At 39.6% G+C, this 250,945-nt stretch overlaps 7 protein-coding genes and 2 long non-coding RNA genes across 30 annotated transcripts; 4 read left to right on the top strand and 5 right to left on the bottom strand.

The window, feature by feature from the left end:
* Nucleotides 1-4,475: 4,475 nt before the first annotated feature.
* Nucleotides 4,476-9,949, top strand: LOC121299822 (troponin I, slow skeletal muscle-like). 2 transcript variants are annotated; one of them, XM_041227934.1, is made up of 9 exons: nucleotides 4,476-4,545; nucleotides 6,070-6,103; nucleotides 6,459-6,465; nucleotides 6,763-6,804; nucleotides 7,277-7,408; nucleotides 7,808-7,897; nucleotides 8,068-8,244; nucleotides 8,403-8,511; nucleotides 9,057-9,949. In XM_041227934.1, exons 2-8 carry the CDS (start codon nucleotides 6,090-6,092, stop codon nucleotides 8,505-8,507), a joined length of 567 nt encoding a protein of 188 aa, XP_041083868.1. In that variant the 5' UTR covers nucleotides 4,476-4,545; nucleotides 6,070-6,089; the 3' UTR covers nucleotides 8,508-8,511; nucleotides 9,057-9,949. The 2 variants fall into 2 exon arrangements, with proteins under 2 accessions (XP_041083868.1, XP_041083869.1); XM_041227935.1 differs by lacking the exon at nucleotides 4,476-4,545 and adding an exon at nucleotides 5,927-5,979.
* Nucleotides 9,950-10,209: 260 nt separating this feature from the next.
* LOC121299820 (ladinin-1-like) lies at nucleotides 10,210-25,281 on the top strand. Its single transcript, XM_041227925.1, has 16 exons — nucleotides 10,210-13,657; nucleotides 16,504-16,638; nucleotides 17,356-17,650; nucleotides 18,050-18,120; nucleotides 18,755-19,103; nucleotides 19,491-19,573; nucleotides 20,114-20,243; nucleotides 21,223-21,273; nucleotides 21,664-21,707; nucleotides 22,015-22,072; nucleotides 23,093-23,139; nucleotides 23,426-23,492; nucleotides 23,696-23,830; nucleotides 23,946-24,035; nucleotides 24,439-24,534; nucleotides 24,945-25,281. Exons 1-15 carry the CDS (start codon nucleotides 13,620-13,622, stop codon nucleotides 24,523-24,525), a joined length of 1,680 nt encoding a protein of 559 aa, XP_041083859.1. The 5' UTR covers nucleotides 10,210-13,619; the 3' UTR covers nucleotides 24,526-24,534; nucleotides 24,945-25,281.
* An 880-nt stretch (nucleotides 25,282-26,161) lies between these two features.
* On the top strand, nucleotides 26,162-37,453 carry LOC121299821 (troponin T, cardiac muscle-like). 7 transcript variants are annotated; one of them, XM_041227930.1, is made up of 16 exons: nucleotides 26,162-26,268; nucleotides 28,018-28,072; nucleotides 28,267-28,277; nucleotides 28,430-28,447; nucleotides 29,046-29,075; nucleotides 29,469-29,549; nucleotides 30,750-30,782; nucleotides 31,221-31,242; nucleotides 31,513-31,576; nucleotides 32,074-32,190; nucleotides 32,672-32,749; nucleotides 32,905-33,012; nucleotides 33,633-33,742; nucleotides 34,333-34,423; nucleotides 35,055-35,095; nucleotides 35,945-37,453. In XM_041227930.1, exons 2-16 carry the CDS (start codon nucleotides 28,038-28,040, stop codon nucleotides 35,994-35,996), a joined length of 891 nt encoding a protein of 296 aa, XP_041083864.1. In that variant the 5' UTR covers nucleotides 26,162-26,268; nucleotides 28,018-28,037; the 3' UTR covers nucleotides 35,997-37,453. The 7 variants fall into 7 exon arrangements, with proteins under 7 accessions (XP_041083864.1, XP_041083865.1, XP_041083863.1 ...); XM_041227931.1 differs by having other exon boundaries at nucleotides 29,043-29,075; nucleotides 31,224-31,242; nucleotides 31,516-31,576; XM_041227929.1 differs by having other exon boundaries at nucleotides 29,043-29,075; nucleotides 31,224-31,242.
* A 5,003-nt stretch (nucleotides 37,454-42,456) lies between these two features.
* LOC121299819 (plakophilin-1-like) lies at nucleotides 42,457-63,035 on the bottom strand. Of its 2 annotated transcripts, XM_041227923.1 has the most exons (14): nucleotides 62,654-63,035; nucleotides 59,210-59,331; nucleotides 54,059-54,357; nucleotides 53,652-53,796; nucleotides 52,777-52,984; nucleotides 52,229-52,403; nucleotides 50,565-50,682; nucleotides 49,370-49,546; nucleotides 48,674-48,844; nucleotides 48,383-48,536; nucleotides 48,101-48,287; nucleotides 47,442-47,526; nucleotides 44,660-44,765; nucleotides 42,457-44,308 (listed from the first exon to the last, which is right to left on the bottom strand). In XM_041227923.1, the coding sequence occupies exons 1-13, from the start codon at nucleotides 62,868-62,870 to the stop codon at nucleotides 44,691-44,693; spliced, it is 2,133 nt and encodes a 710-aa protein (XP_041083857.1). In that variant the 5' UTR covers nucleotides 62,871-63,035; the 3' UTR covers nucleotides 42,457-44,308; nucleotides 44,660-44,690. The 2 variants fall into 2 exon arrangements, with proteins under 2 accessions (XP_041083857.1, XP_041083858.1); XM_041227924.1 differs by lacking the exon at nucleotides 42,457-44,308 and having other exon boundaries at nucleotides 44,570-44,765; nucleotides 54,134-54,357; nucleotides 62,654-63,034.
* Nucleotides 63,036-87,082: 24,047 nt separating this feature from the next.
* LOC121299954 (synaptotagmin-2-like) lies at nucleotides 87,083-160,492 on the top strand. 4 transcript variants are annotated; one of them, XM_041228227.1, is made up of 9 exons: nucleotides 87,083-87,547; nucleotides 149,104-149,325; nucleotides 150,092-150,255; nucleotides 154,473-154,595; nucleotides 155,157-155,324; nucleotides 157,888-158,055; nucleotides 158,243-158,360; nucleotides 159,157-159,290; nucleotides 159,483-160,492. In XM_041228227.1, the coding sequence occupies exons 2-9, from the start codon at nucleotides 149,130-149,132 to the stop codon at nucleotides 159,672-159,674; spliced, it is 1,263 nt and encodes a 420-aa protein (XP_041084161.1). In that variant the 5' UTR covers nucleotides 87,083-87,547; nucleotides 149,104-149,129; the 3' UTR covers nucleotides 159,675-160,492. The 4 variants fall into 4 exon arrangements, with proteins under 4 accessions (XP_041084161.1, XP_041084158.1, XP_041084160.1 ...); XM_041228224.1 differs by having other exon boundaries at nucleotides 154,464-154,595; XM_041228226.1 differs by lacking the exon at nucleotides 87,083-87,547 and adding an exon at nucleotides 124,278-124,386 and having other exon boundaries at nucleotides 154,464-154,595.
* LOC121299956 lies at nucleotides 137,038-154,521 on the bottom strand. 4 transcript variants are annotated; one of them, XR_005947484.1, is made up of 4 exons: nucleotides 154,386-154,521; nucleotides 150,033-150,176; nucleotides 149,673-149,893; nucleotides 137,038-137,329 (listed from the first exon to the last, which is right to left on the bottom strand). It is a non-coding gene; the product is annotated as an uncharacterized LOC121299956 (long non-coding RNA). The 4 variants fall into 4 exon arrangements; XR_005947483.1 differs by having other exon boundaries at nucleotides 149,673-149,851; XR_005947485.1 differs by lacking the exon at nucleotides 137,038-137,329 and adding an exon at nucleotides 149,171-149,253 and having other exon boundaries at nucleotides 149,673-149,851.
* Nucleotides 156,557-159,150, bottom strand: LOC121299955. Its single transcript, XR_005947482.1, has 3 exons — nucleotides 158,987-159,150; nucleotides 157,881-158,031; nucleotides 156,557-156,779 (listed from the first exon to the last, which is right to left on the bottom strand). It is a non-coding gene; the product is annotated as an uncharacterized LOC121299955 (long non-coding RNA).
* A 6,383-nt stretch (nucleotides 160,493-166,875) lies between the features above and the next one.
* Nucleotides 166,876-194,602, bottom strand: LOC121299656 (protein phosphatase 1 regulatory subunit 12B-like). Of its 6 annotated transcripts, XM_041227535.1 has the most exons (14): nucleotides 194,538-194,602; nucleotides 194,226-194,360; nucleotides 193,103-193,193; nucleotides 192,166-192,342; nucleotides 190,951-191,131; nucleotides 190,026-190,153; nucleotides 189,812-189,850; nucleotides 175,336-175,352; nucleotides 174,107-174,242; nucleotides 173,731-173,835; nucleotides 172,352-172,402; nucleotides 171,992-172,042; nucleotides 169,918-170,129; nucleotides 167,810-167,894 (listed from the first exon to the last, which is right to left on the bottom strand). In XM_041227535.1, exons 2-13 carry the CDS (start codon nucleotides 194,243-194,245, stop codon nucleotides 169,995-169,997), a joined length of 1,131 nt encoding a protein of 376 aa, XP_041083469.1. In that variant the 5' UTR covers nucleotides 194,246-194,360; nucleotides 194,538-194,602; the 3' UTR covers nucleotides 167,810-167,894; nucleotides 169,918-169,994. The 6 variants fall into 6 exon arrangements, with proteins under 6 accessions (XP_041083471.1, XP_041083472.1, XP_041083469.1 ...); XM_041227538.1 differs by lacking the exons at nucleotides 169,918-170,129; nucleotides 194,538-194,602 and adding an exon at nucleotides 171,429-171,513 and having other exon boundaries at nucleotides 167,807-167,894; nucleotides 194,226-194,438; XM_041227533.1 differs by lacking the exon at nucleotides 194,538-194,602 and having other exon boundaries at nucleotides 194,226-194,438.
* Nucleotides 194,603-204,333: 9,731 nt separating this feature from the next.
* On the bottom strand, nucleotides 204,334-230,335 carry LOC121299429 (immunoglobulin-like and fibronectin type III domain-containing protein 1). Of its 3 annotated transcripts, XM_041227114.1 has the most exons (26): nucleotides 230,234-230,335; nucleotides 224,089-224,180; nucleotides 223,121-223,174; nucleotides 221,661-221,783; nucleotides 220,189-220,328; nucleotides 219,961-220,060; nucleotides 218,883-218,921; nucleotides 218,509-218,554; nucleotides 218,056-218,233; nucleotides 217,291-217,404; nucleotides 216,510-216,678; nucleotides 215,585-215,857; nucleotides 214,211-214,753; nucleotides 213,575-214,123; nucleotides 212,057-212,181; nucleotides 211,603-211,744; nucleotides 210,915-211,211; nucleotides 210,168-210,467; nucleotides 209,742-209,915; nucleotides 209,479-209,607; nucleotides 208,854-209,156; nucleotides 208,406-208,494; nucleotides 208,047-208,239; nucleotides 207,413-207,706; nucleotides 206,466-206,792; nucleotides 204,334-205,476 (listed from the first exon to the last, which is right to left on the bottom strand). In XM_041227114.1, the coding sequence occupies exons 2-26, from the start codon at nucleotides 224,129-224,131 to the stop codon at nucleotides 205,472-205,474; spliced, it is 4,749 nt and encodes a 1,582-aa protein (XP_041083048.1). In that variant the 5' UTR covers nucleotides 224,132-224,180; nucleotides 230,234-230,335; the 3' UTR covers nucleotides 204,334-205,471. The 3 variants fall into 3 exon arrangements, with proteins under 3 accessions (XP_041083048.1, XP_041083046.1, XP_041083047.1); XM_041227112.1 differs by having other exon boundaries at nucleotides 213,575-214,753; XM_041227113.1 differs by lacking the exon at nucleotides 223,121-223,174 and having other exon boundaries at nucleotides 213,575-214,753.
* Nucleotides 230,336-250,945: the final 20,610 nt, after the last annotated feature.

The following is a 250,945-nucleotide window of genomic DNA, read 5'->3' as shown; positions in this document are numbered from 1 at the left end:
CGAACTAAGGGGGAGAATGGTGGCACAAGGACAGCTCAAGTGGTATTAGCCATTGGAATTGTACCAAACTGGTAACATTTTGACTTACCACTGATATTGCAATGCAGACCATAGTGTACCATGTGGTACCAGTCTGCATCAACACGGCTTGGCAAAATTAGTTTCAGATCCATGGAATTTGCTGTCAGTGTTGTGCTTCTGCTAGGGCTTCTTCTGTAGGTCAATGGAAAACCTATCAGTTAGGATTGACAGTACAGGAATATATAAAATGTCCCAGTTTCTTCGGGAGAACACTGACGGACTCTGATAAGTCACTGTTGAGATGTTCGGCTTAACATCAATCAGTCCTGAATGAATCAATTTCTGACGCTCTGCAGCTCAACATTTTCCCTGATCCTGCAAGCAGTACAAACTCCCCCACTTTCCTTTTTCAATCTAAGCTTGATTCCCATTGATCCTGACCCCTGGGAATGCCTGGTAACAAACTGTACACAGTGCAGTTACTTCACACAGACGGACAGCAGCTGCTGCAAACCCCAATCCCCTCTCACTGACCATACCGGAAACTTTACTGAGCCGGCCACAGGGGGCAAACATTTCATATCCTGATGCACTGTCCCAATTCGTCCCTTTCTGAGCACATAAACTTTGTCTCTTGCTAATTTGGGTGACATTTTGCTGACTGTGTATCTCTGTACAGCACAACTGGGAAGTGGGTCTAATCGGGGGCTTTTCCAGCAGCCTCTGGTGCACTAGCCCACCAACACAGATCACTGGTGGCTGCAGATGTGTGGCAGTTTTGTCTCTGAGTTTATTTTCCATGCAATTGAACTTGGCCCTGTGGGATTCCTGCACTTACTGTTGCGGTGACACTTGGGTGTAGCAGCCCCCGGGGTGATTTAGTGCCCCTCAGAGGGGGGGCTGGGGTAGTAACTCAGGGGCAGGAATGCTGCTGACAGCCTCTACCTATTTGAGCCCTCTGCCCTCAGCTTTTGTTACCAGGCCACTGCAATCTAGTGCAGGGCTGGGCGAAGGGGGGATGTCTGGGCCTGTAGAAGATTTCCTTTTGTTTCTTTACTTTGTATTTTGGGTTTTTTTTTTGGGGGGGGGGGGGGGGGGGGGGGGATGGTGATTTTTGCGTCTTCGAACAGGTCCTGGAGCAAACTTGTCATGGTACTGTTTGTTTATAACATAACTTAGCAACAATACATTTATTTTTGCCCTTCTACGTGCTGTTATTTTGTTGTTTTCTATAGCTGTTTCTGCCCGCTGTCAACCACTCTGAAAAGAGTTCTAAAAGCTGATTGTGCAGAACTGGACAGGGTATTCCACAGAACCAGAAGAACAATTACAATAAAACTGAGCGAACGCTCCCACAGACAGGAGGCCCTCGGGTGTGTGTTTTAATCTGAGTGACTCAGCCACATGGTCACTGGCTATAACAGGCTGGTGTTGACGTATGTGGGATTTAAACAAAGACCAAAGGATTAGAATTGTTGCATTCTGTATTTGGGAGACCCTCCTACAATAAGCATAACAGCAGGTCTTTGGGAACAATATGTAACTGTTGAGTGCGATGTTACAGACAAACTTGACAAGCTTTGTCCAGGAAGGGAAACTGAGACACAGCCCGGAACCCTGAACCCAGAACCCAGAACCCAGAACCCAGAACCCAGAACCCAGAACACAGAACACATACATTCACCTTCACCAACATTTGCTTTAACCATTTCTAATTATCACGCGTGCTCACCATATTTTGACAGGGAGAAATTTAACCCTCTCCCTGCCAACCCATTATTCCCCACACCAACACATACACACATGCACAGGCAGGGCTTTCCCTGCCATACAGCCACACACCCAGATAAGCACGATCTCCATCGGAAACGCCCATAGATCTGGACCAGTCAACACTGCCCTTAAACAACAAGGATCATGGCGATCATTTTTGTTATGCTTTTACATTTATAAAAGTTGGTAACACTTTATCTGAATTGAATTTGTAATGTATGCAGGCCAGAGTCAATGTTTCTGTTAATCGACAGCTGAAAGCATTGACAGACAGAGAGTTGACTGATGTTTCTTATAAATATTTTTGAGAGCTTGCCTAATTTGATCTGTTGGGTTTGTGCCAGGGCTATTTAAACCTGCCTGTCATATAAATATCATATAAAAATAGCAGAGATACACAGCAGTGGGCACTGAGGTTAATTATCACTGGGTTCTGATTCCCTGCACTATTCCCACTTTATGCGCTTGTATCAGGCTCATGTCATTCAGACATGAACATACTGAAGGTAACATGGCAAAGAGGCTGAAGGCATTCTGTTTAATTTACATTTTCTAGTTCATTTCTTACCTTTTTACCGCCCTGTGTGTCGTTATTTGCCGTGCTTCCTAACTATTCCACAAAGCACTGCTTCCGAGAAGGCTGATCAGGTGGGGAAGCATATTAAGGTTGCACTGAAGCTGATAGGTGACACACTGTGTGCTGAAGCCTGTGCAGCACTGATAGGCTTCCCCACAACCAGTTTTGAGGAATGTTGTAGTTTGAAGATTTATGACACATCTCCTGAATTCAATTGCATTGTGAATTGAGCTGAAAGTTAGTTAGCTATCAGCACAGCTCAATATGAACAAAACCTGGTGCAACAGACGAAGAGTGACTGAAAGCATCATTCAGATGAAAGGAAAATGAACACGACAGCAAAGCTATTGAAGAGGAATCCATAAACATGTTTCTACAAACTGAGCCAAACTGGAGCTGTGCGACAACGAGGGCTGGCTCCTCTTCCTCTCTCGCCCTTCTCCAGTGGGCTGCAAATCCTTTCCTGACTGTAAAGTAACCCTTTGGCAGGAGACACAATGGGATGTATTACATTGATCTTACACGCTGGCTCTTAATGCCACTGCTATTAATACCAGTAAGACACTTGCTCGCTAAAGTGTAAGATGTTGTAATGGAGCAAAACACCCAAAATAGTATCACTTGTAATGTTAGAGTTGTTGCTCATCATTGCAAAGTCCTTTTTGAATGATTCCAGTGGAAACACTATTGAGATGAACACACCCCAATCTAGTTTTATTTTCAGTTTTCAAAGAAATCAGGATCTATTAACAACTGAGTCTCTCAGGAATTCTCCTGAGCTGTTGTGGCGAAAAGAGGAACATTCTAAATTGGGGATCAAAATGGGATGAAATAATTGGACAGTAGCCTGAGGGGCCGGTCCGAAGCTACATTAAAACCTTGTTTAATAAGTCTGATACAGATACGCCCTAGTCTGTGTATGTTAGTTGAGGTTTTCCCCCAAACCACATCAGGCTGATGCGCATTTGCCTTTACCCTTCCTCCCTCGCTGCCTGTGGTAAGGTCAGCTGGTTATTGTGTCTATGTATAGCGGGAGGGACCCAGTCAATTCCCTGGCATTCCTTTCATCAGCTCCGCAGCTTTCAGCACCACTCATAAATAAGTTCATTACAGCGCGAGCCACTAGCTCCCCTGGGGTGATGGCCTTCCTAACACCTGCTGATTAACAGGGACTCATGCATGCACGCCCTGCCTCGGGTTCCACAGCCCCGGTAACACACTGATCTATAGCGGCTGTCAGGACCTCTGGACAAGCTGAACTACATACAGTATACAATATGATATATTTCAGGTGGGTCAGAGGACCTCAGGAGATAAATACATGGCAGTCAAGCTTGTTAAAAGCAGTTAGATGCTGTGTTAGTGCAAATGTGTTAGCAAAAGCAAGCCTAGCTGACTGACACCCTCATCTTATGAGCAAAGTTTCTTCATAGTATGTACAGCTATGCAAGGTTTCTGGCAGACACCTGCAGGTATGATATTTTGATTCACAGGAAAATCCTTGCAACCAGGAGGGTGGGCAATTGAACTGCCTCCCTGCCGATCTCTCAGTGCCAGTCGAGAGATGCCAGTCAAGATTCTGAGGTAGCACATAGCGTCTTGAAGGGGCGAGGCCAACACCCAGCGAGTCAAAAAGCTCTGACACGTGATTACAACAAATGTTTTTATTCTCTAACAAAAATGACCTGTTCTGTCACAAAAAAGGGTCTTACTCCATAGTATGGAGAGACAACTGTGCAGTGAGATGCATCCATTCCTGGTGTTTAGATAGTGACGGTGTCACTGAACCATAGTGTCTTCATGGCTGTGTTATTCAAAAACACGAAGGAGCTCCTCTTTTTGTTTGTTAAATTGAACAATGTGGATTCAGGCTGATTGTGTTTCATAGGGAAGAATAAAAAAAGGGGTACCAGATGTCTTTCTGGCTCCACACAGCACACAGAGTAGCAAGTGTGGATAGACAGCTCTTGAGCAGCCAAAGGCATGGGAAGTTTATCATTTTAGGGGTTGGATAACAAAGGGCTTTGTGTGACAGGACTGCTGTTTCTATTTATAGCACCCAGTGACGGGCTTGGGGGACAACGCAAGCCTGTGTTAAATAGTCCTGAGCCTTCCTCCTCACCTTCCATCTCTCTGTGCACTGTGCACGCGGTGTCTGTCTGCTCCAGGACAAGGTAAGATGCATTTATATGAACTATACTGATCTAGCACTCCAGTCCTGGAAAACAATGAACTAGACTGCTCCGGGGAAATGGAATCAGAAGTTTGGGGGATATGTATGAATAAGAGTTAAAAAAGGGGGTACATTCTATTGCATATACTGTATTTCAATTAACATGAATGTGCTGTGTGTAGCATTTTATTAACCTGCATATATACTAGAATACTAGAACCTTTTTTACAACAGCATTCTGTGTGAAGCAATCATAAACAACAGAAATGCATTACAATATCGATGCACCCCAATAAATGTAGTCTGAGCGTGTATGTGTGAGCATGCAGTTTGTGTGCTTGTGGCTCAATCTACACCCTACTCAAAGACTGCAATACAGTAAAAAGTGAATATCTAATAAGTGCAAGTGATAGGCCATACATGACATGGCAGACTACATTACATTGTAGTTCAGGTACATATGAACTAACACTCAGTCTGCTCAAAATTCATTCATTTATATGGAATTCAGATTGGAATAAACAGCCATGCCCTTATGCTACATTCTACTCATTATAATAAGACTCATTAATATCCATTAATAATAATATGTGTGGAGGGTATCCTTCATTATTTTTTAAACTGTCATTTCTCAGTATTTTATTATTTGGAAACACTGTTATTCATGGAATTATAGTGACAAGAATGCATATTTTGTTACCAATTTGAAATTGTTAATTTGTTAAAAAAAAAAAAAAAAAAACTCAAATCTGTCACACCTCCTTAGGAAACCAGCCTATTGCAGGCATTTCTAGTAAAATACAATGCTGTGTATTAAATAGTTTAAGGTACAGGGGTAGTACTGTAATTATTTCTGGAACTATTATGATATAAAGCAAATCGATTTGCAGTAAATTCTCATTTCATTTTGATGAAAGCAGTTTTGCGATAGATTTGCATTTTCCCCAGCATGAGAAGATACACTGAAACAACAGCACGGAACATGGCTCATTAGGGTAAAACAAGGGTCTATTTTGAGTGCTGTTCTGCACAGAGCTGGGGGGCTTCTCGCTGGCTGGCTGCTCCAATGATCCGGAGAAAGGGATTGTTATCTCTCTCGAATTCTCCGAATGCTCGCAACCCTCCATCACCGCCACCCTCAGTGAGAGCTTTTAAGATTCCTTTTTAGGAGTGCTGCCTGTCACACTAAACGAAGGGTCCCAGATAAGCTGTGCCGAGGCAACACATTGTCGGGCTTCTCTGTTCTCAGCCATCTCAGCCTGATAAGGGTCCACTGAAGATAAGGAAACCTAAATACTCTTAAATACTAGCTGACGTACGAACATACTGTAGGAAACATACAAGACAGGCAGACTACCCAAATTAGTACATAAGGAAGGATGGCTGATTACTTCTCTAACCAGTAGAGATTCTCATAATAGCCACTCAATAGCAGGTACTTGAAATTAGTCATTGAGAACGACTTCTGGTGAAAGAATCCCATGTAACTGTAATACTGATGCACTGATTTCTTTTTCTCTGGTAGGGTGAACTTCAGCTGCCAACATGCCTGAGCAAAAGTAAGTACACCAGCTGCAGTGCAAGCCCACTGTCTATTCACTGTTATACACAGCACACCATACACATCATTGCAATGGTGAGAAAAGCCAAGATGCAGTAGGATATGCAGGAATATAATCACAGATAATTCCTTGGTGTCTGTTCTAAAATATTCTTTAAAACAAAACTGCAATTACAATATCTAGCCACCAGATAGCACCAGCAGAACTCCTGTTAGATAGATAGTGTTGTTCCAGTTAGTCGTTATCATACCTGGGTATTGTAATGGTATTCGTGAGATGTCACAGTAAAATGTATTGTTTGCTTTACCTGTTGTTATATTGATAATAAACTGTTTTTCAATTTCTTTTGCAGTCAAGAGGTAAGATCCATCAATTTATCTTTCTGTCTATAATATTTAATGAAGCCTTATATATTTATTATATATTATAATAAATATATTATATATTATATATATTTGCTTGTCATTATACATTTATATTCTGTAACTAGCATATTACTTTTGCCTCTGCCAAATGTTGCAAGCAACACATTAGACATTAGATCACTGTATTTCTAAGGATTTTGGTCAACTGTACTGTTCAGCAACCAGTGGGTTTAAACAAGAACTCACAATGCAACTTTTTAAACACAGGTTTTATTTCCTTTTCTTTAACAGAGGAAACCCAAGATCACTGCCTCGCGCAAGCTGATGCTCAAGGTGAGTGCGAAAACATGAACTGGATTCAGGAACCTCATAGCTGTTACAAGACAAATGGCTTCTTTAGCTCTCTGTTAACAATGACGGCAGTGGAATGGGTCGGGCGTTTGATGGCATAGGGGCTTTGAAATGTTTTCTGCTCCGTTATAACCGCAAACATGTCTTGATTGACGTTTTAATCTGCACATTGAAGTCATTCACGTAACTTGATTGACTTTAACATTTTGATTTTTAATAGCTCCAATAGTTCTGATTGACGGATCTGTATAGTTGTGGAATGAGAAATGGATTTGCACTATGCAGGACCTTTTTTTAAGTCAGATTTTTTTAACAGATCATTAATCACCTTTATCACATAACACTAAAACTGTGCTGATTTTCCTCCATGGGTGCTTGAGCCCCAGAGTACCCATGGAGTCTGCACCTATGTTAATGGTGTTCATGAGGAGTCCCCCCCTCTCCCCTTGTGCAGAGCTTGTTGCTGGCCAGGGCGAAAGAAGCTCTTGAGCAGGAGATCATTGACAAGGAGGAGGAGAAGAAGCGCTACCTGACAGAGAGAGTTCCTCCTCTGAGCACCGGCGGGCTTTCCTTCAGAGAGCTGCAGGTGAGCAACCCAGAAAACCTCTTCAGCTCCAAGTCAACGCTCGCCTTCCTGAGAAAAAGGGAAAAAAGCATGACAAAATATTCTTTAAAGGCAGCGTACTTCCAGTCTAATACTGAAAAATACTTCCATATGGTTATAGCTTCCTTGCAATTCCGGTAGTATTGATTCCTTCATTTTTTTATATATTTGAGCAGGGTGTAGATTGAGCCACAACCCCACACAATGTATTCCTGTGCAGTGCTGTCAGCTGCCAATCAATTTGAGAATGTTAGTTGTACTCCAACATTGAAGGCTGCAGAAAAAGACAAGCATTTTATGGCCTGAATTTAGTATGAGATTCAACCAAACTGTTCTGCTAACTAAGTTACCGGCCTGTGTCTATGTTACGTTCCCTTGCAGGAGCTGTGCCGGGAGCTGCACTCCAAAATCGATATAGTGGATGAGGAGCGGTACGACATTGAGGCCAAAGTCATTCACAACACCAGAGAGGTACGAGCTGGGTCTATGTGGGATCAAGTGTTCCATTTTCAAATCATCCACCTGTAACACATTCAGTTATACTCGCCAATGCAGAACTGCAGGGCTTTTATTATTAACTTGGACCGATATGCATAGACTAGAAAACCCTCTAAATGTTTCCCTTCACCCCTCTTGACCAGATCCAGGATCTGAATTTGAAGGTGTTCGACCTGCGAGGGAAGTTCAAGCGACCCAATCTGAGGCGAGTTCGGGTCTCTGCCGACGCCATCCTGCGCTCGCTGCTGGGCTCCAAGCACAAGGTCTCCATGGACCTCAGAGCCAACCTCAAGTCTGTCAAAAAGGAAGATGCTGAGAAGGTAGGGCTACTGCTGGGAAACACAAGCAGCAGAATGCTTTATCAGGGTGGTGTTTTATTCTTGTAGATTTGCCTCCGAATGGTATGATTTAGAGCGGTCTTTGGCATTCCAGATTAACAGCCCGCCTCCCTGACCCCTCTCACCCCTCTCTCCTTCAGGAAAGACCAGTGGAGGTGCGTGATTGGAGGAAGAATGTGGAAGCCATGTCTGGGATGGAAGGCAGGAAGAAGATGTTCGATGCTGCATCTGCCCCCCCACAATAGGAGGGTGAGTAGCTGAAAACTTTTAATCTGTCAGGTCTCAGTGGCTAAGCAAAGATGGGGCTGCTGTAATGCAGTGAGCAGCCTCATTTTAATGACCTGAACAGTGGCTATTTTTATACACAATAGTTAGAGACTGACAAAAAGATAAAACATGCTGTCGATTTATTAAATAACACTTATATTATTTGTATTATGTTGTCATACATGGTCCATAACTGTTGATTACTCACACAAAAGAATTCCGGTCTTGATGCGGTTTTCAAAAAACACATCAGGATTATTTTTTAGGCTGAATGAAACTGAAACCTGTCTGTTCAAATCTACTCCAGTCTGTCCTCAATAGTACAGGCATTATTCATTTCTTTTGCTTATAAATATTTACACAGGCACTACCTGCACAGACATGTCTCATTGTAGAAGTGGCCTGTGTTAGGAGCCACCTTAAAGGCGGGGCACACACTGTGAAAATGTGAACGATAAAAAACGTATTTTTTGAAGGAACATGTTTTCCATTTAATTTGAGGTCCATCTGTTTTTTTTGTTTTTCAGATAGCTTGGGGTGAAACCTGGGATGGACCGTGACGTAGTGAACCGATGCGTGTGTATAATTGCTATAGTGGATATTTAAAAAATCTGGCTTTAGCTGAAAAAAATATGCATAATCTGCTGTGTGTTTGCTTTAAATTCTGTTTATCATAAGGTCTGTTATCAGTGGGGACTCCACCCTAGAATAAAATTGAATTGGTTGCTGTTTTCAGGGAGACTCTTATCTCTGGTTGTCCAATGTAATGGGCATAAACCATGAAAACATCAACCAGTAAGCTTTGTTTTTGACAGCTGACATTGTATACAGCTGCCCTTTAATTTCACAGAAAGGGAATTTAGCTGTCTTGGGGCTTCATTCATATGTGATTATTGTGTCAGTAAAACGCAGTCCCTTTACATTCACTGACATAGTCGTGCTTGCATGAACACAGCCCTCTGTTTCAGTCTAAAGACTGCTCATAGTATACCTTAGATTGTTAGGAGCAGAATGTCTAGCTTACAGGAAGACATTTAGACCTGAAATAAATTGATTATAGCGCCGCTATAGCCACGGCAGAACTATATTGTACTGCCATTTGTATAGCAGCGTAGCTGCTTCGGCAGATCATTGCATTTTGATTTAATCTGGGTCTTTTAGAAAATGGCCATTGATTGAAGTGTCTGCTGGCTATGTGTGTTTTCCATTAAGAATATTACAGCCACTCTCAAATGGTAGTTTGGTATTGTCGGCATTTCATTTGATACAATGTTGTTTTTAACTCTCTATCTGCTATTGGTGAACATTTGAAATGCCACTGTTTGTTTCAGCTAATCTGATAAGCATAACGATGACCAAATATTACACCAAGGGAATTTCTGTCTGCATAATACAGCAATAATAAAATGTGTTGAATTTTTTTCTTGTTCTAAATGTATTTCCTTTGCATTCTTCAGACCGCAGTGCCTTAGGCAAATGCATTGCATGCATTATTTAATTACCCCTGCCCTAATTATGAATAAAATCCAGTGTATGACACAATAATGACAAGAACTGGGTTCATAAACAGTGTGGACTAAAGCTGCTACATCATTCTACAGTATACACACAGAGAATCGTGAGGATCTGGAACCAACTCCCCAGTAATGTTGTTGAAGCTGACACCCTGGGATCCTTCAAGAAGCTTCTTCTGGGATCAATAAGCTACTAACAACCAAACGAGCAAGATGGGCTGAATGGCCTCCTCTCATTTGTGAACTTTCTTGTTCTTATATGTAACTACAACTTACTACACCAGTACAACAACCAGGCACGACAACTAAGCTGATTACAGGGGTCGTACTGTACTCCTAAATACTACTGCACTTAGTACAGCCAGAAACCAAGCCTTCAGTTAACAGCAGTGCATTCAGTATCATCCAAGACCTGGCAGTACTACTAAGTACAAACACTGCCTATTGCACTCAGCCTGCTTCTTAGTGTCTGTAGTGCTCAGGTAGTACGAATGGACCTAAGCAGTGAATTTCACTTTTTGGTCAGAGTATTGCTGATTACTACTACAAAGAGATACATGATCCAGTTTCTGTTGTGCACTGTTAAATTTGGCAGTGCCCCTGTGCTAGTGATGCTGAGTGTCGATTAGGTGAGGGATGGTAACAATGGAGTCAGTGTTAATTTCACAGCACTTGTCTGAATAAACTGGTTTGCCGCACATTTGCATGCGTTACACCGTCTATAAGTATATACTATAACACTGAGGCATAGGGTTACTGAGCTAACTGATATGCAAATCACCTGCGCCTGGCTCTACTCTGAAGGCTTGAACAGCTGTTTATACACCATCAGGATTCTTACCTTAAGCACTACTCAGACATGGAAAAGTAAGCAGTGAAAACTGAAGCTGTACCCAGTATTATTGGCAGACTATCCAGCATGCTTACTAATTAAACCAGAGGTGGAACTTTGTGCAGTGCAACTTTTGTGCATTTTACAAATGTTCTGTGGGGTATGGTAATAATATTAAGTGGGGTGCTTGCACCCTCAAACCCACATTAAAAAAAATCCTGGTTAGAAGCACTTGGATACTAAATGAAGTGACCCTGGGGTACAACAGTTTGGGGAAAAGTTGTTTTGGGCTACAGTCAGGAACTATAAATCTACCAGTAAAACCACTGTCCGTGAAGCAGTGGCTTATGGTATAGAACCTCAAGAACCAAATTTTAAATGATAAAATCTGCTGACAAGATTGTCTCCTGTTATACAAGACCGCTTGCTCTAAAGTAGGAGAACACTTGTCCACAATCAAGTGTGGGTGTCTAATATATATATATTTCTGAAACAATGGCGCTGCAATGTCTCAAAGGAGAAAGCAACAAGATATCTTCAAGGCTATGCTTGTGTTGTTTTTCAGTTTACCACGCTTGTCCCAAGCTGTGCATTTACCAGTATTGTTATTATACTCAAACACTGCCAGGAACTCCACATAAACAAGCCGTGCCAGGAGTTTAATCTTTGAATTGCCGGGGTCAAAGTACTGTGGCGCTCCCGCGGCCACTCTTCAGTTGCGAATAAGGGTGCGGTTCATGCAGGTAGAATACGCCTGTTGAGATATTATCTGAAATAGCTTCAGGACAGAAAGAATTAAGAGCAGCAACTTAACCCTTTTGGCTCTATTCATTACCAGCGCCTACCTACCTTCTTCTGTTTCTTTGTTCCATGAATATCCAAATATATTTTATTCCTAAAAACATTCTTTATATCTCCACTAATTCGACCGGCAGGCTTGGAAGAAGGGCATGTCTTCTGTTACAGCTTCACTGTGTGAACAAGACTGATTGAGCCATTCAGACAGGACACCACTAAACTTGCTAGTAACTTTCCACTTGCTATTGTTCTATAAATAACTAGATCAATTTTGATTTTTGAAAGACGAGCTTCGGTTTATTAGACCAACACACAGACTTTGTAACACTAAGAAATCAAGCCAAAACATTGGTTCAAAATACACTTCCGAACTGTGTGGTAAGCGTACTGTAAATGCAGTGAATTATTAAAATATCCAGGTTAACAAAGCTAAAATAAGAATTATTTTAGAAGTTTAATGCTTAAGTGCCTGTTTTTTTTTTAATTGCCGACCATATGTCTGAAGCAAAAAATGAACAAAGATCTCTACAAAATCCTTCTGTTATAAGTTTTTAGCTTGAAGGCTTTATTTATCCCAGTAGTTTTGAGTATTTGTGCAGAAAGAACACTGGACCAACCATTGTGCTGGAAATAACTTATTTCAACTGGCCCTGTTATTTTCCTTTAACTCCAATGGTATCTTTACTTAAAGCATATCTCTTAGTGGGCAAATGAGCTTTGCATTTTATTCTATGAGTTCAGGGCAAATACGAAAACACCAAATTCGGTACAATTTGGAATAATGTTTTGTGTTTGTGCACATACAGTAACTGCTATCATGAACCATCACAACTGGCATATTTACTCTGCAAAACTTGAAAGTAAAAAGTAGACTGTCATTTCATTCACATTTAATAAAGATTTAATAATCTTGTATTTATTTAAATGGAGGGAGCACACATTCATAATCTCTATAGTTCTCCAGCAGTTTCTTATTCTGCGTGACTGGTAAGTTTTGTGAAAATATAACTGAATAGCATCTATAAAGGCTGGAGGGAGTCATTGGTATTAAAACAGGTAGCTGTTAAAACCGTTTCTACTTTATTACCAGGTGTATTATCTGCTAAAGTCTGCTTCAAATGTTCAAGTGGTAATTCTTAAGGGATTTCAGTTTCAGAGGTAATTAACCTGCAGTTGTGGCTTATCTGTTCCATAAAGTAATTTACTATTAAACCATATAAGTTTATGTTTAACAGGATCTTGATTTTGAGAGTTAAGGTCATATTCATAAAATGATGAAATACCACAACTTTACTAAACCTGAGGGCCTTTATCGTGACCACTTTTTTTATATATAGCTTTTGGAATTTTCTAAGAATTAACAAACCATTTCCAATTGAAGGTGTGCAGTGTTGAAACTATTAAAGTGCTGAAGACTTAAATGTTGGATTTAGCCTTTTTAGTCATAGTCATGCTACTAGTCTGCTATCTACAGTGGAATTTACAGTACAGTAAAATGCATCTAATTACACTAAACCTATCGCCAAGTGTGTTGACAAACAAGAGCTAGATATGCATTAGTAAATATGAATAAACCAGTAAATACATAATTCAGCACTTTTTTAAAAAAAAAGCAGCTGTTGAAATGTTCAAATAGAAAAAGCATTTAGAGGCTTGTCCATCTAACCTGTTATCGACACGACTCGTTGCTGCAGTGTATTTGCAAGGTGCTGCTAATAGGTAAATTAAGGAGCAGAACAAAGGTAGCAGGTCATGTGACTTCCCAGGAAGGCAGTTTAGGGTAAAGGTAGACCTAGAGCAGAGCGCCAGCACAAAGCACTGGCAAGTTATGGAAAGTTTGTTAAACTTTATTTAAGGCACTTCCTTTACATGCTCAGCTGTGTGACTGCAGACTAAAGTGGCTTACTGGAACTGAACTGAAAATAATAAAAAAAACAAGAAGGGAAATGTCCATTAGTCGAAAGAACTGGTCAGCTCTGTCCAGGTACTGTAAACTTCTCTACTTTCATTTTCTTTAACTGTTTGAGAACCAGACCCTGCTGTAAGTTTATTGTAATTGAAATAGAGGAAGGGGTCCATTTGTTTAATATTTTATATAAACTGTACATTTGCTTCACAGACCCTTATTACAGTTTACTGTGAGATGTGCAGTTTTCCCATGCTTTTCCCATATACTGTGCATTTAACAGAGTTTACACTGGTGTGCCATGTTTAGTAATGTGATCTTCCTCACTGTTCTTTACAATGTTCACAATGCTTACCTGTGCTTTACCATGCTTTCACTATGACTGATTACATTTTGCTATGCTTTTACTAAGGTAAGCTTGTATAAGGGGGCGCATGTGTAAGATTGTAAGTAATATGATATTTAATGGTAACATATGATTTAAATGTGATATTGAGGTAACATTTAGCCATTGTAAGCAAATGTGTAGGAGGTATCTTCTTTGCATAGGTTCCATTATTTCAATATCAATGTTGCAAAAAAAATAACACTGGGGTTGTTTTCATTTTGTGATTTCAATGGGTTTTTTGAAAAATGCAAAAAAGCTTTTTTTTTTTTTTCTTTTAAAAAAGACCACTATTTTCTTTGAGTTGTTAAAAAAAAAAAAAAAAAACTAATTTGATAAAACAAGAAGTTTGCAACATAATTAAGTTTTGTAATGAAATATATATAACAGATGGGCTTCAGTGAGTTACAGGAAAATGATTCCATCTAGGGTTTCTGTGACATCATAAATTACGAGACCAAAGGTCGAGTTTATAAACTGTACACACACACACACACACACACACACACACACACACACACACACACATACATATATATAGTCATTCAGAAGACTGAAGGCAATGGTATTTGCCCTAGCATTAGTTCTCCTGTACAGGAGCACAGAAGAACCATTCAAATAAGAACTCAAAACCCTATTTGTGACTTTAAATGGAACAAGTTCAATTAGAAAATGTACAGGGGTTTCCCAAATCTAGTTTCTGAAAGTACGTTTTCCTTTTGTTATTAAATGAAATTAGGTATAGAAATAACACAGTGCTCTCGCTGTATAGACACCTGTCTTTAAATGGTCTCTGTACTTCTTTTTTTTTTCACAATTGCATTCGCACGCTGTGCAGAAGTGTAGCTCTTACAGTCAAGTTCTTGCTGAGCAACATAAACATGTGCCTTTAAATCAATAGAATAGATGCCCACAGTCATGCTATTGTTCGGCTGCAGAAGAGGATGACGCTCCCCCCTGGGTAAAAACAATGCGTGCTACAGTTGAAATGATTAACAGGCAGCTTCCTGGTGTCTAATCACTCCATATGTTGTGTGGGAGTTCACACACAGTATCACTGCTGGGAGAGGTGGTGCAACTGAGATGACTAAAAGGTTGTCGTTTGTACACAAGTAGAAAATGTGCTCGCTATACAATATTCACACTCCATGCATACAGTAATGTGCCATCATCATGTTTTAAAAATGGGGTTGTACTGAAGTGAATAGCAATCACATGGTTTTAACAATACTGCATATTACTGAGGTATGTACCACACGTTCAATATATATAACAAAATGACAGCCTTCCCTGGCAAAACAAATTACACGTGCACACTATAGTCAAAGAATGGAAGGCTAAAACCTTTGTGTGTTTTACAAAAGCAAGAGGTGTGTTTTTACCCATTTTCACCTAACATTTGGCCTAAAAAACGAATAATTAATTTTAATATAATCATATTACTTATTGCTAATTCTTTTCTTGCAGTGTGGCTACAGTTTTCAAATTAAAATGGGATCTGAAATGTAACTCTTTCACATTTCTGTTGCCGTAGTCTGGTTTGATTGGTATTTTCCCAGAGCTCTAAAAGTCATCTTTTATACCCAAGCAAAATCCTTTGTCGGAGGCATTAGCACAGCTTTGAACACATGTTGTATTCTGCATTGTAGTACAGTGACTGCCAAAGTGTGAGGAGTCACGAATGTATTGTGTTTTGAAAGGGTTTGTCTTTGAAAAGCTTGAAGCGATCAATTCAAAAGTCATTGGGGAGTCACCGTTTAACTGGAGACGCAGCATCTCAAGATGGTTTGCATAGTGTCGTCCCTCAGCTGAAGCACTGTGCTGAGACAAACAGTGCAAAATCCCAGGAATTGTGGCTTTTCTGATTAGCAGCAATCAGATACCAGACCAAGGGTGCCAGTCAGATCAAATGATGCCATAGAGATCTGTTAATCCTAGTTCAGTTCCTCGTTGATTGGTGCTTTTATTAAACTGACATCTAATGCTAAAGTAACGTGTGCAGTTATAGCACATTCTCATCAATGGCAGAGCTGTGACATAACAAAAGAAATGTAACACCACGACAACTACACAAGCCTTCTGTGCCATAGTATCACAACAATAACACAGTTTCATTGTTCTACATACCAAAACACACACTGGCACAGCCGTGGCACCTTTTCAATTTGCCACTAAAATTCACATTAACCCTATTGCATTCATTTGCAATAGTTTGTCTTATCAGTTAACTCATATCATAATCGCACATCAAAGTTAACTTGAGTGAACGAGAAGTATAAGACTCACATTCTCCTATACCGTGAAAGACGAATTGTACTGTACACACTTGCCACTGGAGGCACTGTAGCGCTTTGCTGTTCAGGTGCAACAAACCTAAGCAAAGACTGTCAAAACTGGTGCCAGAGGGTCCTTGAATCTCGCATTAAATTGCTTGGTGCTAGTTCTTCAGCAGCGTTGGCGGGTATGATAATGTTTAGACCTGGGACTATCCAATCAAATCCTGAGCCTGACTGAAGCTCTCTGTCCTCTCTCCCCGCAGTCTGACGAGACAGTGGACAGTGGAGGATGAGGAGGAGGTGGAGCGGGAGAGAAGAAGAAGGATTCGGAGCGCCAGCACCACCACAGAGCCCCCCGACAGCAGCTCCAATGAACCTGGGGAGCAGAAACCACACAGGTCAGGATAAAACCATTAGAAATATCTTCAGTAGACTACAGCTAGACAGGATTCAGTCCCATTCTGCTGAAATTCCACCTTAGGGTATTTTTTTTAAATTTGGGTGGAACAATTAAACTCTTTCTGATAAAAATAGAAATATTGCATGCAAATTTACATCTGAGGACACAGCTCCAAAAGCACATTTTATCATTGTAGATCACAAGCCATCTTTATTTGCCAGTTTATTGCTGCACTAATCGTTTCTTATCAACAATATTTTGCCTGCCCTTTTGACTGCACGCTGTAGCTAATATAACAGGCTTTATGATCTGAAAGCCATGTATATGACTTATATCGGGTCCATTTAACCTGCAACCACACTGTAGATTCACTTCCTGTGTAACGGGTATTAGGGCCCCACCTGAAACCTGAAATTCTCTTTACTGGACTTTTAGGTGGTGTCAGGTGGGACCCTAATACCTGCTGCACAGGGAGTGAATCTACTGTGTGGAGGCAATATAAACATACTTCAAAACAAAATCTGCAAAACCAGTCAATCTATACAAGAAGTATAAGGGACTCGAAAGACAGTTAGACAAGTTTTAAAAAAAAAAAGCTTAGTTATTAAAATGTCCCTGAAAATAATGACCATCTACATTGTAGGCTTAGTTCCTGAACACATTTAATAGATTATTAATTAGGAACTGAAGCTGACCTCTTTCTCATGCCCCACAGTGCCCAGGATCAAGATAAGGTGGAAGAGGCTGATCCAGAAAACCTTGCGTTCCTGGAGATGCTGAAGACACGCGATGAGCGCAGGAAGAAGAGGCACCTTGAGACCGTGACAAGGCAGAAGGAGGAGCCCAGCAGTCCGGAGCCAGAGAGAGAGGGGCAGGGAGGCAGGGTGGAGGCTGAGGGAGAGAGGCAGAGAGCCCGGGTGGCCGTCGAGAGCAAAGCCCAGAGAGAGGGACAGGGAGGCAGGCTGGACACAAAGGCTCAGAAAGACTCCACAGGACGAAGCAAATCCAGGGTGAGAGCACATTGCATTGTGGGATAGAAAACATGAGAAAGTTGGTCTGTGTTCACTGTGTCCATTACGCCTTATCGGAAATCACTTTACTCTGCCAGAGGTCTTATCAAAATCTGATTTAGGATCAGATTACACAAGACCCTACATAGATACAAATGTATTATTATTATTATTATTATTATTATTATTATTATTATTATTATTATTATTATTTACTTTACTATTACAGTTGTGCAGGTTTGCATGTTAATGCTCAGTTGTGGATTTGAGAATCATATTTTTATTGTGTTTAATGAAATTAACAAGATCATTAAGCCCCTTTGTATGTGTGTCTTTAAAAGAAATACATTTTAATATATTTTAGTAAAAATCTTGACATTTTATGCTATTTATTTTCAGATGGAAGGTGCTGGAACAGAAACTGTGGCAAACCATGAACCAGTAAAACCACCGAGAAACTCTCCTTCCAGGTTGAGTTGAATGAACTGACTCTTTTAGAATAGAAGGGGGATTCGATCAAAGTTTTTAAAACTTAAAAGGAGTCTACACCAGCCAGTCACTGTTTCGAACCAGAGACCAGGACCAGTAGTGGAGACAGATTCAGAACAGAGGGGAGGACTGCTGGGAGTATGGAATGGGTTTCCAAGTCATGTCATTGCTACTGAAATTCCACCTTAGGGTATTTTTTTTTTAAATTCAGGGGGAACAATTAAACTCTTTCTGATACAAATAGAAATATTGCATGCAAATTTACATCTGAAGACACAACGCCAAAAGCACATTTTATCATTGTAGATCACAAGCCATCTTTATTTGGCAGTTTATTGCTGCACTAATCACTTCTTAATATTTTGTCTGCCCTTTTGGCTGCATGCTGTAGCTAATAGCTTTTTTATCTGAAAGACATGTATATGGCTTGTATTGGGTCCCTGTAACTAGCAACCACACTGTAGATTCACTTTTTTTTTTGTTTGTTTTTAAAAAGCTTAGTTATTAAAATGTCCCTGAAAATAATGACCATCTATAGTGTGAGATTAGTTCCTGAACACATTTAATAGATTATTAATTAGGAACTGAATCTGATCTCTTTCTCATGCCCCACAGTGCCCAGGATCAAGATAAGGTGGAAGAGGCTGATCCAGAAAACCTTGCGTTCCTGGAGATGCTGAAGACACGCGATGAGCGCAGGAAGAAGAGGCACCTAGAGACCCTGATGAGGCAGAAGGAGGAGCCCAGCAGCCTGGAGGGGAATGGAGGCAGGGTGGAGGCTGAGGGAGAGAGGCAGAGAGGAAGGATGGAGGCTAAGGGAGAGGGACAGAGAGGCAGGGTGGCCGTCGAGAGCAAAGCCCAGAGAGAGGGACAGGGAGGCAGGCTGGACACAGAGGCTCAGAAAGACTCCATGGGAGGAGTTCAGAGAGTGTTAAGGAACTCCACAGGACTAGAGAAATCCAGGGTGAGAGCACATTGCATTGTGGCATAGAAAACATGAGAACATTGATCTGTGTTCATTGTGTCCATTACGCTTGATCGGAAATCACTTTACTCTGCCAGAGGTCTTATCAAAATCTGATTTAGGATCAGATTACACAAGACCCCCTACACAGATACAAATGTATTATTATTATTATTATTATTATTATTATTATTATTATTATTATTATTATTATTATTATTATTATTCTGATAGCATGTTAATGCTCAGTTGTGGATTTGAGAATCATATTTTTATTGTGTTTAGTGAAATTCATTAAGCCCCTTTGTGTGTGTGTGTGTCTTTAAAAGAAATCCATTTGAATATATTTTAGTAAAAATCTTTGCACTTGACACTCTTTATTTGCAGATTGATTGTGCTGGAACAGAAACTGTAACCAACCATGAACCAGTAAAAACACCGATAAAATCTCCTTCCGGGAAGTTCGTGAGGTACCCAGATTACAATGCAGTCTACACAATACACCAGCCTGATGGGACTCTGTCACTCTAGAGAACATCTATGCATGTCATAAAAGAGATTGCGGCTTGCATTTTACTGGCATGGCTTTGCTTTCAGTGCGCCCTCCTTTAACAGAACCCATGCAGACCTCTCAGTTTTGATCCCGTTGTATAGACACTGCTCTGCGGATTGAAAACAGAAATTAATATAACAAATAACCCTGTGATAATGTACAGATTAATAGCTGAAGCTTCCCTTTTTGCTTTTAGTCTTCGCTTTGTCTTTAAAATGTCACTTGGCCTTAAAAGACAGTGTTGTATTTAAATAAAGATACAAGATTAACTGTTGTACTGCTTAAACACTGCTATACAATGTAATAGCTGTGCTTAAGCTGTTACATAGCTGTGATCCACTCATATAATTGTGTTAAACGTTGTGTCAAAGCTTAATTTACATTAGAAACGCTATCCTATCACATTTCAACTTCTATTAATGTTTTGACTTTTGACTACTGGTTATTTTCTTTGCAGCTCCCTGTCCATTTCCCTAGATAAGAGTCAGGAGTTCCCAGCTGAGACTAAGAATCTCTCCTCCCCCACCACCCCGGTGGGTACCACGTCCACACCGAGAGAGAGGAGGTTCAGGACTGAGGGGGCTGTGGTGAGTAACACTGAGACAGGGCAGCAGGTAGAATTGAGACAGACAGGTGATCACTTGGATTCTGGTCAACATCGGAAAGGGGTTACAGAAAAAAAAAAGCAAGCTCACTTGGTTCTGTTCTCTGTAAATGCTGACTGTCAGAGTGACGTTAACCTGTGTCAGTATTACAGTACATTAAGAAGACAGCCGTATATTGAACTAAAACAAATTGCTTATTTAAATATAATGTAAATGCATTGATTTCCTGGTTTCACCATAGTTTATCCTGGTTTGCCATGTTTATTAACATGCTTTACTATCCTTCGCTGGTCTTTACCATGCTTACCTATGCTTTACCATGCTGTCACTATGCTTTATTACACTTTGCTATGCTTTTACTATGGGAAACTTTTAAGTATCACAGTACAAAGTATTGCATTATAAAATATCACATTACAGAATATCATAATACAGATAAGAGCAGCTATGAAAGTACACTAAGATCAAATTTAAGTAAGAGCAAAATAAAGAATACGGTAAGGTGTAAATAAGAGCAAGTTTGACTCAGAGCAGTTATAACTTCTAGTAAATATCTGCTTATACAAGTAAAGTCCAGTAAGAGCAGGTAGTAAGCATGATAAATGGATGAGAATGAATTCCCAATAAGAGCAAATACAAAAAACACGAGTACGGTTACCTATAAGAGTAAAATCAGATACGAGAATGCGGCGAGGTATGGAGCAGTTCAGTGCAGGTACAAGCTAATGCAAGAACTGGTACAACTGGGTGCCGTCTAGTCCAGTATAGTGGAGAGTTGAGGTTTACAGATGTTGTCTGAGCAGGTGTGTCTTGAGGAGGTGCTGGAAGGTGGTCAGCGGCTGAGCAGTCCTGATATCCGTGGGGAGGTCGTTCCACCACTGGCTCAGAATTAGGGAGTCTTGCCTGGTCTGTGGACACTTGACAAGTAATCTGGTTCTAATTGTGCATGTTTAAAATGCAGGTGGAGGAGGTGCAGATCAGAAATCTCCCTTCCAGAGCCACCTCTTTCAGGGTAAGCATCACTCTGAGGTTCAGTTTGTTGATCCCTTCTTGAATGCAACAGATTGGAACGCGCATCACCTTGGTAGAACGTTGATAATTAAATTCTGCTGTACATGTTTGAAAAGTAGATGCTTATTGTAGGACATTCAGCAAGCAATCAGGAAATAATATTTAGTTAATTCTAGCATTGGGTAGCAGTGTATAAATATGGGACTAATTCTAAAGTTAATTATTGTTTTGGGGCTGGATAGGATAGTAATGATTAGCCAGTTTATTTACTGTGCATGTGGTTTTTTCAGTCCACTAGATTAGATGATTTTTTTTGTTTGTTTTGTTGCCAGCTTATGCATCTCAGTCACGTTCTTCTGTTGTTATATGAATAGATTCCAATTGTTTACAGGTAACGTCAAGATCCGAGGACCCCACCTCACGGTTTAACAGGAGGTGAGAAAGAAATACTTCATAATATTCCTCAGTAACATTTTTTTCTGTGAGTATAGAAAGTGAGCAACGTTTATCACATGCAGCAACACTGACTCCTAGCGGCCAAAAAATATTATTGCAAAAGTACTCAACCTGTACTTGCTGTACAGGTGCATACATGCATGTAATACCTGTATGAGTTTCCCATTCAGAAGAACGTGTTTCTAGCTCTGAAACCAGAGATAGGTACCTGAATAAGAAGAGGAAGCAAGCCTCTGTTTAAAGATGCAGTCTACTGTAACACTCCTTTGCACGATGTTCTCCACAGCTCCAGCCTCAGGATCCCCTCCAGAACCAAAGAAGAAAAGACGGAGAGATTACCAAAGGTAGGGCAGTGAAGTGTCCAAGTAAAGGAAGCTGTCGAAAATCTCGAGAAAAGCGACACTACAGGGTGCATTGTGTGTAGTAGGAAAAAAAAAAAAAAAAAAAAATCTTTTTTTTATAACAGCGAGGGAGGCGACTGTTAAAGCTGATTGGATCCTATGGTCACAATAAAAGCGAATGTCATCTCCTCCAACAAAACAGAAATCATGTAGAAAAAAAGGTAGTGTTATTTTCAGGTACGCATTAAAAAACAAGTGACACGCAGCGTACTGCGCTTCCTCGCCTAAACAACGTCCACTAACAAAACAGGAAATGCTGTTCAAACCTTGCAAGTTAGATGTTTTTTGGTGATTTACATCTTTTTAAATTGAATTGATCATATTTTCCAGTCTTTGACATCATTTTTAATGTAATTTATCATGTGTTTCCCCCATTAAGAAAATAATATGCGGATATATTCATCATACTCAATACACTGCATCTTGTAATTTTTTGTTCATGTGCATCTTTGTGGTGACTTCTCATTTTGTCTTGTTGGTCGTGAATAATTTTTTTCTTTTAAGAGAAATTGGTTGTCTGTCTCCAGTTTAAGGTTGTCAAAAAATGGATGTATAATTAACTTTAGCATTGCTTTAAATTTTAAACAAACCTTATGGCTATAGCAATTGATTGTACCTGTACCAAAATCTGACCGCCTACCACTTTCTGACCCTACACTGGTAAGTCTTAAAACCAAGCTTTACCCATGTAGTGTCACTACAGTACAAGTGAATGTGTTGTGTGTAGGGTGTGTCTTTTTGCTATATAAGAGATGCCATCTCCTGCAGTTTGGCCGAGAGTGTTTTTTCATACCATTATGATAGATACCATTGTTATGTCAAAATATTAGAATGCTTCCACTGCGGTTTCATTCTACCAGTGACTCACATCATTGCAGCTACCCTGTGCTATGACCACTGGTACAGAATAAATGCCATTGCAGTGCACATTGAAAATCACGTGGATATTTTCTATTGTTACAGCAAGAGACTACACGTGATGAGGAATCCACCCCACCTTTCCAGAGGAAGTGAGTACAGAAAGCTTTTAAAAGATGCATTATATGCATTCCAAACTTTAAAGCAACTGGCTATTGTGTGACTTAGTTGGGTTGCATTTTCTAAATGAACGCAGAGCAATATGTACTGGGTGTGGTTATTTCATGGGAGGGAGGGTTCACAGATTCAACTGTGTGACTATGAATTCCTGGTCCATACAGCTATGAGGTCACCAGGTCGTTATTCTAACTGCTTTTCAAAATACCCTGAGATTTAACATTTATGCCGTGTCTGAAACATGCGTGCTCTGCTCTACAGCTCCAAGCTAAGAATCTCTTCTCGGACCATTGAAGAAAAGCTGGAGAGGTTGGCTCTGGCAGCACAGGTAGGGAAGAAGATCATTGCTCAGACTGTCCTGCAGCACTGCCATGTTTTCAATGCTTTTACTCCACTCCTCTATTGGAGAACTGGGGGATGTGAATAATATGTCGGTACATGTGTAGTTACAGTGTAATTAATGACAGGTTACCAGACACACAGTCAGGAGTGAGATTTGCTCATGGTAGGTTTCTCTTCACCCTCATTTAGAAATCGGACCAGGTGAAATCTCCCCCTGCATCTCGTAAAGACTGCTTCCTATTTGCGGACGAGGTCGCGAGAAAACGGGGAGTGTTTGAAAGAGAGGCGACGAGTGTGGAGAGAAACAGCGCCACCGGCAGGAAGGTATCACCAAATAGGCTGACAGGGCCCTATATCTCAGGTGTGAATGAAAATCTAGCTGGTTATCTCGGGGTACAGTTCTGCATGTGGCTTGATGCTGTGTGACTCTCTCCGACAGGACAACCTGGACTTCTCAACTGGGATCTCCGAGCGAATCAACCGCTGGATCAGTAAAGCACAGAGGTCTGAGAAATCTCCTGGCCCCACGGTAATGATCTACTGCATTTACAGAGCTTTTCAATTGCAGTATCTGCAATACCACTGTGGTTTGCCTAGGTAGCGATCTTGCAGTGCTGCCCTAGCTGCTGTAAAATCGCTATCCATGAGGGGGTAGAGAGTTACAGGCTAACCTCTCTGGAGCATTTGCTTGGTTGTTTTACAAATTGTTCAGCTTTAACATAACTGACATGCTGCTAGCTCTCAACGCTCTGTAGTGGTTTTGAGGTATCCGAACTTGAAGCTGGCCAGAGAGAGAGAGAGAGAGAGAGAGAGAGAGAGAGAGAGAGAGAGAGAGAGAGAGAGAGAGAGAGAGAGAGATCTATTTTAATCCTCTAAACCGTGGCGGATCTTAATACCACCACCCTATCATTATGTCTTGTTTGCTCGTGCAGGACTTGAGGAAGGTGGACATCTCCAGCAAGCGCAATCTGTGGGAGAACAGAGCCGAGAGCTCCTCTGCTTATCCCTCAAAGAGCTAGAGTGACCCTGTAAGTTCTGTGTTCTTTTTCCAGGTGAAATCAGGTCAAGTAGACAAAAACTATGCATATTTGTCCTGGTCACTTTCAGTGCTGAATCATCCATGAGTACTCAGAAGAATGCTAAGATAAGACTAAGTCAAGTGAACAAACATTTTAGCGAGTGCCATATTCGGTGTACTTTCAGTGGTGGCTGTCCTCACATCATGTGACCTTGCACCATGTGATCAGTCACGTGCCGGATCACTCTGTTTCATAGGGAAGATATGCAAAGTAACCACCACTGTGACAAAAGAGAAGAAGGGGTAGAGAGTTACAGGGAAGCAACAGTGACTCTTTTATAGTGTAAAATGTACCCTGTTGCAGAGTTTTGTGTGCATGTGTGAAAATCTTATTCATTTATTTTATTTAATTTTTTATAGAAGAGGTTCCGCAAAACAACAACTCTTTCAAAAAATTGAAGAACACATGTGAAGTCATGAAAAGCATTTAATGCGAGGGGTATTCGTATTATTTTATGATTGTTTTCTGGATTACTTTAGTGTTTGGTAAAGAGCTATTTCATTTTTTTTTTTTTTTTTTAATGATAATATTTTTAATGTAGGTTCCTTCTGAAGTGAGTGGACATTTTTGCACTCTGATTTTCAGATTATAAAAACTCCAGCTCTTTTGTGTAAGATTCTGACAGACATTCAAAATGTTTTTTTTTTTCCTCTGTTTTATCCAAGATGTTTGTATTATTTCAAAATAAAACTTATTTTCCAGATAGTTTGTATGTTGCCTTTATCAATTTAAGTAATACTTTATTGCCTTCATTGAAATAATATTTCATTTCTACCATGTTAAATATCTATTGTGTATGTTCTGTATCAATGTCACTATAGCTGAAGCCCTGAACTTTGTCTGCTATGCTTATTAACAGCAAAAAGGTTCTAATCTAAAGATTTTAATAAAATAGTGTATTTAACAGGTAAGAAATTCATTTTATGGATATGATAGACAGGGCTTTTTTTTTCAAAGCGTCTTGCATTCTTTAATTAACTCCTAGTCTTTGAAATGGAAAATAACAAAATGTTAAAAGTTACCAAATGAGATACAAAAGACACTGAGAGCTCTTTAAAGCTCTTTTACTTTTGCAAAACGTTACCTCTTTCAAGGAATAGGAGTGAATTAAAGACTAGAGTAAATGCTTTGAAAGTATGTCCCGAAGTCTCTTTAAGAGCATTACCCTTGTAAAGACAAAGATTTTTTTTTAAATATATATACAAATATAATAAACTATAATGAAATGTTTTGCCTGTGGTGCAGATTGTAGCATGTACATACATTCTAAAATAGAATCTTGTTCAACTGGTTCTAAATCTGGTACATGTTAACATTCCACAAGGGAAAACAAATTGTTCAAAAGAACGGAGCCCAGTGTCAGATTCTGGTGCTCTCCCAGTCTTGCCTGTCTCATTCTACTATAATGTTTGCATTGTGCTGGGGACGCACAGTGAAATGTGCAACTGTGTTTTCAAGCCTTTTTTGGGAGACTCGACGAATGGTTGGTTACACTGACACCTGGATTAAAAATAGGATCCCTGTACCCTTATCCTCAGCCTCACTACTCACACCAATTGAGAGTCAGACAATGGTCACATGACCCAGCCCGTCTTTAAAAATTCTGGAGTTTGGAAAGTACCGATACACTGGAGGAAAACAATAGCTATAGGAACATTGACTCTTTCCATCTCTCTTCTACAGGTAAGCCTGCACTTGTATAACTGTCATTGTTCTGCAGTAGTGGGTCTAAAAAAAAAAGACACTGTTCTGAAAAGAAAAGGGGTTGTTTTATACCTTAACTGGACTAATATATCAATTATATGTGTTAATTTAATAGATTACCACACCCATTAACTCCCTGTATAAGACTGGAGTAGAAATATACGATACGTTTTCAAACAGTTTCCTGGAAGTATCCAGTGCTACATTTTCATAGTGGTTAAGGTCTTCACATAACATTAATTGGAACATCACTTGGAAACAATATTAGTTGGTTGGAGTTGTGATGGTTTAAAACATACTTGTGTGCTGTTTTTATAAAATGAGGTTAACCAGTTTTAAGATAATTTCACTATTTTTTTGTATGTGTTTGCACTTACATAATTTCAGACAATATTTACCGTACAGCAAAATCATAAGCAAATATTATGTTTCCATACAAAAGGGTCCAAACAGTTAAACTCTAAAACACACTTAATCAAGGTGTTCAAAATAAAGCACTGTTGCTTTTTACCTTTACAGTAAAATGACCTACAGCTCTGCCTTTGCGGCACCCTATAGAATTAATATATTTTACTTCATAAAGTGAAATGAAACCTGCTGAATAATGTTACGTTAACATTTTGAATTGCACACCGCTTTGTAGTTTTCCAGATACTTTACAAAAAAACAAACTGAAAAATGTGGAAAAATGTGACATTTCGAAAACATGAAATACTATACTACTATTATGGCTTCTGGTCGACTTTGGCGATATCACCTTGCAGTGTCTTTGATTACATGATGTTATGTTAAATAAAGACATCTAAATCATGTTGATGTGTTTGATTGTTTTCATGTTGTCTCAATCCTAAAATTCTTGGTGATGCTAAACTTTTGGCCATAGTCTGTACAGTAGCAGTAAATATTAATAAACTGTAACCACAGTGTAACTATTATTCTTAGTTGATGAACCCATATCATGAAGTATACAATAAGGGATCTTGATAAAATAAACACCTTTCATCTCATGTGGCAGTGCAAGTTTGCTTGTATAAATAATTGATCTAATAGTGCACTATGACACATCAAACTCAGAGGTCTGGCATTTGATCTGCAGTGTGTCTCTGGTGTGTGGAGTGGAAGAATCCCTGTAATGCATGCTATGAGCGTCCAAAGAGATCACTGGAGCACAGAAGAGCATACACTGCTTAGCCTCACTCAACACCTCTTTATTAGCCTGTGATCACAATGCACGCTCTTACACTAGATAATTACTTCCCCCTGTAAGGAAAGGGGATGAGAATCCACTCTTTGCAATGCATCTGATGAACTATGGAGAGGGCGTTTTTCTGAAGCTTGATTCAACATCCCGATCAAAGTCCCCTTCTTGAGCTATGTGTCTAGTAAACAACAAGAATGTAGAACTGGCAGTATGTCAAAGAGCCAAAACCCTTACCAAACAAGGATGGTTTTGTAATACAATAGAATTGCACTATGAAGCCACTGGTAGAAATAGCATGAATCACCACGCTGGTAATCCATTGAAGTACCATGGCATCGCATCAGCACGATTGTCAGATCACAGTATTTGTTCCTGATCTATCATGTTGGCCTTGCTGGTGACACTGTGGTCTGCTAATGGCTCTGCTCAGCTTTGCTCAGGGTAATGCAATATCCCGAACCCCAAAGCCATGCGCTATCACTGTTTTAGCTGTTAACGTGTATTCATTGAGGTATTGGTGTGTTTAGTTGCAGGTCCATATCTGAAGATGTCTGACACAGAGGAAGTGATTGAGGAGTATGAGTAAGTGAATCTATATGTGTCTTACTGAACACTACAGGGTATGAGAGAGTAATATCCCTCATGATGCTTTACTTATGTAAGAATCTTATAAACCCTTGCAGAGTGTCACCGCTATTGGAGATTACTGGAAAACTGCAAAATGGAGCATGATATTTTAGTAGACCATGTAACCTATTCTATTCTTTGTCTTTCAGGGAGCAGGAAGGTATGATATTATTATTATTATTATATTATTATTATTATTATTATTATTATTATTATTATTATTATTTATTATTATTATTTCCCTGTATATAATAGAAAGAGGTAAAAACTATGATTTATGATTGATTTTTGTTTGCTTTTCACCTGTAACAGAGGAAGAAGCAATTGAAGGTATGTATGCAATTTCATATCTTAAAGGGCAGAACTGTATTCTGTGAACTAACTGATATGCACTGCTATGGGGCCTGGCATCAATGTGATCAAATAATGCTGCCATTCTCAGAAATATCCTTGGGGACTGGGAATGTCCTCCTGTTTTTCCACTTGATGAGAGAGAGAGCTGCTTATATAACACCGGGAAGGGAAAATGACCTTTGCAGTCGTCAGAGGGAGACCAGGAATGGTCATTACTAGACTGTCGTTCTGAGTAAAGAGCTTTGGTTCGAGGGCTTCGAGCTGCTACTCACTGTAGCTCGGACAATCTCTACCCAGTATAATCAGCCCTACAGAGACAGATGATATTTTTACAGTAAGATGGAAATTTTGATTAGACTTCTGCTTAAATCCTCAAAAGCCTGTAGGAACTACTAAATATTCCAGGGATGAAGCATGCAAAATAAGTACAGGTGGTATTCTGCGGTATGGTATGAGTGGTTCTGTTATTCTGCAGCTCCTGTGTTTAGTTTGAATCAAATGTGATTTTAGCTTCTCTGAATGCAATTCATATCTGCTTGCTCTCTCACTGCATTCCTGCTGCTGCACACAGAAGAGGAGGAGCTGATGAAGGAGCAGGAAGAAGGTACAGATTTCAAGTATCAATGCAATCAAATCAATCAAACACACTGTCAGGATCTCTTCTCATAAGGATCGTCATTCAGTAATAACCATCATTTTATATCATTTTACTGCAAAGACTCGGCCGTAGATTTTAAAAACCCACACCTGCTTTTATCAGATGCGATCAGCCTCCAAAACATAATCTTGAATGTTTTCTTTTTACTGCAGGGTGTTCTTGGCCTTTCCAACTGATTAATACACTTAAAAACACTTCACCTAGACAGAGTTTATAAAAATCTGTTTTTTATGGAGGTAGTTCAGGCTGGTTTTCATTTGTAATTGAAAAACAAATAATCTCACAATGGCATTATATGAACTTCATCGTATGGTATTGTATTTTATTTACTGCATTCAGAGCCGGAGGGTGAAGCAGCTGAAGCAGAGGAAGAGGAGGAGACAGTAGAAGAGAAAGAGGTTCGGGAAAAAAGCAAGGAAGGTGAGGAAGAGAAATCAAGGACATTTCTGAGACAGTTGCTAAAGACACCAACAGCAGTCTAGAACAGGTTAATAAACAACGCCACATTGACTTATAATAGACTTTGAGCCTTCCCTGTACTAACTCAAAAGCTTAAGGATCATGTCTTTTTAAAAATGGGTAGTATTCTTTTCTTGCCTCTCATCTAAGTACAGACCGTGGCCATATTTGGAGCTTTGTGGGTTCCAAGAAATGCTGTTCACTTTTTGAGTGAAATTCCATTCAATGACACTGTAGTTACAACATTTTTCCACCAGATGTTGCTACATCCTAAATGAACGCCCAGGAGAGCTGTGTATTTATGTGTTTCTCCATATAGAAAGAGCCCTCTTTGGTGAGGTGTCATTGTATTTGGCGCTGACTGGTTCTTTCCAGCATTCCAGCCCTTATCACAGCCCTTCACGTATCATATCTGCTGGCTAATTCAGGCTCTGTTCTCAGCTCCTCTGCCCTGGAGCTCCAGCAACAGACGGTTACCTCACTCAAATACCAGACACACTTCAAATAATAAGGGTCTCATCAAGTCTGTTTGCTCCAGGTTCTGCTTTTCACCAGTTTAAGGCAGACGATGTCTCATTTGACTTGTTTGTTTTAGAAAGCACTCATTTTAACACTGCTTAGAGAAAGGAAATAACAGAGGTCACACCTAGGGGATGTTATGACATTGGCATGCATGCGCTAAAGTAATGTTACCAGATTGCTAAGAAACGGCTCCAGAATTAACTTTGCCATTTTTGTTTTCTTTCATGAGTAAAATGTTTAGCTAAAAGGGTCATGACAAGAAGGCTGTTTGTAATGAAATTGTGTTGACTAAGGGATTAAATATGTACGTGTCATGAAAAGGTGTAGTTGATATTTCCAGAAACCAGAGGCTTGTTTTTATGCGCACTTACGATATTGCTTCTGGCAAGCACAGTAGAATATACGACTGCTGCATCCAAAATGTTTTAACATCACATTTATTGAACATGCAGATAATATGTGACCACAAACTCATTATTAAAAATATGGTGACTAAGTGACATCATTAGCATATATTTCATAATTAGCATACAAACATAAACTGACTAAAATGGTCCAGGACGTTTGTAGAAATCCCTTTTTAAAATCCTCAAAACAAGGATAACAAGTTTGATTTGCATGGGTTTTTATTTTCTTTAGATGCTGGAGAGGAGCAGGATGAAGGAGGAGAAGGTACAGAAACATTTTACGTCTTTTTTTATTTTTTTTATTGAATATAGAGGTTTCACCTTTTTTTTTTAATGCACATATTTATATTCATTATTTTTATGTTGCTGATACGGGGGGTTGACAATGAGTTCAGTTCTAGTCTCCTGCCATTGAAATACGTAAAGTTAGCTAAGTCAGCCAGACACATTATAGCTAGCCTTTGTTAAATGTATCTGTGGTAGGCAGATAGAACCTAAAAGCAGCTCCTGAAGTCTGTGGAAACTTAACAGGCTTAGCTAAACATTTCGAGGTGATGGGGCAGTTAAAAAAAAAAAGAAAAAAAAAGGGGGTAAAAAAATGAACCTGTCATTAAGAATTCTAGAATTGGACATGCTTTTCTCAAGTGAAGTATTACTGATTTAAATCCAATTTTCTTCCTTGTTTGTTTAATGAAAATGAGAGAAGAGGCCAAGCCCAAACCAAAGTAAGTATAGCATTGACAGGATTGTGTTTGCTTTCTTGAGAGACACTAATGTCTATATCATTGGACCTGGAATGTGTTTGAATAATTATAATATGTAATTAATAAGATGCAATAAGATTGGAAAGCTCTGATAACCTTTGCAGGTCTACTGTCTACTAGCAGTAGCACAGTATGACAACTGGTCTCATCCTTTGTTTTGTGAATAGTTGTGAGCATTGCTGTCCCTTTTTAGAGATTTCTCCAAATAATAAAGGTAATACGTCTCTCCAGCAGACTCTTTATGCCCAACCTCGTGCCTCTCAAAATCCCTGATGGAGAGAAAGTTGACTTTGATGTGAGTATTTCCATTGTTTGTCGCTTCTGTTAAACCTGTTCATTCAGTCGACCAATCAATCCATTTGAACTAAAAGTCTTCTATGAAAAAGAAACCTCAAATATAAGAGTAAGTAAGAAAATGTTAAACAAACCACAGATGGGATCTAGGTTTTAACAGCTAAGCTTGGGGGCGCTGCTGTAAATTGTACAAGCACTGTATTGTACTATATAAAGCCCTTAATTTATTAACTGTTTTCAATTTGTTTGATGTGTAAGTAAGCTTGTCTCTCCTCTCTCTCCCTCTCTCCACTCTCCTCTCTCCTTTCTCCTCTCTATCCTCTCTCCTAACTCCTCTCCTCTCTCCTCTCTCCTCTCTTCTCTTCTCTCTCCTGTATCTTTCCCTCTCTCCTTTCCTCTTTCTACTCTCTCCTAAACGCTCTTTCCTCTCTCCTCTCTTCTCTCTCCTCTGCTCTCTGCTCTCTCTTCTCTCTCCTCACTGCTCCTTTCTCCTCTCAGGATATCCACCGGAAGAGGATGGAGAAGGACCTGAATGAGCTGCAGACCCTGATTGTTGCGCACTTCGAGAACCGCAAGAAGGAGGAGGAGGAGCTCATGAGCCTGAAGGATAGAATGGTGAGATTCACTGCAGCCTGTTGCAGCTGTCTAGTACAGGTCATTCACTGCGGGTTTGTCTTGTCCTTGAAATCAAAGGGACCAAACTTAAAAAAAACCAAAAACAGTAATGGCTTTAAGAAGTGCCTTTCAACCACATTGTTGGTGTTTTTTTGTGACAGTGACTTATATAGCATAAATATATAGAAAAAAGTTCATAGCAATTTATATGGAGACTTAGTTAAGTAAAAATCTGATACACAGATTAATGCACTAGCCAAAATGTTTGTCAGCTAATTGTAAATTTACATGGGTTGATTTCAAAGTTGATTAATGTGCATGCAATAGCAATATTAAGTATGGAGAATGGTGTAATGGGGACCTTATTGTATTTTGGTAGATGAAAACTTTACAGAGTTGACATCTACACCCCATTGTGTCTCTCTTGGCCACGTAGACACCCCACTCTCCATTCCTAAAAAAGCTTTTCTCTCACCCTCAGGAGCAACGTCGGTCAGAGAGAGCCGAGCAGTTGAGAATCCGGACCGAGAGAGAGAAGGAACGCCAGAACAGGTTTGCTGTAAGTATGTCAATGTGACGACCATTTTATAACAATTTTTTTTTCTGCAGTTACAAGGTTTTTACACCTGGGGGCACTGTGTGCCAAATAAATTGCAGATTAACTGCGTCAGTTTAGGTGAAAATAAATTGGCCCCTTTCTCCCTATGTTTCTAGGAGGAGAAAGCGAGGAGGGAGGAAGAGGAGGATTTGAAGAGAGCCACCGAAGACGCCAAAAAGAAGAAGGTTCTGTCCAGCGTGCACTTCGGAGGGTACCTGCAGAAGGTAAAGGAGCGCTGTCAGAGACTCCAGGTGTGCCGTACTCTATAAGAACTGCACTCTTCTGAACATCCACCAACTGTAGGGTCGTCAAAATACTTAGAGGGCTTTTGAAAAACGCTTTATTTCACGGATTGCATAAAATAGCATCAGGACAAATGTGTTAAAGGAAAGTGTAGGTAGTTTGGTCATCACTTGTAAGTAGCTATATAAAATCCATGCTACAGATCCCTAATGTTCAATGCAATGCATTATAAAGTTTTTTTTACTAAAAAAAATCTATTTTCAACAGAATTGTATTTTGCTAATACACTAACCCTAAAATGATTAAGACTTTAGGAATTGTAAGGGTTAGGGTTAGGGTTAGGGTTAGGGATAGGGTTAGGGTTAGGGTTAGGGTTAGGGTTAGGGTTAGTGTTAGGGTTAGGGTTAGGTTTAGGGTTAGGGTTAGGGTTAGGGTTAGGGTTAGGGTTAGGGTTAGGGATAGGGATAGGGATAGGGATAGGGATAGGGTTAGGGTTAGTGTTAGGTTTATCGTTAGGGTTAGGGTTAGGGTTAGTTGGTGTAGAGTGCTGCAGTCCTGATCAGACCAGACCCCAGACACAGCAACACTGGTTTGATTGCAGACAGAGAGAAGGACTGGAAAGAAACAGACTGAGAGAGAAAAGAAGAAGAAGATCCTGAGCGACCGACGCAAGTCGCTGGACATCGATCATCTGAATGAGGAGAAACTGAAGTAAGTCAATCACGGGACAAGATTAGTGAAGGTCTTCACATTACATGGTCTAAAAGAAGCAGCAAGCAATCTAGGAGCTCTTTACAGTCTCAATCAAGAAGTACCATATACTGTAGTTATCAAACCTCTTTATTTTCATCATAGTCGTGAAGAGAAAACTATCAGTAATGATATACAACTAGTACCACATACAGAAGTTGGGCTTTTCAGCTTTTAAATTAACTAGTTTGGAATTGTATATACTGTAACTACACCTTCCTACTATTTAACACATGTACTTTTAACAGAATAATCAGGGAAATAGCTTTGTTAAATACATATTGTTGATCACAGAATTGTACGCGAAGTTCAAATATTAGTAAATGACACCTACAGTGTAGCTTCGTGTGGTTAATGTGGCTGTATTTTGAAATGTTCCCTATAATATTATATAATATTTTTTTTTTATATTTATATATTGAAGTGTTTCCTGTGCACAAGAACACACTAATGGTATGATAACACGCAAAAAAACAAAAAAAAAAACTGCTTGTGAAATGTTTCGTTGACGTGGCTCTTGAATTGCTCGGTGCTCTACCTCCGATCCCCAGAGAGAAAGCTGACGAGCTCCACCGATGGATTTTTGACCTGGAGGCCGAGAAGTTTGACTTGCTTGACAAGTTCAAGAAACAGAGATACGAGGTGAGGCCCAGCCGACAGCTCCTCCATTCCACTGCTTCCTTCGTTTTCTGTCGAGAGCCGCTATGCTCATTTGAAATTCTCTTCTGTTAGTTTTCTGTTTGCTCTGCAGCGTGTGAGTCTTTACAAGCATCAAAGCCAGACAAGCACTGACACGAAACATATTTAAAAAAAAACATCAGTTTAGTACAGAAGATAATGGTGATTGTGGGCAGGACATATCATAAAGGGAGCAACTGTAGTAAAGTAAAGCAAACCAAAAAAAAAAAACGTTTCAGGGTTGCCAATTTCTAGAGGCTAGGGCGGTTATTGGAAATAACATTACATTGTGAAACACGTTCGTACAGAACAGACTGTTCCTTCTGAAAGGGTATGCGTTTACTGCATGAGAAAGTGTTTTAAACAAAGCTGTTGTACTATTGGTAACATAATCCTATCCATTATCACTCACCTAAATACTGTACTGTGTGTTATCTCCTAACAAAGAAATCATCATAGATGACATTGAAAAATACCCCCATTCAAGCGAACCAGTGCTGTGTGTCACAGTGCTGTAGTTTTAATACAGACTTATACCTATGATTCTAATCAAATGGTAGCTCAGACTATTGTAAATGTATCATTTTTCTTCCAGATTAATGTTCTGAGAAATCGAGTTAGTGACCACCAGAAGATGTAAGTAGTAAAACTCGACTTTGCATTACAGTCTTGTGTTCCTCCACTACAGACAGACCCTGACTTACTGTAGACATAAGCTCATGCTAATTTGCTCTACATCGCTTCACTGTTTTTCCTCTCCCTGTGTTTCACATTGCTGTTGGATTATGTTTTTTTTTTTTTTAATTTCCCAGTTTGAGAATCTCATTTAAAAAAAAAATCAGTTGTGCTTTTTAATAGTTTCAATTCTACCAACAAATGTTTGAGGACCCCCATGAAAAAAGATACCTCAAGTAATCTTTATCTTAATTAAATGTGTCGTCAATAATCATCACTTCCTGCTTTGACACCATCACAACAAACATGACTTCCTGCTGTTTTATATCCCCATATAAGAACAGACTACAGTCCCACCCAAAAGCACTGCCGTGTCCCAGAATGCACAGTAGAATGTACAGCAGCATTCTATTGTGTTACAAGCGCTACCATGATATTTTTATATAGGTCATTTCCTGTTACCGCCATTCCTACATACTGTTCCTAGCTCCATGTTATTATCTAACGTCTTGTCATTATTAATTTTTGGTTTGGGGTCATGACACTTGCTGTATCTCTTCATTATTAATTCACATTCAGTGTTCTGTGTTCTGACACTGTGCTCTACTTGTTTTAAGTGCGTTCAGATTTGCTACAGCAATGAATTGAAGTCTGCTAACCTTACACTTGTCATTCTGGCTCTAATGAAATCATGGCCATGCGACTACACCAAAGAGAATTTGGAGCCAAATTATCAAGAGACATGAGAAGGGAGTTTCCGCTACCAGTCTTGTGTTGCCATGGTAATTCTTTTCCTTTTTGTTTGTGCAGCACGAAAGGTGTCCGTGGAGGGAAAGGCAAGGTTGCCGGTCGCTGGAAATAGACGCAAGGCCCCTCCAGCTAGGAGAGCCACAAGCCTGCCTTTAAAATGAGACCACTCCAGTCTCCTTCACTGTGTTAGCTCTGGCACTGGGAATGCCATGTGTGAGATTACTACTTTGTGTTATTCACCGCTTGTAAATCCTTGTAAATAAAAACTATAAAAAAAAAAAAAACATGATTCTCTAATAATGGAATGTTAAACACCTCTCTAGACAACCACCCATGGTTCTCTACAACATGAGAAATTCCTGTATGCTGCCAAGTTCACCACACGAGGGTGTGTGAGGTTATCTGGTTTAATGCCTTGATAGCGTTGAACAAAAGCTAAACTGCTAAACATTCCATGTTACTGTGGATGTAACTGGTTTAATTGCTTGTATTTGGGTACACGTTGACCCCAGGTGTGTCCCAGAGTGAATAAAACATTGAGGCATTGTTTTGATGTTCACACTCACTCTGAAGAACGTGCCAGCTAATGAAGTCAGGCGCTACCATTGCTCTAACTCCTGGCACACTGTTCTGATGAATAGGGCTGGTACTCCACCCACCTGCGTGTAGTGTCTGTGTGATCCATCTAGATACCCTACCTCTGCCCTGTAAAACCATACGTGGGTTGATCAGCTCTGGGGTGTTATTTCTGTCCGTAGTATAAATGAACCTGCTGCTGGACCCCTTTCAGATTGTATCTGTCATTTTATGGTCACCTTTCCAACAGCTCTCGTCCTGATCCTTGGCATAGCATTGCCTCATAATGCGGTTGGGAAAAGTAAAGAAAATAAATCAATGTTGCCAATTTATTTATTTATTTATTTATTTTTTACCTGTAGTGCTAATTGCAACAAAAAATACAATTGATAATTTGAATGCTCTTACGGAAAAGTAAGTAGAATGTCGTTATCATACAGAGAAACTCTAGCAGCCTGCAATTAACACTGTAATTAATTGTCTCATACCATTGTATTACCACTGTTTAGGATGTCAAAATATGAAAAGTTAACACATGAGGTACTGATCCACCACTGTAGCAGTCATTTAGGAGTCTCAGGGCAGAAGCGTCAATGGTGTGGCATTGCCACCGTATTTCTGTTGAAGAGTGTTTGGTAAGTGCATGGAATGCTTTATGGAACTTTAGAATATTGGTTTTGATTAATAGGTGAATTCAAGCTGCATGAGTTGAATTGAGGGCTCCTAAACCCAGCTGGTCTGCAGTGAGATCTGGCTTGGCGTGCTGCGTCGTTTGAATAGCTTACCAACGCTTTCATAGCTTTGCCCTCCTGGTTACCATCATGCTTTGGGGGCACACATCGTGATTAAGGCTGTATTTATCTCAGATTTCACGATTTCCGTGCAATGTACCCTTTGTCGTGTAATATGTAGTTCCCCGTGAAAATTCCCATTTCTGAAAGAATAGTATAAATGTACATCGCTTCAAAATAAATAGAGCAAACCTTTGCCTTATTGACTCACTTTCAATTTATGAATTTATGATTCAATGAACTGCATAGAGGAGAGCGGCACGTCTTCAACTGAAAAGACACTGAGCTGCATCAAAGACAGGAAATATTTCTGCTAAAGATCGCTCTGCCCAGTACAAGAAGAGGACATTTCACATGTCTGTTTTTATTTTTACATTTTGTTTGTTTGATAATTCAGTGATGGTTAAAATTGAATGTTTTTATCAGGTGAACATAAAAAAAACTAAATATTCTACAATTTAGCATTTACTGTTTTTCAAGTAAGCATGACATGTTTAGGAATATTTGCTGTATAATAACTCAGGAGAATATGATTCATTTGGAATGTGACAACGCAACATATATATGCTTCAATACATTGTATGTTTAATCATGAAATAGCTTAAAATACCTATTTCTAGACTGTGAAATGCAGTGAAACATATACCATGAAAAAAATACAGCCCTAATCCTCAACTTCACTTTGTACGCCTTTGATAATAGACCCAGGGGAAAAATGAATTACACAGCGCCGTGCCAGCATTCTACAGCTCCGTTCCTTAAAGGAATTAGAGGTGGTAATATCTGAGGAATGGGCATTTCTCTGTCGAACACTAGAAACGCTCACTGACTAACCATTGCGTGTGAAGTGCTGGAAAGCTGGCTTTCCTATAACTTTTCTCACACACCGCCCAGTTATTCACACCCCAACCACAACGCTACCAGAAACATACAACGTGACCCGCACAGGGATAACACACTCATCAGATGTGTCATAAGCTGGTTGTCTATACCAAGCTTGTTTCAATAAACAATTTGAAGATGACAGATGTAAAACGAGAAAACGCCTTTCCAGTCGATGTGAATCACATGTCAACTGACTGCGGCTAACTTATATAACGTCAAATGTCTGCATGCAAGGGAATGTCTAAATAAATCTATTTGCAAGTGATGCTTTAAATTTGTGTTGGTCATTTTACCTGGAGAGTGTGATGAGTTAATTACATGTGTTACATTAATATATATATATATATATATATATATATATATATATATATATATATATATATGTGTGTGTGTGCTCTGTTTTTTTTTTCTGTTCCAGATCATTTTTCAGGATCATTATTGTCATTTGACACTGTGGGCAATAATCCTTACACTGTCAGAGCACTAGAGCGGACATCTTGAAAAGAGCTTTGAAACAGACTTGAAAGTTATAAAGTGTCAGGATGTTAACAATGAGAAGAAAATGACAGGTACGTCATTTAAACAGGTGTAGTCACATGTGGGGATGTGTAAGGCGATATTTTTTCCAAACCCGCTACTAACTCTTTATTGTACAGCTATGCCCAAAGGTTTGGCATCACCTAGAATTTTAAGATTGAGACATCATTTAAAAACAAAAACAAACAAAAAAAAAAAAAAACTTTATGCACATAATTTAGATCTATATTTAATTCATGTAAACAAAGAAAAAACAAAATGATATCGCAAAAGTCTACCGGAAGCCATAATAGTGGTACACTACTTCATGTTAGATTTCAAAATGTCAATTTTTGTCAGGTTTTTTTTATTTTTATTTTATAACAAACTACAAAGCAGTATGTAATTCAATATGTTAACGGAACATTATTCAGCAGGTTTCATTCGACTTTATGAAACAACATTAGTTCATTCTATAGGGGGGGTGCAAAACCTTTTGGTCAGAGCTGTACTGTGCAGCTGAAACGCTTGTCAGCTCTCTTTGAAGCTTCGAATTAGACTTTGTGAGTGAAACTCTGAAACAGGCACTTCTTGTTGTGATGAGTTGGGTGTGACCTCTTCATTGTCACAAGGCGTTTCCGTGCCTGTTCTTGTCAGTGTCTCTGGGTGTTCCACATGCAGCGATTCACAGCAGCACATGATTTCTATCTTTCCGCGGTTTGCAACCAGATCAGCTCTCAGTTTGAGTGCCTGATCTCAGACCCATGACGCATCAGGCATAGTTAACAACCATGAAGATTTCCTAAAGGGGGTAATTCAATTAAATACGAATGATCCCACTCAAATGAAATGGCACCCTCCAATAGGAAAGTTACAGTAACACTCTCTGGTTATTTGCAAGCACTGTCCCTGCCTATGTGTGGATTTGCAGCTATGCTCTGTGTCAGTGAAATCTATTTTTACAGTGTTGTTAACCACAACTAGATCAACATACCCGTGACTGATGTTATTTCATGATTTTTGTTTGCTGGCTGTTGCTGCACGAATATCCATGCAATTACCACGGTATAGTCATTTATAAGTAATAACATATGGTACTAACTCCAGTAGCTAACATGTAAGAGCATAAAACCTCACCCAGTTATTACCATGTTATTACATAGTTATGAATGCCATGCAATTTAAAGTGCTTAACCAACTAAGTGGCTTAACCAAAACTGTCAAGGACTATAATCCCATTTGTACATATTAACAGATCAATCAAATGAGTAAAGCATTGTCAAGGACTATAATCCCATTTGTACATATTAACAGATCAATACCAAAGCTGCTTACAGTCTTCTCAGCCCAGCAAATAGCTTCAGATCTATTTCCTTAGTTGATAATGCTAGCAATCATATGATTTTATTTTTCAACCAGTTGTTTCAATGGGGAAGCGATTAACTTCAGAATCACCCCCAAACAGATTCTGTATACTCTGCCTACAGCAGATGCACAATGGCCTTGGAGTAAAAAGAATACTCTGAGGTCCTAACACGATAGCACCCTCCCTGTCACTTCATTGCAGTGCTGTTATAAGAATGTCACATACCATCACTGCACATCAATCTATCAAGAGCTAATTACAAAACCGATTTGTCACGTAAACCTTTTCTTTGCTCAAACTTGAATGTCCGCTGTGGAAACTGGGCTGTGTGTTTCTACTATAAACATTGTGGGGTGGTGCAATTTTAAAATCCATTTTTAAAAAGAAGAATTGGCATGTGTTGCGTGAGAAACTGTATCTGCCTGTGAGTCAAAAGTGATTGATTACTGTCACCTGATCTGAAGGTATTTGTTTAATGAAAAACAAACTGTTTAAATGCTTAAGGGCACATCCCATAATATGCTACACTTGAAGCTGCTGGCATGAAAAACACTGTTCTGATATTTGATTAACATTCGTAAAATGTCAAATGTCATTTTTTTTTTTTTTTAACTAAAACTGGGTAGGTCTGGAAGCATAGATTATAAAATAATTACATTGATACAAAGCACCACTGACAGCTAGTTTAAACGGATCAGCCAAATTGTCTTATATTACTAATAGCCATTTAGATCGGAGCAGTTCAAAAGGAACCTTGATCCACAGTAGATGTTCACTAGATGGTGCTGGACATTCATAAGAAGGTAAGGGGACAGAAAAAAAGAAAATGTAATCTGAAGAGCCTCCATGTAGCCATTGGTAAAGTGACACCATTTTTTAACATGGGGACGCATTGTGCTGCTGCTGATGTCTCTGTGGGTGTTTTTCTGCTTTGGGTTTTGTGCTGGTTTTATAATGGCATCCCATTTCTTTCACCCTGCGCTCCCAGCTTCTGCTCTCTGATTTGTCAGAACTGTCTGGATGGAGATGCTCCATTGTGCGCTGTAAAATCTCTTTATTGCCTGCTCTGCTCCTAAAACTGTTGTAACAAGATCAAATGCAACCCATGAACGAAATAGTCCTGACATTTCTGCTTTATAGGATAACAAAATAAAGAACCAGCACGTGCGAATTGTGGGTTGTATCTGCATTCCGTGAAAAGGCTGAATTTAGATGAGGTAATAGCAGACTGGCAGATTCATGATCACATTCCACCCCAGATAAAATATTATGGATAATTGAGGACTCATACAGTGCACTTTAACTTGGACCGCAGGGCTCAGAGAGGGCTGTTTTTCCCTTTAAATCTCATGTAATGTGAGGGAGACTCAAAAGCAACTTATTTTAGGTGACGAGTGGAATGAGTTTGGGGATCTCATGCATGGTGAGATGGGCCACAATTCGTGAAAACCCAAAACAATATCGTCATGCCATTCTGCTGTTTAAATCAGATGACCTTTGAGCTTGAGGTTCACCGTTCAGGGCAGCTTTTGTTTCAACACATTGCAGTGGGTTCTCATTCTTGTAGTTCTTAAAGAGGATGAGGCAGATACAGATCTGACTGTGTTGCCCAAACTGTCTGGTGAACCTTGAGTCATGTGTTGTGTGATACACATCCGTCTCGGATTCTCCTAAATAAACAAATTAATAATAATAATCAAGAGACTAGAAACACTCCTCCCCACCTAGCCCTGAAGGCCTTAGTTGAACTTTGTTTCTCAAAAATGTTCCGTTTCCGCGGCAGCTGCTAAGCACTGCAGAACATTCCAAACCCTAAACAGTGTTTCTTGGTAAAAAAACGTAAACAATGTGGGTTCACAAGTGTCAGCAGTTTGTATGAATGAACCAGTCAGCATTGAGGCAGGCTGGACAGGTACAGGGAATGCAACATTTTAAATTGTCACTATACTCCACTTGAGTATTCTTCAGTAAGTCAATTATAAAGCATATCAATGATGTATGAAGATGACGGCCTAATTTAATGTAGGTGTCCCAAGCTGTCATTGACTGGGCTCATTACTAAAGTAGTCGAGCTCTGTTCTACTGTAAAACTTGTTCTCAATATAACCTCTGTGCGAAACTAGACACAGAACGCATATTGTGTTACCTCTATATTGACAATCACAGAGACATGTCAATTGAAAGAAGGCCTGTGTATTAGAGTATTGTTTTCAAACATGTATTACTGCCCCACAGTATGTTCAGATAAGCTGTGACCTATTCACTTTTGAATGTGGTGTAATCGCGGCTGAGTAGTTTTCAGTATGTGACTGCTTTGTGGTTTGGCTGTGTGCAATTCATATCTACAACGTGACTGTGGTTTTCCACTGGAACCCATTCAGCGTGTCGGGTTGGCAAGGTTCATTGCAGCAGAACCAAAGAGGCAGCAAAAAAAAAACCTGTGTTTATTTTTTTATTGTGTTTTTTTCATAAACATTTTTTTTTTTTGACAAATTGGTTTTCTACATCAGCATAATAAAGACATCAACACGCATTTCTGTTCCTTACAATGACACACACAATACATTTTCATTTCAAACAGCTATACATGAATGAGCATCTTTTAACACAATAAACGCTTCTGCCTTTTATAAAACAATGTTTGGATTTCATTAGCTGAGTAAAAGAGACCCCTGTTTTTGAACTAGACTATTGCTGTTAAGAGTAGCTCAGCCACCCAAGAACACTGAAATGTCAAATCAAAAATTGTTAGCTTCAAAATGCAGGTACACTAACTATGTATAGGTAACAATACTAATATGCCCTTACTAATATTTGCCTAACCAGTAAATTTCCAGTGGCAGCTTTTGTCCACAGTTAAAGACCAAGTTGCACGAATGACGATCATTATCATCATGCTGTTTAATGCAGCAGAGAATCATTCAGAAGAGATACACTGAGATGTTTCACTGGCAGGACAATGAGCTTGTTCTATAGGGACAATAAAACCCTGTATGTAAACCCCAAATAACAATGTTACAAAATAAAAAACAATCCTGTTTATTAAGATACAATGCAAAAAAAAAAAAAAAAAAAAAAAAAAAAAAGGCTTATCAAGACAAAATATTTTAAAACACAAATCTAGAAAAACAATCTGCCAGCTGAGCAGGATAATCATGTCAGTGATGACAATATACAGTCTGTGCTTCTGTTGCACAGAACAAAATCAGAACGTGCAATAAGTCCAACGTCATTCCACATTTAAAAAGGTAAGTAGAAATGTCATTTTAACTGCTTTAAAAATAAAAATAAAAAGTATTTTATGATGTTTGCACTCATTCAAGGTTCCAGATTTTGTTGCTGTAACAGTAAGTTCTTGACATTTGTCTCTAAATCTTCCTTTTGTTGTCTGGAGTGCTGGGACTAACATTGCGTTCCAATCATGTGAGAATATAACCTTTGAACTGCCAGCAGCTGCTATTCTCTCTGTCCCTGTGTATGACTGAGTAGGCGGGGCTAGCAGAGTTGAAAAGTCACATGATTCGATTGAAATGAGAAAGGCTGTTTAGTCCTGGCACGCTGGATTCTCCAGGCGAGCTCCAAAACAGGTCAAGGCAGATTGAGAGAACTGTTATATAAACCAGTGGGAATAACAGAGCACATAAATGAGTGCAAATGAGTAAGATGCTAATTTGCAATTATCTTTGCGGTGTGTGTGAACCGGAAAGCGAGAACACTATCTTGGCTCTCAGTGGAGCAGGGAGAGCACAAGCAGTGACTATCTGAGCTTCCCCACATTGCCCCATGTCTGCCCTGGGCAACCCTCTTAGTAGATAAGGGGGCAGTTCAGTCTCCATTTGCACAGAGACTGCAAGTGCCTTTGGGTGTCAATTGCACCAAATGGTGGTTTTGCGATTTGAACTTCCCCTTAAGGGCGAAGTTGAGACCAACAAACTCACTTAACCCAGGTTAATACATTTAACCTATTGTGCCACCTAGCTACCAGCCTTTTTCCTTAGCTTGAATAATACTTCGACTTCAGCTGCAGAATGTATATCATGTAGTACAAAAAGACACATTTAGCATTTCATCTAATGTAGAAAAAGGAACAATACATTTAATTGACAATACAATCACCCCCCCAAACCCCAAACATACATGTTTGTATTTATTTATTAAAACATGAAGCAAACAAACATGTATACCACAATACCGTTTTAAAAGTAACTGCAATACATTCATTGGTATCATTTAGACATGGCTGTCTTCTGTTCTAAAATATTCAAACCATGCTTTCTAGAAAAAATATATCTAAAAAAACAAAAAACAAAATGAAGATTGAATTTCTTAGACATGGTTTTATATATATATATATATATACTATAGTTGTCGTCAACATACAGTGTGGTAACCAATACATATATATAATATATATATATATATATATATATATATATATATATATATATATATATATAATATATATATATATATATATATATATCTGTTATTAATATTATATATATATATATATATATATATATATATATATATATATATATATATATATATATATATATATATATATATATATATATATATATATAAACTGGGAATGAATATGTTCAAGTTTGATGAACATGACTAAATCATAGTTATTACCTGTTTGGCCAGTTCCCCACACATAGCCTCATCACATCACCCCCTGCAGGGTTTTATAGGCTGAATTGGTGATGTCATTCACAAAGATATTTTTGTTCACCCCTTGCTGCAAAACACAAAAAAACAGAGAATTTTGGAAGAGATGTGGAGATGCATTATTTATAGCACTACATGTATTTTGTACAACAAGTGACTCTCGATTATTAACACCGTCCTGAATTCAGATCCCACGCTGCTGAAACCAGAGAAGGCCTGGAGTGGGGTTGTCTTGTTTAAGGTAAAGTGCAACACAAGGAAGTTAATCTTCCAATGGATACTCCGAGAGCCCATGGAGTCTTAAGCACTGATGCAGGTGGAAGTGTCTAAATACCACGCAGTGTTTTCACGTTTCTTTTTGGATTGATTCTGCTAACTCTTTAAAGTTGTGTGCTAATCGTGAATGTCTTTCAACACTTCAATTGAATAAAACGCTGAACTGCTGCTACAATTGTAATATAGGAGGTCTCAAACATAAAGCTTATTAGCTAGCTACTCATAGTTAATGGATGATGTAACATACAGAGATGGGTAATTTATTGCAACACTGTGTTCCCAAGGCTTATTCTGTACCAACATTCAGCTGTCAGGACATAATAATCTGGAAACATCGACCGCTAATATTTTATAAATGATAATCTCTTGGTTTAAACAAGAGATGGGCATTCTTTTTTTTGTGTGCATTTAAACAAAAATATATATCTTGTGTCACACATTACTGTCACTACTTCTTTGAAAAATGAGTACACATTTTATCAGCTGCTTGCTTCTTGATGTCAAAATAAGATGCCTTGGTGACTGTAGGAATCTGGCATGAACAAATGTTGTTACAAAGCAGGAAGGGTTGAAAGCAAGTCACTGTCCACAGACTAGGGTTGACCTGCCATACACTTTTACCCTACCCCTTCCATCCCATGGGAATTTGTGTATCTCTGTGTTTGAGGAAAATTGATACAAATGGGTTGGATAGCATTTTAGTTTTGCTTTATAATACTAATTTCATGTCATTTCATCTTTTGAGCATTAATCCCAGAATCAGGCGAGGCTTCACGCATTGATGCTATCCAAAATAAACTAATTTTGTCTGTGTGCTTGAGGACATTTTAAAAAAAGTGTGTTTGCTCTACAGTTTAAACACAAAGAGAGGGAGGTGCTTGCCCTTAGGCAATGTTGATAGTGTGCTTTGTAAGGTTACACGTAGGTCTGTCAGTCTTTAAGCAGATGGAAGCTATTTAAGGTTAAGTAAGGAAGGGCACGTGCTGAGAAAACGTACATTATGTAATAGGAGAGAAAAGGATTGCCTCTAAACATATCACCCTGGATTCTCATGTCAAGGCTGGGAGAACTCCGGTGACTGCCAGCAGTGCAGGATATGACATGGTGTTGGGGGTTTGGCCTAGGGGAATATCTCTCCCTTCCTGGCCTCAAACCATTCAATACCCCAGCATGCTGTTCAATCAGTCCTTTACTAAATCCAGTGACTACACAGCGAGATCATTTCTAACAGGGATTAATTGTAATGGGTAATGGTGAGGCTTACAATAGCAATTACAGTTAGAGGACACTGTCACTGGAGGTGATGATAAACTAAATATTAGACTTCAGACTGTTCAGCCACTCCAATGACAGTATTTACATGGGCTTGGCTGTCCAGAATTTACTGTAGTGTGATTGACGTGGCTATAAAAAAAGGTGCAGTTCTGTGGTGATGGTTATCTGCAGTAACAGTAGCGTTTCCAAGCAACACAAGTGACCCCAAAACCAGCAGGCCAAGACAGCACATCTGAACTGATGCCAAAACTGACCATGCAGATGTGTTCTTTACCGTAGTATTATAATGGCTGGGATGCAATGCATTTCTGCAGATCAGTTTCTTACGAGGTGAGGAAAGGGGCAAAGATTCTGTATCGAGTGTGGGTGCTCCTGGAGCTTAAGGCGGTTCTGCATCCTGTTTTAATAATAATAAAAAAGGCCAGCAAAAGACAATCAGCTTCCATATTAACAACGGCAATGTAAACAGACCTGCCTGTGAAAACACAGAGCAGATGCATTCTTGTGCCCGAGATTTCAAGCAAGCAGCTCAGATACTAACCAGTCATGTAAGATTCCTGGTTTGTAATGCACCAAATCAAACTGTCTGGTAGATGCAACAAACCTGTACACCTGTACACAGACACCAGCCCCCCCTTCTGAATGTGCTACTGATGCTTCCAGAGCTACAGATCTTTGCACCTGCAGCGTTTCTCTAATTCTGCAATGCCGATGTGTTTACATCCAAGGGTATCAATGTGCTGAGGATTATCACTAATTACAAGCTTATTTGCTTTCATAATTGACTGTATTAAGACACACAGTGTACAGTACTTCTTTCATTCCTGGAGAAATGTTTCAAATATTTTAAAAATGTCCTATAAACATATAGTACGAAATACAATAAAAACAACAACATTGGATTGAACCTCTCATCTTAACCATTTTCCAGATATGTGGTATAATAACAATCACTTAGTTAAACCTCAATGATACTACCATGTCTTTTATCTGTTTTAAAAGAAAATGTCAATAACCATTTACTAGTGGATGCTGGCATCATGTGTGCTTTCTAGTTTGAAGCAGCCTTCCACAGTACAAACTTAACAGGCAACACAGTGAGATACGTGTTCATATTAAATGCATATGTGTGTTTAGCAGCTGAAAACAATTCCTTGCTAGTGAATGGCTCCTGTTGTGTCACAGTGGCTCCTACCTTTTTAAAGAAACTCTGAAGCTCCTTCTGCCCCCAGAGGTCATACAGCAGGATGGCGGCGGCTTTGCTGGATTTCGGGGAATATCTGAAAGGAAACGAGACGCCCTCTTACAATTATGCTTTGATAACCATGACATCTGTGCGGCCCCCAAACCTGTAATCAGTTTTGTAATGCAGCACCTGACTTTGTATAAATAGACTTACACAGGCATACTTTGCATTGCAAATGCAAACAGATATCCCTGGGCCTGTAAAACTGAGATGCAAACTCTGAGCAGTGTGCATAAAGTCTGGGTCTCCTGGTTGCAATTCAGTTGTAGTACTTTCCTGGCAGAGGAAAGAGCGTTGATAACTCTAAAAACAGACCTCGCTGCAGATTTCTACCCCTACTGATGCACATTATTAAGTATCTAAATGAAACGCTTCAGGAAAGGATCATCACAATCTAAGGCTCAGATTTACAGAACAGTTACAGTAACACTTGATAAATGAATCTCTACTAAGTAAACATTTAATAACGATGCAAGCTACTGTTGTCATTGATATAAAAAAAGAACAGAGAATATCCTGAAGTTTGCATATTTAATAAGAGTTCAGTCATCCCATTCCTATGCCACTGCATTGTTGTTAAATCAGTCAAATATGAAGCCATGCCATACCCGTTTCTGCTGAGGTCGCAGAGCGTGGACAGCACACTGTTGCCCATTACTCCCTTGGCTGACTCAGGGTTGGAGACCACGAGGTTGCGGATGGTGTGGCAGGCTGCGGCCATCATGTCGTCTGAGCAGGCCGTGTTGCGTGCTCCACTGGTGAGGACCTGCGTGATGTCAGGCAAGATCTGACGACCTGGCAGGGGGACAGTGGTGAAAAGGGTCATGGCTTTGTCCAAGGGTTTGCCTGCTGAACTGAGAATTTTTTTTGGGGGGGGGGGGTTCACTCACTCATGACGCTCTGCAGGCTGGGGTTTCGAGATAGGTTGCCCAGCAACGACATGGCAGTCTTCTGGACGCCTGGGTTACTGGACTTGAGGAGCCGCGATACCTCTGGTAGCCCGTTGAGCTTCTGCACAATGGTCTGGCTCATCACATTGGACACCTGCAGCCAGAGGGAGATACTGCAGTAACCAGAAAAAGAAGGCTCCCAACCTTAATAGGGAGTTGGTTTTAAAATATTGAACCCATACAGGCTATTGAAGTTTATTTCCTCCCAGTCCCCTGGGTCCCATCTCTTACTATTCCGCTGTTGGCAGTGATGTTCTGCAGCGCGCTGGCACAGGCCTCCAGTGTTGCATCCTTCTTGCTCTTTCCCATCAGTGACAGGTACGTCTGCATGGTCTTGGAGTTGAACAGCCAGCCCATCCCTTTGGGGTTGCTGTCCTCCAGGATAGGAGGAGAAAAGGAGTTCTGGAAATAATAAAATAAAAAATAGATACCAACAAACCAGATTTATCACTTTGGTCTATATAGTGAAATAGTATATATTATATATATATATATATATATATATATATATATATATAATATATATATATATATATATATATATATATATAGTTTGCTTTAATAAAACTAACATTCATGCTGTTAATACTTATTTAACATTATCTGTATATGTGCATTAGCCTTGTTTATTAAAGATAAGATGCGGTTGCACATTTCGCACAAATAATGGCAGTTGGTCTTAATCCCAATCTATGAATAGATTTGATAAAGAATACTGAATCACACATTTTGAAACACTATGTGACTCTCCAATGCACCACTGTACCCAGTGTAACTAACCCAAACACTTCCACTACAGCTACTGAACCCACTGATTTAACTGCTAAACCGCTGGGTAGGACAGCGAGGTGGTGGCAAACACATTCCAGGCCAAGCGTTTTAATGTTTTCTTTCTCATCATAATTAACACGCCAGCCTCCTGCTCACCTCCTGGGAGATCTGGCTGCTACGTGGGCTGAAGCAGCCCATGGACGAGGAGTCGTTGGTGGAGAGGTCCCGGGTCGGGGAGCTGGCCAGGGAGATGATCTGGCTGAACTGGGCAGGGGCCTCCCGCTCCAGCTGGTACGACAGGTTTTGTAGAATGCAAACGCAGTTCTCCACTGACTGACAGGGGGAAAAGAGACAGTGTCAAAGACTGAACAAGTGGGAGATTCTGAATACCTGCGTGACTGTGCAGGGCTGGGCAGGGAAACCAGCATGGCTGGTTAAATATGAACTGCCTGTAACAAAGCTTAGTGATCATTCGGGCACTGTGAAACCAGCCATAGGATGTGTATTGGTTTATATTAGTAGAATACAGTTTAAGATTTACAGTTTTTACATGTTGATAGATAGAGAGGTACTGAGAAATAGACAGATGGAATGGTGAGTGGATCTTTACAGTATACTGAGCTGGTAAATAGGAAAGTGTTAACTGCCTAAAACAGAAAGGAGGATTTCTACAGACAAGAGGAACAATAATTTGTGATAAATGCAAATACTGACAGAAACATAACAAGCTATAAGCAGGGCATAACGTGTACTTATTCTACCCCATTTCCCTATTGTTACTTTAACAATAGAAAAGAATTTTGCAAAGCTCATAGAATTTCATTTATCATTGAACTCTCTGTCTAGCAAAACAAGACATCAATGCAAAACACTGTTTCACCAAGACCACTCAAACAATTTGCCTTCAGCCGCTTGTAGCCACATGACCCCTGTTATTTTTACACACCCTTTTAATTTAAGCAGATTATTTCAAAGAAGAAAACAAAAGCAATGTCAGTATCATGCACTGTTTTGCACATAAAATGCAATTTAAATATTGATCAATGGATTTTGTCTTTCAGACAAGGAAGAAATAAATGATGATGGGGATTATGGTATTAGCATCATTCTGCACACCACAGATTAGTAACTGTAGTGTCAGGCAAGTTTCAACAGCAGAGAAGCCGGAATCTATCCCTACAGCTAAATATCTTCTTTCAGATACAACTGGGTGCCTAAAATATGTACAAATGTAATAAATAGACTCCATGGAAGTACAATGCATCCTGACTTCTGCAACGCTGATTTTTTTAGCCTGGGTCGATGATTTTAAAAGCATGTTGAATCTAACAGTGGCTCCCACATTGCCTACCTTGTCATCGGGACGGTCAGCGCTCACGCAGGCCTGGACGTAGCTGACCAGAGAGTCAACCAGACCCCAGCAGTTGCGCATGGCGTCGCGGTCACTCTGGTTTGCCGAGCTCAGGTTTCTATGGGGGGAGAGGAACGAGGAGACACACAAGGCCATCAGTGAAACCGACAGAGACGCCCACTGCTCAGGTAACAAGATATACCACTACACTACAGGCATCCTCCGTGTGGTCTGAATTTTAGGGTTCTACTGTACAACACACATACTCACAGCAGTGTCAGTTTCAGAAACACATAGGTCATGATGGTCCACTAGTTATATTGAGTGGTCACAGTTATGAAGGATCCACAGCAGAAAGTGTGTGTTCATACGTTACCCTCCATAAAGTACTGATTAGGACATCCTGCGTGCCAGTACTTGGAGGGTATTGAAAGAAAGTCATTTTAGGGGAGCTGTAAATATTTTAGCTAGTGTCACTCTGTTGAGAAAACTTTGCCATGACCCATAAGGACACCTGTCTATTCATAGCTTTGCAATTCTGTACAAACGAGATTTGGCAAAGACTGCAGCTTATCAGGTAGCTGAGTAAACACACAGAGATCACATGTAGCTTCACATAAATGGGACTCCAGGTGGTTTTCAATTAAAAACAGACACTAGAGTAATATGTATAATCTGTGTAACTGCTATTTCAAGGAATAGGTGTTTTGATAATGGGTACAAAATGTGACCATTTCTATCCTTTATAAAAAAAAAAAAAAAAAAATTCTAAAAAATCAGTGGCCTATCTTTAGCAACATCTGATTTGGGAAGCTGTTTGCTAGCGGATATTGAATCGTTTCTAATTGGCTGCTGTTTTTAATTGGAGTGGATAGTTCATTTAAGAGCGAATTCATTTGAACAAACATTCCACCCATCCTTGTTTCCAAAACAAGACGACTTTCTCACGGATCCAGTAGGCTTCTTTTTTACACGGCTCATTAATCTCAACACTGATGTCAGGAGATCTTTCAGCTGGTGTACTCTGTGTTTACACAAGGAGATTCCCAAGGAGCTGGTTGCTTTGGTAAAATAACCAACCACAGCATAGAGCTTTCTTTTAGAATCACTTAAGCTGTCTTTCTGACTGAGCGTTTGAAGGTACCGATTGCCTTCTTCTAAGCCTTATCCAATGGAATTATTCCAGTCCAGGTTTGCCATGTCCTTAATAGTGAATCTTTTAAAACCTGCCTTGATATTCCAATACAGATACTGTACAAGCAAGTGCCTGCTCCACTTATCATCTGCGCAGAACTCAGCCAAAGCCCCAGGAGGGCTTTAGGTGGCAAGATCCAATGGTATGGGAAGGAAACACCAGTTCTGGAATGTGGTTTGATTAGAAATTTACTGGAACAATTAAACGATTGATGGTTGTTTCACAAGCTGGTCAAGGTTTTAATTGGTTTGACTTAATAATTAGGGACATGGTCAGAACAAAGACCTGGGCAGAAATTGCCTACCCCTGTTCCATGTCATCTCCACTCCTGGTTTCAATGGCCTCAGCTACCTCACCTCATCCTGCCCTGGCTCAATCTCACATGGACCATGAATTCTCCAATCCACCTACAAACTACTGATGTCTAGCATTGCCTTAGCTGGAGAGGGTGTCGGAAGCTGGGTCTCACCTGAGGCAGCCTGTGGCATTGTAAAAGATCTCTGAGTCCAGGCTGCTGTCGAGCTGGACATCTTGCTCTGACCAGCCTGCAAAGGGCACCACCACTTTCTCAGTGAGGACTGGGAGAGCGTCTCTGACCAGCTCTGGCTTCAGCTCTTCAGCCGAGGACAGGTTCCACAGCAGCCCTGGAGAAACAGCCAAACCACGATCAGAAATCGGAGGGGTCTGACAAACACAACTGTCGCGGTACAAAGTATAAGACACCCGCCGATGTTGCGCTTCTCTCCACCCCCCAAGCATCTTGAAGCCGTGAAAAAATCTATTTAGTTTATCTGCACAGTATTATGCTTGCTTATTTTGCTGTGATGCAGAGACCGTATACATTGATGTTTTTTTTTTTTACAATACAGCACAATAGATTAAAAGTTGCTGTTGCTTCCTGGGACCTAATCCTGAAGTGTAGGTCAGAACCGCAGTCACACAATTCCACTATCAAGTAGACGCATGTTTTGGCTAGGTCTTTCTCCAGTGTACTGTGACCAGGTTTAACCAGCACACCTGTGAGCTGTTTCTGTATCTCCGGGCAGTCGGTTTGCCTCAGTAGCTTCAGAGCCTCATAGATGCCGTTGTTCCTCTTCACCTCCATCTTGTTGGTCTGGCATTTGAAGACCAGGTTGCGGAGCGCACCGGAGGCTGCCTGCTGGACCTCGGGGCTTTTGCTGCTGAGCAGGTCCACGAGCTTGGGAATCCCACCAAGAGAATACACCTGGTGGTTAAACGGAGAGCCAGGGGGTTATAGGCTAACTCGTGTGTCTGAATGTTTGACTACCCCCAAAAAACAGTGCAAACCCGATTTGTTCATTTATTCTAGATATTGTTTTTTGTACGTACTTTAGATGTCAACTGCACAGAGGATACAATGCATGTGTATTCTGACAAACCCCAATTTTGATGGCTTGATTTCTAATACAGTGATTTATAATTCTGAAATGCTTGCAAGCGGAGCTCACACATTCTCACTTCAGTCTGACGCATGTTTTCAACTGTTTTTCAATTGCTAAGGCGATGTTGCATTGAGGACGTGTCTTCCTGTGGCAGGGCTGGGGCCTGCCCTTGTAAATAATGTATATTTGGAGGTGGTTTATATAATAAATATGGTTTGGTGGTTTAAAAATAAAAGAATGTGTATTTTCTTTGTAAAATACTGTGTGCTAGATATGGCAGGGAGATTAAACTTCTGTGCCTGCCTAATTGAAGAAGAATGTGCAGCAGGTGGCCAGGTGGCGATCGCAGAATTGTTGATCAATTAACTGTGGTCACCTGCCTTTAAAAAGTGCCTGGAAAGCCTTTGTTCTGTAACAAATCAGCTGCAGTGCGTTTTGTGTGAATCCAGGTGCTCTCCAGGCATTCCCAGATTTGCTCTCCGCACTCACCTCCTGCCTTGTCTTGTCCTTCTGGAAGCTGGAGTGCTGGATGAAAGAGGCGCCGCTGTACTGCAGGTTCTCATCTCTCTGCCCAAGGCAATCCACAGCCTCGCGAAGGGTGAGTTTTGAAACTGCCATGCCACCGCTGTCTACCCTGCAGAGAGAAATAGAGGGGAAGCAGCTGCAGGATTAATACAGAGTTCAGCACATTACCTTCCACTGCCTTCACTTTGTCAGGCTAGTTTTGTAAAAAAAAAAAATTTTAACTTCATCTGTCTGTTATTTTAATTTTCTCTTAAACTATATAGTTATGATAACTCAAATTCTGTTAACCGCATGTAATAAATAGATCAATGTATCAAATTATATAAACACATAGTAAATTCGCCCCCCCCCCCACCGAAGTGCTCACTCACATTGTCTGATGTGAGTTGAACTGGTTGGCTGTAGTTTGGACTTGGGTTCCAGTTACAATGGGCAAGGTCATATACCTGTACGCACTGTGGCGTTTGTTCTGGTAGTCGAGCAGTGTGGGCGACTTGGCGACCTGTGGTATATCAGGCTCACTTCGACTGGTAGTCATGGTCTTGTAGGTTTGGAAGCCGTTAACTGGGCTGGTGGGTGAGAACTGGCTCTCCCTCTGGTTGTTGTAGCTGAACTGTCTTTTTGAGAACCCCATGCTGTTATTACGGTATTTCATAGGCGGCAGGCTATTCTGTTGATAAAAGTAGAAATGAGAAAGTGAAATATCTTTATTCCCCTTATCCAGTGACAGCTTGACTCAATCCAGACTTCTGTCTAAACCAGGGTACAAACAGTAATCGATTCAGTGATATTAAAAATCATTAGCTGAGTCTTGATTAATTATTGTATTGATAAAAAGTATTATTAATAACTGCAATAATCTGCAATAATCACGCTTTCATCTTTCTGATGATCACACTTCAAAATATATGCACCTCTGCTACTGAGATCAAGAGTGAATAAGAGAGGAAGAACTAGAGAGAAGTTTCCAATTAATGGGAGTTAAAACATGATTTCAAATAAATGTGATGTTCATATTCCTTTTTAATCGTGAATTGATGCGTGAACATTTTTCATTATTGTACACCTCTAGGCAGTGCAGTTTGCTTACAAAATAATTTGGCCAAAATAGTCTGACTTAGATCTAAACTCTGAGCTTTATTCCTATAAAATAAGAACACAATAAAGACACAGATGAATAAAGGTGTGGTCAAGTATTGCAAAGCAAACCAGGAAAGACAAATTTAAAGAGTAAGTACGAGGTTCCGAAAAAATATAGCGTTATACGTCCCTAAGTGTTGCTAATAAGGAACCTGTCATTTTTCTTTTCGTTGTTAACATCCTGACAACTTTTTACACTTGTAACTTTAAAGTCTGTTGCAAAGCCCTTTTCAAAATGTCCGCTCTAGTGCACTGGGGTTTGAGATCTGTCCTCTAAATCACTGCAGTTTAAAAATCAAAAATACAAATAAAAAAAACATAACAAGGGCTCTGGCTTTTCTGTTCCGTACCACATCATGGCTCGTTATAGCTGTGTTACCTGTTTGACAATGTGGGCAATAATCCTGATAATATCAGTGCACTAGAGCGGAAATTTTATAAACAGCTTTGAAACAGACTTTCAAGTTATAAGTGTAAACATTTGTCAAAATGTTAAAAATGAAAAGAAATCAGAACCGTGCTACTTACTCTTTAAGTAAAAGTTGGCTGTGCTTTGTCTGGTGGTCAGCAGCCATGTCATTTCATGGTTAAACGCAAATATTTGTTTTACTGTCTGCAGGAATAACACAAAGCGTGGTGTTAACAAACATCTTGTATGTCAATGCGGGGCAGGCTGAGGTTCAGAAGAAACCTGTCTGATATTCGAAACGCACCAACCCTGGAACTGCTGTAAACAAACAAGAAGCTAAGGGATCGTACTAAGCACAGGCCAATGCCAGGCCATCTCTCACCTCTCCCTGAAAACAAGTTGAGATATGCAAACAAAAAGCAAGTCAGAATTTTTATGTCAGGAAAACGAGAACCAATGCAGATTTGGACTGCTACACAGTGCAATGCTTTCACAGTTAGTCATTCATCTCAAACAGCCAGGGTGTATATTTTTAAGTTTTATATAGAACACATATAGTGTCGCTTAAAAATACACTTTCAGAATAAGACTGTATGGCCATACAGGCTATAACATTGTTTGTTGTATTTATAAGGCACGAAGCCCAAGTAAAGTCCTCATTATTTAGATTTTCTGTGAAATAAAGACTCCATTCTCATGACTGCTGGCACTAATTCACAAGGAGTTTACAGAATATTGACACATTTACTAAAGGTGAGGTCCGATGAGAACTCTTGTCCTCACACCTAAACGTGTTCAGAATTCAGTCTTGGAATAGCTGTGCATTGGATCGTACCACATAGTGTAGTTGATCAGGCTGATAGTGCCAAACTGTTCTAGTTCTGACTTTTTGGACCTCCAGAGGTGAAAGGGTGTGAGAGAAGCAGCTTACTACCTGGCCCCCATAATTAAAGGCTTTTGTTTGAAGCCAAGTTCCTGTTTTGTATCGCTGGAATTATTTTCACATTGATAACAATCAGACCAACGCCCTCCTAAGAGCTCAGTCCTGTGTTCTGCATCTGTGTGATTAAGTATCTCAGCACTGTTTATAGTGCCAGCATTTTCTCATACAGTGAGTCAGAGCTGAAACTCGCTGCAGTCATACTGTCTGTACCTGCCCTTCACCAGACGCCAGCTGCACACGCCTATGTGTCTGCTCTCATGTTAAGCAAATTAAAACACCAAAAGACCCTCGAAACACGAGTCACCATTTATAATATATAGCCCTTGACATGTCATAATACAGGGAAAGAATAACACCTTCCATATGTAACACACACAGTTGTGTAAATGGTCTGTTCCTCACCGTGTGTTTGCAACACACAGTGTACTGTGCTAGGACCCCTGAAGACATATCCTGTCATGCATGTAACACTGAATCCAAGTTTGCAGTATTGAGATTCCAGCTAACTGTCAGATCAAGGTAACCATAATTACAGCTTATTAGGGCTGGCAACATATAACATTTCTTAGAAGTCCAGCACCGTGGGATTTTCTAAGTAAAAACATAACCAAATACTGATGGTTTGAACAAAAATAAAATCTAAAAGAAAATACCTGCCATAACACTATCAATATCACTTAGTGCCACCACGTCTTGCCAGGCAGGGCAGCACTTATTCGATAGGACGAAAGTTTAAATAGTAACGGAGAGATAGATGACCACCCTTCTTATTCTGTCTGGAAAGTTGGGGGTAGAAATCTACAGCAAACAAATGTCCTACAGAGGCTTTGTGTAACATCAGTTGCCACCTGCTCTCTTCCAATTAAATTCACAGCACATTACAAGTGACCAACAAACAGTCTGTGAAATCCCCACAGAGTTTTAGCCTCTGCAGACATTTCTAAAAGACGGCGCTTTCTCGCTGACATGCGAATTCGTTTCTGACGCCGCCTTGCTTAATTGAGGGCGTCTCCGGAGTTCGGAATTATAAACCGGACAGACAGCGCCCGGTAATGCCACTAATACAGAGTGAATACAATAATTACAGGTGGTTACATCACCTTCAGACCAGGCTCTGAAATTAAAAGTCTTTGCGCTGGCACCAGAGCTGGGTATTGCCCCAGAGAATGCAGCAACAGTAACGAGGTGTACTTTGCTGGGTGTCGTCTAATGTAGCTCTGAAATGTGCCTTGCCAGAGTGCCAGCACCACAGTTCTTGTCCTAGTCCTCTCTGTAATTTAAACACGTGAGCGAGTTGACAATAGAATATAAAATTCTTCTGATTAAATAGAGATATTAACAAGGAGAACCTGCATCAGTGAACTGTACGTCTGTAAAGTACAATAGCACAAGATCCCCCCACATGAATAGCATTAATCTTGGACAACCCTAACTTTACTTAAAGGTAGTCCAAGATTAGTACTAATCAGGGTCTGTGAAGCCAACTAAAAAATCATCGTACAGCATAGAAACATCTACGATTTCATATGAACTTCATTTAGTTTAGTATGTCCCGTGTCATTCTAACAGTTCCAGCTTGCACACCAGTGGTTTATCAGTGGGGTGGGGAGCAGACATCAAAAACAGATGATAGTCATACCATAGCCCTCTTTCCAAAGCATACAAGGAGAACTGGCTGTCTGATAAAACATTGAGAAAGGCTTCTAGTTGAAAATGAAGTCACTAAGAAAGACTTCTAGTTATTTTGTTATAAGATGGTAAGATATACATACATACATAAAATAATTCCAAAGTTTATGGAAGCATGGTAACAGCCCAAAGTCACAAGTACACATTGTAAACCACAGTGAAAGCATGGACAAAAGCAAGTGAAACTGTGAAATCACAATGTTACCAATGCGGCTTTAAAGAAGCCTAAAACATGCCTTTTCTTTATCTTAAAGAAATCCGTAATGCACAATGGAAAAACACTTGCTCCAGGTAATGAAATGCATTTGTTACACAAATGGCGATTGTGGCTATTGTTCACTCTCCCTCACTGCTGTTTTACACACCTGTTTTCAGTCTCATAACTACGTACTGGTTTCAATTCTCAGAGCCAGAGGTCTTGTAGAAAAACAGCCCTTATAAAAGCTTACCATCGTAAAAGCACAGGAAAGCATAACAGCGAAAGCATGGTAAAGCATGGGCAAGCATTGGAAGGAACAGCGAGGGATGGTAAAGCATATTAATAAACATGGCAAAGCAGGGTAAACTATGGTCAATGCAAGGGAAAACTGCAAAAAGGGAGTCTCTGACAAGATTTTTAAAAATGTCATTGAGATCACCACTGACAGGCTTAAGAATCATTCTGGTAGTGTTGACAACCCATTCACAGTATCATGGTCTCGTCTTATAGGTTTAATTTTGGAAACAGCCTTGTTCAGTCAGCGTTGACAGGCATGCTTGTTCCTCGCTGTGCTCACTGCACAAGCTGTCACTGCTTAAATAGGCTTTGTGAGCCTATTTGGTTATCCAAAGTGTACATGCATTTCAGCCAATTATGTGTCAGCAGAAAGCACACAACACCGTACTAGTACATGCTCTGAAGCCATGGAAATACCTTTAGAACCATCAACTAAGATGGAAGAACTACTTGGTGAGATCCAACACACAAAACAAAGTGTGCTAAAAAGCAAATTCTTAAGCAAATTTCACCACGATTGGATCAGCAATTCTAACATACGGTGGAAGAAATGGCCAGCTATAAAAATATTTTCCACGACAAAATGGACCAGCAGGTGTCACACGCTGAAGATCCGGTCCCTATAGAAGGCTATCCTCTAAAACGAAATATTACAGGAAATGTAACTATGCACGCTAAACTGTAAAGCATCACTTGCATAAGTAAATACAACACATATATGCCTCCAGTACATTTCCTGAGGGAGAGGGAGAACCTGCAGATAACTGAAGTCAGGACTATCAAGACTCTACAGGTCTTCTTATTACCACAGCTTGCTTTGCAGAGTCAATTAAAAAAAGAAATACCTGTTTTTTCAAACTGTAATTGCTGTATTGGTTTCCGCTGACATTGCTTGAAAAGAAACCACTTCCTGTAGGCGTTGTGGGGGACATCTTGAAACTGAATTCATTCTGTCGTGTTGAGCTTTCTGTAACAAAAATAATATTTTTGGTCAAAATGCCCATCATTGAATCGACAAAGTTTCGCAGTATTTCTAAATTTACCCTCTGTTGAGCATTTTATAGTTGTGGGTGGAATACAAAAAAACCCAATAAAAAACAACACAGCAATCAGAAAAGTTATCTAAGTTATCTAATCTAATTAGGCTTTTGAGACCTAATTCAATTAATCTAAATGGTGGCAGAGTTAAGCATCTACATCATAAAGAGCTCCTACCTGGCATTTACAGCATGACAATATATAGTGTGTGTGTGTGTGTGTGTGTGTGTGTGTGTGTGTGTGTGTGTGTGTATATATATATATATATTGTGGATCAATGCAACACTGTATCAATGCAACAGTGTGGATCAATATTTTATTTTTTTAATATCATTTTTAATGGAATATATAATGCTTTATTTGTTAAAATTATGATGAAACGGAACCTGATTTCACACTTTTTTTCTTTTAATCACACAAACAGTAACAAAAATGCAAACAAACATACTGCTCTTAATATTCAGAAAACAAATATCATAATTCAGAATAATGCATATTGCCATGGAAATATTTATTCAATAGTCTATACCACTATGATTAAAATAATTAAAATAGAACACTGGTTTTAAGAGTTTTTCTTACTCTGAATAATAATAATAATAATAATAATAATAATAATAATAATAATAATAATAATAATAATATTCAACGAACCCTTTCAAGAATTGGAAATGTTAAGCTGGGTTTCTGCTTTTATCCATCACACTATTTTGAAGGTGAAGGTACTTTGTGTCGAAACGTGGGTCAATAAAACAAAACAAACTTATTTTAAAGGGATTGCTTTTTGAGTGTGTGGTTTATTTTCTTTTTTAAATGCTGTTGTGCCAACACCTTTCTGCCTGTAGAACTGTCCTCTGTGCTGCAGCGTATGAAACCATTCTCACCGTGACATATTACACAGATACCAACTTTGATCGACTGGAAGGCTGGCTTTAAAATGGTATCACTTACAACTTGAATTAAGAGCCCATTAATGAATGGAGTGCACATGTACAATCATATGCCGATAATGACAAAATTCTACATTCACATGCTTATTCACACTAGACTTGTGCTGCGCACTGAGGCCGGCAACCAGCCAAGATTCAGCTTAAATCTAATCTTACATATAAGCTTTATTTTGCAGGTTATACAATGACTGTCGCAGGTCTATAGGTTTTAATGTCCATTTGTGTGTCTCTTGTGTGGTCTATTTGTTTATATATTCTTGATACACATTTTATATATAATTTTCCGGACAAAAATGTAATTTATATATTCTCTTATTATTTTGCTTCCAAATAATATATATATATATATATATATATATATATATATATATATATATTATATATATATATATATATATATAAGGGAGTCGCAAAGTACGTTTCATAAAGTCACATAAGGAACATTTACTAGGGGTCAGACTCCCCACAAAACCATATCCAGAACTCGTATGTGGATGTTGTAAATGCCCATAATTGCCCAACACTCTACTACCCCCCATAAACGCAAAAGGGGGTGGGTAATTATCAAAGCAAGGTAATTAGAAAAAACTTTACATTGTGCATGAAACAATGTAATTGCAATATTCCAAAGGCTGTATTCAAAACTATTTTTTTGCAGTGGATAATTTTTTTTTAGGAAACGCTTAACTATTAAAGCATAAAGAACAAAGTTAAAGGAAACTACACACACACGCACACGCACACGCACACGCACACGCACACACACACACACACATATAGAATATACGTTAGAATATATATATATATATATATATATATATATATATATATATATATATATATATATATATATATATATATATATATATGATATGGATTAATTTAACATAAATTGTATGCAACAGATTTCAACTGATTGTATAATTTATATACTTTGCATTCTCGGGTTTATTTTGGGTAACGCTCACGTTTTTTGTGAGAATATTCTCAAACAATTAAAATAAATAACAGACCGGTTTCACTTACACCTGATTAGCCCTTATCACGTTACCTATAGCATTAGTCCAAGATTATTGCTGATTTGTGAAACCAGCCATACGATTAGTTTACAATCTGTTGAATAATATCTGTCTTTAATTCATAAACATTTGGTTTTTACAGAGAAGTAGTTTTTAAGCAATCATTCATAAGCTAAAACACAAACAGGCCCTTTTTAACTAGTGCACTCCTCAGTGTACTGAGTACAGTATCCAGAAACACTATTTGAAGCAAAATAGGAAGTGCAAAGTTTGCACTGATACAAAGCCTTAATAAAACCGACTCAATATGCTAGCTTATTAATTCATTCATGACTTTTTACAGGACATGCACTTTACCATGCTTCTGCCGTGATAGATACCTACATTCAATGCCATTTCTATGGTCAACTTTATAAATAGTATATTAAATATTACACTATGTAACACAATTTTTGTTCCTGGGTAGTAAGTGTTATTTCCTAATTGCTTATGCCTCAAAAGTATAGAAAGTGGCTATTATTCCCCACAAACTTTGCTTTTGTGACCAGGACAGTGATATTTCAAAATATCACTATTTCCAATGGGAAAACGGGCAAATGTGTGTCTTTTCGCTCACATAAAGTCAGAAAAAACAACATATGAATCTAAATTAACATGTATTTATACTAAAGTAATAACGTACACATATATTCAACCGAAAGAGGATCAACAGAAGGCTCTCATCAGCTACATCTGACATTTATGTAAATGACTACAAAAGATTTAGAAGTGAGTAGTTTTTCGAGATTTACGATTATACTGTAAATACAGTATAATCGTAAATCTCGAAAAACTGCTCACTTCTAAATCTTTTGTAGTCATTTGTGTATTACTTTAGTATAAATACATGTTAATTTGGATTCATATGTTGTTTTTTTTCTGACTTTATGCATAAGCTTGCTTCAGTGGAGTTGAACTACTGTATAGATAACAGAAATGTGATAACATTCAACAAGAACACATAACATCTGGATTTCCAAATATTTAAACATGGGATTAATAGTGGTAGTTATTTAAAAAAAAAAAAAAGACCGACAATACAGTTCAATGCAATTTAACTTTTTAAGTCTTCCCTTTGATGAGACGTTCGCACCCAATAAATGCAAATACTGTAGCTCAAGTATTGCACATTAACTGTGCAGTTAATAAAACGTTAACGTAGTATAAAATAAAACTAGTACGTGTTAAGCAAACATAAAAAGCATAAATAAAACAATACATAAACCCAATTCAAATGAAGTACCTTTCGAGGAGTTGCTTTCATTTCTCTGGGTTGTCTTGTTTCTCTTCAACGTGCTGTAAACCTGCTCCGTTACGCGCTGCTGTCCGAGGGTACCCCCAGATAGCATAGTCTTGTCCGAAGGCAGCGCCAGCGACGTGCTATCCACCCGGGGGAAACTCGCGGGGACTGTCGCCGTCTTAAAATAAGTTGACGTTGTTGTCACGTTTCTGGAAGACATTTTTTTTTTAATAGATTGTGTTTGTCCTGTTCACACTTTTACCAACCGTTGAAGTTCTCAACCCGTGTCCGCCAACTGTATCCAGGTTCAACTTTTACTTTCCAGTTCTCCGTCCAAAAAAATGTCAGTGGCTTTCCCGACTGACAAACTGAGAAATGCAGCCGCCGTCTCAGCTTTCTCTCCTGTTGTACCACACCTAGTACACACCCCTACCTGGGAGTTACCGAGGGAGTTGCCTGCCTGCAGTAAACTGCTATCAAAAGCAGTTTTGTTGTACTAAACAGGGACACTTTTGCACATCTGCTTAGTGCAGTGTGCAGAAAATACATCCCGCGACTGCTAATTTGTACAGACTTTTTTTTTTTTTGACATACTTTAAACGAGGTTCAAAACCCAGTTCCATGGACTCTTCCTACTGCAGTACAGGATCAATACAAAGTACGATCACCTGACAAAAGTTACATTTCACCAGGAATAAATCAAGCAAACTGTATATAGCATCCTGCATTCCTTGCCACAGGGTGTGCAATGTCAGCAGTACTAGCTGGTATAATATATTATACTTGTGCTTTAGCTGCAACATATTTAAATGCATACAATATAATCAAAAGTGCTTTTGCATTCCCAATTGTCCAGTATTATACCTGTCACCAAAGCTAGGATTCACTACACTGAACAACAGAGATGTATTGGATTGTGCTGAACTCGTACACGGACCTGGGTTCAATTGCAGTCAACACATTTCACAAGGGACACTTCATCATAATCAAACCCTTATAGATAATAGAACAACTAACTTTTGCTTCACAGACGTAAGCATTTATTGTGCAATTGTGACGCAGAGAAGCTCGCTTTTAACTGTATTGTATAAATACAAGCACCTGAAAATGACTTCCTCGCAACACCTAGAATTTTAGGATTGAGACATTAAAAAAAAAACAAAAAAAAAAAAACACTGTATGAACATAACTTGGATCATTTATTTACGTCATGTGATCAAAACAACTATAACATTATATTGCAAAGTCTACCAGAAGCTATAATAGTAGTACAGTATTTCATGTTAGATTTTGTAAATGTCACATTTTTCAATTTCTCAGTTTTTCGATTAGTATATGGAAATCTACAAAGCGCTATGTAATTCAACGTGTTAACGTAAAGTTATTCAGCGGGTTTCATTCGACTTGATGAAGCAAAATGAGTTCATTCTATAAGGGAATGCAAAGAGGTTGATTTAGAAATCCTATGAATTAGTATAACTGAAGTTATTTAACATCCCTGTAAGAGTAGCTTATGTGTAAAGCACGTTAAATATAAGAGAGCTGAGCATGGTAAAGAACAGCTCTGTATTGGAAATAATAAATGGTAAATCGACAATATTAGCATTTGAAAACATACTGTGTGAAAATACAAAAAGAGCCACAAATGTGTTTTAGAAAGATTTGCATGTGTGTTGCAAAAATGACACAGTTTATCTGCTCAATGGTAAAAATGAGAATTGCCCAAGCACACAATTTCTGCTTTTCACATGGGCATATGCTTTTGGGGAGACAGACCCCATAACGGTATGTAACGGCTACAGTGCCTTGCCTTCTTTCTTTATTATCCATTAATGAATCTACATTGAGAATAGCAATGGCTTTTTTTGCACAGATGCTCACCTCAGTCAGTCCTCCTGTAAGCCATTGCAAAGGAGGTCCACACAGGTACTGTGTAACGTGAGATTAAGGGAGACATCAAGAATGGACTGAATCAGCTGTATTAGTTAGTAGGCTGTGTGAGGGTGCAGCTGGTACACCCTGCACCAAACCCATAACCGAACAAAGCCATTTGCCCTCACTGTCAGTGCCAACTGGCACTTCTCCTGCATGGCACTCTGACACATAACCAAGTAAGGTACTGTGTTATACAGTTTTACAATGTGTAACAGGGCAGATCCATTGTACTCCACAAGCAAACATCTTAACCAAGAGCCAGGCTATTAATTATGATAGCAAACAAGCTTATTACCAGTAACAGAGTTTTCATCACTACATTGCCTGAACACATCTCAGCATGCCTGAACCTATGGATATTTCTTTTATCCTTCTCTGGTAATAGAAATGTAGACAGCTGTTTGGCAAAGCTCCCAGAACTGCGATTACACCCAAAACATACTGTGTTTAGGTGCATTAAGTGCAAGCTGGGTGTGGTGCTCTGATTCATCGATTAGAGAGCTCTTTATATTCTGGTCCACGCTTGAGGGACCAAACAGGTCTATCTGCCTGTCTTCTTAGTATTGTGATGCCGACTCCCACCCTCCCTCCCTTCATCTTCGGTAAGCTAGTGTACAGTGTGTCTATATTGTATTGTATCATCTTTAATGCCTAGGTATTTAATGTACAGTACTACTGCACTGTGCTTTCTAGCCTTCAAAAACACACACTGATCATTGTTCATCAGAAGCTTGCATTCATTCCACTTGAAATATGTGGATTAGGTAACATGTCAAGGTTTGTGGTGTGAGAATGGAGATCGGGAGCTCAATCTACTCAATTTACACACGACAAGGACTGAATGAGACGGCTTAACTAGCTGTTACCTGTCCGGACAAGGTGATCCGCATACAGTACTGTACATCACATTTGGTTCCTTCCTATTCAATTGTCCTGCAGATTTTCAAGGTTTGGTTTTGAACTGTTGGCCTTGATGTTGGATGAATCATTGGATGGATGTTGCTATTGACATGTCAAAACAGGTCTCAGCTGACAGCTATGACAGTGCTGCCAATGAATGATGTCTTGTGGTTAAAGCAGGAATATCTTTTGTCTCACGTTTCTAGTTGAATGCCTTGTCTGACTATTTGTAAAACCATATAAATTAAGAACATAAGAACATAAGAACATAAGAAAGTTTACAAACGAGAGGAGGCTATTTGGCCCATCTTGCTCGTTTGGTTGTTAGTAGCTTATTGATCCCAGAATCTCATCAAGCAGCTTCTTGAAGGATCCCAGGGTGTCAGCTTCAACAACATTACTGGGGAGTTGATTCCAGACCCTCACAATTCTCTGTGTAAAAAAGTGCCTCCTATTTTCTGTTCTGAATGCCCCTTTGTCTAATCTCCATTTGTGACCCCTGGTCCTTGTTTCTTTTTTCAGGCTGAAAAAGTCCCTTGGGTCAACACTGTCAATACCTTTTAGAATTTTGAATGCTTGAATTAGGTCGCCACGTAGTCTTCTTTGTTCAAGACTGAACAGATTCAATTCTTTTAGCCTGTTTGCATATGACATGCCTTTTAAGCCTGGAATAATTCTGGTCACTCTTCTTTGCACTCTTTCTAGAGCAGCAATATCTTTTTTATAGCGAGGTGACCAGAACTGCACACAATATTCAAGATGAGGTCTTACTAGTGCATTGTACAGTTTTAACATTACTTCCCTTGATTTAAATTCAACACTTTTCACAATGTATCCGAGCATCTTGTTAGCCTTTTTTATAGCTTCCCCACATTGTCTAGATGAAGACATTTCTGAGTCAACAAAAACTCCTAGGTCTTTTTCATAGATTCCTTCTCCAATTTCAGTATCTCCCATATGATATTTATAATGTACATTTGTATTTCCTGCGTGCAGTACCTTACACTTTTCTCTATTAAATGTCATTTGCCATGTGTCTGCCCAGTTCTGAATCTTGTCTAGATAATTTTGAATGACCTTTGCTGCTGCAACAGTGTTTGCCACTCCTCCTACTTTTGTGTCATCTGCAAATTTAACAAGTTTGCTTACTATACCAGAAATTGTCAAAGCTATGTATTAAAAATGAGTAATCACAGTGTGAAAGAGTATGTGCTATTTTCTAAAATGCTACTGATTAGTGGGTGATTAATTAGTGGGTGTGTGCAGTCAGTCCCTGGCAGACAGATACACTATCTTCACTTGCACCTGCTTCTCTGTGATTAACCCAGCCCAATGTCTTTGGACACCAAAGCAGTTTAAACTTTAAAAGTACAGGAAAACCCACATGCTGTACAAATAGCTTAATATGTCCCTGTTTAACAACTGACATTTAAAAAAAAAAATGTTGATATAGTGTTTTTTTTTTTGTTGTTTTTTTTTTTAAATTATGTCTCAATCCTAAAATTGTAGGTGATGCAACACCTTTATCTATAGCTGTACTTTGAACTCTAATGACTGTGAAAAGAGAGAAATCTTTCCAACTCCGCAGTGTATCTACCAAGACATATTGTGCAAGTCTGAAAAGAAGCAGTTAGGTCAAGGTTCGCTATGCTTTTGCTTACACATTTGCAATAGCTGGCCACGTGTTTTGTATTATTTACCATGTTTTGTCTCATGTCTGTGCTCTACCATGCTTTTACACAAGTATCACAAGTATCCTGTGCTGCTCCAAGACTATGTAGACTGAAGCTTATCATTACAAGCAAGTTTTCATTTTTTGTGAAAGCTTTTCATATATGTAAATTGGTATTTTATCAAAAGAGCGTGGTTCTCTAGTGATAAAGTACCAAGTGATTTTGTCTTTAATATAAAGCATTGATGAGTCCAGCTGTAACTTTTCTGAGGCAAATTATCTTCAACTTCCAAAAGCTTGCAGGTGGAGCACTAGAGAGCTGGATGTGCCATATCAAGGAGTTCACAGCCAGCCAGGTGGCCAGACCATTGCCTGTTCAAACGGGTCCCCTAAACCACTCCACTCACCGTCCAGTTATGCAACGCAAACCTGCCACCCTTTGGTACCTGTATGTCTAATCTGCAGAATGAAAACATAAAAACATATAAAAACTATATATTTTATATTTGCATATAAAAGCTGCTTGAACAGTACAGTATTAATGTTTTGGCATTGTGGCTTGATTTACTGTACACATTAAAGACCCACGCAATCCTGAACCAGTGTCTGGCTGTCAGTGTATCCCCTATCCACTACATTGAAAGACAGGTTTTTATGAGTGCGTGTGAACTTTCTACAATATAATCTGAAGCACAAGTATGCTATAAAATTTGTGTTGCAACTGATTCTAAGTTGGTACAGAGTTGAGGATAATCTGCAGATAGTACCATACTAGCTAGTACTCAACTTAATACAGAGCTAAGGACTGCATTCTCAAGTTCATTGCAATTCACCAGTAGTGACAAAGTCCGGTGAGTCTTTCTGATTCGCGATTAAACATGCTTTTGATGGCTTAAATGAAAATATGGCATATAAATGAATATATGAATGTTTCTACTATAAAGAAATTCTCATCTGTGCACTAGATGGTGCTGGTTATCCCTTCTTTAACACTAACTCCTGAACGTGTTCATCGTTGAATGATAAGGGATTTTCAGCACAATTACACCATCTATTGGCCATCACAAGTATTGCAGCTGAAGTTCTTCTGTCCCAGCTCTGTAGAGATGTTTTTTTTTTTTTTACACAGGATAGAGGAACTGATTTAGAAGTGTAACTTTTAAGAATCTATGGACACAATCTCAATTAGATTTTTAATTCTGGAGGTCTTTTAAAACAAATGCAGTTAATTACACAGCTTTTGCAGTCTGTAGGACAGTATTTATTAATCATACGTCTTCTGAACGTGAGAAGGCAAGAGCTCATATCCACTAAACCACAATCTAGCTTTAACGATTGGAAACTTTACTTCGGCTACTAGCACAGAGGTTAAAACATTTGTCAGGTTTTATTAATTTTATGTTTTGGTTGATAATAAACTAATGCTAATATTCCCTTATAAAAGTTCACCATGGTAAACTTACTGGAAGTTACCATGCTTTACCCATACAGTATGCATTTACCATAACCATTGACCTTTTACCTTGCTTACTGTATCTATGACTAAACATGATTCACTGTTCTTTTACCCATCATTTACTACACTATTCCTCTCCAAACATTACAATAACCAAGGGGTACTGTGTAGTATGTGAACAGGCTCAATGCATTGGTGTGCATTACAGGTGAAGGAGGCTCCAGCATATTGAATCCATCATGCATTATACATAACTAATACTAATATCACTTTTTACTTGTTAGCAACTTTTTTATTAAAAACTTCAGAAGCCGTTCTGAAGGAAGGATTGCTATAGTTGTGGCAATAATACAGTATACACCTATACTTCATAGCATATATTGTAATAACCATTTTCTAATTACATGTAATGATATGCTTTAGAAACAATAAAGAACACTGCTTATTTAAGAACAAGCTGTGTTACATATGAAGCAACAAACATGCAGCGTAAATGTAGTCAGTGTGCATGTGTTTGGATGTGTATCATTTTACAAAACTAAACAATGGTGCAGGGTTGTGCTGGCTATCTATCTATCTATCTATCTATCTATCTATCTATCTATCTATCTATCTATCTATCTATCTATCTATCTGTTAGCATTGTCTCCAATAGAAAAAAAGGCTTATTTATCCCTAAGAAGATTTACATAAAAAAAACATTCATAGCAAACTTCAGTAAAACCTGTACAGTAATCTGAACTTAATAATCAATTGCTGCTCCCAGACATGTGTTAATTTCCAAACAAGTGGATAAGCGCACACCTGTCTCAGGAGATCATGCGTGTCTGGTCCCTTGTGGTGACTGGCTAATTTGTGCTTTTACTGTCCACTCAGGGGTGCCTGAATTTAATTTTAAAATCCCACTATGACCTATCGTTTTGTGCTGGACGGGAGCCCAAAAAGCAAAAATGTAATCAAAAAGTTAAATGCCAATAAGGATCCCATGCTAATAAGACGATCCCATGCTAATAAGAGGATCACATGCTGATAAGAAAGGTTAGCTAACTATATGTTAAAGCTGTGGCTATCCCAGTAACACTCACTCTCTCACACAACAGTGTTTCAGCAGGATGTGCTCTGAAAGGCTGGATCTACTTGCTGCAGTCGGCTTCTTCAGCTTCCTTATCTGCAGTTAAATGGAGAGACTTTAGTCATGGGCTTGAGGCGGGACACTTTCCACTATCCAAATACAAAATAGGGTATTGATATTTCTACAAAGGAACCAAATGATCCTACAGCCAATCAGGAAACAAAACATCCCATTTATTAAAGGCAGGACATATCATTTGCTGCTCTCATTAAAAGTAATTTGAAATGTCAAACACCTCTGCAACAGCACACCGATTCGAGGAGCCCCGGTCAGCCTATTTTGCCTTTTTAGTCAATGGCTGCAGACAGTGTAGCTGTCAAAGCTATCTGAAATGCTGTGGCTGAAGTTGAAATATCAATACCAAACGTTACAAGTAGTATTAGGTTTTGAGAAGGTATAGAGGGGGCGTCATAGGAAGCTGGAGCAAGCCAGTGAATGAGAAAGGAAAGAGTATGGGATGGCGACAACATGGGGAAGTAGGGATTGATTGAGAAAATAAAGATAAACCCTTGTTTACATTAGAAAGTAAGTTCAAAAAAAGGAGTTTAGAATGATTTGCCACTAACTCTCAACATAAGTGGATCAGTAGTGGTGGAGAAAAAGGGTTTTGCCATCCTTTCCCCCTTGCTGGTATTTTTTCCACTGTGGCACTCTTTTGCAACGCTAACTGTGCATCTACTAGAGTTGGTCCTGTATACTGGAAGATCATCCCTGTACCATGCATAGCTCCACTCAGCAGAGCTCCCTTGAACCTTACATCTCAGTGTCACACTTTCTGTAACAAATACCTCAGTCCCTCCAGTCTCCAGGGTCAGCACAGCCTATGATCAAGCTGAAGCTATAAACAAAGATCAGTCAGCACTCTCTAGAAACAACTCATAACTATATGTGTGCATTATGTGAAGGTTCTGGAATTGGATGCTGTGGGAACAGTAACTGCAATATTTTCTTGTCTAAAAGTCCTCATGTATTTATTATTAACGAATGGGTGTGAAATAATGAACCTATATGAGAACCACACAGATACATGACAAATGTGGTTTAGCCCACGCGTCTGTATTTCACTCTATTTTTGCAGGGTGTAAGATCATAGAAAACTTAAGAGAAATGATAAGAGTTTATTCAGCACACACAAACATTTCACATACAAAGCAACAGCTTATAAAAGTTTATCATGGTATTTTTTGCACTTTTGCCATGGTTATACTAAGCATAGGTAACCATGGTTAAATATGCCTAAGCCTTACCATGCCATCACTCTGCTTTATTACACTTTGCTGTGCTTTTACTATGGGACACTTTGACAAGGTACTTTTGCTGAATGTCTGAGTCCCAGGTCTGTTTTGATGGACTTAATAAAGTTTAGATATTCATAGTTCTGGATTGTATTCAGCTTTGTTCACAACAGTTTTATTATTATGTTCATCTTATGTTTTGTCAGCAGGTCTTTGAGCTGTATTCACGTGCTAAGTTTGCACCATCACACTACTGATGTTACAGAATATGGCCCTCAATGTCTAAAACAGCATTGCATCTGGATCAATATTTTCATGGTAGAAGCTCACTGTTTGATTACTTTACGAAGGCAGAGTTCGTTTCTCATATTCATGAGATTTTATTTATTTTTAGATGCATTTATTTATATAATGTATTATTAATAGCATCCATTCTAAGAACTTTTCAATTCTTTACTTTATTCCCATGTTTGCTGTTTATTCAGACTGTGCTCATATTTCAAATGCAACACTACAGAACAGGTACTCAGCTGCATCCTGGTACCGGTGCTGTAGATCACATGGTCTGATTGCAGTGAGTATTTAAATGACAGCACCTTAACCTAATCACACTTTGCAGACTTACTCCAGCAGTAGACATGGTGATGGATATACAATTAACTCTGCAGCTGAGTCACACAGTGGGTAATATACCTGTAAAGGTAAAAAGTCTAATGAGTTTTACTCCAATTCTAGCAATCCACGTATTCTGAAAGTTTCTGGTAAGTAATTCTAAACCCTCTGTTATTATTATTATTATTATTATTATTATTATTATTATTATTATTATTATTATTATTATTATTATCTAAACATACCTTTACTTCCTTCTACTGCCATCCTAAGTTCTCTTCCAAATTCCTTCCTGCCCTCTATCCACTCGTCAGTGATTGTATGCTTCCCCACCTCTCCTTGCTTACTTTCCCGCTAGTCTTTGGGTGGGGTGATAGAAGACACTGCAGGATTTACTCTTTTTTGTGCATAAGTGAAGATAGCTGGTTAAAGGTTGTGCTGTCCCTGGAACCACAGGGTGGAGGAATGTACACAGGAGACAGAGCTATCCTAATAAAAATAGTTCTGTAATGTTCCTTTCTGAGTGTCTGATCTTCTTTTACTTGTGTCTGCAGCTCAATCTAAAGCTGTTCTGACTGTGGAAATGGTTGGATTGAGATATTCATTTCAGAAAGTGTGACACTGAGATGTGAGGTTCAAGGGCTCACTAATGAGTGGAACTATACATGGTACAGGGATGGAATTCTTTGCAGTGGATACAGTGAAAGATACACAGTGTACTCCAAAAATGACTCATACAGCAGAAAATATACCTGCACAGGTGAAAGGACTCCTAAACCTTTTTCCTCCATTACCAGCGACCCTCTTGTCCCGAAAGATTTTGTTAAGTAATCTTAAACTACAGATAAATGTAAGTGCGTCCTCAGTTTCTAATTTGTCCACCCAAACAGGATAGATTGACTGCCTCCCTCTCCTCTCTCCCCTGTTACCCCAGTTCTGAAGTGGTTGCTCAGTGTCTTGACTGCCTTCCTCTCCTCTCTCATCTGTGATCCCAATTCTGAAGTGGCAGCTCATTGTGCGGGTTCCTGGGGTCACATCTCTGCTAGTTCTTCTTGTTGGCTTGGCGCTGTTGTGCTGGAGAATCTGCAGAAAACCAGGTGAGATGAACTCAAGATATACCTTCCATGGGCTGGTTTAATCTATTATCAATGTGTCTGTTTTCTCCTGGTCCGGTATAGGATGGTAATTAATAGGGAGTAAGCCTCTGCTGGCTGAGGGACATCACGGTTGAGTCTACAGTGCTTCTCTCTTCTTACGGGAACCAACCATTATCCCTCTTACAATCTCACTCTTCCTGTCTTCACATGGCTTCCCATTTCCCTTACTCCACTTTGATCAGCCTTGTTGTGTCTTTACCTTTTGGAGATCCCTTGTTTGAATGCAGTGCAGGCCACCTTGTATGACAATTCTTATCTCTGCCCCCCAGATAACCACAGACTGGCTCATGGGCACATGTTTTACTCAATGGTCAACCTGAAAGACAGAAAATCAGATAATGAATCTTAAACATTTTACTAATTGCTCTCAATCTGAATGTAGTAGCTTTTACAATACTGTGATGTTTACAATTGATTAGAAACATTCATTCAAGTTCTACAATATAATAGTGGATCTGCATGTTTGGAGTTGGAATCCAATGATAGCTATTATTAAGCCTTTTGACATAGTATCTGGTAAATATGTTTAAACATGTAATATGTCATAGAGGGTAAAGGGGGTTGACGATCATAATTAATACTATAGTTGTTGGTGTTATTATTATTAGGGGTGGGCACCAGTATCGATATTTTGATATGATATCGATATCGTTCGATATCGATAATAATTTCCACATTGCGCAGAGACATAGTTTTTATTGCTACTACTGTTAAAAATACTGCACTCAGTATAATTAAGTTTATTTTATATTAAAATAGAGCAAACCTTGTACACACCAATCACGGTCAGTCTCGTAAGTAAACACCTCACACTAAAGTGTTATGTAACCATTTTATTCCATTGATAAAGGTAGGAAACACTATTTGCATGTTGCATTAAGCACTATTGGAATTATTTTGAGATATGTGCGTGCATCAGCAATAAAATGTGAACTTTCGGTATTATAAATGAGATATACTTTTAAAACATCAAAACACATCTAAATGTAATGCAAAATTCAGCATGACATTGTTCTTAATACTTTAGAGGTATCATGAGTCAGCATTCATCCAAGCTGCTGAAGATTCAGTTAATTGGATAGAAAATGAACATTTCATGCACAGTGCAGTAGAGAAATATTTTGGTTTCGAGGTGGCTGATGATGGAATAGTAAAGCAGTGTAACAAGACCTTGTTTTTCTGCATGGATATTGTGAAGCAAAGCGCCACTAAGTTAAAGGAAGTTATTGCATTTCACATATAAATATCTGTTAACGTCTCTAAATGTTTCAATTGTGTTATTATATTTTTCTATGTATTGGAACACTTCAATATTGTTTATATCAAAACATATGCACAATATCAAATGTTACAATAAGATAATGTTATAATAAGAGACATTTTACAGTGTGTTAGCTTATTATGAATCTCATAAATACAGGCTGTATTGGAGAGCTGCTATTAAACACAGTGTTAATGTTGTTTCTTTAACCTTAGAATTGTTCTGTGCATGTGGTATCTACATAGCATACGATTTGGACAGAGCCATAACTAGTGACCTCCAACACCTCCCAGTCCTCATTGTGTATCATGCTGATCCAACACCTCCCAGTCCTCATTGTGTATCATGCTGATCCAACACCTCCAACACCTCCCAGTCCTCATTGTGTATCATGCTGATCCAACACCTCCAACACCTCCCAGTCCTCATTGTGTATCATGCTGATCCAACACCTCCAACACCTCCCGGTCCTCTTTGTGTATTCTTCAGTTGATCTGGATCCTGTCTTTCCAAGTGACCCAACAGAAGCTAACAGTGATGAGTTTTATTCTACTTTCAAATAAAGAAGAAACCACAAGATAAGAAATCCTGTACACTGAAACTATATGGAGTCAGGTAGAGTCATTTTATAGTGCATCTAAAGCAGAAAGTGAAGGAGGAGAGAAAAAACTGTACCTTATATGCAACTTACAGCACCATGACAGGATACACATCTGAGTACAAGAGAAAATGAAGTCTGGCAAACAAAAGGTCAACAGCAAAACAGATAAGGGAATTTTGACTGAGTTGCTAATGCTACATTTAAAATGATGTATTTGTAAAAAGAGATAGAACAAACTGTTAAGTTAGAACTGCACCTTTTGTATCATTGCAATTCTCAAATGTAATATTTCCATTCAATGCAACTTTGTAGGCAGCCATCTTGAGAAGGTCTTGCATTCAAATTCTGTGGGTTTGTTGCCAGCCATCTTGCGAAGTCCCAGATTTCACATCAGCTGCAACCACTGTATCTTCTTATTGCTGTTGTTATTTTGCTACTGCAGGGCAATGAACACAGTTTAAATCAATTGCATGATCTAATCAGAGAGTATATAGCAGCACTTGTGAGCCCAGCCACAATGCACAGGATTATCTCAAGAGCACAGTCCAAGTTTACTTATGCCATTTACAAAAGAAATGCTAGATATACGAATACTGTAATTTAATTAAACATACTTTTTAAAATGTAATATAAAATAATTGTCATATATATATATATATATATATATATATATATATATATATATATATATATATATATATATATATATATATATATATATATCAGAATATCATATATATCTTTTTTAACCTAATACAATCTTTAATCTAATTCAATCTTCTGATTCAATTGTTTTAATTACTTTTATATACAGCTTATTAATTTTATATACAGCTTTTAATAGAATGTAATATCTAGAATAATGGAATGTCTTTAAATCTAGACCATGTATTTTTATTATAGTGCAGAATAGCTGTTTTTTTTATGTATTTCTATAAAACAATAAAGCTAAACAATATGGAAATTTAAGCATTCTGAATATTTTGTATTTTTTAATAAACATAACAGAATGAATGACTTGTGGTGGTATTATTAAATTAAAACATCTGATGTGAATACAATATAAACAACCCAATACTGTAATGTTATTTTTATCAGACGCGTATAATAAGAATAGACCAAGAACATTCATTACAAAAATTGCAAAGTGCATTACCAACCAATGAACAGCAGGTGGCAGTACAGGTTTGTTCAGCTTTGTTGACCGAGCTCATTGCTGCACTGTGTACTGATCATCCTGACTTGCTGAATCCAGCTGCTGATGGCATGGATAGCTGCTAAGAGCTATATTGATATACTGTCCATTGGGATTATCAGAGCAGTCCCTACATGAACCCTGATTGTTTCCATACCCAATATTAATCAATCTGTGCGTATGTTCTGCGCATATTGATAAGAATGCCTGACCAGCTTATTTTAAACTTGGACATCATATTGTCTAACACCTGCTTTGCAAAACCGCTATAGAAGCAGGTCCCCAGTGGAAATGAGATAACTTGCTTTGGCTTCCTGTGGGAAATGGTTTCAAAGGAACCCCTGCGCTCCAGAGCTGGCAGTGATGAGGAGAGAGTGGGGAGAATGTGCTGCTGGGGATGCATGTTTCCATTAGGGTAACACTCCAGTTCACTTAGAACAAGAAGTGCGTCTGGATGAGGAATGAGGCTCAAGTTAAATTCACTTTAGAAGGGTGGCAGTTATAATTCTGCTCCTGATGCACTTTTCTTTTAAGAAATGCATTACATGACACCCCATTCCTCTTGGTCCAGCATATAGTTTCCCATATAACTTACAGTACTGACTCTCCCTTTCTCCACACGTATTTACCACAACCCCATTGGTTACTTGGCAGCCAGAACATTCCATGTGTTCAGAACACAGGGGAGGACCTAAACACAGAATATCTACCAAGCCAGCTATCAAATAGAAAGGCAGCTTATTGACATTGGGTTCAAACCAGGTTCCAAAGGTGAAAGGTTGAGTGCAAAGGGTGTCCAGCCACGAGTCAATTACATGACAGTCAATGACATAGCCATAATCTGCAACTGGGAGATCAATAAACACACCCATACATCTTTCAATGTAATTTAAGAGTACATTACTTTCCTCCCGCTCCCTCATTCATTCCCATTTGATTTTATTAGCATTGCAAGGCAGCTGTGCACCTTAAAACAAATTGTTTCTACCATATGTTGTTATTGGCCAAGAGCAGGATTTAATGCAATATAGACCAAACTGGCTTATGCCTTGCCATTACTGCATAGTTGCCTCAGTTGGCTTCAATGAGTCTTGATAAGTGTTCCATCCATCACCGGCTGGTATTACAGGCTTTTATTTGGTTCATCATCTTACTCTTAACAAGAAGAATGGAGAGCTGAACTGGCCTGTGGGTTAAGGGCATATCAACACGTGGGTTACAGTGGTGACATGGCGTTCAAATCAGGTATATTTGGGAGAACATTTTTGGGGTGAATAAATAACTAACAAGCAGCACTCTTCTCATCATTCGACCCTGGTCTCAGCGCTCACACACTGGCTACATTATAACTCCAAATCTGGGGCTTTATTACAGGACAATTGCAGCCTAATTGTCTTGTAAGCCCTTTGAGACCAAAAACCGCAACCTTAAAAAAATGAGTAAAGGTAATCGGGTCACAGTTTAGTTTATTAGTGTCCAGTTTTACTGAATTATCTATTTGATAGCAGTGAAACCAGTTGACCAAAATGACATTCCCTGTCAATAAAAACTGAGTTAGGTGTCCCTGTGTGAGGAGACAGAACTCTCTCCATGCTTATTTTCTCCTGGTGGATTCCTTGCCAGCTCTGGGAACAGAAGCAACAGGGAGGGGAACTGTGGACTGATCATTATTTCACCCTGGCGAGGGGTGTGCTCGTCCACAATAAAGCCAGTGTCTAGAACTTGGAGTTCTTTCAGGGAGCTGCACAGAGTGGCTGTGTTGTGCATAGGCCAAGACAATATAATGACAGGTATTTTTTTTTGTTTTGTTTTGTACCTACACTATCTTGATGTGTCTTACCCAAATTGCTATATAAATCCTTTATACAGAAACTTATTTGAGGTAGGAGGACCTGTCACTGATGCTGCCCTGCTGCAATATGCACAATGGCAGCTCAGTTTTAAGGGTAGAGCAATTAATACTGCAAATTATTGATTATTTCATAGCCATATGGCTGATAATTTCTTACATGGCCTCATGAAGCACCAGGTGCCACAATGCTAGCTGAAAGACAAGTGACTAGTAAAAAGAAGACTAGTAAAGAATGAGTCCTGACAGACTGCACAGGTGGCTTTCTATAAGCTAGTGTGTATCATACCAACAGCTAATTCCAGAGCAGTTGTATAACCCTGGACAACTTGGAGCACATTGGAACAATATGTATTATCATAGTGTAAAGCATATAAACTAGAAAAGTTCCAGTTTTGGCTAATCGCTGCATACAAAGATAATCTTCAACCTTGTATACACAGGGGTCATTTACACATACATTGCAGGAGTACTAAATTACAAGATCGTTTATTGGAATAATCACCAGTCAGTATAGAAGTCAATGGGAAGAAAAATGGAATAGGATTTGGGCTCACTGGAGCCGGATCATGCATGAGATGGTGTTTTACCAAGAGGGTATGGATCAGGTTCCACTGATACACTATGGTTTGAGGTTCAGGCTACATCTGCATATTGCCACACTCGCTCTAGCGCTCAACGCTGCCTCAGGGGCCGGCTGTACTAAAGGGATCTGATCCTGGATCCAGATTCAGAAGAGACTGAATAACTATTTGCCACACTCATTACTCATGACCACATTGTGCCAACAATTTACTGTTTTGAATGATTGCCGCAGGAATGTCTTTGGGTCTATTAATTAGCGACACAAGGGATGCAATGTTTTGTTGTACTTTTTTGTAAAAAATTCTATTATTTCAGATAGAATAATCTTCATGCATGCCCCAGCTATAGAAACTGCCCCCCTCCCCACTTTTTAAACCAAAGCTATGCCACTGCTTGTATATATGCTTACCCTGACTGATAATACTGCAAACCATGAGTTATACACCATTTTAAAATGTAATAGAGAGACGCGGGCAGGTGCTTGTAACAGAAAGTTAACTTCCCCTTTCAACATGATAACATGACATGATTTTGTTTTGCTGGTTCCTGTACATTTCACAGGAAGCCCCACTAAAGGGGTCACAAATGGAAATTAGATAAAGGGGCTTTCAGTACAGAAAATAGGAGGCAGTTTTTTACACAGGGAATTGTGAGGGTCTGGAACCAACTCCCCAGTAATGTTGTTGAAGTTGACACCCTGGGATCAATAAGCTACTAACAACCAAATGAGCAAGATGGGCTGAATGGCCTCCTCTTGTTTGTAACCTTTCTTATGTTATTATGTTCTTATGTTCTAAATCTGATTTATTACGTGGAACTAGGACCATATACTGTAAGATATACCCTGTCCTGGTAAGCAACATCAAATGTATTTTTCTGCAGGATTGTAATAAAAACAAAACAAAACGTTGCATCATGGGTGAAGTAACTGCTTTGCTTCTTATTGGATAAACTGAGACCTGCAGTCTCCAATTCTGTCTTCTAGCACGGTCAATGGGCTCTAAATCAAAGCTGGAAGCAGAACCGTTTCCTCTCATCACAGTTAATGCACAAGCCACGACCGGCTTGCTGCTGCGTCAAGAATATGTCTGCGGGGGCTGCATGGCGGAATCTGGGATCTTGCCGTGCCAGAGTGTCCTTGGCTTTCTGCCCAGGTGTGCAATAACCCTAATGTTAAAGCTGGCAGCGGCTCCAATGCCTTGACTGTGCAGTGGATACAGACCACAAGCCCTGACTAATCAATGAGTGAAAAGAGCCTTCCGATTCCTCTGCTAGCTAACCACTTACTCACTAAATGCTGGGTCTTGTTGTTTTAATAACAGAGTAATTAATTGAGGCAGAAGCTGCTCTGATGCAAAGCCTCTCCTCACTGCATCAAAAGATGTTAGAGGTCAGAACGCACCAGGTACAAGCGTTCGTAACAGAGAATGGAAAGCACTGTGCAGTCTGTGAAGGGTCTATGTTTCTGGCTTGTGTCCACCTTAACAGATTGGAATGCCTCTCATCTGAATATTTGTAGGTTACGGCTGGGAGGCAGTGAGTTACACTTGTGAAAGCAAATTAGTTGGAATAGCATCAGTTCAAAGCTCAGCCACAGACTCACTGTGTGATATGGAACGACGGGCAACTAACCTTGAACCTGGTTGACTGAGAGTCATGGGTTTAAAACCTACTGAGTCACTGACTGTCTAACTTTGTGAAGCTGCACCTCAGCTGAGTTATCTGAGGAAAAGAATTGCTTGATAAATAAAAAAAAAAACCTGGCTTGAACATATCCTGTATTGAAGCTAATGAGCTATTCTTGAAAAGCTATTTGTGACACTATTGTAGATAAATGCATTAACTCAGAAAAGTTTGAATAATATTACTAGCAAGAAAAGTAGACAACCGTGGTTCATCCAGTCTATTTCAAAGCATCTTAAGTATTGAATTGACCCTGCTGAAGATCAATCACATCACTGGGGGACTGGTTGGAACACAGTCTGAAATGGATTGTAAAGGTCATGGTTACCTACCCGTGGTCTACAGCAGTGCCTCACAACCATTATACACTATCTGATCTGTTGAGTTGATATTGCTGTCAATGGTGGGCAGTTCTATCCTTCAAGATACATTGTTGCCAGAACTAATTTAGAATCTGCTTGAAATAAAGAAAATGACTGAGAGAGAGAGAGAGAGAGAGAGAGAGAGAGAGAGAGAGAGAGAGAGAGAGAGAGAGAGAGAGAGAGAGACCTCTTCTCCTTTACTTGAAACAGTAATCTTGACTCTATGCAGAGGACTAGTGTAGATGACAATAACACTTAAACATTCATTTGTAGCAGTGATATTGCCTCTCGACTTTCCTTTTCTACGGGTCAGAGACCCACTGACTCACAGGGAATCGTTTCTCGAGTGCTGGGCCTCTCATCACTCACACAGACAGCTCTGATCACATCAGTCCGGACCACAGTGACTCTAAGAGTGCGCCCTGACAGGCCAAAGCTGTTGGTCAGCATTGTTGTACCACCCAGGGGTGTGAGCCTGGCATCTGTTATAATATTGATTGGTTTGAACAGGTCATTGATTTGAATTCCATTTCATGTATTTAAGCAGGACACCTCTGAGACGGCTGCTTTATTTTCAAGAAGGTCCTGCCGGGACCATCACCATTATACCTTTAATGAAGCAACGAAGCAAAACAACAAATCAACAGAGGAAATACCAGAAGTGCTGCTCATAAACCTCTTAGATTTGCTTCAGTGCTGTAGTGTATAAATGATTAATTGATCTTTCCTTTAGGCATAGGTAGTTAAATATTTTAATCTAATTCAATCTTTCACTCAATAGTGTTTTCGTTTCTTTTATATACAGATTTTAATAGAATGTAATGCAATGTCTAAATTTAGACCATGCGTTTTTATTATAGTGCAGAATACAGATGTATTTCTTTATTTCTATAAAACAATAAAACTAAACAATGTGAAATATAAGCATCCTGAATACTTTGCATGGTTTAATAATCATAATAGAATTAATGACTTGTTGTGGTATTTGTCATTATTAAATTAAAACCTCTGATGTGAAAACAGTTTAAGCAACCCCATACTATATTATTTTTACCAGATCCTTATCATAAGAATAGATGCATTAAAAGTGTTATGTATTCTCTACAGTGGAAGCAATCAAGTCTGCATGCTATCTGGTGCATGTCAAAAGAGTGGTTTAATTAACAATGAAAAATGCACTCGCAAACAATTCCACACAGTGCAATCCCAGCCGTGTCTTCCTCATGAAATGAACCCACAATCAGGACGATGGTTGAACACAGCAAGAAAGCTAACAAATTCCGATGTGATTGCTGGTAATAAAACAGCACGCTTAAAATGTACTGTAAATTAGATGCACGGTTCATACGCGTTCAATTTCACGGCACACCGCTGATCTGATCAATATTGAAAGCAAGTGACTTACTGTAGAAAACAGAATGAGTCCAAGAAAGGTGTGCCAGTAATTATAATACTAGGATTACTTTTCTATTACGGCTTTGCGATCATTATATAAAAACTATGATTTGTATGCTACTGTGTGCTAACTCTGTTCTAAATCTCAACACAAAAATCACAGTTTCAGAGGAGACAGCAACAACAGCTTCATGCCTCTGGTGATAATTTTTCAAACAAGTCACTTTAAAATTTCATACAGCAGAGCTGTGCTTTCTAGTTAAGAGTCTAGGGGTTCTGGTGCAGCTGAAAAGTATTTTTTATCTACTACTAAAAATAGAAAAAGTGCCCAGTTGCACCACAGTTTGTGTTTATAAAGCTCAGCTCAGTGATTGAAACCCACAGAATGCTCTTCATCAGCCAGGGCAAAGGTAAAGAGACCATTCAGATAGTAACTAACGCTCGTTTAGTTTGACTGTAGCTAAAATGGATTCTGAATAATTGCAAAAGCCCCAAAGCACCACAGTGTAACGAGGGAGAAAATAAATATCAATGCATAGATTATTTTAAATGGATTAGGAACAATAGAATTATAGACCCCCTGCTTTGCATGGAAAAGAGAGCTGCTTTAGAAGATAGAGTAGGAGAGAAGATCCTAGATCTTAATCTGATGTCACCACTGAGTGCTACTGAGAGTTTAGGTGCCTGGGAAATGATATAATACTGTAAAGGCTGTATTGGCTGACTGAGTATGGAATCAACAGGCAGCTATAATTATACTGTCCGACCTTTTTGGATATAACCATATCTTATAAAGGCACAGCATCAAATGACTAGACCTTCTTTCAAAGATTACCAACAGTGAAGATTAGCGTTGAGCTGTGCACTGAAGTCACTGAAGTCTAAGCACTTCTCATAAGCTCAACCATCTCACCTCATAGCATATGAAAAAGGTACAGGATTTAATATCAGAGGTCTGTAGATGTAATCCTATTACATCAACACATACTACACAAAACATGGGTCATGCAAGTTAAACATAGCTTGGCGGGTATATTGTATGCATTTCAGAGCCAAGCCCACAGAAAAAAATAGGTTTTCCTCAATCTGTATCCACTTGTTTCATTACTGTCCAGATGCCTGCAGTGTTTGTATGCACCCTGCAGCCAGGTCAGGACACAAGCTTTCTCATCCTCATCAATCCTGTACCTTTCACCATCTTTGATGCATCTTCAGGCAGCCAAATGAGTTAATCTCAATGGGGTGCCAAGGTCTGACCTGTGAATAATAATAATGGTATCTGTGCACTCTGCTAAGCCCTTCTACCCTTCATGTAGTGTTTATAACACTGTAACACAACTGGAGTCTATATAACATCTATATACACCTATGCCACCTGGTGGATAATGAACTCATTACAGAACCTGGTAAAGTGAACCAATTACACCTCTGACCAGTCCTTCATCATTTATATATTTAATCTATTATTAAATGGATTTTTCTGAATATCAATCTAACAGATACAACATCTCAATTGCATTAGAAAGCAGATGAAGTCCTTAGAGGAAATGTTTGTATGCATGTAATATATTTTGCTTCTGTATTTATGATGAAGTATTTGCTATTATTTATTCAGTTCCTGCTCACAGGGATAGGGGTATTGACGTCTTGCGTGAGAATTGCCAGGGCAGGACGAATGTATTATCCAATCGGAAATTGTACTTGTATTGGAATTTGACTGGGACTAACTATATTTACTGCTTTATCAAGCATGTTGCATATTTCTTGAAGTGCACTTTCACATCAAAGCAGGATTTGGAGATCTTGTTCAGGACCAGCAAGGGGATTTGATGTCCGCGGGGCAGGGAGAGAAGCCGTGTGTGAGGTATTGATGTTTGTCACATCAGAGACGCAAGGAGGCATGATGAACTATTGGAGGGTTACAAGCTCATCCACTATTTCCTGCAGTTATCTGTGGCGAAAATTGCCAACAAGTGGATTCTTTCACAGAATCAATTCCAATAAAATATTGTGTAACATTGATCTCTTCTGTCATAGCTGGTGTGCACCAGTAAATACGATCAACATTTGATTGTATTAAGTTGTATTATTAATTTGAAGGCAGCTTCAAATGACATTTTTCTAGTTTTTTTGTTTACTGCCCCCCTATTATGCTGTTTGCTACATTGCTTAGTGGTTGGTATGGCATTGTGTTGTTGTCTTATGGCTTGACTATGATTAACTGTGCTTTCAGAAACGAGTTGCCTGCCTAACTGGCTTAATATAAGCACCGCCATCTAGTGCACAGCTGTGTATTACCAGTACTTATCACTAGATGGCTCTTACTTCTATATAAAGACACTGGCTGATTGAGCCTGTGTTACACATTGCAATGATTATAACAGCAATCTGACCAAGTATGCAGCGACTAACAATAACTTTCAGCAAGCTGAGGATTTACCTGAGAACATAGTTCTTAAAAAAAAAAAAAAAAAAAAAAAACTTATTGTGATGTAACACAAGGTAATGTAATTCACCAAGTCTGAAAGTAATTTCCATCTATGTATGGCCATCCGTTTCAACAGCTCTGCAGTGTTCTCGTGGGAGAATGCACTTGAGCCACTGTGATATTGCATTAAGCATGCTGGGGCATGTTTAATGCAATATCACATTTAAATTTCTGCTAGCACTTTTCACATATATTGGATACACTCTATAGTCCTGTATCTTATATTTAAACATGCATATGTGTATAGCTTGAAAATCATGCCTATTGAATTATTTGTATACTTTTCATTTTATCATTCATGTAATTGCATGTTATTATGTAGAACAAGCATCAGAAATGAGAAACACTGTTCATGTAAAATAAGGGAGCAAATCTAAGAGGTGTGCTATACGCGTAGGATTATGGTAACTGAACACTAATGGTGAGATGACATCATCATCATTACAGGGAGATCTATGGATGTCTGTCTAACAGGTCATTACTTATGATGTTAATGTTCCTTGCTTTTGTTCTTTGTGTCGCTGGGTTACATTTCAACTTGTCTCGTTCAGAGCATATTCCACGTTTTTACTCTGCTTCCTATGGCAACCTTGTGCAACAGAATTTGTTTTGAAACGCTGGCGTCAGAGAACTGAGAATTAGCCCCGTTAATTGCAGTCCCACGCAACTACTTATAATAATGCTGTTAAAAGAAGTTTAGAAAACATGTTAGTTTACCATTACAGTGCAGGAGATGCAAAAAAAAAAACATTTTGAATGGGAAACAGTGGATATCATACAGTGTGGACCTGCTCTGTAAAAAAGGGTGTAAACAGTGAAATGATTTTCTGATTTTTTCTGCCCTCCCAGTGCTACAGTACCTGTGGCTTCTGATATGTGGCTGGTGAGGAAAACTAGTAGGAAGCCAATCTATCAAACCTTTAAGAAAGCCTGTGCAACCAATCCATCAACACAAGAGTCTTTCCCTCCTCCAAGAACATCAAATTACACACAACACACTCTCTATAGACGTGCCAGTCAAAGAGCGAACCCCGAACAATTGCAGCTCCTGTTATCTTCTATTAGTGTGAGATGCTCAGGATGGTTTGCAGGCATTTGGACAAGTTCTTATTAATGTCTAAAAGTGGTTTCAAGCAAAACTATGCACCGATGTCTGGCCAAGGAGGAAAAACACGTGCATTCAAATATTTACCATTCTTAAAACAACCACACAACATTTAAAAATGGCTCCCATTGGAATTCCCACCTTAGCAGAGCCATTTGCAAATCACAGTATTGAGGAACTAACTTAAAAGAAACTAGGACAAGGCACTGATGAAGGCGCTAGCTGAAACATTGTTCATCTGGCTTACAGTAAGGGCTTGATTTGATTCATCTACACCTTGCTGGAATAAATCACATTTAGAGAACACTAAAGCACCTGGATTGCATCAACCAGTTATTTTAAGGGGTAATCATGCGATTGTCGTAGGTGGTCGAGGCAATGCAGAGAGATTCAATGTTGCTGTAATATGTTCTAAAAAAAGAAACAAAAAATAATCATTTTTATCCCAGTGTGGTATAGGTTGATCAAATTAACCTTTCATTTCTTAAAGGTTTTGACTTTATAATTTTGATTCAGTTGTGGGAACTGGTACTGCTATGGTTCTGTGCCTTGATGCAGAAAAGGATTACTAGCGTCTGTGGGGAATCCTTTTTAAATTCAATTCGCTCTCCACTATTATTTTCATTTTCCGGAATTCGATACAGTATGAACATTCAAAAAGGCATGCAAAACATTATTCTATATCAGTTAAAGACAGTCTTGTCAGAAGATAAGAAGCCATTGAAAAAGAAAATGAAGACTAGTTTTTTCAATCAGGGACAGTGTTCACTTGCTGTAAGTCAAACGCTTGCAGCCTTAATTATGCAGAGTAGATGTGTTTGGTTATTTATCCATTTGAAGTTTTAAGTAAACGTTGCATGAGGCAACAACTGAACAATCCTATTAGAAATGTTACTACTGCAGTACTGTTCTACCAATAGCAGCCTCACACCATACCAGTTTAATGGGTGCAACACCATTTGGTGCACATTTATTCAGAAGGGATGTCTGATAGAACGTGAGAGAATATTATAAAGGACATTCCCAAGGAAAAGAGAATGACTCTATGTAAAAGAGATATTGAAAACTGTACAAAATGTAGTTTCGGTATACTGTAACCTTTACAGAACACATGTCAGTGAATCATGTTTGTCTCTTTTAATTCCAGTAATGCATTCTGCAGCAGCCCTTGTTCCTGAATGATGGATTTGCAATCGAGTTATCTGAGTTTAAATAGAATCACACGTCAATATCTTCAGCACATGGGTTCGCATCCAGTTCTTGAAATAAACAAAGGGAGACATGTCGGGGTGTAATTCAATCTCTCATACTATATATATATATATATAGTATGAGATATATTGTTTTGTATGCATTTTATTAATACCAGTGAAGGTTAGGGGGGTGGTAGTTTTATTCCAGCCAGACCAGCACCAGACCAGCACCTCAATCCTGAAAGAAGCAACCAACCAGGCATTGTATTATGTTAAAATATCGTATCACCTTTTGCCCTGGTCACAGCCTTGACACAGCAAGGTACAGACTGCACAAGGTTCTGGAACACCTCTTGAGGAATGTGGTTATAATAAACAGCCCTCTTCTGTATTCCAGTTCAAGACAGTGCATTTCAAATTATAACTTTATAATCCTGTACAATAACAGGCTCTGTGTCTCAGTTTGTTCTAGCAGTTCATTGATTTGATTCCCCTGCACTCCCTCACACACACTCTCTCTCTCTCTCTCTCTCTCTCTCTCTCTCTCTCTCTCTCTCTCTCTCTCTCTCTCACACACAGCCTCAAATTGCAAAGATCAGCAATCCTCATTGCGGGCACTTAAAAAGAAGACGGAGCGAGAGGGGGAGGGCAGATCTAGTGTGGAAGCGGGATGCACCATAAAAACAGCCCCTCCCAATTAAAACCGAGGACTTTTATTATTGAGCAGGAGCTAAGCCAATGATCTTGAGCTTGCAGAAGTGGGGAATACAACAGCAGAACAGCAGAGGGGCTAGTGGGAAAGAAAAACTGCAGTATATATATATATATATATATATATATATATTTTTTTACTGATCTAATCAATTTAACACCTCAGTTTCAGGGAACGAGCTTGTTGAGTGAGAGTGTGTTAAGGGTGAGAGCATAACTACAGGATTGACTGGCTTGTAGGGCAGAATTATTTTTCTTTAGCGCAGCAAAAAAAAAGTATTTTGAAGCATCCAGACGATATTCTTTTTCTTTCTTCAAGACTCAAAGTGTCCTGAAGAGACAGAAGAAGTTTCTCCCTTCTTTGAACAAGGTAAGGTGCAGGTTTACAGTGGGGCTGTTTTGAGCAAATACATTTTTATTTTCTATCTGGTATTCTGGAGGGGGGAGGATGGGGGGGCAGTTCGGGACACGAGATTGTAGCGATAGTGAAACTTCAAATAGCAGTTCACTTTTGTGGCATTTATGTTCTTTGGAAGGACATTAACTAAACTCAAGGCAAAATATCTCAGCAGGTCAGAATTAGCCAGGCATGACTCCAGTCCAAATTTGCTTAAATGGTATAAAAAACCTCCAGAAAACTGGGAAAATCTGAAGGTCATAGAACTTTATTCAATTGGAGTATGCCCGGCAGCCTGGAAGAAACTATAAATGAGTAATATAATTCAAGGGAAAGCGCATACTATAATAAGGAAAATTGAAATACCTGTAATTGAAAAACTTTTACTGATTAAAACTTTGGTATCTGACCCGCCGGATTCAAACTAAAGCCTGGGGTACAAGGTAAGATAGATTTAAAACTGCACATGCCCCTTGTAGGTTTGAGGGATACTGACAGGGTACAGTCTGGGACCCTTAAAACAGAAGCAGGCATGCTTTGTGAAGGTCTGTCTGTATTCTGATGCAGTGACCTTGACATCAAGAGGGATGCCAGTGGTCTTTGAGAATGGGGAGGAATGCTAAGGCATGCTGAGTTGAATAGGAAAGCATCTCCCCTTAGGAACAGGGATTGGGTTGATCTAAGACCTCAGGAGCATTCTGGTACTGTGCAAACTAAGCAGAAAGCAGTAAAGAGAAGTAGCGCTATTTGTTTTAGAGTTGTTCTGCCGAGTGAGGAAGTCTATCTTTTATATATCATGTTGGCATTGTATAAAGACATCTGGGTGATTGTTAGGCATTTTATATTCCTAAGTTTGTAAGAGCTGGAAATGGGTGTCTGCAGTATTCGAGGGCAGTAAAGAAGCCAAATCATTCGGATGTCATCAACACATGTCTGTATGTGGCAGAGGGTCGGTATATATAATTCCGATATAAACATTGCAGTCTACCCCTCTTTTGCAAAGTGTGGTTAATGTCTGGCAATCCTAGATTATACTAAGGTGTTATTTTCTATTCATACTTCTTTTTTTGATATGTTCATCCCCTTTGGAAATTTCAATTGAACGCTGAACGTTTTCAATTGAACATTTTCAGGCATGTTTGCCAGACTGAGAGTAGCCAGCCCCTGCACTGCAGATTGTCTCTCTCTCCCTCTCTGGACTGGGCTATATAGTGCTGGGATGGTCCTGATGCAGGAAGAGAGGCACGGAGGGCGTACTCAGGTTGTGAGCGGCATTTCCAATCTTTGAGCCTTCAAGCCCAATGAGTAGTAGCAGATGAGAGTAAAACACCTAGGAAACCAAAATGCAATTATTCTTTTCACCATGCCCAGTCGAAGGAGTTTAACCCTACGTCGTACTGTCTCCAGCAGTATGCAGTATTCCCACAGTCAGACCCCCCATGTATATGAATACATCTGTGTGTGCAGGGGTTTGGAACCTGTAGGGTTCAGAATGCCATACGAATACTAATGCCAAGTTTCATTGGAATTGCATATTATTTTTTGTATGGATTCCTAATAAATTTAAGTGTAAAACCATAGCAATTGGAATTCACAGGAATTTGCTGACATTTTATAGTGCAATTTTTTAATTTTTTTTTTCTTTTATGTATCATTATCATGCTGTATATTAACAGAAAGTACTTCAAAATATGATGCTCTGTCTCAAGCACTGTGTTCAAACACAAAGAGGGCAGTGTCCATGTTTGTATTGAAAGTCATGCATTAAGAGAGATTGGTACTCTATAACAGACGAAAGCGAAACATCTGTGCTGTGCACATTTCACTGTACTTCCCTCTCCTTTTGTGTGTTGAGAAACCTGGTTCAATTTAATTGAATATAATTTAATTCCATTTAATTTAAGTGCACATACCATGCTTTTTTTCCATCTGTTTGTACGAAGTGCTATTCAAATCTATTGAATGGATATTTGAATATCACAATTCCATGTTAGTCCCATTAGAAACTAGAACTAGAAAAAATAAAAAGTTGAATAAAGATATCTGCATATCAATCAGCTATGATTCTCTTAAAATGCATTATTAATTCATGCTTTTGCCAGGGCTGGAGGTCTACTCTAACTGGATACATGAATATGACCTTCAAATGATCCTGAGCTCACAGGAGCATGAAAATGCCATTGCGTTTAGGGTCTGTTAGTACATTTGTGCCCAGATTTAATTTTCAATGTAAAGTGAGATGCTGTGAAATACATTCTAAAGGATGAGATTAATGCATTTAAATGTTCAACAATCAGTTATAAGAAAGAATGCACCTTGTCTAAATGGACAGTTTATGTACTGGAAATTATTGTAGCACAGCAATATATGACTTACATGATAGTGTTGCTCATTGCAAAATATATTACAAGCAGCATTGTCCTACTGTATAATATAATCACTTTAAGGTTTTGTAGTGTAATCCTTGGAATTACAAACAGGTGTATCAGATTTGCTATGCACAGACAATGACTGTCCATGTTAAAAAGATCTAAAGCATCATTTTGTTAAAAAGCTATAGGAGATGCATTAGTAGGTGTCCATACCTCCTGGGGGTGTTTGATTGCCTCCTCTGCTAACTGCTGCGCTGTTGATATGTATGCACGCTATCAGCACAGAAACAAAGCCTTTTTAAAACAATAGAAGGTCTGATTGAGAGTTCAGTTCCTCTGGGGAAGTGTGTGAAAACCAAAATACTCGCTGTGCAGCTGAAAGAATAAATTGTCCTTTCAAACCGGCAAAGGTCGTATGCTAATAAGCATGTTCCAAGTAGTTCTGAGAAAAATGACCAGGGGATTTGAAAGGCATCAAATAAGTGTATCACGGCTTTAACCTTACCGAAAGTCTTGACAAATACCAATGGGAATGCAGAGTCATTAGCAGTACCAGTAATGCCTTAGCAGTAATGACAACACAATGCTTTTGGAATTGTACTGATAGGGTACCATGGTACATGGTTACATGTGCTTGTTGGGTTGTACCATTATCATTCCATTAGTTGGTCAAAATATGATAATGTTACCCATGAGTTACCTTTCCTCCAATAGCTTATACCATTGTAGATGCCCTTGTTCTTCAATTGCCCAACAGATCAAGACTTTTGCTCCAATGCAAAGCCCACCATTTAAGCCTACAAATAAGAAAGATACCACCCCTGGTGTTCATCTAAAGGTTTTTGCATGAAGCCAAGTGGTTTATTTTTAGACAGCAAGATATGAATACGTTACAATGCACTTAATGTGTAAATCACGATATATGCAAGCACACAATTGTATCAGAAAAGGGTTAGGGTTAGATGAAGTACATTTTAAGTATGCATGATAATAATGTAATTATGTGTTAGTACACATGTATTTACTAAGTAACCACTATATACATACTCAGTAATTAGAGGCACTTCATGGAAAGTGTTACCACTTTAGTGTAGCACTGGGAACTGAGTAGGAAATATGAGTTTCTCAGTAGTCCTGGTCTTTGTTCCAACCATGTCAACACCTCTGGCCTGGTCCAAAAGCATTTTAATACGTCTATTAATCCAGAAAAAATGACCTTTCTCAATCTGATGAACAAAAAAGCATAGCTTGAGCTGTTAAATTGGGGTTGCATGGGAGCAGTTCTTTTGATGTTTGATGGGAGGCATAGTTATTGATCAGGCTTTATAATCAATTTAGATTTGTATGATGTTCAATTGAAAAATGATTTGTAATAGTTTTTTTTTGTCACATTTATGTTTTTTTTAATTTACTGGTTAACAGTTTAATTTAGAATCCATTATAAGTGGTTATAAACATTTTATAAGCATGTTATTAATTGTGCTATAAGCAGTTACATATAATGAATACTAAAACCTTTACACTATAACCTCTCAAAACATATGTACTATAACACGATTGATATAAATAACTCCTAATAATGGATCCTTTAACTGTTAAGTATTAACATATACTCTGGGTTATAACAATGTACTGTGGGATTCTGCAACTGTGGGACTCTGCAACCTTCATTTCTAAAACACCCCTGTAGTGGTTCTGATGAGCTAGTCCAATGAACTGCTTAGCTTTGGACTCAACCACTCTGGAGCCTAGGCAGGTTGGGAGAGACATGTCAGTCTTTTTCAAAGTCTAAATATTTTACAAAGCTGCCTCCATTCTTCGGTTCTTCTAGCACATCACAGCGGTGGGTGGTAGGATAACTGCGTGGCATTATTCCTTTGCTCATTTGAGTGTGTGATGGTTGTTTCTGAAGGAAACCCTTTGTACCATGTTGCTGGTGGTGTTATAGTCCCAAGATTTGATCACACTGTCACATGATTTGAATGAAATGAGAAAGACTGATCACACAGTACTTTTCCAGATGAACTGAAAGCTTCTCAAAGTCAGGTAAAGGTGGGTTAACTCAATATGGGAGAAGCAAAACCCTGAACCACTCAAAAGGATATCAAGCATCAACAATAGTGCAAAGGGAATGACAAAATGCAATTGAAATGATATTTAAAGCCATTTATTCTTCAAGTATCTATCTACTGTGGATAGTGTCAAGTATCCCTTTAATAAAATGCTGTTTTCAAAGCTGTGATTTGTTTAGGACAAACATTCATGATGTGCTTTCATTATTTCATCGACCCTCAGTCATAGTCAAGAGAACCTGGCACAGCTGGGGTGTGCGTGCCTGTCTGCTTGCATTGCATAGTTAATGCATTTAATAGAAAACACTTGGTTCATTAAACACTTCTTTAATAACATGGAATAATGGTATCCAGCCATCTGCAGAGTTTTTACATTATTGATTGCTGCTGTAATCTATTGAGTACATTGATCTCTTACAAGCAATGGGGACACATTGCTTTAAGGATATATTATTAGGAGTGAAATATTTATTTAAAATTTACTGGAGATTTATTGCACTTTTAAGAAATCACAAAATGTATCCAAGTTTTTTATGCAGATGACATTCTAATGAGCCAAGTGTCGACTAGGCAATGAATGACCATTATCAAAAAAGGGGGGGGGGGGGGCTTCCCACTTTCAAACTAATGCTAACAGCATTTACTTTATACAATCCCAGAATGTGAAATGCTATTGCATTTGAGGGATCTAAAGATAGAACAATGCTTCCAAGCATCACTCATTTTTAGAAAGGTTCATCTGAGCAATACATGAAATCCCAACATGACAGTACTCTACCTGCATTATTTTCCTATATGCATATACATGTTCTGCATATTAATAAGTCTTTATGAAGATTGAGTGCCTGTGAATAATTGAAATGCCATTTGTTAAGGTTAAATGTCGTGGATATGAGTGATGCTGTGAGCAGGGTGCCTGTCCGGTGTTGTTTTCTTGCTGTAAAGTGCCGGGGGGATGCAGCCTGGCTGTGCTGCATGTGTGTGTGAACTCTTGCTGAATCCTATAAGGACACTGCAGCACACTGCAGCACAGTTGCCAGCCTCTGCTATAAAGCTCCCCTGAAGACTCTGTGTGCAATCAGTCTGCCTCTCTGTCTTTACAGCAGAACTGTGAGATGAGCTTCAATCTCAGCACTGCTTCTGATAGAGGGCAACGATTCATAAACCAATTACAGGCCTTTTGTGTTTCTACCGATGCGGACCGTACCCACAGTAGCTGAACGGAAGGATTTGCAGGACCCAGTAGCTATTAACCTTCCTTTTGAATTGTGCTTGTGCCCAGTTTTGCAATGGATTTATACTGTATGCTAATTCTCACCTGAAATATTTTCACATTATAGTCGAATACATTAGTATACAGATGCACTATTTGTAATTCGTAACAGGGGATGGATGTTAAGTTTGCTGGTATCTGCTCATTTCTTGGTACTAAACTACAGCACTGTACATTAGGTGAATTCCACGGTGTTGCTATTAGGCTTTGGGACAGTGAAATTGATTTGATTTGGATTTACTCTCTGTATTAAAAACATAAAAGATAAACAAGAATTAAACCATTACAAAAGAGACAGATTTAATCTATCATCGCTGACTCTTTTCTGACTGTTGATTCTCATGCTACTCAATCCAACACAATGTGGATGTTACAAGGGTATTCACAATAACCATTAAGACTCCAGACTATCCTTCTACAATTCTACCACATTAATGCTTTGTTACACTTTACTATGCTTTTACTGGCACACTGGTCCCGATATGTGGTAATGTGATGGATTACCAGGTTGCGATAGGGCTGATTCCAATATGGATTAGACACTATTGAAATATCCATAAACTTAAACTAAAAAAATAAATTACAAGTAAAACATGAAAGAAAAAGCGCAGCACTAAATTAAAATATTCTGCTCAAACACTAGCATTAATTAACACTAATTAATTAACGCAAAAATACGTTCTCACATGCAGCTGAGGATCTGACTACTGCTCAATGTGAACCTGTGCATTCTTGGTGAGCCGATGAAAGAGCAACATGATAAGGTTATGAAACGTCACGCTGTCTTAATTAACGTGCTGCTCCTCTTTTCCAGACTGACTTGTCATGTTCTGTTTTCGGTCATCACGTCCTGGTGAAACTCTGAAGTGTAAAGCACCCCTGTTGCCTCAATAAAGCTCTCAAACATGTCTCTAAGTCTGGCTAATGGTTACGCTGTGGGGAGCCAGCTGAGAAAAGTCGTGTTTGTTCCAAAAAGTTGCCAGGGTGTGATCATTGAATCGGAACATGATTACAAAGTGATTCTAAACAACAAGAAGAACACATAAGTTGAGATAAGCGTGGATATTTCAAGCCTGTGCCAAGTTGCTTTTAACTTGAATATGTGCCTAAGAAATCTTCACAAGGATAGCATGACCTCAAGGAATAGTTAAATCCAGTGGCACTTCAAAAGTGGAGGGGGCATTGTGTGCCAACGAGGCCTCAGCTGACTGGCATTTCGTCCGTGTCCTCGTGGGTACCGCTATACTGACTACTGATTATACAAATAGATTATTGAGAATTAAAAGTTTTAGTACTGCTGCAGAGCGAGGGGGGCATTTCCCATCCCCTGCATCCCTTGTGCAATTCACTCACCCCTGTGGTTAAATCTCACCCTTCCTGACTTGGAGGCTTGATCCTCCCTGGGCCAAGTCAAATCATTCTACATCAGACTGTACCTTACAACATGCATTTGCAGATCATATCGTTACAAGCAATGGCAGCACACAAAAACATTTGCAGAGTTACAGTAGCACACATGTTAAAATGTGCTTTAGTTCAGAACCGTGCATTGCCACTGAACACTGGGATAAATTAGCTGTTACCAAACCTCACGTCTTTGTTTTTTCAAAGATTGCACACAAGCGGCTAGATTTCCCACGTTCCCTTATCATTGACTTTAATAATTCAGGTTAAGCCGGCATGAAATATGTAAAATAATTGTAATACTGTAGGAAACAGGTGTAATTACAGACAGTGTGATAATAGGGTAGTTTTTTGACCTCATTAACGAAATGAGCCATGCCTGATCCTTACAGTACAGTGTGTGTGTGGGGGGAGGGGGGCATCCCATTATTAATTTGCACACAATTTGCTTGAAAAGATAACATGTCTTCTGCTTTTAATAATTAATATTGGATATTAATACAGCTACTGATATGTGAATTGTTCTGATTGACAACAAAAGCCGTCAGCGCAACTTCTTCCAGTAATATCAAAGAATGAGCAGTACGTAACTGAAACATCATAGTTACATGTTTGTGAAGAACAAAAGTTTTTCAGCACAGCAATAAGGGGGCCAGTGATAATGCTGCTATGCGAGAGCTGGTTTTAAAACACGTGTTATCATTCATTTTGCATGGGTTGCTGATGTTTTCAACAGGAATCTTAATAATGATGCACTCAGCAACAGATACTGAGTAGTAAGCAATGCATATGGCACCGTAGAAGGGTTTCAGGTCATTTTCCATCAATGTAAACCTGTGCTGCCTGATTTCCTGGCAGCACAGCAGAACAGCATGCTGAGCACATGGAACTGCCCTCCCTGAATCGCAGCCATTCTCAATCACAATGCAGCAGAATCAGCTCTGACCGCAGGCTGGCTCCAGAGTGCTGCAGTGAGTTGCATAGTGAATCTAAAGAGGACAAGCTGGGCTACATCCAGCCAGGCTTGTACACAGTGTATTGACTCCTCCACAGAAAACAGGCTCTGAGAATAGCTATCTCCTGGAGTGTCTACACACAAACTGAGCATCACTAAGAGGGGGTTTGTTTTCAATGTATTTTATTGTCATGCAGTGTATGCACTTTCATCCAAGGCATTTATGGATTAACTCCATAGCTAAATAAGTATTTATAGTTTTTTGACCCATGTTAACTAGTAAGAGTATAGAACATTTTGTACAGGTGAGGGAGTGTATCTGCATTCCAGAAATGATAGGGCACTTGGACATTGGGCTTCCAAAGAGGGGTTGTTGCCCACAGTTCCATGACATTGTGGGATACATTTTAGCTTCACTGCTGGCAAAGTTCAGGGCAGGTTACTAGATTGGCATGGTTAAAAAAAAAAAGGGGGGGGGGTTGATGAATTAAATCGCTCCAATCATTTGGTTTTTCCCTCAACGAGCCAATCCTGCAGCCTATGTAAACCTACCTCTTGTGTGCCCATCAGGAAAATATTCCAGTTTCATCCTGTGGAAAGTGTGATCGGTTTATGCATAGAAACATTGTGAATATGTTCAGTTTGTGTGTTGCTGTTGCGGGATGCTTTTCCAATGGGTGAATCAATAACCACAGCAGGGTTAGGATTTCTACTGCTGGGAAATCAGCATCCCATTTGCATGCCTGCAGTATTTTGTGTGTGCTGTAGATGCCCATACAGCACAGAAGGTCTTCTGGGTTTAGATGACCTGTCTGTAAATTAGTTAATAGTATTGTATTGGACCTTTAGTCAATACCTAGTGGTCACTGATACCAGTGTGATAAAAGCAGCAGAAATGTATTGGTATCACACGACTTGTGTTGGGGATGGGTTATATCACAAAGAGTGAAACACTTGGTCAAATGATGTAGTTTAGAGAGTCAAATAACTTCTATAGTAGCAAGCCACTTGCATCAAAGAGACTTTCTCACCTCTTTAAAACGTGTTGTACTAAACTGGGTTCAAGTCACTCATACACTTGATATTTTCAATAATAGTACATTTGGTTTGTAACAAATGTTATCACCACGTGTTATGACTACTTTTATCCATGTCTGTTGCATAACATAGACTTCAAAAAGGTGTTACGAATCTAATATAAAATGTCCAAATAAAGCTAATATATTATTACTCTGTTCCCTGCTCCTTCTTTAAGAAGGTCAGTTTTGAAAGTTAAAAGATTCTTAATCTTCTAAGTGACTTGTTTGGTTTTATTGCCAGTCCTGAGTATCTGTGCAGTCATGGAGATTTACGAGAGTCGCATTGCTCGCAGATCACTTTTGGGCTGACAGGAACGGAAGTCTGGGAAGGTCATGGAACAGCATCAGGGCACTGTGTTGATTCACAGAAAGTCTCTCTGACAAGACAAGAGCACTAGCATTGAGCATTCTGCTCTGATAAAATAATGCTGCTGCTTAGCACTCTGCATGGGGACACAGTGCTGAAGAGAATGCTTGCTTTAAGTGCTTTGGTTGAGGGAATTTAGTCTGTGTTCTTAGAACTGTATGCCTCTGATGGAACTGATACTATACAAGTTTCAATAGTCTACTGTTTGATTGAAATATAATAAAAACTATAGTAACTATCTGTCATAAGTAATTAGGACCATAATATAGAAATATATTTTTCAATACAAGTGAAATAAAGTCAAGGAACCTCGTTCACTCACTAGAATACGGTGCTGGGTAAATGAAGTATATGTGCAAGTCAAGTACCAAGTCAGATCAATGTTTTGGTGCCCTGCGTCTTCATCAGGATTCACAAGACATGGAAATGAGTACAAGTGAATGAAAGCAGCCGCAGATGCTCAATAAATTTGGTGACCGGTTACATTTGCATTGCAAGCTGCTAATCCAACACAAGCACTTAGTAAATGTTTCTGTGAAACTGAATGCCTTGTTCTAACCTAGGAGAAGTTCTGGAGGAGGGGGATTGTAAGCAACAAAGCAGCTGGCTGTTGTTTACAAAGTCTTGCCATGGTAAGAGCACAGCTTTTAAAAGCAGCTCTAGAATAGTCTCAAAAAAATGCAATTACCAATACAGTATTCCAGAAGTTTATGGTTCATGATGCATATCAGAAATGGATCCATTTAAAAGGAGGCAAACCCATACATTTACAAAGGTTTAATCAATATCCTTTTGGCATTGTTGGCTCTCAGAGGTGCTTGCAATGCAACATGCATACAGCCAATAGCCCTGAGCGTAGATGGACAGCTTGTAATGGTTTTCAATCTCATTTTCCTCTTGCTTTGTCTGAGGGCTCTTAAAGTATTGTAATTTCATCATAGGTGCTGCAACGGATGGAAGTTTTTAAAGGGAGGGTGGCGGACCACTTTATATAACGCGTCGACCCATGCAGTGTGATCGTTCTTACCAAGGTGTTATTAGAGTCTGATGTTTTTCTATTCAAAAGAGTTCATTTCACTCCAGTGCATTTCTGATAGAAGACGATTTTCATTTCTTACTTTCAAAAATGTTCTTTTTTCACAGTTCTCTTTGTGTGCAGAATGTAGTACAAAATTTACCAACTGGACTCCATCTTAAACAGAGGTGGATAATATTATGCAGGGGGCACACATTTTGTTTTAGCGACACTGTGTGTCTGAGAGGTTTAAAGCAGCAGTTTTTAGAAATTAAAATAGTGCTGTAGTGGAAATTAGGAATTGCCCTTACTAGAAATATTGGAATGGTCTTTGAAAACAATAGTATAATTACAGTACATTGTCTGTTAGGTAAAAAAAAAATTGAATAGGATTCTAGCTCTGGTCAGCATTGGTTTTACTGAGGCCAAAGCTGCTGGTACAGCACTGAGCTTGGCAAGGCAGGTCCAAACACTTCCATGCTGGTTCAATGTGGTAAATGTCGTGGAGTTATAAAACAGGGCTTGAGATATTTTTAAACCTATCCTCTGTCCTCTTATTAGAACTAGCACTAGCATCACTGCTCCACCTCATCTGAAGACCTTTCTTTGCTTGTATTTTATACTTCAATTTGAAATGTGAAGACACGTCAACGTCAACACTGTAGATGAAAAGGTGCTGTTTATTCCTTAGACCTGACCACTTCATTGGATACTGTACTGTAGTTCAAACTCAAAATCAAAAAAAATTGTGATCATGTTCCCAAAATATAAACCATTTCTAGGTTCTATGTCCAAATTACCCAATCTGTGACCCCTTCATTGCAACCAGGGTTTTTTTTTTCTACTTCATCAAACTGCAGACAAGCACACTGTCCTCAAATGTCCGCGCTGATAAACTGCCACCAACTTGCCTGAAGACATTTATTTGAATAAATTGGTGACAACACAAATCTCAACTCTGATTAACTGCTGCTGTGTATTCTTGCCTTCACAGTTCTGCTGGGAGTACCAGTGACCAGGCACACTTGCTCTTTTAAATCCTGCTTGGGTAACACAAAGACAAGGGTATCTCTACTGCTTACTGTTGCAATGAAACGTACATTAACGCAAAGCCCTTGAGAAACCTATTCATTTTCTGAGAGGAGAGCAAACACATTTAATTTTCTACCATCACAATGTCCTACCTGTCATTTACTTTTGAATGAGGAATCTGCGAGTTTAATCTGTTGATGTATGTGGATCAGGTTCGAAAATAGCATACGGGCTGACAGCCTGCTCTTTTAGAGGAGAAAACAATGTAATACAGTGTTTCAAGAATAGACATTTACTTTATATAAACCCAAAAGGATAGTGGTTTGTTATCATGTAATGGTTCACATATAGTCAGATCTGAAGTGATAACATTTTGGCAATGTCCTGTTGTGTTTAATATACTGTACATTTTTTATGAGAAGCTAGCTTATTCGTTTTGACATATACTTCCTTGACAGTTTCAGAGCCCAGATACAAAACAAGAAAATAATATTTTTAATGCCGCAGATTCATTTTAACTATGGGTAGGCAATAAAACTCCTGTTGCATAACAATATGAACAAATGCAGGTCTTACTGTGAATTTAAACAAGTTATGATAATTAAAATCAATGTTCGTTTCCTTTGAAAGCCATAGCAACATTATTTCATAATGCTATTCAGGTATGTACAGCTATGGCCAAAAGTTTTGCATCGCCCTACAGAATTAATTAATTTGGCTTCATAAAGTCGAATGAATCCTGCTGAATAATGTTATATTTAATTACATACCACTTAGTAGTTTTCCATATACTTAACGAAAAACTGACAACAAAATTAAAGAGGTGCCATTTAAGAAGTCGGTTACTGTACGACTACACCGTGTAACAATTTTTTTGTTTTTGTTCCTGGGTAGTAAGTGTTATTTCCTAATTGCTTATGCCTCAAAAGTATAGAAAATGGCTATTATTCCCCACAAACTTTGCTTTTGTGACCAGGACAGTGATATTTGGAAATTTACCTATTTCCAATGAGAAAACGGGCAAATTTGTGTCTTTTCGTTCACATAGTCAGAAAAAAACAACATATGAATCCAAATTAACATGTGTTTATACTAAAGTAATACAAAAATGACTACAAAAGATTTAGAAGTGAGTAGTTTTTCGAGATTTACGATTATACTGCGCAGGGTCAGAAAAAAACAGGTTCCTAATTTTATCCCTGTCTTTTTTCCCTGAGGGGCTCTGTTGAGCTGTGCTGTCCACCGTTCAGCTCTGTTTAGCTCTCCCGCAGTCCCGCTGGGAACTTACAAGCAGAACAAGGTTTTGGTGGGCATTGAATAATGCAGAAACCTCACTCCGAATTCAAGTGGGTGGCAGACAGCAGTACTCAGCTAATCCTAGAGTCTGCACAGAGCAGCTTTAAAAGGAATTGTACAGACTCTGACCCACCCTTGCACAAGTGTCTCATATCTTAAAAGCAGCAGGAGATCAGTGCATTGAGCGCTAGGCTGCAGTGTAGAGGCTCGGGGGTTATCGATTTGGAGAATCCGCTTGTTATTTCTACATGGTTCTCAGTCCTTAACTCTATTGCTGTCTGCTGATGCCTACAGGGCATCGTTTTTTGTGGTTTCTTTTAACTCTATGTGGCATGCATAATTGTACGCCAAGGCACTGAAGTGATCATTTTTGACTGTTTACATATAGTACGGGTGGTTTTTACATGGGGAATACACGCTTATGGAAATTTAAAAAAAAAAAATCAGCACCTATATTTAAATCTGTTTTCATCAGTCATAAAAAAGGAAGTGACTGCAAAAGGGGATCAATAGAATTTAATTGGTTATTGTCAAATATTTCACGTTGTATTCCTTGCTGATCAATTCAGAGACGGTCAAATGCCCAGAGATTTTTACAATGGGTTTTCAACGATCCTTCCACCTCTCTTATTAAACCCTTTTTGTAATGCAAGAGCAGCTGGGTAGTACTCATTCACATGTGTCAGGAGGCAGGCTGTCTGGGTGACTTTGTATCAATACATGCATTGATTAGATAACGCCGGGGTTGCATAATAAAAAGAGCAGCCTCCAAAAGATAAGTTGTACTGCCAGCTGTGGTCTAACCAGATTTAAAGAGTAATACAACAAATATATCTGGCAGCGTTTGTCCCAGGAGTCTGTATTCAGCCTGGGTCTGACTCACAAGGCAGTCTGAGTCAATAACATTTCTGCAAACCATCCCATTTTAATGTCTCTGCAGAAGCAAAGCTGCTTCCTCTGCACTCTGCTTCGGAATACAGAACCACCATAGTACATCTACCCTGCTCAACGCACTGCTCATTATTTCTGTGTGTGTGCGTGCGTGTGTGTGTGTGTGTGTGTGTGCGCGCTTGTGTCTGTGACTTGTGACAGCTTTAATTAGGAGAAATGAGGAAAACATATCCATGTCCATCTGGCTTCTTTTGTGGTCTAATAAAAGTATGAGGGACTGCACAGAATTACCAAGCGGCAATAGGTTGATTGAAAGATGGATGGCAATGCACCATGCGTGCCATCACTATTTACCCCTAAGAAGCAGAATCTTCCTACATTAGTAGCACCTGCATTTACAGATCCTTTGTCGCTCCCCCCCCCCACATCCTGCCCCCTTGCTGAGTTTTCAAGCTACTGTTATGCGCAGGGCTGTATAGTTGCCAAGGACATTTTCAGTACAGGCTATAACCTCAGTCTCATTTGGCACCTTCATCCTGGTACAATACCATCTGTCACTTGCCCTTACAAGCTAATAATATGAGTAGCATTATTATTCCATTCTCCTGTGCTGAAAGAGTGCAGCGGGTCTATTCATTCCAAGCTGATACATAAAACTGAACAGCAGAAACCGTTCAACTGGAACTTCTAATTTGGAACTGTCTTGGTAAAAACGAATGGATGCATTGCTGAACAAATGTTTTGTATTACCGGCAACATTTCCTTTTAACACATTGCTTTTCTGCATTATCTAACTTTTGCGTCAATCGAAGATCTGATTGGCTAGGTCTTTAATTCCTTGTTAATGGTCCTCAAATGTGTACTGTCTGCAAAGTAAAACAAGCTTCCTTAAAACCATGCTGCAGTTTCCTTAATTACCTTCTCACCTCTTTGCCATAATGACCTTCTCTCACATCCCTGTCAAAATGAAAATAAATACTCTCTTTTGCTCGTATCTAGTCCTGAAAGTTAGTCCAATAAAACAATATAAAAAACTGAACCTATTTCAGAAAATCCATTTAAAAAAAAAACAAAAAAAAAAAAAAAAAAAAACATTGTTCTCTTAATTTCATTTAATTAAGATAGTGAACATTCTCGCTGCAGGGAATTCCAAAACAATTACTTTTGAACTTAATTGTTTTAAGCTTAAACAATTACCTTAGCAAAATGGAACTGTGCAAATACAACATAAAAGTCTATCTGTTACAAAGGAGCAAATTAAATATTCAACCGGGGGGTGAAGCGTAGTACATTAAAACTTGAAGAGACGTCAGCTAATGTTAAAGTGAAAACGATAATAATGAAAAATCTGAAGATGCAGAATTCATTTAAAATGAATAACTGATTGCACTGATGAAAGACGATATACATAAAAAAAGGGAGGGAGAGACAAATCCAATTTAGAAATGTTTTCATTTAATTGAAAAATCATTATTCTGTAATGAGAAAACAGTTTGCAGTTCCTTTAATATATATGCAGTGATCTAAATAACATGGTAAATCATTTTATATTTTACTATATAATAATAATAATAATAATAATAATAATAATAATAATAATAATAATATAATAATAATAATAATAATAATATCTTTATATAGCGCCTCTTTATATAGCGCTTTTCACAACCAACATAAAGCGCTTTACAGAGGCAGGCTGTGAACTGTGCATTATATGCAGAGTCACTTACAATAGGACATTGATTTAACATCTCATCGCCAGATGGAGCACACGGAGGTCAAGTGACTTGCTCAGGGTCACGCGATGAGTCAGTCAGTGGCATTTGAACCACAGGATATGTGTTTGGTAATACGTAATAAATTAATTATGATGTAGCAATGTGATAATGTGATAGCTACAAACAAAGAGAAAGAGTTTTTAAAATGGTATACTTGCTGTATTTGTAAAATTTGGGATTTGCAATCAATCGGTGAATTTTTTCCCTTACATGTACAGTATGTTTCAATACATTGCGATAAATGGTAAATGATTTGTTGTATCAGTTTCTGCTTCTCATCTGACAAAAGGACCTTTCTGGTGCCGAAAGCTAGTGTATCCTTCTAGACTATAATATCTCATCCTATTCTTGATTCAACATCCGTTATCCAACGTATGCTAACTTTTAAAGAAAGAAAGAAAGAAAGAAAGAAAGAAAGAAAGAAAGAAAAAGAAAGAAAGAAAGAAAGAAAGAAGATGGTGAAGTGGTTGCAGAAGATTTAAAGATTTAACAATCCACAGAAAACCAAAATCAATACCCACTTTCTAAGCTAAAAAGGGCTCATGGCAAAGTGCCGTAGCCATGAATGGAAATTAAATGAAGCTGCTGATTTATTGCTACAAAGATTTGAGAGCAGATTCTGATTTAATATGTTAGGGGGTGCCTTCTTTTTAGGGCTCCAGTTATCTACTGAGCAAATTATTACAAATTGGAATAGAGAGTAGGACAAGAAGGAGAAGGGTTGTCCATTAGATTGTGATCTGCTGTGTGGTGGTCCATCAAACTATGTTTAATAGGATGTACTACTCTAGAAGCTGTGGCTCTGAAGGGTCATCAAATAGCAATGTCCATGCAGGACAGTGTGCACTGCCAATCAGAGTCACAGGCATTGCATTGTTGTAGACCTAATAGCTGTTGCTCTCTGTTATATCGGCCAATCGGATTGTAATCAACTTATTAAAAAGAGCATTATCAAGGAAAATCATCCCGTTCATAACTGCGTGGCTCAGCATGGGCAATGGATTGCTTTCTAAGATGTATGATCAGAAGCAAAGCAAATTGCAATCTACCTACCACTTCAATTTTAATTTAAGGGCGGTCAATAATAGATTTTTCTGAAAGGTTGTAATCGGTCAAATGAACCGATTTGCTTCTAGGTAAAAGGTCCCTTCTGGTCCATATCAATGGACTGATATTAAGCAATAGAATCTTGATTTGAGGGCAGTACCATCTGTTCATTACCTGCCAGGAAGGGCAGGAGCAGACCCTAGGTCAACATACAAGACTACTACACAGACCAGGTAATAATCAAGGTTGTACTGCAATTAGAAACTAGTAAACAGTGCCTTTTAAAATGTCTCAACTCTCTAATTTGTAGGCATATTTAATTATTCAATATTTTGCTTTAGTTGCACTTTTTGAAAGCTTGCCATTCTAATTGAAAGTTATGTGTGGTAGTACCCTGCAATGCAACTTGCTGATTGGTGGATGACAGTGCTGAGGTTACAAATCCTAATTGCTCCATGAACAGACCAGAGGTCACTGGTGATAAAAGGTTGAAAAAACACTTTTTGCAAAGAGGATAATACAAGTGTGGCATAGTTTACTGAGTGAAAGAAATTAAAACTGACTAGACCCTGGGGCTATACTCTATTATATTCTTTGTTCTTCTGGTTAATGATGGCTGAGGTGCTGAACAAGTACACACAGCAGGTTTTAGGCTAGATAATTTGGAGCAGTTCTTTCAGGCTAGAACATATGTTCCAATTATGTGTGAATCCAGAGTGGTCCAGTCAAAAAGACCCTAGTACAGGAGTTAAATGCAATTCACTGCAGAACAGTCATCTGTGAAAAAACTGTCAAAAATTATTCACGGTATCCCAATTGCTGTTTTATCCACTCCCTTTAAAAAAACGAACAGGTGCAAGCCTTTCCTTTTTCTAATGTATAATGTTCATGGATAATGCACCGTTTCTGTTATTTTCTAAAAGATGTTCACAGTAGCAAAAATATATAAATTCCAAAGCAATGGTAGGTTTTCTTATTTTAATTTTTTCATGATTATAGATCAAACTCAAATACTGAAAGAGTTATAAAGGCAAGACATCAGCTTATCAAATATGTATAAACTGATAACCCAATGCAAATGTGAACATCTAGTACTTTAGCCATACAGCTCAGCATGCCAGCGAGGCTTTACTGGAGATTCAGCACCATTTTCTCGGGACAGCTCCCTTTGTAATTAGATTCTAAGACATAATGAACTCATTTGTAGGGTTGCATCTGTTATATGTGTTGTATTTCAGTAGAAAGAATAGTTTATTTTAAATCCCCTCCTTTGTGCATTTCAATCTCTATTTTTGATGCACACAATTTGTGGTTATTTTGTTTAGCCCAAATGGGCAATCTTTTTTTTTTTTTCTTGCAGTGTTTGGATCTGATATAGCTGTGTGCTGTTTGAAGTCACTGTCTTATTAGGATCAATTGATAACTCCTCTCGGGTCCACCTAGCCTATTTGTTTCACAGTATTCAGACATTCTAACCCAAAACTGTTAAACCAAACACTTGCTTTTTATTACTCTATCTTCTGCCAGGGTGACCATTTTCAGCAGCGATGGAGAAAGACAATTCCCTGACACCTTGGCTTGATAGCTGCCCTGGCGTGCTCGGCACTAATAAGCTATTTTAGTTGTGAATGAGCCAAGGAGACTTTATATATCTGTCAGTATCTGGGGCAGAGTGCCTGGCTGGCCTACTTTCCGTGACCTTCTGCAGGGGTGGTAAAGACACTGCAGGAAGCAAAAGAGACTTTCTCAGCAGGAGAGAAAACAGGAGCACCTGTGTGAGAGATCATTCCTCTCACTGCCAGGACTATCATTGGCCCTGTAAGTATTGATTTATAGGCACGCGTAAGTTTTTTTTTTAAAGATGATACACAAATGCAATCCCTAACTTGTATTCTGTAATATATTAAAGTCCTGTGTTCCTTTTGGAATGACCAAAACAGCAGAACTGACAGACTTCATTACAGGGCAGATAACAAGTGTTCGGTTAGCAGTTGCTTCCATAACCACAACAAAATTAGTGAATCTACACAAAGAACAACTTCTCAAACACAATGACTGCACAGATCATTCTACAGACCAGCTGCCACTGCTGCGAGGCTAAATGGTCATCGTTTCAGACATCTTGTCAACTCTGCAAATTCTGTCAGTGCTGACTATGCTGGCCCTAGACCCTTTTGATAGAGTCATGGTAGAGCAGTTGTGTAGTCCCCTGTAGATGAAGGTTGATGATATGGGATTGCCGGTCCTTGAACATAAAGCTACAGTATGTAATAAGGACATAAAGATACAGTATGTAATAATCAAATTAACTGTTCATTTATCCTTCCTGCTGACGTTTTTGACCCATGTGGTGGAAATCTTATTTCTTTCCTAAGACTCACTGTGAGAGGAACAGCATGTAATGGTGGAGCAGAAGTCAGGATCAATCAGTCCTTGTGCCCTGGGATTCATGACTTTCCGATAATTGTCTTTGCCAACAGGGGGAGCTTGTTAGTCAGCACAGGTGCTTTAGGCATTATTGATGGAGCCCTTTGATCAAGGAGGGGAGGGGCTGTTCCCATATCTTAACTGTTAGGAAAGGTTCATTCATTTATATTCCATTTCCATATAGGCCAAGGCTGGTGTTCAAGGAAGGAAGAATGGGGGCTTGCTTCTCTAAACAATTCCTTCACCCCAACTTGGTTGAACCTCAAAGAAACCAAAACACTCGCAGCTGCAACTTCACCGTCTTTCAGAGGGCAGTGGCTTCCTTCTTCTCTTGAGACACAGGACAAGCTGACAGATCTATCAGCACCAACACCACCCATACCTTAAAGAAGTAACCATGCTCCTGATATTGAATCAGTGCTCATGAGAAGTAAATGATTCATATTACTGGTTCCTGACAGGGTGGATGCTATATAAGCCTCCTCATAATGCAGATCCAATGCACCTCAGCAATCCTGAGCTGATTAACTTCCCTGTCCTCCCTAACATGGCTTGCAGACTGAGACAAATTGGGTCAAATCTGACAACATCAGGCCTCTGCAGGTCAGCCACTGTGCTTCTGGGAAAGTGAAGGGCTGAGAGGCTAGTGTCAGTGTGTCAGAGACAGCATCTGCTACAGATTTGGAAGCTAAATGATAAAAGTGACAAGTTAGACAGCAGATTATCAGGCTTCAAAGAAAATATTCCCCCCAAATTGCCAGGTTGCAGTTAACTGCATTGCATCCAGTAGAGTCATTTGTTTTTGCTGATCTGAAGTAAAAACAAACCCACGTCAAACCATTAAAATAATCCAGTTTCAAGTTTGAAATGTTTTCTCTATGCTGAATTCTTTATTCAGTAAGTCATGTGCTTTTTATGAAGTCTTTCGATGACAATGGGAGTCTTTTTAATAGTATATACAGATTACAATTGCGCACTGCAGTAGAATCACTTTGTACAGACAATGGTATATGATCAAGTCTTTGCCGAACCACGCTGTGTAATATTTAATGCTAGCACTATATCTATAATTAAAAGACATGAATAATAGCTGTGAACATGTGCATAGATACTTCAATGGCTGCAAGATTAATGCGAGCTGCTGCATGATTAACAGGTGCCTATGCCAAGATAAACAACCACTACTGATCAGACATCCTTTTTTAATGCATTGAGTGCATTTGTAACACTTATGCATGGTGGGCAATTACTGGACTATATAGACATATAACAAAGTTAGGCAAATGTAAATAGATAAGAATTGATAGTTTGTTAGATTGTCAAATAAGACAATTAAAATACCACCAGTGATACATCTTCCCCATTTAAGCAGGCATTACCATTAGTCATGCAATTTTAGAAAGCCTCATCTTAAATAGCTGCCTGATAAAAACAATGTATCCAATACCCACCCCTCTCCCTACACACACACACACACACACACACACACACACACACACACGCACACACACGCACACACACACACACACACACACACACACACACACACACACACACACACACACACACACACACACACACACACACACACACACACACACACACACACACACACACACACACACACACACACACACACACACACACACACACACACACACACACACACACACACACACACGTGTGTGCACACTACCAGTTGCTATGTTAGTGTTTCCATGTATCTAAAGTTACACACACACACACAGCTTACACATTTAGTGTTAGACACAACACATGTGGCACCATTGCGTACCTTCAAATAATCCTAAATATTTTTGCCCACTCTGAGAAATGCAGCAGCCTTTAAATGCTAACAGTGGATGGAGCTGATTAGGAGGCAGTGATTATATAAGATTCAGATACAGTTTCATTCATGTCAGCAATATCTTCTGTTACAGCACCAACAGCCTAAATGCTGAGTTATTTTCCAGCATTAGTTCTTTCTTTTTTTTAATTTGTTTTTGCTTAAAAAGACCATTCAAGATCAGGTGTCAGTAAATCCCCAGCACCAGGCAAGCAGACTAGCTGACTTAGAAGTTCCTAGTCTTTAATCACAGTTTAAAGAAAAGCTCTGTATATTTGGTATTTGCTCAGTTGGATTTGAGCTAGATACCAGCAGTGAAAGTTGAAATAAAAATGCCAGCAATTTCCCTTCAACACACATTTACTAAGCATATCTTGCCACAGAGAATTGCACTCCTGTAACCATCCACTAAATTGTAGGGTAGTTTCTCTCAATTCTCTCCCAGCTCCAAGATACTGAACCCTGGAGTCGAGGACAGGCCGAGACTGGGAAGTCTCCTCAGGCCTGACCAGTAGGGGGCGTATAACCTAGCTGAGCAGACCTAACTCCTGCCTGTATTCCTCTCTAACCCTTGCCGGAGCACGAAGCCAATACCAGTGGAGCTCCAGCCGAGAATGTCAAACTGACCCATATAAAAAGATACCAGAAATGAGTTAATGGCGGTGAAAATCACGAAATGCCCTAAGCAGCTGTGTGATCATAAGCAGTGCCAGTGCAAGTGGTCCCGTTGGGGACATCATGCTTTGATAAATGAGGGTTCTTTGTGCTTCTCGTGTACCTAATTTCCAGTAAAGCGTAGTTCAAGAGCCAGGCACACCCCTGTGTGGCTACACATGCCCTGTCACACAAGTGCTTAATCCTATTATGGGGTCACATACTTTCATTTAATGCCTAAATGGATTCACTCAAGGGGTACCCACGGATAGTGGGGAGAGGCAATGCAGTATCAATAAATCTGAGCCATTGTATTTCTTAAAGGTGTACAGCTGCATGGATTTAATATGAAGGGTTAAGGTTTTCTTTTTCATAACAAACGACTCAGTCATGTGCAACAGTGTGCTGTATAGCATGGCTAGAGTGGTGCTGGTCCATTCTTTTGGATACAGTCCCCCTAAATTAATCGAGGTAACATTATATTGATAGACAGGATATAGATAGTTAAAGTGGTTTCCATGTAGACGGTTTATTTGTATTTAGTTTGCTGCAATTATGTGAAAGCACTGTGGTTATTTAAAGAAAGAGTACAGCGTAAGGGCAGGCTGCAAATCAATCCAGCTAGTGTGCAGGGTACAACAATTCTAATTAAGTGCTTGTTGTACCAACAATACAGACAAAACCTTTGAAATACTTTACTTTATGGTGAAACAGTTTAGAAGAGGTCCAGATAATATGATTGGTTTAACTTAAAACGCTGTCACTATAAGTTTGCTGGAATTAAATGATAGTCTCTTTTTGTTTTGCTGTAGAATACTGTTTATATATAGGGCTCTGACCTACAGTAAAAATAAACCGACGTGTTCAGGATGCACAACAAGTTTATTAAATAGAGCTTGACTTGTGCTGGTTTTCCGACATTTAAAGGGCATTTCGTTTCAACACAAGCGGCGTTTGATGTGAAAAGCCCATTCAAGTTATCAACACTTTGACAGACTGCCTAAGCTTGTTAGAAAAAAGAAAAAAAAAACACGAAAACAAACAAACAAAAAAAGAGTCCATTAGTACTGTTTCCCTGCAGCGCACACGAACACACTAGGGCAGGCGCGAGGTTGCATGTAGTGCAGGCGCAGAGAGGTATTATGCAAATGTTTCGTCAAGCCGAGAAATTCAATTGAACCGAGGCACTGCAGCATGCAATGCAGATTTGGAGCGCAGTTTATCATCGCTGTCAGAGCAGGAGTGACTGCAGACCCGGGGTGTGTTTGTCGCAGTGTTTGTCGCCAGTGGGGTTGTGCTTACTGAGGTAGGGTGTGTTGTAAATCCCAAAGCGGCTACAGTGGGAGATCGAGCGTCTTCACTGAGCTTCAATCGGATTTTTTTTTTTTTTTTTTTTGGCAACGCGCTCAAAGCGATTTTTGATTCTGCAGCACACGCAGGTGAAAGTAAAACCGCGAATGAGCAGGCAACGTAGCTCCACCCCGCGACCTCCTCCTAAAGACGTAGTGGTGACAATTGAGTTGCACATATCGAGTTTAATTAAGACGCACATACGTATATTGTCCCCTCTGCAGAATCTCATAAAGTCGCTTGTGAAAAAGCAATGACAAAGATACATGCAGAAAAACGACGAATACGTGTGTTGAGGAGTGGAGCTGTCCGCGTTATGTGGTGCTGAATCATCAGAGCTGAGTAGAGGAACTGTCCACAAAACGGATTTTGTCACAAAAAACGTCTAAACACAAATTTCATATATATATATATATATATATATATATATATATATATATATATATATATATATATATATATATATATAGATAGATAGATAGATAGATAGATAGATAGATAGATAGATAGATAGATAGATATCACTATATAGCACTGCATTATCCATCTATTGCATTGTTTTACAGATTACATTAGCTGTTGCTTCCCCTAGTGTTTCTCACTGATCTCTATTCCCCAACACAACTTAAATAAATCTTAATCATGTCATAGTGTATCCGGGACCAGCCCTGATTCCCTGTGGTTCACTGGCATGTATGTGTATATAATGATGATATTGGGCTGAGCTGCAGTCTGTAGTTTCACTTTACACCAATAGGGGGCTTTGCAATTCCCTCCATTAATTTTACTAGCCAAAATGAACAATACAGAACCATTCAACATTCTCACGCTTGAGGTTCCCAGAGTTACTTAAGAGCTTCAACAACCAGCATGGGGAGATTTAAAAAAAAAAGAAAAATTTAAACAGAATTAAAGAGTAAAACAATCCATGAAAAGCATTTACTCATAAGTATAAGTGACAAAAACAGGCATCTTTAATCCAGAAATTAAGCTATAATACTGATAATGAGATTAGTAAATGATTACAAGTTTGGAAACTATCAAAAAGCTGTAACTGCCCCTCCTTCAACACAACTGTTTCTTGCTAGCTGGGTAAGAATAGGTACAGACTTGCACTCTCTTTAAAATCAGGACTCAAATGTGTCTAAAACTCAAATGTTTCTCCTTGGCAACTTAAATCCCTGTGTTGGTGCGCTTCTGAGGTCAGTTTGTAATGTAGGTTTTAATGAAAGTAATTGAAAAAATGATCTCCTTATTTCAGAATTGATCTCTCAGTTAATTATCACAGAGCTCTCAGGTCAATATATTTAATCACAGCTGGATAAAAGGCAGCTAATGACATTAGGGAGACATATATCTGTTCTACATGGACTCCCTTGTCTAAAACAACAGCCGTAATGAAGAAACCCAGGTAGAAACAGGGATCGATGCTGTCTGAGAATGATCAAGTTTTCTGGATTATTGCGACTGGATGGATTTATTTTTCTGGGACATGTGGTTGGTCTTGGTCCTGCTTGGCTGGCTCAATCTGAGGTATACAAAGTGAGAAACTGTAATTCTTGCAATTTCTTGACCTGGTAGGCCCGAGAGCTGTCTGTTTTGGGTAAACGTACTTGCTTTTGTTATTATCAACACTTTTAATCGACCCAAGCTAACTATAATTTGCTTATATGTTATGCAGTATTGTACAAGGTTTTGTTTGTGGTGCTGAGACCCAGGATACACCTTGTATATTTTATTCATTAAATGGTGCACATTGTCTGCTTTTAATAAAGCCCTAAGCATCTTCAGCTTTTGGATTCTCTTGACTTCTCTGTGGCTTTTCAACTCGAGTGCTGCCTTCTAAAGATATGAGGACAGCTCTCGTTCCAATCGCAGACCAGCTGAGCTTCACTCTCTTTAGACAGAAAGTCAGTCAACAAATAGATGATCTAAGCAGTATTTAGCCATTTGGAGTGGTGATATGAGAGTCCCTTAACCCTGCATGCAGTCATGCATTATGCATCAGAGGTCAGCTTTTGAACATTAAAAAAGGCTGCATAGTCTCAAGAGGAGAGATCAATTCAAAGATTCAGGATACAGTTTCTAAAAAGCCTGAATAAAGTAATGAAGGCACCAGGCCCAAATGAGATTCATCTCCGGTTTTATTAAATGCGTAGTATAAACAGATTTATGGATATATTAGTTATGTGCTGTAAATTGAAGCCAGGCTAATAAAAAGCCTATAGCTTTCATGCTGAAGTGTCTTAAGTTAGGGTATATTTATTCAGGACTGGCCGACAGAGACTTCCCTTGAGACTCCTTTCACCAGCTACTGCAGCGTGAGGAAACAACGATATATCCAGGATAATATTTCAGCCTGTGTGCATCTTTCCCCAGAGCATCAACCCTTTGCAGGGCTCGTTAAGTGATTATATTTCACTGATTACTTGATCCTTATGTACATATACACACTCTGATGGTAAGCTGGGATGGGGGGAGGGGGGGGGGGTGTAGAGATTAATTAGAAACACCTTCTGTGAGTAGAGTGTAGGAATGTAGGGAGACTTGGGTGTAGCCAGCCTGCAAGGTGGACAGTACAAATGGTTCTTGAGGGATACAGTCCTCAATGAGGGAAGTTGGCAATGCAGCAGTTCATCACCTTTGAAGCAATTATTTGTAAAATATCCCTTGCTTATGCAGTCTGGGGTTCACCTGCCAACCTAGCGGATATTAATAAACCCAGCCCCAGCGAGCCTCCTCACATTCCACAGCCTGCTCTATGCAGCACTGGTTGGGAATAGCGCTGTGTGGGGTCTAATTAGAGTAAGCAATGTCAAAGCTGTTCTTGTTTGATATCATCCGATGTTAGTGTTAGATCAGACAAATAAACTGCACTCCAGCCAAAATCCAGGGCCTCCTAAACATGCTGGCACCCGTTCTAATTGGCAGGGCTATGCAGATGCACATATTGTAACAGGCCTGTTCATTATGTTCCAGGCAGTGTACAGAGCCTGACAACTGTCAAGCACTCAGAAAGTATCCAGGTGTTGCTCTCAGAAAGTGTCCAGGAGTGATAGTCATTGCGTCTGCGTCTGAGATTGTCGTGTTTCACGAGGATAGCTGCTCACTCAGAGGTTTTTCAAACTCGTCTTTACCATTGTGAAAATAAACACTGTCAGATCTTTCTCTGTGCGAGTGTGATGGAAAGGGATGGGAAACGTGTTTGGTGTGATTAGGATTTGAATCACTTACCTTCTCTACGTACTGCAACTTTGAATTCCAATTCCAATTAAACTCAAATTCCAATTCTAAAATTGATAATTAACTAGCAGAGCCTGCTCTCACCCTCCTACCTTTGTGTGGTTCATTTCTGATTTGGTTATTTTATTGGGTTGGTTCTTCCTTGCTGAAATAAACATGATCAAATATTCAAACTCAAGGTTCTTACAATTTGCTTAAGGGCAGAGCACAATATTAGGTCCCAGTGGGCTCCCAGTCCTAATTGAAACAATGTGCAAATGGTGGCGGAAGATATCTTTAACATCGACATTGCAATTTGAATGTCAACAGAACATATCTTCATCTTATCACACCTTTTTAGTACATTTGTACAACTATGAGTTCAAAACATTATTTGTTAGGGATTGTGTACTAAAAAAAATGTATAACAAAGTCCTAGACTTTTATCAGACTTTTTTGCATCCTTGAACGTGTTCTATAAAGTATGCAACTAACACACAGCAATTCATTAGTTCATTAGTTCTAACTGACAGTCGTTCATTTTCATCACAGTGGTTGATTAATGTATTTCTCTCTATATTAACAATGCATCACTTTTCCATTGAACAAACTGAGTAATTAATACGATGTTAAAAGTGGCACAAAAGCTGAGCTTGGTCACGGGTGAATAACTTGCTTCCCAAAAATCAAAGAGATAACTATATTCGCGTGACAGATGTCTGTTACCAATCTTATTCTCTGACGGCTTCTTCCACAGCATGTGTTATTCGGAGAAGACTAATGATCACAGCTGGTTAATAGCTTATAAGCAACAAGAAATGGAAATATCGTGCTGTTGACACTATAGAACAGTGGAAACAAATGGGAAGCAGAAAGCAATTCTGAAGATGAACAAACCAGTGGACTAACCTGAGTCTTGGTTTTACAGATGGGAAATGATGGTTCCTAGTAATGAACTGGGAGCACTGCTACTGTATTGGGCCGGAGGTTGTTAGAGCCGAAATCTTCTTCCCTCTTGTGCAGTTTGTTCAAAAGCAGAGCCATCTGTACCCTGGCACTGCTTGGCACCCGTGGATCAGCTCAGAATAGATGCTGGAGTCCCTCAATAGTGGCACTCACTGGCCCATGGGGATGAGGTTAACCTGTGCTGCCCTAGGGCTGGTTCTAAACACAGCAGATGCTAACGCTGCATGCTGGAGAGGCACAATTCACCACCGAGGCAGGAGGCTGGCTTTTGCAGCATTTGGAGAATAACATGACAGGGGCACAGATGCCATTGTTATGGAATAGGCAGAAGTGAAATTTCGAAACCAGGCTGGCGCTTGATATAAATAGAGCCATCATTGGTATTGTTTAAATTGGAAGCTCTCAGTGTCCGGTTGTTTTTCTATATTGTTGTTACACAAAGGCACATTGGATTACCCAAATGGCAGAAGCTTAGTTAGTTACAATTAGTCTGGAAAGCAAGCCTGAGAAATCGTGAATCTCAGACTCCCCAAAGCCTGCTTTGTAATATTTCTGACTAGCAGCACACAACACTGCAGGCTGAGAGCATGCACAGGACCTAGCAAAGAATAAGATGTCATAGGATGCAACATCAGAGCATATTGGACTTAGCTGTGGAGAATAAACAGAGAGACAGCAAGGATTAAGTGAACCAGCAATGTAAATTTTAAAGGTTAGAGGTGGCTAATGCAAATACTCACTCCACACATACAAAGGTACATACAGAAAGAGACTGAGAAGAGCACTTTGTTTTTCAGTAACAAGAATAGTATTTTGCTTTATGCTTCTCATACACACATTATTAAACTGATAATTGGATAATACAATAATAAATAATCTTCTCACATTGATACAAATGCCTGACAAATGTGTGTAAAGCTCTTGTCATGAGTGCAGGTGTGTGTGTGTGTGTGTGTGTGTGTGTGTGTGTGTGTGTGTGTGTGTGTGTGTGTGTGTGTGTGTGTGTGTGTGTGTGTTTCTGAGTGTGTATACTGCACAAGTGCCTTTTCTGGCAGTACAACCCTAAACAGACGTGACTGTGTCCTATATTTCCTCAACCCTACCTTTCTGTATACCGGTATAATAGGCATGTATTAATCATTAAGCACAGTGCATTTTCTGGGTGCAGTAAACCTGCCCACTTTTAAGTCTATTGCTTTTTAATTTTGTTCTTGGCATCTTTACAACACAAGGATGAACCAGTGCATTGTGCAAATGAATGACAGCATATCAAAGATCCTCCCAAACCACACAAAAAAAAAACATTATAAAAGACACTTTTCCTAAACTTACCTGAGGAGTACTGTTTCATTTTATTCTGCTGTCCTTATGGTGTCTTTTTCAAAAGTACCAAACGACAAAAACTGTGAGAACGAACATTGCATGGTGGTATTATTATCTGCCTCTGTTTAGATCATCAATCATACATCCTCAGTGGTCCTTAAAGCTGCATCTGGGATATAAACCAAAACAATGTGTAATACAGTGATAATGAGGTCCGAAAGTAGCAGGGGAAGTCATTAAAATCTACTGCAGCATTTTTCACATTGACAGACAAAATATTTCCTGTATATCCTATGATTGCATATAAATATGTGCAAACATGCAAAGGTAAGACCACAGCAGTATTAAACCTTCTAAAAAATATGGAACTAGCCAGCAATAAGCAGGAATAGGTATACTGGGTAACACTTTGCTTTACATGAAGTGTCTCTAATTACTGTCCATTTACCTATTAGTTACATAGTAAATACAAGGGTACTTACACATAATTACAATGCTATTATGCATAGTTACAATGTACTTAATGTGTACATCTTTTTGCACAATATATGGAAGTACACAATTGTATCAGAAAAGGGTTAGGATTAAGGTTACAGCTAGGGGCAGGGGTAGGGTTAGAATTAGGGTTATAGCATATTAAAAAAATGACACATTAAATACATTGTAACTGTGCATAATAACATTGTAATTATGTGTAAGCATGCATGTATTTACTAAGTAACTACTATGTAAATACACAGTAATGAGAGACACCAAGTAAAGTGTTACTGTACAGTGCACTGCACGTGGAGACACATCTAAGTTAAAGGACTGACCCGAAGCTGTCTGGATCTTTAGCCCTGGCTCTCTTTGAAGCTATACTGTGTTGACTGTGTGAGGAGCTGCTCAGTCTAAGAGGAAGCTGATATCTCATGCCTCAGATGCTACTGGGGAAAGGTAACGTGGTTTTCAAAGTGAATGAACTCAGAATACCCTAATGGCTTCCTGCATCATGCTCTGAACACATGGCTCTAGTTTCTCTGAGGTATGCACGCAGGAGCGAGCATGAATACATTCTGTTTTACTGAAAACACCATCTGTAAGAATGTCCTACTTTAGAGGAGTCGTCACTTTTGAAAATATTCCTTGTAAAATGTCAATAATTAGTGTTGGATGCAGCAACACCGATCAGCTGATCCCCTGCTAGAGACTGACTTGCTGACGTGAAACACATGCTTCGTATTTCTTCTGAATGCTCTCATTATTGAGGCATAACTGATGTTCAATGGTCTTTTACTACAGAGCGCAATTTACACCATTTGACTTGAAACACAATCACAATTAATTTACCGATACAGAATAACTTTCGATAAATGTGCTCCTAAATCTCAAAGTTAAATAATAAGAAAACTGAAGTCTTGACATGCACCTTGATAATATAATTGTCTAATTAATGTAGTCTTTAATTAGATCCATTAATGTAGTATTGATATGGTTCAGTGTTTTCTTGGTGACTCCAGTACTGCAGTCTGTTTTGACTCTCACTGCTATAGCAGGCATGCTCAATGCATCTTTCACTATTAAACCCCTGCAATGCAGTACTGCCTGACAGGATATGACAGGGAGCAGTTTTTTTTTATTGTTCTAGCCTCTATAGAACGTGCTTTGAAGATATCCCCTAATTGCATTTACATAAATCCTTTGTTGAAACACATGTGTTTTTGTCTCCTGTGAAATCGTTTGTAAACATTTCAAAGCCACTACAGGTAACCCAGTGGGGTTTGGAGTAGAGGGAAGGTAGGAATATTAAATATTCAGATCTGTTTTCAGTTTGAGCAAGTATGCACAGATTGGTGGTTCCAGCACTGAGGTTGCAGTGTGGAGGGTTTGAGTAGCTTTGAGGTGAGAGTGTTGGATTGCAGTGTGGAAGGTAGTGGGTTTCAGAAGCAGACCAGCACATTACCAATAACACAATGGTTTAGGAATAAAAAATATGACACTGTAGTTCTGCTATAGTTCTGATATAATACTGTGGTATTGTAATGGATTACCAGCTAGAAATGATTTGTATGTCAACATATACAATTATTCCACTGCTGTACCATTCTAGTGATGGCTTATGTTATGATGGTAGCTGCTGTGCTACAGTTTCCCTTAGTCCAAAACCTTTGTGTTATCATTGAAGAGCAATAGGCAAGGGCAGCATGGAAACATGCAGTACAGGAGAGGTTAATATTGCCTTGGCTGGCTTCCTTCATGCAGAACCTGAAATCTACCCCTTGCTGTGGCCTGTATCTCTCCAAGGACACTTTTGAAAATAAGCTGTGACATCTCAATTACTGGTGTGTCAAACCAGCATCGCTGCTTGGCATGCTGTAGACGAAGAATTACAAATTCTCATCGGTGAGATCTCTTGACATTTTTATATGAAACGGGACAGATTTCTAAATTAGCAGTCATTTGTCAACACAATTAAAACGTATGGGTCTGGTCCCGGTAGAAACAATGGTAATTTAATAACCCTGGTTTGCCTTCAAATAGATCATTGCTAGAAATTCTGACCAATTTTAACAAAAAACATAATTTTAACTATAGTTAGCAACCATGTTTCTTCATGATTTCTGTGTCACAGTGAAATAGTACACTGTATGACGGTCCCAAATGGATGACTTGCCCAGTATCTATTGTACTACCTTTAAGTACCTTCAAATGCAACAGGGCTATGAGAAAGAGCTTCCTCATCTCACCACCAGGGGTCAGAATCTGTAACGGCAATGCATCACAATACATTGTCCCTTACTCCAAACTCTCTCACAGTTTCTTACCCCTGTCCCAATCAATGGGTTGGGATGACTTTCGCATTATTACAAACGTGCTTTGATTTAGTAACTGATGCAATAGCTAAGCTTTCCAAGGATTGGTTGGCAATTTCCCACTCCCAATAAATACAACTTCCTGGTTTCCTTTGTCTCGTGTCACTTCAAATCCAATGATCTCCGGTTGTTCTCGACTGACGAAGTGACACAGGCAAGGGATAAATAAAAGCAAAGTAGGAAGCTCAAACTAATTAAGGTACCTGGGGGGAAGATGATCTGTTACAGCCAGCACCAACTCAGGATCCAGAAGCTTTACACAAGCTCCACTATCTGCAAGGATTTAAAAAAAATTATGTTCCGAAACACGAAGCATTCTTAGGCTTCTTCAATTGTGGTGTTTTAATGATCATCATATATTTTGTTTCATTATTACTTAAAAAAAGGAAATATATAATTTGACATCTGCAAACGAGTGCACACAATAGCAACAGCTTCTTTAGTGAGTTTCCATTTATTAATTCCAACATTCAAAAGTTAACTCCATCGACAGCGTAAACATTTATCGTTAGACACAACACATGTGGCACCTAGTTATAAACAGAAATCAGATTAGGACCTAATGTGCTGGGAGATAGCTCAGGTATGGCGGTGGTCTGTCATCAGGATTGAGGTATCTTGTCTAGCTCACACTAATGAGCGCCTGTCTTATATAACCTGCCTGCCTGCAAGTGTGAGACGCTGAACCTGCTTTACTTGTGCTCTGCTTTCCTAACAATATCATCTATTTCTTGACGTGAGTTATAATGTTGTTCCAGACAAACTTATGCAAGGTTACGTGTAAAGCAGTTTATCAATTCCTAGTTCCTTGGTTGAAAACATCCCTCTGTTGATAACAGCATACCTTTCAGCTGTGCCCGGCATAGAGCTCTCTTCTCAAAGGAAGAAACCAATTATTTCAATAAGAAAATGATCCCCTGCAACTGATCCATAAGCTTGTTACCTGTAGTCATGATGGCAATGCAGATACATGGATCCAGGAAGCACAACCTGTGGTTACACAATATTAAAGTGTATTATAACTATACATAATAACATTGCAATTATGTGTAAGTGCACAGGTATTTACTAAGTAACTGCTATGTAAATACACAATATTTACAGTCACTTCATGTAAAGTGTTACCTGGGACCCTTATACACTAGTTAACAATTGCATCTGTATATAGTTAAAATGTACCGCTAGTTTCCTGATTTCAGAGTGCCTGTTTTGTTATCTCCACTGATATATTTCCAAACAAGCAAATTTTTTTTTTAAAAAGTGTTTGGATATTTCCGATAAAAATCGACCTGATTAAATGGCAACGTGTAGACATTTCTTATCCACAATGACTTGACGTTCTCTAAGGCTGCAAGGTGAGTGCATTGCTATGGTTGCTATGGTAAATGTGTGTGATGCAGCGAAGATTAAGCGGGTATGACGTTTTATTTTATTTGATCCCAAACGTTATGTTCACAGAACATGCATCACAGAAGATGATAAGGTCGAAAGACCTTCTCTGCTATGTCACATTAATTCTAGCAAAGACTGCTGCATGTGGCACTTTATTACAATTAAAAAAAAAAGTTTTTCTTTCTCTAGCTAAAGTTAACAAAACCTCAACTTGTGTTCAAAATGATCACATGCTGGGCATCATTTTATCTGAGAACACAGGGAATTGCAAATATGTGCTGTGATTGTGTCCCTCAATGTTACAAAGCTGAACAGGGTTTGTGTGATTGCAGTCAATCTGACCTGACTACAATTATCTCCAGAGGGTCCCAAATCAATAAGAATTGAGGAGCTGACATTTTTCACATGTGCTCAAATGTAATTTGTAATTTCAACTAAATCTGCAATGATTATGCTGGAACATAGTTCACTATTGATCGATTTGACTTGGGATAACGCAGCACTCTCTGCTCTGCCAGAGTTACTTTCCGAATTTAGACATGCATTTCTCTTTATTTATCTTGAACTGAGTCACAACAGCCATCAATAAGCAAAACCTCCTAATTCACCGCTGCTTTTTTTGTGTTGGATCGAGATGGTATTTATATTGTCTTTGCGAGTTTATCAGAGCGCCACATTTCCTGTAAGAAAAGCAGGTTGCTTTGTCTCATGTTAAATACTCCGGAAACATCCAGTGGCTTCAGTTGTAGAAAAAGAATAATATTTAAGCAGAATAACAATTTAGCAATCTTCCAGTGACTAAAGAACTGTTTACAGGAGCAAGATACTTACAGCATATTTCTGTCAACAGTTAATTGCTTTTGAAGCTGTACAAAATGTGATTTTAAAGTGTTTGTTCTCAAGGCCATTAACGTAACTAAAAACGGCAAGTTTTTTTTTTTTTAATATGGAGTTTGACCTTCTTATTCTCTCACTGTGTGGCTAGCTTCAGGTCCCTTGTATTCCGTGTTATTATATTCCTTGGAGGAAAACACTAGACGATGCAAAGGATCACAAGTAGCATTGTGTTTACAGTATCGCTATACAGTTGCATTCACTTCATAATAGTGTTTAGAATAACATTCATGGTGTATATATATATATATATATATATATATATATATATATATATATATATATATATATATATATATATACACACACACACAAGGGTTTTATGTGCTTTAAGCTTCTACCAAACTCATGGCTAACACAATCATCCTCTCGTGTTGACCGGGATTCAGGGTAATGGACTGAGCATCCACTCTTTATGTAAGTATGCACACTTTCTTCCTAATTATTACTTTAATGCATCTCAGAGAAATTGAATATTTTACTTTTAATTATTTTTATGTAAGATTATCTAAGTATTGCCAAACGGATTTGAATTTAAAATCTGCTTTCACTAAAGTCAATCACGTTAGATTGTTGTTTTTTTGTTTTTTGTTTTTTTAATCAGCATCCGTTTACAATAATTATTGACAAACTGCTTTTGATTTCCTAATGAATAAGTTAAATTAATTTAATCACTGATAACTGAAAAACATACTTGATAGAGTTAATCTTTCACTGTTTATTTAATGAGTTTGGACACCAGTGGCCATATTGTTCTACTCTGGAAATCTTGAAAGAATATTAATATAGACATAGAAAGCTGGACAGATTAATTTTATTAAGTGTTTTTCTTTTCAATTAAAAAAAACATTTTTTCATCATCTTGTTATTTCATTATGAAGACAGGGCAGTTGTATGGTAATTACATTATCACAACTTTCATGCTTTGATAAGGACATGCAAACCTGTTTTTATTTGTATTTTTTTGGAGATTACTCGGCCATTCTAACAAAATGGATTATTATCGCTGGTAGCTGTTTATCATTTTTGCCAGCATTGGCGGGTTCTGTTCTGTCTGTGAATATCTCTGCCATAGTAAATGCTACAGTTCAGGACATATTTGGTTTGACTAGTAAAATGGAGCTTTGGTCACCCCTGGCTACAGAGATGCCTTTTGGCAGCTTTTTTGCTCTTCTGTTTGTGGAAACAGCTGCTAATACTAATGAGAAGTTGCAGTGCAGCAATAGGTTATTGTTATAATCTCATTAAGTTATTTAACAAAGTGAATACAAGATTAATTCCCATATTTAAAATCACATTATTAAAGAAACATATACTGTAATATTACATTATAATAAGAAATAGTGTTTGCAGAAAAAAAAGTATTGAGGTGAAAATGCATTTAAATCATTTCAAATAATTTACGATACCAATGTTACATGTAGGTTTGTGTATTATTTTTGAGTATGGCTGCTATAGTTGAAATATGATTCGTAGAGCAATCGTTATACAAAAGTATTCTACCAAACATTTAGTTGTGATAGGAGTTATTCTTCATAAGCTATATATTTTCTGAATGAGAATTTACCACTGTAGATTGGAAAAATAAATGGAAAATATTCCAGTTAAGAAGTCTTTTCAGAAGAAGCTTGTCTGGTTATAAAGTCTTTAAGCCAAATAAGTAAAAAAAAATATATAGTAAGACAAGCTTGGTTATTATACATCACTTTGCAAAACCTTAGAAATGTCAGTTCCATGAGCCTCGTACTTAATGATTAGTCATGTTGTACCTCTCTGAATAAGAAGCTGTGGTTTATTGTGTTTGGTGCCAGGGGACATGGCGGGCAGTGGTATTAATGTGCCACGGTCAAGAGGCTAGCCTGCAGGTACAGTGCAGTGCAGTCAGGGGGGGTATTATAGGTGCAATCTCTTACCAGCGGCAGATTTACCTTAAAACGTATTTCCATAGAGGGTGTTTTGGCGCTGCCCCAGAAGGCAGTAGTTTTTAAACAGGAAAGGATTAATCACCTGCTTTCCTTCAGATGACGTACAGACTTCATGAAGCTAATGCTGGTATACGGCTTGTGCTGTACACTAATAGCCCTTCGTGATTCAGTCCCTGTGGAATTCTGCATTCCTGTAAAAGCACAGGGCTAGCAATGAAGGGGAATGGAAAGAGAGGCATGGGGGCTGGGGTGGATTGGAAATAGACAAAGCCACCCTGCTATAGAGCTAGATCCTTTAACTGCATCCTTGTCTGCTTCCAGAGGTCATGGAGGTTTAGTTGGTTCAATTAAACAATTAAGAACAGAGTTGGGACCAGGAGTGGAAGGACCCACTTTGCTGGCCCCCCTGAGCTAGAATCATTCAGAATTATTGCAAGCACCATATTTAAATTTGGATTCTTGAAGACATTAACATGTGATTGTGAAACAATAACAAATCAAAACTCAATTAAATCGGCCAAAATAAAGTTGATATTTATTCTTACCATCTAAATGTATGTTTTGCTTGTTTATTGTAAAACCAAATTGTAAAAGAAATAACACACACACACACACACATAAACACACAAACACATACACACAGAAAATAAGTATTTTATAAGGGTTTCTCAATTATAAACCATGTCATGTTCTATAAATAGCAGACATTTTAAACTGGCTCCCATTGAGATACCTGTTTAAGACACAGTGCAGCTGCAGTGGGTAGCAAGAGAGGACTCGCTTTCTGGATAGAGAGACTGAACCAGCCAGCAATCTGCATGACAGAGATGGATGCCTGCGCACCTGTCCAATACGAACACATTGAAGCCACCCCAGGGAAGTGTAATGAGAATAATTTCAAGGTAATTTAATTAAAGACTGAAGACTTGCTCTAATCAGAGGGATTAAACGCTTCCAGCACAATTTCACTCTTCATTTCTCCTGATTACAAAATGGCCACCAACCAACAAATATCAGCTGTGGCTGAGTGACTGGACATTGCAACGGAGAGTGGTTTCATTTTTGCAGGCTGTACAAATTACTGACGTCTTACGGGGAGACAGCCTCAGAGGTGCTGACTTTGTGGGCAGAACAGACAGTGCTGCACATTTTGATGAAGGAATCTGACAGCAATTCTTGAGGAAACCAGAGCAATTGAAATCTGTGAGATCGTTGAATGGGCAGCATCCTGTTTGACCATGGCGTTCCTAGACCACGTTACTAGAGTGTGTGGGGAAAGGCCAGGTTCTGAACTCATCTCTATTTAGTTTTGTGTTTTCAAGGCAGCTCTTGCAGCTTTTGACACGCTACGAAAAGTGCTGGTGCAGTTTGGAAAAGAAGGTAAGAGCGTGAGTGAGCCAGGATCAGAGATGGAGGCCTTATTTGTAAAAGCTAATGATCTTTACTTGAATAACCATCAGTCACTATTGGCACTATTGGTCCAAGAACAGCTGTGTGTGTGTGTGTGTGTGTGTGTGTGTGTCTGCAAGCCTTTCTATAGAAGATAGGATCATTTTGTTTTCCATTTATATGAAAGCATGAATTAATAGAATAGTGAGAGCCGACATGAGAGTTATATGCATGTTTTAAAAGAGTGCAAGGCTTTTAAATGCAAGATTTCGGAAGTCTGTTTCCTTACTTCCTGTTCCCATTAGTAACATTATTACTGGTGCCCTTTTTTTTCACAGAATGTTTTTGTTTATAAGATAAGTTTATAAGAGAAAGGATCTCTGAATCACCATTCGCTATTGAGAGCACCTGCACTGCTAGATAATTGCAGCGCCCCAGATTATAACTCTGGGTTTTTCCTCTTTTCATCCACTTGTAGGGCACAATGTGTAGAGGGCAGCTTTCTGATTAGGAGTTTGGCTATATTACGAGTCAATGCGCTGAAGCTGCAAGCCGCTAAAGCTGGTTTAAGTCCTGTGTTGTTAAGCCACAGACCCAAATCCTAAAGTTTAAATTGCTTCGAATGACATTTCAACATTTCTTTCACCGTCTTCCTAGCTTTGTATTGTGTTATCAACTCTTCTAATTGGTTCTAAATGCTCGGGCTCAAGTTCTATTGCTGGTTTTGATTGCTTTTAGCAGTGTGGGGAATGTTTAGTTATACTGGTACATTCTCTTTCATTGTATTGTTCCACTGATGTTCGATTGCTCTACTGTGTTTGGAAACAGATCTACATGCTGCTGCTCTTTAGATCACAAAAAAGATCTGCTGTGTGCCAAGGTTAAGAAAGCATGATAATCGACCAAGGCAATAATTGATACTGAGGCGGTAATATCAACAGTGACATTTATTTTTAAATAAAAGACAATGCAGCATACTGCTCAGCACAATACACAGCACTGCCACAAAATTGTTTGCCATTTTATAACACAATCATTGTGTCTAATATATGATTATGATGATTCCCTTATATCAGTGGCTCTTTCAATCTATTGCATCCCAGGACCTTGTTCCAGTCATATCCTTCATCGCTGGATTAAGCCATGCGGTGCCCTTTTCCAGGCAGGTCTTATGAATTACAAACCTTGGTGTCCTGGTTTCAAATGCACTGAAAGAGCCAGTAGCTAGGGCCGCTGCCTTCTGCACGTGGATCCCATAAGCTATTCTGCATCACTGAAACAGAAACTCTGCAGCGTGTCAAGCTGTGCCTTTGGAGCTGGCAAGGCTGTGGTGCTCATCTCCTTGCTAAGCGTTTGGCCAATTATGACATAAGCAGAATCAATGGTTGTTCAGTTGGCTTAACCCCTGAGTAATCTTCCATTCACACCGGGGTTCAGTGGGTTTGTTCTAACCTTTGATCAAACAGCTGGCTTTTAAAGCTGTCTGATTTCCACCTCTTAAAAAAGGTCAACCTACTTATTTAAGACAAATTTAAGAAAAAATTTAAGACCTACTTATTTAAGGCAAAATTAATCTCAGGACCCCTGCAGTGGTTCAGTTCAGTTGACGCTTCAGTCACTTCACAAGTGACCAACATGAACCCTACACTATAACACCTGAAACCATTGTCATTATCCACACATAAGAACCACTTTAGGTCATGCAAAGTTAAGCAGCATGCCAACATGTACATATATATAAGATATTGTATATCCTTCAATTAACATCATGCAATCAAAGAAACTATAAACAATAATAGTAGTACAGTATTTGTGTGTGTGTGTGTGGAAATGTTTATATCCCCCTGTGGCAAAGTGGTTTGTAGTGCTCCGGTGTATAGGTGATTTGAAGTGCTCCAACAAAGGACAAACACAAAGTTTACCGGTCAGGTTTCTTTTAATGCCCTTTAAACCGGGTTTCAAATAATAAAGCTGGCTCTACCCGGCAATGGGTATTGCCAGCAAAAACTGGACTCAAAATAATAAAGCTGGTTCTACCCAGCAATGGGTATTAATAGCTACAAAACAAAGGGGTTGCAGTCCCGAAATAATAACCACAAAAAACACGTCTCCAAACTGGGTGCTCTGAGTGCTGGTGCTCGTGCGCGTTCAGGTCCGGGCTTCTCGCTGCAGCTCCAGCTTCGTGTCAGCCGTCTGGCAAAACAAACACAACACTTCTCAATGAACCCACACTTCATTCAAGGTTCCGTCCTTGTCTCCTCCCATTAACCACAACAAAGGAGCCGATTACGGCGTCACGTCCCCCTAAAGTACCCTAAGCCCCGCCCCCCCCGATAGCTAGTTCAATCACGTCTCCTCCAATTCATGACTGAAACTTCGCTCACCCTACTAGGTACCGTAACACCGCCCTCTTCCTGAATGGCCGGCTCCCGACTGTCCCTGGGAAGAACTGCCCAACCTTTCAGTAGGAAGCCCGCAGCTCCTGTTGTACAGTGCCCTCACCGGTGGAGAGGGAGATTGTTGATTCGGATTCATTCGCTCTCCGTCACACCCCCTCAGTGGGAGCTGTGTGTAAACTCTTTACTCTTTACTCTTTCTGTGGTACTCTGCAGCTAGGTATATAAACAGAAGCATGAATCATTCCTAACAGAAAGAAAAAAGAAAAAGGTACTAGACTGCCATTATTTTACAATCCCTTTTAATTTAGAATTCTTTCGCAACATTAAACATATTGCCGCAGAAATCTTTTATGTTAGAACATAAAAGGTTTGTGGTTGTGTATGTGTATATATATATATATATATATATATATATATATATATATATATATAATTAGGAAGGGCATTAAGTTGGCCATGTTACTGTAATTTTTCACAGTAATCCCTTGCTAAGCCAAATGTCTCTGAAAATAAATAATTTGTACAAAGAAAAAAGTAGCTGTCATTGAAAGAAACTAATGGTGTTACAACTTGTATTATATACATACAGTGTTCTATACAATCGTCCAGAATACAGCTGCTGTTGTTAAACAAGATAGTTTAGATCAAAAAATGGAACCAATACATATTTGGAAAAAGAATTTCCTAAAAGGTCTGCCATGTGCGCAAAAGTATGTACTACATATTGCAGGTATTACTTCTCTCTCTTTTTTTTGTCCAGCCCCTGTGAATCTTTAATGGGAGAACCCATTACCCAGCTCTCTGGACTGTGAGCTGGAAATGATTGTGGGATGTGCGTGTGTGTGGGTGTTTGTGTGTGTGGGTGTGTGTGTGTGTGTGTGTGTGTGTGTGTGTGTGTGTGTGTGTGTGTCGGTCCTGAGCAACCCTCTCTCAAGGCTCAGCCTGATTGATGAAGCACTCAGCGCTCAATCAATGCTATCCCTTCGAGGTGGTGAGGCGCCACAGACTGGAATCAGCAGACTGTACAAGGGCCTGTTGTAGTTGTAAATCCATGTAAACCGTCAGTCGACATATTTAATTGAAGTCACCCAAAAACCGTCTTCACTAATACTATTTAAAGCTGCTTGGGTGTACTGTAATGGTCTAGGCAGTGACAGATCTTAGCACTGCACCACTTTTTTTCAGACCTGATTCCACTGTATTTTTTATTAGTCTTATCTGTACTAATTTTATTAACTAATTCTAATAAATAAATTATTCCTGGGATAAAGATCAGAAGGATTAATATCAAGTTAAGGAGCGGTCGTATTTAGATCAGACACTGTTTAGATCATTAAAATAGACCTGCTGTGTCACATATTAAAATACGATTCCCACTAACTCTGTGATACATTCTTCCAGTTGTTTCTCCCCATGAATTCCCTAGAGGTATATTTTGCTGCTAGCACACAAGCTTCCTCATCCTTTAGGTCTAAACAGTCATGCTCTTCAGCTGCCAACAGCATCAGCAAGTGTCTCTGAACTCATGAACTGAGATCACCGTGCAGGTCATCACGATCACCAAGTCATGGTTCTAGCAGCAGTCTACAGGAATGAGGATTGGAATAAAGCAGACGAATAAGTGTTTGATTCACAACGAATCGATGCATTGCTGATTCATTCATTCGAATTCAGTACCGATTCAAATAACGTGGTAGTTTAAAATGCTAGAATGCTCACAAAGCATCTAGAATATCAGCTCCCATCAATGGGCTGTTTGTTCAATGCTGTGCATCTATGGTTCCACAACAAGCTAAATATAGTTCACATTTCCCAGAACTGATGCATTTCTCGCATGTAATTGCATTTCAATTGCTTACCCTTTTCTATATAGACATGGTACTCCCTCAATGCCAGTGTCTGCAACCATCAAGTAATTATATTAAGTATTGAGCTATTAATCATTGTTACAGATTGTTCTGAGGGACAGTGACATTTTGTTGGAACGGGGGTGGCCCATAGGGGGGGGGGAGCTTGAAGTGCAACGTTGTTACAAGGGGGGGGGGGGGGGCCAGCAGGGGCAGTTATAAAACTCAGAGCGGCCGAATGTAATAATGCAGAGCTTGCTGGTAATTTGTACTAAATACCTGATTTATGGAGTGGTTTATGCGCGGACATCAACTGTTAATGGCAGCATACCCCAAAGAGTATGTTCTCATTCCTGATTCAGTTAAGTAATTTCCCTGATTGATTACTGCTTGAGGTCTCACCGGGCAAAGGAGCCTGGCAATAAAAAAACTTTAAATACGTCTTTCTTATTTTTGTATGGGCATAATTGAACCCCTGGTGCTCTCTGACTTATTTTATTTGCGTGCGTACGTGCGTGCGTGCGTGTGTGTGTGTGTGTGTGTGTCACTGAAGATATTTAAAAGGGTTTGTTCCAAAGGTAATTAAGAAATAACACCTATAAGTCTAAGAATATTGTATGGGATGCGTGAATATAATATAACGTGAATATATATATATATATATGATTTGCTCATTAGAGTAATCAAAGCAATCAGTTTTATCTCAGTCCCTCATCTGCCAGTATCAAACGTTCTCATTGCCGACTGCCATTTGAATTCAGTGATGGGATTTTTTTCGAAAGCTTTCCAAATGCTTTTGAACAAGACAGAATGGCCCTTCACCACTTGACATTTTGTGAACCGGTAGATATTATATACACATAATAGACTGCTTGTACCTTCCATTATTAGGAATATATTCCTTATGAAAACGTTCAGGGGTTCAGTCAAGTATAAAACGTGCCACCTTCTGTTTAGCGGGTTATGATGATTCTGAAGTACAGCCATCATATCATCATTAATCAATCACTGAATCAAATTTAGGCATCCCAAAGGAATCCCAAAGTGCTTCATACAAATAAATAAATAAATATTAACACAATTCTAAAATACAAAAAGACCTCTGCATAAATATATGTTTTAAGCTTTGATTTAAATGCTTTTATTGAGTCAGCTTTACAGATTTAAATTGGAAGATTGTTCCATAATACAGCTGCATAATGACCAAAGGCTCTTCCACCACAAGAGCTATGCTTTATCATTGTAGTCACCAGGCCATGCATATCCTGTATCATATATACATGCAAACATGCATACATGCATACATACATGCATGCATACATAAACACAAACAACCACTAATGCCATATGTCAACACTGCTAATGATTTTTTTTTTCTTGGTTTTACCTGCCTGAGAATTTGAATTTAAATGGAATATTATTTTCTGCCTATACTGTAGTAACTAAAACGACACGGAACTTGACTGTAACCCCCTAATCTTGCTGCTTCCAGCACGTGTGACTGCGCTGTTGATAGCTCCAATCTGTTTCCTGAATCGGCAGCAGAAGGTATTCCCCAAACAGATTGGAGTGAGATTACAGTGCGCTACAACAGGAATGCTGTCAGCTCCGCAGAAACTCAACGGCATGGCACCAGCATGCCAATGACAAACACGCTACGGCTCAGACTCAGCCATGTGTGTGAGCGCCAGTGCGCGCTGCGTGCATCTAAAAGGCTTTTTAAAATCGGAACGCTAAAACAAAAGCACCTACAATACGCTGCACATGCTTTTGCTCAACTGGATTGTTCCTCGCGTGGCTGATTCACTTGTTATGCAAATGAAATCCCAGACAGGTATCATGTGACATTTAAAAGCTTCATATCCCAATCACTTTCAGTCACAATGGGCAAGACTGTTATTTCATCACATTTTGAGAAAGAGCTGATAGTAAGTGCTCGGAATGCAGGTGTTTCCATTTTTCAGAATGCACCTATTGCTAATGGCCGGTGATCCTACAGTCTATCTGTTAAGACAGATCGTATTGTTTTTGTGCAACCTATTTGCAATCCTATCCTACCTGGAGGGGTCTTATATGAACACATCTGGAAGTAATTCCTTTCATACAGCATGTAAGGCTCATTTTGTATGAGCTGTTATTGCCCTGCTGCTTTCCTATTCCTATTCAGTTATAATCTGGCAGTTTATATGCAGCAGGAGAATCTGCTGCATTCAGCCCACCTGGTAATGTCTCTTTATGAGAGCCGATTAACAAATCATTGGCACAACCTGTAGCAAAACGATCCACAGCTCTTTCAGAATCCTGGAGTCAATTTTTCAATGGTTTCAAGTGCAGAATACGCCTCTAATTAATACGAAGAGGAAGATTCTGCTCAATTTCCGTTTTTGAATTTTAAACATATTTTAATCTAACAGTTATCTTGTTTTGCCTCGACATTATCAAGTGCGTCACAAATATACATGTACTGATGCATTGAAGCATTTTTCTATACTCTGCCTTGCACATAGTTAGCAGTGGCATTGTGAATCGGGTGTCCTTATTGGCAGGCAGGAGGAGACACTTATTCCCTGTTGCAAACACAATGATGGGGTCTCTGTTGGTTTTGGTCTGAGTGCTCAGTGCTGGGGAGCTGTCAAGGCAACACGTTAAAGGTGAGACAATAATTATCACTGACAGATAATAAATACAGCTGCCCTTGCAATGCTCTGCAGAAGGCAGGTGTTAATTGGGGTGGCCGAAGGCTCATGTCACCAAAATCACTGATTTCAGGTTAAAAAAAAATCCCATTGAGATACCATTATAATACCAGTGCCACCCCAGAAGATACCCTGGCAGAACCATTGCCAGACTACACCATTACCAGAAATTGCAACACAAATATTGCAGTCCTTAAATGGTGCTTTGCTGAAAATGATACCATAGCACTATGCAGTACCACTGGTTGTGACACCTCTGGTATGTCAAAGTATGAACATGTTACAGCTGTGGTGTCATTCTACAAAAGGCTCATGCCATTGTAGCTCTCCTCACCCCTCAGTACAGAGCCATTACATTGCAAATGTAGGGTTGCATTGCCATTTCTGGTCTTTGTACTGCATGTTTCCTTGTAAAAGTTTCCCATAGTATATAACAAAATGTAATAAAGCATGGGAAAGCACATGCAAGCATTGTAAAGCCCAGAGAGATATGGTAAAGCATATTAAAAAAACATGCCATGGAAAACCATGGTAAATGCGTAGCAAAACCATGGGAAAAGCATGAGAAACAGAACGGTGCAGCGACAAGAAGTTCTAATTTCTGATGCGTGCACTGGAGGGTTAAACGTTAAACGCCAAGGAATCCTGTTGAGTGGAAAACGATACATGGATAAACTGATACTAGCAGACTGTGTTTCTCCCTTTTGATAAGTTGCAGATCATTCTGCTGATCATTCTGGTCATACAGAAGCCCCCAGAGATCTAGAGGTCCTGGCTGTTTGTTACTGTTCAGCGATCAGTAGCCTTTAAACTTGGGGTGGGGTTAATGCAGCTCTTTCAAATCTAAGGTATCCCATTTGGGAAAAACAACTCAACAGCCACAGGGAACAGAGGTTTTTTTTTTTCTTATCTCCATCTGCACCACGAACTCAGCTTGTTAAATTACGTTGCAGTATAGAACTGGGGCTACCACTGCTTCCTTCAGGGATCTACAGCCTAGTCTCCAGCATTAAACAAAGGCACCATCAATACTCACATTTCAGTGTCATTTTTATTTGTACATTCCTTTACCTACAATGTTTTTTTATATAAAATGTTAAATTGTTCTGTAGCAAAAGCCAGTTTAGATAAATCTTAAATTATTAAAAACTAGAAATTTAAATTATTCAAAAAACGGTCTTACACTCAGCAATTTGTTGAAAAAAATGTAATTTTACAATTATTATTATCGCTAACATTGATACTACTACTACTAATAATAATAAATAATAATAATAATAATAATAATAATAATAATAATAATAATAATAATATGAAGCAATGTTTTAGACTGCTGAATGACTAATAGTAGCAGTTTGGTTCTGATTTTGAGGAAGGATCGGTGTAGAGCGTCACCCTTCTTTTCCTCCATCCACAATGAACGAGGGGAACCAGGTGGGCACTGCCTGTATCTGGAAATAATGTGCCTACCTTTAGTTTAACAGAGGAAGAAGAAAAAAAAGCTATGTGATTGGTCAGCCTTGTCACTCCTTGAGCAGCGCCTCTCCAGCTTGCTGCAGTGTGCGAGGAATAGTCTTTGATTTTTCCTTCCCCCTCTCTTCACACACAGCTTGGAATAAGCTGGCAGCACGTTCACAGGGGGGACAGCTTTGCATATTGATTCTTTAGGATTGCCCTTGAATGTTGGGACAGGGCATTGGGGAGTACGGCAAGCAGAGCGCTGTGAGGAGCATTGCAAATCAGGAAAGAGAGAGAGCGAGGGGGAGAAGGGGAGGGAGAGAGAGCGCGAGTAGAGCAAAAGAGGGGGGTGAGAGAACTAGTACTACTGCAGTGAGAGAGAGAGAGAGAGGGACTGCGGTTGTAGAGCTAATGGAAAAGGACCAGGGGACGGTACCACACTGAAACATTAACCCTCAATGCCAGTGTTGGATGGGTCGGCCCATCAAGAGAGGACCAGACAAAGGAACAGACACTGGTAAGGGGAACCCTCTTTATTTAACTGTTTTTGGAATGAACACCCTCTAATGACCTAGGCAGGTCGTTTACTGGAAGTTATGGTATGCTGAGCAATGTGTTGGTTGGTTCAGTTACAAACTGCACAGGCTGCCAATGTGTACATCTGACACATCCTCAAATAGATGCTTGGAGAAACATTGTAGCTTACTGCAGCATTGTCCCATACTGAACATTTAGCTTTACAATGTTATTGCATTCATTTTCCTGCTGTTTGTTTTATTCATGTTACAAAACATGAATAAAAATTCATGTTTTTTGCAGCACAGGTAAATACTGAATAAAAGAAACAGCTGCTAGAATCTAAAGGTCAAATGAAAACCAGCCAGTGGCCTCCACTGGTTAAACTGGAATTTAACTGTAGACCTACCACTGCTTGAACTGATCCTCTGAATATGTTCCAGCTTGAAGTTTAAAAGTGCCAGCATAAGGTGATTATTTTAAAAGCACACTGCGACAGACAGAAATTAGATATTTTGACTTAACAGCCAACATGTAAAATTAAGTTAAAACGCAATTTCCTTGCAAATCTTTACAAATAGATTATTGCAAATATAGATATATATATATATATATATATATATATATATATATATATATATATATATATATTATATTCTGGATTATTATTTTGCATATATACCAGCCTGTAGTTTGTATTTACATATATACCATATATATATATATATATATATATATATATATATATATATATATATATATATTTCAAATGTTTCTTATGCATAGTATGTAATGAAAACATAAAACTCATATAGTTGAATGATATACAAATAATAAGAGTTATAGGAATTGAGAATAAAGTATTGGTTGGCGCTGGGGATAATTCTTTTCAAATGTTTTCTTATGCATCAGCGAGTTGCTAAATCATACAAATAATTGAGACTTAAAAGGTGTTGAGTTGGCTGGGGATCTTGTTGAAGTTGACAGTGCTTTCCAGAGTGATTTTACCATAAGAAACATTTCCAGGTTGGTTTACAACTGAACACAGGGGCAAATCCAAGGGCAAAACAAATGTGATGTTGCTGCTACTTGCCATAGATAATTGAGTCTAACAATACTATGTACTGTACTATAGCTGATAGCTTGAAATGAGTGACATGGCAAGTAGGAATATATATATATATATATACAGTTTACAAATCGCCCCAGTGGAAAAGCCTCTTATGGGAGATTGGATGCCATATACAGTATACTTATTTTATGTTGCACATACATTTATTGGGACATAAGATTCATATAAAATGTTTGAACATAGATCTTAGGAGCGACTTTCAGATATTTCACACAGTGATGCGTTTGGAGAGTGGTTGAAAAGCATTGAACCTTGAGAGGTGGAGGCACCAAATGATGGTAGTCAAGATATTGGGATTACCTATAGATGGTGCTGCAGTGCTATTGCTTCTAATGTTTATTGGGTCGTCATTAATCTTGTGGAAGGCGTTCATCTTTTCACAAGGATGTAGACCGATGAGCTTTTTCAGTTCAGTTCACCACACTCTTCAGGACAGTAATTTAGCTGTTCTTCCAACTAAAAGTGTTTTTGCTAGTTTTATTTTGTTAAAATAGTGGTATTCCTCTCAGCAAAATTACCCCTGAACTTGCTTCAAAATAAAGTCCTCAGAAGTGTTATGCTATCCATGTTTCCACTCTTTGAATATATAAAGTATTGGCTCCCTTGGGGAATTACACGATTCTCAACCAGAACTTTGAAATGGGCCTTTTTCCACTTCGGAATGATGCTTCCCTTCAAAACTCTTCTGTGAAGTGAGACTGACTGTTTCTCTTCCAACCTTTTAAAAAGAGATAAAAGACCCTTTTAAACCTTGTCACATTTGTGTGTGTGTGTGTGTGTTTGTGTTAGCGTGTTCATGTTTCATCACTGTATCATTAGAATCTCCCTGCTATAAACAGCATTTTGCATCTCACAAAGGTCCTCTCCTGGGATGATACTCTTTGAAATTCTTAGCACAAGTATTCTTCGCTGTGTTTTCTTTGAGTGTCCTCAAGCACCTTTTTATTGGAGGAATACTCAAGTAATATAAGAACCAGACACACTGGTCTGGTTTTATAATACAAGCAATAGGATCAAAATGATACATGTCATCCCAGATCCAAATCTGATCTAACGTTATCCATATTGTAATAATGTTCAGGGAATAGCATTAGTGATCTAAATAGATTACCCCAGTCCTTCTGTAGCACTTCAAGGAACAGAGCTCGTGACAACGATTTCTATTGCATGAGAACAAGAGAAAGTAAAATAAAGGGCTCACCATTAGCCCCATAACAAAAGAGCTCTTTCTGCCAGTTCCGTTTTCATTCTCATTGTTGTGCCGACCTTGTACTTTCCCTTCTGCTTCAAACAGGAATGAATAGAGGGCTTGACAATGAAGAATATTACACTACTGTAATCTTAATCTTGTTCTTTCTTTAGTCAGTTACATTAACAGTTTTTGCAATCCCAATTCATCAATTACTGAGAATATCTATACAATAGCTGTACAGTAGTCTGTCAACTGCATATGCAAAATCATTTCTAACTAAAATCATTTCAACCAAAACCTCTTGCGATCTCTTTGAAAAGTTAATGACTGTTAACAGGTTATTGCTCTGAATATTCGAATAGATACCTTGGCCCATGAAACGTCAATCCTATACTAGCCGTATCTTGAGGTGAAATGGACAGTACTTGCAATGAGGCTTCAGCTCTGTCTTCCAAAGTTGTGGAGAGACTGCAGCATGTGAGATATCAGACACACTGCTATTAAAAAAATAGAAGCAAAGAAATCTGTCTGTTGACACCCAGCTTAACAGGCTGGTAGAATGCCCTGAAGCTAGAGATTACCTTCAGCAACTAAATTCTTGTAAGAATGAGTGCTCTGGTGTTCATTGCTGTATAGTTTTGCAAACAGATTTTCTTTGTTAATTAGTCATTGTGAACAGATCATGCAGCAGTCACAGGAATACAAAGCAGTATACATGCAGAACTTAATTTGCATTTTCATACTGCATTTCGCATTTACCATACTGTATGGGACCCTATATACAGTGGACAGAGAGAGAGATACATTGAGATAGATGGATACTATTCATCCTGCAGATGTAGTTATTTTACATAGTGTTTCCTGGCATATCTTAAATGATTTTTCCCAATGTTTCTGTTTTGGTGCCAGTCACTAACTGTATAACCTCCTACAGCTGCAAGATGTAATTGAGGCAAGTTAATGAGTGAAGGGATGTGGTTTTAACTAACATTTCCGTTGAGGGATGAATATCAATTGGAATGTCAAACAAGCTCACTGACTTTCTATAGTAAAGAGAAGGCTAAGATATGGAAAATGGGGTTATATAAGTCGAATTGTATTAAGTTGCATTAATGGGACATTTGAATACATGTGGATCTAAATGCTGGCGTTATTCATTAAAATAAGGACCTTTCCAAGGTTATGAAAATTATAGGTGAGTTTCTGTAACGAAGTGTAAATTGTCAAGGCAGGTTCTCCTTTATTGATTGAAGCAACTGGATTTGTCCCCATTTAAATCAATTGAATAGACCCATCTATTCCATAAAGGGCTGTTCACCTAAAACGCTCTGTGGCAATTTGATTTGCAGTGCGCAGGTGTTGAAGTGATGTGGTGCACAAGTAAAGACAAACAAGTGATTTCAATCCAAAAAATTGTTTAATTTGGGGGAGGGTTTGTAATCCCGGTTGTTTGTGACCGCAAATAATAATCCCAGGCAATACACAGCAATGTGTATTGTACTGTTTAACTGTGTGTTACGGTCCTGAAATAATAAACACAGCTATTAAACACACACAAGATACACACACGATCATAAGTCCACAGTGAGTGCTAACATGCAAGTGGTGAATAGACAATGAATCCGTGAACAACGGTGTAGTGTTGCTTGGGTTTCTGCTGGCCTTAAGCGACAGCTCCAGATCGTGTTAGCCATCTAATAAATAAAAAACAGTACAATTAGACTTGACAAAACAAACAAACACTAAACACTCCACGGTTGTTTTACTTTCGTAGAATCAGATCACGTAGCCACGTCCCCTTTTGTACCCTCAGTCACTTTCCCTTGGTTAGCGAGTGCAGACGTTTCTCCTCCAATCCGTGGTTGCCACATCGCTTTCCCTCTGGAGCGATGATTTAATGTACCGCAGCCGTGCCCCTTTTCAAGATGGCCAACTTCCAGCTAACCCTGGGAATGAATTGTCAGGCCATCCAGTCTAGGGCACTCTGTTCCCTTTACACAGCGCCCTCACAGGTTGGGAGGGAGATTCATCACCAAGAATCATTCTGTCATTGTCACCAGCTCCCATCTATGTTTAACATTGCGTTAAAAGTGTCTCAGTTTGCATCCCCTTGTCCAGCCAGGTTAGGTATTGCTTGGACATTGTACCACTTGGCTTTGTCAGCTAGATTCACTAGGCTCTCCATGGGAGAGACAGTTGATTAAACCGCAACATGGCAACAGTTGTAAATCACTTTTAGATTCCCTTCCAAACAGCATTCTGGAGAGATTGACTGCCTTTTCTACAAAATGTGATTTTCAATCTACTAATGAGTACCTTAATTTTACACTGACTTTACACTGAGGATTGTTTTGAATTAGATTTACCCGATAGCTTTCTTTACCTAGCGGTATCCTACGAAAAGTTTATTTTGCCTGTGTAATTATTTAAAAGAAAGATGTGTTCTTAATAACGGTTTTGTGTCTGAAGTTGTTGGAAATTTAAAATAGTAACAGACAATGGCTAGGCCAGCTTTTGTGTGCTTTACACTGGATTGGCAAGACTTTATTCAAAACATTATTCCAAGATCAATGGTAGGAAAATTATGTTTTTGCTGAGATTTTGGGATGGGAAAAAAATGTGGCCATTATCTGATTAACAAGTCTGGGAGAAAAGACCACACACCCCCTGTGGAAGGGTGGCGGGTAATTCACTGACACACGAGACAGAACGGTTGTACTTGGAACACCACCCAGGTGCCCAGTTTTATTTTTAGAACTTTTACGGTTTTACCCGCAGAGGGCACTGTTGTCCGTGGGCTGCCTATCAACAATGAGAAAAACAGCACCACGGAAATACCAAAGCTGGTAAGTGGAATAACTGCGGGCCCACTCGCAGGTGCTCAAAATAATATAGAAAACAGAAGGTGAAAAGAACAAGGAAAAATAAAACAGTAATAAAACTACAAATAAAAGGTGCTGCACTCGGCAGCGTTATCCCGGTCGCCGCTACCTGCATGACCCTGATCACCGTCCTACTCTGTCGGCTCCCTGCCTGCTCTAAACAATAGTTTGGGGTCTGCCCAAGAGTTCCCCACTGTCACTCTCTGACTTGTTCGCTGTTCCCAGCTGGTCTCTCTGTCCTCGACCAGTGCTTCCGCACACACACAGCGCATCTACAAAGGCAGACCTGAGGAAACAGCAGAGTGTTATTTTATAGGACCAACAATCCCCCAAGACTCGCCTCCCAGCCATTCAGAGAGGGGAAAAGTCCACACACCCACTTTCCCACCTCCCTGTGTCACTGCCATGACTCACAGGCGGTTGTTGGACGACTGCCGCCCTCTTCCTGCAGCCCTGTGGACACGCCAGCAGAGTCAGCACAGATCTCTCCCTGTTACACCCCCCCACACACTTTACATCCCCTTACGGACTGAAAAGAATATCAATTTACCTGTTGTAAGCTCTTTTTTTCGTTCAATTGTTTCATATTCCTCCACCACCCCCAATCACCACCTTTTTAAAATGATCCCATGGTGAACCAGAGGTTTGAGGCTGCCAAATGTTTAATCTTGTACCATATTTACATTCTGTGTCGTGGGAGTTTGTCCTGAACTAATGGAAATGATGTTAAATGTCTGATTATGGACAATGCAGTTTGTGTTAAATGTTAGTCAGTATATACAATAATAACGCCTTCGCTGGTGATAAAACCTGTATCTGTCTACAGTGCCTAACTCTAATCAGATAAGCCAGGGCGCTAATTGAAGTGGGTTGGTTCCTTTGATTTCCTCCCAGTGCACAGGTCAGACTCAATACAGACAGACGCTCCTCTGTTCCTCTGTAAAATGCCCCCTCCCCAGGACAGGCTCACCCATTAATGATCGTGAAGCAGCAGCTTTGTGAGTCAGTAAATGTTACCTGCCGCTCTCCCTGCCTCACAGTAAATTGCACAGTTTGGGCTGTTGCTTGGCAGAGGATGACTAGCCAGACATTGTTGTTGGTGTCTTACGAAAATGCACACAGAAATAAACATACTGCAGGAATAGAGAATAGCATATTATATTGCATTAGATGACAAGTGAATCTCCTTGCCTTTCAATAGAATTCCAAATACGTATATCTGACATATGTAAAAAGGGGCATCACAAAGACTCCCTCTGCAAAGTGCAGTCACCGAATGACCCACAGATGTGTGAAGAAATGGTTCAAAAACATGTCATTCATAGTTCGATCTCTTGTTGTTCATTGCAAACTAAATTCTCAAATGTTTTATATTAAAAAAGTACCATCTTCAAGTCATTGGGTTCAGAAGTATTTGTGTTAACAATTTAGAAGAGATAAGTACATTAGTATGGGTCTGGTTTCAATGTGGAGATGTAAATCTCTTTAGATTTCATAACACAGATGTAACTGCTAACTTGTGAGAGAATTGTAAAATAACTGCTTTTGAACAAGATGTGCAGATAATAACACTTAAGAGCAGCTGTATATGCTATTGTACCCAGCATCTGGTATTTAAGGCAATGTGTGCTCATTACTACAAATCTTAGCTCTCCTTGTTGATAATAAAAGTAATTTTCTTTGCGATCCAAGTGCAAACAGCCCTATTCATTACTTGTTATAGTTTGGGTTTTATTGCAGCAGAGGGAAAGCCGTGGAAAGCAGATGCAATAAGGAGCGTTGTGGGAGAGTGATATAAGTGAAAACTCTATCAAGATTTTATGAGCTGTAATCAGAAGGTGGTTGTAGGTCTGTAAATAATATTAGAGACAGGGAGCTCAATATGAACCCGCAGGCACTGTGGGAATGTTTGGGTTTACTGAAAAGGTGTCTGAGATCTGAAGACAAAACTACAATCCCAGTCTTCGGAGTTTCGGCGTGCTCAAAAGACATCAAGACTGAAATGCTATCGTGGTCTGAGCTGGTGCCCTCTTCTTCTGGTTTATACTCACGCTGTGAATGCATTATATTGTAATCACCACCCGTTTGTATTTTTCATACTGTTTAACAAGGTTAGGCTGCAACTGCAAACCCCACACCGCGATCTGGTGTCTGTCCTTGGATGAACACCCAGTACCTCCTGTTAACTTTAAAAGTACTGAGCTGTGCAGCAATTATCCCTGCTTTCAAATGTTCCAGCTTATTCGTTTAACTTGCTATGTTCAATTTCAGCTGTTGCCACTATTGCCACTGAACGAAATTACTACTAAAGCACAGACCACACCGTACAGTCTTATAATTTACTACGACCGTCATTATAAAATTGGTGGCATATACAACAGTCCAGAACCATTGCTTTCATTGGTAGTAATATAACATTGCTGCAGGCATCTTGTGATAAAATGAAAATTAATATGATCTGCATATGCAGGATATAATGAAGGGGGCTTTAATCTGCAAGACAGGTATCTACTTCCCTGTTGTCTTTTCCCCATAGCTTTTATGGGAGTCACTGCAATTAAAGAAGGAATCTATGAAAAAGACCTGGGAGTTTGTTGACTTAGAAATGTTTACATCTAGACAATGTGGGGAAGCTTTAAAAAAGGCCAAAAAAATGCTTGGATATATTGTGAAAAGCGTTGAACTCAAATCAAGGGAAGTAATGTTAAAGCTGTACAGTGCATTAGTAAGACCTCATCTAGAATACTGTGTTCGGTTCTGGTCACCTCGCTACAAAAATAATATCGCTGTTCTAGAAAGAGTGCAAGGAAGAGCAACCAGAATTATTCTGGGTTTAAAAGGCAAGTTATATGTAGACATAATAATTGAATCAAAAATAATTGAATCTCTTCAGTCTTGATCAGAGACGACTACACAGCGATCTAATTCAAGCATTCAAAATTCTAAAAGGAACTGACAACCCAAGGGACTTTTTCAACCTGAAAAAAGAAACAAGGACCAGGGGTCACAAATAGAGATTAGATAAAGGGGCATTCAGAACAGAAAATAGGAGGCACTTTTTTACAGAGAATTGTGAGGGTCTGGAATCAACTCCCCAGTAATGCTGTTGAAGCCGACACCCTGGGATCCTTCAATAAGCTGCTTGATGAGGTTCTGGGATCAATAAGCTACTAACAACCAAACAAGCAAGATAGGCCGAATGGCCTCCTCTCGTTTGTAAACGTTCTTAAGATGCCTGGAAAGGCTGGGCCCATGTTTGGTTTTCCCCACGTGGAAAAGTGCTCAGCCTAGGAATTGTACTTCAGTGTAAAGTACAGTTGCAGCCCAACCCAGCTATAAAATATAGCACAGTACTCTCCACGATGAAACTGAAGTCAATGTAATATGCAGTTTAGTTAACTTGTTCTGCATCTTCTGCACACTATCTGATTAGGATCCGGTTTGGCACAGGTTACTACTGAAATACAATGTTTCACCAGCAGGTGTCACAACTGAAGCTTTTCAACAACGATAGTTTATAGGAATAAAGTACAGCACAGAGAAAACTCAGATGCTGCTTTCACATGACCTAACTGTGACTTATCTGATTGTGAAATAGCAAGGTAACAGGTCCTATGCAGAGATACAACATGACGAGGATGCCAGCTATGGTATTATATTTAATAGGAAAAGCAATTGTATCCTGTGGTCGTTGTGTGAGAATATTTTTGCCCAGACGATTTCTCCATGCCTGCTAAAAAGATCTGTACGCTATCCCTTTGCATTTTAAAAAGGCAGGCTTATCTTCAATTGAAAATCTATACCCCTCCCTCTTTCTTCTTCAAAAACCTTTTGATGTTATGTTTTATATTGTGCAGTACTGTTTCATTATCAAAGCTACCACGTACAGTACCATTTCACTGTTGAAGTAGCGAGGGTTGTGATTTTTTTTCTTCTTTATTTTCTCTTTTTATAGATGTTCTTTTTATTTTTCCATTCTTCACCCCTTGTTGATAGTTGCTTGTTTCATGCAACAAAAAACACGGATGTTCTCCCAATTCAGCGGGAACATATACAACTTCAAACCTGATGTATCACCACCTTCTCAACCTCTCTCTGAGCTGTAATGAAACAGATGTCACAAGTATAACATTTTCTCACTGGTCTTATAAAACAAAAATATATTGTTCCTGTGCTTCTTTGAACACTATTTGAGTGTAACTTTTTATGGTTTGCTGATTGTTTGTACTTCCCCGCGGAGTGACTGTAAAAAACACCATTAATGTTTTTCTGAGGAAGAGTAATGCTTGTTTGTTGTATAAGGTGTTTTCACAGTTCATGAAACAAAATAATGTAATAAATATCTGTTACCACTAGTGCCTTTATACAAAGTTCGTGCTTGAGTGACGATATACTGTATAATTAGATTTTGAAGTTTTTTTTAATTTTTTTTATATAATATTCTGTTATAAAGGAAGCTCAAAGCTTATGGCTTTTTTGTGATGTCTGAATTTGTAATGGTAAATGAGTAAATATGATCCATAATCTCAATACTCAATCATAAAATCCAATACAACTAAACAAAAATGCATTTGTACAATTAAACTGATGTTTTTCACAGTCTCATTTTACTAGACTTGAAAATTGATTTTATTTTACTAAACATACTGTAGATCGGGTTAGGTCGGCCAGGGTGTCCTCGGCTCACCGCGCACCAGCGCCCCCTGTGGTCAGGCCGGGCGCCTGCGGGCTTGCCTGTAAGCTTCCCGGAGCTGCGTTTTCCCTCCGGTGCTGTAGCTCTGAGATGACTGCATGGAGAGTCTGCAGTGTGAAAAGAAGCGGTCAGCTGACGGCACACGCATCGGTTGACTGCGTGTGTTCGTCTTCGCCGCTCTCGAGTCAGCACAGGGGTGGCAGCGGTGAGTTGAATCTACATAATAATTGGATATTCTAAATTGGGAGAAAATAATAAAAAATAATTGTCGACTACTAAAAAAAACTAATAATAAATAAAGGCTTGTCTGTGCTGCACACTTCTCATTATCGAGGGATTTCAATTGGTCATCCTTTCTGCAACAGAGGATAGAAGAAACTTTAATATAACGTACAGAGATGGGGCAAAGTTTGTGAAGGACCCTGCCTGTTAAGAGATAATGGTTTTATATTGAGATTGATTGGGTAGGGGATTTTGTCTGGTTCTGCTCTGTCGGATTATTTATTAGGAACTCCACTAGCCTCTATTCTCTGTGACCTTCTGACTGGTGTGATTTTTTTTCCTCAGTGATTTTATGAGTCCTTGTGAGCAATGCCCTCATTAGCAGTGTCAGTTTTGGAGTGTGATCCTTTCAGATTGAAAATTAACAGTGTCTCACCACACAGCAAAGCTGGGTGGGTGTTTCCGTGCCCTAAAAACCAAAAGGCTGCTGCAGATCTGGATACTTTTATAATACCAGACCACAGTATCGCCAGCAATTGACAAAAAGAGTGTATCTGGAACAAATATTGCACAGTCTCCTGATAGTAGCACATTGATATTGAGAACATAGATCTATGAATGAGAGAAGGGCATGTGATCACCAGTTCCTATTGATATGAGAACGTAGATCTACGAATGAGAGGGCATGTGATCATCAGTTCCTAGTAGCTGTTTAGTCTCAAAACTTAAAAGGATCCCAAATGTTTCTGCATCAACAACATGGTGAGGTAACCTATTCCATAACCTCACCAGACTTTGAGTAAAGAAGTGTCTCCTGCCATCTGGCTTAAGAATCCTTAATATAAGGCTATGGTTCTAAGGTACTGCAATAGAACTGAGACTTGTGTAATTCCATGGTGATACCGTTGTTACTGTATGTTACTTCTCTGATAACACTCAACCAGTGGTTCATACCATTGCACCTGTGCTTCTAGATCCATCGCATTGTCATTGTAGTGCCACTTAACTGCCATTGATGATCATGTGGTAATATTTTGTGTTTGGCTGCTTGGCAGAGTAACTTTAATTATCAGTTGTTAGGGAGCAGCTGAACAGTGGTTCTTCATTCCTCCAGCATTATTAATGGCACTAGTCAGCCAGAGTGCTAATCAGGCAGAGAGGTTTGCATGATTTATGATGGGCGAGGCTTCTCAATTAGAACAGGTTTCCCTTGGGGAATAGCCCTGTCCACACTCTGCATGAGGGCCGCCATTAAACTCACACGGAGAACAATTTTAGGCTTAGACTGAAACCAGATTTTGAATGGTCCAGGTTGTAAAGAAAAACTGTCTGCTTTCAAAGGAGATGCATTGGGCAGAGAGTCTTTTGATTGAAATCATGTGTCACATTTGACCAAGGATCATATGGGACTGGCATAAAGTCTGATACAGTGGTGTAACATAGCCAATACAGAGTGCTGGATTCTGGTATTGGCATGAAACACAGTACAAAACAATGCCCCTGCTGTTGAAGCCTTTCAACAACACCCCTTTTTAACATTGTGTTCCCTTGTTGTGTGCCAGTACCACATTCGACACCCTACTTTGGCTAGATATTGTAACCTGAAAGATGCTGCTAACAACACATTTTCAGTTAAAAAGAAAAACAAATCTCTAGTAAAACTAGCTAGCTACTTGCAAGACCAAAATCAGCCACCGTCACAAACCCCTTGATCACTAATTTGTAATACATTTTTGCTTGTATTTAAACGAGGGGAATGTAATTAGGGAGGCTCCTCACTGATGATCTCTTCCACACTTGCAGAGCCTTTGAAAGCGGCTTTTATTGAAAATGTGCCTCCTTGACGGCTCCAGCATGAGCTAATTGCTAAACCAGTTCTGAAAATCACTCACGCTGGCCCAGTTATCAAGAACAAGCCAGTCCTACTCATTTCAAGCCGGACAGGCCAATACTATCACTTGAGAACTTAAATGTGTCACTTGAGACTAGGTGGCAAAGAGGACAAATGCACTAGCTCCTGCCAAATGACCTTAAATGACAATGCAGGTGCAATGCAATGACAATGACTGTGTACCGAGCAGCAATGAAGTCACCATACAGCCACATGTGTAAATGCAGAGTAATTACAAAAGACTCCAGCAACTACAGCAACAACATTTCCTGTGTTGTAATTAGGCAAGTTGTTGCATTGTAACTACACAACCATATATGTAATCACAGGGTTATTACAGTGTAGCTAGAGACATTTAATATATTAGCAAATACATTACATTACGGTCCTTCTACTTTACTACATTACATTTTTAGGGTCCTTCCTCTAAGATTGTGTTTGATCTGCACTCGTTTTCACCAGGGTTTGGATTGCATTTGATTGTAATCCGATTCATTTCAGATACAGTGCGATTATTACATGGTTAAGAGGACTCTATTATGCAGAGGCAACTGCTGGTTTAGGGTACTTGGTAGTGGGGCTTTTGTGACCTTTGCATTTCAACAATTTTCAATATAGATACCAACTTTGATTTATTCAACTTTACAGAGTACATTTCCAGAACAAGCTAATTTGATTTCCACATTAGAGTATATAAAAATGCTGTATGTGTGTGTTTGGTTGCTGGGGGCTTTTGTAGTGCCTCATTCTCTCGCTGCCAGTCTCGCTGTACTGTTTACAGCTGACAACACTATATAACCCATTAGAACTACAGCACCAAGGCTGCGTGCAGAATATTGTCTGTGAAAACAGAGCAGGCTGTTTAGCAACCTTTGTCCATCCCCTGCAGTCACCGAATATTGATCTGAGCATCCATATTATCAATACCACTGTAGCTGCCTGGAGGGTTCTCTGATGTGATTTTGAGACATCAATATTTCAAATCCATTAATATTTCATGCTACTCAGTATTAGCTCCTGTAAATCTCTATTGCTTTTGAAAACGGGCAGTCATCTGGTTATTCTTTGAAACGTCATGCATTTTAAATGTGATAGTCCCTGTCCTTCTCCTGCTGTCTATAAAAGGTCTAGATTCTGTAGGCCTTCTCAATATTGCATCAGAAGTGACACATTCCAGAATCCACACCAATTTAAAGCAGTTTTAGCAACCTTATCATTTCTGACCAGGCAGTGTGTGCACGTATTTTAAATTCGGTGTTTGTGAATGCAGTGCAACCGCTCACAGCTCTGTGAGCCAATTTAAACACCCACATTTAATGTATTGCCCTAGATTTTTCTCAGAGACTAGTACCAGTTGTGCAGAACTGCGTTTTTTTGTGATGCAGACACACTGGTGATCTGAGTTAGATTCAAACACATGTTACTGAACAAAACTTTGTTACCATTTACTTATATGGTAACGCCATATCAATGCTAAAATTACACAGTGCCTGTTAATGGCAGTATGTTATTACTCTGCAGTCCAAAATCATTGCTGTAATAAATGCATTATAACTGATAGTGTCCTGCAGGGAGCACATCACATGCAAATGCTGTCTTCCAAGAACACTTGGAAAAAAAAAACCTATGAATACAACGTTCAGTTCTCAGTGTTCAGTGTAATGCACGCAAACACTGTCCTATTTTAAGAAACAAGCTGTATTTTGAGTGCCAACGTGGATTCTAAAAGCGGTTTGCGCCAGAAAACCAGGCCCTAGCGACTTCCAAGGAGACACAACAGCATTGCAGGGTCAGCTTGACAGTAACTGTGTGTGTCTGCTTTGTGCAATGAAAAGAAATACAGACTTTTATACATTGTTGTATGTACAGTACGTGTACTCATACAAAACTCCTTCAATGAGCATCCGCAAAGCGAATTGATATAGAGTGCTGTGCCTGTTTGTAACATATAGAGGGGGCGCCGTTTATATTGATGGTTTTATTATGCTGCAGGGACCCACTCCCATTACAGGGTAATGTAGAATTGAGAAAGAATCACCAGACCATGCAGTGTTATGCAATAGATCAACAGCAAAGTAAGTGCAGGTTTATTAAGTGAACCAAACATGCTGAATCAACTATAGAGAATGGAGGACATTTCCGCAGAGTAAATGAAAAGGATGGAGCAGTAACCAAGCTTTGGCACTATAGGGGATGTGCAATGGTTTCTTACTAAGAGGCAATGGCAGCACAAGGGGAGCGACTAGTATTGGTATTGGGAGAATGGAAACCTGGCTTATAATGCTTTTGATGTGCTGGTAAATGCATAAGACTTTAAAGGAGTGCTAAAGCAGTGCTTTAAAATCAAATGTATTATCACTAAGTAACCATTAGTGGTTCCCTTCTGTTGTGCTAGCAATATTGTGGTTATTCACTTGCTTTTTTATTGTTATTTTTACATTATCCTGATGTGCAAATGTCAGAACCAATGCTATAGATGAACCATTGCATCCTGTTGTCTCTTCTGTAGAGGGGTTCAGCTATTCATTATAGCTTTTCATAGCTGTGTATTCCAAATTATAAAATACAAGTAAATGACCAAGAGAAGGGTACCAGGGTTTACATTGCTGTGTAAGAACATTGATTTTAATACCCTGGTTAGCACTCATTTAATGTGTTTACTGGTGCATCTGCCCTTCAGCTGACCTTGAGAAAAAAACATGTGCTCCGCATCTGCACGCAAATTACTGCCTCAGATAACCCACTGAAACATTCGATATTATGGTAAAGAATGCAAGTGAATTCCTCGCTCTCAAAACCATGGCAGTTCAACGCATTGCTAATGAAGGCAATAATTACTGCAACATCACAAGCCATTAAACACAATCTCCAGAAGGGAATGCTCACAGAGCCATTGGGACTCTTTTTCCATAGATTTTTTTTTTTGTTTTAACCCCTACTCATACAGTACAGTACGTGATAAACACCCTGGGTGCAGGTTAGCAACGAGTTTTGGGGTTTTCTAAAGCCGGCAGTCTTAGCCTCCACAATATGCAAATATTCCCAACACCTCTGCTTCTGCAATCATGATTAACTCATTTTTAAGGCGTTAGTGAAGAGCAAATCTCAGACTTTGCATTTTTGTATCGTATAGAAGTTATATACAGTTGAGTGTGCATGCATGGCACAGGATATGTAACGTGGAATAACCTGAGGCTGAGGCTGTGATATTCCAAACTAGCTGCTTCATAAATAAAACGCTTCCCCTCTGAACAAACTCTTATTTCCTTTTATGTCTTTGACTCAAAGCTGTCCCAGCTGTAAATCAGTATTGCGTTTACAGTTCCTGGCCGCTGCCTCTTCCTTTTCTGCTTCTGAATTTTATAAAGGCTAAGCTGTACTCAAGGACGCATAATACATTATTGAAAAAGTCATTTTCCAAACTGCCGAAGAATGGTGTTGAACAGTCCATGAAAAATAAGCGTAATTTTTTTTTTTAACATATTTAAATCAATTGTCGACAAGTCATCTTTAGCTCTATCCATCATCCATCACAGATTTGCAGTCATGCAGCTCAAGCGCAGTGAGTTTTATGCTAATTGTGGTAATGTCCGAAGCTCTAATCAAGGAATTCTGTACGATGGATTCACCACTGCTGAGATATACAGCGGGATTTGAAAATGTCATTTTTACATCGTCCTGCAACCTTATTATAAAAACAACGCCCACGGCATACAACAGCATTACCTTGCAAGTACACAGTGCATGTTTTAACCAGGCGTGTCTGTTTCCTCTCTGCAGGGAAGCCCCCACTTGCTTAGTTCAGAATGACTTTGGGCTGGTTCAAGAAGAAGCCTGAGCCCATAGTGGCCCCCAAACCAAACAACACAGTGACCATGCCTCCTCCGGTCATGTCTACTGTGGCTGACAACTCGACTGAGGTGGAAGGACCTAAAGGTAACAAGAAAGACATCTTCGAGGATATCAGGAACAAGTTCATCAACGAGATCGACAAGATTCCTTGTGAGTAGAAGGGAAGGCAGGGGATGGGATTTATATTCAATGGTTTATTTTCCGGATGCCACCGTAGTGTTGTCTGAGATAGTTCCCAACCTTTTCATTATATGATTGCCATTCTGTTGGTGCGCACTAACAAAAGAGCTTTGTCATAGCTTTGTCATAGAGCTTTTTCTAGAGACCAACTTCAACTGTAGTATCCAGTATAAAAAAAAAAGGTTAAAAGAGGACTAAATCATATTTAAAACAAAACACAAATGTTCTCATGCATGATTTAACATTCCACATTTGTCAATATTTAGTGGGAGCAATATGCTTATTAAATATTCACCTACAGTTAAGTAGCATTTTACCTCCCAGCTCCATCCTTAGCTCCTTCAGTCCTGGCTGTCTCTCTTGGTCTCATTAACCCTTTCCCCTCACAGTCCTGACTCCCATGCAAGGATTGCACAAAACACTGTCAGTGGGGTGGAGGATAACCATGTACAGCCAGAGCAGCACTGGTTCAAGGTTCTGAAGTTTCTAAAAAATGCTGGAAAAATATATGACCCATGATTGCTGTCTCCAATTCTTTCTGGGAGAGGGAGGGACAGCAAGGACATGGAGATCAATCAGTGAAGGACATCTACTTTATTGAATGAGTGCTGCACCACATTTGTTTGATGTGCTTTGTCCAACACCTCTACTCACATTCCCCTTCTTCCAGTACCCACCTCGTATATGCCCTTCATTCAGGGTAACACTCCCCCCTCTCTTTTCCCTCTTTGCACAGTGCCACCCTGGGCTATCATCGCCATTGCCGTGGTTGCTGGCCTTCTGCTCCTCACCTGCTGCTTCTGCATCTGCAAGAAGTGCTGCTGCAAGAAGAAGAAGAACAAAAAAAATAAGAAGGACAAAGGTGCCCTCAACATGAAGAACATGAAAGGCGGGGATCAGGTAATGAAGCAAACTCTGGGGGCCAGCAGAAGCAGCCTCTACTGGCTTTGAGCAGTCCACCTGTGTGCTATTAACAAAAAGGGCTTTCAAATAGTTGTCAGTCTTAAAAAAAACAGTCCTTTTTACACCTTGGTTAAATGTACTACAGACATTAGACATGCCATGTATATCTCCCTTTATTATGGAAAACATGTGCCACAGTCTAGAGAAATTGAATGCCCACTTTTTCCGTGACGCAGTTCCAACGATATATTTCTATCTGTCAGATTAACCAACACAACTTGAAAAGTCTTGACAGCTTTAGAAGAGAAATGCCCGTACAGCCAGGAATTGGCCTTTGGTAATGGGAATGTTGCCTTTTGAGAACAGAAGTAATTTAAAAACTGTTTTAAAATTCATAGAATATTAAAGTTTTAGCAGCTAATTGAATGGCAAGCAGGACATGTTTGATCTGTTCTTGATATTTTCTGTTATAAGGTTTTTATGTGAGAAATGTTAGTGCTGTATATTCCTGTGCTTTGGAGTTTGCTGGAGAAATGACAGACTTTGTTGAAACATGCATTTAAAATTGTTATTATTTGCTGCATTTAGCTATTCAAAGCAGGATGCATAGATTTGAAAATGTTGCATGCATTTCCTTGATAAATGTTTTGATAAGTGTGATACACAGCACTTACTGTCGGAATTGTCATGTTTTAATGGTTGTATGAGAGAAAATGTGTTTTTCATTTTGTCAAGGATTATTTATAAACTGCAAACAGGTAACCAGGCAACATATACAATGCCGCAGTGCAGTAAATATAAATATGAATAATGTAAAAAATAAAATTGATAATTTTGACAATTTAAAACAGAGGTACAAAATCTCACCTTGCCACCATTGCTCTTTGAACAGCTTCTGGCTTCAAGGCATCACAAGGACTAACATTTTATACAAGCATCACAAACTGAAATAATGTACAATTACAGGACTAGCCTTATATTAACGCCAACTCACATACAGTATTCAAACCAGCAGATTGCCAACATTAGTTTATGCCCTCTAGGCCTACATTTTGTGTTGCGTTTGAAATAGCAATTTGTTATCTCCAGCATTTAGGATTTAGCAAACTTCATTTAAGTCCTTCCATATCTGTCTTTACTCCCTGGACTGGGAATAACCCAGTCTATTAACTACAGTAATGCCAGGAGAATTGCATGCGTTCTGGAGTCCTGATACGTCTCAGAATCTGGCTTAGTTAAAAGGGCGGCCAGAAAATGAAATGACAAAAGCTACGATGAGAAGTCTTTGTTAATTATTATTATAACATATTATAATAACACGTTACAACTCGAAAGACTGTGGCATGTTTATCTCATTTTAAGTTTCAACTGAGTTCTTATGATTAACAACTTGCTTCACTGACCCAGAATTACACTCATCGTGGGACTGCCTTACCCAAGTAACACTAGGTCGTCTAAGATCAATTCATAAACACTTAAATTTATTTCTTAAACAGAGGAAATGGCGGTTGTGAGCAACCTCCATGGCATATCAGTGACTTTACCTTAACATTTCACAACGGCATTTACTGGCCTCTCTCAGTCGCATTGGTATATAGTGCTCTTGTGATGTGCTTTAGAAAGGTTAATTGTATTGCTTGTTATTTTCAAGTCTTTGCAGGATTTAGCGTTTCCACACTAATAGACATTGTAATCAGAAGCAGAATGTTTCATTCCTTGGCGTTCTCCTGCCGTGTTGTTGATTGCCTGTTGTATTTCCCGTGCCTGTGAGTTCAATCTCTCCCTCTCTCTCTGCTCTCCTCTTCCGCTCTATGTCTATCTGTCTGCTGTGTATCTTGACCCCCCCGGATTGCTGTGCTACGGTAGGTGTCCGGCAAAGGGCTCGCAGCTCACGCAGGGCTGTACGGCCCCCCAGCGCTAAGCTGAGGGGCTGATGTGACTGTTGGAGCTTTTCCTTTCTCACAAGATGAGTTGGTGAAGATGCTTCCGGGCGAGTTTAAGCTGCTTAGTATTTCACTTCTGATATGCCGCACAAAATGCTGCATCTCGGGAATTAGGAGAAGGCTGACATTTTGGCAGAAAATCAAAAGCTGAAAAAATGTTAAGCTTTTTTTTTCTTTTCTCAAAGGCATGTTTTCTTAATTATCTCAGCTTAACCCTATACTGCAGTGTGTCCAGCACAGTGCAAGACAGTTTTATAGTGCTAGCAGAAAAAAAAGTAACTATATTATAAATATTAGGAGAAATTAAGTAAGCAAAATGGCAAGATGCGCTTGAATAATTTCCATGTGCACTTAGTACTCTGGTAAATTTTCAATCTCATTACTGTTTGGGTTTAATAATTCTGACCATTCTTGCTGTTCTGGCCACATTGCAACATATCATTAAAGTTCACTCGGTTAATGGTTGAAAACTACACCATGCGTGACACAACAAATTGTGTTCAAGTTATTGACACACTGCACGCTGTGGCCATGGGCTGTACCATAGGCTTAACACTGCCCTCGCTAATACTGTAAATCATTGCTGGATCATGCCCCAGTCATTGCTGTGTGATCACTGCCAATCATTACAAAACAGACTCGGCTGTGTACTAATAATATCTACCAATGGAAAGTAGCACCCTAATTCAGACTGGGGACATTTGACATTGGGACGAGTATACAAGCTTTAGATTTCCATGTTTCATGGCAACAAATGAATCAATGATCTTAAGAATCTGCTTATTTACATTGAGTGGCTGAGCTAGGGTGTCAAGCCCTTCACACATATTAAGAAGAGTTTTTTTTTTCAGCCATTATTATGAGCTGTGAGAAACAGGCACCCAGTGCTTAAATGATCTTGGTTGAAAGCTGTATGCAAATGATAATGTAGCCTAAGGGATATGTTGACAGGTTTTCTATAACTGTTGCCTACAGCCCTGTATACATAGGGAACATGTCTCATATCTAAGGAAAGATGCTTTAATATGACAGATGCATGCTGATGCACTTATGAAAAAGCGTTAGTGAACAGATTGATGGTTTCCACTGCATCTTGTCCATTTTGTCCATCCAAAACAACAAGCCTAGATACATATTTGACTCAGGTTAGGGAAGAATTGGCTCACTCTGATTTACAGATGGACCATGCAGCTCATCTGTTAGTAACCCGCAGATCTGCAAGAGAGAGAGTGAATTTCCCACCTTAGAGCCTGTGCTAAAGAACTTCAACCTCTACAGCTGGCTGCCTTTGTAGAACAGTCTGTAAATTCAATCTTCCTTGTGTAGCATGACGCCACCATCCAAAACTTTGTGATGCATGTTAGTCCAGGTTTATCTTATTGGCAACCTGCAGCTTTAAAGAATACAGTATAATTTTCCTTGAATGAATTGCTGCTCCCTAAGCCTGGATTCAATTCTTAATTATGACTGGCCCAAAATTCTCGTGAAAAGTTTATTTGATTTTTTCAAGTAATTCATTTTTAAGCAGTTGACTCATATGTGGAGGACTGCAACTTCCCCTACCAGGAATTCAGAGGAGATGCATAAGGGAAGCACAAAGGCTCAAAGGCTAAAGCAGCCCTCTCTTACATCTTAGGTTGATTTTCTCTCCTATTCATTTATTAACAATATTACCAGTCCCCTCTTTATTGTAGTAGGAATCTTTCAGTTCTTCACTTTTTATGTTAATTCAGAATATGCAAATATTTATAAAGAATAAAAACACGGCTTCATCCTGGGTCCTTTGCTGTACAATAGGTCACAGGTTCTGATTGCAGAAAGACCTCAGGAGTGAGTTTGAACTGCAGAACAATACATGAAGTTATTAGGTACCAGAAATCTGCAGAGGAGATCCATTTTTAGCATTGTTTTTTTTTTTTTTTTATATATCTGCATATTATGAATTGAAGCATTCAATACAATCAAAGACCCAAAAGATCCCCATTATACAGTCTTTATAATGTATTGTAAAACCTTGGTAAGCACTCCTCTACAGAGGTAATCAGGAAGAAATGAGTCACTAATCAAAGCTCAAGCCAAAACGTTTGTATGCTTGACTTGACTAACTGTTTTTGATTGGGTGTTTAAAGCTATGGAAGAAATGAATGACAGAGATGGACTCTTGTAAGTGGAGCATGCCAGTACCTCGTCCTGCGTTGTGCTGCTCCAGAAGCTGCAGATGTTCTCTAAGCTCCTCGTCCTCTCTCTGGTTGGTTCCTGCAGAACAAACAGGACGATGACGATGACGATGCAGAGACGGGACTGACTGAAGAGGACGAGAAGGAGGAGGAGAAAGAACCAGAGAAGCTGGGCAAGCTGCAGTTCTCACTCGATTACGACTTTCAGGACAGCAAGGTGAGAGGGAGCATTCGATGAAAAATAAAAGCAGCGGCAGTTCACGACGGAGACAGTCGAGACAAACATTTTCATTGATTTTGTTCAGTTTCTTTAGTATTTCTACATTTAGCACTATTGAGGGTTTTACTGTAAATGTACGATTTTTCTTAGGTTTGTCACATGTTAAAACAAATGTAATGTGTTGCAGTCTCTTATAAACATTTCCATAGCAAAAGAATAGCAGAGTGTAATAAAGCACAGTGAAAGCATGGGAAAGCATAGGCAAGAGTGGTAAATTATAGCGAGTTATAGTAAAGCATATTAAGGACGGATGGTTATTGTATTAGCAATCACCAAAGACCCTGAGTCATACCACTCAAACCATGCCAGTGAGAGAATGGTACAATCCCAATACACACTGCATCCCATGGTACCACATCAGATCCAGACAGTACATTTTAAATCTAATTGTCGCTAACGCTGCGGCCAGCCAATGGCTCTGCAAGAAGAGCGACTATATTTCCTGCGTGTCCAGCTGTTGCCTCAGTCCTGAATGATCTGCTTGCTCCTTCTCTTTAGCTGAACGTCGGGATTATCCAGGCAGCTGACCTCATCTCCATGGACACAGGTGGCACTTCTGATCCCTACGTGAAGGTCTTCATCCTGCCAGACAAGAAGAAGAAGTATGACACCAAAGTCCACAAAAAGACGCTGAACCCCACCTTCAACGAGACCTTCACTTTCAAGGTATCCTAGCTCATTGGAGCAGGCTCGCCTCCACAGACACACACAGTCTGATTAACAGAGGAGGCTGGGTGTTCTCAGCAGGCACTGCTATGAATACATCTAAACGAAAGGGGAAGTCAGTTTTGTTGTTGAAGTTAACTAACAGTCAAATTCATGAATAAGAATATAATAAAATGTACTATATTAAATAGACTGCTTGCCTCCTATACAGGACATTAGAATTGATTGATTTGTTTCTATCATTAGTTTGCTGTTCAGGGTTGTTATTATTATTATTATTATTATATTATTATTATTATTATTATTATTTTACCCTCATTTTACAATCCGATCATGAGCATTATGCATACAGTGCTTTTCGGATTGCAATTGTCTGGGACACAGCACACCCACGAAGATTGCCTCTTTGAAACAATTGATAAATCTTTACATGTTTTATGGCCAACTAACTAATCAACTGTTAACAGTTCATTTGAAAACTCCCAGTTCAGAAAAATGAAGGCTTAACAGCACTGTCATTTGCCAAAGCTGCCATGTAATTCTAAGAGTTTCCCCACCACCTGGACCCCTGTTAAAGTGCTTAGACAGTGTGAAGTCTCGATTACTCTTCAAGGGTTGTTTATAATTCTCGACCGCAGTTTTCTTTTCCTAATTACTGAAGACTGGCTAACACCCCTTTCTCAATACCACAATTATAACAAGAAAACATATACTACACCTTACAGTGTTATAGTACAGTACTGCATAGATCAGGGGTCTCCAGCCCTGGTCCTGGAGCTACAGCTGGTTTTTGTTTCAACCAATCTCTCAGTTACTTAATTGAACCAATTATTGGCTTAATTAGTCAAGATTAACAGGAGTTCCAGATCTTTAGCCACTGATGATGTGAAGACACCTATAAAACCTGCTGGACAGGGGCTCTCCAGGATCAGGGTTGGAGACCCCTGCTATAGATATATAAAGAACTGATCAATATAGTGATGACTTCCCTTATCCATCACAAGCCTAATGCAGCAGCTATGGAATTGATTTAGTGTTATGTTCCTTTATGCACATTACATTTTTAGTGCATTTGGGTGTTATTTTCTACTATTAGCACACTGTATATAAAGTAAATACCTCACCATGTAACAGTTTAAACATGCCGTCTGTTGGGAGGAACTTTAAAGGCTCAGCTATTAAAGGCATGACCATGTGATGTGCAGCGTAAGACATGCAATCTGGGGAGGGCAGATTCTCACCCTGGCTGTGCGAAGTTGCTGATCTTCAACACTGTGAGGGACTGTTTCTCCTCAGCGCACCACAGTGACCCCTGCTGGTCAGACTTCCTATGAGATCAGGCACTCACAGGGCTGGTCTTTATACCCCAGAGGCTAGCGGCTGGATGACCTCTGTTGCAGAGTTCCTGGGTGTAAAGAGGCGACTGGTTTATGAGATGAATGTTCTTCAGTTCTCCTGCAAAAATAACAGGGCTTTCTAAACTGGGAAGAAACACAAGGGTGAAATAATTTGGCAACCTAAATTTAAAAAAAAGAAGAAACTATAAAATGATAAAGTTGAAAGTTTGTCTCTAAAGGTGTGATATAGAACAGATAAAGTAACACATAGGCGATTTAAAACTGTTTTGAACCCCAGCCCAAGTCCTTGCCCAGCAACCATGTCGTTACTGGGTTTTCACAAAAGAGTTCTGTGTGAAGTTTTGTGTTGAATTTGTCTGCGAACCCCTATATCTCCGATCTTCCAGCAGTCATTGATTTTGAAAGCTAAAAGCCGTGGCATTCAACCCGGACTCCAAAATAATGCCCTGCCCTTTCTGCTGACACAGCAATCTGTCAGGAATCAAGCAGCTGCCGAGATTCCAAGGGCACTGAGATTCTGCTTAGCACATCGCTTCTGCAAAACTGCAGACACTCTAGCAACGTATCCAGAGCAGAGAGAATGGAAGGCAGTGCAGGCATCTGCTCATTATCCAGTTGTAATCTTTACAAGAGACTCACAGCATTTCCACCAGCCTTTAATTAACTCTTCTATTTCTCATGCAAAGAGAAGATTCCATGTTAATGCTACACAGCTGATCAAACAGATGACCTGGCTCAAGTAGTGTTGAATTATATAATGTAAACCATATGGATACTACACTACAATTGCCATGATTGTCCAGTATTTTGATTCTGGGAACAGGGTGTTAATTGTTGGGCACATAGCTTTGTCAAATTTGACACTGTTTTTTCACCATTTTAAAAAATGTATTAGTTAATTAAGGTTAATGAAAATGCAGTATATGAATTACTGTACTGCACAAGTGTTGTCTTGCGAGGCATACAGTACAGTGCAATTCATAGCCGTTTAAATTACAGGTCAAATGGACAGAGGGACTATGTAGCACTGCAAAGTGGCACCAAGTAGTTGTGTCCAATATCGATCAGAAGCTTTCATCGCCAAGATCATTTAAGGGGAGGGCACTGAACCCTCTCAGGTGGCATTTGAAGCCAGTGTATATAAACTGTGTTGTATTGAGAAGAGCTCATGTCAGATCTGCCTGCTCTTTATGTTTACCTGGCAGGTCCCCTACGATGAACTGGGAGGAAAGACCTTGGTGATGGCGATCTACGACTTCGACCGCTTCTCAAAGCATGACATCATCGGGGAGGTGAAGGTCCCCATGAACACTGTGGATCTGGGAAAGCCCATTGAGGAGTGGAGAGACCTGGAGAGTGCGGAGAAAGAGGAGGTGGGTAGTGTAGGATAAGCTAGCACTCCCAGTGGTTAATGCCAGCACCGGCACTAAAAGCATTACAAGTTTTACATGTACAAGTAGCAGCACACACCCCTAGTGGATATTGTGTTTAACCGGGTTGTATTTCTTTGTACTGTGTAGCCCTCCCCCTGGTCTAACTGGTTTCTGCTTGTTTCCACAGCCGGAGAAGCTGGGAGATATCTGCATCTCTCTGCGTTACGTCCCCACGGCAGGGAAGCTCACTGTCTGCATCCTGGAAGCCAAGAACCTGAAGAAGATGGATGTGGGCGGGCTCTCAGGTGAGCGAACGAGAAAGCACATGTTGGACACAGCAAGTCGGAAAACAACGGAGCCATTTAGAATGTCCGTTCAGATTTAGAATGTCTGTTTGGATTTAGAATGTCTGTTCAACTGTCTCCCAGGTAACATCCTGGAACATTAAAATGCTGGATGGAAAGTTCTTACGGAATCTCTGAAAAGGATTATGTAAATGTTATGTTCATATTGTTGATCTCGCTGTAAGAAGCTATAGGGCACCATCCACTGGCCACTGGCAGATTGGCAAGTCGAATTATGAAGAAGGTATTTTTCATATTTTCATACTTGAGTTAGGGGTATCCCTCCCTTCCTTGAGAACATTTTGGACACTGATCACTCTGACCTAAAATTATTAAAATTAAATTTCGAATCAGTAAAAGAAAAAGAAAGCAGCAACATTGATTAATTTAAAATTATATCATTTGCAGCTTGAATTAAGAGCCCATCAATGAGTGGGGTGTACCTACAATCATATGTGGATAATGACAAGCTTCAATTTGTTACATCACCCAAGCAGTTTGATCCACTTTCTACATTCATATGCTTATTCGGTCTGGTCTAGTCCTGCGCACTGCCGGGAACCAGCCAGCTTTAAACCCAATCTTACCTATGACTTTAATGTTATGGATCGTGCAATGACTGGCGCGGGTCTGGGGTTTTTAATGTCAGTTGGCGGCTCTTGACCCGCAACATGCAGGGCACTTTGGGAAGGGACAGGGCTGGTGCCCAGTGCGTGTGGCTGCAGCCCTCTGATCCCTGTGCTCTCCGCCACTCCAGATCCCTATGTGAAGATCCACCTCCTGGCGAACGGTAAGAGGCTGAAGAAGAAGAAGACGACGGTGAAGAAGAACACGCTGAATCCCTACTACAACGAGTCCTTCAGCTTCGAGATCCCCCTCGAGCAAATACAGGTACCCTCTCCATCTCTTTGCTATAGCTGAGATCTCATACTATTATTATTATTATTATTATTATTATTATTATTATTATTATTATTATTATTATTATTATTATTATTATTATTATTAACTTATAGTCTTATTTAAGCAATATAGCACGACGGAGTGTGCCAGGTGTAACTGAAATCTGGTTTCTTTTTGCAGAAAATCCAAGTGGTGGTCACAGTGCTGGATTATGATAAGATTGGCAAGAACGATGCCATCGGCAAGATCTTAATAGGCATTAATTCCAGGCACTTTTCCGACATGCTGGCAAACCCGCGTCGACCCATCGCACAGTGGCACCCGCTCCAACCCGAGGAAGAGATAGACGCAGAACTGGCAAAAAAGAAGTAAAAAAAGGAGTGACAGAACAAACAAACAAACTAATAAACTAACAGACACTGCATGAAATTACTGGATTACCAATACTAGAAAACATGATAAACGTTACAAACCATTACATAAAGCGCAGCAACTATTGTAACTCCAGCAACAACTACCACAACGTGATTTCTAATAATCGAAAACAGATCTGATTTAAACTATAAACAAATCATGTAAGCTGGACGAGATGGATCTATCAGTTCACTTCTATACGTTTAAAATGCACACAAGTTTCAGTTTTAAATTGTTACGATTGTTTTATTTAAGGTTCTGGGAAGAATTGATAAAAGGTTGCAATGTACGGCATGCATTTTCTAGGTATATTGGTAAAATGACATCTCTAACATCCTGCAAATGCATCCTGCATCTGCTGGGGGAACGTATGATAGTTTATACTGTGAATTAGTATCAAAGGTAAGCAATGCGGTAACATAAACCCACGATGCGAGACGGTTTAGTTCTTTCTTGGTTGTTAGTGGTCTTTACCATCGCGACCTTTTTGGGGGTCAAAATGAAAAGCAAGAGTTCTGAAAACGAACCCTTTAAAGAAACGAATTTGAAGAAAAAACATTTCTAGACAACGGTGGTTCGATGTTTGTAACAAAGAGAAAAAAAAAACGCTTACGTTACTGATAGAAAATTGATACATTATAATCTAACAACATGCTGTGCGCTTGATGTGTGTGACCATGAAGAAAAGTAAGACGCTATTTTCATGCAGCGATATTTTAAAATCCAGAAATATAATATAAAATTAAGTAAAACAAAAAAGTCATGTATCTTTGTGTGTGTGTATATGTATTATATATATATATATATATATATATATATATATATATATATATATATATATATATACATACACACACACACACACGAACATACACAATGGTTAATTCTGTATTCGTTTTTATGTCCAATGCAATACAATTCGAAAAGATTTAAGGATAAACTAACAGCCATATTTTTTAAAATCTGTAATTGCTTGAAAAAAAAAAAGAAAGTGTTGTTGTTGTTTTTGCGCGTCCTATAAACAACACAGTTTTAATCCGCCTAGATCAAAATGCCACGGTTTTACAAAAACCCCTTTGAGGGCTGAAATGTATTTAGTGGAGGGATGACAGTGGCTATAAAACGGGAATATAACCCTGCTACTAAGTAAAATACACAGAATAACTGGGGGGTGAAAGGGGGTGGGGGGGGGGGGGGGGGGGGGGGGTGATATATGTATCTGGGAACCTTGTTTTCTACCTATTCAATAGGGATACTACCCTCCAAGACTGAACGGCATTTTACGGAGAGCTCCACTCTAGACAAACACATATTCACACAAGCACTGACCAGACCAGTAGTGTACCACAGTGACCCCTGGTGGTACAAAGACAGCTCCACAGTGACGAGGCGACAGAACAAAAACCAATGCCTTCTTTTTCATAGGCTCTCCTCTGAAGAAAAGAAAAAAACGATGCAATAAAACCGTGGTTTATGAAGACTGATATAAGTGTAAACGCTAAAAACAGATTGGAAGCAAATCGTAATAAATAATTGAAAGACATAAACTGTGATTTGTCATGTTGTTTAATGACCCTACCTTAAGATGTGTTAGCAGCAGTTCCAACGTTTCTAGTAGCACCCATCTCTTATTGAAGCAGAGTGACTAACTCTAATATAACTGATACGCTGCCCTAAAGCATTGGCTTCAGGTTTCACAGGCTTGGAGACTGTGAGGTGCCTGATCTAGCAGTACGACCTGTCAGCTGGTGTGAACCTCACAGGAAATCGGGAATTCCACGACCACATTAGTGGATAGTTATGCGTTAAGGTTCCCTTGCGATAGCCCGCACAGATGCAGAACTTGTTAATAATTTCACGAGTGGACGAGAGAATGAACTGAAACGTTGTTCAGAACCGTCAACATGTTCACATTTCTGTATCCTGTATCCAAGATCTTGATGTGAATATGCTAGGTGTGTCCCAAGCTTAGCAAATCCACCATCTGCTAAGTAGCAGACCCCCTAATAAATACCCACAAACCTCCGTTTAATTTGGAACTGATCCTACAAAGGTACACTAGACCACACACAAAAACGCACGATACTTGAGTGTTACTAAACTGGAAAAATAAAAAGAAAGAAATGCAATATTATGAAATTGAATGTCTTTAGTTACATTGAATAAAACAGGTTATTATTTGCCGGCTCCGTTAGATTAAGTGTTCTGTCTCTATTTCCAATGTCCAACGTTTTTCGGTTATAGCTACATTAATGCAATACAGCCACTCGGTTTCGAAACTTCAGATTTTTTTAAGCCACCTGAGCCTCTCCCTGTGTTCCAATTAAAAATCTATTAACTAAAATAAGGATTCCATAGGTGTGTAGTTTTGCCTCTCTCTCTCTCTCTCTCTCCTCCTCTCTTCTCTCTCTCTCTCTCTCTCTCTCTCTCTCTCTCTCTCTCTCTCTCTCTCTCTCTCTCTCTCTCTCTCTCTCTCTATATATATATATACTATATATATACATATTATATATATATATATATATATATATATATATATATAATATATTAACTTGTTAATACTGCATGTGTTTCTATACAATACTGTAAATAGCAGCATGTTTTAGAAGAGAGGAAGAAAACATTGTGTATGTGTGTATCATTTGCCATTTTAATAAAAAAAAAACAAGAAAAAAGAATACAAAAAAAAAAAAAAACATGCACTGACTGTATATTTTCTACGGGACGGAATCTGTATTTTCCACAAATGGATACGGGAAAGAATGTAAAATCTAGATTTTTAATTTCAGTAGACAAACTTTTAACTGCCTGATTTTCACGTGCAAAAGGGTGTCGTGTATAGTCCAGTGTGAGTCCAGCGCAATGGTGTAAACGCATGCCTGCTAACTGTTTCAGTGTTAACACGTCTCTGATTCATGTTGTTGGGTGTCTTTGTGTTCATGTATTTTCTATTTGTTTGTTTGTTTGTACAAGGGCGTCCAAGTTGAAGTCTTGCATTCCAATAACACAGATCTGTCAACAATTGATAGAAACCAGTGACATCCAAATCAAAGTGCTATCCTCTCAAAATGATCATAGCACATTATTTTTCACAAATCCTTTGACAATCTTGAATCTGTTATACAGGATATGTGCTGTCTGTCCTGCTCTGGTAATATCTGTTGTTGACCCTGGTATAAGATCATCTTTGTGTGTGCACAATAAGAGGTCATCTGTCTGAAATGGTGATTCGGTTCACATGCGTAATGAGCACTCTTTTATAATACTCTCTCATTTTGTAAAATCGCTGCCGTTTTGTATTTTTACCGCTAATATAAAAACATCCCTCCTGCATGTGCTGCTAACATACCACAGAGAGCACTACTGAGTCAGTTCCATTGAAAACATAACAGCCGCAACATGTATTGGAACTTCGATGCCCTTGTGGATGTCCTTTTCTAAAGCAGCTATATTTTTTGACTGCTAAGATAACCCTATGCTCATGCTTCCAAGCTTTTTGACTGCAGCGTCTTCTATATGTGTGTGTGTGAGTGTATATACAGATTACTAAAAACAAGAAAGCCATATGAACACTAATATCTTTAGCGTTCAGCTACGTAGAAACTAACCTACTTATATCATCACTGTTTTTTGTGTCTTGTAGTGCATAGTACTTCAACTTACTCCTTTTTTTTTAATGCTTTGAATCCTTAGAACTGCTGTTAATTACGAAGACCTTGTCTAGGATGTAAATCCAAACATATAGTGTAACTGGTGTTGCAAACTCCAAAGGTGAAGGCATTTTGAATAACACACATGTATCCATATGGACATTGTTGTATATCATTTCTTTTGTGATGTTATAGTAAGTGTAAAAACAGTTTGTTGTTGATATGCTTACTACACTGATATTATAATATGTAATATAATAAACTTTTTTTTATTTTTTTTTGCTTCACTAAAATTTTGGGTTGCAAGCCACTCCCTTGCAAACTGTATATGAACCTTAACTCATAAGCTTTTGAATAAAATAAAGTTTGATATTCTTTAAATTTTTCTTAGACTGCTGTTCAACGGAACAGTGTCAGTCTAGAACCATTTAAAGAATGTCAATGTCATCCATTTTTAAAATGTCAAGCATTGTGAGCCCAGTATGGAACCTATACAGTTAGTACGTTGCAGACTTGCAGTGCTGAGTTGCCATGGAAGCTATCCTGGCCAATCAGAAACACTCTTATTGGGTCGGTTTCATACTGAGACTAAGGTGGGCCATTTCAGAAAAATGTGTTGGGTTTCTTTGATGAAGTAGTACTGTTCAAAATGACAAATAATAACTAAATTACAGCAAGCATGCACATTTTGTTAATAGTCCATTTATGGTGCAGCCATCCATGTGTGAGCAAAAGAACATTTCCAAAACGTTCCAGCATTCTAAGGGTTAATTGAAGCAGTGTTTGAATTTGGGACTATTACACCCCCCACACCCCTCCTCCTTCAAATGAATACCTTATGATTTTTATTGTATGAAAGATTACTGTTTTCAAGGTGAAACAGAAATTCCCCAAATAAAAATAACTTAACGGATCTCTCTAAAAAAAAGGTGGCGGGGGGGAGTTCTATATAAAAATATATTTTCGTTTTTCGTATTATGAATATTTTGAAATATGTGATATTAGTAGAGAATGCAAATAGGTAAAATAATACGAGGGATGCCATACAAAAAAACCTTGGAATTAAATAAAAATCTCACGTACAGTATGGAGTAACTTGATAGGGAAAACATTAAATAAAAGTGCGCTTCCATCCTTACTATAATGCTTATAAAATCAGGTGCAACCATTGGTCAGGCATTCAGCCCTGTCTAACAAAACTACCCCTGTTGAGATACCAGTTTACTATTGAAATGAACCAGCCATGTGAACGATCAGACTCATGATAAATCTAACCCAAACTGATAAAATAAATAATAATTAACGTGATTCATTGAGTTTCTACCTTTCCGATAGAGGGGTTCTCTTTTGCATACATTATATAATACTGTACATATGCTTTCAAATCTTCCTCTGATCCTCTGAGATCCTGTATGGTTTTTTTTGCATAGGTTGATATAGGGCTTGGTTATCTGTGAGTGTAATTTGTCTTCATGTGCATATTTTGCATTGCTATTTGTCTATCTGCGACCGCCTTTTAAACATCATGCATAGATACAATTAGATGTGTATCACTAATAAAAATGACTTCAAAGCAGAATGATTATATTACAAACACTTCAAGCAGAGGTGTTTTGCCATTATGATGTAAATAACTGGAGTCAGGTTTATTCTAAGAGATTTCTCACATGTCTCAATTTATGTCTTGCACTGCATCTTGAATTCCACCAGGTGGTGGTATTGTAAAATATGGATCACAGTGTTTCCTGCACAATAGCACCATCTGTAGGTAAAGCCCAGCACTGAAACTGCAATTGTCTTCCATTTCAGAACTGGTCACCCCATCCCTTCTCAATTGTAAAATAATATCCAAAGAACTGTTATTAGGTGGGGGGTGGGTATGGGGTCTCTTGTACTTAATTTTCCCTGTCTTTCTTAATGTTGTGGTGCGTTCATGTCAGTATTGTACCTTCTGTGGAAAGCATGCTTTATCCCTTGATGGGACACTTTGCAAAAGTTACTCCAGCAACCATGAACTCGAACATCAGTGCAAAAGCAACCCTTGTAAAGACTTCAAGGGAACCAAATATGATGAAATATCTCAATAAAAAATTATCATGTAAGTTACCAGCTCTGTACTGAACATATAGGAAATAAAGACCTTTTAGCTATCACTGTCTCCTGTTCTTTTATTTAATAAGGTGCCATGCTAGTTTTTAACATATTTGTTTATTTATTGATATACTTTGTGATATATAGAGTCATGGAACTTGTAATAATGTTGCTAAAGCTAATAAGAAAATTGATTTGAATATCTACAGGAAAATCGGCTAGAAATGCTTTCGACTTTCAATAGTTGGGTATTGGAACAAATATTTGTTGAGTTCTTACAGATCTATTTATGGAACACGGCTTTACAACAGTAAAATCTAGGAGTGCAGACAACAACCAATTGAAATTGACATTAAAAGGGTTTTAAATGTACTATTTTTTTTTCTCTTCAACCAGCATTGTCTCTTGAACCTGCTTGACCAGATAAAACTACCAGTTCTGATCAGTAGAAACCACAATCACTGCTCACTGCTGGAATTTCCAGCAAGGCTACTTTTAAAATGTATACTTTCACAAGCCAAGAACGTCTAGTCAGTTAATGGTAAACGTAAGAGAAGCAGTAGCCAAATGTCTACAAAACCAGTTCCGATCATTTGTAACCAGCAGACATTCTTGACAAAGATATTTAGATGCAAAGGTTTGTATCCCATTCAAAACAAATGACTACAGAGAGAAAACTTATTTTTATTATATATAATTTATATCTTTGAGCTAATATATATATATGTGTGTGTGTGTGTGTGTGTGTGTGTGTGTGTGTGTGTGTGTGTATATATATATATATATATATATAATATATATATATATATATATATATATAATTTGTTACTGGAATCAAAATATCTCAATGCATAACTTGCAATGGTGTAAAAGCATGCCTGTGTTCAATTTACAATACATTCATTCAAGCTGGAGATTTAAGTCTTATAGTTTTCTGTTTGTTTGCATATCAATATAGCAACGGTATACTGCACTGCATCGCTACAGCAGCTTTGTAAGGATCATGGTGCTTTGAAAATGCTGTGGCAGAAGCTGGTTTCTCCAATATTCTTGAAACGGGACACTCAAACACTATGATTAATACTGCATTCAAGAACACATACTCTCTGCTAGTTTTCAACATGCCTGCTCTGTAGAGACCCACGATACACAGAAGAGTGTGAGAGGTCTATGCAGCTCCTTTATAAGCCTTGTTCTAGTGAAGATGCCTGCTGTAATGGGGTCATTTCTCCATATATACTTTTGATATCGAACAACCAAAAACAATAAATACAAATGCGCTGGGCTTGCTGTGTAGATTAAGCAGTTTAGCCCTCTTGTAGTCTGTGATAGTCCAGGGGACAGCAGATAAGAGGCAAACATTGGTGCTAAAGGAATTCACCTCAACTGAATGAACTAGAACAAAGAATAACAGTATATCATTTTTTTAGGCATATAATCCAATAACTTACAAGGGTTCAATGCAAATTCACCTTAAAATGTACTTATATTTAACAAATATATCCGACAAAAAAAATCTTATAACAGCTTGCTCAACAGTATTTGCAAAAGTAATTGACTCAAAACAATGCCATATGTGTGACTGTGCATGACAAACAAACAAGGCAGGTCGCTTATCCAAGCATGTTCGAATAGTGATGGCCATTATTTATCACATAGACAAACATGAGCATTTGGAAATTAGGGTTTGACACCAAAGTCCTGCGATGCCTACAATCAGTGAACTGGGGTCCCAGTGGTTAAACCAGTGTCCTCTGAACAGTAGTCCAGCTCGCAGAAAGATCAGTAGAATTTGGAATCTGTAGCGATAGGAGGTTGGTCTGCATAGAAAATTACCTATATGGTCCAAATTCAGCACATGCATGCAAGAGACAGTAGATCACTTATATAGACTTAACCCTATAAAAATATGCATAGTTTTCATACAAAGCATAGAATATCTGGAACCCACTTGTTTGATAAAGTACCATGATATACAGCACAACAGCAATAAATTGACTCCAGAATTGCCATGATGAACCACAGTATCTGTGAAGAAAGCTCAGGAAGGCTCTACTAGAATCAAACTAGTTTCCTTCAGCCGTTTGAAGAGGGTCAAGGCTCTAGGCTTTACCCCACTTTGATGCCTCACTGATAGCGTCGAATCATGCAGCAGTTCTGGTTAGCCAAGCCGCTGGCCCTGGCAAACCCCATGAAGATCTGTCCAATCCAAGCTCTGTGTAGCAGTGAGGGCGTGGCTTGCGTACAGGAATATGATGTGTGCAGTACTGCAGTGTGCCAGCAGGTGCGCCTGTCTGAAGACACAGTGGGGAGGTGTGCTGTGGTGTTCCTTCAGTGCTGCCGGATCACATCACTTTGACAGCTTACTTATGACGCGGATCAAGGCTCCGTTCTCGTCTTTGAGCCTCTGGTTGTCAGACTTGAAGTCATTTAAAACCTGGGGAAGCAGATGAGGACGATAGGGGAATTATAAAGCTAATAACACTTTTGACGATTAACTATCATAGAAAAACAACTCCTATCATGATCCATCTATAGTCTGCAGGCTTCATCTTGTCTGTTTTTTTTATAATGTGAACAAGGTAAACTAAAATAAGATAGGGTTGCTTTACTGTTATAAGATTGTAACACTGCTCTCTGTTTTACATGTTGCCTGCACTGACACTTTTGTTAATATACAGCAATAAGTGTATATGTGCAATAAGAAGTGTATCTAAAATCAGGGTGGGGTAATGCAGTTCAGCAAGTGATCTAAAATTGGCATTCGCGATTCATAGTTCACCAGAAATCAGGGAGATATAAAATAATCTGAAATCAGAAGAATCTGAGACCCCATTTTATGCTATTTTAATTTAATGCGCAAAGAATACGCAGAGCAATCTCACTGCACAGCTTGAGTTCGCATGTTATCAAGCTTCTTGTACTTCTCTGCTCCCGACCTCTCAGTAGGAATATACTGCATGCAGCAGCTAGAGAATGGATTATAGAAATGCCAGGATAGTTAACAAGACAGTGAAAATGTAAGGCTGTACACTATTAGTCAGCTTTAAAGTATGTATAGAGTAAATCATTCAATGACCCCAAACCTTATCTGGAGCACTGTGTGTATATCTATCTATCTATCTATCTATCTATCTATCTATCTATCTATCTATCTATCTATCTATCTATCTATCTATCTATCTATCTATATCTATATCTATATCTATATATATATATATATATATATATATATATATATATATATATATATATATATATAATTTGTATAGTAACCAATTCAGTCTTTGTGCAAAAAAACAAATACTGTTCCTTTTTTAATTTATTTTGTTAATTGAATATATGTCATGATTTCAAATATAACTGTGATGCATATAAAATGACAAATCGTATTGAATAATGCAGACAATGGTATCTTGAGTGTAAGTAGCAAGCTGCATGCAGTGTCGTCACAGAGGCCACCGGTGCTGAGGATCTGCAGAGGGAACGGCATCTAGGTTTGAAAGGAACTTCAAATACACGAGGTACCTGAGAACTCAGCCCCTTAAGATAATTGAGAGGTTGACATTGCAGAGGCAGAGCACTCAACACAAGTCTACTGATCTCCTGCTTCGGAGGTTATCTGGTTTTACCTTATTTTTCTCAACAATTTTAGGAATGTTCAATTGTTTTCCTTCACCACAGCAATTCTCCAAAACAGCTCAGGAGAACTGAAGGCCAGTGGCCATCTCCTGATCCCACAGCCAAGTGGAACATGACAGCTTGCTAGCATGAGTCACTAGTGACATTTTAAGTTTAGAAATGCTTGCATGAAACAAACATTGCTAGATCCGGCTATAATGCTCGCACATTCAATGAGATTTTCTAGCCAACCAAGAGGAAAGACGCTCCACATACTGTGGCAGTTGTAATCATGCAACGGTTTTAGATTGCATTACTGAAAAGGGCCACCAGGGGTCAGGTTTTTGACCTAATAAGCACCATTGTAAGAAATTGAAGGGCAAATACATCAGCAAAATCAACATAATTCATTAAGGACTGGACCCTGTTCTTTGATCTTTTGCAGTAAAAGACATCATGGCCCCAAAACTGATGTATTTGTACTACAAAATATACAAGTATCAGTACTTTATATACTGTAGTAAAGACTATTATGCAAATAAATAAAACAACATTTTAGTCTAGATTACATTGTAATTGAAAATGGTTACATTTGAACAATAATGGATTTATTCTACCCAGGAACACAGTTTACAATCTTCAGAACAGAAGGTTCAATAGCAATTGACATAGTAGAGGAATGCTGTCATGTAAATGTTTGGATGGGAAAGTCTGCTATAAAAAGTTATCACACAGCCACCAGAAGTGCAAGAGAGAGAGAGAGAGAGAGAGAGAGAGAGAGAGAGAGAGAGAGAGAGAGAGAGAGAGAGAGAGAGAGAGAGAGAGAGAAAAGGCGAGACCTGCCTGGGTGCAGCCAGGAAGGAGAGATGTAGTGAAGTGAAGGAGGTGGAGGGATGGGGAGGAGTGAAGGGGGGGGTTAGAGGTCTTCGGTCTCCGGCAGTGGGGTGAGCCTTGAGAGTCTGCCGATGACACGTTTCATAGCTCGGTTCTCCGCCACCAGACGCTCGTTGACCTGCCTCAGGGTCTGGACCTGCCCCAGCTGCGGGAGGCTCTGCAGAGATCAGACAGACAGGGGAGGATAGGCACGGAGACAGACAGACAGATAGAGGGGCAGCCAGCGTGCAAGCGAACACACAGTGCCATTCACCAAAGCACCACAATATTGTTTTCATCTGTGCTCATTACATGTTCTGGGAAGATCCCTGTCCTGTTGTATTGTTCTGAATGGCTTATGTCAGCAGGGATGGTCCCTGCTTCATCCCACCTTATTACATTATTATTTATGTCTTCTCTTTCTTCCACCTCTTATCCATCTCTATGACGTTCGATTTAGGGGCAATTGCGTCAGTGGAAAGGTTAAGGGTCACACAGTTCATTCCAAATTGAAACTTGAAAAGATGTGCAGCATTAAACAAAGGCTGTGCAATTCATGTAGAATACCACATACACGTTTATATTGCCATCGTTTAGTTGGTATCCCAAGCATAATTAACCTGAAACCTGAACTGGTGCACAATTGTGCTGCTTCTGCAGTATGACAACTCCATGCCATGCTTTCAGTGATACAAGCGTGTTGCCTTTTTGGAAATGCCTTAACATCCCAGTTCAGACCAGCAGACCTGAGATCACACTGATGTTTAAACTCATGTGAAGGATTACTTCATACACTTGTTCTCTGTGCTTTCTCAACATTTTTTAACTTTGTAATGTTTAATCTGGAATTGTTAATATTAATCATTCTATCTGTCTTTGTTAATGAATTACCATGTATTCTATATAAACATGCCAATTGTACACTGTGCATATCCAGTTTTTCTGGTGACAATCCAATATTTCTCATTGGTTCAAGCCAATTTGTTTGCAGTCATAGTGATCGCCATAAAAACAACCTGACTGCTAAAAAAAAACTGAATTGAAACATATGGAGTGTGGGAATAACCATGCGGGGAAGATCTGAAAGCACTCCAGACGTAAGAAGACACAAAGATAATATGTGAAAAGTAAATCCTTCAAGAAGAGTGAAGTTTTACAAAATAGAGAAGGTTAGGTAACTGACCCAAGATAATGGCATTTGAAGTTAAGAGAACTAACACAGCATTTGCCAAATAATGAGTTTGCATTTTCTGCCTGATGTGTGCCTGTGAAACGGAAAGTTTTACAGATTGTCTCCCGTCACCCAACCTCCTCTGTTTTATAAACCCCAGGCTGGGTGAGATGGCAGAGGCACCTCAGGGTGGCACTGCCCCACACGACTACCCGCAGACCCAGGAAGGTGAGTTGAGCCTATGGGCTTTCTAGTGTGCAGCGTGGCAGTGGCAAGCGGGTTCGAGGCTCGGGCCCAACCACTCACCGGACTCCCAACCAGCGGCATCATATCCCCCCCCCCCCCCTCCCGGGGGCTACTGCAAATGAGACGCGGGTCTCAGAGAGCTGTCCTGAGTAACAACAATGACAACACCATCAGCAGCCAACACACTGATCAAATACACCCACACCTGTAACAACTGATTAAGGGACCATCTACAAAGAGGTTTATCTTCCAGAACGTGAAAACTATCAATTATACTAACACTGAAATACAATAAAATGCTGTGAGAGTGAGAAGGCTTTGCATTCCATTTTCCCTCATACATGTTTACCATGGTGCAATAAAATAACAGTAATTAGGCTGCTTTACCATGCATTTCCCATACTGCGCCTTTACCATAGTTTACCTTTGTTTGCCATGTGTTCTACACTCGTGTTTAGCCAGGCTTGAATAAGATTAGCCACTTTTAAAGGCTTACCAGTGTGCAGAGCAGTTGCCCGGGAGGGCTTGTAAAACACTGTCCCTTCTTGCTTCAGTCACTGTCGCTGATACAGCTGAATTCAGCCAGTGATTTATTCACATGGAAGGAGGGCTTTAAGGCTTACCTTCAATTCTTCTTCCATCTGAGAGACCTTCCTCTCCAGCACACGCTTTTCCTACAGAATAAAAGAGACGGTTCATTTCAGCCATCCATCACTAATATATCTTTACTGGGTCAGCAGGGACTAGTTTATTGCATCTGTCTTTTGCAACACCTATAAAGATATTATCAGTAACGACACTACAGGGATAATGTACACTGAAAACTCAATATAACTGTTAGACATGTGTTTTAGATTTTTATTGTTTTTGATGGTAACTGAGAAATATACGGCTGGCTTTTTGCTTTCATCTATTTGAAATACAAGGTCGGTGTTCTGCATTTAAGTAGCTAGAAGCAGCAGGATTCCTGTGGAGGTTTTTACCTTTTTCTCTGTCTCAAGCACAGTGGACTTTTCAGATATTTTGTTCTGTTTCTGAAACACAAAAGCGGTTAAGTTGCAGGGTTGCATCCACTTGTGCCAAATAGCAGACAGTTGAGTATTTGACTGGTATCTGATAGTCATGTCTTTTCTCATTAGCATACGAGCCCCTGCTTGTAAGTCTTTTATGTTCGCTTCTGGTGTTAAGAAACTTGGAAACCTACTGTCATATTTTTCAAGGCATGAAACCAGCGATTTAAAACTAGCTGTCTTACTTATTTGAAAATCTGCAGCCTGAAAAGTCTCCAGTAACAGATTTTTTTTTTTTTTAAGAAGTTAGTTTTATAGGGCTCCCAAGTGGTGCATCCAGTAAAGGCACTCTGCCCGGAGTGCAAGATCTGCCTCTATAGCTTGCAGATAGGTTGACTAGGGAGTCCTTGGCTCAAGGAACACCAGCTACCCCAGTTCGGTGGCTCCAGCAGGCCACTGCCGAATTGGCCAAACGCTGCCTGGATGGCTGAGGTCCCTAGGGAGTCCTTGGCTCAGAGCGAACACAAAAGCCAAGTGCTGACCGGCACTCGTAGTGGTTAGGTTGACGAGTGGCTCGTCCAGCTTCAGGGCAATTCAGATGTGGCTGCACGGCAGGCTTGCAGAGTGAAAAAAAAGCGGACGGCTGACGGCACTCGTTTCAGAGGATCATTGCAACTTATCCTTGGGCTTCAACCCGTAGGTTATTTTTTAAAACCGGTGGTCCACTTTATTTTGTCAATAAAAAAAAAATGCGGAACATGTGGCTGCACGGCAGGCTTGCAGAGTGCGCGGCACTCGTTTCAGAGGATGCGAGTGCTCGTCTTCATCTCTCCCGAGTCAGTTTAGGGGTTGCAGCAGTGAGCCAGGTTGAATAATAATTGGACATTCCAACTGGAAAATAAATTAAAATAATTGTTAAAAAATAAAATAAGTTAGTTTTATTTTTGAAACTGCTGTAGACTGTCGTTAAACGTGCCCTCCAGAGTCTCAAACTATTTCATGATTATCAAACGGAATTATACTCATTTAAACAGACTTTGTGAATAGGGTCCTGTGTTGGGCAAACAAAAAAAAAAAGGTTTTAAAACCTTGATTAACAAATAACCCTTGTAAAACACGACCACTGTATTTTTGCATGGTATCTTTGTAGTTTTCCCCTGGTTATACTATGCATTTACCAGAGTTCACCCTGGTTTGTCGTGTTTATTAATATGCTGTACCACACCTTGCTATTCTTTACCATGCTTACCTATGCTTTACCATGCTACCACTATGCTCCAATACACTTAGCTATGGTAAACTCCTATAAGGGAAAGTAATCCTGTAAATCAGCACTAACAGCAATACCCCACCTGTGCTACTTTGTCCAGCTGGGACCTGATCCTGCCCAGCTCCTCTTTGCTTTCTTCCAGTTTGGATTTCAGCTTCACGTTTTCTGTCAAGGCATCTTCGTACATCTGAATACATTTAATAAACAAAAGAAAAGCGTGACAGGAAAATGTAAAGAAAGAAATGATCTCGAGACCGGCAGCCTTGACTCAAGATTGCTTCTGTTCTTGTATTCCATAGAGATTCCAATTATCCCAGAATGGGATGAAGATAATTGCAAATGTGCTTTGCTGCCGGAATTCGGGAAAGCTGACAAAAAACATCAATCGGTTGTTACAAAGCTTGTTACTGTATACTGGAGGCCGCTAAATAGGTATTCATATTAAAACCACAGCTGACCTTCTTGAAGTCCTTGGCACTGCCCTCTTCCTCAGCTTTGCCCAGGGATGCCAGTCGGTTCTCGCGGCGGGTATAGGAGCTGGTGCGGCTCAGGAGACGGTCTGTGACGCTGTCGCCAGTGCCAGAGGAGTCTGACCTGGGGAGGAGGGGGTAAAGAGTAGCAATAAAGCTGCAGTGTCCAGCAGGCAGGTTCAAATCATTGGTATTAAGAAGTATTAAACACACACGAAGTGGAACCAAGTGTTGTTTCCATTGTAAAAGTATGCCAGTAGTTTTGCCCCTTTTCCTATGCATTTACTCAGCTTTGCCAGGTTTAACAATGTGATCCTGCTGTTTATACAATGCTTTGCACGCTGTCATGTGATTTACCAGGCTTGCTTGTACTTCACTACACTTTGCTGTACTTTTACCATGATATACTGCAGTATACAGTAAACTTTGGAACGACTCAGTATAGCAACATTATAGAAAAGCCTCCACTTAAACTAATGGCTGCAATTCCTATACTTGTGCAGTTTTGTGTATTTGATGACTCCCACAGGAAAACTTCTACTGGACTATCAAAGGATACTTGTAAACCTATTTTAACACATTTCTATGCAGACTTTCACAATTGTGTGTGCAGTTCCCAAGAAATGAAATAGCTCCGACGACCAGGAGACCCCCAGCAACATCTAGTTACATTTATACACATAAACAGGTCGCTGTGAATATCGGTCACGTAGCAGAGCTTCTTGAATCAGACAGCTTTCTAGATATAGGTCAAAACACATGGAAAAGGAAGTCATCCTGACCTCAATTCAAAACCCACGAGACCTTGTGCCGAGGAACAGCGTAGTCATATTAATGTTATCACAAAGGATAACGTTTTGCTAACTGGTCAAATTAGATCTCAAGGTTATTTTTATGTATCATGCTGGAGTGGGAAGTAACTGTAAAAATGTCTTAAGATAATGAATGAAACTCCCAGCTCACTCGTCGCAGTCCGATCTGCAGTTTATTATAGAGCCGAAAAGTGACTTCCTGAATGTAGGTCAATAGCAATTGCAGAAGAAACCCTTCAGAAAAATGTTCACTTGCTCCTTAACTGGAAGAAGAGCTGTCAGCTAGAGAATTGTTCTTTTTTTAAACACTTTTTTTTTTTTTTTAATTCTCTCCTACAGTGTATAAAAGCAAAAAAGAAATTTCTGCTGTAGTTTATTCTTAGATAAAGAAAAAAAGTTACTCACCTAGATGTTCTATCATGCTGTGAAATAAAAAAGAAAAGCATTAAAATCTTAAAAGTGAGAGAATACAAATACACACATACACACACACACACACACACACACACACACACACACACACACACACACACACACACACACACACACACACACACACACACACACACACACACACACACACACACACACAAATATAGATGTATCCGCTTCACTCATGTATAATAGGCCATTATAAGTTTTCTATCTATGTTATACTTTATTATGGATTTATGTTTTTTCTTTTTTTCTTTTCTAGTAAGTCATAGTGTTTTTTTTTTCATAAGGGGATCCTAAAAGTTGTATGTTGTCAGATTGTTATTTTCTTTTTAAAGTTTCGATTTCTGGTTGAAGCAGCGCCCCTTGTCCCATTCTGGGATACCTCAGCAATCAATCACAGGACCCTGAGAGCACCCCCAGAGACATGCAGCCCCAGAGAGCTGACCCGTCCCTCGCTACTCCAGTCTGCTTTGTTGTTCAGCTGCTGCCAGTGAGCCTGCTCCTTGCTTAAGCATTGTTTCAGGTCTGTAATGAATCGCTTAAATCGCTCGTTTCCTGAACAATGATGGAATTTCAGCTGAACGCCATGACTTCTTAGCTTGGAATGGAGAAAGCACGCACATCTGGGGTCATCTTTATAAAGAGCTCTTTTGTTGCTTTCTACAACAAAGACAGTGGGCTTTGTGTCTCAGGCCGGTTGTGAGACACTTGAAGTCATTGACTTCTCCATACAAGGAATGATAATAAACTTGTATTAAGGTTGTGTCTCCAGGCACCAGGTCACTCATTGTGGCTTATGGTGTTGTTCGTACAGTACAGCACGTTGTTAAAACTGGACAGACCCAGTGAGCTGTGGTACACTAGTTCAGGACTAGCCCCCATGATGCAGAATCTGTAATGAATTATATTTATTTGGTTTTGGAGGAGTAAGATTTGGCCAGTTGGTTGGGGGTCCATCGCCTGGTCCTTTGGATGAGGTACAGTAATAGCCTCCTTTGAGGCTGACCATGGGGTAATTGAGGGAGGTGGAGGGATGCTAATCAACTGAATGAAAAGAAGGGAAAGTGGCAGATCTGTTTATATATTTGATGCAATATGGGGGAGAGGGCCGTCCTTCCTCCCGGACTGAACTTAAAAACCTATCAAGGAGGCCCTGGTAAAGTTCCTACATACATAGGAAAATCAATGTGTGTGTGAGTGTGCAAGGCTGTATGAGGTCTCCATGGCTCTCTACTGGGAGCAGGAAAGCAGAGTATCCCCTTCTATAAGAACTCTGTAAACTCCAGCTGCTACTTCTCCAAACTACAGTGGAAGAACACATTGTTAAATATTTACCCCTTGGAAAATCTTGCAAGTGATTTCTTTTCCAGAACCTGATCTCATGTTCTCCACATTCCAGGAGATTAAGAGCTCTGCTGCAGCATGGGAGGGGTTTGTAAACACAGGGCACGTCTTTGTTTTGTTTAAAAGACTTGATTATTAAGTGACTCTGTGTCTTCTTTTCACGCTGCATTACAACTCTTACTCCTAAACCCTGTGCTTAGCAGAAGTTCATATAAGGCAAAACAACATAATAGTTTTCATTAGTAGTGGCTACAACTGTGTGTCCTCCTTGTGTTTAGGTGTGTGAATTCATATACAAGGCTACCTCTGAATCAGGTATTATGTACATTTCTCTGCAGGTGTAATTTTATTTATCTTTCCTTTATGTGACGTTTACAATCATTCAGAGTGATTCTGGGTTGTTCTGTTGCACCAGTATTTCATTTGAATACCTTTTTCTCAATCAGAATCCTTCAGGCATTGTCTGTTCCTGCAGAATCATAGTTGCCGGTTTCTTTTCAGCACTTCCTGATTCCAAAGAAATCACATGATGGTAGTTAAACGGGCACTGCATCATGTGATCCCTCGGAATGATTTTAAACATTCTAAAAAGTTAAGGGTGACAAAATAAACTGACCTGTAAAGCTACTCAGACTTCAATTAAAAATGAAAAAAAAAAAAAACTACCAAGCACACATTTCCAAAAAAGGAGGCAGAATAATGATAACATTGCACTGCATCGCTGTGTGTAACGAAATATAACGAAAACCAAAAAGCATGAAATGAGTCTGGTGGTCTTGGGGCTCAGTTATTTCACATCATCGAACTGCAGTTATCCAGTCCCTCTAGTCTATCGTTTCTCATCCAGTGCATCAGACAGAATCGTGCCCCTTGTTTGATACACACACACACACACACACACACACTGAAAGAACGCTGCTGGGAAAGAACACAGTGTACTGTCCATTCCCAAGACTCTGTCTGCCTCCTGCTTGACGAGCATTACTCCCCACAGATGACACAATGATCAGTCAGCTCTTCAAATAATCGATCAGGCAATTTCTCAACATTCGATAAACATCAGGCTTAGATAAATGTCACACTTAAATCAGATAGCTCTATTACAAATACAAAGGTGAGCAGTAATCTTTTTTATGAGGTAACAGAATGAACTGCTTCCAATGTCTCTGATAAAGTCCCTACAGCAGAACAACAGTGTCTCTAATTCTTTCTTGTTCTCTATAAATATGTATCTGTCACTGCTACAGTTGCCTGGCCTTATGTGGTCATGGTTTCATGTTCAGAATGTGTGGTCAGCACATGAGAAGGTCTTTCAGAAATCCTTAAAAAAAAAAATGGACAACCTCTGCCTAATGAAGACAAAGTTATTAGCACGTGTGTGTGTGTGTGTGTGTGTGTGTGTGTGTGTGTGTGTGTGTGTGTGTGTGTGTGTGTGTGTGTGTGTGTGTGTGTCTGTATGCGTGTGTACGTGTGTGTGTGTGTGTTTTAATGAAGAACAGAACATAATTCGTTGAGGAAACACCTGCAAATCTAATGGACAAATTGTACTGTCATTGGATGAATAAAAAGGGGGTCCTCTCACCAGACTGATGTATGATTGTTCATGCAAATGTATGCTATAGCTGTACACTCCCCTTGCCCACCCACCCCCTCCCACTTTCCGCTGCTCCTCTGGTTCTGTTGGGATCCACTGGCTCGGGCAGCTGCATCTCGTTACATTCTCGCTCTGTTCTGAAATTTTCCACAATAGTTCTATCGTGTCATACAGACCACACAAACATAGCAATTTGTTTTATGGGCTTGTTCAAAAGCCAGCAGCCAAAATCTTGCCTGGGAAAAGTTACTGTCCAGGCTGACTACTAGTTACAGCCAATCAATGAACAATGCAATACAACAGATTCATCAGCGTTGTTACAGAGTTAAAAACACATTCTCTTCTACTGATGTCAGCTAGCCCATCATTGACTGGCTACACAAGATGCTATTTTGTAATACAAAACATTTCGTTCTTTTTACAAACAGAAAAGGGAGTGATCCTTTGTTTTAATCCTTTTCCAGTCTTTAGTCAAACTCTTGTGCTCCATCCTGCAGATGAGATGTTAAATCAACGCCCTATTGAAAGTGACTCTGCATATAATGCACAGTTCACAGCCTGCCTCTGTAAAGCGCTTTGTGATGGTGGTCCACTATGAAAGGCGCTATACAAAAATAAAGATATTATATTAGGATATTGTTATTTGAAAAAGTACCACCAACTTGGCGCATAAGTTCCAGAAGTGACAGGTTGTGTATTATTACCCATCATAATACGCAACCTATTAAAAGGTTCTGAAATTACCATTGAAAATGATCTGAGCCATTTGTTTCTATCAGTAGCAGAACTGTGTCACAGCAGTTTGAACTCCTGGGCTCACCTGATAATGATAGGTAGCTGTGGGTTACGTACTACATATGCAAAAGCAACTGCTAGAAACATTATTAACAGACATTAACCATCTGAACTTCCCACTTAAAGACCATCTTTGACTTCTGTTTAACGTCTAGTTGCAGCCAGGCCATGAAAACGGCAGCAGCCCATGATTGCTATAGAAACGAGATCTAATCTAACTGTATCATCAGGCCCCTGTCCCGACAAACCAGGTCTCAAAGAGGAAGACAGCCAGGGTCAAGTGCCCTTACATTCCTTAAACCCTTGCCAGCCTTGTGGTTACACTTTTAAATTCCTCATTTATTTCATATTATAAACTGCCAAACACAAATATCACAATAACAGGATAATGTCAAATGAAATGGTGGCTTAAAGGCAATTTCCTGAAGCATGTTGCTGTTTAATAGTGCAAACTATTAAACAAACAAACCTTGCACAGTCTGCTTACAAACAAATTGTCACTTAGAAATGCATTCACAGCGTAAAACCTTTCATACTGAGCTGGAAGGACCAGCCTCTCTAATGCATTGCAATGTAAAACTGCAGCTCCCAGCATCTGTAATACCGCCCATATCAGTAACAGCAGGTTAACACATATCTAGGGACGAATGCAACAGGACTGTAAGCTCTCCCCTGGGCCCAACTTTATAAAGGTGTTTGCTATCCTGCTCAGATCTATTTTTGGTATAACCCCTTTAATATTCTAATGGCACACTCAAAAGACGCCGCTGATACGAGAACAAGTCACTAAATTAAAACTAAGCCCTTCTGCTTTAGAGCTAGAGTCGGACTGCTCATGCTTTATTACACTCTGCTAAGTGCTGCATTTCTTAAACTGCTTCTTAATGACATGTTCTCCCTTGGGATCGGTCCCAGTCTCTTTGCCAGATCTTTAAGATGGAAAGTATGAGCTTCACCCACCGGAATGATTGATGATAAACAGAGCCATAAAAGTACAGGTTTTATTCCCATGCAGAGATTAGCATGTATTTTTTCTTTCTTTGTTTTCTATATTAAAAAAAAGCACATTTCCTCCATCATGTAAACAGCTTTGCAAAACCTCAAGGGGATCTGGGGAAGGGGAAGGGGGAAGTCGGGGTGGTTGGTCTCTCAGAGCCTGGTACAATTATTTTTGTTTTTCTGCATAATTTCAACTGCGATATACAAGTACATTGATGGGACCTCACCCTGAAATAACAGACAATGGTTCAAAGAGGCTAGGTTCACCGTTCATCCCTAGAGACAAGGATTCGATTTCTCTTAGTCATAAGTGAAACTAAATAGTTAGCCACACAATTCTGCAGTCTCTTTGCTCACGAGAATACTAGGCAGTGGTGGCAGGGAAGAACTGAGGTGGCAGATATAAAAACAGCTCTTTAACTATGTATAAAAACAGCTCTTTAACTATATATATACATATAAATATAAATACAGCTCTTTATATATAAATACAGCTCTTTAACCCTGGGGGTATTTGGTGATCCACTTATTAACGTTTCTACTTACTGTACAGTGAAATACAGTTCCGAGAGATTCAGATTTATAATTAAAATCATTTAAAAAGACCCTGTTTCTTTCAGGTATTTCAAGCCTTCAACCTGAGATGAATGATTTAAAGTACTGTTAGTCTTTTTTTTTTTTTTAGATCCACCAACACTTAGATCAATTGAATAGAGCCTTGGGACTTCTTACCAATTTCACTTTGAAATTCTAGGATCAATGATCTGTTGGCAACTGTGGAATTTACAGTACAGCTACCACCACTGTCTGAAGTCCCACAGCCACACACCCACCTACATAAACCTTGAGATATATGCATAACATATTATGGATAATAATACTATGGACACGGTCTTATTTTCAAAAAACTATATATATATATATATATATATATATATATATATATATATATATATATATATATATATATACATCATCACATTTCTTGGCTTCAGCTACAGCCTCAAAGAAAGCTTTGCCAAGCTGTGAATTCATCACCTGACGGCTTCCTGCAGTTTTATGCAAGCGTGTTTTCAATTGCATTTTTTTTTTTTTTTAATACACTGGCATAACCTGGCACAGACAGAAATACGTTTCTAGTGACCTTGAAAGCATGCCAACTGAGTTTAGGCTAGACAGTTAAACAAACCACTGTGGTATACAGCACATGAATTTGTGGAGCTGACTCGCACATGCTCCCAAACCGTCTAGAACAACACCTTGTAATCAGGTTGAATCAGTGCCGTCCTCGCTGTTACTGCAGGCATTGTTGTATTTCTGCCTGACCCCTGCACTGTACCTATAAACAGTTCTAATTCCTGATTCTACTGAAGTGTGGCTCAGCCATACCCTACTCTGCAGACACCTCTGATCCAAGCTCACGTCAGATCTGTGTCTCTCTCAGTGGGTCAGTAAGGTAAAAGAATGCAGTGCTAATCTCTGAGTCCCCAGAGTTTATATAAAGCACACACACAGCTTTTAAAGAGCCTTATCCGTATTAACTCATGATCACTTTGAACCTTGACCTCCTTAAAGGAGTGCAAACCAAAGCTTAACAATCAATTTTCTTGCCTCTTATCTGCGCTTTTCTTAGCACCATAATCTCAGGCCTCCCCCTTTTTCATGCTTTATATATTTTACTTTACTTGCTGTAGGTCAGACTCACTCTGGTTAATGGCTATACTGTAAGGCAGTAGCCAACAGCACATCATGTCATTAGATACCACCTAGCTGTATGAACAGAATTAAGAATGAACAATAAAAGAGGTCGGTACAGAACTGTAGTTTCGTGTGTTGAGTTTACAAACCCCTAGTCCGAACAAGAACATGGTATCTCCCACTACTCTTATTACTCTCCTTTTCAAAACATTAGGACTTGAGATTAAACATTAGGACTTTGCAACCACTGTCCCAAAACCAACCCTCTTCCACAGGTAGAAGCAGAGAGGCAGACATACATCTCAAAAACCAGAGCAGTTCTGAAATCTGTTTCAGATCATCCTGCTGTGGTTTATAAATGCTCTGGCAGTATCCTTCTGCCTTATTATACACTGCTGTGTCTGGCAACCGCAACAAGACCCTTTCAACCACAACGGATTAATGCACTTGTCAGCAGAACGACTCTTTGGCCATGAAAAAAAAATCACCATCCTCCCTCATTGGAAATATCTCTTTATGCAAACATGAGGATCGTTCAATCCAAGATTGCATGCCTGCTGGAAAGACTGTTTTAAAATACTGTCAATTATCTCGTACAATATGTAACAGCATGAGTTTTATTGTATATATCATATGCATACAAATGCCCTTTTGATCTTACATAGGGAGTGAGGTCTTAGGGTTATTTATATAGGTTTCTTAGACTTTAAATCTGTGGAATTACTTGATAAGACCTATTTTTTGAAGTTCCTGGCAATATTGTAATTACTGACTCTCTGACTAGATGCCTTCAATACTGTTTGACACCTGCACACATGAAACTTTACTTAAATGGTTTTGTATAAGCCATTTACTTTTGATTGAAATAAAAATTAGCAAGTGAAATTGCTGAATCAGCAGTACACATAGACTGGACACATGGGTTTACATGGGTTTAAAAACCAACACTACACAAATACTGTGAAATTGCATGCCCTTTGATAATTCAATCATTGCATGTTCATGTACCTTGCATTTAAAAAAGAGGTGTCATACTTAACATGCAATAAAAAGATACATGTACTGGAATCTTTATTATTATGGTAAACTGCCGAGGGTTAGTTTTCAGGTCTGGAGGATAATAGCATGTACCACAGACTCAGTACATGAGCACTTCAAAAAACACATATTTTTCTTGGTTTATGCAAGTGTGCATTGGTACCATTTTTGGAAGATCCTTATTAGCTACGCTTTAACTCCTGAATATTCAATGATACCTCTTTAATTGTAAACCCTCTGCTGCCCAAAGCTTATTGGCTTCACTGCCTGCTGCAAGAGTCTCTGTGGTTTTCTGCAGAGCTGAGTTACTGATTCAGACAGGTTGCTTCATATTGAGTTCCCAGTGTGCTGAACATCAACTAGGGGTGAACAGGGCTCATGGGATACATACTGTACCAGTGCCACTTGAGACGGACCAACCTGGCTCAACTGATAGCAGCGAAGGAGAACAATGGGGAACCAGCTACAGCTTAGATGGTGTAGGTAGTGCAGCATTCGATACTGCTACATGGGGAACTGACATTTCTCTCTCCACTACAAACATAACAAATGGCTGTAGGTAGTTAGTCAAGTATCTTGTAGAACTTGTATAACAAGTTAACTTTACATCACTTCCAAAACAATCTGTTCTGATTGCTAAAGTAACCCTGTCATAGTAAAGCTATCATAATCTCATTAGGAATCATGGTCAACCTTTACATTGTGTCTCTAATGACTGTGGATTTACATAGTAGCTACTTAGTAAATACATGTGCACTTACACATCATTACAATGTTATTATGCATAGTTACAATGTACTTTTTTTTCGCAGGTCACATTTGATCATATTTACTGTGGGTTCATGGTAACCAGAACACCTGCACCAAACCAGATCTAATTCCTAGTTTTTTTTTTATTCCTGGTCTTGCAAATTGAAATGGGTCTTACTCCGAAGTTTTTGGCAGTAGGGGAAGGCGACGAAGGGGGGGAATCCGACTGTGACTTTCTGCTGCGTGACAGCTCCTTCGTCCGAGGGTACAGGGACGACATCTCAAATCTCAAACAACAAAAAAAACAAATCACTGGGATTGGAGTTTAAAAAAATCCAAAATCTCAGTCTAAAGCTGTGCAGAGAATCCCATCCATCCAGAAAAATCCATCACAGTGTTTTATACTCCCCTTCTGAATGTCCTAAACGGTACAGAAAGGGTCAGAGAGCATCCGGAATGATGCGATAAGGAGCCTGTCTCTTCCGGTAAGCCGAGACATTAAAAAAACATGTGAAAAATAATTTTAAAAGACTGCTTTGCTGTAAGAACCCAAAGCTGCCCTATTCTTCCAAAGAGATCTGACACGATAGTCGTAGTTAAACAAGTATTAAACACTCAAAGCCTCTCTCTCTCTCTCTCTCTCTCTCTCTCTCTCTCTCTCTCTCTCTCTCTCTCTCTCTCTCTCTCTCTCCCTCCCACGCTCTCTCTAACACACTGACGCTGTTCTCGGACTCAAACACGAAGAGAGGGTTCCGATTTTATGACTAGTATTTCAAGCCCTTATCCTTACACACACATAAGAAAGTTTGGTATGCTCAGTCTTGTCGGTGTTTATTCTGCTTTTATTCAAACTCACTCACTCTCACACACATGCCCCTCCCAGCCCTGCTCTTGCTTTGCCTGCTGTTCTGAACCCTTCCTAGCATCTGGGACAGAGCCAGGAGTGTTTCTGCTGCTCTACTGTCCTCTGCTTGGAATGGAGGGGGTGTACAATTCCTTATATGTCCACAGGCAGATGTATCAGTCTGGACATATAAGTTGCATTAGAAGTTGTAGGTTTATGCTAGAGTTTAAGTTAGACCCTTTGCTATGCAGTAATGTTTCCAAGTCTTATTTGATCCATGTCTGGGGTGACCCTTCTATTCTTTAAGTGCAATGCACTTTGGCAACCTGAATGAACTGTATACAGTACAGAGGTGTTTTATGAGGTTGGGGTCATGAGGGGCTAAACGCAGTAAATATTGAACCCCACAAAAACACCGACGTTTTTCTTTTGTTGTTATCCCCTGTTTAAGCATTTGTAATCATTATTGTAATTTCTATAATGCTTTTTTTTTTTATTTACCGAAGGAAATGGAGACAAACTTGTAGAGATTGTGATCCAAAAGTAATTTTGGCCACACCATTTCAAGTTAGTCAAAGTTCAAAACAAGCTTTCTGGCGGACTTTACAACTCTTTTGACACACTGGTTTAGATTCCTAAACGAAAGTTGTTTTGTTTTGTGCTGTATACAAAACAAAACAAAACGAAAAATGAACAGCATTCTTGCGAGTGATGTTTTCCACCTGCCACAGCCCTTCTGGTGACCTTACTTGACGCTCCTCTCCCTGTTATGCTAAGCTGTACATGTCTTGGAAAATGTTCATTATCGAGTCTCAAAAATGGAAAAAGTCAAGACTTTTAGTGCTTCTGGAAGCAGGGAAAGAATTCCCAGTGGCAACTTATACAAGCTTTGGCTGAAGAAGTCAAATGAATATTTTCCAGGACATGTAGGTAGGAAGAAATGTGAAATTGTATTTCTGCCGGTTGCACTATTACGGGGAAAATAAGGTCCTGCTATTAAGAACTAAAACTGATGATTGATAGATTTCAAAATGCCTTTTCTGTGTATAAACAGCCACTACAGTCTGGAAACATATGTATTTTTTTTAATGTAAAAACAATTTGCACATACTCTAATTTAACACGAGCCTGTCACTTTGTCTCTTTGTCTTACCGTGACTTCTTTGGTTGCGCAGAAGAATCACCAGAAGAATCACCTTGCTGTATGCTTTTTGACCCTTGATTTTTGGCAATTGCATTTTTGGAAATCAGGTGTTTTGATTGGCTGAGAGGGACTTCAATGAAAAGCAAGAAGAAATAATTTATTACTGTACTTTTCTACTGGACCGTCAACCAGAAGAACAAGCAGCAGCAGTCATGTGCCGACAGGGAGGTCAGCAGTAATAAACAACGAAAGAAAAATAAATGAAGACACTGTAGCGTTTCTGGCCTCCTGTGGGCTGTGTCACTGAAAACCTTCTTGAAATACCTATTTTTAGACCATGAAATGCCATCAAATAAGCAGTTTCTTACAGTAAAATAAATACAGCCCTAACAGTGAGCCACTGAGTTTGAGATTTCTTTTTGCACAAGCATAGCTCTACAAGGGATACTTATTTATATATTGTCTGGAAACAAAGCAACACTTAATTACACCTGTTTTTTTCCACTTATCTGCACATTGCAGCAGAACAGATTACATCCAACACAATGCATCACATCTGGCAGCAGTTATAAGGAAAGTAGATGAATCGCAATTACTCGACATTCAAGACTTATCCGAGGTGGTCCACTAGAGTTTTATACGTCATCATAAGATCTTAACCTTAATAGCTAACATATTGCATTTTGAATGGTTAACCTTTTGCAACTATGCTGAAGGCTTTATAGGACAAAACAAAAAAATAAATGAAAAAGTGGGGGTGCACAGAAGACTAAACAAATGATTCATTATTACTTTTTTTTTATTTCAACCCACATATGTCAATGCTCAGCTACTATGATCCACACAATGTAAAGACTTCCATACAGACATTTCCCAGTGGGCGTGCCAAAATCTACCATCACTGTGCAAAACAAAATGAAACAAGCAACAAATGCTAATGCTTGGGGATTCCCTCAATACAGGACTGTATAGTATTTTGATGTATGACTCCTGCAGTACAGCTATGGCCTTTACAACACTGGTAATATGATTCTGTGTATTCTTTTAGCATTCACAGCTTCAGTATACTTAGGGCTTCTGATTTTCAGCTTTAACTGATAACATTAACACCCCCGATAAAAAAGAAAATGAAATTCTTTTCCCAGTGCAGTTAGTTATGCAATGTACCTCCTTCCTGACTTGTATCTAGCATTGATTCTTTTTGAATACATAAAACCCACCCCAACTACTGAGTTGGGAGGATTGTGCGCGCTTTTAAAACAAGATCACAATTCAATACACAGGACTGTTCTTGCTCGTGGGATTTAAAGCTGTACTACAGTTAGGTAGGGAGGATTTACACACTTGTGGAATTTAAAACAGAATTACAAATGATACTGAAGGAGTTATACAGCACACTCAGATACTGTACAACACTGACATACTGATGGAATCTGATAGGGTTTGAACCGAGTCCTGCAGCAGTCTTTCCTGTAGTGAGAACAGCTGCACAGAGGGGATCCACTGTTGACATAAACTAAAAAATCCCAGTGACTTCACTCTGGCGCTATGGGGAGTGTGCAGTGTCCATGCAGGAATGCCGATGGGATTCAGTTTCTTTGGTTTGCTAGCTATAGGTAAGCATCTATTCCTGTACCCAGCGAGTTGAACGCTTTCAGTTAGACTAAAAAATGCTGGGTCTGTACCTTAACATCAACCACTGAACCAACACGTGAAAATACCTTACATGTGGTATAGCCTATTATTATTATTATTATTATTATTACTACTATCTGTTTATTTAGCAGACGCCTTTATCCAAGGCGACTTACAGAGACTAGGGTGTGTGAACTATGCATCAGCTGCAGAGTGATTTACAACAACATTTCTCCTAAAAGACTGAGCACAAGGAGGTGAAGTGACTTGCTCAAGGTCACACAGTGAGTCAGTGGCTGAGCTGGGATTTGAACCGGGGACCTCCTTGTTACAAGCCCTGTTCTTTAACCAATGGACCACACAGCTGCCAACAAAATTGGGATGAGGACTTGATTAAAGTCATTAAAATCTTATAAGAAGTTGAGAAAGTTAAGCCAGACTTCACAGCACATAAACATAAACCAGGGCCAAACTCAGCCTGTAATCAGTATGTGAGTTGTCTCTGAGAGATTCCCCATTCCACATGCGGTACCCAAACGTTAAACTGTAGCGCTCCACAGCTCAACAAAAAAGCTAGGTGCCTCCTCACGCGCCTGTTCCAATTGCGGCATTAACTATTACGAACCTCACAATTCATCCCTCACTTAGGATGTAACAACATGCTGACGCAAGTCTGCAGTTCGAATTATTTTATTTTTTATTAACGTAATATTTTTTTAACAAAGACTAAGTAAAGGAACCTAAATAGTTTGTTGTGTAAATACTTTTTTCTTTTGGTCATTCAGGTATTGGACTTTAAAACCTCTAAAAACCAAGTACCGCTCTTCTTTGAGTAAGCTGGGAACCACTGGGCTTAAACCTGAACCATAACTTTCATAAATCAAATATATTTGCAGTTCATAAATATAGTACATGGGCTGTTTAGAAAAAAGTAGACAAAATGCTGCACTACAGTGAAAGTGTGAGTCCTAAATAGGCATGGGGCAGCACTAAACACACAGGAATGTGTAGGCAGCGTGAACTGGAGTCAAAGACAAGATCGAGTACAGTGTTTAAACAGTCAGGAAGATCTGTGGATTAAAGGAGGCTTTGAAGGAAACTGTGCCCTTTCAAGGTAAGAGGCTGCAAAGACTGCAGATTCGGAGAGCTGCTGTTTTTCCCAAGTATGGTAAGGAATGTCGGGGCTCAAGTTTTCCAGGAAGCTGTTCACATGACCTGGGAAGAGTATGGTACAGGATAGAGTAGGTAAGAGGGAGACACTCCAGACAGAATGGCAGATTTCGCTTGTGGGTTAGAAAGGAGAAAGTCTCTTGATAACCATGTGAAGATGAATGACAGTATTTTAGTTGAAGGCTGTCTGAAAATCTTTCTAAATGACTGAATCCGTTGAAAAGGAGAAACATACCTGTTGAGGTTTACATTTCAAAACTGGGAGTCTATTTTATTTGTCAGTGGCGGATCTAAATACTGCCACTGAGCTAGTTTAGATAATTAAAATAGGTTCACCAACATTATGAGAATCCAACATCTAATAACAGCACACATGAGTCTTTTTAACATACCAGCAAAATAATTTTAAAAAGCACTATTTCTATCACTTAAGAAGAGCAGACATTCTTATTATCAGCTTTTTGTGATTGGTTAGGTTTCTCATTTTTTAACAGTCCTCGCAATCTAAACTGAATCTGAATCCAATGGTGGTGGTGGTGGAGGGGGGGGAGCTAAGACCATGGTATAGTCTTCCTTCAATGTGTGCTCAAGCCATGCCAAGATATCCGGATGAAAAATGTTCAGAAACTATTGCTTGGCAGAACTATGTAATATAAGGTATATGATCTATAATCGGGCAACAAACCCTTAATTTCATTTACGTTGTTATTGATTAAAAAATAAAATGTTTGCGCAGTCAAGCATGACAAAGATTTTGAAGCATCAATCAAAGTTAGCTGCAGTCGCATAAAGATGAGTTAGCTTGGAATGCTAATATCTATCTATTTGTCAATTGATGTCTCCAGATTCAAGAGCCCGGTATTTTCTGAAGACGTCTATCCACATTTAAGACCATCTTCCCTCTTCCCTTCATCAATTTCCTCAAGGGGGGGCCACCAGAAGAGACGGGCCCCTGGATCAGTCTTTGATTTCTGGTGTCTCTGGCTGCAAAGACTTTCTCAAACCCCTTTAGTGTTTGGAATAGTCTAGAAGCACAGATACTTTGATCCTTGAGCAGCTTCAGGAATCAAAGGTGCCGCATGCAGTTTCAAAGCCGACTCGGCTTGTTGTTTCTGATGAGCTGAAACACAGCCAGACTTGAGTGTAGCGGGGGCGGAAGCATCTAAGATGGTCACATTGTATTACTGAATGTGACCCCCCCCAGTATTTTGTGCGCGCCTCAAAAAAACACCAAAAAACCCAAATACCCTAACTAGAGAAGCAGGTCACAGTGATTATATATTAATTTATAAATAAAAGTGGGAATCCTAAAATATGTATTTAGCAAAATCCTTTCAAATATCTAAGATAGGAATGGTGCCGATTCAAGTTCACGTCCGCATTTTATCAGCTCCAAAACGAACAAATAAAACACATCTTTGCAATGACCTACCTCTGCTTCTTTTTCTCCCTTTTTATTAGCACTGCCTTCCTGAAAGACCAAGAGCATGTCTCAGTTAAAAGGCATTTGACTTTCCCTTTCATTTCTGTCATGTTTGTTCTGCGTCCCAGCCTTTCAGTAGCGGTTCAGTGCTGCTGTGGAATTCTAATTAGGTGAGGCTGTGGTCTCCTGCTAGTCACTGCCCAGATAATTTAAGGGACAGTACCTCTTGTCTCCCACAGGAGACACCAGTTTCTTGGCTGTGGTCTCTGGATTGCCGCCTCTCTTGCAGGGATTGCTGGAGCTCTGACTGGTCATTTAAACCATTCTCCTCTTCTACTCTCTTGTCAGATCCTGGACAACAAACCCACAACACAGAATGTTACAAGCTTACTTTACTGAGCAGGTCTGTCAATCTAAAAGAAAAATATATGACATTCTATAACGCTTTACTGTTTATCAAATGAGCACCGTCATAACAGAGCTGACATTCTACCAAGGTCAAACTAAGTTTCAAGCTATAGCTGGCAGTATTTATATGACTGCTTGGCATTTACTATTCAACCTCCAAATCTGTGTTACACGACAAGCCAACAGAGAAAATGAAGGAGTCTTTTGTACTTTACCAGAATTTTTACATGACCATCAGCATTGATGATGCAAAAAAACAAACTAGGTCATGACCTTGGTGTCCTCAGAGCTACTTACAGCCATGCAAATGACCCCAGATGCAGGACAACTGTATTTCCATCTGCACTAAACCTGTCTGAAAAACTTATACCAATATCAACTAAGAGTGGCACCAGTTTCATCTGCAGTCAACCATACAATCTGCTACCCAATGTTAAACAAAGATTGCCTGTAAGTATATTTTTTATACGTTTGTCATTTATAAATGAATACCCCACTCTTCAATATTAATATAATAATGTAATGCATTCTGTGTGAATGTTTTATTTTCTGTGGCCCAGGATTTGCCTCTTGCGTCCTTCATTAGAATTAGAGAGATTAAGTTCTGCCTGGGTCTGACAGTCCCAGTTTGATGTAATCTTGATCTGTTGCTAATGGAAACGAACTAGACTTATATTGAATCACTTTTTCAATCCAGTCTCAGTAGCAGATGGTGATGTGTGATATATTGGGAGCCTCACCACTCCTTTCCACCTCCCTACCCAGCCCTCTGGATGATGACTGGGAGGCGGAGCCACCTCCTGCAAGCCTATTGGTCAGCGCTGTGCCAGGGAAGAGAAAGCAGCCACTCGCAGAGGGTGATGCCAGGGGCGTGGTCGGACTCTCTGCCTGGGACCCAAATCGTGGTCGCCAGTAACCAAACTGAGATGCAAGAAAAAAAAAAAGTCCAGTTTTAGACCTACTGTAACAAAACACATGCAAATACATTCTGTATACTTTATAGCAACTAATCTAGCATATCTAAGATACAATTTAAAAAGTGTGAAATGTATCATGTTGCATGTTTACCCTAATTGATATTCAATGCAATTAAAAAGCAAAAGCGGAAGAGCGATCAATGACTGGTATCATAATAGGAAGAACCAGTAAACTGATAGAATGGTACTTTGGAACCATATCAGTGCCAGACCATATGCTACCCGTGCAAATCTATTAGCTGCCAAATGTTGGTAATACTGTGGGCTGCTGATGGTTCTGAGAAGGTATTACAATGATACACCAAAGGCATGGACTGAATGTCTAAAATACATCAGCAGCATGCAATTCACATACTAAAGATTGTGCTCTGAAGTTTACACGGCATGGCTTTTAAGTTTTTGTAACAGATCTAAATTGATAAACAGTTTAAGTGCTTTAGACTGATTACTGCAGCGGAAAGAACAAAGCCCAGAGCTTAACAGCAGCAGCGACATGTACCATATTCTGCAAACATAATTCAACTGTGTTACTGAACTCAGATGACCCATATGAAAAATAAATGTGCGTGTATTTTAAATATCTATACAGCCTGGATATCAATATTTTAAGATAACCCGCTCAATATCTTAATTTGTATACTATAAAATCCTGCAAATAATAGGCATGTGGGTTATACTTCATTCATTTTTCTGTAACAATTCAGTTGATTTCATATATTTACCCATGCAGCTATGTCCAAGTGCAACGTCTCCCATGACTGTGTCAGTATACTACAGATACAAGTAATATATTACAGTAGGTTGATTATTACAGATTTTCACTTTCTTCTCTCACCCCAATTTTAACATTTCAGCCCTGCATGGTATACTAACATGTATAATGCTACAAGGAGCTACAAGATAATAGTCAGCTCCTTTTTGCTTGATTATGCGGTGTCCGTGTCTTATAGAAGAGCAGCTCCCTGTCGCCCCCCTCACCTCCTCCTGACCCCTGGTCCACTGGGGGCTGTGCTCTCCTGGATCCCTTGGAGGCAGCAGCAGGGATTTTGGGACCTTCTTCTCCTCCTCCTGCCTGTCTTGCTCTGCCCCTCTCCTCTCCACTCGGGGGTAGCCAAACGTCTTCTCAGCCTCTCGGAGGTCTGCCAGAGTCACCCCCTGCAAAGATTAAAAGATGATCCTCTGTTAGGAAATGCCACTTTTTTTATGACATTCTCGATATCTGTGGTTGCTGCCTCCTGTGTGCGATGCATATTGCTGATGTCCTTGTTTACCCTGAACTATAAAAACACTCAACAGCGATACATTTAGAAATACTACAAAAAAACTCGAAGGCATCAAGAAAGAAAAAAATCACGTGTCATTACATTTTGTAATTTTTAGTATTTCTAAACTCAGTTTTGATATTTGAATCAACATACTCTGGGGTATTGTTACGTCTACCCTTATTACTGTAGCCACTTTTCGTCCTAATTGCAGCTTTCGCAAAAGTGGCCTGCTTCAGAGGGTGGCTTTGCAACGGCTTTGCTTTGGTTTTTGCTCTACTGTGAACGTCTCTGAGTCGGCTCACGCAGGCACCTTGTGAGCAACGCTCCCCGCAAGCCATCTCCTTAGGAACAGGACACAGGGCATTTACTGCTGTTGAGTGTTTTTATAGTTAAGGATAAAAAAAGGACTGCAGCAATCTAAGTCAGCTGAAACCGCAGACATGACAGATCACACTGTTTTCAAAGTCACCTCTATTTTTGTGTCTCATACTGATATAAAGTAATCAGGCTTCTGTTTGGCTGCTGTATTAGTGCTGGTGGAAACAGTACAAGAGGTGGGCAGTGGAAGGGCTGCTACCGGGATGCCCTTTAAGTAAGGGTTCTGATTAAGCTCTTGGATTAAAAACCCAGTGTTGTTGTCGTTTCCGAACCTGTGTTGACCTCCGTGTTTGCCGCGCCTGTCTCGACCGCGCCTTCCTCTGAGACTCCGCCTCCTCATCGCGCGCAGGTGTGAGGTACGACCTGGAATGATAAACCGAGACATTTATTAGAAAATACTTCATGAAGCCACCTGAAGCTTTACACTAGCAAGGTGTCATTAGAACATGAATGTCAATGGTTAGTGTTTTTTAAGAATCATCTAAATCTGTACTGACAAATGGTCCCCTAGACTGTGATTTTTACCTTTGCACTTCAGTGCCTGGGACCGGAGCCCTTTCATAGTGTCCTCCAATGATGATGTAGTCAGTTACAGGTTCAATAAGGATTTTATCAGGGTAATTGCTCTTAAAACCCTTGTAACGTTTTTTTTAACTTGTGCCCCGATCAATACCAATATTCCCCTTTTCATATATATTTGTTTGAAATGGTTTGCAGATTTATTAAAGGCACATTGCACTCTTCCTGACAAGCACGTTTCAGTAATTCCATCTGATTCTGACAGCAAAGCATTTGGGAATTAAAGGATAGCTGTACAATTAATGACTTCCCAAATTGGGACATGCTCTCTATTACTGAAAAAATCCCTAAGGCAGTGTTAATATTGACAGATTAAAATATGTAATGATAGAACATTTCTTAGAAATGTATGCATGCATATATATATATATATATATATATATATATATATATATATATATATATATATATATATATATATATAGATAGATAGATAGATAGATAGATAGATAGATAGATAGATGCATTTTATAGTACCATATGCATGCGTGTAATAAGTTTTACCTATCTACTCCCTGCATCCATTTGACATGTAGAGTACTTGATGCATCACCCATTAAGAATATCAATACTGATTCAAATAACATAGGTACTAATCAAGTACAGTATGCAATACACAGTATATAAACACACACTCACACGCAGACCCACGGAGCAATACTGACAAATCAATAAATGTATGGGAGGCATCGCATTTTACAATACAGTTTGTGTTACACTGCAGTCAGGAGATTAATTAAATTTGAATGATAGTCTAATATGCTAAAGCAGTGACAGGCTAAAACACAGAACGTACGAATTTGAGTATTTCAGTACCTGGTTATGCAGGCTTGCATGTCTGCTGTGAAGGTCAGGGGCTGGAGTAAGCAGAGTTGTGGAGAGACTGCAGTATCTGGTCTGGGACGGCACTGGCACAGGCTCCGGCTGAAGAGAGCGAGGGGGACACAGCCCCTGAATAGCAAGCAGAGAGACAGGCAGGCTATGGGACACTTCACCACGCTACTCTATCTGTAAGTGCCTGATTCAAATACAAAAGGGGAGGGCGTGCCATTTAAAGCTCCTCAAATCTTTATCTGTTCTCCTTTCCAGCCATGGCAATACGCTGTATCAATTTCTATTTTAACCTACCTGCTGTGATAAGTCCCTTTGCGTCTTCTGCGCAAGCATATACTGCAACATCAGCAGCCGCTCTGAATGTTCAGCAGAGTTGCTCAGTGGTTGGAGTGCAGGGCTGCAGTATGGAAGGTAGTAAGCTTGATTAGCACATGGCTAAGAGTGCTAGGCTGCAGTATGGAAGGTAGTAGGGCTTGGTTAAGCTGTGGGTTTGCTGAAGTGCATGACTAGTGTAAAATGTGGTGGGTTTGAGAATGTAAATGGTTAGAGCACTGGTTTTCAGGGTGGAAGGTAGTGGTTCCTCTATGTGTAGATCACTGGTAAAAGTTCTGCGCCGCAATGTGGAAGTTCAGTACAGTATCCTTGCTTTTAGTGAGTTTACAAAGAAGTCGGAACACTATGGGACCTGAGAAGCAAATACCCTGCTATGCCAGGGACATTAATTACTATTTGGCAGAACCCTTCAGAAAAGGAATTATTTTTCTAGTTCAATAACCTTGAGTGAAATAATTACAGTACAAGAGCATGCACTATCCCAGGAAGGAGGGGGGAAGAGGGTCGACCAGTCAAGTAAATGAACAGAGATTTGAGAAAGAGCCTAACTACACCACAGCTTTCCTGTGAAGCCTGCAGGGTGAAGTTTAGCTGACAAGACAGGTCATCAAAGTGGACCACCTCATGCCTCTGCCAGATGTTTAAAAGAACAGCAATCATAGACGAACAACCAGATTTACTGCACTGTTGACCCAGGGGTAAATACGTGCACTGTGAAAATAAACTCATAACTCCTCTGAAATGTTGCATGGGATATTCTTGGGAGTTTCTTCATGTTCTGTTTGCTATAATTGTGTCTCTGGGTGTCCAATACTGAGTTGTACTCATTTTAATACGGGTAAGAAAAGTACATAACCACCCGTTTGTACATAGGCGAGACTCTTATTATCAAAGGGAATTGATTAGAATGACCACTATATACATGTGGTCTTGAGTGTACAGGATCCATTTATCATACCTGGATGTTGTCGCTAGGCGTGGACACGGCTTGAATCAGGGTTTGATCTTAAAGACCTCATTTATTTTTACTTCTTTTATCTACCTGTATTAGTCTCTCCTCCTTATTGCATTCATTAGCTTGCTATCCCTACATTTTACAATCATTGCTGGGCAATACCGACCTAATTTTATAGGTTTGTTCATTAAAAAATGATTTGCGAAGTAACAAGTATCATACTTTCTATATGTGTACCATTCGTACAAAAAAAAAGCCATAACAGATACTTGTAAGACCCGAATACATGGGACACCCATAGTCTTTACTAGTTTTTACTACTCTTTACTAGTTTGACAGTAAGGCATCAAACTAATTACACTATGTAACACAATTTTTGTCACATTGGAAATAGTGACATTTTGAAATATCACTGTCCTGGTCACAAAAGCAAAGTTTGTGGAGAATAATAGCCATTTTCTATACTTTTGAGGCATAAGCAATTAGGAAATAATACTTACTACCCAGGAACAAAAAAAAAAAAAAAATTGTTACACAGTGTTATCAGTCGTACTGAAATAACTTTAAATTCTTATTGAACCAGGCTGCCCAGAGTTGAAAAGCTCCCCATGTCATTGATTTGGCACAATGCACTACCCAACACCACTCGTATGACAGTCTGTCAATCAGCCAAAACTGTGACAGCTCTTCGCCCCTCTGCTGTACAGCGTCACCTCCCAGGAGCCCCTTGTTATTGTCACAGCTGTTCGTACGGTCTCAATCTCTGGTTTTAAAATGTATCAGTCCTACCAGTGCTAGGAATAGCTTGGGCTGCCTGCTCAAAGAGCCCTCTTTCTAGGGACAGGAGTGGAGCAGTTTCGTTAAATATTCCCAAAAGTAAAAGTTTAGAAACAGCAGCTGAGCTGTGAAAAGTAGAAATTTTTTAAATAAAGCAGGAATGTATGCGTGGCATCTTCTGCCACCTACTGGTTCAACACAGGATAGCAGACAAGAAGCAAGAAGGCTCAGGGTTCACAACTGATCAATTACCTGCTGCCTACAATAGTCTCTCATTTTCTTGAAAGCTATATATATATATATATATATATATATATATTAGAATTGAGATCAGTTTAATGTGTGCTACAGATCAAATGGTATTATATGATCAAGCCTGACTTACAGGAAAACCTGTGTATTGGTTTAATACAGTATATAGTCCATGAAATCCAGGACAGACACATGCTGTCTCTCTGAACATGCTGGTAGGTTGCTGTGTATTTTGCCCATTTCATTTTTAAACAGGAGCAGGAGACCGACGGGGAGCTGTCTTTTCACTGTGTAAAATGCGTTGTCTGCTGAAGTAGGCCAAAGGCACTCCGAGCTGCTGTATCCAGAGCCCTCATTGTTGTGCAGGGAGGGGGGAAGATGAATCTCTTTGGCTATATGAGGAAACTTGACCCCCCCACACACAACTCTGAGTCCTGGAGGACTTCAGGCTGCCACTCACTTCTTTTATCTCAATTTAGAAAGTGAGGCTTCCCGGGTGGCAACTTCACAGAGAAACCAGGCAGTTTATTCAGAGAGCATTCCTGCCAGACAGCAACAGGGAAAAATCTCAGCTTATCAGGGTGTGAGTTATTTAACAGTCACAGCGGCACCTGATACAGGGTTCGGGTGATCGCTGGGTGCGTACTTAACTCTGCTGGAAAATGCACCCTTGTGTGATCAGTTCTGGTCATTTTTACTTTTAAAACATTCTGAATGTTCCGCATTCATCCACCATGTGCTAGTGCCCTGGAGCAACCTGATTGGTGGATGAAAGTTCTGAGTTTTCTCCAATTGTTTTAACACATTAATAAGCTCTTAGTACCCACACTGCAAAACAGCTCTGGCACGTATTTCACTGCGAGCGATGTATTCAATTTAGAAACAGATGCAGTTGCTGCAGTGAAGCCAAGTCGAAGATTCCCCCCGGAAATCCCTGCCACTTTCTTTCAATTCCAAAGCTTTGAAGGTCATTTGCAGCGTGAGTCCGAAGGCTCTCCCAGAATCGAATCAGTTCAAGTTGAAAGCAAGCACCAGAACACAGAGAGGTGCATCCTCAGCAGAGCCCCCAACAAAACTATAAAAGCCATGCCCACAACACCTAGGGTTGATTTTTATTAAAGGAGTTTCATCCACAATAAGAAAAACAGAATCGAGACTACCCACAGCACACAGTGAAACGCTCATGAGCCCAACGTGAGATTACAACTGGTAGCTCTGTACCACCCAACTGCATTAACTTTAACTGGGAAATTAATAAGAATATTGGAGGGGGAAGAAAAATCAATAGATAGAGCAAATCTGGGTAAATTTAAATTCACAAACAAAAAAGGATTTTGTCTTTCCTTAAATTCCCTTTCCCCGCCACTAAAAGTGAAATACATTTAGCTAAAAAATGTGGAGTCCGCATGCTGTAAATGAATGTACGATACAAACGCTTATGTAGACAGCATATGCATGTATAACTCTGTGTAGTGCACATACAAAATATACAAGATGCTACAGATGGCTTTATAAAAATATATATAAGATATATATATCATATATATATATATATATATTATATATATATATATACACACACACACACACACACACATACAAATACTAATGTTTCATTAATTTTGTCCGTCAACTGCACAGAGGTGTATAATTCTGCCCAAGCAATGCAGTCATATTGATGTACAGTGGATAGTGCTTGACACAGAGCCACAAGGACTGGTCCATCTTTGTTAAGGGCAATGATTGCAGATCTGAACAGTTATTAGGTACAGTATGTGTGTGTGTGTGTGTGAGTTTATTTGTTTGCTGTATTTTGGCTACATTTAGTAGAATTTCAATGATGTGGGTGACTGTTGACATTAGTTTGCAGGTGTTAATCAAAGCATAAAAAGTGACACACAAATACACTATTATTTTGCTAAAAAGTACAAATAAATACAACTCTTAAAAAATGCTTTGATGATCTCACATGTTCTTTACAGCAGTAGCTCCCTCTGGTGTTAAATGAATGAATTTCAAGTGGTTCCATCCTGTGATTTTTCAATGGAAAACTAGTAATACTTAAACAAAAGTTTTATGATCAGGGTATAGAGGAATACTAACTGAAAAACATACCCAAGATGGGTCATTTTCTTTCTCTGTGTTACCTTTATGTGTTACAAAGAATGGAGCAAAAAAAAAAGATTAATAAAGCCTTTATTACAGAGGAAAAAAAATGCCGCCTTGCATGTGTACCTTTGACCAATAAAAAGACATTTCCTGTCCTACGAACCATGGGAGTCGAAACAGCTGCCAAAAAAAATAAAGTTGAACCTTTCCTGCCCCCCACCCCCCACCCCCCTGTTTGCATAGCTCACAAGCAGAGCATCCAGGGTGTTTGCCTTGCTGTGCCCGTCTCCTGTGCCTCACTGTTTAGGCACACGCCATCCAGCTGACCGTGGCGCTGGTGGGGCCGGGCTCCCCTATCCTGTCAACCTGCACAGTGAAGCCAGAGTGACCGGGATCCAAGACCTTGACCGTCACCCCCAGGCTGGCTCGAGCGAGTCCCACAGTGATGACTGGCAGCCTAGCCACGGGCTCGGGGAAGGAGACTGATCTCAGCAAGGGCCAGGTGCACTCCTCCCCACAGAGAGCCTCCACTTTCCCTGAAAAACCTGCAGGCACAGGAAAGCTGTCAGTGTTAGGACTGAAAGAACTGCAGGCCAGCGAGCGCGGGTCACAATCGGATAGTGATCCTGCGATTCAGTGGGATACGTTTACATGTATTTATTCAGATAGTTATTCTTTCTTTAACCAAAAAAACTAAAACCAGACAGAAGCTGGCTATAGTCGAGATTAACCATGTCCGTGCTTCAGTTTAGTTTACTACTTCTACACCCTTGACAAAATGTTTAAGCTAAACTCTAGGAGACATCAGCCACTAAATGTATTCAGTACACGCTTTACTGGATTTGTTGTTACCTGGACAGTTTATTTTAGCACACTCTGTACTGCTCACCAAATGGGGGCCACTGCAGAGTTTAGCAGAGCTTAATCACACAATTCCTGCGTCGTTTATTTTTTTTCTGTGCTTGCTGGATTGTGCATCTTCTCAGAGGATCTGACACATTCAATAAATCTGTGTCTAAGTGTTTAATTTACTGCCGTATTATAAAGTAACTCTACCGAATATTTGTAAGCGTGGAAGCTGGGTGCTTGCTTGTATAAGAAACGCTGTCATTTGTTAAAATCCAATTAAATTGTGATGCACTGCCGGTTAATGAAGCAGACCTTACAAACACTTTGGTGTTCAGTTAGGCAGGTGCTAATGGAGTGAGCCCTGCTCCCAGGAGCTGTCACATTCCATCAAGACACAATGCTTTCTGTCGGGGGCGTGTCTGCAGGTCTTGACAAGGACTCCCTCGTAGCCAGACCGACGTGCCTCTGAGCCAGCATGGGGAAACCACAGCTTTATTTATTTATTTATTTTTTTGTACGCCTGATTATTTTCATTCTTCTTCTGAATCTTACTAAATGCAGGAGCCGGAGTTCCTCAGTTTTTGCTCCAGTGCAAAAGTTTATTTCAAAAGGAAAAGGTTTATTTTAGAATCTAGAAGCTGTTAAATAATACAATTCTTTTAGTTTTAAAGTGTTTTAAGTTCTAAAGGGCACATTTTCAGAAACCTTTACTTTTCTAATAATTTAAGCAGTAAATTGCATTTACTTGCTCATTTGCAACAAAAGGTTTTTTTCATGCTTTTATTCACTTAAAATTGTTTACCTAGAAACAAATAGCCCAGAATTTGAAATGTAACTCTTGGACGCAAACTTTGCTCTGCATCACAACAATGTCCGCTGTATCATAGCAGCCTCATGAAGCAAGAGGAAAAATCATTTCCAGACTGGTTACTGAAGCAAGGACATGGTGAATGGTTACCTTGTCGATTCGGGCTTGGGAAGCCTCGAGCGAGGAGCCCAGCTCTGTGTTCCGGTTCTGGGTTTGCCTGCTCTGGTCCGTCAGCTCCTGGCGAATGGAGTTCAGCTCCTCATCCAGGGAGGCCCTCTGAGCCTCAGCAACCTTCACCACCTTCCTGCAACACCCACAGACCACGAGACCATTGGCAAGAGGGGCGTCGTGATTAACGCTGGTTCATAATTCAATCATGTGACCATGGGGAGACGGTCATGCAATCTGAGAGAATTCTGACCTGTCTCTCTTGGATCACCAGACAGCCACACAACAGGAGAGTCGAGAGAACTTGTTAAACTTAGGTACCTGTATGTCAGCCATTGTTGCAGTATATATGAGTACACTATAAATGAATAGCACTATTTTATCAATATAGAGTTTAAATCTCACAATTTCTGATGCTTTGCACAATCAAAGTATAAACCATGTAGTACCTTTACAGCATTCAATACTTTTTAAACCAAATATTTGTTAAAACTAATAGCTGGAACAAAAGAGTAATGCCATCCTATGCAACAAACCTGACATTAGCCAGTTCCTGTTCGCTTTTAATTATCTCTGCCCTCTGATTGGCTCCAGACTCCTTCAGCGACAGGACTTCCTTCCCCTGCTCCTCCAATTGAGACGTCAGGGCATTGAGCAGCTCGGCATGGCGGTCAAGCTGGGCCTCCATTTCCACAGCACTGCACAGCTTGAACGCGTCTTTTGAAGACAGGCCTTGCCCTTAGGTTGGGGTTGGAAACCTTAAAAAACAAACCGATTCCAAATCTCAAACCTAGCTTGGGACAGGAGCACTGCATACAAAGCAGCCCTGACAGCAATGACACAATTAGGACTTAACAATGTGGCGGACATGGGACCAGACCTCAAAAGATATTTAGTTACAACAACAAAGTTGTTCCAGCGCCTCCTCAAGACACACCTGTTCAGAGGGCACCTGTAAACCCCACACCTCTAGACTATTCGGCACCCAATTGTACCAGTACTTGCATCAGCTTGTACTTGCACTGCACTGCACTGCTCCAGTTTGGTGCAAGTACTTGCTTTATTCTAATAATGCTCTTAATTAGATCTACTTTAAACATAGTTTAGGCTTGGGAATATGATTCTACACTTGCACAGGCAGCGCTCACTAAACTGTATGGCGTTTTGCCTTAAAGGTGTACCAGACTTTCTCAGGGTTATGATTTGCTCACCCTTGTCACTAACTGTTCAGCTACATTCTAAGCACGTATTTGAAAACGTCAGCACTATCACACACCCTGTCCTCAGTGTTGGTCCCCACCAATTCGATTCTTCGCTGCTTTATTTGCCGGACATCTCCTCCACGGCTCTCTCAAGTCTCTGCAACTGCAAGTCAGGGGATCTACACAGAGTTAAGCTTACTCTGAAAGGGTCACAGAGACCATAGGATGATTCGTAACACCAGCAGACCATCGAGGAAGAGAGGGTTGATATATATATATATATATATATATATATATATATATATATATATATATATATATATATATATATATATAGTGTTGTTTCAAATTAAAAACAAATACTACAGCTTTATTTGAACTGTAGTCTTTGTTTTCAGTTGCTAGCACTACAAAGCGATGTTGTTAGTTTTCGTATGTCAGGCAATGCCAGCGCAATTACTTTAGCAACACGACTTGTTTATTTATTTTTTTCTGAACTACTTAGTTCATAGGGAAGGAAACAAATTCAGGTAATTGGGATGGGGGCAGTTAAAAAAATAATTACACAAAAGAACCATCAAAAGACTCTGCATACCTTTTCGTTCGCTTCTCGGAGCTGCTCGCCGACATTCTCCAACTGAGCGAGTTTGCTCTGCAAGCGCACGAAGCTGTCTGCCAGGGAAGTTGCAGTTTGGTGCTGCTGGAAACAGAACCAACCCGCGGTAGCACCTCCAGCCACGAACAGCAGGAATAAAACAAGCACCGACCCGCTGTGACTGCCTCCTCCTCCCTGCGGCTCCGGGTCAACAGCAGCGGGGCTGGGTGAGTTCTCCTCGGGTCTGTGATTGAGTTTTCCTTTGCGGTGTTTCGCTGTCATTTTTTTTTTTTTGACAGATTGCAGTGAGAAAAAACGAACTAGTATTACTTGCTAAATAAATATCTTGATAAATTGTTAAATAATAGAGCTCATGCTCTTCACTTTTATTTGTGTCTTCCCCGATAAAGTCACTTTAAAACTTGGATGAAGATGCTCATCAAAAGGGCCAATATAACCACAGTCAAGGTGGGACGAGCTGCTATTCCAAATGTGGAAATCACTGTGCCGGGATATAGTACTCTGTCCAATAAAACGTGGATACAGCTTTGAGAGGTCGTAGCCCGCATGTAACCGGCCTATCGTTATGGAGCCGCTCAGCCGCGGCGCTGCGCTGTTGTCTAATAATCAAGAGACAGGCGCATTTCGGTGTCTTTGTATTATTATTACTCAAAGTCCAGCCGGTTATTTTCAGAACAACCGATGAATGTTTGCTCAGCTTGAGCCGAGCAGGATGGTGTTACAAGCTGCTTGTTTTTAAAACTATAACAGTGGCATTTAACAATAGCGCATATATAGCCAAGTACAGTATTTGAAAGCTATACATCCCAGACACTGTACATACAACAAGCCAGTAGAAGGACTATTGTATGTTTAATTTGAAAACGTTATTTATTTATTTATTTATTTATATAGGTACATTTAAAACATATTTCAATTAACCCGTTTCTTAATACAGAGGAAACTTGGGAAAGCCAAGGGTTATGAAAATCAAATCGCTTTCAGATTTATTTTTTTATTAAACCCGTCAGTATTTATGTGTTTACTGTAATAGGCTAGCCTGTGCTACCAGGCTTTATAGTACAGTGTAAATCAATAAATAACCACATAATTATTTTGTTTTTAATGCAAAAGGCAGGTTGTCAACGGGACACTACACAAACGTTGTGCCTCCTTCGAGGAAGGCATCTGTTCATATTTTGCACTTAGTATATTTCCTTTGCTTTGTTGACACTGCTTACTGTAACAACATATACGCCATTCACATCGCTTGATTAAATATTGAAACAATATTGAAAAATATGAAGTATTAAACACACTAGCTAAACTTTCAATCATTTAAACAGCATGTGTATCTATCTACCAGACTCGCATGTGTGGATGATTTTACTAACGACACTCCAATAACACTTTTAACCCTTGGCGGTACAAGGGACATATGTGTCCTACAAATTAGGAATGAGGCAAACTTTCTTATATTTGGAAAGAGGTGCATGAAAAATCAAAAGGGGTATCCAACAGTTTACAAATAGAACAGGCACAGTTTGTTTTTGTTTTTTTCATTTTAATATTTATTTTCGAAAACTTTGATGCAATTTCCAATGACAAGTCATCGCTGTACTGTCGTTTAATTCATTAACATCCAAGTGTAACAATCAGAAAGCTACACTCCAGCTGTCAGTCACTGCACAAAAACTGAAAGCAGGGATGCAATCTGATGGAATCTATCAACTGCTCCTTAAAATAAATTATCACATACATTTATAAATTAGCTGCATAAAAAGGTGAGCAAAATATTGGACACAACAAGATTAATTTCAAAAGTAATTCATTCTGATGATATATTAAAACTCAAAGCATATTTAAAACAATTCTGTTCATTTGCAATTTCTTCTATAGTGGTTACGAACTTTCTTTTTTTTTTTAAAATTTAGTATGTCCAATTATAATTTCCCCCCCTGATTTTTCTCCCAATTTGGAATGCTCAATCGCTTTTCTCCTCACCGCAGCAATTGCCCACATGGCTCAGGAGACACTAATTTTCAGTGGGCATCCTCCATTCCCACGACCAAACTAACTTCCTTTTTCACCCAGGGACAAAGGCCAGCCCTTCAGGGGTCCGCCCTGAGCACACTGGGCGCCTGGCCAGCAGTGTTTGCTGTAGAGCGATGAGGAGAAACAGCCCCTGCCGGTTTTACCTCCCTAACCCACGGGAGCACCAGAGCCAATGCGACGATCGCTTCGGAGTCCCCAGTGAAGACACGAACCCGCGTTGTACGACTAGCCCTGCGCACCACGTGGCTGTGCTTCTACCAGGCGAGCCACTAGACCCCGAAATCACCATTTTGCTTGAGTCTACCGTGCATGTACGTTTTGATGGGTATGTAACAAAAGGTAAAGACAATCTACCTGTTGTTTAAAACTTGAAGCAAAAGACTCATTTGTTTTCTAGATACCGTGGCTCAGCCCAGACACTTGTGGTGCCTCTGGTTTACTGTTCACCTACCTGGAGCCCCAAACACCATCTCCACTACTGAAGCCAGCAGTGCAAATAGCCACAAGTTTCCACAGCACTCAGTACTGTAGAAACAGCAGGCATAGAACTGAACTTGCATGTGCCAAGGTACAGTATCAGACTCATCTAAGGTTTAGTTATGGTGTCTAGTCAGAGTAAGAACTTGTTAACTTTATTCCTTGTGAGTCAAAAAGATAAAACCTGAAAAAAATCCATAAATTGTTCATGATCATTGTAAATTGTATGTGCAATTACAAAAATACAATTTAGTCATGCATGTAATGATAGAAAGCAACTGCAGTCAGGCATGCAGATCTTTTATACTCTCTTGTAAGAGATTTCCCATATGCATGAAATACCTAACTACTGAGAACTCATCCGCTTGTAAAAACTTCATCATATACTTATCATGCACTGAAGGCTCCAATTGAAATCTTTCTCATCTGCAACCAGACTTCACACGCCTCCAACACATGCACGGCTAGTTCATAATTTCATTACACTGCACATACAGTATCACACAAGAGCAAGTGTTAAAATATATACATAAATCATTTTCATTTAGTTGATTACTTATTTCTACTGAAAACTCAAGCTTTGCAGGAATTGTAGAAAAGAGAGTACAGAAAGGAAGCAGGCCAATTCTATACCGCATGGCTGCAGTTTTATTCTGAAAGAAGAAAAGAAAAAGATACAGTTAGGATACAGGGCGCAGATACGTGTCATTGCATTTGAGGGCTATTTCGGGCAAGAGTATGTTTTAATGCACTGTTAAAAACGTTAAAGAAAAGTAAAGAAAAGCAAGCTTTATTTTCTCATTTTAATCCGTGCAAGAACACAAATGACTGGTTAAATCACGCCAATGTGTGCTCTCAAATTAATTTGATATTAATACGAGGAATTCTTTGATATAGCGGTCTGATTTTTTTTTTTCTTTCCCTCAGTGATGAAGGTGCTTGCACATTTTCAAATCAAATAAACAAGGTCTTCATGTTGTCAGCCTTAAAATATCTTTCATAGAAACAAACATCAAACAAGAAAATATAAAAACAGTAGGTGCCCTAGGTAGCAAGCTTGTGCACAGAATAATGTACTGTAAAATGAAACTGCACAACAAAATAAATATGTATGTATGCATTTCTGTATTATAAATTACAGGAAGATACATTATCATTACAAACCGTTTATTTTAAGGACTGAAGAATCTATTTTAGAAGCATGTTTTTAAGGAGTGCTAGTTTAAGTTGCAATGAAGTCTGCCACTGTAAGGAGCAGTCGATGTGCCCTGTGTGAAACTGGTTGGTGCTCAGGCTTTTCTACAGTGACGTTGCCTCTGACAGTAGGTCAGATGTTTCTACAGTAAAGTCACCTACCAGTCTACAGCTATGGCCAAAGTTTTGCATCACCTAGAATTTTAGGATTACCAGAAGCCACAATAGTAGTACAGTATTTCATGTTATATTTCAAAATGTCGCATTTTTAAATTTTTTGTCAGTTAAGTATGTGGAAAACTGCAAAGCCATATGTAATTCAATATGTTAACGTACCATTATTCAGCAGGTTGTATTTATGAAGCAAAATGTGCTAATTTTATAGGGTGATGCAAAACATTGTAGTTTGTGTAGTTGTGCAAGTCTGGCGCTTCTATGGTGAAGGTACCTGTAACGTTGAGTCTGGTGGTGCACTCAGCTCTGCCCATGCAGTTCTCAGCTATGGCGCTGTATTCGCCACTGTCTTTGGTGCTGACGTTGGAGATAAGCATAGAGCAGACTCCGCAGATGTTTGAAGTGTAGTACTGCGCGTTATCCATGATGCTGATGTTGTTGCGGTACCAGGTGACAGTTGGCGCTGGGTTGCCCTTCACGGCACAGCTCATGTTGCACGGGTACCCACGCGGCACTGTGTGGTTCTTCAGCCGTACCGTAAACTTTGGGGCCTGCCTTGAATCAGTCTGCTTGTAGGTGGGCATCTTCACTGTAAATTTTTCTGAAATCAAGCAAGACAAAAAAAACAGTGATTGCCCAGAGTAGCTTATGGGTTGGCAGCATGTATGAGAGATGTTTCAGTATGTCATTCCCTGGTGTATATTTTTTTAATAGTATTTTAAAGCAGATTTTTACTTGCATTAAATTAAACTTTTGTGACTCCAGCCGAATGTAAAGATGAAAGGATGCTGGCGGGCTATTTGTTACTTGGCTACACATCCAGTACGCTTGGATTATTCAGCTTTTCTTGGGATTAAAATTATGTCTAATAACTTGCCATCACTTACCCTTATTACATAGCTGATTGGAAGCCTTGTTTTTACGTTTCTCCTTGTTACTGTAGTGGCTATATTGTGCTTTTCATCACAATCTTTGGGGCAAGGATGCATTGACTAATCAGATGTTAAAGCATATGTCTGTAAAATTCTGTGATAATTCTTTAATCCAGTTTAAAGTACATACTGTAATGCCTTGAGCTGGGCTGGGGATCTCTACAGGATAAAGGAGACTCTCTAAACTTTGACATTCCCTTTCGCGAGCGATCAAAGAGGAAATTAGCATTTGACTTGATGCTAGATGGTACCTTGACGTGAACATTTAGAAGGTGAAAGAAATTCTGACCTTTTTGCTTGGTGATGCCCCAGGCCGGGGAGTCGGAGGCTGTGCTGATGCCAATGTCGTTCTTGGCAAAGACCCTGAAGTAATACTGGCGGTCGCTCACGATGACTGCTGTGAACTTGTTGTTGAAGATGTTGTCTGCCACCGTGTGCCAGGATGGTTTGCTGGAGTCCCGCTTCATCACCAGATAGTGCAGCTGCTCATCCCGCTTTTCATCCGGAGAGGGCTCCCAGGATATTGTCACCGTGCCTGGGACCTTCTCATCCAGCTCAACCGGACCTGGAGGCTTTGGGTCGTCTACATAAAACACAGAGCAATGCTTTAACACTCTCCCGCATGGCTACACCATCAACCAGATCCACACCATCAACCAGATCCACACAGAGACTGTGACTCTGACTGGCTCTGCGTACAATAATTCCATTGTATCTATTCAGTTATCCTTAACGATGACCAGCTCACTACTGCCTTTTGGTGCTTTGCTTGTTTAATTTACTTTAAAGTGGGATATGTACAATTTAAGTGCATCATTACAATATGACAGTAGCAATGCTTCCAGGTATCTAGTTCCTTCTTGTGTCTGAGAGCAAGTAAAAGATGTAACAGTAGTGATTGTTACAGCAGGGTGTTACAGTACCTGTAACGCAGATCTCAAAGCTGAAGCACTCCTGGCCGAAGTAATTCTTAACCATGATGGTGTAGACCCCGGAGTCGGAGTGTTCGGATGTGGGGATCAGGAGCTGGGACAGTCCGTCTGCGTTGGTGATCGTGGCTCGCTTGGACACGGAAGAGCCACCTTTCAGCCAGATCACGTCTGGAATCGGGGAGGCCTGGAATTGGGGAGGCCGGCGTACGTCACTACTTCAAATCTGCAGCAATTTAAGCCATTTAAACCAGACCTCATGACGAACATGCACTATGTCCCCGTCACAGTATTCTTTGTGTGCTTGCCCTGTGCCCGGCTAAGCGTGTGTTCTGTTTTGTGTTGCGGCTCACCTCGAAGTTGATGTTAGCCCGAATAGTGTTGCCCGCCTTTACCACCATGAAGCTCTTGAGGCTGGATTCATTGAGGAAGTGTGGTCTCACTGAAAGAAGCAGACAGAGAGAGACTCACAAGGGCACCTGATAGAGAATTCTCCTAATTACTGAAACAAATAAGCTGATATTCCCTGGGCATTGTTCCAGTTTAATAGTTAATATTCAGAGTACAAAACTGAATATATGGTAGCATTCAGGAAAAAAAGGGCTGGAATTTTACAGGAGATACAGTACCTCGCTGGTTAAGATATAAAGGCGAGTGAATTGCTATGCCACCTACCATTATAATTAATTCTGCTGCAGCTTGTGAGTGTTCTTAGCTGCTGGAAATAATAAACCTTTAAGCAACCTTGTTAAATACATGAATTCGTGGCTTGTGTGTGTGTGTGTGTGAATCCACACTCACCTGGTGGTGGCATAGCAATTATGTAGTTATCCAGCTTTTTGGGCTCCCCTAGCCCTCCGTCATTGACAGCAATCACCCGCACAAAGTACATCTGCATGGACTTGAGCCCCTTGATGGTGTATGAGGTGGTGTTGGTGGGAGACGAGTTGTAACGCAGCCAGGTGCCGCTGTCCTCAGGCATCACTTCCACATAGTAGCCCTTAGCCTCATCACCCGCATCGGTGCTGGGCTTGGACCAGGACAGAGACAGGGTGGTGTATGTCGAGTCAGTCACTTTGAAGTCGTTCACCGTGCCTGGGGGCTCTGAAACCAACAACACACAAACTGCTGTTCAGGGCTCTTATACTACACATTTAAATAGCTTCCAAATTTGTATTTATTTATTGATTTATTTATTTATTTATTTATTTATTTATACTTTTGTTATTATTTTTCCTTTTAGCAGTCAGGAAAAAAAATATAGTGATTTCCTGGAGCACATCCCCTAACACCACTGTGGTATCTGGGATGTGATTAAAAATCTGTTTTTACTGCCAAGTTTCCTTAAATGATGAACTTCAAAGATGAAATAGAGCAGCTTTACTTTCCAGTTACTACAGCTGGAAAGCAGTCCATTGATACTTACTCATGGGGTCCCGGGCAAAGGCAAAGTCAGAAGGGATGCTGGGCTCGCCCGTCCCAGAGACGTTGACCGCTGCCACGCGGAACTCATACTGCATCCCTTCCACCACATCAGTCACTGCGTGCTTCAAGCCTGCAATACAGACTCAAAGTGGTCTTTTGTTGTAGTACTACAGTACTTAATACACAGTTACACAATGTTGATAGTAAACTGTACACAGGCACTGTACTCTGTTAGAACCCTTCACTAAAATCGTGACCACTGACCTTTAATGGGCTCTTCTGTGGCAGCTGACCAGATGCTGCTCCCCTTTTTCCGCTTTTCCAGGATGTAGCAAGTGATTCGGGTGCCTCCGGTGTTGTGTGGGGGAGACCAGGAGAGGGTGATGGATTTGCAAGAGGTAGCAACTACCTTCGGTGGGGCTGGAGGTCCGGGGAAGGCTAAGAGAGAGATGATAGAATCAGCACGAAGAAACAACGACTGAGCATTAGTTCCCTAGCATTGATATCTTTAGTGACAGACAGGAGCTAATTCTTAACATTCAGTACAAAACTAACTGAGGGTGAAAACTGGAACCTAGTTACACTTTAGCACAACTGCAGTCGTTGTTTGAAATATGGATGAACATATTCCAGGTTATCATACCCGGGGAGCACAGTGTGACTGGGACTCTTGCAGGTGGTTAGACTCACCTTTGGTACCGGCAGTGATGTCATCAGTCTCCAGGGCATCGCTGATCCCCTCAGTGCTGGTGGCCCAAATTCGGAAACAGTATTTCTTGCCTTGCTCCACCTTGTCTGTGGCAAAGATAGTCGTGTCACCAGGGACTTCGCCCATCTTCATCCAGGTGTTGCGTCCCACCTGCTGCCTCTCCAGGATGTACTTCTCAATGGGTTTCCCGCCGTTGTCCCGAGGGGGCCTCCATTTGATCTCGATGCGATTAGCGGAGCTGTCCAGCACTTCCACTGGGCCCTGGGGTGGCGTAGGCTTGTCTGAAAGAGAGACAATTGTCTCCTAATTTAAGATTTTCTAACATCTTGTTTTGGTTCCAGTGGACGACCTGCGCCCCTTCAGCTGTGCAGCAGCACTGTCACATACAAACAAAATGCAGATATTATTCTAGCTTTTTATGGGCTTTTCCAACGGGGCATTTGATTGTTTTATCAGCCATTTTTTTTCCAGCTGATACATTATCTAAAGAATAAAGTTTATCTACTTTTTACAGTGTCTGTCCAGTATCTCTGTCCAAAACAAACCACTTAAGAGTGTTTAAGAGACCTCAAGTTATATAGCAGGTTCTGGTTTTGTAAAATTGTTAAAGTGTTTCTTCTCCTCATAGACAGGAGTAAACACAAAATATGGCCTTTGTACTTTCTGGAGTATTTAGGACTCAGTCAAGCTGAAGATCCCTTGCACAGTGTTCTGGATGCAGCCCTTACCTAGAACGATGAGCTTGGTGACAGCCTCAGCGGTGCCACTTTCGTTCTTCAGCTTGAGTTTGAGCTCGCCTGAGTCCTTGCGTTGGCATTTGCCAATGAGCAGGCGGGTGTGGTCGGCCCCCTTCTCCACGACTGTGCGGTTGTCTTCTGACAGCTCGTCTGCGTCCTTGTACCAGGACACCTTGAATGGTGGCCGGCCACTGAACGGCACCTTGATCGCAGCATTTTGCCCCGCCTTCACCACCAGGGGCTCCTTTGCCAGTCGAGCCAGCTCTTCCATGTCAATCTCCGGAGGATCTGAAGGGCAACAAGGAACCAAACTGTACCATACCAGTCCCATTTATAAAATATTCTTCATGAACAACCAAGTCAGGGTGCTTTAAAAACCTACACACTCTAGATGTCAAGATAATCCAAATATCAACTGTTTCTGCCTTCATCCATTCCAACTATTTATAATTTAAGAGCAGAGATGCAAGGGGGAAACTATTAAATGTTCTTACTGCCTAATTTTTTTTTAATTAGATTGACTACAGAGTCAAAATGTCTGGTTTATGGGTCATACAAACACACATACATACAATCATTTGACTCCACAATGTTTACTATAAACTTCACAGTATATACAATATATAAAACATGTTATCCAGCATACATAATAATATGAGAGACAGATAGGCTGACATACCTGTCACAACGACATGTGATTCAGTTTTGTGTCCCTCTGCCTCAAAGCGATACTTTCCAGCATCTGAGTCTTGGATGTTAGAGAAGACCAGCTTGTGGACGGAGCCATCTTTACAGATGCTCAACCCTTCACTGGACTGCAGCTGGACACACACACACACACACACACACACACACACACACACACACACACACACACACACACAAAGATTTCAGTTTCCAAAGTCCTGATGATATTTGCATTTTAAACAAATAACTGGGTTGTGATGTCATCTTGACAAATCCCTGTTTTATGATGTTTGCATTGGTTCTTCTGTAGTTTGATATTCAAAACAAATGAACAAAACCCAATATTGGCAAGACAGAACCATCCAAAAACTTGTAATATCTAAAAAAAAAAGGTAAACAGAAGGTGCAAAATAATCTTGCTGCTTCGTTATCAGGTTAGGACTTACTTTTACACCATCTTTAAACCAAGTACCATCTGACTCTGCACTGCTCAAAGCACAGGTCAGCTCAGCTGAGTGGCCCTTTCGAGCTTGGATATCAAAAAGCCCTCTGGTGAAATGGACCACCGGCTCTATAAATCAAAGAGAAATTACAATTAGAAATGATTTCTGGCAAAAAGTGCTTGATTAAACCATTAGAGCAATCTACCTCCTCAGGAGAGGAGGAGTGTGTGTGGGGTCGCATAGAAAGGTACCATAACCAGAAGTTCTGATAACATACATTTCTGACCAATAGCACCCACTTGTGCCATGCCTCCGCTCATTCCTGATTGGTCCTGCCCACGTTTGAATCAGAGCCGTGCACATGTCAATCATTGGTAAGGCTACGATTTTGGTACAGTAATTTTTTGTACATTTCACGGGCGAGGTGTGGTAAAGAAAGGTCACCAAATAATGTAGTTTTAATGGAGAGTCATTAAGGGGGGTGACTATGACTAAAGAGATAGTTCTGTAAAATGTAAAAATTTTTTTTTTTTTTTAAGGCAGAACATTTTTGGTCACAGTTGTGGGTCTCCTACCCTGTGCAACAAGTCTTTTTTGGAAAGGTGTACAGCCTTCTAATGCCTCACACTGTCACATACCCGCATCTCTCTATATAATTCTCCCTCTCTGGTTCTCTGTTGGTTGAGAGGATGGATGTACGAACGATGTAGCTTTTGATCTTTTTAAACCTCTTGTATAGAGGTACAAACTCAGAACATCTACTTAAATGTAAACGTATCCAGTTTTGTGAATGCAGTCTGTATTTAAAGTATGAGCAACAGCTGCAACCACTTTGCGCAGTCAAAAGGGCTGCGACGTGATGAGTCCTTCGTACAGCAAATTGTAAATCTGCACAGCTTTTCCAGATTCTGAAACAAACATCATGTTGTAAAGAAAACCTCTGTAAGCTGGTAAACTTGTGTTCTCCGATGCATTTGTTCTTCTGCCTTTACAGCTCACTCACGTTTTGTTTGTATTTTAGCTGTCACCCATTTCCATGCTTAATCACTCAGCTACCTCATTCACTGACCTACATAGCTACACATAAGTGCTGCATGCGTGCACAACCAAACAATTTACACACACTCACAGATGTGGATTTTCAGTGCAATACATACTGCATTTTTTTTAAAGGAAATAAAAGAAGCGCCTAATCACTGCCTCGTCTGCTTTCGAACCAGGAACACCGCCAAGACGGCATTTGAGCCATTCGGTTTAGTTGAAATGGAATGACACATTTGTTGTATTACTTGCATATGCAGAGTTACAAAAAAAGTGAAATCCAATAAAGATACGTGTAATACAGCAAAAAAGCAATCGACCACAGAACAACAAAAACTAAACCCGTCAAACTGGTCTTGGTGAGTTAGACCAGCCCCAGTGGACTTTCCCTAACCTATGAGCATTTCTGTACTTGAGGTGTCTCTATAAACCCCTAAAAGATTTCTCAAATCAGTTTCCATGCAGCAGTGACTTCCATACCAGTGATGGTATCTTCAATCAGGGGGCTGCGTCCTGCTCGCCTTTTTTTCCTGTTCTGGTCATCTGTAAGTCCACTGACATCCAGCGCTGATCCATCCTTTCCTCCTGATCCAGAGTGTCCAGACCTCCCAAGACCACCCTGGCCTGTCCCATCTCCAGATAACCCAGATCCATCCAGCCCAGAGCCTGTTCCCTCTACACCTAAACCTCCGGCTCCTACTTTGCCAAGGACTGAACCATCACCTAGCCCGCTCCCAGCTTTTGCTCCTGAGCCATCCCCAAGGACGCCAAGCCCCATCTGTCCACCCTTGCCTACAATGCAGCCCTGTCCATCTAGCCCCATCTGTCTACCCTTACCACCAAGGTCGCCCTGTCCATCTTCTAGCCCCATCTGTCCACCCTTGCCTCCAAGGTTGCCCTGTCCATCTCCTAGCCCCAACTGTCCACCCTTGCCTCCAAGGCTGCCCTGTCCATCTCCTAGCCCCATCTGTCCACCCTTGCCTCCAAGGCTGCCCTGTCCATCTCCTAGCCCCATCTGTCCACCCTTGCCTAAAAGGCCGTCCTGTCCATCTCCTAGCCCCCCCTGCCCTCCCTTGCCTTCAAGACTGCCCTTTCCATCTCCTAGCCCCCCCTTACCTCCAAGGCTGCCCTTTCCATCTCCTAGCCTCACTTGTCCACCCTTGCCTCCAAGGCTGCCCTTTCCATCTCCTAGCTCCCCCAGCCAATCCTTGCCTCCAAGACTGCCCTTTCCATCTCCTAGCCCCCCCTCCCCCCCCTTACCTCCAAGACTGCCCTTTCCAGCTCCTAACCCACCCTTATCTCCAAGGCTGCCCTTTCCATCTCCTAGCCCCGCCTGTCCTCCTTTTCCACCCGCCATTCCTCCTTTCCCATCTCCCTTTCCTCCTTGACCAGCTTGCCCATCTCCTAAACCCCCTTTGCCACCCATCCCAACACCCTCCTTTCCCAATCCGTCACTGCCATCTAGTCCATCTGTGCTATTCTGTCCCCCAGACCCTAACCCTGCACCATCACCGGCCCCAGACCCATCCCCGAGAGACTTCAAGAAGTTATACAGGATCCCATCAACTGGCTGGTTCGTAAGCCCTGCATTTATATCAATCGCCTGGCCTTTTTTTGGCTTCTTCTTGCCTTGGATACTCGGGTCCACGCTTTCTTCAGCTTAACCAGTGAAGAGGTGGAGTGAGCGCAGCAGCAGATGGTGGGAGAGCAAGGAGAAGGGAAAAAAAGGAAGATGAAATGGTGGTTGATAGAGGCAAGTGTATGGGATTGAAAATGGTGATATGTTCTTGGTCACAAAAAAACAGATATTAGTTGGGATTAGATTAGGGATAAGGCTTGGCCGTTTTCTCTGATGTCACTTCTTCAGCTAGCCTCTTTGTACTGTAGATCATTTAATAAGATTAACATATAAAGGTGCAAACTGCACTTTAAAGACCATTAAGAAGGAGGCAGTTTGGTCCGTCATGTTTAGCTGTACAACTTAACTTGGTAAACCATTCTATGCAATGTCCATCTGCGTTAGAATACCTGAATCAGGGAGCACAGAATATGGATATGTGTGCTTAACAGAAATGTGATATATGGGTTTAGAGGTAAGGAACGGGGTTTGGCAAGTGCAAGGATTTACAACAAATATAAAGTGTCTGTGAAATGAGGTAAACATATGCACTTAAGCTATATGAAAAGATCCAAATACACAATCTGAAGTTCTGTAAAACCAAAAACCAAGGAGCAATTTTTCATGTCTTTAAGGAAAGCCAAATGTCCATGAAGACAGCCATGTCTCGATTTATGTGTGGTTGGCATTAACACTAACACTGAGGGCAGATGAAGAGCCAGGTGCATCACCCAAAACAATGCAGTTAAACAGGATTGATTGGCACTGTTCTGAGAAAGTACTGAGGATGTGGTCTTACTGGTCTATGAATTTTGAAGGAATTTCAAAGGCAAACAGTACAATAAAAAAAGCAGAATGGTTTGCCAACTTACTTTCCACCAGGAGCCAGGCGCTAGAGGAGCGAATGCCAGCCGCCACTGAGTAGATACCCTTGTCTACAGGCATGACATCCTTCACTACCATCCTGTGAGTGAGCTTGTCCTCCGACACTGCAAACTGAAACTTCTCCCCCGCCTCGAGTGGCTTGTTCTTGAACATCCAGACCAGTTTGGGGAGGGGGTGGGTGATAATGCACTCAAACATGATGTCATCACGCTCTTTGCACTTCACCTCCTTCAGCGGACTCGCAAAGTTCACAGGTATAACTGCAGGCAAATTAAAAAGAGTACTATTCATCATCACCCTTTTTCACCTGTATATAATTGACTGGAAAATACAGTTATTATACAATTACAATAGCGCTTTATTGACAGGAATAAAACTACCATTAGCAGATCATAGCATTACCATCAATTTTAACCCAGTCAAAGGATTACAAAAACTTTGGTTAGCAAAACTTTTGGGTCTGAGAAAAACGAAACAAACATCTTGGTCTTTATGGAACAAATACCTTATGAATCAATACACCAGATTAGGTTTCTCTGCAAGTGTCTTCAGTGCCACCCACTGGTTATTGAGGGATTTGATTTTGCTTTGTCAAAACTGGTTCATTTTACTAAGCAACATTTTCACACTGCACCCTTGTAATGTTTCAAGAGGTTATTTAGTTGTACAGGCAAGTCTAAACAGGGTTTGGTCCCTAATGTTTTGGATGAATGATTTCTAAAGAAGGCACTAGTTTTGACACTAGCTGAAATGTTATATTTTTATGATTGAGCGCTTTGAAGTTACAGCTGATTTGTCTTTTTTATTTTGTGTGTGCTGTAGTTGAATTGAAAAGTGCAAACGCAATATTTTGTCATCAGCAGCCCTCATTCAATGTCACAAAGCTGCTTTGTGGAGGGAAGATCTGCTTACACTTTGTTGGCAGGTCAGTGGAGAAGACATTGGTACTCTCCACATCCACCTGGTATAACCCTGCATCTTCTGGCATTAGGCTGTTGATCGAGAAGATGTACTTTTTGCCAAACTTTTTCAGGTTGTGCTTCATCTCCATATCGATGCTATAAGGAATCATCACCCCATCCTGTAAAAAAGAGCACCTGTTAGACCCCAATATAGCCTGGGTATGAAGCAACTACTGAATCAAAGAGAGCATGAACACCATATCAGTGTGTTACATTATACAACAGCCAGACACCGCTCTCCCATTGTTTTCTATAGAGGTGAGCTGTGCTGTTATTACTCAATAATGGAACAGCAAGGTAGTGTGATTACACTAATTGAGGACACCAGTTCCAAATCCACTGCTTACTGATTAAACACGTCCAGTGGGTGCTTGAGCCCCTTTCATAGGACTGCAATGATAGTTTCACGCCAACGAAGGTACGTAAACAAACAACTTTAAATAGCCCCCGGGTGTCATGCTTTTTCGCAATCCAGTTCTGTTCTTGCCTTGGAACATGCCACAGCAATGCCATTACCTCTAAATAGAGCACAGCTGATATGTATCAATGTAGCAGCTTTGTGGAACACTGTAGATTCACATTCAAAAGCAGACATCAGCTCGCACAATTAAGCCACTGTTATTTATACACAGTACCGTACAGACCATCAGAAGAGTCTTTGATTTGCTGCAGCACCGCTTCAGGTCAAGTTCAAAGACCCCTCAATAGCAATGCAGGTGCACCAAACTCACCTTATACAGGAATATCCTGCTGTTGAGATCTTTGAGCTCCATCTCAATTTCAAACTCTGCCGAGCCTTCACTGTTTACTTGGATATGTCTTAGGTTACTGATGGCTTCAATGTACTTGGTGAGTTAGAGGGAGAGAGGGAATGAGGAAGGGAGAACATGTGTGATTACGCTAGAGATTGATAGAGGAAAGAAAGGTTAGTGAATGAGTGATGACATGACATGAAGGTAAAACACAGGTCCAGCCAAACTGGTTTCTTACAGCTGGTTCCACAGACCTATTATTAGCACAAATCTTGGACCTTATCTAAAGTAACATCAGGTAGTCTTAGATTAGGGCTCATCAGGATCTGTGAAACCAGCCTCGTGGTTTATGATTGAGGATGGAATTAAGTTACTGTGGGTTGTATGTTTGTATGTTGTATGTCTGATTCAATGTATGATTCAAGGCTACTATATAATATTGAACCTCACCACTGGGACCTGCAATGGGACCTTACTGTTGTCTTAGTGGCTTATCCCCCCCAACCCTAACCCTAACCCCCCCCCCCAAAAAAAAAGATAAAAAAATAGTTTTAAGCTTTATGGTATACCAACAACTGCACTAACTAATATTTTTGGTACAGTTCAATACATGTAAAGTATACCAGTTATTCTTGTGAAGAAAGAATAAGGATATTGTAAGCTTGAGGATAGGGGATGCTTTATGAACAACATGTTTCTCTGTAAGCGCTGTGTACAGCAGGCAGCTGAGGAGCTCTCTGGTACCTTGGCCTGCTCTTCCTCTCTCTCCTTCTTCATCAGGTTCAGTTTAGTGAGCATGCCGCGGAAGTCTGTGTAGCCGTACTCCATGCAGATCCGCTCATAGTCCTTCTTATCTGCGCTCATCAGGAGCTCCCACATCTTTTCCTCTGACATCTTCTCCTGTTTGACTCTGGTACCAGTCCTGCAAATATGAATAGAATGAGGCTGACTGACCAGGGCTAAAGGGTCACATGTGCAACACAACGCATTGTTAAAACCAGGCTTGTAGAACATCTCAACCCTACAAAACACCTGACTTTCACCACAAGCTATCCATCTGAGTCACAATTTGCTGAAGGGGTATTGAACCTATAACAGGTTTTTAATGTCAAAATAACATCAACGTCAGTCTTTTTTGCTGGAATCCACTCCTAAGAGATGCATAACATGGTCATCACCTGACCACAGTCGACTTACGTTTTCTTCAACAGCTTTCTGAACTCTGTAGGGTCCTTGCTACCAGCTGAAAAAAAAAGTGTACTGTGCTGATCATTTGACATAGTGTCAATGTAAAACCCACTAATGAATATATGAAAACACATTTCATGGATACAAATTAATTAATTGAAAAAAACTACTTGTAACCCTACCGTAGATATTATAAGACAAACCTGTTTTTGTTGTTGTATTTTCTATAGGACATTGAGATCCCAAGGTATAAAAAGGGGGGGGTTTAAAATTAATATTTGGTGTTATCGTTTAATAACTTTGTACCATTTTCACTATTGCAGAGATTTATTAAAATGTTCTTTATAATGATGCGCGCTGTTTCTCCATCCAGTAATAATCACCGTTATTAGTCTCAGGTTTAGTCTTCTTCTTAAGCCCAACTGAAAGAAAGAAAGAAAGAAAGAAAGAAAGAAAGAATTGAGGTAAAGAAGCAGTTTCTCTGTGTAATATAGCAGAGTCCTTCTACAGACAGTTCATTATAACAGTATTATATATATATATATATATATATATATATATATATATATATATATATATATATATATATATATATATATATATAATAGATGGGCTTCAGTGAGTTACAGGAAAATAATTTCATCTAGGGTTTCTGTGACATCATAAGTTACGAGACCTTAGGTTGAGTAATTTATAAACTGTCACAGAAACAAGAGATGGAATAGTTTTTCTGTAACTCACTGAGGCCCATCTGTTGTATTTTTATAATACATGGGTTCCCTTGTGATGCTAGTATTAAAGAAGACGAGGTTCAGCAGTACAGTTTTTTTTTTTTTAAACGTAGCGGTTCAGTGCTGTACACACGTTCTGTGTCGTTATCTGTTTCTCCGGTTTCTCTTGAGATACGAATGTACCAGCTTTACATCTTCTTTTTTTTTTCATATTCTCATTTTGTTGCTCAGTAATGAACATTTCTGTACTGTGAGTGTTGTTGATTGATTGAAAACAAGACATTTTGTGATTGACTTGAAAGTGATGGTCTCAATGAGTCGAATGGGTCAAAGTTCAAGTATATTTTCCTATAGAGGAATGATCAGTTTTTGACATCACTACTGTGGTATGATGCCATTTTTTTAGAATGGCTCAGGATGCTTCTAATTGCAGTTATCCTGATTTTTTTTTATGTATTATGTAAGTTCCTTTAACCTGAGTTTAGGGACTCCTCTTTAGTTACATTTGCCTGCCATAGATACAGTACATGTAACTAAGCGTTTTAGAAGTTAGAGCCAGAGCCATCTAGTTCTGATCTAGCCTACATTACAAACGTCTATGGCAGGCAACTAGAACAGAACAGCATCTCCTCCACTCATGCTAACCCCGGCTTATCAAGCACACACATGCTTTTACATACAGGCAAGACTGCGATGTTAAAAGGGTTTCCTTTCACTCGGGTCCACTTACGCTCAATAATAATCAGCGTCACAGTGCACACCGCCTCTCCGTACTCATTGCTGGCATAGCATCTGTAGGTATCTGCATCGTCTCCGTTAGCTTTGATCACCTGTTGAGCAGTTAAAGACCAGGCTGTTAAAAACCAGTGATCTATCTGTCAGGAACTGGAGCTGTGAAGGGTAAGAGTCCTTTTAAGCATTGTTAGGTTTCGTTTACTATGCATGGTTATTCTCTTACTTGTAAACTGTACTCATTCAGGACTTTGTCGTAAGTGAATTTGAACTTTTTAGGGTCATCCATATCTCCATTAGCCCTGCTCCAGATCACCTCAGGCTTGGGATCCCCACTGGGCACAGCTTTAAATATGGCTGTTTTACCTTTCAAAGAGGAGAGGGACACAGACAAGTCACGGCAAAGAAACAAAGCCTAGCTCGAAGAGATACTTCGCAGTTAGCGTTGAAAGGGTCACCAGGGCTTCAAAACACATTGAAAGAAACAACTCAAACATTTACTCTAGGGGCTTGTAAAGAGGCTCAGAACTGGAATTATAATTAATTTGTTGTTTTTTTTTCCTTTAAGAAAAATGAAATGTGCGAATGACATGTTGAAGGGAATAGCTTTGAGAATGTAGCTTTTGTCACTGTTTATTAAACAAGAGGCCCTGAGGCAGAGTTGGCTACATACTGAAGTGAGGACACAGTGGTTTTCTTGTTTATTGTATTTACAGTACATGTATAACATGGGGACAGATGTCGTCCATTAATAATGTGGTAAAAAGTAGCTTGGGGCTTTTCAATGACAATACATCTCTCAAGCTTCTGTCTTGTGATTTATGATGTCATCAAACATATCACACACATCTCTCTTGTAGATGTTTACATTTAGACCTGCAGCTGCTGGGATTTATCCATCTACACAATGATTAAGAAAATCAAATAGCTGATTTCAACACCTGTGGTGTCATTCTTTATAAGATAATCCAACTGCGACTCTCATTTGAATGTATATTAGTGTGTCACACGGCCCGGAATGGTTCACTACAGCCAGGGGGGTGTCAGCGTTATACCTCATCCATCTTGATGGAAGCGTTTTTCTTTACAACGCTTTGTGATGTAAACCGCGCTAACGTTTTATAAAGGCCAATCTATCTATGTCTGTCTTTCTACTTGTGTCTGTATCTGTAAAAATACAGACACAAGCATGTATTGAAACCCAGCCAAGACAGTAAAAAGTGATCTCATGGCGATCAACTTAGCTTTCAAATTGCACATTCCATGCAAGCACATTGCAAGTGACACATATATCTACTTTATTACCCGCTGTAACAGTCTGCACAACTCTATGTATAGCAATCTGCAATGCAAATGCCTGTCAGTGGGGAAATCTGAGAAATTGTACGCCTGCATTTAGGTACTTCTGTACAGTACATAGAGTACTTAATGTGTACAGTGTGACACAGAACACTAAGTCATGTGCCATTTGAAGACTATGCTATGCACACTTCTTAAAGCTGCAGGGGCAGCCATTATGAGCATGTTAGTATTAAATGAATGCATTGCAGTTATAAATGAGGAATGGTCACGTATCCTTCCAGAACAATGTCTTGTGTACAGTGACTCAGAGCTGAGGCTTCGCATCACACCCCATTGTAGACACCAGGATCAGCCAGCCCCACTAGCTGCAGGTTTTAGGTCAATCACTAATCTTACCTTCTTGTATTGTTAAGGGGATGGGTTTGCGCTCGAAGTCTGGCGTGCTGCATCCTTTGGGGATGTCTTCAGTGAACTGAGTTATCTTCACTCCGGCCATTCTGGATTTCTTTTTCGTACCAGCTAGAGCAATTAAATAGCACAGTCAGAATCATCATTTTAAAAAATGTCATGCATAAAAATGCATACAAATATGAAGAAAAAAACTGCAATTAGAGTAATATGTGTATTAATCTATTTTTGAAAGTCTAATCAGCTCAACACCAATCTCATATTTTCATTTTGTAGCTTCCTAAGAGTTCTCTTGTTTTATTTGGTATCTTTTTTTAATAGTATTTTTATAACTATTAAAAAACAAAAAGCCCAAACTTTTTGTCTGTACTATATCATGAAGCGGCAACAGTTGAAATGTCACAATATCACATGATTTCACAAGAAACCAGAAACAAAACAGCATGTGCCTTAAAGCAAGACACAACATCTGCACTACCTTGGTACCATTTGTAAAATTTGAAAATGTTAGTAACGTTTTGCGATGTCAGCAATGTACAGTATGCAAATGATGGTGGTCATGTGACCTGCCCGCCAGTCATTATTATCTGTGTGAGAGTGGTACTGTTCAGCAACAGATATTGGTCAGCAAACTTCACAAGGGGCATGATTGTGGGTGTCCTTACAACCGTTTTGTCCCTCAACGCAGCGGCTGCATTGACCAATGTGTCCGTCAAGACTCCCAGGTGTCAATGTTTGCAGAAAACGACCACCAGAAAGCAAAATTCAAGTCAGGTATAACAGACGAAGCCTGCAGAGCAATGTAATGTGACGAGTAGCAGATGTAGTGCAGTGGCCCAGATCAGTGAGACCTTCACTGTTGGTTTGAATAATGTGCAGGTCAGTGGCCAGTCAGTGTATAATATGTTCTATCCATTGCATCATATTTTGCTAGGTGGTTTCTTATAATGAATGTATTAGTACAGGAACATTATATGACAAGTGCATAGTGGAATAACTTTTGAATTTCAGATCACTAGGGGCTAGTGACAGCATTGAACAACCTGTCAATGAGACAAATGACTGATTTATTAAAATCCAGCAGCTTCAAAAAATATAAAAAAGGAAAGACCAAACCACTTGTCATATAATAGCTATAACTCGAGGACTCATCAAGTGTACTTGGAGACAACCATTGCTCTCGCTAGCATGAAAACGTTGACTTTCTCTGTCATTTAATCCACTCAGAAGACTGTCTCCTGGGACACTCAGTACGCCCTGTGGTTATCGCTCAATTCACGGATTGATTAACGGCAATGAAAACATTTCACGTGTTAGTATACTGGTTCTTAATACAAAGAAGTGTAAAGTAAAACATCATGACATTACAGTATCTTCATGTTTCATCGTTACTTGAACAATGAATCCATTCAGTCTGGCATTTGCATTTTTATGCACTCGCCACCTACCTCTAGTCTTCCGGGGGCCGCTTCCTTGCCAGTTCAGTATTGTGACATGGCCTTCTGAGCATAGCAAGTAAGGCATGGTTTAAGCACGTGGAAAGAAGCATGAGAGAAGCAGTTAAACATGGCAAAAGCATGGTATGGCATTGACGAGCAGGGAACTCAAGAAGGTAGCATTTTATTTTGACAGCATATTCTTGCAGTATTATTATTATTTCAGTTACCCTGACACCCCCTACCCATCTCAGACACACCGTGTTTAAAGGTTAGGTCTAAACAGTGATGTAACACTTCCCATATTGTTAGAATTAGCAACATTGTGACAGACACAAGATCTTTGTTCTTGCTTTTTTTTTGCTTTGTTTTTTACTTTAATAGAAGATATCAAGAACCACACTGCAGAAAAATAGAGTCGCTGCTTTCTGCTGGCACCAATAAATCTCCACGGTCCAGTCAAGAGAAATCAGTCTGGTAGACAATATTAAAAGGGTGCATGTTAAGTAAACTCTAAGCCGTTAGTTTGATTATTATTCACTCAAGGGAATTTCAGCTGTGGAACACAAGCTTCGTGCCCCTTCGTAGTCTCTCCTCTGTGAAATAAAAAAACACAGGGTGCAGACGAATACTTGAAACAACAAGCTTAGCAACAGTGCTAGCAAAACTAAACTAGAATATACAAAGAGTGTTCTTGTTACATGTTGGAAAAGGCACCAGCGTGTAACATGCTCGATTGCATTGAGATCAGGGATTTTAGTGACCACGGCAGATGCATGATGTCACTTCCAGCATTGCAGCCACTGCCGTCAGGCCACTTGATGTGCATCGATGCTGAAGTACACTGTGACATTCGAAACCAGGAGAACATGCCCCACACAGCTTGACAGGTCCTGATAAAGTGGGCATCGTGTATAGATTTGAAAGTCGTATGTAAGGGAATTTATTTGTAAACAATAATAACTCAAAAGTTTTCTTACCCTGCCCGGAAGCGGTCCCATTTGTCATTTTCGATGTCTTCATTTTGATCCAGCTGTTCTGGGCGCACAGTGGATTGATTATTCTTCAGGAGCTGGGGGTATAAAACTGTGTTTTATTATTCCCAGTCTTTGCAACTTCAGGCTTGTTTATTGGGACAGTCAGTTAATAGCTTCTGTAAACCTGCACCAGTAATAAACCAGTAAATATGGGTTTCCAGTTCCCAACTCCTCCTGATTACCAGCTCGCCTGTCACTTACCATTGCCCCGTGAAGGCAGCTTGATAGTGTGTGTCACTTTCATCTCAGTTTTACCCCCAGTGGCCAGTAGGTGGAAGTACGGGTATTTTATTTGCAGCACGGAAACATGATTCAGTGTATCGAAGACACTGCACTGACAGCTTTGGCCCCATTCACAAAGTACTATTGCAAAAACCTTAAGCCAGTATCATCTTTAAAGAGATCTCACAGACCCCTTGGCTGTTCATTGCTTGCTTAGGTTTCTGTAATGTTATCATCTTAGATTTGTGATACGTGGGAGAAACCACAGGGATCAGTATTAGGTCCTCTGCTATTCCTAATCTACATTAATGATTTAGATTCTGGTATAGTAAACAAACTTGTTAAATTTGCAGATGACATAAAAGTAGGAGGAGTGGCAAACACTGTTGCAGCAGCAAAGGTCATTCAAAATGATCTAGACAAGATTCAGAACTGGGCAGACACATGGCAAATGACATTAATAGAGAAAAGTGTAAGGTACTGCACGCAGGAAATAAAAATGTACATTATAAATATCATATGGGAGATACTGAAATTGGAGAAGGAATCTATGAAAAAGACCTAGGAGTTTTTGTTGACTCAGAAATGTCTTCATCTAGACAATGTGGGGAAGCTATAAAAAAGGCTAACAAGATGCTCGGATACATTGTGAAAAGTGTTGAATTTAAATCAAGGGAAGTAATGTTAAAACTGTACAATGCACTAGTAAGACCTCATCTTGAATATTGTGTGCAGTTCTGGTCACCTCGCTATAAAAAAGATATTGCTGCTCTAGAAAGAGTGCAAAGAAGAGCGACCAGAATTATTCTGGACTTAAAAGGCATGTCATATGCAGACAGGCTAAAAGAATTGAATCTGTTCAGTCTTGAACAAAGAAGACTACGCGGTGACCTAATTCAAGCATTCAAAATTCTAAAAGGTATTGACAGTGTCGACCCAAGGGACTTTTTCAGCCTGAAAAAAGAAGCAAGGACCAGGGGTCACAAATGGAGTTTAGACAAAGGGGCATTCAGAACAGAAAATAGGAGGCACTTTTTTACACAGAGAATTGTGAGGGTCTGGAATCAACTCCCCAGTAATGTTGTTGAAGCTGACACCCTGGGATCCTTCAAGAAGCTGCTTGATGAGATTTTGGGATCAATAAGCTACTAACAACCAAACGAGCAAGATGGGCCGAATGGCCTCCTCTCGTTTGTAAACTTTCTTATGTTCTTATGTTCTTAAAAAAGAATGTTTAAGAAAACTACCCGAGGGATCTTCTTTTGAAATAAAAAATGGATCTGATTTATTTTGGGTCTAGAATCAATCACGGCTGCACTACTGACCTGTTATTGAGGCCACCTCTCTTTAAACAATGTGTGTAAGTAGAGTTTGCTCTAAGATGTGTATGCCAGCAGTAGTTTGGTAGAAAGCTGTATTATATATCGGTTACCCCTGAACAGTGAACTGGAGACAAATCAAGAAACAGCTGTTGTTCATTTCAGAGCAGGGTAATCCCTGAAAATACAGTATGCAGTTGGAAGCCAGTAGACCAGTGGTTTGCAATTTCACTCAGAATTACTGCTCGTTTTATTTTGTACTGCACATCACAAGCAAAAATACACAAAACAATGAAGAAACATTAATATTGTAGTGTAATCATATACACACATTGCACAATTACACAAAGCAAATTAAATAAAACATTTTTTTATTTTTTTATTTTAGCCAACGATGCAATGCAGTGCACTAACAAAAGTCACAGGGCAGTGACGTCAGCTCCCTAACAACAAGCCTCCTATGTTGGGAATGGGTTCTTTCAATACAGCAGGTTTATGCATTTGAGAAAGGAGAAGAAGATTCCTGAAATTAATTGGAGACTTAGTTTGATGAGAAGCAGTTACCCTCTGCAGTACGAATTAAAATGGTGTGCTGCTTTTTACATGAAAAATGGGGAAGAGCAGGTTGCATAGAGGATTTGTACTGGATCCTGATGCACCGGATAAAACGAGCAAGTGGTTGTACAGTACTTGTCAGCCTATTTGTTTTCCCATTGGTCTCTCACTACATCGCGGCCCTCAATATAGAGCGGATTTAAATTGGACCCTGATACCTGCGATATATCGAGTGGGTGGTGTAATAACTATAATGTTATACATGGTGTATATTAAAGAACTGAAAAATCAAAGTGTATTCATATCCTAACTACATCAGTTCCTCCTGGCATGGATATCTCAGGTGTCAGTTCCATCTCAGTCTAAAGGAGGGCTACAGTTTGGCTTGCAGTATAAAATGCCAATGGGCATCGGAAGTGACAATTTGTCTTCCCCTCCACTCTCAGAGCCTCGAGTGAATGACATGAATCTGTTGGCCTCCCTCACCCACCTCTGAATTGAGGCAATATGTCTACTGAAAGAATCCAATGTTGACATGTTTTGAGTAAACTCTGGACTTGTTGAGGTCTCCACTAAATCCTCTGTGCTGTTTGGAGCAGAGACAAACAGTACCCTGTTGGATTCCTTTGGGACGGGAGCCAGAACGAGAGATCATCCAAATATAGACCTCAAAACAATGACGGGAAGAAACAACTACCAAAAATAAAACTCGAAATCCACTATAACGTACGTAGTTACTGGTGTTACGATGTTTATACACTCCTTCATTTTGTATTTCCATATGCAGTTAAAAAGTAACTACAGTTTCCATAAATAAGAGCATGTATTATTACCATGTTACTCCACTGTGGACATATAATTTTAAAAATGGGTAATGTTACATATTTTAAGTAGTAAAGCTGGGAATAAATGGCTTTAAAAAAACTAATTATAATTTTGTGTTTTCACAGCATTTTGTGTGGTTTTATCCAAGAAGACACTCAGCCAACTAGACAGATTATCTTGTGGATAGAGATTATAATATGTGAAATTGTGAATTGATTTATTATTATTATTATTATTATTATTATTATTATTATTATTATTATTATTATTATTATTATTCAGCCCGATCCTCTTTACCCTTTACAAAAAATATTGTTTAAAATCCTCATCACATGACCAAAAATAAATTCAACTATTGCCCCCGTATCACTGTTTATGGTTAATAGTTTTTTTTTACAAATTCCCTCGAAATGCATCATCGCGCTGAACGTCCTTCCTCTCTTCACACAGCATAGCAATATGGCGGACAAACGAAAATGGATTACAACATATACTACAAAACAAAGACGCTGCAAACACTAAAATTGTCACTAAAAGTATTATTTTCGTGTTTGCTGACCTCCTAAAATTCAAAGAAACGTTACTCGGCGATGTAAATAAATACAACGTTCACAAACTCAACGGACTTCTCCAATAATTTTTTGCTGCAGTGAGAAAGTCAGACGGACAGTTTTATGCAAAAAAAAAAAAAGTTTACTAACAGCGCTATAGACTTCAAAAACATTACTTTCTAGACTGAGTCATAAAACAAACTCATAGTGTGAAACTAAAGGCCTTTCAGGAAGAACTATAGCCTCCTGTGGCTTTGGCAATGTTGGCAATTTGGAAATGTGTGAATTTGATGGTTGCCATGCCATATCATGAAGCTACAATCACACCCGTCCCCGTTTGACAGCACCTATATAACATTTGGTATTGGTTTCCCTCTATCCACCCTCAGTGACGTACAGTAATTGAACCAGTTTGACATCCTTTCAGGTCTTAATCAGTTTATTTTAATGACACCAAAAAAAAACAAAATACCTGCAGGAATGCATACCTCAAGGAATACACTTGCGCATCACTGCTGTATGTGGGAGTTGGAAAGCATTGTGTAACATGCCACACTGCGTAATGTGCATATTCCTGCATTATCTACTATTCACTTACACCACTGAGCCTCCCAACACCTCAGGGCAGACACATGTGTCACTGCTGGAATAGCCTCCCCGATACAGGAGACCAGACAGAGGGAGAGCCCAGGGAGTCTGATCCATCATTGCTGAGTAACTATCCATTTTCAGAGAGGAAAATCTGTTGATCCCCCCCAGCTGGGTCACATAATTGGTCAAATGTGGTCAAAAATAAGGTCAAGGTGTGTGTCCCTTATCATGGAGCCAACACTAGATTAGCTGTAATTTGCCGGGAGTTAGTTTTACACTTCAGTATCCTGCCTGTCAGCCCACATCTGTTTTATGCACCAGCATAAAAGGAAATTGCCAGGCCACCGTTTGAAACCTGAGCTATGCATGATTGCATAACTACACCATAAAAACATGTAAAAGATGGTGCTAACAGCATTGTAACAGCCAGATTAGCATGGCAGCAGAATGTGTGTTTCAGGTAGGAGAGTGACTAATGGAGAGAAGATGATGGCTGCAAAGGGTTATCGCTCAATACTAATGGGCAACAACCAAACGTCTAAAGGTTGTGGGCAAGCTTTATTCACCTGAACATTTGGATTTTCACCAAGCAACGTGGCCATATATGCAGAACAATTAGGTCAGTTAGTAATTCAAATCTGTAATTAGCTTTTACTGTCTTGTTTTCTGCATGCTCACTTCACTTCACCTGTGTCCTGTGTACGCCTTGTACTGGACATATCTATATTGAAATATATCTTCCACAGCTAATAACATGAATGCAAGAGAGGGGGTATGTTCAATTGATTTCATATAAAGGTAAAATACAGTGACTTACATGATTACATATATGCTGCAGATATTATTTCCATATAACGAGGGGTTTAGACTGTAATTACACTGCAAAAAACAAGACCTGAACTGGGTTCTGTTTTCATACAAAGATGTCAAGGCTACTTGGCCTCCATTGTCCAACCCAGGAGCAGCATCTCAATCATATGTCAAGCGAATTTACCCAAAACAAATAACAGCGGTCCATAGTGTATCATTCTCCACTGCTGAGAAGGTGACAAGCCAAGAACACAAGAGTTTAAACTCAAAGCTTGGGCCAGACCAATACCTCCTGCAAGAGACTTTTTGCCATAACTCTAATTATTAGTACCTGAGACACATATATCAGTGCATGACAGCATACACCCCAAACCTCATACTCATCTACTGCCACACAGAGGCAGAATTACCAAGGTTCACATATGTTAAGGGGGGCTAAGTCATGTGCTAGGGATCTAGAAAGTTCTATTAATTTGATTAAAGCTTCTGCCATTTCAATGTATCCTCAGCCATGACTGAACCTTGCCAAACAGCTAAATATATTGTTGAACAAACACAATACCGTCCAGAAGAAGATGAACATCAAATTGTTAAACAGGGAAAAGACCCAAGGGTTGGTAACCATTAAAAAAAACAACAACAATTGAACAATTACCTGCAATGGACAATACTTAGAAAACAAGAGAGTAGTTGAGACTCTAAGCAATTTCTTCTTCACTTCAACAGTATGTACAGCAGCACACAGCACCCATATTCAAATGTGTTGATTTTCACAGCTGCAAGCTGCTGTGCCTGCAATATTGCAATATCGCAGGTAACTTGCTGCTGTTGCTTATTTACTGTGCAAAGATATACTCGATACAGCAGGGTCTTTCAAACTCCTATTTAAATTTTTTCTTTCTCCTGATAAATTTTTAAAGACACAGAGCATGTGAGTTGTTCATCTTTAAGGAAATACCTGCATTCATACATGTTGAAGGTATATTAGAAAAACAACTTGAAATCAGGTAGAAGCAGGTAAATTAACATATCATTTACTATTTGTTTTTAAAACATGTAAAAACTGGGCCGATAACTTTAAAAAAAAAAAAAAATCAAGATGAGTCCCACAGAAAAAGGAAATCAAGGAAATTGCTTATTTCCACTCTAAAGGCTTATCACCTAATTCTGCCCCAGCACTGCAATATAAAGGAAGGAGGCGAGAGAGACGCTTACCTGCTTCAGCTGTGGCTTCTCTCAGTCCCAGCTCCCCCTGCTCAGCTGCTGACAGGCTCTGATATCTGACTGCCACCTCTTAGTTTTACTAGCTAATAAATCCTGACAAGATGAGTGTGACTCCTGAGCTGACAACCTTGTGCTTTGACCCAATGACTGTCAAAGAGACTGTTGGGTGGGGGGGGGGGGTTACTATAGCCCGCCCCTCCAGAACATGCCTTCTGTACCTCAGCTTCTGAAAAACTCCAGTGCCTTCATTCTGGAATTCTACATCACTGTAGTACACATAGACACATTTTGAACCAGTATAATACCAGTGTATTTCCTTTCAGAGAGCAGAATCATTACCAGTAATGGCACTATTGCAGTACAGTGGTAGGACTCTGTCTGCAACAGATAGAGTTCCATGGTACACAAATGAATAGCCTGTGTGTATTGGGTCATAACATTGCTTTACCAATGTCTTGTACCATCGTAGTTGCCCTTGTGCCATTGCCCCTTGGTGCCAAATCATTGCATTGCCACTTCAGTGCCACTTATGTCCACAGACAAGTGGTGTGAGTGATTCAAGGGTTGCAAATGGAATATGTTTTTAAAAGACTAGGGGTGATTAGATAGAGAGCATGTCTTCATGGATGGTTAAAATTCAAAAGCATTAATATTGGCATTTAATGTTGTCGGTATAGATCATTTTTATAATTTGTAACATAGTCAAGTATACTGTTGAACTCACTCACATAACATATTAAACTAGACTGAGCTGTATACTGCAATTAGAACCAGCTGGAACACATTTTTCCTTTTTATGGATTCCATTTATTACATTTTATGGTCCGCCACTGCGAGAAGATTAGGTAGATTGCGTGACAAAACTAGAAACAGTCGAAGATTATTTGATAGTTTTAAGAAGAGTTTGAAGTATCCACTTCGGTAAGAGCTTGATGACCACCATTAAGACTGCTAAAGACAGCTCAGACTCATCAATTTCCCAAGAGCGTGCTAGAGGAGAGAACCACTGCCTTTTCTGAATTCAACCACAAATGGGTGCTGCACATCCAAGATTTGGTATCGGCCAAAGATAGCACTGTCAGAGTCAAATGTCCAAATAGAGCAATAAATAATGGTGCCATCAGCATAGTAATGAAATATAAAGCTGCAGCGGATAATAATGTTGCAAGGGTAAGCATATTGATTCTAAATTCTAATAGTCCTTGGATGGAGCCATTGGAAATATATATGTCATGTGCACATTCTGTCTATACTGAAAGAGCAATTCCTATAGGACTGGGTACAAGGATAAAAATAATCTGATGAAAATGATTACATAAAACAGAGAAAGGAATTAAAAACAAATCTTAAGAGGATATAAAGCACAAATTATTGAGAGAGAATTGAGAAAAGTTGACGAACTCAACAGGAATGAACTACTGGATTATAAGAAAAGAGAAGAGAGGGTTAAGAGAGTACCATTAATAATTACATATTCTAAATTATTACCCAACATTTCAAATATTGTTTTGAAGCATTTACGTATACTTCATATTTCAGAAAAAATGAAACAGATATTTCCAAAAGCACCTAACGCAGGTTTTAGAAGGGGTGGATACATATGAGGGTTTACATTGACACCTGTAAAAGCTCATGTGAAGTGTGCAAATATATTGGTAAAGATAAAAGTGAAATTGCAAATAAAGAAAATAAATATTCAGTCATGCAAAAATCCATCATGCAAGAATAACAATCTTGTATATGGTATATTTTGCATACAATGCAATGCAATAAAATCTATAGGAGAGACAGGTACGTCATTATATAAAAGAATACAGAACCACCTATCAAATATAAGAAATAAAAAAGAAAATGAACCAATAGTTCAGCACTTTACTAGGAACAGGCTTACCATGGATGTGGTTTTAGAAAAAAAATTAAAAGAGTTAATGTACAGAATAAGAGAATAAAAGAAAACAAATGGGTCAAGCTTTAAAGTCACCATTGCCAAAAGATCAAACGAGCTGTGAAGAATCTAAAGCCCTGCAATGGCATCTTGTCCTCTAGGCCTGCAGTATGCGTGAACGATGTGGCAAATATCTGCAGTAACTGGCTGTAAGAGCACTAATGGGGAAGCCAATAGAAAGTTAGTCCCTTGAATGCGTGCATTGCTGGGCTGATTTTCCAAGGGGGCTCCTTGCCAACCTGGTCTTGAGAGCGGTTTGTTGTTCCAGTTGTCCGTTTGTTTCCACAGTGTGCGAGGGGGCTTTGGTAAGTGGTAACTATGACAGCGGCTGTCAGTGAATTAGGCCCTTATTTAAAGCGTACTATCAGCGTTATTCTGTGCACTGAAGCCCATAGATGAAGCACTGTGCACTGAAACCTGTGCAACACTGATATGCTTCCACTCCTCACTGAACTCTTTAACATTCAATAGTTGAAATAAAAACATGGAACACTTAGAGGGAAAAGATCTATTCAGATGAATGAGATTTTGATTTGGGTATATTTTATAAAAGTAAAGAAATGTGGTAATATAATGCATGCATTATCTGGCCATGGAGAAATAATGGTTCATTGCAAAAGACCCTTTAGCATGATACACTCTTAACCTTTTATTAGGGCCAGCCTGGAATCTGCCCTGCACAGCCTGTCCTGTCCTATCGGGAGACAGTCGCTATGATGGGACAGCCCTCCTGTTCCATGTCTCCTGAGTCACCTGCAACCAGGCTCCTGGGGTTTGATTTGTGGGAAGACACTTTGCTCTATAATGTCAGATCATCTTCCCAGTTAAGAATGCCAACAATGACTCACGTGTATGTGTGCATGCATGCATTCCTGTACAACAGTTGTTATAAATAAGTCACGTTCATTGCCCGCCCGTTCAATGAGGCAAGGGAGGCAATGTACACTTTTTAGCAGTTTAAATCAGGAATTGATTACACAATCATTTGAAAGAGGATTCTGTAGAATGTGCAAGGTAACATAATGTACGAATAACTATAATGTACGAATAACTACAATGTAACTATTGTCCTTGTCTTCTTTTGTTGCTAACAAATAATAATTGGTTGGCGTCTGCAGCTTTTAATATTCTTCTACTGGTGCAGGTTGTTAAAATTCCAATTCTAAACCACTTGCGTACAGCAATTAAAGCACTGGCATTCACAAGCATATTATTGACAAGCACAGCGTAGAAATGTGTTGACTGATCTACTGTATGTGAACTTGTTATTCCTGCTTATTTATAGACACCTAATCCTACGGATACCATTATAATACCACTGTGTTAGAAACCAGCAATGCATCTGCAATGGCAGACAATGGATTTAGAGTGCATGTTAGATAGCGATTGTGGGACAGTATTAAATGGGTACTGATATGATACCATGGGGTAGTGTGTATTGATTCAACCAGTCTATTGATACCTTTGTGATATATGTAGAATCAAATGTATTGGTAATGTTAACCCATTTGCAGGTGACTTTGGCATAAGTACAGTTGCTCAGGTAGAATGATTAACCATAAACAATTAACTATAGTAACATTGTAAAAGAGGGTGGTTAGTGGTTGGTTGCACTTGAATGGAGTAACAGCTGAATGGCTAACTTATATTAATAGTTACCAAGACAACAGAAATAGACTGTAGTCATGCAAGTCCTGATTCTACTATAATAGAAATACAAGGCATGGAGGCAACACGGACAGTGAAGCTCCAATACCTCCAGTCTGAGGCTGTATCTTCTGGGGTTCAGGTAATCTGATCAATTGTCTCGTTCTGTTAATACCAGTGGCATGTACTATATCTAAACAATAACATGCAATGTAGAATGTAACATGGGTTTTTCATACGACAAAATGGTATACATTGTAAACCTGTGAAACATGGCCTGGGGTCTCATCTTTATAGCAGAACAAAGTAGTTAAATACATGTTTACCTTGATTCATTAACTGTGTAAATATGTTCCCTCTGTGGTACCATTCTACTTAGGGCTCATATCGTTGCAGTTGCCTTTGTTCTCCTATTGCCCCCTTAGCACATATTTAGCATTTTTAAAGTTCAAGAGCTTCACCTTTTGCAAGTGATGTCTAAGTTTTCTTGAGTAGAGTTGTGTCTGCTGCAAGCTGTAGTACCATCTTCCCTATTTTTAACCTTGAGGAACTGAAGTTAAAGCTTTTTTGTTAAATGTCTTAATTAACAAGGCATGTTGGTTAACCCTAAATGTTGGCTGGGCTATGAGCAGTAATCAAACTGAATTACAGTACATGATCTGTCTCTAGCCGTCATCATCAACCCATCTCAAATGTTACATATTCACTTGCTTATGCTCCCCTTTAAATCTCTGTGATTTATTGCATCTCCAACAACCATCAAATTACTTCACAGATATTTTAAGAAATGTAATAAAAGTTGGTGTTTGACATTTGACCTTAAATCTGAGGCAGTCACGGGGGAGATATGTGACTTGGATGCCTGGCAGAGAACTCCACGTACCGGATCATATTGTTTGACCTCCATCTGGATGAGGGTAAGCCTGTAATCCAGTGGTGCTGTTTCTTGACAGGTCACAAGCTCAGCTGCTCCACAGTAAGAAGTCTTTGGAGCAGTTGTATTTGTGAGTAAATAATTGTGATGGCAATCTCAAGCCACCTGCCCAGAAGAAGCCTGAGACCTTGGTGGCCATTTATAGTCTGTCCAGAAGTCAGCTCGGGGGGAAAAAAAGGCTTTCAAAAGCCACTTCGCCAAGTCGTAAAATCTAAAAAAGATTGCAACAATCTGAGGACTGTCTATATGGTCTGCTGCAAGATCCAAACTAAGGACATAACAAATAGCTGTTAGTATGTGGGTTTCATGAGTATTTTCTTATTAGAGATTAATGAGTTGCCATTGGTGTGCTGCTGAATGACCTCCTATTAGCATAATAACTTTCGTGCAAGGCCTTATCACTTTCTGTGAGCCTTCAGTTTTCTAGGTCCATCTAATCTGACAATCAAATCCATCTCAACTGGGACTTTGTCAGCTCCAAGTCAGGACTGTGGGCAGCTACAACTCAATCTTCCCAACTCACTTTAATGGTGGAAGCTACCAAAGCCGCAACTGCTGACATTATTTTGGCTCATGGTGAAGGCTGAGGACTGATCATATTGTTAGGGAAACAAACATTGCTGCAGGTGATCTTTTATTTTTGTGTAATGTCTGATTGCAGGTCGAATTGACTGCTGCCCCAGTCTGATACTGACAATGAGTTTTACAGACTGGTTTCATGGAACACATGGAAATGTGACAAAAGATGCCCAGTGAGGCATCGAGAGCAGTCAGACCCGTATCCACATGTGCTGCAAGAAGAACGCCCCGTGATAGGGCACAGGTGTCCAGCCTGCTTCCATGGCACTAATACCCCCAGAGCAGGGTCTCGAGAGGTAAGATCCCACATAAACCTGTGGTATTAAAGAATAAACCCCTTTCATGTTCCATCCTCCAGAAATGCCAGCCTCATAGTGATCATACCTATCGGTCTGAGAGCAGGACGAGCTCCAAACATGCTAACTAGACACCTTCTTTGTTTACGACTGAGGTTTGCTGTAGCGCTTGGATTCACTCCATCGCCCCTACTACAATTGATATTGAGACACTGAACTGAATTTTGGCCAGCCCCTCTGTGCAAAGCCTTCTGAGATACAGGAAATCTCTCACCACTTTTTAGTGACTAATTATGGGGAACGCCAGCATTGAGGCACCAAAGAATGAAGGATGCATGGAATTGTTTAAAACCTGATCACATTTGTGTATTTAAAACATTTAGCATTACATTTACCAGTTCAATATTTCTCTTGTCAGTGGCCTTAAACACTTAACGACTTTACCTGCACCAGGGCGGCAACACGCCCTGCATGTGTTGACATCATGAAGGTTGTCTCTGAGCAGGCTGATGAAAACCTCCTCAGAATCAACATCTCTTTGAAAGAAAATGACAGAGAACATGCAAGCACTCCTTTTAAAATTCAGCAGTCCTTCAATTCTCTGATGGAGAATCTAACTGATGAAGACACCAACTAAAATGTATGTCTTTTCCTTTTCACCTCACTGTAGCTTATCCATTGTTGCTTAAACATTATGGTTCTGAGCCTGTGCTGTAGACAGAGACGGTACACTCAACTATGGTGCTGAGACATCCTGGATTTATATCAAGAATGTACTTGGAGCAACCTTGTGATTTATTTAAAGCAAGAGTAAAAATGGGTGCCAATTAGACACATCCACAGCACCAAACTGCTCTCTCAGAATGGCTATCTTGGGGATATAATAACCAAGGCAAAGACGTAGCCACTTGTGCCTAATGTAGCCTCATCATTCCTCGCTATTACTCACCTCAGCGCACTACTGTGCTAATTCTCCTGCTTACAAGTGTAACCCTTTGGCTATTTGAAGCTATTTCTTACATGTCTGGGTAGGTCAAGGTGAAGATCCAAGTAAACTGTAAAACATTTTTACATCAGCGTTTTAAATCAGGATTACTGAGGGCTCACCTAGCAGTAGGTTTTCGTTCTGAATCATCAATTGCTAACACTTTTCACTTATGAGCAGCCTTTAATTAAAAATCTCTTAGCAGCTTTTGTAACTTCCTTCCAATCGTTGTGTCTCCTGTGGCTCATGTGATTCAGTGACTTTCATGATCCCTAGCAACCAGGAAATCAAAGGACAGCATGACAGAAACTGAAAAAAAAAAACACGTCCTATTTTTTTTTGTTTCATTATTAAATAAATTCATCTGTTCTTTAAAAACACATATTTCTATACATTGTTCCAAAGTTTAAAGCCAGTTTAAAACTATAATACAATATTATACTGAACTCACCTAAACTGCGTTAATACTGCATATATTTGTTACCAGCTTGTTGGGTTTGTTGAAGTTGGGATGTTCTTTTTTAAGTTTTGAAAGCAAGGAAGCCTACCTGGATCATTTCAGGTATAGTTTCTTGCAGCCTTATGATTATTATTTTTTAATTACAATCACATGCACTTATGCCATGAAGTAAGGTTGTTGTATAACCAAAGGATAACATATGGCACCTCAATCAAAGCTAGGTTTATCTAATTAACATACTCCCAGTACAACATGTGACCTCTGCTTCTGCTTAGAGGTTAACAAGAAGAAGAGCAATATGGAGATTACAGAACTGCTCTCCAGCTGCTATGATTCTGCGTAGGGGAGGAGTATTTCCATTTCAGATGGCTTTACACATTGGTGGCCGTGATGTAACAAGCTACACAACATCCTTTTTCCTGTAAATCTTTGATCAATATGCTGAATCACACATCAGGTATGTATCCCAGCTTTCCCTTTGAGAACCGACTCGCCGCCTTCATTCTGTGCTCTAGCTTTTCTCTCAGAAGTGAATAGTGGAAAATCACAACACATGGATGGTTGATATGGGTGTTATGACAACGGAAGTGATATAGGATAAGGCTGAAAAGGACACCACCACCACGAATATTTGTTTATCTATTAACTGCATCAGATAAAAGAGAATGAATCTGTTGCAATTTGCAGTGAAAGTCATGTGAACTGGTTCAAACAATGATATTGAATGTCTTGAGATTTAAATAGTGCAGTTGAAGTTATGTCACCATATCTTGTTTTCACACATGTCAAACGTTAACCAAGTTCTACATTTCTCAAACATCTGTATTTGTCATGTATTTAAAAAACGAATGGCTTGGGGTAAGATAATGGTAACCACACAAAATGGTTGCTTTATAAATCTGATCATGCCAAAGACTGATTTTCTTCAAACACCTGTGTGAGATACTGTTATCATTCTTTGAGATAACAAATAATTTTCATAGGCATTGTTACAGTGGCAATGCAATGTTTCTGTATTAAGGAGCAATGGCAGCAAAATGTCTGAATGGGGCATCAGCAGAGTGGTACAACAGTGGGAACGTTTTCATATTTATCAAAGCCAGTGTTATCACAATGATACTAAATCAACTGCAGAACAGTACAGTGTTACTGTATCATGTTGGTGCCAGTGTGTCACCGTTCCTGAATAACTTTATAAGATTTGTTCCACATCCATTTTCTTATTTAAATGTTTCGGTACTTTGTAAAAAGGCAACCCTTTTGGAAAGCTAATAAATAGTGTCTGTGTAACATGTGGCAATAGGTCAGACACAATTATTTTCCCTAACCGTCTGTAGATTGCTGCAGTGTTGAAAAGGTTATTGTATATTTAAATAGAGTTGTTGACAGGAAACCTACTGAATATGGGACCTTCATCAAAAGTGAAATCCAGACCATTATCTACAATACAGTCTATAGTAAAACTATCCCTTTTCTCCCCTTGTGTGAAGTGAGCTGAAATATGACCTCTGTCATACTGTTGAGAACAGTGTTCCACACAGGAATTTTACACCTTGAGGTGTCTGTGTATGCTTGTGTTATTTGATAACATAGTGTAATTATAAATCAAATTTAATTAAATTGATATTAATAAAAAGGTAGCCACAAATAGAATATCTGTTTCAGAAAAGCTTACACGTCTGATGTCAGTGTTGGCACAGATAAAGACAACTTAACTCTGGAAGTTCATTCCAGTCATCAAGGCAAGGCGTGAAAATTACCATTTATCAATCCTTGTCTCCCCTCGTGTGGCCACTTTCTCCAGATGTTAGCTGAACTAAAAACGTCTTTGTCTAGGTGACAGACATCTCGACCGTGATGTATTTTATAATGTCTTTAATAAAAGAGGCTGAAACTTTGTTTTCTAGACTAAGACAAGTTATGTAGCGTTAAAGTTCTGATCATCCCAACTTTATATTTTACCTGTTTCTTTCCAGGAGCAAGTGGAAACTTGGAGGTAGTGTGGCCTTGGTGGCTGTGGATGCAACAAAGTGGGCTGGAGGCAGTGAGGCCAAGTGGTTTAAGATGAAAAACTGGATTTATACTGGGTTTGAACCACTGACACTGACTGTGTGACCAGAAGGAGTGTACAGTGCATTCCTATATTACTACTGGACGGAAGGGGAATGACCCCTATATCTGCAGAACTGTAGCAGCACCTTGGTGGGGAGCAGACACTTGGACACCTCAGTGGTTAAGTGCACTAGGTCTCAGAAGGCTCCTCTCAAGCTGGGAGGGAGATTTGCTGAGCAGGGGGTGGGGCTTGGCTCCGGTGGCATTCCCAGTCTGTCGTGTGGCATGAGGAAAAGAGTTGAGATGTCTCTATTTACAGCCATAGGCGATCAGTTTTATTTTGCTTCTGAGGGCTGGAACAGGAAAAGCCTCTAATGACATGAGAACCCCGTATCTTTGCTCCCCCTTCTCTCTTTCTCCCTTCTATTTCTTGAATTAGATCTTGATCCCCTGTTCCAACCACCCCAACCTTGACTTCCCCTTCCCTTTGTTCCTTCTCCCACTCTGACCTCTCCACCCCCTGGCAGTAATAAACAGAGTTAGGTGACTGTCCCATAGCTTCGGGGGCAGTCATAAAGCGGACACCTGTTGCTTGTAAATGCCTGGGTGCTTTACTCAGAATACTGCAAACACGGCACTCCTCCTCTGGTTTGACCTTTCTAATATACATTTACTGGTGACATGTGACACATTAATGCCACTCAAGCCTGTGCTAATACAGGAATCAGTAGATTCTGAAAAGTGAAGGGTCGCCGGGCCGTGGGTTGGCTGTTTGTCAGGTGAGCAACACTACCACAGAAACAGAGGAGTCGCCTTCACGTTCCCTCTGCCCCGACTCCTTCTCCAGCACAAAGGGAAGGAGGGGAGTTCAGTTTGAATGGAAGTTCACTTCAGATAGTTCTGGCAGAAATGAAACTGCAACTGCAGTGTTCTGGTAATGGAGGCACCTAATACGCTTGATGTACACAAACCACTAGAGGGCGCAAAAAACAAAAAAAGTGCCTGTAAAACTGCATTAAGGATAAAAACCCATAATAAAAACTAAATGAGCAGGGCCACGTTTATTAATTTCAACAACTACTTGATGTTGTCTGACAGTCTGAAACCAAGATCAATTATAAACAAGGGCTTCTACACGAAAGGAAGAATACATTAGTTAGGAAAACGGTTGCAGTCAGACTAGTACCAAGTGAAACTTTAATATGTAACATACACCTTGTTGTTCGTCCTGAAATTCGATTTGTGGTAGTTTTATTTTTTAACCTCGTGTCATTTAGTCCTTGCTAGCTAAGGGTTAAGCACACACCTTGGTCCTGTGACCTCTCAACAAGGAGTCGAGCAGAGGCTTTTTATCCTATCGGGACTCCCGGCTCTCCCAAGCTGTCAGGAGCCGTGTTTGATGGGCCATGTGAATAGGAATCCCATTATCAGAAGCCTCAATCAGGAGTATGTGTGGTGGTCAGGAAAGCAGGGAAAGCAGGCTGTGTGAAATTTATAGAGAAACAGGGGAACTCTCGGGGATAACAGTGAGGATCACAAGCTGAGGCATGGGGCATGGGAGCAGTAGAAGGGTCTGTTAACCATGTTATTTTTAGCAGCTCCTGTGGCTGCAGTAAAGTTGTTTAGGGACAGGTGCCAGAATGTGTGTGTGTGTGAGGGAGGGAGGGAGGGAGGGAGGGAGGGATGTCATCCATATCTTGAACCATAAAATCCTGACTAAACCGTAGTAATCCTTTTGAGTAAAACTAGTTCAACTTTTTTGGGGGTTGGATTAGATAACCTTTTAGAGGCAACTTGGATTGTTGATAAGGTTATGGGATGGCCCAGGTATGGTGGAATATCAGCATGAGTAAAAGAGCCTACTGTATGTTTGAACTCTACGAGTGTCGATATAACCCGTTGCCACCAGGGCGAGTGACTGGGTCCAGCTTTCCCAATGGACGATAAGCACACCAGAATTTGTAAAGTGCAAAAACATTATTTATTAATGGAAAAACAAAAGAAAATCCCTCCAGCATCGGCCTTCAATCCCTGAGCATTTCAGGCCCTTGTATATAGTGGCAAACTCTCATTTAAAGATACAGCTCTCATTGCTGAAAAACAAACACACACATCCAAAATGCTTCAATAGCATCACTGGACATTATTTTGGCCAAACTCACACACATAAGATCAATCAAATACATATAACATAGGTAATGCAATATCTATAATACAACATAAAGCAAAGTGCACTTTTAAATATCAGCTATGACCTATGCGTGGCAGTGACCAGGATGTCTGGGTGGGTGACGTCACCAGACCAAGAAATACAGGCTCTCTGTACTACAGGGCGAGATGCAAATGTGCTTGTTCTTTCATTTAAAATAACAAACAAAACAAACAGGCCCAAGGGCCAAACAAACCAGAATATATATTTTTAAAATACCATAGTTTCACATACACAATAGACAGCTTCATAAAAACTCCCCTAAACCCCAGCGATACTTCTCTATATACACACCCAGCACACTAACCCTCATGTGTGTTTGCGGGGAGGATTTTATCTCTCTCCCTGCCACCCAGTATTCCTCACAAATACACACCCGTGTGCTGGCTGGGCTTTCCCCCTGCCGTGACGCTTTTGGTATGATACGATAACCATCCTATAACGCAATTACATACTGCTTTATTGATAATACACAAGTTTAAAAAATCCAGCTAGATTTGTTTTCTATTCATTACCAACCTTCATTTAATCAGTCAATTTAATTGAAAAGAAGGAAAAAGTTGATGAAGACAGTACCATTGAGTGGCCGAGGCACGTGGCCGGTTGTGATGTCACCATTCTGAAATGACTTTGCAGCTAAATGGAATCACGACAGGTGCCTCACGTGCGATTTTTTAATTTTTTTAAAGCAGGTGACATCAATGATTAAAGGTTTCAATTAGAATTATTGGGCTCAGTATCTTGGGCCAGGTAATCCTGAACTTCAGAATTCAGCATTGAGAACAGGCCCATTCGAACCATAGTCTGAGAATCCGAAGTTATGCATACAGGTCAGAATTATATTCTTAGAATCTGCTGACAATTCTAGGCAGGAAATTATTCCAAATAGTTCACTGACACCCAGGCAGCAGGCTATTAATCAGAAGAGGGGATCGCTTGCTGGCAATCATACAGCAGCTCATGTTCTTCAGCAAGCAGACAATTATATAACTGTACAAGTGGTACAAAATATAGAAGCACCGGTGGAGTTTAGTGGATAGGATCAATAATTAACAGGGCAGGTTCCGATTGCAATCTAAACTTTCATTTAGAAGCCCACTGGTAGCACTGCACCATGCGTTGCACTGTAACACCTTGTTGGTCATGCTGTGCTCTTAAGCAATGAAGGGCTTGATTGGAACAAGTTCCTGGTTAGAAAGGGACTAAATGGATTACAATTGAGTGCCACTGTCTTAGGTCCTGCTTAGGTGCCGTGTCTTCAGGTTCAAAGTATGTCATTGGCTGTGAAGCATATCAATCAGTGAGGAAAGCAGCTGGTTGGTTAATGACAGGAAAGAAGGCATTGATGGGTGGAGTGGAGTTCTTGGAAGAGTAAATATAGTAACATGACTTTTTATATGTAGTATGATTTTTTTTAATATGTGAGGAGTGATACACATCCCCACACATGTTTAAATAATGTAGCTGTAATTACAGGTACATTATTTCAACAGTTGTAGCAACACATGAGGGCATATAATGCTATATTTTACTTACTCTTTAAGTCTCATAAGAGTCTTTGTTTTTTATTTTCTTCTAACTGGGCTCTGAATACTGACGGGTGTTTTCTATTCTGCCCCTGGTTTGTGATCTGTTCCCTGGAGATACTGGCTTCATAGATCTGAGATCTCAAAGATATTTGATGGATGACATTTCAGAAGAAGTGACACCAATGGCAAGATATTAGACCCTTCCTCCCACAGAGAGTCTGTATGACAGAATATGACAAATGATAAGCAGACTCATCACTGAAGAGGCTCGAGTTCTGTTGTGTCTGTCTACCTCACCCATTTATCAAACCTCACAGGAAAGTTCAGGAAATACCATTGGTAATATTTGGTTAATGCTGATCCCAGGACTTAATGAGCTTTGTGGACAGGTTAAAATAATGAAATCTCTGACTTTGCTTAAGTCTATAAAATCATTTATGGAATAGATACAGTTACCCCAAGAGTCTACTTCAAATTTAACACAGAAAGAAGAACAAGAGCACATACATGGAAACTGACTAGAGTTTAGAACAGAAAGTAGGAAGCACTTTTTTTCCCAGAGTTCTAAGTGCATTGAATAGCCAACCAGGTGACATAGTAGGATTTAGAACACCTGGAACAACTTGAGTTTTCCAAGTTATAGGTGAACCTCAAAATAACCGGTATTAGATTAATTCAATCTGACAGTACTGTCTCTGGTTTGATCATTTTTATATTAGTTTTGTTAGGGGATTTAAAAGTATAGATATTTTTGATTGCTGTAAACAGAAGCGCTTTTAATACAAAAATCACAAGCAGTAGAAGTCAAGCTTCAATATCATAGTTTTATGATAATCATTGTATTTTTAAAGTTATCAGCATGATTTGAAGTGTAGCTTGTGTACGGAAGAGCCCTAAGGCCAAGCATTAAAAAAATAATTTAGATGTCGTCTTTAAAACTCAAACTTTTCCTACATATATTATCGGTTCGTATCTGTTTGAAAATGTGTATAAATATGTTTTGCATTCGATTGATCGACAATTAATCTCGTTAAGGCTGTTTTATCAATAAAGAAAGTCTTGTCCCATTGATCATTTTTATACTGCATAGACAAATGTCTCTTTGAAAAAAACGTTGTTGGAAGTGACCCTGCAGCTGATGCATAGTTCACACATCCTAATCTCATATCTTTTAAAGCGCTTTGTGATTGTGGTCCACTATGAAAGGTGCTATATAAAGATTATTATTATTATTATTATTATTATTATTATTATTATTATTATTATTATTATTATTAGATTTATTATATAAAGTGAAAGGCCACAAAATGTTTATTTTTTTGTCACGGAGGTCACAGAAACAAAACTAAGAAAACTTCAAACACAGCCACCGAGATAAGCTTGAATACAATTGCAGGGCTAGTGCAACTGTAATCTGTTGATTTGCCACATTATGACCCTGGTACAATTTTTTGGTCTGGCTTCCTGGCTCACCAGTGGTAATACAGCGCTTATTCAACGTGCTTCTCTAAATGTCACATCTTAGTCTATAAAGTGATGTTGCTCATGTTGGGAATAAGCACCTTGTCAACAGGTTCTCTTTCTGAAGGTTCGCTGAGGATGAATGGGACCCCAAAGCAAATCACTTGACCCTGGCATAGCTTGACACTCCAGCAACTATGACTTTTAATCTTGGGGAAAGCTAGCAATTACTCATGCACTCCCCTCCTACATTTCAGAGCATTGCCTTTTATTTGGAGCTGCAGAAATCCTAGTTAGCTGCCCGGCTAGAGAAGTCATCAGCAGCGTGGACATGCCTATCTTTCTCGCAACGCAGCTCAGAGGCTGTATCAGTGAAAAACTTGTATCATCTAACCTGATGGTTTTAACATTTTAGAGGAACAGAGAGATATCAGAGATATCTTTTTAGAGAGATATTTATAGTGGCAAAGTCCTCCATGTTTATTTTTACAGAGCACACAGGTCTCTCCTCCATGCGGCTCCTCAGCCTGGCACACAGCACTGACTGCAGGGTTTCCACCCTTCTTATGCAGAGGCCCATTAACTCTATTGGAGCCAGGTGTTCCTCTCAGGCTTCTCCCGTGGCATTCTGGGGAATGTAGTCTTTTACCCCTCCTGGACTACATTTTCTTCTCCACCTCTCCTTAGTCTGCTACAATATATACGTATATACATAGCAGCCACAAGGGGGCACTGTGATCCTTTGCCACTCAGGCTTGATTTCAACATGAGGTGTAAGGCAAGAGTAGTTAAAGGGAGAATATTCATCTGAAGTGTTTTCAGGGGGTGATTGAGCACACTTTAGCAAGCATTCCAGCACCCATTGCCCACAGCCTTGGCAGTGTCTCTGTAAATTACGTGATACATTTAGCATTGTAAACCACAGAGAGGTATGATAAAGCAGATTAATGATATGGCAAACCAGAGTAAACTATGGTAAATATATAGGATGGGGAAAATGCAATAACACTGTGCAAAAATACCATGGTAAACATTTATAAGGCAAGTCATTTAAATGTATAAACACCTTAGACTCCACACTTTGCATCTACATTCATCTTTATGAGGTGCTAATACTGAGACACAGGCTCTAAAGGCATGCAGTAAGTCCTTGCTTTTTGTGCAATTCTAAGTCTCCAAGCATATCACCTTCCCTCTTTCTTGTGTCTCTGGAATTTTTAGTACTACAGTACGAGGGTATGTTTTGCTTGAGGGTTTAAAGTGATGAATGCCTTGAGGTGTATTTGCTGAGAAAAGCGCCCCCTAGCCTGAAATGAAAGCCCTTTTTTTTTCAGTGCATCACTGTCTCTGCCTCTCACGCCTGTAGGTGGCACTCATAGCCATGTAGAAACCGGATACCTGTTTAGTTTACAGATGTCAGAATGAGATTTAAAGGGTTAAAGAGGGGAGCTTCCCTCCACAAAGAGTTAAGACTGTTGTAAAGTTCCACCAGTCCCTAAATCTGTATATTAAACCCTTAGGCAAAGCTTATTGGCTTATACATAGTCACCCGACCAAAAATAGAACTGAAAACCGCTCAACAGTCTTTCAGGTGGTCAATAGTCAAGGAGCTATTGTATTCTGACATTATGGTGAGATTAGCTATTTTACTCATTTAACATATATATTATTATTTTTTTGGTCTATAAAGTACCTTTTTGATTCCTGCACAGTAGTTGCTGTCACAGTTTATTTTCACCACAATTGCTGCAAGGAAATTTTTACAGGCAACTGCAGAATTCTCAATTTCCGCAAAGCCTGGAACTCATGCAGAACAGTTAAACCGTGGTACACTTCTGCTGTTTAGATAGATTGCCTGCACTTTGATTTTCATTTTTTTACACTGCAATTTCCAAGGGGTTAAGATAGATAGGAAATGGCTCCTGTTAAACGCTTACAGACAAAAAACAAAACAAAACAAAACATAATACATATGGCTGTAATTAAAATAGATAATTGAACAACAGGTGTATAAAGCAAAGCCGGTAATCTTTTATAGAATACAGTCTCTAATGAGCACTCAGACAGTGCCTCTCAGGGGAACTGCTAACACCAACAAGAATAATAACTGCATTGAGCAGAGCTTGGGAAGATGAACTTCCTCAGAAATAATAGCTTTATTGAGCTGCTTTGCCGGTGGAACATGATTGAAAACATAGCTGAATAAATCCCCATTAGTGGAGAAGGAAAAGGGGGCTGTTTTTTTTTATTATTATTGACCCATATCATCTGGAGTGGAGAGCCTTTCATTAATCTAATTACCATCCTTTAGTTCTTGCTAAGGAAGCGATCAATCAAGTTGCAAATGCTCAGCACATTGGGGCAAAACTTCTGGCTTTATGGGTTAATACTTGAGGCAACATTTCTTAAAGACTCCGTCACAGGTCATGAGAAATAAGAACCACTTGCTCTTTAAATTAGTGACTGCAATCTTCTTTTTTCTTCACTGATATGCTTTTATTCCGTGAAGGAAGAGCACAGTGAAATTTGAGAGAGAGTGTGCTGTGACCTTTAGTGTCGTCTTTTTTTTAATTGAAAGGGACCATTAACAGAAAAGTCCTTAATTAAAGCAAATGAGGAGATTAATCAAAAGCAAACTTTTGCAATCAAGGTAATGTCTTCATCCATGCTGGGGACCAGCCCTCGTGGAATTCTTTAATAATCAAGAAGATTGTGTTTCAGGCGATTAGCGAAAGCACTTGTGAGGGCAGGAGGTGGAGTCTGGGGTACTGGGGTGTGCCGGCTAGGTAACCCTAAAGTCCTGAAATCATCCTATTTAAGAGACCGTGGTTCCAGTGTAACATTCAAATTATTTTTTTGAAAACGGATGTCTTTAAAAATGATTGGCAAAAGCATAACAAGTTTAGCAAAGCTTATTGACTGGTAAAGCTGAAGACAAAAGAAATATGCATTGATACATATTATAGGGGTGCCAAGAAACGAGTAAAAACAAGTATTCTCAACAAGCTGGGCAACCGTGTGAGGAATACAGGAATTATTACTCATACTCGTTCTTTTAGGACACTTACTGCTTTTCGGTGGTAACTTGTAAAGAAATGCACATTTGGACTTTAATACGATCAAAATCTAATTATCAAAACTGAACTTCAAAGCACTGTCTGAACACTTTCTGAGTGCCAGCTATATATATATTATTTTAGCCCCGCCCACACTCAGGCACGCTCTGACTTGACTACCTGTACAAATATGACAGCAATGACTTAATTTAAGAACTAAACAATTAAACCAGCAATTATGTTAGTTAAGTTATTAAGCTGTCATTTTTTTTTTTCATTTTTTGTTTAAAAAAGCATTGTATTGTAACTCGAATTTAGACTTGCATTGTAACAGCAGTTATAATGCAGTTCAGCTGCAGTATAAACTATGCCTGCCAGCTTTTTAAAGACAGTATATTGCTGAACTCCAGCTGGGTCTCTGCAGTGTGTCTCCTCTCCCTCTCTTCCAGTCTCTGACCCAGTTCCTGCAGGATGGGCTGCTGCAGCTGCTCCAGGCATTCACAGCTCTTCTTGTTGTGCTAGTTCTACTTTCCTGAATAACAAATAAGCTGTTGGAATAGAATTTGGCCTTGATAGCTTTGAATATTACAATACTAAAAATCTGACAGTTTCTCATATTCATAATAGGTTGCCAAAGGGTGCATGCCTTTAAAAAAATAAAAAAGTAAAAAGGTGAATAGAATTACCTTATCAAAAATAACTAAGGAAAGATTACTTTAGTTATTTACACTAGAGAATATTTGTTATGCTCTATACAGTCGTGGTACTGAATAGAAGCTAGTCAGTAAAACATTTTTATTGTAGAATAAGTTATATAGTTATGGATGAGCAATAAAAAAGTAATGCAGTATAAACTATTAAACATCATTTGTTTAAATTGAAAAATATGAATACATATAAAGTGATAGATCTCTTATTATATTAACCCTTAGCGGTCCATTTATTCAGTGCTTGTCAGGCGCGTCGGGTCCAATTTATTTTCACACAAGCTGTTTATTTTACACCCGCGCTGTTTAAAATAGATTTTTTACAGAGTAAAACAGGTTTAAAAGGCATTGAATCACAAAAGGACACTCAGTACTGTATCTACAGCCGAGCCCCTCCCCTTATTAGCTGTATTTTTCACATACCTCTTTACAGACATGCATACTGATAAATCCTCTCCTGATCACTCGTTTTATCAGCAAACTCCTCAATAATGCGATCCAAGTCATTATTTTATTACTATAACATCTCTAAAAGCTCTGCAAATTTCTGCGATGTTCTTTGAGCGCTAGATGCAGAAGCAGCTATCTTTGTGTTATCTCTGTAGTGAAAGGGCTATGAGATACGCACTTTTTTTTCGGCTTCATTCGGCTCCTATCGGTCTCACTCGGCTATTGAAAGGTTTTCTCGGCTTTTTCCGGAGAAGAAACGACTAGAGACCTGTGCTTTACGTCTTTTTGGTGATGTCGGACAGGGTCCGATATCGGACCGGAAAGGGAAAACAGTACTTAGACAGAGGGAGAATTTTTCCTGCGATTGCCGTTACATTTTATAGTGCTATCGCCCCCTTTAAGCATGATAAAACAGATTTGCATGTAGCTCCCCTTTCTTATTGACCTGCATGATAAAAATGGTTCTCTATGACTGAGCTTGGTTGCTATTTACTGTAGCATCACAGCCCGTTCATTTAACCAGATTCAGAAAGGGCTTTTACAAATACAGTCACATTGTAAAAGAAAAGCTTCTTCTGACAGGATCGTACCTGTCATTTTGTCACTAAGCAACAGCAAGGAAAGCAAAATGTTGTTTCCTTCTCTTTTAATTAGCATCCTCAGGCCTTGACAGCAGCTGAATTATTTACAAAGACTGTTTTCCATCACTTGAAGAGCCCTCCTCTGTGAGAAGATTTTGAAACTTCAGCGAAATCCTTATCTCCACTTCGCCTGCGCACTTTACTAATTACCACGGGCCCAGCAAAAACAACCTGCCTTCCCTCAGAACTTCATACTTTAATCTGTTAAAAAGAGAACAGTGCCTCATGCCAAGAGAGATACAATTAGCATGGGCTGGCAACAGATGAGGTTTTCATTTAAATAAAACTGTTTGCATTGTTATTTAAATCCTGGTTACTTAGAGTAGAACAGGAGTGTTCTGCTGCCAGTTGACATGTTTGATTTTTAATTTTATTATTATTTGTTTGTTTTTTTATTCCTTAGCAACCACAGGGGATGATGATGCTCACATGACCCACCCACACTCATCCACATACACAGGAGGGAAGATTTGTGTCGCGTGGGAAGTTGTGAGTGGGGCTTGACTAGGGCGGGGTTTGATAATTTAGCACCAGTCGGCTCTCTGGTGCTAAACTTTCAAAACAGTTTTGCACCAATTTTCTAAAAGATTTGCACTCCTACATAAGAGTCTTTCAGTAAGAGCAGGACTTACTGTATTAGGACTGCTGTGGATACATCATTTCAAATTCTTGCTGGCAATGCTGTGTTTTGTTGATGTTTTGGTTCCTTACAGGTAATACCTTGCAGCCCTAGAAATTGATGGATACATTTTTCTTGATGGATAGCCTATGAAAAGCTATATTTTAGGGTCCTGATTCAAAAATTGTCTGTCCATCCTTCTGTCTGTCCATCACATTCTTAAACGTGATAACTACGTTATTTTACCAATGTTCATCTGACTTCTATCATTCACTTCTTTGGACTGCATTTTGCTATAATCTGATTCAATATTTGTAACCTTTCAGGTATTGCGCAATTATTACGTGTTTACAAGGACCCTCTGTAGGTGCACGCTCTGGTTCAAGAACTGCATAATTGTCTAATGTTCATTTTTGTCAGTAAGGCTTCTTTGGTTCCCTAAGAAGTTTGCTTTTATTGCTATTGGGTGGGTTCAATTTTACTTTAACTATTTACTTTAAAAGTTCTTGTACAGTTTTTTTTTTTTTCTTAAAAAAAACATTTCCCAACTAACCCAGGCAGTTAATCATCTAGCGTCACGTCTCTTTCAGCACTCTCTTTGCATTCTCTTCAGGTCTCCATTTGTCTTTTTGTCTTCTCCTCTGAAAAGTAAATGCAGGAATTCCACAGAGGCGCGAGCAGAGCCTGACTGAGGCAGCTTCATAATGAAGAAGGCAGGTGAGATTCACTAAACAAATGTCAGCACAGACGACCTAGCACGTAATGCATCATGAAGCTTTATTGAACACGGCGCCTGTATATACAGAGCGCTGCAGGGAAATCTAGGAGCTATGCAGAGAGGGGAGCTTATAATAAGCTCCATTTAGAAGAGGCTGTGCAGATCAAACAAAGCGCTCTCATTTTCCATTTCCCACTCTAAACCCTCATACTTTCTGCAATGAAATAAGCAACTCTGCATTTCAGTCTTTTTTTTATATATGTTTGTCAACGTTTGACCTCGTACTGACAGCAAGGTAGCTGTTGAACAGAATCTGTTCATTAAGTGAGTTGTGATGCCTTTGGTTTACAGTGCCCAGCTATATTCCAGACATTGAACTTGTTCATTGTTTTAAATACGCAGCCAGCTGTCTAGC

This window comes from Polyodon spathula, chromosome 25 (genome assembly GCF_017654505.1).
Source record: "Polyodon spathula isolate WHYD16114869_AA chromosome 25, ASM1765450v1, whole genome shotgun sequence".
NCBI classification, from domain to species: Eukaryota; Metazoa; Chordata; class Actinopteri; order Acipenseriformes; family Polyodontidae; genus Polyodon; species Polyodon spathula.
This window is presented reverse-complemented; position numbering and strand designations above follow the sequence as displayed.

Bases quoted from the DNA above. Each gene is read 5' to 3' on its own strand.
- LOC121299822 (XM_041227934.1), top strand. The intron at 7,409-7,807 runs GTGAGCAACCCA...GTTCCCTTGCAG, and splicing joins TTTCCTTCAGAGAGCTGCAG to GAGCTGTGCCGGGAGCTGCA. The intron at 7,898-8,067 runs GTACGAGCTGGG...CCTCTTGACCAG, and splicing joins TCATTCACAACACCAGAGAG to ATCCAGGATCTGAATTTGAA.
- LOC121299820 (XM_041227925.1), top strand. From the start codon at position 13,620: ATGTCCATTAGTCGAAAGAACTGGTCAGCTCTGTCCAG. The intron at 19,574-20,113 runs GTACCCAGATTA...TTTTCTTTGCAG, and splicing joins CCTTCCGGGAAGTTCGTGAG to CTCCCTGTCCATTTCCCTAG. The intron at 23,831-23,945 runs GTATCACCAAAT...TCTCTCCGACAG, and splicing joins ACAGCGCCACCGGCAGGAAG to GACAACCTGGACTTCTCAAC.
- LOC121299821 (XM_041227927.1), top strand. From the start codon at position 28,038: ATGTCTGACACAGAGGAAGTGATTGAGGAGTATGA. The intron at 29,550-30,749 runs GTGAGGAAGAGA...TATTTTCTTTAG, and splicing joins TCGGGAAAAAAGCAAGGAAG to ATGCTGGAGAGGAGCAGGAT. The intron at 32,750-32,904 runs GTAAGTATGTCA...CTATGTTTCTAG, and splicing joins AACGCCAGAACAGGTTTGCT to GAGGAGAAAGCGAGGAGGGA.
- LOC121299819 (XM_041227923.1), bottom strand. From the start codon at position 62,870: ATGTCTTCCAGAAACGTGACAACAACGTCAACTTATTTTAAGACGGCG. The intron at 48,537-48,673 runs GTAAGAGATGGG...CTCTGGCTGCAG, and splicing joins TCACTGCCAACAGCGGAATA to GTGTCCAATGTGATGAGCCA. The intron at 47,527-48,100 runs GTATGGCATGGC...GTTTCCTTTCAG, and splicing joins TGCGACCTCAGCAGAAACGG to ATATTCCCCGAAATCCAGCA.
- LOC121299954 (XM_041228224.1), top strand. From the start codon at position 149,130: ATGACTTTGGGCTGGTTCAAGAAGAAGCCTGAGCCCATAGTGGCCCCC. The intron at 155,325-157,887 runs GTATCCTAGCTC...TTTACCTGGCAG, and splicing joins ACGAGACCTTCACTTTCAAG to GTCCCCTACGATGAACTGGG. The intron at 158,056-158,242 runs GTGGGTAGTGTA...TTGTTTCCACAG, and splicing joins AGAGTGCGGAGAAAGAGGAG to CCGGAGAAGCTGGGAGATAT.
- LOC121299656 (XM_041227535.1), bottom strand. From the start codon at position 194,245: ATGCAAGCCTGCATAACCAG. The intron at 191,132-192,165 runs GTGAGGGGGGCG...CTTGCATCTCAG, and splicing joins GGACCAGGGGTCAGGAGGAG to TTTGGTTACTGGCGACCACG. The intron at 170,130-171,991 runs GTAAGCCTTAAA...TGATCTCTGCAG, and splicing joins AGATGGAAGAAGAATTGAAG to AGCCTCCCGCAGCTGGGGCA.
- LOC121299429 (XM_041227112.1), bottom strand. From the start codon at position 224,131: ATGAAGACATCGAAAATGACAAATGGGACCGCTTCCGGGCAGG. The intron at 220,329-221,660 runs GTAAGATTAGTG...CCTCTTTGAAAG, and splicing joins CCCCTTAACAATACAAGAAG to GTAAAACAGCCATATTTAAA. The intron at 218,555-218,882 runs GTGATTATTACT...TTTTTTTTTCAG, and splicing joins TAAACCTGAGACTAATAACG to CTGGTAGCAAGGACCCTACA.